This window comes from Sorex fumeus, unplaced genomic scaffold (assembly GCF_029834395.1).
Source record: "Sorex fumeus unplaced genomic scaffold, SorFum_2.1 ptg000007l, whole genome shotgun sequence".
Taxonomy (NCBI): Eukaryota; Metazoa; Chordata; class Mammalia; order Eulipotyphla; family Soricidae; genus Sorex; species Sorex fumeus.
The window spans coordinates 53,544,162-53,832,519 of NW_026606064.1; the positions used below are offsets into that span (position 1 = coordinate 53,544,162).

Genomic DNA, 288,358 nt, shown 5'->3' on the forward strand with positions numbered 1-288,358 from the left:
TCTGCCATAGAGGCGGGGGGAGGGGAAGAGAGGGGGTATACTGGGGAGATTGGTGGTGGGGAATGTGCACTGGTGGAGGGATGGGTCTTTGATCATTGTGTGATTGTAACCCAAACATGAAAGCTTGTAACTTTCTCATAGTGATTCAATAAAATTAAAAAAAGAAAAAGAATGGGCTGCTAAAATCTCAGGACTGGGAGGAATAGAGATGTTACTGGCGCCTACTCGAGTAAATTGAAGATCAACAAGATGACAGTGATACAGTGATGCAGTGATACTATTTCTGCTCTGGATGTCACATCATTGCCAAAGCTAACTTCATAAAGGCTTTTACTTGTCTTTTTTTCTCTGTGTGCATTTTAAAGGCAAAAGTTGAGCAGGTTGGATTTAACTAAATGGAACAGACAATTTTAAAAAGACATTTATTATGGTTTAGGTGACATCTGTGCATAGTCTGAATAGTGTCAATGTTTTAGCTTTTGGTATAAAATCATTGCACCTTTACCCCACCCCAGTGGTTTTTGATGTTGGCTGTGCTTCTGTGTAATTATCTGCACTCACTGAACTTGGTGGGCTTCAGTAAGTCTTCCTTGCTAGGTTTGTAGCGTTTCTGCCATGCCAATGGTGATTCTTTATAGTTAGACTCCTTGGGAGACTCTGAGGGATTGGACTGGGAGTTGCTCTTTTCCTTCTCTGCAGTGGATAGGAAGTAGAACGACGAGCAGTATGAACTTTGCAATTGCAGCAATATGAACTTTTGCCGAGCAGATCTGGACATGGCTTCACCCTTCGGGAGAAGTGCTATAGACCCATCAATATGGTCTACATAGGTCAGGTGTGGAGGCTTGTAAGTTGATATCTAAAAGGGTTTGTTGGGTTGGGGAGATAGTTCAAGTGGTGGAGGACAAGCCTAGAGTGTGTAAGGCAAGGTATTCAATCCTCACATGGCATATTCTTGGCCCCTCCCACTGCTGCTAAGAATAGCTCTAGTGGCCCCCAAATACCACTAGATATGGGCTCAGTTTAAAAAAAAAATGAAAATTTTAGGTGGCTCTCCCATCAAACAAAGGAAGGGTTTGGTGACCAAAAGAAAGGTATCATTTCATAAAGTTACCTCATGTTTGCTATACAAGGAAATCATGAGTCCATCTCAGCAGTGTTTTTGGTTAAGTTGAAAAGCAGAAGCAGCTGATAGGACAGAGATGCTCAGACACCCCTTCTGAGGTTCTGGTTCCAGAGAACTGAAAATCTCTTAGCTTTCTATGTTCACATTTTGTGCTTATAAATAAGGGCATAAAAGCAGGTGATATTATCTGCTCTGAGCACATTCTAGTCTGGCCTCTTTGAACCACTATCTCAAAACTCCCACTATAAATCAAGTGTTACTGCTTCTCCCGAGAAGGCCTTTTTCTACTAGCAAACCCCTTTTCTTGGCAAGTCTTCTCTTATCTATCTAAGTTTTTGATTGTTATTGTCATTTATTCAGGTATCATTCCATAGTTACAGTGCATACTTTTCAGACATGCATCCTTAGAAATCGGCATGTGTGTGTGTATGCAACCTTCAGCTTACCGCCAAACATCCAGTTGTACCCTCCACTATACAACTGATCTTGTTCATTCAATTTGCCCAATCCCTTTCTCCTTGTATTATGGTAACCATTAATTTGCCTTTTGGTCTAAAAAAATCTCTTATTTTTATTTAGTGCTTCTATTTGTATGTACCATGCAAGAGTGAAATCCTCTGTTATCTTTGTTCATCTGATTTTGCTCAACAAATGCAATACCCTCTAAGTTAAGACTGTTTCAAATGGCAAGCTTCATCTCTGTTAATAACTGATATTCTATTGCCTACAGATATCATAGTTTCTTTATCCAGTCATTTGTCATGGGTATAAGGTTGTTTCCAGCCCTTATGAATAATAAATACTGCAATGAACACATATAGTCCTATAACTTTTCAAATCAATGTTTTTGTATTTGATGCTAAATAACCAGTAAGAGGAGAACTAGATCCCCTGGAGTTTCTATTTTTAATTCTTTGAGTAAATTTTTCAGTGCTTTATGTAATTAAACCAGTGACACTCCACCCAAAGTGTGCAAGGGTTCCACTTCTTCATAGCCTTCCTCACTGTACTGTGAGTTACCTCAAGTTCAGACACTGGCTTATTTTTACATCAAGCATCTAGGAAGCCCTCACAATGAGTATTTTGTACAGAACTCTTCCTTCCCTTAAGACACTGTGTTTGGGGCTGGAGCTATAGCACAGCGGGTAGGGGATTTGCCTTGCATGTGGCCAACCCGGGTTCGATTCCCAGCATCCCATATGGTCCCCTGATCACCTCCAGGAGTAATTGCTGAGTCCACAAGCCAGGAGTAATCCCTGAGGATCACCAGTGTGACCCAAAGAACAAAATTTTAAAAAAGACACGGTGTTTGCAGGGCAGGGCACTTAGCTTGCACACAGTCAACCCAGATTCACTCCCCAGCATCCCATTTTGTTCTCTGAGCACTACCCGAAGTGATTCCTGAGTTTAGAGCAAGGACTAACCCCTGAGCATCCCTAGGTATGCTCCCCCCCAAAAAATGACTCTGTGTTGGTGCCTATAAAGGACAAGCAAAGTGATTTAAGACATGTTCCTGTTTCCAAAAAGTTTGAGAGCTAGAGAGATGACACAGGAGCTTGTTTAGCATAAAAACAAATTCACAGACCCATAATCTCAATTCCATGAGACTGTTAAGTGACTGTTTTCAGTTATACAATGAGAGATTCTTCCATTTCAGTAACAAATGAAAATTGGATTATCACACTACCTTCTTTGAGAACTCTAAGGCCAAAAGGGCAAACGACATGAAGTGTTCCCCTCATTAATCACTATCACACTATCACTATCATCCTGTTGTTCATCGATTTGCTCAAGTGGGAGCCAGTAATGTCTCCATTCGTCCCTGTCACATGCTAGTGTAACCTGATGGCATATTGGGGGCACTTTCAGGGTCAGGGAATGAGGACCACCATTGTTACTATAACAATAACAGTAATAGTGATGGTACCCTCGGTAATACTCTGAGAATTTACAGTACCGCTTTAGAACAGTCACTGTCACTGTCACCATCCTCCCGTTGTTCATCGATTTTGCTAGCGCGGCCCCAGTAATGTCTCCAATGTGACAATTGTTACTTTGTTTGGCATATCGAATATGTCACAGGTAGCTTGCCAGGCTTTGCCATGCGGGCGAGATACCCTCGGTAGCGGAGATATTATTCAGTCTACCATACAGACAATGTAGAACTACAAAATCTGCAGATACTTTGCTATGAAAATATCTTGTAAGTGTGTCTTCATTTAAAAAAATTAAATTATAGTGGTTTTCATATTTTTGAAGCGATGCATTTAGGCTATTTAAAAAAGGAAGAGATTTAACCCTTGAACTTCATCCAGTCACAACTCATTGGCTCATTCATTCATTTATCAAATCATTTGTTCATCAATTTGCCACTGATCCATTCTTTATATTCTATGTATTCTCTTTATGCACTTTATCTATGTAGCCCTTAATTTTAGTATCTAGCAAAATAAATTAGAGTTTACTGCAATAACAAGCAAAATTACCAAAATAATCACCAAAATCTCAGTGACTTTAATACAACAACAAAAATAATTTACTACTTAATTCTTGTCTAGTATGGGTTGGTAAAAGCCTTCTATTTCCCTTTAGTGCTTGAAAATCTAGGTTAGTAAAAACTTGTTCTTGTTTTTGTTTTTGGGGCACACCCAGAGATGCTCAGGGGCTACTTTGGTCTCTGCACTCAAAAATTACTCCTGGCTATGTTTGGGGGACCATATGGGATGCTGGGGATCAAACCCAGGTCAGCCACATGCAAGCAAATGCTTTATCTGCTGTACTTTATCTCCAGTCCCCAGTTTAGTAAAAACTTGGCATTATGCCTCCACGATCCCTACTTCAATTAGGACAAAATATAACAACTACCTCAAAGTTTCTGTCATATATACACATGTTATAGACCAAAGCAAGTTACAATACCATACTATACCCCCAAAGAGGGCAGTGAAGCTATCGTGCCATGTACCCAGAAAAAGGAAAACTAAAAATAGTCATTGGATGACTTTAGTAACTATGACAACTTCACATATGATACACTCATGTGTTTCTTCTCTTTCTCCACATAGTTAAATTTCCCTTCCACAGAAAACCACAGAATCCCAATCAATTGAAAAATAAAGGGAAAAAAGTTACAAGTTTAAAATATGGAAGCAATGTTTGGAGGTATTACTGCTAAAGTGACTATAGCCTTCTGTTGCTATTCTGATTTTTAAAGAGTTTTATCTGGGGGAGTGCGGGGGGTGGGGGGATTCCTTTACACTTTATAGTTTTTATGCTGAATAGTTGGATTTTATCTGAAGGAAATGACTAAGTCTAAAATACTCTAGATTTAAAATGACTCACATATTCTTAAGATTAACAGAACCTAACACTGTATTATGATTTGTATATTTGCACTTCAAAATTCTCAAAGGATTTAGCCATCTAAGACCAAAGATTGGATTCTTCCAAATCACACAGAAGCTTTTAAATCCAAGTTTTGTCTAATTAAATGATGAATGAGGCAAATTCCATGACTTTCCAACACAATCATGTTGTGCCAACTCAAGAAGGATTAGAGTAAGACTAACACAGATGTTTCCAAGTTCAATAAAGTAAGGGTGGATCTGAAGTAAGTTGATAACTCATTTCTAGCTCCCTAAGGTTACTGATTTCATTTTACTATAAGCTGTTCATTAACTTGTGTGTTCATTAAACTTATGTGAGAAGTGTCAAGTTAACAACAGAAGGTGTTAATGCCATTTGGAATATCAGCAGTGCTATTTCCCTAGCAAATCAGGAGTTACTGAAGTAATTTGAATTTCATCATACCCCCCATTGTACGTAATTCTGCTGTCTTCTATTTTGTCTCTAAGTCATCCATATGATCTCTCCTTGAACAAGAGACTATCTGGAGTCATCCTGATGACTTTGGGTGAGGGCCAATGTAAGTATCAGGTGGAATTTGGCTTTGCAGTCCCTCCCACTCTCTTTCTTTGGCTTCCTCTTTGGTGATTTCCAGCTTTTCTCACAGGTACCAAGTTCCAGCACCCTTTTCTTTATAATGACATTAATTATGAGTCTCTTGGCTGGCCAAATCCACCGAAGCTTTAAGAAAAAAGAATGTAGAACAAAGCATATACTCTTTTCATATCAAAAATTTTGTGATACCAAAAATAAATATTAGAACATGCATTCTGTATTCAGCACCCAACACTGACAAATGAACAATTGGTTCAGAAGTATTGGTGCCTGGAATAAACCCAGAGTTTATTGGCAAGATCCACTGGGGAAATACACTTGGGCAGTTTTCCAATGTCCCTTCTATCCTACCCCAAGGAGACTACATACATTCCTTTACCTTGAACTGACCCAAAAGAGTGTTTGTTAAATCTCTGATAGAAATAAGGATTAAATATCTGATGTTACTAACAACAGTTAGACCCTTTAAGCCTCTTTAATCTATATACACACAAAGGCAAGTCACCATTCTACCATTTCCCAAAGCACTCAAAACTTCCCTTCACACCCTCTCCCAGGTGTTGTTTACTCAGTCTGTTCTAAGTCTAAACTCAGGGCCCTTAAGCTCAGATATTCCCCACTGGGGATGTGGTGGTGGCATATGCCTCCTTTCTTCATCTCTTGCTGCTATTTAAAAGTTGTATAGAGAATTTCTTCCTTTCTCCCCCACCCCTTTTTTTGGAGGGCTTACTTGAGGCTCTGTACTCAGGAATCGCTCCTGGAAGGCTCAGGGGCCCATCGAACTGGGGTAGATCTGTGTGCAAGTCAAATGCCCTACTATGCTGTACTATCTATTCAGCACCTCCATCTCCTTTTTGTGCCAATCACCTCTCCTCTCCATTCCCAAAATTAGGGACTCTCCTCCATCGTACCTTTCCCTTTCTACTCAAATCCCAATCATCTCTCTAATTTGTTATACTCAACAAGTTGTCATTTACGGAGTTGTCATTGACGGATTGAAAGAACAGTTCTTCCTAAGGCATGTGCATTTTAAACAATATCTAAATTTTAGTACTTCATTCAAGAGTTGACTCTTTGATGTGTAGTTTCAAAACTGAGACACAGTTGAACCCCACCCAACTTTTAAAAAAAATCAAAATTCACAGACACATCATTCAACACCTGTTTTAAAAACTTGTTGGATCCACTTTATATAATAAAATGAAAAAATTTTAAGTTGTGTATCACTTTTGAAACTTAGGTTGTGTATAAAAACAGGGTTTGAAGTTACTTCTGCCCTGGTTCTTTGTGTGATGCATATCTGATTAAAACAACAAAAAAAAAAGGCCAAGTGCTATCTGAATTCTACATACCCAATAGGAAGAGAGATGTGTAGCATGAGCTAATCTAGCCACTGAGAAATCCTCTTCTGGTTAAAAAAATAAATCATCCCCTGGCAAAGATTATACTTATGTGATCACAAACATCTTTTCTCTGTTGCTGGCCAGAAAAGAAGTGATTAAAGAAGTCTTGAGTGGGCCAAGGTTTGATTTTAGTGTGAAGAGAGTTTTTCTCCATAATGAGTCAAAAGTTAACTCGAGGCAATAATGGGATACGGAGAAACAGGTTTTTAAAGCCAGATATAAATGCCTAACCCTATTGCCTCCACTGTGTTGCCTTGAAAAACTTACCAATCTTTGCTTCCTTATCTGAAAAATCCTGCACAAAGGGGTGTTTGTTAAATGACAATATCTCTAAGACTAATTATTTTGGCAGAAGAGACCCAAATAAATGCCCTCCTCCTCCAACCATAGGGTACCACGTGATTCCTTGAGTTCCCAGTCAGCTTCCTTCCCACACTTTCTTAGGGCAGCTACTCCAGACTTAACTCCTCTCCCCTGTGCCTTCACCATCTCCAACCACTCACTGATGAGCATTCTTGTTTGCTCTCATTCTGGCCCCTTGTCTCTGTTCTCCAAAGACTTCTTCCTCCATCACTGTCACTCCCCTCATCACTGATCTTTGCTCCTTCTACTGATTAATAACTGTTATGTTATTAAAATTTCCTCTCTAGCTCATGTCTCCAAGTCTTCTGCTTGTGCAGCTTTTACCACATCAGCTCCAAGCCTTTCATTTCAAAAAAATTTAATGCTAACACAAGAGCTCAGAGACTGGTGAGTTGATAAAGTGGATATGGTGCATATTGCATATGTGGACATATATGCATACAGTGGACTCAGCCACAATAAAAAATGATGGAATCTTATCATTTGTGACACCATAGAAGTAACTGGAGGGAAGGTCAAGAGAAACACTGGGAAGGTCAGTCCAAAGAAGAAAGACAAACTCCACATAAGCTCACTTATAAGAGGAATACAGTAAAGGTAAACAAGCCAAACCAAACTGAACCAAACCTTTGGATTCTGACTACTGCACCTAGCAGAGTGAGGAGAGAAAGTTGAAAGGATGAGGAAATCCAATGAACTATGGTGAAGGGATAATGGTACTTCGGTGATTAGAGTGCTGTAGTAATGTAACGTTTGATGTGTTTTAGAACTGTACTCCTAAAACACAGTGTTATAAATCAATGTAACTAGTTGGTTTAAAATGACGTTAAAATTTGTAATGACCTTACCAGGCACATATTGGAGCATTGGAGCTTCAGGGAGGAGCTTAAAGTTTATAGGACTATAAGCTTTTACATCTAACCCAGTTTTCACTTCTGTCCATTGAGTCTCATCATAGAACTTGACTTGAGTTGTATTAGGACAGAAAATGCAGGCAGGGAGCAAAGATTGCCTGGGTCCCACTGATGACTTCTGGGTCTGTAGGAAGCAAGGTCCCCTGCTAAGGAGTAAGGATAGAATAAAAGTTTAAGATGATTTATGAAAGCATTGAAAAAGGAACTGAGCAGAGAAAAGAGGAATTGGGAGAGGCAGTGTCAAAGACCCTATTGAAGACTGAATTTACAATGGAACCCTCTTATTGTTCATACTATGTTTTCCAGAAAGATCAGCTGTTGAGTGTTTCCCTTCAGAATCACCACTCTGGCCAGTATCTCTGCATTGTCACTGGGATATTTTGTCCATGTGTGTTTTTAAAGTAAAATAGGCAACAAATCACATTATTATGCTGAAATAATACTACCCTCAAAATAGGAAGTATGATCTAAGAGAAAAGCTAACTGGTAACAACAAAATAACGGACACAATAAAGAGTTTTTGTTGTGTTTTGTTTTTTAAATTTGGGGAGCCACACCCAGCAGTTCTCTGGGCTTACTCTTGGCTCTGTGCCAAGGATCACTCCTGGCATTGCTTGCTGGATCATAGAGAGTGAGTGCAGGGGTTCAAACCTGGGTTGGCTGTGTGCAAGGCAAGAGTTCTGTCTGCTGTACACTCTTAGCCCCAAGAGTAAAGAATATTGAAACAACCACAATAACAATTCAGTTTAATTCAACTCAGGCTTATTTAAACGTTATACAAATTAGTGTCTCTCTCTGCCCCTCCACCAAGCTAGGCAGTGTTTGACATGCTCGACTCCCTACCGTCGCAAGCCGGCCACTGTGACTCGGCCAAGGAAGAAGGCAGCAGTGGGAATCCAGCAGGGCAGGGGTATAGACCATCCACTCCAGAGATTTTGGATTGAAACTGGGGTATAGGATTGATTGCCTCAGAAGAAAGAACAAAAGTGCAAAGAAGAATCAGGTTTCAAAGAAGTGTGTAAACTGAAACATAGATATTTGAGCATTTGTGGGATTCTGCAGTTCTGCTATCCTGGAGACCCAGGCACTGCTCTGGCAGAGAAACCAGGCTACTGTGCTACTACAGATTCACTCTCTTAGCAGCACTTATGGGAATCCACTCAATTTGCTGACATTGTCTGCTTTTCTTGTCCCTTGGACCACTCAGGAGGTTCAGGGTTGCCTGGAATTGAAGGTAGAGTCTTGGGGCGGGGGTGAGGGGGAATGCCCAAGGATTTCACGAGTGCTGTTGTTTTATTCCAAAATCTGTCATCTTCCCCATGCCTCTCTGAGCTCTGGTCCTATTAGTCCAGATCTCCCTGAATGTCTTACAGATGAACCAGTCACAAAACTTCTAAACCATCCACATCCATCTTTCCACCACGGTGTTCTTTGGTGTGGATGTGACTGAGTATGCCAAGCCAGAATGTCCTCCTTGCCCTCACTCTTAACCCAAACAGTAACAGAGTGACATAAATTCCACACCCTGAACATCCGTCTCTGGAAATATCCTTCTCTATACCCTAAGTTACAGGCTGTGGATGGGCACAGAGGCTTCAGTTTGGAATAAAGATGATCATGCAAAGGAGTGAGGGAACTGACCGAGACCAGTTCTTAATCAGGGCAGATGGGAACCGCAGGCTAGAAACTAGATAGAGTTGTGCTTCTGAGAATAATTGGGATTGACATTTATTCCCAAAAGACAGTCTCCTCAAGCCCGGAGAAAAATCACGATTGAAATAATTACAACACTTAAACTCACCTAATCAAGTTCTTTTAAGGCTGGCACAACTTATAAATCTTATTGAATTTAAATTCTCTGATATATAAGAAGAGCTCTTTTACTAATTAATTATGAAAATATAATTAATGGGCTTCCCGATGACTCAGTTTTGTGCCCGTGGGAAGCTTTACTCACAGACTTGGCGCAAAGAAGGTCAGACGCGCGCATCTACCTGGAGGGAGGTCACGCAAACTCCGAGCAAAGCGTCCAAGGAAATCTGCATTGTCAGGGTAAGCGTTTTATTTTTTTCTTATTTTTGTAACATGGAAATATTTGTTTCCAATTTTTATTTAGGCACTATGATTTGCAGTGCTGCTCGTAATAGACTTTCAGTCAGTCAATGTTCCACTTTCACACTCACTACTGCATTCAGCATCCCCCCACCATCGCTCAAGGCCCCCACCTACCTAACTCCACCCTACCCCTGGGAAAATTCATTTTTCCAAGTGTAAATATCAGAGTTTGGGTCACATATTTACAAAAGTATTAACTCTGATGGCTTTAATGTACTCAGTTATAAGACTGGCATTTTCTTGTCTTTTTTTTTTCATTTTTGTTTTGGGGTCACACCTGCCTGTACTTGGGGCTTAGTCCTGGCTCTGCACTCAGGGATCACATCAGGCAGATTTGTGGGACTATATGAGGCTCCAGGATCAGACCCTGGTACTATATATGACAAGTGTCATACCTGATATACAATCTCTCTGACCCAAGGCTAGCACTTCCAGTATGATCTACGAAATATGATAGTATCAGAAACCATAGTCTACATATGAGTTAAGTAGGAGAAACTATTGAGTAGAAACTCAATAATCAATTGCAAACTTAGGTAAACTTTTTAAAAAATCTATAACTTATCCTAAGAAAAGAAGCCTGTGTACTCAGGCCATTTTATTTTTTAATAACAAACACTAGAAGCATTTTGTTCATCAACAACCCATTCATAATAGAGGCCAGAGTAGAGGATCAGAGAACCATTTGTGAATGAGCTAGTCAATGGGTAAGCGATGAAAAATGCACTTGATTTATCAGCAGGAGAAAAAAAAGCAAAATGTATGGATTACAAATGCAATCATAAATTGAAAACCTAAGAAAATAAGAATACATGCCCTGATATAATAGGACACATTACAAGAAGTCAGATACTACATAACAGTGTTTCATAGAGAGGCATTTTACTAAAACCTCCATGTTCTGTATTTCTAATTATAATTTTTTAATTTCATGAAATATTTCCCAATTTAATTTTTAATCAAGCACCTCCTTCATTCTTCTATAGATCTACTGCAGCTTTCTCATATAGCTTCAAACATTGCTATTAAAAAGTTATAAGTCATTGAGCTCTTTGTTAAGTTGTTTATGAATCTGAAAAGTTAAGATTATTGTGTGTTCTGGAAGCAAGAACTTGTTCTCTCTGATGACCTTCAGGAAGGCACTTTGGAACCACAGAAGGAACCCAAAACTTCTCAGATTGTGGAGGCATGGCCTCTGTCTGATCAGATTGTCTTTTGATGAAAAATTTCAGTTTTCTCGCCCTTCGTTTTCTTCTGTTGTAGAGTGAATAGGTCTGATCCAAGTCACCAGGATATGAGATGGGGGATGGTGCCGTGATGTTGAGGAGGTAAAGGAGATGGGCTTTGGGAGGCCTCGTGGTGGGGGAGAATCTTTGGTAAGGGAACAAGTTTAAGCAGAGCAGAGAGGAAGAAGGAGCCTAGGGAAAGAGGCCCTAGAGGGAAATGATACCTAAGGAAGGGAAGAAGAGTGTCAGGAAAGAGGGCTCAGGGGACCACCCGGGGTGCCAGGGATTGAACCTGGAGTGGCCACATGTAAAGCAAACCCCTTACCTGCTGCACTTTCTCTGCAGCCTCCAATAATCATACTGTAGGTGAAAGGCAATCAATGATAGATAGTAGATACATATATACATGCATACATAGATATAAACACATATAAAAAATGTCAACATTCTCTGAACTCTTTTGTACTGAGAAAACAGAAATAGTCAAACTGTCCTTGGAGAACAAGTCTTAGCTGTTCTCTTTTCTCTTAGAGCCCCCTTTAGCCCTAGTACAAACTCTGAGGAACATGCTTTAGGATAAGACTTTATTTCCTTCTTGTGGCCAATCCCACAAACCACTTCTATAGCAGCAGTCCTCAGTTTTTATTTCTGATGCAAGTTGTGCTAGATACACTTAGTGTAAACTTTAATCATGCCTGAGGCTTTTTTCGGATCAAATATCCCAGGTGAGGAGGACCAATTTACAGACATTTAATTGCCTCTCAAATACTATTTCTGAGATCAAAAGCATGTTAACTTCCTAGAGCACAAGGGGGGAAAAAATTCTCAAATGTAAAATAACATACTGTTTCCTAAACCAAGGTGATGGTGGGGGGGAGGAATTTTCTACACTTTGGCAGATACCTCATTTGACAACTTACAGCCAGAAGGGAGTGCTTGTGACTGTTTAGTAAAGAGTGAGAAGGAAGAATCTCAAAAGAAGGGAAGGGAAATCTTTGCATCCTGACAGCGCACCCACGAGGCCGTCTCTCCATGGGGTTTGCTCTGTCTACCCAGTTCTGTCATTGTTTAGTACAAATCCACATCTCAGATCACAGGAAAAACTAGGGGTAAAAGGATAGAGAGTTGCGAGTGAAAGGAAAAGAAATTAGAAATAGGAAGCTGTATCTCAACCTCGAGACAGGAATCATTGTCTCATAAATGATCTTCTCATGAGGCCAGACAGCCCACAGTTTCTCCATTATCCCTAAATTCTCACCCCTTCTGTTATCTAAAGTAACCCAACACAGTCCCAGACCTGCTGCTGAGAGTTCATAACTGCTGCTTCTTCTGGGAAGAGAGGAACAAGATGGAAAGTGAAAATGGTCAAGAGGTCCCATCAAAGATAAATGAGCCTTTTTGATGTTTATAAAGATAGACTATATCCCAAGTATGGCCCAAGAGGGGCCATGCTGGTAAGAAAAAAATCTGGGTGGGGGGGTGAATGAGTGGGGGGTGGCGAATGGGGAGTTCCTAAGTCTGGAAATTCCTTGAGACCCTGTGCTTGGGGCCATCTCCTAAGCCCTGCGGTTTCTCAGCCAGCACAGCTCCTGGTATCCGGTGTGGTCAACTCTGGTACCCTTGGACTTCGCAACAGACCCACTGCATTCGGCAGTCTTCACTGGGCATTTTGGCACTGAAAAAGGGAATTGTCATAGGAGCTGGAGGGTCGTTTGAGCAGCATCCTGGGACAGAGAATGGCCTTTGCCTAGAATTCTCCCACCAGTTCTCTGGCTTCTTAATATAATTCATTGATTTTTTTCCCCCTGAAAACCGTATAGAAAGAAACAGACGCACTCAAATACTAACAGCAGAGTCCATGCTCAATAAATCCTGGTTGTAGGGACAGTGCCATTGATTTGAAATCTTATTTCTCAGCCTATTGATGAAACACATACAGGGGGTGTGAAGATTGAGAAGCTCAGCAGAGCTAGGGGTGCAGGGGAAGCCTTTAGAGCCACCTGGTGTCCAGCGGGGACTCTGGTGCTAAGGTGACTGGTGGAGTGAAGGGCTGCCTAATGCTTGGGGCTCTTCACAGCCACTGATCTTCTTAGCATGCATATCTCCGCCCCACCCGTTGAGGTAGAGAGGTTTAGGAAGCTCTTTTCACTAATGTGTAGCTTTTGCATTTGACGGTTCATTTCCAGAATTCTCCATGAAATTCCTTTCATCTGAGTTCAGCTTATGAGAAAATTTAGTCACTTCTTTCAGCTCTATTTTCTGCCACTTCCCTGTCTCCCTTGGGAAAAGACAGAGTGGAAAGATTCCCCCTTGGACAAGATTTGTTCTGATTGGCAGGAGTGAGAAAAAAGTCTCTCTCTCTCTCTCTCTCTCTCTCTCTCTCTCTCTCTCTCTCTCTCTCTCTCTGCACTGAGAGAGAGGCAGCATTCAAATGCAGTGGCGGAGACATCTGGTTCATTTCTATGAAACATTTATCCCACAGCACAACCAAAATACAGCTGGCAGGATTTACAGCCCCTTCTCCTGAGCCAGCCCCCAGAGTCAGAAATGCTGAAGGGTCTAGAGCGGGGTGGGGGAAGGGGAGCATGTGTCAGAGAAGGCTAGACACCCCCTTTCCCAGCTGTCAGGCTGTATCTTCCTCCTCATGTCTTGCTTGGAACCCAAGTTACACTCAGAAGATTTAAAATTGACTCAGAGTAGACTGCAAAATCCGACAACAGTCACATTTATTAATTCCATAAATAATACTTTTCTTACTAAGCACAAGCATAATCCCACTGATCCTCTTAATCTCTCGATCATGTTTGTCTCAGCCAGGCTGTCTGTTGCAGTGTGTGTTGGTTCAGCCTTGGAAATCTACCAGAAGGTTTCTGCCACTTCCGGGGCACCTGGATACCCACCTGGACTCTCACCTGGCAAGATTCCGGACTTAAAATTCCTGGAAAGTTGGACTAGAGAATTAGTTTTTGTGCCTTTCATACTGCACAAAGACCTAGGAGTTTAACTAACACATGAGCTCTCCCTTAAGACCCCTTTCTCATTTAAAACATTGGTCACTAAAAGAACGGTTCCCAAACACTAGAGATTTGAGTTGCAGGCCCACATCAGTCTGATCTGGTAAGTTTTGTCACCTTTTTTCTCATCTCCCCTGTCCCAGTACGTACAGAAACCCAAACTCATGCCTTCACTTAGCTTCTGTCATTTACTAGCTGCTGAGAATTTAACAAGCAGCTCTTAACGGGACAGAGTTCAGAAAATAATGGCTGTCTGAGATAAATGCCAGTTTGCTGTTTCCCACGATTTTCCTCCTTCTTTCTGGCCTTAGTGCTTTTTGCAGCCCCGCAGTTGCCAGCAGAAAGTTTTAGAGAACCAGGGATGTGGCTAGATACAGTCCTGCCCTGCAAGTCGAGCTCTGCACTCCTAATCCTGGTGCGATAGGTGGGAGGGATAGAGCACAGCCTGAAGAGTTCTCGAGGTTCTGGCCAGAGGAAAGTTGCTGTCTGGAACTCTTCCTTTGTTCTTTATGAAACTTCTGTATTAAGCAGCTAAGATGGAAGTTTACTTGTTGCAACAATTGCATTCACCTTCCTTTGCCACCTCTGCCTAGCCCTGGGGGTAAGTGACAACTTGGGGGTGGGGGGTGCTTCACAGACCCCGTGACCATCTCTCCTTTATCCGTTGTGCCAATGAAGAGGAGTGAAATCTTCAAAAGTAAGATAATGACCACATATATAATTCTCTCCTCTCTCTCTCTCTCTCTCTCTCTCTCTCTCTCTCTCTCTCTCTCTCTTAACGTTTGAATGTGGTCTAAGATATTTCCCCCATCCTAAAAATGACTAGAAAAGACCAAATGCCAGAGAGATAGTACAAGGCTTAAGACTCTTGCCTGGCATGTGGCTAACCCCATTTACTCTCCATCACCACTCATGGTTCCCTGAACAGAGACAGGAATAAGCCCTGGGCACAGGACCAGAGGTTGTACCTGAGTACCTACTGGGTAGGGTCCCCTAGAAGAAAGAAACCCTGTGATTAATGACAGCAAAAGTGATTTCCATATTCAGAAAGGACTTGACCACCTTTTTTTTTGCTTTTTTGGGGGGTCACACCTGGCAATGCACAGGGGTTACTCCTGGCTCATGCACTGAGGAATTACTCCTGGTGGTGCTCAAGGGACCATATGGGATGCTGGGAATCGAACCCAGGTTGGTCAAGTGCAAGGCAAACACCCTACCTGCTGTGCTACCGCTCCAGCCTGGGACCTGACCACCTTTTGTCCTTCAGGACAGCCAAGCTAGCCACACTCTGTGCACCTACATGTATCAAGCCTTAAAGATCCCCCCCTCCTTGGTGTGTTTGCTAACATTTTATATTTGCATGTGTCATTCCTCTTTTAACACCAAGTGGTAAGAAGTTTAAGCTCACAATGCAATTCAGCACTCATTTTATTAAAGGAATTAGGAGAAAGTTAACTGGTATCTCTAAGGAGGTTTCAGGGCAGAACTGGTTCTTCTTTAAGCAGAAAATCCAACAACTAACCTTGTGACAATTTTCTAGAAAACCTAAAAACATACACATTCAGGGCAAGGAAGCGGAACTGACATTCCACCCTGTTAGGCTGGGGGGGAACCAGAGAAGCATAGGGAATCGTCTGTATCTGCCCTAGGACCCATTCCTGCTTCCAGTCTGCATTTGGATGTGGAAAGAGGCTGAGCGCAAGTTGTCTCAAAGACAAGCAACAGCCACCTTTGCATTGAACCCCTTGAATGCCCAGGGCTTCACTCAGAGGGAAGTGGGGTCTAAATCAAACTCACGGGAGGGTTTACCACAGTGTCCCTCCAATTGCACGGGGTCCCAGCGGGCCTTTCTGCCTCGTGGTGTTCCCAGGAGCACAGAGGGCTGGAAAGATGTCGAAGGGGGTCAACGGTGCACCTGAATCTGGAAGGACCTGGACATCGTCCAGGCCACGTGGCCACCCCCTTACACCCACTCGGATTTCCTAGTTCTCAAGTGGGGAGCACTCCGGGAGCTGCCGGGCCGAGCAGACGGAGAGTGCTGGGCCAGCCTGCCGCGAGGGGCCGAGGCCGGCCGCTCGTGGTGGACAGTCTCTCCTCCCCGGGGTCCGCCCTCGCTGTCTCTGCAGCGCAAGGCCAGCTTGTCGCTGCCCGAGGACAACCCCTCACTCTCCAGCTCCTCAGGAAGCTCCATCTGTCCCGAGACAGCGGATTGACCGCTGGGGCTGTCGGCGCCCTGGGTTCCTCTCCAGGAGCTGGGGTGAGCGGGTGGCCCCCCGGCCTCCCAACTGCCATCCTGGCCGGGGGCCTTGGTGGAGGCCGGGAGACCCCGGGGTGCACCCCGGGCCGCGCGGCTCCGGCTCAGCCTGCGCCGAAGGCTGCAGACTAGGTCAGTGACGCTGAGCAGCAGCGACAGGGCACTGATCGCCCAGACGAACAGCATCAGGATGGACTTCTCGGTGGGTCGAGACACGTAGCAATCCACCACGCTGCTGCACGGCGGGTGCGTGCACGAGAATCTCTTGGGTACCACGAAGCCGAAGAGGAGATAGTGCAAGGCACCGAAAGCTGCCTCCAGCAGCGTCCGCAGCAAGAGATGGGCGATGTATCCCCAGGTGAAGTCGGGGACCGCCTGGTGGCCGCAGGCCCCTCGGGGCCGAGGGCAGGGCAGGTGAGAGGGGCCGTGGCCACCGAGCCCTGCGGCCAGCACCGCACCCTGGTGCAGCACGTAGACGAGGAACACGGCGGAAGGGAGCAGCGCAGACACGCTCTGCAGCAGCCAGAACCGCAGGTGCGACACGGGGGAGAAGACATCATAACAAACGTTGGCGCAGCCTGGCTGCAGCGTATTGCACACGAACCTGTCCTGCTCGTCGTGGTAGACGGGGGACCCCGCCAGGACAATCACGGCCATCCTCAGCAGCATCATGAAAATAAGCCAGATCTTCCCTGGGGCAGAGGAAACAGGACAGAGGAACGTGAGCACGGGGCGCCCACACACATCCCTGCCGGCTGAAGAGTCCCCGGAACTTGAGAGCCGGGACAATATTATTGATGGCTCAGGTGACAAAGCACTAACACTCACAAGGGGTCAAACACTTCTGGGTAAACGTATTTAAGGTGAGCAGATCTTGTTTGTTTATTGTGTGTGCGCCCCAGATGGGCTATTCCTAACTCAGCTGGGCTAACTCTGTGCTAACTCCAGGGATTAATGTGGCGTGGTGAATCGAGCCTGGAGCTCCTGTGTGCAAATTATGCATTCTAGACCTCTACGCCATCTCCCTGGCTTGGGAGGAGCAAATTTATTAGCACCAAAAATGTTTTAACTGGGGCCGGAGCAGTAATACGGAGGGCAAGGTGCTTGCTGTCCATTTGTCAGTGTGGGTTCAATTTCTGGCACCCTATAAGGTCCCACAAGTGACACCAGGAGCAATCCCTGAGTGCAAAGCCAAGAGTAAGCCCTGCGAACCTCCAGCTGTGCCCCCCCCCCCAAAAAAGGTTTTATTTCACTCCACTAATGTAAACTTTTAGTAGTGTCCCTTAGCAAGTGGGACTTAGCAAATTTATAACAATAAGATCTTACTGTTCAGAAAGGAAACTTTTGTGTGTTCGGCATTAGGGGCCCGGGGAGGAGGGGGGAGGAGTCCCTGGAGCTGCCTGGGAGACCAAACTACTCTTGGCAATGCTTGGGAAGGGTGTGTGTGGAGGAGATGTAATGCTGAGGATTGAAATCACAACTCATGAATGCAAGGCATGCCCGCCAGTCCTTTGAACTGTCTCCCTGGCCCTTTTTCATTAATTTACACATTTTAATTTAATTTATCCTCTTTGCTTGAAGTAACATTGCAATATAACATTGCATAACTTTCAGGTATGCAACTTTGAAAATCAGCAAGCAGATGTGCTCCATTAAAAATCACCATTGAAAGTCAAGGAAAAAAATTTGAAGGTTCAAATCTCAAGTTTGTTTTTTTTTTAATTTTAGTCACCATGGGCTGGAGAGATAGCACAGCAGTTAGGGCGTTTGCCTTGCACGTGGCCGACCCAGGTTCGATTCCCAGCATCCCATATGGTTCCCTGAGCACCACTAGGAGTAATTCCTGAGTGCATGAGCCAGGATTAACCCCTGTGCATCGCCAGGTATGACCCGAAAAAGCAAAAAAAAAAAATTTAGAATTTTAGTCACCATGATTTACAATACTATTAATGAGAAGTTTCATGCATACATCAAGAAAATTTTTAGGGGCCAGAGTGATAGTACAGCAGATAGAGCACTTGCCTTGCACCTGGCCAACCCAAGTTTGATCCCTAGCATCTATATGTCCCCAAAGTCCACCAGGAGTGACCTCTAAGCACAGAACTAGAAGGAAGTTCTGAGCATCACTGGGTGTGGCCCCAAAAGAAAAAGAAAAAAATGTAAAGAATATAGCATATTTCTGAAACTATGTCCAGAAAATACAAACTGTTTATTTCAGTAAATCTATATCTATATAATAATGATCCACAAAATCTTTATTTGAAGGACCTTTGTTTATTTGCTTGTTTGGTTGGTTTTGTTTTGGGACTATACTTGGCGGTACCCTGTGTTGCTCCCAATTGTGATTGGGAGAATCATGTGGTAACAGGAATTGAACCTGGAGCTCCATTATGTAAGGTCTGGTCTGAACTTTTGAGTTTCTCCAGCCCAGAGCTTATACTTAATGTTGCCTTATGGTCCTTTAAATCAAACTTTTTCAATAATATTCACAGTATTCAGATATTTTGTATCAGTGAAATTCTTCTTGCCCTTTCCGCTTAAAATGAATTAATAAAGTTTTTATTTCTTTAATTTATCATGAATAAATAAAAAAGGAACCTAGGAAATAAAAATAATTTCAAAGCCCTATTTTGATGTCACAAGTCAACTATTTGGGAACATGTTTTAAAATCATCAAATAAGTTTAATTTTTTCTATGCAGAAAACTTCACCTAATTATCAGAAATAAATGACATTAGTGTAAATGAAGACAATTAAACTCAGATTAGTGCTGAGTGATAAAGTCATTGACTTGTACTTCTATAATGATATAGAATTTGTTTAATTTCTACAAATTGAGTAAGAAACATATCAACCACTTCAGAGGCATTTTGTCCCCTGGCTGTGCTCAGGGAATACTCCTGACTCAGCGCAGAGATCACTCCTGGTGGGCTCAGGTGAACCACATGCTATGCCAGTGATTGAACCTAGGTCTGCAAAGTACAGGGCAAGCACCTTGCCCACAAGATTATCTTTGTGGAACTCTTTGGGGACTTATTTTAAATTTTTTATTCCCTCTTCTAAGACACTGTCTGAAATTTTGACTTGTTTGCATCTAACTGAGAAATCATTACTTTTATTTTTTTTAAAAAGAATACACTAAAAGTTGGGACTTTACAAGAGAAAATAGTTAATATTTACAAATTAAACAATCAGGTAAATCTACAAGGACAGATAAGAAGAAAGCATAGCACAGGAATTCGTTTCTCTTCAGCTTTTGGTATAACATAGGCTAAGAAGAGTTATACAAAATTACTTCCTCCACTTCCTTCATCCTTCCAGTTCAGCACCCTGCTAGATGAGAAACAGCACTTACACACAAGTCAACTTCCTTAAATGGTGGTGGAACCACGCATGGAGCAACTGACGAAAGCTTACATGCACCATACTCTCTCCCCCAGTAATAGACAGACCTTTATCTGGAGTGTATGTGTGTGTGTGTGTGTGTGTGTGTGTGTGTGTGTGTGTGTTGGTGGTGGTGGTGGTGGTGGTGGTGGTGTGTGTGTGTGTGTGTGGTTGGGGTAGTGGAAGGTGGAAGGTGGTATGTGGGAGGGTGTGTGTGTGTGTGTGTGTGTGTGTGTGTGTGTGTGTGAAGATGTAGGGGTGGGGAGACCTAGTGGAAGACAGGGAGAGAAGAGAGAAGCAAAAACACAACCAACTCAAGAGCTTCTGAGGCATTTCCACTACTCACCCACAATGGTCACGTTGCAGTTTAATGTGACGATGAGGAAGCCCAGCGAGTCCAGATGCTCCATGCTTCCAGAATGGCCCCAACTCAAGGCTGCTGGAGAGTGGGAACCCGTATTCTCTAAGGAGGTGAGAAGTCTTTGCAGGAATCGCTGTTTCTTGGCTATGGAAGATGTGAGGGTGAGAGCAGAGAGGGGCGATTGGAGCACCAGAGGAGGTCAGTTTTTTTTCTGTCTCCCAGTTGAACAAGCCCTGAGCTGTCTGCCTCTTAGGCAAACAGATTCTGACAACTGCAGGGTGCAGAAGACAGCAGGAGTCCTCTCACTGTGGCTATTCTTACCCTCATGGGGCATTCCAGACACTGCTCACTGTCTCCCCTGGGAAGGCCAGATGCTGCAGTGTATCACAGAAGCAACCACAACCCAAGAAACAGACGTGAAATGACCAAATATATGTCTCGGTTTACAAAGACATTTCTCAGGTGAAAGAGGTCAAGAGGTACAAACTTGTATTAACGAAAGAAAGCAATGTGGGGAGTGGTTCGGAAGACAGTGTAGGGCTGGAGTCACAGGGAGATTCAGAGAATCCTGGGAGGTAGGTGAAACAGTAAATTCCAAAACTGACCTGGAGACCCAGGGTTACTCCTCTTATCATGCCAACCTTCCAAAATGTATGTGTTTATCCCTCCCCTAAAACCAATATAATGTCATGCATTGACTATGTCTTAAAGGAACATTTAACGTGTTTCCTCTCTGAAAATATTTCCACAGCCACTGGGAGGTCAGAGAAGCACTGAAATAGTCATGTTTGTCTTCTCGATGGCACATGAGTCACCACCACTTTGACCACCAAAAATCCGGTCCATATTATGCAACCCGAACCCTTTATTCAGAGACAGGGGGCACAGGAACAAAGCCCAGGGCAGCCACCTGTCCCCTGGAAAGTCCCTGAATCTCTTCATAGAGCCTCGTCTAGCAATCACTTCATGCCACTCAACATCAATGGGCACAGCAATGATGTTATGGAGGACACCTAGCATGTAATGACTTGGCACAACTGGCATCAGTGGAATATTAATTCCTACCTGATCCCATCTAGCTTAGGACTGTTCCTGAATCAAGTTAGTAAATGTCCATTAAATTTACAATAAAATGTCACTGTCTGGACCTGCTGACATCAATCACATTCACATCAAAATCCTAAGGTGGTTGCCACCTTTATATTCAAGAAGAACTTACCCCACAAGGCTGAGGATCTTTCATTAAGGTAGAAATCATGAACTTTAAAGGGAATGATTTCAATTTTCCATGAAAGCTTTTCTTATCTTTTCTTCATTTCTGATCTATTCTTCACTTTAGTAATATATCCCAAGAAAGATTCCCAGAAGTGGGGTACAACAAAGCTGCTTTCATCTTTATTCTCATGGCACGTTTCAGTCATTGGAAAACATTTTGTCCTCCTGGAAAGAAGAGGAGTTTTGCAGTATCTTAGTCAAATACTTCAACAAGTCATGAAATTTATGGGAAAAAATGATCAAGTGAAAATATAGGAATAATCACAGGGTTCAAGTATTAAAGACCAAGGAAAAGATCTTTTCCTTCCCAGTAAGCAGTTTGTGATTGTGCCTTCAGATTGAAATTAGCAGGGAAGTCTTACCAGGATTTGGTTGTAGTATATTAAGAGCTAGTCTAATGGGGAACAAATTATAATGTGGGGATCTTGAGCAAATCACTACAGCTTTTCTTTTTTTTAATTTTTATTTTTTTTAATTGAGTCATCATGAGATACATAGTTACAAAGCCATTTATGATCAGGCTTCAGTCATACAATGACCCAACACCCATTCCTCTACCCGTGTCCATTTCCCACCACCAATGACCCTGGTTTCCCTCCCACTGCCATCCCCTAACCTACTTCTATGGCTCTATGGCAAGCACTTTTCCTTCTTTCTCTCCCTTCCCCCCTCCTCTCTCTCTCTCTCTCTCTCTCTCTCTCTCTCTCTCTCTCTCTCTCTCGTTACTAGAGCTTTTCATGTTTCAGTTTGGTTTGGGGTTTTTTGTTTGTTTGTTTTGCTTTTTGGGTCACACCCAGCAATGCTCAGGGGTTACTCCTGGCTCTACACTCAGAAATTACTACTGGCGGTGCTTGGGGGAGCAAATGAGATGCTGGAAATTGAACTCCGGTCAGCTGCAAGGCAAACGCCCTACCCGCTGTACTATTGCACCGGTCCCAGTGTTTCAGTTTTCTTAACAATGAAAAAAAAACCTGTGTTTTTTATCTGTGCACGTTGGTTGTTAGATGCAAAATAAGATCATAAACATGAAAGTGATTTAAACACACAAAGACTGTCAGTGACCACTGACTCTCAGGACCAGCTCCACTGGCTTTTCCTGAGTCTCTTCGAAATAGCCAAGGTTACAGTTTTCCTCTTCATCCTTACCAATGTTTCTCCTTTTCTAAGTCTAGCCTTTCCCATTCTTTAATGGTTTTTCCTCTTTCTTCTAGCAGATTTTTTTTATATCTTAACCCAAGTGAAGCAAGATGGAGACAGGAAAGGAAGAGGAAGATGGCTAGAGCATTAGCCATCAATATTCTCTCTCTACTCTCTTTTTTCCCTCTTTCTCCTTTTCCCTCTCCCTCTCTTTTCATAACCTATGCAGAAGTTCTTTCCATTTAGGCATTACTGGGACAGCAAGATAGTTAGGGGATCTGTACCCGATCCAATTGTAAAGAGCCCCTTGGGAATTAGTGACACGGACATGGTAGTATTAGCCAAGATGCCACCCTAAGAGTCCTTCACCGAACAAGTGTAGCAAAAAGGAATGAGAGCAACAGGGCAGCACTACCATCAGCATTATCTTCCCTCCCTTTAAGAGACATTGGCACGAGGTTTAGGCTGCTTCACCATCTAGAAATGAGAGGTACTGGCAAATCCTCTACAGAGTCATTGAGAATTAAGGTTAACTTCAATGAGGGTCAGAGAGATAGAACAGCAAGTGGGGCATTTTTCTTGCATGTGTCCAACCCAGGTTCAGTCTCCAACACCCCATAGGGTCTCCCAATCCCCACGAGGAGTGAGCCCTGAACACAGAGCCAGGAGTAAGCCCTGAGTCTAGCCAGGTGCAACTCCAACACAAAATCAGACAAAAAAGTTAACTTCAGTGAAATTCTTGTATATTGTTGGGTTGAAAGAGATTGTTTGTCTGACATCACTGCAATTGATTCTCTTTGCCTATACTGTTACATTCTATAGAGTTAGTTGTCTCCAAACCCTGAAATAGTAACTACAAAAAAGTTCCTTTAGAGAAAATAAGGACTTGGGTTCCTAGAGCCTCTGGTCACCACTCTTGTCAACCAATCAAGGCAAGCTTGTTTTGTATTTGCTTTTGTTTTAAAAGACACCTTCTTCTGTTTCACTGAGCCAGCATATTTTACAACTCAGCTGATCAAAGTATGTCTGTCATGCCAGGACACCGTCCTCCAGGCAGGGACATTCAATAGAATCTCAGGACTACACTCTGGGACTGTCACTTCCTTTTCCATTTTGAAGTTTGGGGCTTGGGCCCACTCCTGGTGGTTCATGGAATCACTCCCAGCAGTAGGTAGGGTGGGGGAGAACCCTGCTACACTGAGGGTAGAACTTGGGGCTCCCAGATGCAAATCATGTGTTCTAGCCCTTTAAGTCTCCTCCTGAACCCCGAGAAAGATATTCTGAATCAGCTAAACCAGCTACGTGTTAATACAAGTAGCACAAAACTATGGAAAATATAGCACTCCATAACCACAGGAAAAGAAAGGGACTATTTCCAGATCGAAAACCAAAGAGGGAAAGTAACACCAGAAAGAAGAGGCCCCCAGTTTCAATCCGCGGCAAAGGTATGTGTTGGATGACTGAAAGTTTTCAGTGTTTGAGTGTTTCCAGAAATCACCATGAGTGCCCATGAGTAGTGAAGTGGGGGGTTGCCAATTCCCTTTAGCATGGAGGTGAGTTTGCAAAGACGAAGCCCAAGAATGACGGCGACTAAACAGAGGTAAAGTGACTGAGTCCACACAAAGGCAGGTTCAGGAGAAGCACGAGTCTCCAGAAGTTCCAGGAAGGCAGAAAGGAGGGGATGGGGGTCTGGGAAGGTTGCAGGCCCCCAGCGCTCTCTTGCCTTAGTCCTAATGCCTCCACTTCCAGCTGCATGATTTCTCCTTTATTTGAGGAGTCAGCATCTGAAAAGATGGGTTCAGAAAGAGAGAGAGAGAGAGAGAGAGTATGTGTGTTGGGGGCAGGAGGGTGTATGTAAAAATAATTACAGGGGATGATGCACTTCAAATGTAAGCACACAGACCCCAGAATCTAAAAACTTGGATAAAAAGTGTTGGCCTGTGTGACCTTGGGGTGAAGTTTCATTACTTGGCTTCTTTACGATTAAATCATATGAAACGCCAGAACAAAGGGGATAAGGAACACATAAGAAACTGCCCAGCGCGCAGAGAATAGGTGCCCCTTGAGATGTCCGAGCTCTACCTGATTTTGTTCTTCTCTCCACCAAGAGTCAGCTGCCAGTGAAGGCCAGGGCACCCCAGTACTGCCTTACCAAGTGCCCGGAGAGCTGGCAGGGGGCGGATCTCTCTCCTCCCCGGCCCACAGTGGCTAATGGCTCCTTGGGGAATAGAAATCAGCTTCTGGAGAGCTGGAAAATGAGGCATCTGGTTTGTTTTTGCTGCACATGTGTGTGTTTAGGGAAGAGCTTAATTATCTAATTTGAAAAATGAGTGTTTTACTTGTTCTCAGGATTTAAAAGACTTTAGGGACAGTGGTAAGGAAGCAAAAGTTTAGTAGCTTTGCTGAACATCATATTACTCATGCCTACTGCAGCACCTCAGGTAAAATACGTAAAATGTTTATAAATAACAACTTTTCTGGCTATACACAAAGATAGATAGATAGATAGATAGATAGATAGATAGATAGATAGATGATAGATGGTTTACCCTGGGCTTTGGTAATCTAGTGTGAACCGCTGTGGTACAGCCCCTCTCACACCCACACCCTGTCCCCTGGACAAGGCTCACAGCTATAAAAGAATAATTGTGCCAGGGAGACAACTCAAAGGGCTGGAAAACAACATGCTCTGCATGTGGGAGCTTTGAGTTCCATCCTTAAGCTGGCTGTCATCCCTGAGCACTGTTGGGTGTGGTAGCCCTCCATTTTTTTCAAAGATTAGAACAAATTACTTAGGCAGAAAGAGACCCTAGACAACTATGTCTACATTTCCTGTCACTGAGTCATTTCCTGTTGTTATGGCCCCAACTATTCATTCTTGGGTTGTATTTTGAACTACAGTTCAACCCAGTTTCAAAGCTTTGAGGGGCAAAGACACATGTCATCTCCCTCCCAAGGCCATATTCCCAACACCCTCCAACTCATTTCTGCAGTTGTTGGACTGAGTCTTAAAAATAAACAGAGAGGGGACTGGAGAGATAGCACAGCGGGTGGGGCTGCTCATTAGGTTTGATCCCTGGCAACCGAGATGGTCCCCAAGCACCAACAGGAGTGATTCCTGAGTGCAGAGTGAGGAGTAAGCCCTGAGCACTGCTGGGTGTGGCCTCCCCAAATAAAAATAATCAGAGAGGTGTGATGTCTGTCCTAAAAGAGAAGAAAGAACACCAGAAACTGTGTTCAACTCAGACCAGGGGAGATCTCCTGAGACCTCCTGAAGCAACACAGCCATCTTCAACCACAGCAAAGTGTGGCACCACAAGCCACGGGAGAACGTGCTAGCTCACAGCTGGGGGAAGATGGCAGACACAAGCACGTCAGAATCGGGACAAAAATGAGCAGCATTGTCATTCAGAGGCTGTTTATTGAATCACTAAACCGCATTCCAACAAGGAGGCCTGGGTGGGTCCCAAAGACTCCCCAAAGTTCACTCTCAGACTTGCTGACTCATGAAAATCTGGAAATGGAAGTCACCTTCCGATATATCTCTATGGAGACACTTTTCTTTCTTCTTCTTCTTCTTCTTCTTCTTCTTCTTCTTCTCTCTCTCTCTCTCTCTCTCTCTCTCTCTCTCTCATTCATTTTGAATACTGGTATTGAAAGGTTATCATGTATATTTCCTTTACCTCCTTTCAGCACTTAGTTCTTGTCCAGAGTGAATGAACTGAACACAATTTTGAGTGGACTGAGAGACTCAAGATGACCCTGGGACCATAAATTCTTCCTTGTAAATTCTATACTCTTTTCTAATTCACAAGAACCCATGGTCACAACAGAATATTTTTTTGATTAATTTATATTGTGGGCAGCATAGCCAACTGTGCTCAAAGCTTACCCCTGGCTCTGTGCTCAGGGATCACTACTGGTAGAACCACATGCAATGCTGGATGCTGGATGGAGTCCAGGTGAGCTGTGTGTAAGGCCTACTTGCTGTTTTATCTCTCCAGCCCAACACACATCACCTTTTTAATGACCAATTGACCCAATACCTGCTGCAGCACACAAATCACACTACTAAAGGCACTTGCTCTGTGGACTGCTCGTCACAGGATGAAGCTGATGAGCCACCTGAAAAACAATTCCACAGGAGGTCCAGTAGGAGTCACTAAACTCACCGCAAATGCACTTAACTTCTTTCAACTAGTGTGGGTTTTGTTTTATGGTCAAATCAATTTAAATATATTCACCAAAACAAACTCCTGGCTGCAAAACCAAGGTTGGTAGAGATTGCGAGGTGGGGGAGATTTGTTGAAAGGCTGGAGGGGGTCCAGTAGACAGTGGTGGAGGGATGTTGGCACACTGGTGGTTGGTGTGGGTAATATGGTATCCCTAAAGTGCATAAACATTTACAATCTTGTAAACCAATAGGACCACAACAAAAACTTTCAGAGTGTTCTTCAAAAGCAGTAACTTGTTTGATTTCAAAGCAATCGGAAGGAAGGAAGTGATCTGAGTTCAAGGTTGAGATCCGGAGTTTAGTCCTGGCTCCTTACCAGCATCCAGCCTCAAGCAAACGCTGCCCTCTCTGAACTTGTTTTCTCATCCTCAAGATGAAAACAATGGTATCTGCTTCATAAAGCCAAGGGCTCTCTCATTCTAAATGTATTGAACTCCTGAGAAGTCAGCCTAGTCTTATGAATACTTTTTAGAAAACCCAAAATAAACAGATTTATAGCAGAAACAGAGGGTTGTATCAGAAAGATCATTTTAAAATGCAACATAGAAGCAGTTGGTCAATTATGAGAGATGAGGGAAAGTGTGTGGGTACACATGAGCTGTACACAGGTGCTGGAGAAAGAAATAGAGGCAAACTATGAGGCTGTGCAGTAATTCCCACTAAGCACCTTCACTGCAGTGTGTGGGGAGCAACCCCATTCCTGGAAGGCTGCTTCTTGAAGGGAAGGACCAGGGAAAGGACTGCCAGAGACACACTTCCATCAGACCAAGTACTGTTGCCTAAGCTCCAGATACACGCTTACTCGTTCACACATTTCTATGTTGAAAGGGAGTGGTGGGAGAGAAAAAAGAGAGAAAAAAATATTCAGAGTGTGAAGGAGGAAGGAAGAGAGGACAGAGGAGAGGAAGGGAGCAAGGAAGGAAGGCGGGAAGGCAGGAAGGCAGGAAGGCAGGCAGGCAGGCAGGCAGGCAGGCAGGAAGGAAGGAAGGAAGGAAGGAAGGAAGGAAGGAAGGAAGGAAGGAAGGAAGGAAGTTGGTGTTGGAGGCCTCTACATGCGTTTGTGTTAACTGAATGGGTCTTTATGTTAGGAGAAGCAAAGGGCCCACACAGCTCTGTTCCTCTCTGCCTGTCTTTTACCATGAAATACTAGAAGGAGGAATGAAGGAATTTGATCTATTTTTGAACTCACAACTGTTCCACGCTGACCCTCCAAACATTCACAACCACTTTGACTTGGGACAAGGGATTGGCCTTTGGTTTCAGATGAAGGATATATTCAGAAGTCAGACAGTGGCGTCTCCAAGGGCAGACGACAGTTAATCCATCTCTGAGCCAATGTCATACCCCACACACCAGCAATTTGAGAAACAGGGGGTCTCTGCAGGCAGTCTTTTTCATTCAAGTTTTCTCTTAAGGAGCAAAAAGGGGGAAAAAAGAAAGGAAAGGAAGGAATATCCCATGTCATTTGTTGGTGCAGCCCGGACTGACGCCACAGAAACCAGTGTGCAATTACCAGGGCTCCATTTCCATATGAAAGCAGAGAGGGACAAAGCTGGGAAACTTAAGTGTGAGGGAAATGGGCAAGAGTTCAAAATCGTAGGACTGAGAGAGCAGTCAGGCGAGGCAGTGGCAAATGCCCAAATAAAGCTTTTCCTATTGAAGAGCATGTGGCTAGAAATAGTGGTCAGCACAGAAACCAAAGCATATGTGTCTTCCCCACAGGCCAGGCTCCTGCAGAGACAGTTCTTCCTCATTTAGTGGGACAGATCACCACAATGGGGAAACTGGGACTCAAATAGGACCTAACAATGGGAGCTCTTCAGCTCACACTGCTAAAAGAGGGGCGGCAGCCTCAGCTTAGCAGAGAGCCCAAGGCACTTTGTAGGGGCGGCAGGTGTGTCCCTTCACCTGCCCCAGGAGAACCTCTGCAGCCCCAAACCTCCAGAATCCAAACGCTGCCATCCTCATGGCCGACCTTCACAGGTTCACCCCAAGCTCCCCACACGTGAGACTAAATCTGCTGGAAAGCCCAGGTATGCGGAACTTTTGACTGAAATCTCCAGGCTCACGTGGAGCCAGGAATGGGCTCCTCTCCCATCTCCCTGTGTTTCCAGGGTCCTGGCAGTCACGCCCACGAACTGCCCCTGGGACCCGTTTAAGCTCATTAATGGCCATGATCCAGGGGCTCACAAATGAATCTTGGAAGAGAAAAACACGCTGCAGAGATGCCTCCGGATCCCAAAATCACCATCCAGTTAAAGACTTTAACTCCAGCTCTAGCATCCTATTTAAAATTTTATAATTGGGGCTGGAGCGATAGCACAATGGGTAGGGCGCTTGCCTTGCATGCGGCCTACCTGGGTTCGATTCCCAGCATCCCCATATGGTCCACCAAGCACCGCCAGAAGTAATTCCTGAGTGCAGAGCCAAGAGTAACCCCTGTGAATCACCAGGTGTGACCCAAAAAGCAAAAAATAAATAAAATAAAATAAAATTTTAGAATTACAGGAGTGACATCTCATACTTTTTTACCACTGATACACCAAGAGTGGCACACCACATTTGATAGGTTGTAAGGTAGATAACAACTGATCTTGATTAAAAATATATATATATATAAGTGTACCCATTTATGCCTCTTGGAGAGCCTGGCAGACTACCGAGAGTGTCCTGCCCACACAGGCAGAGCCTAGCAAGCTCCCTATAGTGTACTTAATATGCCAAAACCAGTAACTATAACAGGTTTCATTCCCCTAACCCTGAAAGAGCCTCCAATCATTGGGAAAAGACGAGTAAGAAGAGGGTGCTAAAATCTCAGGGCTGGGAGGAATAGAGACGTAACTGGTGTCTGCTCGAGTAATTCAACGATCAATGGGATGACAGTGATACAGTAATATATATACATTCACATATATATTAGCACACAAAGGCTCAGCCTTTAATAACATACTAATGATCTCTTATATGGGAGCTTAATGACTCCAAGATGAGATAAAACAATTTTCACACACTTTCCTCTAAGGAAACCATTTTGGATCATTTTCAGTCAATGATTTATAACAAGCAATGCAAAATAAATTATTTAGCCTCTGCCTGTGGGGCAGGCTTGGGTGGTGGTGGGAAAATTCAAAATAATAATGGTGAGAAGGTGTAAAATATTGGTGGTGGGATTGGTGTTGAAATATTGAATGTAATCAGTTATTGTGAACAACTGTATGAAAATAAAATTTAAAATTTGTTTAAAAAATGAAGAGAGGGGCCGGAGCGACAGCACAGTGGGTAGAGCGTTTGCCTTGCACGTGGCTGACCTTGGTTCAATCTCCGGCTTCCCATATGGTCCCCCAACCACCTCCAGGAGTAATTCCTGAGTGCAGAGCCAGGGGTAACCCCTGAGTATCACTGGGTGTGACCCAAAAAGCAAAAAAAAAAAAAAATGAAGAGCGCTCAGAGGCTGGAGGAATAACACAGCAGGTAATGTTTTTGCCTTGCATGGTGGGTTGTCCCTGTCACCCCACATAGTTTCCCCAAGTCTCACCTGGAGTGATCCTTGAGTGCAGAGCCAGGAGTATGTCTTGAGCATGCTGGTTGTGACCCAAAAATGAGAGAGAGAGTGAGACACAGAGAGAGAGAGAGAGAGAGAGGAGACCCCCTGTGGTATGGAATCAACAAGAAAATCCTGGAAAAGAGTTCTGGGTTTTAGATTTTGTTCTTGAAAGAAGGTAAGGAAGAACTTGAGGATTTCTGCAAAGGTGTAAAGGTTGTCACTCAACAATACTATGTGCCATATTATATTATTATATATCATAATATATTGCATGCTAGACAATGGACAGGATCCAGGACTAGGACATGGTCCTTCCCTCCAAAGATGGGGGCGGGCAGACAAGTCCGCATTTAATGGTAATAACAGTGTGACAAATTCTCCCCATCCCATAAGCATCTGCCTCTGAGACAAGTCAAGGATCAGTAATGAACAGTAGGGTCTGTCTGGGAGGTATGGAGGACATAAAGGAAAACACTCACATTTGCAGGATGCACATGTGTATACTCACACATGTACCTGAGAGTTTGTATGTGACCAATGAAGACAATAAGGCTCATAATGCTTCTTTATACATTGATTTTGCTTTGGGGACACACCCAGCAGCACTCAGGGTTTACTCCTGGCTTTGAGTTCAGTGATCAGTCCTTGAATGGGCTTTAGGGACCACATAGGGAGCTGGGGATCGAACCTGAACTCACCACGTACAAGGCAAGTGCCTTATCTGCTGTATTGCTCTGGCCCAAGGATCATAAAGCTTCGTGGCATCATAAGGCCTTAGTTCTCACAGGTTAAAGATGGCAAGGTGAGAGTTCTATCCCAATGTTCTAGGTCTTTCCACATTTACCCAGAGGTAACAGCATCTTGGAAAACTGGGGAAAGCTTTGCAAAGAAACTCATTCTCGGCAGAGACAGATCTTTTAGGCAGCTGTTTTCCCTTCCTGGAACCAGGTATGATCTACAGAAGGTTGTGGGTAAGCACCTTTAATCTTTCTTGGAAAGAAGTGGCCAAAATAAATTCAATCATTTATGAAAAGGCAACCTAAGGAGCCCTTCCTGTTAGCTGAGTTTGGATTTATCAAAAGGATCTCATGGGGATAATCCATCCTAATCCCAACACTACCTCCAGGCAGCTTCCTTGGGAAATATGACTGAAATTTAGAAGATTAAATGCTACTACAAAGTGGGTATTTTTAAATGATTTTTTCCCAAGGAGTGGCTTCTTTCTCATCTTAAGTGGGGCTTTACTGGTTTAATTTGCCATAATGAGTGTGAATCACCCTGAGAACTAATCTTTTCTCTTCTATATTTTTTTAAGTGGATTGTCCTGGTGTGAATGCGCAGAGTTCACCATTTGTTTTTTGAATGTGCAGAAAGCAGCAAAGGGGCCGGCAGCAGCTCAGGGAAGATTGGTGGGTTCCACAGGACCCCCTGGTCTTAGGTAATGTTAACAGTAACCCTCCACCAGCTTCCCAGTTCTGGGGGGGTCTGAGCTAAACCTAGTTGGGGGGACATGTAGCTACTTGGGCAGAGCTGAAGTGACTAAGTAGTAATCATGACATCTGTGTGGCTGGGAACTAGAACTTCAAGATGGAAGTTAGCCAACAAGAGCTTCATGATTCGACTCTAGAGTGGAGAGGCAGAAGTTGAAGGAAAAATAGAACATACGGCATAGTTTTTTTTTTTAAATCTCTGTGTGTGTTCTGCATAACAAACCTACAGTGAGTTCCCCAAGGTCAAAGCCAAATCCGTCCACTTTTTTCCTGTCTAAATTAGTGTGCTTACCCAATTAGATATGGTGGAAAATATACCAGCTATTTTGCAACGGTATTATACCTGGTATTTTTTTTCCTTTTTTTTTTATTAGTGAAACACCATGAGGTACAGTTGTAGATTTACAAATTTTTGTGCTTGGGTTTCGGTTATACAATGATCAAATACCCATCCCTCCACCAGTGCCCATTTTCCACCACCATGGAGAACATCCCTCTCCCCCATCCCCCCATCCCACCCTGCCTCTGTGGCAGGGCATTCCCTTTTGTTCTCTCTCTCCTATTGGGTGTTGGGGTCTAATAGCTGGTATATTTTCTTTTTCAATTAAAAAACCACAGCTATAGATGGCATTGCCTGGTGAGCTAGTTTTATGTCTTTTGAAATTTTGTTATCTGGTGCAAACATGCTAAGATCTTTGTTTTTCTTGATGAATTGATCCTTTTATCTTCATGAAATGTGTCTCTTTAACTCTAGTAACAGTTCTCCTGAAGAAATTTTTTCTTTCTTCTTTGGTTTTTGTTTTTGGGGCCACACCTGGCTGGTGCTCAGGGCTTCCTACTGGCTCTGTGCTTAGGGACGACTCCTGGTAGAGATCAGGGATCATATGTGGTACTGGGGATCAAATCTCCATCGGCCACAGGCAAGGGAAGTGCCCTGCCTGCTGGACTATCATTACAGACCCAAGGAAATTTATCTGGCATTATGGTCTCCTTCTTCATTGTACTTGCTCTAAGTTTTATCTTTCTTTCTTAGTTTTTCCTTTTTTCTTTCTTTTTCTTTGTTCTTTTATTTATTTATTTATTTAATTTTTGGCTTTGGGGTCACACGTTACTCCTGGCTCTGCACTCAGAAATTACTCCTGGTGGTGCTCTTATGTGATTCTGGGGATCAAAGCCAGGTTGTCTATATGCAAAGCAAATGTCCTCTTTACTGTACTATTGCTCTGACCCTTCCCTCCCTCCTTCCTTCTCTCCCTCCCTTCCTTTTTTCCTTCCTTCCTTCCTTCCTTCCATTCTTCTTTCTTTCTTTCTTTCTGTTTCTTTCTTCTTTCCTTTTCTTTCTTTCTTCTTTCCTTTTTCTTTATTTCTCTTCCTTTCTTTCTCTCTATCTCCTTTTCTTCTTTTTTTCTTCTTTCCTTTCTTTCTCTTTCTCCCTTCTTTCCTTCCTTCCTTCCTTCCTTCCTTCCTTTCTTCCTTCCTTCCTTCTTTCTCTTCCTTTCTTCCTTTTTTTTCCTCCAGGTTATTGTAATAGTGAAAACATTTTAAGAATGTGAAACAAAAGTCATCAATGAGAAAGATGGGTTTGTACCCTGGAGGGAATGTAAATATTGAATGCTGGAGAAGTCATGTGTAGAGCCCAGTTCTTATTTATTTGTTTATTTATTTATTTATTTATTTATTGAAGACCTCTTTATTTGAAAAGACAGACCATAGCTTATATAACATGGTTACAGAAGTGTTCCCTTTTGATGGAGACAGTCACTTTACCTTTGCCACCACCAAAGTGCCCACAACTCTCCACCACTGTCCATCAGTTCTACTCTACCTTTTCCTCACCCTCCTCCTGCTTGATAACCTGTTTTGCAATCCAAGGTCATTGTTTGATGCTATTGAGTGTGTTGTTGTCCCTGTAGGCCAGACATGAGTTAGATCACTCAGTTTTTGTCCTTCTCTGGCTTACTCTATTTAACATGATCCACTCCAGTGCCATCTAAGTTGTGATGAACTAGACGATTTCATCTTTTTTGCAGTTGTATAGTATTCCATTGAGTACCTAGATGATGGCGTCTTTACCCATTGGTCTGTTGTTAGACATCTGGATGGTTTTCACATTCTGGCTATTGTATTGAGCACTGCCATGGATTCGGGGGGTACATATGCCCTTCCGAATGAAAGTTTTTGTGTTTGGAAAGTAGATGTCAATGCTTTTATGGAGATAGGCATGCTGTTAAAGAACTTTCAAACTTATATTTCTTTCCATTTCCTCCCCTCCATTTCCCTATTTGCCTTTTTCTTTTTTTCTTATCTTTTTTCTTTTCTTTCTTTTTTTTTCCTGTCTGGGATTAGATAATAATGATATTTTACCCCACCTGCAGTTTCCAAAGAGTTATTACTTCTACATTTACTCACCAAACATCCTTTCCTCAACATCAGAATTCTACGATTCTCTATCCTTGTGTTCTTTCGGCTCTATTTCCTAATGTTTAATTCTTTTACTTTTATAAGGTTATTCACAATAATTAATTACATTCAATCACTGTATCACTTTATCACTGTCATCCCGTTGTTCATCAATTTACTTGAGCAGGTGCCAGTAACATCTCTATTCATCCCAACCCTGATATTTTAACAGCTGCTCCTTACTCATCTTTCCCAATGATTGGAGGCTCTTTCAGGGTCAGGGGAATGAGACCTGTTATAGTTACTGGTTTGGGCATATCGAAAATTCCATGGGAAGCTTGCCAGGCTCTGCCCATGCGGGCGGGATACTCTTGGTAGTTTGACAGGCTCTCTGAGAGGCATATATGTATGTATGTATATATATATGCATATGTATATATGTATATATATATGATTTGTTGCTACTGTCTGAACTCCATTAAACATGGTGTCGTAATTATGGAAAATGGGTAGGAAGTGTCCCATAGCGGCCGCTCAGTATGTAAAGCGGCCTGGAGCATGGTGGCAGTTGGCAGTTGGGTAGTGGAGGTCGGCTGCTGGGGCTGGATCCCTTGGGGAGGGGAGGGCTCTTTCCCACCTCCCGCTGGGGTGCCCCGAGTGAAAACAGCCTGGCGCGGAGTCCAATATTACATTCAATATTCCAACTATTCCAACACCAATCCCACCATCATTACACCTTACCACCACCATTTTTTCAAATTTTTCCATCATCACCCATGCCTGCCCCAAAGGCAGATTCTAAATAATTTATTTAATATTGCTTATTATGAATAATCTGTTAAAAATGATCCAAAAGGGTTCCCTTAGAGGAAAGTGTGTGAAGATTTGTTGTATCTCACCTTGGAGCCCTTAAGTCCTTGGATAAGAGATTGCTAACACGTTATTACAAGTTGAGCCTTGTGTGCTAATATATTTTGATCAAGATCTGTTATCTTCTACTTTAAACCCCATCAAATGTGGTGTGAACTCCCGGTACATCAGTGGAGTAGAGTATAAGACTTGTGGCCGCAAGTAGGGACCCCTGTTCTAAGCGAGCACCTCACAACACAGCTCACACATTGCAAATCCTTTCACTCCTACAGAAAAGCAGTTCCCCGGGTGCCCCAGGGACATTAAGAAAAGGCAACAGTAGTTTCATTCTTACTCCTTATTTGTACTTTTACCAATACCTTTCTTGGACTTCAGGCTCAGCTTCCCTTTAGCTTTGGAAGTAAAACAGCTTTATTTAGAGAGCTATAAGGCAGGAGTGTGGTGTTCAGCAGCATGCAGATGGCCAAGAGCATACACCTCAGGCTGAGACATGGGCGAAGGAGACTATGCCAGATGCGGCTCTTCAGAACCGCTGTCACGGCTGAGTTATAGCCAGAAGGAGGGGTTTTGTTTCCATTTTGCTGAAAAAGAAAAAGAAGGGGGGATTTTCTTTTTGTAAATCCTTTAGTTAATGACACCTTCAGTGATGGACTGAAGCAGGCTGAGAATGAGCCTTTGCCATTTCTACCATTTCTCAGGAGTCAAAATCTAAAACTTAAGTTTCCTGTTTAACCGGGGGGCAGGTCTGGCGCTGGAGGCGTGCACTTAGCCTCCATGCACAGGCATTCACACAGGGCCAAAGGGAGCAATTTCAGTTCTTACGTGCATGAACTTCTGACACAGCTTTGTGGATGCGTCTTTCTTTCTGGAGCTGGAGGAAAATAAGCTCTCCCTCACAGATGGTTTCAAGCCAGAATTTCTTTTGCCCACGGACAGGATGCTTGGCTGGGTTTCCCTGCTCCATTTTCCACTCTCCTCACTGAGAAAATAAAGGTAGCTCAGGAGGAAGGAAGAATCATTGGGAATATTCTCAGATGTGGGGATGTGTGTGGTGAAGGTGAAATTTCCTGGACGCACCCCCAAAGAACCACAGTGGGGTGTGCATTGGCCTCCTGCCCTGGCTGGGAATGCTGGCCATGACCTGAGGGAGCTACAGTCAGGGCTGCCACATGGTAGCTGGGCTGGTCCTTTCACGAGTGCCCATGCCTCACTGAACCATCCACAGGCTCGCTCTCCCTTCCCATCCAGTGCCCCCCCCACCTCACCCTCAGCACCCCCAGTGTCCAGCAGGCCATCCTGTCCTCAATCTTGTTTCCTGGGACTGAGTTACTTCCCCTGAGAGCAGATGAGCCAATGGTTTTTGGCTTCTCTATCTCTCCCATCAAATGTCTCTGCTAGCTTCCACTAGGCTTCTGGTACTTGATGTCTATGTGGCTTGGCTCTCTGCAGTACTGCCTGCTCCCAAGTGGTGGGGGAGGGTGGGTCTGTGTGCGAGCAGGCATCAAGGGCACTGGGTGGAGGGGGCTACCTGTTGCATGAAGTGATGGATCAATTGGTTGGAGGCACAGAGACAAGACACGAGAGAGGAATGTAGAGAGCACAGAGGGCTAAGGCTCGTTCTGGCTCAAGGCAAAGAGCGACTGCCTAAGGCCTCTTTTTATTCTCTCTCTTTTTTTTTATCAGTTACATCCTAATGACTTCAACACAGAGAAAGACTCACTAACAGTTATAGGATCAGCATTCGTCAAAGGAACATCAGGATATACATTGTCTTGTCAAAACTATGTTGTCAAAGCTATGTTGTTATGATTAAAAATGCCAGAGGAAGATATGGAGCTGGACACGTAGGCTTTACAGAGTACGTCTCCCATGTTCTTGTGGTTACACATAGGGCAAAGAGAAGGTTCATATTGATACTTGAAGGTCAATCCAGATTAAGGATGTGTAAGAGGGGGGGAAACTGCTGCCTTATACTTCCAAAATAATCTATCACCAGGCAGGTGTATGAGAGCATGCTGTACTTCTCCAGATCATTTGAATGCACAAGTTTTTAGCTTGCCCACTTAATGTAAAAGTGGGGCCTTGGTTCTGCTTCCTGCTTGCAGGGCAGCGTCCAGAGGCTCACCACTCACTTAATGTCCTGGCTTAGCACCAACATTGCCCTTCAAAAAGGTAGGTACAGAAGGTGCAGGACAGAGCAAAGGGCTGGGGGAATGGGGAAGGGCAGGTTCCGACAAGCACTTCACGCCGGGAGGTGGTCTGGGACTGGAGAAGATTCAGAGATCCTCAAGGATGCGGGGAGAGGGGTCCTATGGACAGCATGCTCCCTGGAGGGATTTTCAACATCTTACCTGGTTCCCAGTTTCCTCCCCACTGCTGACCCTTCTGTCCATTTGCCCTGAGCATGCTCCTATGATATATCAGGGATCAGCCTCTCTGGGAAAGGACTTGATGAAGCAGAGATGGAAAAATATCTGTCTTCGACCCTTTCCCTGACTTGCACTGGTGCCACTGCTGGCTGTTCTCTTTCATCCTCTTCTCTCCAAACCCAGCCCTCACTTGCCTCCTTTGATCCTGGGAAGCAGGTGAGGTGCCTCTCCTCAGCACTTTTTTTTTATATAAACTTGTTTTCTGCTAGAATCATCAATGGGAAGCCTAGCGACCTTGTCTTCAGATGCCAGTTGGCTGGGTCTCCTGGGGCTTGGTGGAGAATAGTGCTCAGTGGGTGGTAATTGGCTTGGCTGGATAGTTACTTCTAAGAAAAGCCAGAGGGATGGGATCATTAAGACCTCTCAACAGAGAGTGGATTTTCATGAGTGAGTCAGCTCTCTTAAAGCTCGCACCTCTAAATCTAACCCTTATCTGCATCATTCTAGAACCTTCCACTAACCCAATGGCCCTGAGCAACCAGTCTGAGGCCAGAGCTGGGGCTCAAAATACAGAGCACAATGCTGGAAAACCCCTGTGTCTGTGCCCCACTATTCCAATTATTTAGGACACTTTGCTGCTAACAGGTTGCCCTGATTGCTATAAAAATTCCATAGGAGCACCAAGTTGTCAATCTGATTCATCCAAAGCCAAAACCTCTTCCATCTGAGAGCTTAAGAAGAGAACTTGTTTACTCTGCAAAGTATCATGTACAGGCAGAATCTAGCTGGGGCAGATGTTATATGTAACTTAATACAAAATTCTTCTTTACATAGCAGGGTACATAAACAAGATACACAAGTCCACAAAAAAACATTTATTCACAAAATCAAAGCCATTTCAACAGCTGGGACCTTCAGATGTCTCCAGTGTTTGGTTCCAAGGGATTCGACAGTCACCTGCATCATCTCTCCTGAGCTGGGAGCTCAGCAGCCCCTTCTGCCCTCAGTTGCATCTGCCCTTAGGCCTGTTCAGACCTAGGTCTTCCTTTGATGAGGAGACAGAGGACTTACAAGTAGAACAGAGAGCACTACCAGGTTGCGTCATGCCATGAAGATCCCAGAGGCTAAGAGGGAGGGAAAGTAGGAACATCTTGTGAGCAGAGACATGAATGAATCTTGAGGAAGAGCAATCACACTAAGACTTCCAATGAAAGTCCCGGCTGCAGCCTTTTTGAGCAAGAAAAATATACCTCGAGCTTGAAAAGGAAGAGTCTCAAAAACAAAAGCCAGAGTCCTGAGAACCTACCAGCCAAAGGAGTGCATGGCCTCAGGAGCAGGGGCGGAGCAGAGGTGTGGGGGAAGGGGGCCCACTTGGCCTGCTCTGTGTGAAAGCCTTATTCCCCAACCCTAGGAAGCACCTCAACTGACATGCATGGGAAGGGACGTCCCTGGAGGGCCTTGCAGAATGCTGAGCTGCAAACAGGCTGGCCCCACCATCTGGGCCACATCTACATTGACAACCATAAAAATAGCGGTCCCAGGACACCATCCCTGCTTGGAGGTGTTGGTAAGCTTTTTCTGGAATAGCTAAGATACTGCAGCTGTCTCCTCTCTGGGGACGATGCTGACAGAGATCGGCCTGGCTGGGAAACTTGCCTGGCGGGTGGTTTGGGGGCTGACACTGGAGAAACCGGAAGTCCCATTGCTTGTGGACTACATGGCCTTTGCCAAGTCACTCAGCCTTTGTGGATTTCAGCTCCATCTGGAAAACAATGGGGAAAACAGCTGCTTCACCTACTACTACATCAGGGAGTTGCTGAGAACAAGGAAGTGTCCAAAATATAACAGGTCATATTGTTTCAGCTAAAAAAAATGAATTTTTGTTGAAAGCAAATATAGCTTGAACGACTGTTCCAACTCCCCTGGTAGACCTCGAACGGCTTCCATATTTGCGTGTGCATCTCTGTGAATAGTCCCTCAGGAATGCTGAGAAGGGGCAGGTGGAAAGACACCTCAGGGAATAGGAGGGAGAGAATTCCTGAGCCCATGGAATGTTCTTCCTCCCAGCTATGCAATTGCCCAGGTTCAAGAGGTAGGGCTTCCTCTCAGCCTGCCTCAAGGCTGCCCCAAGGAATTTTTCTGTAAAGTGTGTGGAGACTGAGCTGCCCCATCTTTGGGGGTAGGGGCCAGGCCAGGCAGGGTGGCAGTGATAGGACAAGCACAAAGGGCCAAGGGCTGAAGACTCCGGTCAGGGGCTGAAGGGGTTTCACAGAGGGACACTTTCTGTTATGGGGTGTCCTGGCCCATGGGGCCAGGTGAAGGTGAATGAGGAGAGTGATTCTGCCCTCTGAAGAAATATGCCTGACAGGAGTTCAGCTCAGAGGAGGGACCTTCACTGGGATAGAAACCAGGGGTGCCTCAGAACACATTGGACATGGACCCGAGAGACAGCTGTGGGCTGGACATAGGCTGAGCACACAGGAGGCTCAGAGTTCAATCCCCAGGTCTGCCTTGATCTCCGAGCACAGATCCAAGAGTAGCCCCTAAGCACAGCTGTGTGCCACCCCTCCCCGAGAATTTGTGGGACAGAGGAGAGTAGAAAGAAAGAAACTAAGGTAAAGAGCTATGACCTTAGGGGCAGAAGAGCACCCTGGTTTTGCCTGGGAAGACCCAACATGTTCCATTTATTTTTTTAGTTTATTGAATTACCGTGAGAACAGTTACAAAGCTTTCATGTTTGAATCTCGGTCATACAATAATCAAACACCCATCCCTTCACCAGTGCACATTTTCCACCACCAAAAACCCTGGTATACCCCCCAATCCCAACCATACCTCTGCATGTGTGGCAGATAATTTCCACATTACTCTCTCTCTACTTTGATCACATCCAATATTTTGACACCAGTCCCACTATTATTATTTGGAATTTCCCCCCAACATTCAGACCTGCCAAAAAGGTGTTAGAGAATTTGTTTTGCATTGCTGGCTATGAATAGCATATGATATTGCACAGATAAGAGAGTGGGTGTACGGTCTCGGAATACCAAAATTTTAATAATTAGGGTCTGGAGAGATTTCTACCAAGAGTCACTCGGTTCTGAGATTCGTTTGTGTGTCTCTGGGATCATGGCCGTTAAGGAGTTTAATAAGTAGCCAGGGGCCATTCATGGGTGTCATCTCAGGGTCCCGTAGGGGAAGGGAAGAAGAAGGGCTAGTTCCTCCCCTATCCTGTGAGGCCTGGTGTTTGCCATCAATGCTGACCCATACCTGGATTTTCCAATGAGTTCTGAAAGATGGTGGCCGCCAGGATTCCCAGGGAGCAGGTAGGCGGTGGGATGGCACCTGCTCCCCTCTGGCATGGCCCAGTGAAGGTGGCCTAATGCAAAGCCCAGAGGCATTTCTGCCAAGAGTCGCTTGGTTCCAAAATTAGTTTGTGTGTCCAACTTGACATGTTCTTGACTTAGGTGGTACACGAGGAGGAGTTCCTGAGGGCTGTCAAAGTGAATGACCACAAGCTGGATGGCTTCTGCCAGTGGATGACTGCTCTCAGCTCTGGGGGCAAGAATAGTCAGTGTAGGCTGCCCCCACGCCTTAGGAAGTCTCCCAGCCTTGTTGGCATCTGCTGGCTCCTGGGAACTGTGGCATCCCTTACAGCTGCATTAGTCCAACATCTGTTTCTGCCCCATGTCTGTCTTCCCAGAGCTCCCTCTTCTTCTGAGGCCACCAGTCACGCAATGGGGCATTGCACTTACTCTCCTCCAGTAAATCCTCATTTTAACAAATACCTTCACAGATCTTGTTTCCAGGTACAGTTACACTTGCAGGATTGGGATTAGCACTTTTTTTGGGGGGAGGGGTGCTATCCAACCCACCACAGTATGTTTTTCCTGTGTTTCCACCAATAAGCTGCCACAAAAGATCATCTTGCATACTGGTTAAAAAAAAATACACACCCTGGAGTGGGGAGGAGAGAGCTCATGAGGCACATGCAGTGGTGGCAGCTGAGACCCTGGTTCAAGTCCCAGCACCATCACTGCTCCCCTAAGCTCTGTCAGGGGTCACTCTGGAGCAGAGCCAGGAATATAGCCTGTTAGTAGTACTGGGTGTGTTCCCCAAATTAAACAAATGGAAATGAAAATGAGCCCTGGAGTCAGATTTCCTGGCTGGCACCTTCCTGTCTCGGGGCCCAGAGCTGGTTCTCAGTCTCTAGCTCAGGATCTTTCTCCAATGGAACAGTCCCCACTGCATGAATCTTTATTTAGGATCAAATAAATTCACATGGAACAATTAACTCAGCACACCGTAATCAGTGTCTCTATTCTCGTTGTATCTGATCTGTTTCCACTTCAAATGGCATTCTTTCTCCACTATATTCTCTTAATTCCTATTGCTGGAATCATGAGAAACTACCATGAAAGGAGGGTCCTGACCCTACAACCACCATCTTACCGAATCCTTTCTGGTCATTTTCCCCTGACTCTCATCCAAGGTTCCTTGGTAGCAATCACATAAGCTTCCAGGTCCTCAAATCAAACAGGCATCTCCCATAAATGCTCATGGAACCCCATGAATATGACAGTGTTCAGGAAGCAGGCTATGGGCATTTCTGTCACTGATAATTTCATGCCCGTGACATGACAAAAATATGTCTTATTTCCTTTATGGTCATGTTCAAACCACTGACTCTGATGACCTCTGCCCTACTGGAAGGTGCCAGCAGGCAGGATGCTGTCTCTCACATCCCCCATGCCCTGCCCCCCCTTTCTGCCCCAACACTAAAAATGTCATCCTGCAGACCCAGCTCGGTTAGTGTGCCAAAGGAAATAATGTGAGCTAGAGACTTTATTGAAGTATGCACAAAACAAACCCAATTCTCATTTTTTTTAGATGATTGTCTACAATAGAAACTTTGTTTTCAGTTGGCTCACACTTAAGAAGCTGCAGAAAACTATTAAAAGGAGCCAGTAAACACTTGAATTCTGAAATGCCTCATTACCGGTTTTTCCAAATTCCACAAACACGTGTTTATAGATGGCATAGGTGAATAAATCCATTATGTTCCAAGAATATTCCTGAGGCACTGGAGAGATAAGAGCCTTTCAAGCGGCCGACTGGGGTTCAATCCCTGGTACCCCATATGGTCACTGAAATCCACCAGGAGTGATCCCTGAGCACAAAGCAGCAAGAAGTCCTGAGCACCGCTGGGTGTGGCACAACTCTCTCCGCCCCCACACTCCCACCAAATAATACCCTTGAAAATCCCAGAATAAGCTGTTCAGAGCCTAGTTAAACATTGCACTGTAGCACTGTCCTCCCATTGTTCATCTATTTGCTCGAGTGGGCACCAGTAATGTCTCCATTTGTGAGACTTGGTAGTTTTTGGCATATCGAATATGCCACGGAGAGCTTGCCAGGCTCTGCCATGCGGGTGGGTCAGTAGCTTGCCAGGCTCTCCGAGAGGGACAGAGGAATCAAACCCGGGTCGGCTGTGTGCAAGGCAAATGCCCTACCCCCTGTGCTATCACTCCAGCCCAGTTAGGAGTAGGAAACCTTTTTAAAGACAATCTAGTCAACAAGTTTGTTTCATTTTTATTTTTTTTTTAATTTTATAAAGTAGTTCACAACGGGCTGGAGCAGTGACAGTGACAGTTCACAATATTTGGTTGAATTTAATATTCAAACACCAATCCCCCCACCATTACACCTTCCCACCACTATATTTCGGATGTTTCCATCCCCAATCCCAATCCCTGCCCCAAAGCAGAACTGAAATAGTATATTTCCCTCTAAGGTTGGTTGCCTCCAACTTTGAATACCATCAAATGTGGTGCAGTACTCAACAAGTTTGTTTTAAACATGAAACAATTCGAACCGAAGCTCTCCGATCTGTTCCACCAAGTCCTAAACCAGGCCCAATACTTTGGCATCTGCACTGGTAGCACTGGTTCCCAGATACTAACTCCAAATGCCGTTCAACTCCTTTGGTCCTCCAAAATGAAAGCCCCTCCCCCCTTCTAAAAGTTACTAGGAGGGAGGGAGGAATGATTAGGGAGTATACTGTGGTTTTGTTATTTTGTTTGGAGGTGCCAGGGGCCAGACCTAGGGCCTCATTCAGGATCGGGCAATCTACCACTGAGCTACATCCCAGACCTGAATTATTGTTATTATCTTTTGGTTTGGGGCCACACCCAGTGGTGCTCAAGGCTGACTCCTGGTGGGGGCTCAGGGAACCATGAGGGGTGCTGGGGACTGAACCCAGGTTGGCTGCATGCAAGGCAGCCCTACGTGCTGCACTATTGCTCCAGCCCCTGAAAAGTACTTTAAGCAGACTAGTAGAATTAGTGAGCAACAGGTACGTATTTGGGACACCTGCAAGAGCACACTGTCTTCCATCGTTCTGCACCAAGCGGGGGTGCCACTTGGAAGAGGCAAAAATCAACCCAAGGCTGGATTTGCTGAGCTTTGACGTGTAGGTCTAAAGGAAGACCGCTGAGGCAAACATAAAGAATGAAGCAATCTTTTCAAGAGCTGCATTTCACACAGTCTCATTTTGAACTTCAGCATCCATGAACATATTGATGTCCACTGTACTACCCAGGGCTCACACTTAGAGGTGGCTTAATGAGCACACATTGCAGACTGGCAACAACATGTTAATACGGACAAGAATTCACAAACCAAGTTCAGTGAACCCACCTAGGAAATAAGCTGGACACCATGTTGCTTAGTTCAACTAGGGGTGGTACCCAACTGAACTCTGGATGTTCAAGGCTCTCGCACAGGACAACTGCACTCAGTAATGACCATCCTGGCCCTTATTTGGTGAGAACATGGGAAGAGATAACTGCTTCCCTCCAGGGAACTCAGGTTTGTGCTGTCACTAGGCCGGCCTACATTCATGCAGAGGAGTATTCAACAATTGTGACCCAAGGATAGCGGGGTACGTATTGACGGAAAACAGCAGTAAAACAAGTTGTAAGACTATCTTTCCTGTTTCAGTTTTAATGAGTGATCCAGAGAGGCAAAGCAATTTGTCCAAGGCCACACAGCAACTTAATTTTGGACTAAAACTAAAACTCAATGTTGCATTTAACACAAGACCAATAAAACACTAACATGATGTCGTACCTACTGTTCTAATAAAAAGGAATTTATCTGGAACATATTTTGGAATGACTTTTGTGTAGTGGCCACACCCAGTGATGCTCAGGGTTTACTCCTGTCTCTGGATTCAGGGGACTTTATCAGGGTAACCAGGGATCGAATCCAGACAGCCACACACAAGATCAGTTTCCTACCCACTGTACCATCTCACCAGCCTGTGGAATGCCTGTTTTGGGCAGGGAGGGGGACATAGCTAGTGAAGCTCAGGGCTTACTCCTGGCTCTGTGCTCAGGGATGATTCCTAACAGTGGTTGGGGAATCCTAGGCAGTACCCGGGATTGAACCTAGGTTGGCTACCTGGAAGCAAAGGCCCTGCAGATTGTACGTTCTCCAGCCCGTGGATGCCCTTCTTAGAACAGTGGAGAACCCCATGGGCAGACAGTTCTCCTCCTAGCAACAAGGTCCCGTAACATCTGCTGACCACTGACATCTGCTTATGGGCATCCTGCTTGACACGAGAGCAAATCCCAAGGCAGAGAGCAAAGCATTAACTATCCCTGATTCTGCTCAGTGTAACTACTTAATTGTTGAGGAAAACCCTACTGCTTTTCTCAACTGAAGACCCCTCTCCCTTGGGGCGTCTGCTGTGTGAAATCTGCTTGCCTTATTCTTGAGTACTCTTGACTCAAGGGCCCAACCCCAACCATTCTTTTATGCTGCATTTGAAATAACAGACCTGGAAAAGCTGGACCCCACCCCGTAAGACCCCTCAACTGAGTAGCAGGTTTTTGCAGAGGGCGGTTTTTTTAAGTGATCTGAACATGATTGCTTGGACAGACTTCCTTGGGAGTTCCCCACACACCTTTAGCAGCTTCTCACATGGCCAAAGAATCCTGCAGCAAATACCCAACAGCTGCCTGATCTGTCCGTGTTGGTGCATCACTTTTGCTGACATCCCTTTCTGGGGCCTGACTGGGTAGTAAGTAGGGGATGGGGTGGTGAGGGGGGAAGGGTGACTTGGTTTTGGGTGTAGGAGCTCTAGGGAAGCTTTGAGGAAAACTGTTTAGCAACAGAAAATCATGGCATTAATGAGGCTGGCAGGGTCTCTTTTTGGAGAGAGGTGTTGGGTCACATCTGACAGTGCTCAGTGATTACTCCTGGTTCTGTGCTCAGGGACCAACTCCTGGTGGGAGACTCTATGGAGGTGGTGGTGATGGGAGTGAGGGGTTGGATATCAAACCTGGGTCAGCCACATCTAAGGCCTTACCACATGCACGTGCCTTGCCCGCTGGCCCCATGGTAGGGTTTAAGTCCAATAGTTTAACTTACAAATCTCAAATTCTTTAAGTATTCTGTTTCCACCTCAACTAGAGAACCATCATACTGGGACCTGTACGGCTGGCCCTCTAGTGAGGATGTGTCTCTCAGATCCACCCAACAAAAGTCTTGAGATCCTGGACTCCAGTGAAGTAAAAGGGGGCTACAAAGAAAACTGTGTAGTCAAACCAAAGTGTTACAAGCTGACCATCTCAGTTGCTGAGTTTTCTTAGTCAGTCTCATGGACGATTTTGTGAATCGACTTCCAGGTCTGACACCTTCCCACTGCTTTTGCAAGGATCGGTTCGCTCAGAACCCAGAGAACCTGTTGTGTCTTAAAATAATACACAGAAGCAACAAGCAAAAAATGCAACAGGAAAGCAGCACTATTTGTTGTATTTCTTTATTTAACACTTATTAAGTACCTACAATAAACCAAGAATTATATTTAGAAAATTCAAAGCTGTAAAATATGGCCCCAGGTGAGAGGTTACCAAAAGCAGCCAGAAAGGATCAAAATTGTCCACTCCCCAAACTCTGCTATGCAGCTCAGATGAGGTTCAAGATCCCCAGAATCAAGGAAAACCCCAAGACAGAGATGCTCCTGCCAAAGACCAAGAGAAGGAAGTTGGGAGAGTCAGCCCAGGAAAGGAGCCAGATGAGGGTGTGGGGCTGAGCCCGGCCCCAGCCAGCACAGTAAGGCATGGGAGCACATCTCAGGTCTGGGGAGGTTCTCCCACCTTGCCCTCTAATTTGGTTTAAAATCCCTGACTTCTTTCTCTTTCTCCAGTTGAATAATAATAAAACTTAAAAAAAAAACTTTTTAGATTGGGATATATTATTTATTCTCCTCACAACTTTGTTGGTTAAGTCAACTAAGTCAATAGATGATGTGGTTTTTTTCTTTATCCTTCATAAAAGATGAAAACCGTCCATTGGAAAGTTGCACTGAGACAATATATTCTGACAGTGACCAGCATTGTGTGTGGAGCACTGAATCACCTAGAGAACAAAGGACAGTCTCTGTGACCTATCAGTAGGGCCCATACTGGTCTTTTGTTAGTTGTGTTTTTTTTTTTCTTGGCAAACTTAGAACAAACCAGAAAACAAAACATTAACTCTTCATGATCCTGTAGAAAAATAAACTAAACCTCAAGTATCTACGTGTATCAAGTGATTCATACTGCAAAGTAAAACTAAAACTACACTTACAGCAATTTTAAAAATCCTTGATGCAAGAGACAGAACCAATGAATACAGATCAATACTTATTAATGAATATGGAAAATTTTCCTATACAGAGGTAGAGTCCAGTGTACAAGGCTAAAACAATATTCAATAGTCTAAACAAGACTGAGCCAGGTTTTACGGAATCACTTTAAATTTTAAGTTATCAGACTGTATGTACATACATACAATAAATAGACTTTACAATTTTTAAAGCAGTTTTAATAAACTCCACAAAATAATATCAGATGCATTGAAATATTTACATAATTCAATTTTCAAATCTCTCTCATTCAAATCAAAGGGAGAAAAATAAGATTTCTGCTGTAAAGGCAGCAGATCCTTGTTCCTGAAATGGATCGGTAAAATAAGATACTTTCCATGAAAGGAACTAATTCACGTCTCAGAGGTATTCATATTCTGCTAAGAAAATATGTCCCTTTTTAAGCTATATAGGTTAGGGAATATAAAACGATACTTTCTACATTTTTAGGCCTCTATTTAAAGTTCTAGATCTGACTCTTACTTGAAGAGAAGCTGATTTTGGAACCCATAGGGAGTGGATCAACACAATTACAATGGAAAGGTGATTTTCGTATTCTGCTTGTTTGCTTTTCGAAGTTCAGACCAGAAAAGAACCTGACAACATTTCAGGCCCAAATGTTTGTTACTACATGAGACAAATTTCAGTGAAACCTGGATCTGCACTGTGTTCCCGAGTCCCTTTCATTCAAAGCATGTTTTCACTGGCAGCAGGCATGTCTGGGGACTGGGTATATGAACAAAGATACTCAAGACTCAGTAATGTGAGATGCCAATGTTTTCCAAGCTCACACAGGAGGAAGGTGAAACACTGACTATCTGTTGCCACTTGCCTCAAGACTCAAAAAAGGAGGCAGAAAAAAAAAAAAAACACCAACAACCAAAACCTTAGAAACATCCGTCCGTGATCCAGAAAAAACCCAAAGCAGTGTATATTTCATTGACTCTGGTTCTTGGAGCTAGAATTAAACTTACTCTTATATTCGATCATTAACCCTTTTATTTTACTTGACAGAAAAGTTTCAGCTATAAGCCAATCAGATGATTAGCGATTTTCAAAGTAGAATCACAATGAATTAACATTAACCTTCATAGTTTGAATTTCGTGTTACTTCTCCAAGCACCCACAATGAAAATGCCAGCTGAGTTCTTTTGTTTTTTTTTATTCAATCATTCTGTGAAAAATACCTCAGTAAATAGGAACATTTGCCCTTGCATGATCTTCCCCATTGGAATACCCACCCACCCTGTTTTTTTTTTTAATTTTAGATTTTTTAAAAATTTTATACAAATAGACTAACTCTGATTTAAAGTAAACATACAAAATTGAGAAGGATATTGCTTGCGACAATGGACGTGGACGTGGATGAATGAAGTGGGCAGGGAGTATAAAGAAATGGCTCCTCCTCAACCACCTCAGGTCCACACCTCACACTCGGAAAGGCTCTCACCCGGGGATCCCTTGGCTGCACGCTACTTCCTTCAGCCCACAGAGTCTGGCTTTCCTGGCAATTACGACTTCCGGTCGGGGGGGGGGGAGAGAAAGAGCAAGAAAACTCGGAAGGCACAAAGCACCCATGTGATCTAGAATTTCCTGGGGGTGAGGGAGGGGGGCAGGGGGAAGGGACACTTTCGGTCGAGCACGACAGTCACGGGACGTCTGCCTCTGCTGAGGAAAACCCGTGGGGACTGCAAGTGGCCAGAGATGAGACGCACAAGCCCGGCTGGGGGAGGAAGAAAGCGCGAAGACAGCCCGCAAGGGCGCGCGGGAACAAGCAACCGGAACCGTTTATTGGCGTGACCTGCGTCTCTGCTCTGTGGGGCCCAAACCCAGGAAAGAGGAAAAAGAAACAAAAGTCCCTCGGGTCCCACCCCCGCCACCCCACCCCCCAAAAAACGCAGCCAGAAGGAATGCAAGAAGTCATACAGAATACACGGGCCGCGGCGACACTGCGGCATTCTCGTCTTTAATCGCATCCAATCTCGCCGGCCACGGCTCGCCTTCGGCTGCCGCCACGCCCCGCCCGCTCCCTGTTCTTCCTCCTCGCCCGGCCTTCTCCCTCGCGAAGCCAGAGCTGCTCTTGACCGCGGGGAAGGCGAAGGCGTTTCCACGAGACAGTTCCCTCAAGGCCGGGGCTGCTTCCCCTCGGAGTCTCACTGCGCGGCCTGAGGCGGTGGTCCCGGCAGCCTGACGGAGCTACGATTCAAGAAAAGGAAAGAAAAAAAAAAAAAAACAAAGAACCAAACGAAACCACCCCGAGTCTGTCTTCTCTCGAACTAAAGGAGAAACAGGGATGGCGGGGTCTCCCGCGGGGACGCCCGCGGTTAGGAGATGATGGCCGGGGACCACCGGGGCAGAGTCAGATTGTCAGCACTCGCTGACCGCTTTCTTATGTGTCTCCTCAGGTCCTTGTACTTGTCCTCACAGAGACGAGAGATGGCCTGCGGGACAGGAGAGACAGTTCCATCATTCTGGAACCCCAAGGGGGTCGAGTCCACCCCATTGCCCCAATGCTTTTCTGCGGCAGACTCCCACTCCCACCCAGCCTACCGCCTCCCCCACCCCCCTTCAGAAGAAAACACTCCATGCCCCCCTGAGAATCAAGTGTGCAGATACCCGGCTGCACCACCCTTGCCCTCAGGAGTTCCGTCACATGCCCCACTTAGGGCAACAGGGTCCTAGACCCCGAGATCTTTGTTGCAACCCCAACAGCACAGGCCTGTGCCTGTCGGGGGACACACAAGAGCTGGAGCAGATGCATGTTCAGGCAAATGACTCTAAGATAGTGGGGTAGAGCCTGAGACCCAGGACCAATGCAAGTTCCCATCCAGCCTGGTGTGGCCACAGACTCGGCCGCCTCTACCTGCTGAGCCACAGCAGCAGGGCTGGGCCCTGCAGCTCGAATCAGGGGCTGGGTTGGCCCAGAAGCGACAAGTGTTCGGGTCAGCCAAGGGAGGGGACTGGGAGGCACCCACAGACACAGCCACAAGGTCCCCTTCTCTATCTCTGGAAGAGCCCTGGCCAGGAGCAAAGCCAGAGCACATGCCCCCAGATGGCCAGTCCAAGCCAGGCTGTGGTGGTGACTTAGGAAGGGGGAGCAGCCTCCCGATGAAGCAGAGATGGGAGGCTTGCAGCTTCTGTTCGAACACTTGGTATGGGGCGGTGCCAGGGGCAGGGATGCAGGCATATACCCGGCCAGCAGGAGTGGCAGGAAGCACCCAAGTGCATCCTTCCTAAATCCTCATCTCTCCCTGCTCCAGGGTTTCTCAAACTCCCCACGCTGCTCCTAGCCCGGAGATGTGCGCATAGACACGGGGCCTTCCAGGGGCGCCTGGAGCCAGTCACCGCCCTGTGCCAGCTGACTCAGGCTTCATTCTCCAGGCAGCCCAAAACCACCAACGATCTGAACAGGGAACATTCCAAAACCCACAACTGCAGCTTGGAAAAAACAGCCCCAGCTGCGGGGTGTGTGTGTGTGGGAGGGGGGGGGGGGGGGGGGAGGGGGGGGGGCGAATTGGAGGAGAGAGAGAAAGGAAGCAGGGTGTCTCCCTGGGTAATGAGCTGTCGCTTATACATGTAATAATTCAATGGCATATTTAAAGAGAGAGTCAAAGGGCCGGAGTCATGGTAAAGCAGTTAGGCCACTTGCTTTGAATACCGCCAAGCCTGATTTCATCCCTGACACCCTATACGGTGCCCTGAGTCCTCACCAGGAGTGTACCCTGGAGCAGAGCCAGGAGTAAGCCCTGAGCACCACCAGGTGTGTCCCCCTCTCCCAAACAGACAGACAAACGGAGGCCCTAAGTCTACATCAAGACCCACAAGTCTGGTTTAGTTCTACTTGTACAACGTAAAAATTAAAAAGCAGAATCCACGATCAAGTCTTCATTGGATCCCAATCATTAAAAGTCATCTATCATTTTTCCTTTAAAAAGAGCATGCTGGGAAATAGATGTGTGCGGGATTTTCTTTTGTTTCTATTTGGGGGCCACACTGTATCCAGGGGCCATGCCCAGTTCAGTGTCTGAGGGCCGGCTCCTGGCCATGCTAAGGGGAGCATGCAGTGCTGGGTTTGCACCCGGCCTCCTGGCACTCCAGCCGCTTCCATCCTGAACTACCAAAAAGAACACAAAAGCATTAACTAGGAAAGACGCGTGCACTCCTACACTGACTGCAGTGCTTTTCACAGCAGCCAAGTTCTAGCAGCCACCCAAGTGCCGGGCAGCAGGTAAGTGGGTAAAGAAATGGTGTGTACATCCCTCACTCGCCAACACATGCACCAGAATACACTCAGTCTCAGGAAGGATGAAGTCTCAGCTTTGCTCTAACTTGGATCGAACTGAAGAGAGCATGCGAAGTGAAGAACATGAGAAAGAGGAAGACAAAGGGCAGCTGACCTCACTCAAGGGAGGCACATGCAAGACAAAGCCAGGGACTGACAATGGCCAGTTAGACTGACCACAGGACTAAGGTTACCAAAGAGTGGGTGTAAAGGGTCAGTGGGCTGTGGTGACTTTGTGGCAACGTACACATAAGCATATGAGAACTTATACTCCTGCAAAACCATGTAACCTTGATGAAAAACATATTTATAAAAACACGAGGCTGTGCGAACCACTGTAATCTACACCATGCAGTCGGCTCCCAGAGGACAGTGCAGAGGGGAAGGGCTCACTGAGAGGTAGCACTCGTCTCCTAGGGGCCCCATGGAGGCAACCCCCGCACAGCCCCAAGACGGATGCAGTCAGCGTCTTACCTCCAGCTTGTGAGCCCTGTCCCTGCTCAGGGGCTCCAAGGGAAAGCTCAGGTTGTTTGCTTCTGCCAGAGAACGAAGATCAAAGTAATACTTGGCATAAACACTGGAAGGAACATTGATGTTGAACTGGAGCAATTCAAGAAACTGTCGCTCTAGCTCATTCCTGCAGAGCAAAGACAAAAATAGCACACGTTTAGTGCCTCGCTGGGCCGCGTGGCCGGCCAAGGCAAGCTGCTGGAGACCAGACTCCAGAAAATTGCCTCTTCCAGGGAGAAAAGCCATGTAATTAATTGCCTGGTTGGAAACCAGAGTTACAGTCCTAGCCATCAAATTGGTATTAAAAGCTGAATTCGCTAGATCCGGAGCCCAGAAGCATGGGGCCTGAGTAACCGCGAAGAAGAGCAGGAAGGGCGGCAGGCCGGTTTGTCTCATTGGCCCCTGACACACCGCAGGATGGGCGGCTGTGCTCATGTGGGCCAGACAAGCCACCAAGAGGTGGAGGGAAGGGGACACTTCCGCAGGGATGGATGTTGAACACTGCACACCTGGAACTCAATCTTGAGGAACTGTAATTCACGGTGACTCAATACAAAAAAACTTTTTAAGAAACGCTCACATGGGGGTGCGTGGTCTCATGAGGGTTGCAGGGCCCTGGGATCAGGGGCCTTGTTAAGACCTGATACCTGACACCTGACATCTCCTCCCCTGTGGGAAAGAGGGGAGATGAGTGTAGAGGTTTCCTTGAACAAAAAGCCAGACGAGGGCAAAACTGAGTCTCTTCAAGAGGGAACCCACCAACAATGCAAACAAAATCTGCTGCCTCTAAACCTCAGTGTACAAGTTACTCCCATATACCCTCCTGCAGGTCTGGGAGGGCTCAAGAACCTGGGTTTTTAACAAACTCCCCTGAAAGCTATTGCTTGCTCTGGGCCCCAGACCACACTCTGAGAGCAGCCAATGACAGAGAGGGGTCACAAAGGAGCCAATGCAGGGGCCCAGGTCCAGCCCATAAATGATGGCTAGCTAGCATATCTCGAGAAACTTCTACTTTGAGAACTTTGGTCTGCCCCTGATCGTCTGAACAGGCCCATCTCTCCCATTGCCAACAGACCTTCCCCAGGGACCACTGTGTTATGAGCTGCTGTCCCGGCCCCAGGATGTGGCCTGGGAAATTCTGCATGGGTTTAGCCCAGAAACTAGCCTAACACCGGACACAGCTGGTGCTCAAGAATCACTGCTGGGGCTGAGAGATAGCACAGCAGGTAGGGCGTTTGCCTTGCATGCGGCCGACCCCGGTTCGATTCCCAGCATTCCATACGGTCCCCTGAGCACCACCAGGAGTAATTCCTGAGTGCCGAGCCAGGAATAACCCTGTGCATTGCCAGGTGTGATCCAAAAAGTGAAAAAAAAAAAAACCATGCTGATGAATGAATGGAGGGACCACAAAGTCTTCCCAGAGGAGAGAGCAAAGCTGACTTTAGGCAGCTGTGGAATGTGGAGAGAGGAGAATGGGTTCGCTGGGGATTTCTGGAAGGGGCCACACAAATTACTCCCCTGCCCCCTGGGTTCCGCACATGGACGGGTCCAGTCCTGGGCTCCAGACCTTGCCCCTCCTGACCCTGGTCCCACCCACCCCACTGAGCACAGAGGCTCCCAGTTCCAATCCCTGGTGGTCTGCAGAACTTCAGCTAATGATGCTATCGGGTGCCAGCGTGGTGCCCCACCACGTCAGAACAGGGCACACTTCTCCTTGGTCTCCTCCGCATGAAGAAGAAAGGACAAGAAGGCTGGGACCTGAGACACAGAAGCGACAGAACAAATGAGAACTAGGAAACATCAGAGAGTTGCTCCTGAAAAGACCCAGAAATCACCTGAAGGTGAAACAACACCGAGTGGTTTCTTGAGAGAAGGGAGTTGAGCTTCCTACATAGACTCTGTGCTACACTTCATATTTTTAAGGATTTAAAATTACTTGTTAAGGATGATTTTTACTTTTAATTTAAATGACTGGAAAATATTTAATTTAAAAAAATGAAATATTTAATTTTTTATACATTTAGGTTTACTAAGAAGTAATCCTGTAGAATGCTAGAACTCAGATAAAGAGTTTAATAAAACGAGTATCCAAGATTGCCGGACTTGACTAAATAATAAAAAGGCCAGAAGCGCTCAGGGAAAGCAGGAGCTGCCTGAGGACACACTGCCGTCTGGTGGCCAAATAGCATTACTGCAGACCTTCCAACACTAAGGAGAAAACCTTGCCTAAAATTTTACTCCTGTAGAGAGAGCCCAGCTTCAGATCCCTTCTAGGTATCTGTTTTACTGAGGTGCAAATTATAGTTAAAGTCAAGGGGAATCTATTTCTGGTGGCCTTTTCAAGGGTTCCTTGGGGGAAAAAAAGAACAGTTCCCCCCAGGATTTTCTTGGATCTTTCCTTGAACGCTTCTGTTTCCGGAAGGAGAGAGGCAATAGCAGGGAAAGGGTCGGCCTTTAGAACTGCTATGCTTTCAAACTAAGGCAAGAGCTGAAAGTAAGAATGGTTTCCCAAGTTCGAATTTCAAAACTGCAGCAGTATGGGTCTCGAGACACTGGAGAACATCAATGTGATAATTAACAAGTGTTAGAGGTTTATGAATTTATGACCTCCCAACTAGCGATGTGTGGGGAAACTGTTCTGATATAAAACTTCGTAAAAAAATAAACTTCAGTGAATAAATAGATACAACATTTCAGAATACATTACCTCAGACAATGATGCAAAGAAGCCTGACTCAACTGCTACCATTCAGAGGCAAGCAAGGCAGCCTGAGAACCCACTCATAGCCTGGCCTGCTTTCCCAGGGGGGGAAAAATGGAACTGTTTAGAAGATCAGTTCAAAAGTCAACCACAACAAACTCTACTACTGGTTAGTTACTATTTATCCCAAAGGGTCGAATGCAGGGACTCTCAGGGATACCTGTACTCAGAAACAACAGGACCCAGACAACGTTACAAAGAAGGGAGCAGAGGCCACCAGAGGCTGGCCGGAACTAAATGCATTCCACAGAGTTTCTCACCTCAACCCTCTCCCAGCAAAGCACCTAGGCTGAATGACAGGTGACAACACATGGCGCAAGGGGTTCATAAATGGCATGAATGAAGTGGGGTGGTTTTGCATAAATAAAGCACGTGTACACGTGGCAGTTAGATGCTAAGGTACTCTGGGCAATGGGTTTGTAGAAAAGTTCACATCCACCAGGACGACACAGACCCTGCAGAGCTGAGACTGCCCCAGCAGGAAGGAATCGGCGTGTCTTCCCCAAGGTCCTGGCCCCTGCCTCTAGCCCAAGTTCCAGTTTTAGATCCAGGAGATCGCAGAGTGCTGAAACTCCTAACTCACAGCTCACCTAGAATGGCACTTGTGGGAAATCTACTGCCCGCATCAGAAGGGACGACCAGGCAGGAATTCCAGGTGGCCCCATTCCAAGTGGCTCTGGAACTGCTGCCACTTAGGAGGAAGCTCTCATGGCCACCCACTTGCTCCCAGATGGGCGCCTGACGTGTCAGCCCTGCACTGAGAAGAGGGCCTGAGGCCCGGCCCATGTGAGGAACAGCAGGTGGTTGTGCCATCTGAGAGGCGACAGTTGCCATACTGGGAGGGTGCAGGCAGAGCACGCGCTTATTGTGGCCCAGGGCTCCGGGCGGCATGTCCTGCTGCATCCTATCCTGCATGGGGCTGCCCTGGGGCCCTTTTTCTTTTCTCCCACATGGGGCTGAAGAGAGAATACAGGAGAGAGTGCTAGTCTTCTCATGCGGCCAACCCATGCTCAATCCCTGGCACCACATACAGCTCCAAACACTGCCGGGGTCCCACCCAAGCATTTCTGGGTGTGCCCTTTTCTCACCATATTCTTTTCTTCTGTTATTCAGCTGAATGATGTTGGATTTTCACTGACTTACTGGGCTCTCATGATTTTACTGGAAGAGATGGAACCAAGCTAGTTTATAAAATTCCCAGGGTGCCAGAGGGCTAGCTCGGGGTGACGGCTCTTGCTCTGCATGCATCTGACCCTGGTTCCATTCTTAGCATCACATATGGTCCCTAGGGCAACACGGGGGCTTCTGAAGTCTCAGACGGGAGGAACACACTGCCTGTCAGGGTGGAGACCAGCAGCCCATGTTAGAAAATGTCAAAGCACTTAGCCCAAGTGTGTTCTAGAATTTTCTAGATATCTGTAAGCGGTGCTAAAGATGTGGACTGGTTTCTCCTGTTGTCATAGTAAAATGTGGAAAGAGAGGGAGCTAGAATTTGAAGATTTGGAAAATGTGAAGTTTGCTGGCCTTAGCCTTTCCCTATTACCCCCTCCAAAAAGCAACCAACAACCCAAACAACAACAAAAACCATGGTCAAGGGAGAACACTACAGGTCTGGCTGGACAGTCAACACATAGACTATGCACGCGGCTCATGGCTCCTCCCCATTGTGGCTTTGGGGCTTCATGGCCAGCTCAGCAGCAATGCACCTGCCATCCAAGGGTGAGGCCAGAGTCCAATTCTTGGCATCGCCCACAGGGTCGAGTGTAACCCCATTAGTTTTTTTTTTCATTTTTTTGTAATTTTATTTATCGAATCACCGTGAGAGCAGTTACAAAGCTTTCGGGTCTATGTCTCGGTCATACAGTGAAACACCAGTACCTTCACCAGTGCCCATTCTCCACCCCCAACAACCCAAGTATACCCCCATCCCACACCCTCCCCCTACCTGTGGGGCAGATGATTTCCACAATACTCTCTCTCTACTATGATATTACATTCAATATTTTGATACCAGACTCACCATTATTACTATGATTATACTATGATTACATTCAATATTTTGATACCAGACTCACCATTATTGGGATTTTATCCCAACACTCAGATCTGCTGAAAAGGCAACAGTAGACAATTTTTTTTCTATTGCTAGTAACCCCATTAGTTCTACTCGAACAAAGGGCCCTGGCAGAGAATCCATCCCCTGGGAGAGGGAAAATGTGCATGCTCCTTCCCAAACCTGCACAGATGCCAACGGCTGATGAATTTTCTTAGAATACACAGGGGTGATCACACATGTGGCCACTGACTAACCATATAAACGGATCACGGTGGGTCTCAAAACAACAAAGTGGGTAGAATTCATGCTATGAAGAAAAAACAATTAAGTACGGCTGAGCCTCTCCGTGGCCTGCCTCAGGCCTGCACCCCCAGAGATCTGCTGGAAAGGGGAAGGGCCAAGTGAGTCCCAGGTGCAGTCTCCTCTCAAGTTGGTAGAAGGGAGTTTATTCAGAAAACTGTTTATAGTCCAATCTTTTAAGAACAGAAGCTCTATGTTTTTTCTCTGCCCAGTCACAGACAACTAGAGCCATCAGATGGCATTCAAATACTGAATAGTGTTAAGGATAACAAGGATTACGGGAGTCTATTCATTACTGGTTTTCTAGAAAGGGACAGGTGACAATTTTCTCTGGATAAAATAGGTAACAGAAAATGCATCCTATTATTATAGTACTAATTCTTTGGAAATATTAACATATAAAGGCATTTTTTTTGGTCACACCCAGCAGGGCACAGAGCTTATTCCTAGCCTGCTCTCAGGAATCGCTCCTGGCGGTGCTCATGGGACCACATGGAGTGACATGGATCGAACCCAGATCAGCCACATGTAAGGCATGTGGCTCCTAAGGAGTTTCATTCAAAGAAGCATTAAATTGAAATATACTGAACCTATGTATGTGAGGAAAAAAAAACCTAACTACTATAATTGAAAACTGTCAACTGAAAGAAAAAAAATAATGAAAACATTATTCAAGAATAACTATTTACTTAAATTTTAGTTGAACCTCAAGTTTAACCCTGACCACATTTTCTAATTTCTCTGCATAAAACTAATCTTTCAAAAAACAGTTGTCAGGGGTATGGTGCCGCCAGCAGGTCAATCTGTACCTGTAAGGAGAGTGCATCAGCAGCCTGATGGTGTCTTCAGACTTCCAGATTGCTGCTGTGCCTTTGGCCAGACCCCAAAAATTTGGGGCAAAGTTTACCAAGAAAGTAAACAGCCAAAAGTTAGGTATGTGGGAAACACACTCACAAACCACCTCCGGCTCAGCTATATAATTGGAGGCATGGCCTCTCTGGTTCCTGATTGAACTGCTTAATGGCCATGATCCCAGAGACTCAGAAACAAATCTCAAAACCCAGTGGCTTTTGGCAGAAATGCATCTGGTCCCTGCAGTTGGTGCTGAGCCAACCCAGGTGGGAATAGGTTTTGTGCCATGGCCTGTTCCCCCCAGGAGGCCCAGTGGCCGCCATCCTTCAGAGGCCACTGGACAGTCAGGTTTGGGTCCCCAGTGACGAGACACACAGGGCCTCACGGGATGGGGGTGGAGCCGGTCCTGTCCTCCTCACCCCAACGAGACCCCAAGTCATCGCCCATGAACGGCCTCTCTGGCTCCTGATCAAGCTGCTTAACGGCCAAGATCCCAGAGACTCAGAAACAAATCTTGAAACCCAGTGGCTTTTGGCAGAAATGTGTCCGGACCCCGCAGTAGGTTACTGTCGCCGGACCACCCCAGGGGGGAAAGGGTGTTGTCCCTCCGCCTGCTCCCACTTGGCGGCTCAGTGACCGTCATCCTCCAGAGGCCATTGGACAGTCAGGTCTCGGTCTGCAATGACGAAACTTGTTGGGCCTCACGGGTTGGGGGTGGAGCTGGGCCTGTCTTCCCCACCCCAACGAGACCCGAAGTCATCACCCATGAACGGCCTCTCTGGCTCCTGATCAAGCTGCTTAACGGCCATGATCCCAGAGACTCAGAAACAAATCTCGAGATCCAGTTGCTTTTGGCAGAAATCCCTCCAGATTTAAGTGTTAAAATTTTGGAATTTCAAAATCACATGGCCCTACTGTGGCCACGCAACATCATATGTTATTCATCACCAGGATTAGAACACAAATTGTCTACTGTTGCCTTTTCAGCAGATCTGAGTGTTAGGGTAAAATCTCAAATAATAATGGTGGGTCTGGTGTCGAAATATTGAATGTGATCAAAGTAGAGAGAGAGTAATGTGGAAATCATCTGCCCCACAGGTAGGGGGAGGGTGTAGGATGGGGGTATACTGGGTTTTTGGTGGTGGAGAATGGGCACTGGTGAAGGTACAGGTGTTTCATTGTATGACCGAGACATAGACCCGAAAGCTTTGTAACTGCTCTCACGGTGATTCAATAAATAAAATTATAAAAAATGGAAAAGAAAAGTAAGGTGGAGTTCATGTCCAATTCAATCAGCTAATCAGTGGCTGAATAAATAGCAGTACTCCTACATAAAAAAAAAAAAAACAGTTGTCAAGGCTCAAGACAGAGTTCAGAGTCTATGCGCTTGCCTTGCATGCAGCTAACCAGGTTCAACCCCTGAGTACCCTGACCACCAAGCTATGAGTAAGCCCTAAGAACTGTCAAATGTGGTCCAAAAATCAAACCAAAACAAAAATTGTCATTTTTTATATTAAACATTAGATAAATTAAACAATTTCAGCTTAGGTCACAAGGAAAAAGAAAACCCCCACAAAATCTGGATTTGTTACTAGCAGTTAAGTACCCTGGCAAATGTAATGGTCCTCTGAGGGCATCACACTTATCTGTGAAATGGGAGCGATCAGAACCAACTCACTGGTGACTCAAGAAACCAACTCAGGCAAAAAACTACTTTCAAGTTAGGAAGTATTTCATAAAGGGCAGCTACCATAATCATTAGCAGTCACAACTAGCATTAGTGCTGCTGTAAATATTCCTAACAATTGTTTGTTTGTTCCTAACTTGTTAACTTATGTCCTCAATAAACAAAATCTATACAAATTACAAATCCCTCATTTTTACTCACTTAAAGAAAGAATGGTAAGTTTAAGAAGAATGGTATCAGGCATTTAGCCAGAACACTTGCAAGCACAGCCTAGGAACAGGTACACACATCCCCTGATGTCTTCTCTGAACACAGTGTAAGGGTCAGTAGGGCTAAAAAGTTATGAGTTCTCACCTAGTCAAGTTGTTGAAGCTCTACTGAACCCAGTCTTTCCCAAATGGGCAATACTGCCTCTAGGGGTGCCATAACATGGAGGTAGGGGGGTTGCAGTAGCAGCCTCAGGTGCATTTAGGATGGTGTAGGGGGTACTTTATTTGTTCACTTAAAGAAGAAAAGAAAGTAGATTTTCAGGGGTAGGTGCTGAATGACTTTTTCTGGAAAGTGGAGGTAGGTCAAATAGGTTTGGGAATCTCTGATTTAAACTCTGCAGGTCTCAGTATCCAAATCTATAAAATAGAAATAATATGAAACAGTGAGTGAGAAGATCAAATTAAAATATGCATGACCTGGACAATGCGTAATTCCTGACAAATAACTTATAAAAATTTCTTCAATTTTTTGTTTTTGCTTTTTTGGGTCACACCCAGCTATGCTCAGGGGTTTACTCCTGGCTCATGCACTCAGGAATTGCTCCTGGCGGTGCTCGGGGGACCATATGGGCTGCTGGGAATCGAACCTGTGTCAGCCATGTTGCCTGCGTGCAAGGCAAACACCCTACCCACTGTGCTATTGCTCCAGCCCCCTTCTTCAAATTTTTAAATTAAATGATTCTTCCAATTCTTTGTCTACAGGGTAATTCATTTTTTCCAGCAGTTAGCAATTCAAACCTATCCTGGGTCAAGAACAACTACACAAAAGGTATCTCCTTGCCATTAAAGCCCTTTATCTCACTTTTCCTACTGATCTCTTTGGTTTTAATGCTTCTGTGGTATCTTTAAATTTGCATCTGCATCATTTTTTAAAAAAATATCTGGGATTATAAATGATAAAAATATCTGAAACTAACATGTGACTTTAACAGGGATTTTTTTTTCATCTGACTTTAAATCAGAGGTCCCCAAATTTATTTGGTATCCAACTCCCTTTCCAGAAAAAAGAAAAAAAAAATCACTCAGTTCCACCCCAACTCCAATCAACTTTAAGAAAACAGGAAGTGTGCCCCAGTTACACCAATGCTAGCACCGCTGCCCCCGAAGCGCTCAGCACCCCTGGGGGGCCCCCATCTGGGACCAGCTGCTTCTCATGAGAGCCACTTTCAGCTCCCACAGCACCGCCCACATCTGAGGCATTGTAGCACGTCACCTACTTCACAGAAACAAGAAAGGACAAATGTGAGGGTGTCCCCCTGGCATGCAATTCAGTGTCCATGACCTTAGGAAGTTGGAAATCCCCTACACAGTCCCTCGATTCCCCAAGAATACCACAGAGCTGGTAAAAGATTAACACAGAAAAGGAACAAGTCAACATTTCTATCGCCAGGACCAAACACCTGGCTCCTTTCTGGTCTAGATGGAAATTATTTCAGTAGTTGTTTTTACCTTTAAATATAATCAAGAATATCACTTTTATTACAATCAAAGACTTCTTTATATTTTTACTTTTAAGAGTACAGGACTGCAACCATAGGAAAATTTTTTTTAGGTTTACGGCAGTATACCTAAGAACACAGAAATGAGGATGCTTCTAAGGGTCCCTCCAAAATGGGGTACCCAGCACACAATGGTCAGAGGCTGGAGAGCCTTAGGTTGGTGAGCAATCTGCGTTCAAGATGTCGATGTGACAGTCCCACATGGGTAATGTAACTATCCTATGCACCCAGAATTCCTGGGTACAGGGGTGAGGACCACGACTCTGCTGGGGACCGATTCTAGCCTAAAGTTTCTTCAAGGGAGCCAAAACCACAGCATGAGAAAAATATTGGCAATGACATTGTCAGAAGCAGTGAATAGTCATGAGGAGGGGGAGGCAGTTCAGCTCATCCAGAGTCTGTGGTTTCTCACGAGAGGCTCTGAGCCTATGTCCTATGTTCCCAGACCCCAGAGAGCAGGAACAGGCCTGCAGAAGCCCAGGAGCGATGCTCCTGGTAGAGGAATGGTGGGGGAGAGCCCTTCTCCCCCAGGGTTCCTGGCAGTCCCTGAGCTATGGGGGGTCCATGGCCATCTGGGGGAGGGCAGGGGGCAGGCTGAGAAGACAGGTGTGGGCCCAGAAACACGTAAAGTCTGACTTCTTGCAGAAAGAGGTGGATCCCAGGCAGTGCTCAGGGAGCCGGGGAGCTGAGAATCCAGCGATTCCCAAGCTGGATTCCCAAGGGCGTCAAGGCTAGAGGGTCCATGCCTGGGCCTGCAGTGCCAGAGGTCACCGAGACCAACATGGCAGGGCCTCCTCATGCTAAGCCTTCTCCCTGCTCCAAATGCTCATTCTAAACAACTGAACTTGGAAAGTATGACAGAGAACACTCTGAAACCAAACGGATCTATGGTATTTTAACCTTTTTGCTTTTGGGTTATGAGGCTGCCCACATAAATTCAGTTCACAACATAAACTTCTTTTTACATGCTCAGTCAGCAGTGACAGAAACAGAGCCACAACACAATTCATCAAAGATGTGTAAGAGCAGTGGTTTATGGCTTTCCAAAGGACCAACTGCAAATCATGAAGTGCTACCGCTACCTATGTGTACATGGTCCAAAACAAAGAGAAGTAGGAGTTTTTGCACAGAATAGTCTACACCACTAGACTGTCCTAGTGACACAGTACATATTCCAGTGAATTCATATGAAGTACATGGATTGTCCTGAGACGTAGACTCCTTCCCCAGCAGCACCCCCAAGACCCAAGGGTATGATGCCTTCACACTCACATGTCTTCCACCGTGATGTCTTTTAGTATCTGGCAGTAATCCACATTCCACACAGCCTGGTCATCCCACACTTTGGAGGCCAGCAAGATTGCCCCTAGAACAATCCGCTTCCAGTTGGCCGGACAGATATCGATCTCTGCATACGTTAGGAGTCTTTCAAGGTAAACCTAAGGAGACAAGAAAACAGAGCTAAATGACTGGTGGAAAGCAATCAGTGTTGGTGGGTTATGGTGAAAGAGGAACCCTTGTTCACTGTTGGTGTAAGTGTCTCTGGTTTAACTTCTGTGGAAAACAGTATGGAGATTTCTCAAAATAAATGAAGAAAAACAGTACTCCTGTAAGACCCAGTGATTTCCTACTTCTTGGTACCCACCCTCAAAACACAAAAATATTCATTTAAATAAAAAGATAATATGTATATTTACTATCACTGCTATATGCTTAGTATAACAGTCAGGATATATAAACAATCCAAATGTCAGCAACCGATGAATGGATAAATGGTTGTGGTATATTAACAGAATGGAATCTAATGCAGCTATAAGAAAAAATGAAATCATGCAGTTTGCTGCGATGTGGACAGAACTGAACAGTATCATGTTAAATGAATTAAATCTTCTAGAAGGAAGGAACAAATACTGGATGACCTTATACATCTATGGAATACAAAGAGACAAAACAAGGAATTAGATGGTATCAAACAAGACAAACCCAGTTGGAGAGACAGCAAGTAAGGGGTTTTCCTTGCATCTAGTCAAGCTCGGTTTGATCCCTGAGGCCCGCATGAGTGATCCCTGAGTGCAGAGCCAGGAGTAAGCCTGAGTACTCTGAGGTGTATCTCCCACCAAGAACAAGGAAAAATTAAGAGAGAAATCCATGGCCTTAGACTAAAATAACAACATCGCCTTATCAATAAACAGGAGAGGATGGGAGAGAATGAAGGTTGAACTAGAGGAAACAGAAGGGAAGAGGTGGAAGATCTCGGTCACTCTGGATTGGGGGAGGAGGGTGCAGTAACTCTAATCAAGACCATAAACACAACTGTATGCATATCATCTAAACTATAATAAAAATTTTTGAAAAATCACAAGGTAGAATACCTGCTTCATGTTTATTGGGACATAAATGATCTAGACAAACAACAAAGTCAGTCTCCAACCATGGGAAAAGGTAAAAGGAGTCAACTTGATACTGCCATGTCACATAAGATACGGTGGGTGTGGTATGGTTTACTACAAGTGGAAAGCTACTCTCAAAACATATTGACAACTACAGTAAATCAATTACAATTTTATGAAAGAATAAAGTCAAAGGGCTAAGTGAGTCATTTAGGAACCGGACAGAAGGGCACATTCCATCACTGAAATGGGTGGAGCTGGGTCTTCAAACACTAATAGGCAGGAACACGGTTCAGGTTGATTTCCTACTCACTCAACTACAACCATCACAGTAATACAAATTTAGTAGAATGTTCCAACACAGAGAATGAAACATGTAAGGGGAATAAGCATATTTTTTCCTACTTGTGGTATTTTCTTTTATAATTAAACCTTTATTGGTACCAGAATTTTAAACAGAGAGTTTCAGACATGTAAAACATGTGTTTGATCACTGAGTTAAGTCCCCAAACTTTAACTGGAAGCATTTTTTTTTTTTTGAGATTTACTTGCAATACTGATGGATGTTGTTTTGGGGGAAAAGTTCCTAAATTCTCCCTTGGTATTCTGGGGACCAGGGCCCCTCCTGACAATCCTTAGCCAACTAGCCAATTGCAGACACTTGGTTGATACGGTGCCAGGGTGTATCATCTTGGCAGTACTTGGGGGCCTCTAGGGCTACACTCCATGATGCTTGGGATGCCATAACACATGGTGCCAAGGCTAAAACAAGGGCTGGCTGCATGCAAACCATGTGCTCTAACACCTGTTTCATCTCTCCAGCCCCAATTTTGCCATTCTTAAGTGGACAATTCTGTGGCATTAAGTACATTAACGTTACTGAATCATCACTATCCATCTCTATTTCTCAAGCTTTTCATCATCCTTAACTAAAACTTTGCAACTACTAGAGAATATCTAATCCCACTGGCAAGCATCTTTCTACTTTATTTTTATAAAGCTGAAGATTCCAGGTATTTTGCACAAGTCAAACTATACAATGTTTGTCTTCAAGTACTGGTATATTTCACTTAATGTTCTCAAGGTTCATCCATGTTGTGTAATGAGTCAGAATCTACTTTATTAAGGCTTAATAATATTCTACTGTATAACTGGACTAGATTATATTTAAGCTATTCATTCGCCAATGAATATGTGAGTTGTTTCCTCTTTTTGTATAAACTATGAACACTATATACAATTTTCCATTTGAGATCCTGCTTTTGATTCTCTTGTCCTATGGACTCAAAAAAATAATTGCTGGTCAATGGTAACTGCTTAACTTTGTGAGAAACCACAATACCATATTCTATAGCAGCTATATTACTTATATTTCCAATAGCAATACATACATGTTGTAATTTTTTCATAGCCTTCACTAGCACATGCTATTTTTCTTTTTTTTAAAAAATTGTCTCCCTAAAGGAGTGACTTAAACCTTTTTTTCAATTGTTGAAAACAACCAGCTGAAATCAGAAAAAGCAACCAGAAATCAGAAAAAGCAACCAAATACAGGATTTTTAAAACAGGAGATCAGTTTAGTTTGAAGACAACCCTCAGAAATACCAAATGATGCCTGTCACTAACAGGTACGTCACAAGGTAGGAATACCAGCAAATTAGATAACTTCAATACAATCAATAAATTCTTACATAGGCAAAAATTACTGAAACTGACCCAAGAAGAAATGGGTAATTTGAATGAATCTATAAGTAGCAAAGACACTGAACTGGTAATGTAAAAACTTCCAACTAATAAATATATTTGGCCCACATCTTCACAAAAAAAAAAATGAGTATCAAATCATTTGTGTATCAAATCAAAGTCAGTGGATACTCTTGGAATGAGTTGCAAATGGAACGAACACTTTCTAATGCATTCCAAGAGGTTAATATGAAATTAAAGATATCAGAAGAAATCTGAAGGCCAATATTCTTTAAATTTTTAAAAACCACTCCATTTTAGGTGACATGCTTACAAATACTGTTAGCATTTATGACTCGGGTGTACAAATTACTGGACCTCCTCCACCACTGCTGTAATATCACTTGTAGTGGCACACCAATTCCACTTCTTTGGGTATTCTAAGATAAATGAAGGTACATATCTACTCAAAAAAACTTGTAAGCAGATATCCAGTAGGTGTGTCAAAGGACTAGAGTGTATACTTCGAATGTGGGAGCTGTAGGATTAATCCGTGTCCCCCCAAAAGAAAAAAAAAGCAGAAAATAAACAAAAATTCTGTTTAAAACAAATGTGCAAAGCAGCATTATTCACAAGAGCTAGAAAACAGAACAAAATCAAGTATCCACCGACAAATGAATGAGTGAATGTAAATGTGATTTCTACATACAGTGGAATAAAATGAAATTTACTTTTGGCAATAAAAGGACAATTGCAATGTGGATGAACTCTGAAAATATTCTGGCAAGTGAAAAGAAGCCAGTCACAAAATATAATTTTTACCAAAATCAATTTTTATGAAATGTCCAGTATGGGCAAGTCCAATGAGTCAGAAAAAAAAAGACTAGTTGGGGACGTATGTCTGGAGTTGCGGATGGGAATGGAGAGTGGCTGAAGGGCGATGGTTTCTTTCTGGGGTGATGAAATATTCCAAAATGAGGACATGATGATGGTCACAAAATGTACTGAAAACCACTCAAGTGTTGCATGCTATCAGGTGTCTACACATATATACAAAAATATCAATCATGTATTCTATGAGATACAAACCCATCACATTTATGGTAGTTGTGTCATTAAAGCCATAAAAATGAGGCATTAATAAACTGGCCATCTATCTTCTCCTGTCTGCTTACTTCTAGCTTTCATAGCTCCTACTTTGTCTTAGTTCCTCATTTCTTTCTGCATGACTCCTGACTTCTCTCCACTAATCACTAACTTCCTCTCCAGCTCCCTTCTACGCTGGCCCACAGCCCTCTAGACAAAACCAACCTTGCATGACCAAAGGCTTGCTTTCAAATAAGACTTTGCCATTTTCCTCTTGGAAACTTCCTGAGTAACTGCAGCCGTGGAGCAGCAGCCTATGAGTTTAAGGTCCCTATGCTACTTGTGCAGGGATGGACAAGAGCCAACAGCTACTGAGTGCTCCTGGGGCTTCAGGCACAAAGAATCCTAGCTCCACTGTCACTGAGTCCAGTGAGTATGCAGCTACTGAACATGTACTATGTTCCAGACTGTGACCCAGGTGCTGAACACACAGAATATAAGGACAAAAAGAATTTCAAAGCTCTCTGATATTTGCTGCTGCTATGGTGTTCTGTGTTAGTTTGGGGGCCACCACCAATGCTGCTTGGGGGCTGCTCCAAGTGGTGCTCAGGGGACCTGTGGAGCCAGAGTCTCGTGCAAGAAAGCATGAGCTCAGCCTACTGAGCTATCTCGCTGGCCCAGTGTTTTAAAAGCTCAGCAAGCTGGCACTGCCATGTGTGCCCGTTAAGCCTCATCCAAGTGTAAGCCACTTGTAGCACAGGCCAGCAACAAAATACCAAGCAGGGAGTTGGAGCTGTAGGCAAAAATAACGCTAACTGCAGACGAAGATCAAAGTAGGGAAAGGTGAGAATACTACTGGAGGAGGAGAGAGGTTGTCATTTAAAATGACCCGAAGCACAGGCCCCAGTCGCGTGTGCTCTGGTCAGTGCGGAGGAAGCCATGTGGGATGTGTGCAGAGCAGAGGAAGCGGGCTGGACAGTGAGCTGAGGAAAGGAGCTGGGCCCAGGATTCCATCAGGGTGAGCTCTATGCTTTCCTCCCAGGAAGATGAGGAACGATGGGGGGGTGGAGGTGGGGGCGGGGTGGAGCAGAGAAAAGGAATGACCCCAGGCGGAGGCCCTGAGCCTACTTCTAACACTAGAGTTGGAACTGACCCAGACAACCAAACTATCTGACAGAGCTCATCAAAATGGGTTCCCATCCTGAAACCTGTATTAAACACAGAGACTGAGCTTCAGATGAGAAAGTCTTGGGGAGTCCCGGCTGGGAGAGGAGGGCTGCAGACGCAGGGAGCAGCAGGGGCAGGAGAAGAGAAGGGCCGTGCTGCTAGCAGCACCCCAGAGCAAGGCGACAAGGGAAATGAGGGACTTTTGGGCCTTCTGATACACCTCTGGCACTGGTCCTTTGGTCTGATTTCTCCTCCTTTCCCAGAGACCCCTGGCTTTGACAGGGGCTAAATTTTACTTTTGCCATCCAAGCACCACAGAGTACTAAGATGGATGGAGGTTCGCCCCTGGGTCTGCATCTGACCCAGCTTGAAGACACCTCAGAGAAGCGACAGGCGGGGCCGAGAAGAAGCGGACTCTGTGGCTTCACCACCTCAGCACGGCGCATCTCCTTACCACTGCGAGGCTACAAGGCTTCCTTACGTGAAAACCTGTCCTCAGTCAAGCACACCGCTCCCAGGTGCAATACTTTATATTAATTCTTAAAAACAAATCTCCTCGTGTGTCAGTGTCAATGAAAGCTGCAGCATAAACTGGAGCTCCTCATTTATTTCGTGATATTAAGTTATCATTACTCTTTCAAAATGAAGATAATGAAGCTGTGATGTATCTCTTTTGAACCCATCAGGCTCCTGATGTTCGCAGGCCCTGGTGTGCTGCCGGGTCCCTGCAGACAGTGCGCATCCTACCCCGGGGGGGGGGGGGGGGGGCAAGGCCAAGGCACCAAGAAAATGCCCAAGAGGAGAGCAGAGATGAACACATCTCTGTTAGCTGGGTCAATTGCTGGGCAGGGGCTTGCTCAGAGCACACTTCTGTCTGTCTGTCTGTCTGTCTGTCTGTCTGTCTGTCTGTCTGCCTTCTGGCCACCAGCACCCGAGCCGACTCTGCCAATGCAAACAGGCTGCAGTTCGCGACTTAGTCTGCAATGCAGGACCCACTCCATGAGACTCAGAAGCCACTCATCTCTTAAGGTATGGCCAAGAAAACTCCAAAGCAAACTCATCTGCTCAGCTCCCATCCTTTGGCTAGAAACATGAGAAACTTCCTGTAGTTACAGCTACTGACCTAAGTACCACTCCTAAAATATTCCAGAGCACTGAACCAACCAATTCTACTGCCAGCTTAAAGGCCAGGAACCACATTTCAGCTGCTTTCTCAAGGTCTCTGAAAAATTGGGGGTGCTGCAGGGATTTAAATGCCAGTCCAGTGAGGTACAGTGCCACCTAGCAGGTCAACTGTACCCACAGGGCTAGTGCATAAGCAGCCTGGTAGTGCCTTTAGAATTCCTGATACCCCACAATTGCCACTATGCCTCTGGCCAAACCACAACCAATTGAGAACCAAGTTTCCTGAGAAATTAAATGGCCAAAAGTTAGGTATGTGGATGTCACACCCACAAACCATCTTCGGCTCAGCTACACAAACTCATTTATCAGTCTTGCTTCAGAGACCCATAAATAAATCTCAAAAGAGATCTAAACCAGACCACTTACGTGCATTAATGGCCACAATTCAGAGACTCACAAATGACTCTCAGAGAGAGCAGCATATCAAAGATGTCTCCCCACTCTGCACCAGGCTGATTTCACTGGGGCACCGAGTAGGAGGGCAGATGTGTCCTTCCACCTGCCCCAGATGAACCCTGGTAGCTGAAAACTTCCAGAATACAATCGCTGCCACGCTCACAGCTGACCTTCACAGGCTCATCCCAAGTCCCCCCTCCCCTCCCTACTCCACCCCCACCCCGAGAATGAATCTGCTTTTCATACAAAGGTATGTGGAACTAGTGACGGAAAACTCCAGGATTCACGAACTCAGGGATGGATGATCTCCCCCATTTCCCCACCCTTCCAGTTTCCTGGCAGTCATGCCCAACATCTGCCTCTGGGCACCATTTAGCACAATAAAGGTCATGATCCAGAGATACACAAATGAATCTTGGAAGAGAGCAGCACACCGCAGAGATGCCTCCAGACCCAAAATATTTTTTAAAAATTTAGAATTCCAGGAGTGTGTGGCCACTTTTGCACTCATACTATTCATCAGTACAAATTAGTTAGCATCTGCCTATGGGGCAGGCTTTGGTATTGGTGGAAAGGTGTAGTGGTGGTGGGATAGGTGTTGAAATGCTGAATGTAAATAATTATTGTGAATAATTTTATGAAAATAAAATTTAAAAATCTAAATAAAGAAAGAAATGTCAATCCACATCCTCCCCAGACAGTAAGCCTCTCCATGCTAATGACGCTCAACAGGAAGAGCTATCAAGGTCACATGATGATTTTTCCATGAATTAAAATATCCCCACGCACCACATCAGTTTTAAATTGTATTTGGGGGTGGGGAGGATGGCATGAATTTTAGTACTGATCTTACCCAGTCTCCTATCCTTTCTACCACCCCTTCATTGTATTTTCCTACATGAAAGTTTCAACTCCGCTCTATCACATGTTTTTATTAAGACTTGAAATTCTTTGGGGGGAATAATTTCAAGTAATAAATGCACTCCCCCCGCACCCAAGTATGACAAGAGAATCTAGTATCAATCCAAATCACTAAATAATTATTTGTAAAATATTTTACCAATACTGTAAAATATTTTATTTATTTTATTTATCAGGAGTCAAGTTCAATGATTTTATTTATTTGAGTAAGCAAATGAATGAATTCACAAATGAGTTCTACTTGTGTAAGAACACAAAGTTCTTAATGTGGCTGGACTACAAAGACTAAGTGGTCTGTAAAGCACTTCACTAGATAATCATCTTTTCAGAAACTCCAGAGAATGGATTTCTGATCTCTTTCCAGGATAGCGTGTTTACAGGCAAAGTTAACTTCTTATCTGAACTTCACACAATAGAAAAGGTCAGTAACAAAAAGGTTCCATTGTCAACTCTATTTTCATTAAAAAATGTATGAAAATTCATACAAAAAAATTCATTAAAAACACAAATCACCTTGTATTTGAGACTTGAATTAAAGATTACTTCCATGATTTTCCCTGAATATCTTACAGATACATCATTACACAAAAGATAAAGTTAATGTTACATAGTACACCTTCCTACATATTCACAAACACACACACAGACACACTATACTTATAAATAATAAAATGGGCAGGAAATCAATAATAGAAAGTTAGGAAGTCTGGGAAATGTCAATAAAGAATAGCCTTGGGTCTGTCTTCACCTCTCCCCTACACCCCCAGACTGATGTTTTATGTAGCTACATTTATAGCTTCAGTGTTTCTTGATTTTGAATGTGATCTTGGTGCTTTAGGTGGGAAACTGTGAAAACAGAGTTGGCACCCTCTTTGGAGAGATCTACATTCTCCCAGAACAAAAGGCAAACCAGAAGGAGAAGTCTTGCCTCTGACATGGAAGGGGCATCCCCCACCCCAATTTCACCGCATTCTAGGATGGCCATCGTGGGCACTCACCAGGGTGACAATGGCACATTCAGCCGTCAGCTGAGCAGCACTGAACAGTGTCCGAACAAACCGGTAAATCTGCTTCTGCTCTGGATTATGTTTGTCATAATCTGGTGGCACTTCGGATTTCTGTGGAAGGAAATATTTTCAGACTGCTGGCTGCCAAAAAGAGTGCAAAGGAGTTTACCAATATTATGAAACACAAGGCGGAGATTACCGAAAGAGGGTGAAGGTTTTCATCAAAAATATCTAAGAGCATCCTTCCATCTGGGTCCCTGTAGGAAAAATGGAAAAAAAAAAGAGAGAGATCATTTTCTGCTAGAAGGAGTGCCATTCAAAGCAAAAAATTACAATGACTCAACTGCATTTCAAGAAACACAAGACAGAGCTAAATGTGGAAACTGCTACTGGTATCTGTAAGTAATGATTTGTTTTTCTTGAGTATAATACTTAATGTTCTATTTTTTATAGGAGCTACACTGAGCAGTTCTCAGGGGGCCTGGGGTCACTCCTGGCAATGATCTGTCCCATGGAGAAGGCCTAACTGTTCAGTAGTCCTCGTGCAGCCACATTCTCAGTCACGAGAGACAGGTATGTGCTCTGCCTCTTGGGCTCTCTCCCTGGACCTATTTAATCAGATTTGAAATAAAGACTGTAGAACTCCTTTAGTTTAAATAAATATCTAGGTTTTTATTTTCTTATAGTTTCATAGGAACCAAATTAAGGAAAAGAAACATTTCCTTAACATATTGTTTCTGAGCAAAGACTGTTCGATGAGCTTAAAAAAACATAACTACAGGGGAGCAGGGTGATAGTATAACAGGGAGGGTGTTTGCCTGGCACGTGGCTGACCTGGGTTCAATTCCTAGTATCCCATAGGGTCCCCTAAGCACCACCAGGAGTGATTCCCGAGTGCTGAGCTAGGAGTCACCCCTGAGCATAGCCAGGTGTGACCCAAAAAGCACAAAAATAAACAACAACAACAACAACGACAAAAACCCATCACTACATGGCCAGAGAAAGAGCACAGTTCATGGAGGCATTTGAACCCCAGTTCAAATATTCTGCACCACCATGGGTTACCACACCTCTCCCATGGGCACCACCAGGCGTCATGCCTGCACACAAAGTCAGGAACAGTCCGTGAGCACAGTTGGGCATGGGCCAACCCCCAATAAAGGTAACTCATGGCAGTGTTCAGGAAAGGAGTCGGAGCTAGGTTAAGAATGACTGTTCAGTGTGCCCGAGTGATTCAAGTTTTCATAGCATACAATTCAATAACGTCACCAAGTTTCATAATTTCATCTTGGAAAAGTGTCAGGCAGAAAAGCTTAACTCGATAATCTATAAGCCTATGAAAGAAACGGCTGGTCGCCAGCAGCCTGATGAAAGCACAGAACCCAGAACATAGTGGTTCTCCTGGGAAACTGGCTCTGCCGGGGCCAAATGCCCCATACCAGTGACAGCTCCACCGTCACCTGTTTTATGTCCTTGGAGTTTTGCCTAAATTTTTTCTTTAAAATCGAATTTAGAAACCAACGCTTTTGGAGGCAGCATATAATTTCCACGGTTACTTGGGCTTGTTCAGGACTGACTATCAGAAGACTCTGGATCTGTTGAACATACACACCCGAGATGTACAGACACTGTAATCTCTGCTCTGAAATTTTACCATCTGCTGAGCTAAAAGAGAAAGAGCTTAAAAGAACAGCTCATTTTTCAATACACCATCACACAATAGGAATTGTTTTTATTTGGGGAGTATGGCGGGGTGGGGCCAGAAGGCAGCATAGCTGGAGTGCTCAGGGCTTTACTCCTGACTCTGTGCTCAGGGGAACACTCTTGGCAGGATTTGGGAAACCAAATGTGGTGCTGGGGACTGATTCAGATTGTCCACGTGTAAGGCCAACACGCTACCCTCTGTACTAGCTCTCTGATGCCAGGAATTGTTTCTAAAGGTCATGTCCCCCGGCATATAACATAGGCAGCAAATGTGGGAGAATTCCAAGTCTTAAAAAATAATAAAAATAAATTTCAACTAGGCAGGACTTGAGAGAATGTTCTAAATGCAGAGGACAGCGTCTAACAGGTGCACATGGTTACACATGCTTTTCTAATGAGCCTGGCTATGAACAATCAGTTGATCCTACATCTCACTAATGTCTCTTGGGAGTATCCAAGGTGTGGTGGTATGAGGCAAAGCTGAGAACCCATTTTCTCAGACAATTCAGCTCAATTTAATTTTCTAGACTATGAGTCCCTGTAAAAGTCATTCAACACTCTAGGAAAACATGGGTATTTGATCATTGTACAATTGAAACCCAAGCACAAAAATGTGTAAGTCTGCAACTGTACCTCATGATGTCTCACTATTAAAAATTAAAAAAAAAAAAAGAATGCAGGGCTGGAAAAATAGCACAGCCGGTAGGATATTTGCCTTGCACATGGCCAACCTGGGTTCGATTCCCAGCATCCCATATGGTTGCCTGAGCACCTCCAGGGGTAATTCCTGAGTGCATGAGCCAGGAGAAACCCCCTGTGCATCACCGGTTGTAACCCCAAAAAGCAAAAATAAATAAATAAATAAATAAATAAGCAATGAATGCACAGGTTCTAAAACAAGTGAGGATTAAGAATGAACTGAACAACTGGGGGAAAATGGACTCCTATGAGAACTGGATTTTCTCCTCACCTCCAGTAGAACTGGACTGTTAAACATGTCTATAATCAGCTCCAATCATTTGGTCGGTCGGGTTTGCAGGGAAAAGTCAGCAGACAATATGCCATCTCTTCCCAAGAGACCTTCTAAAGATTAATTACCCTTGTTTATAAATGCTCACTTTCTCCACTTCTACGCACGCACTCCTGGCCCAATTTATTACCACTAACCAAGAGGGGCATCTGATTAGTCTCCATAAATAAGGCTGGAGTAGCTTTTCAATTGGGTGGCAGCTTTGAGGAGTGGATGTGACTGCTGAGGCTTTCAGAAGTACAGAGATGTGGAGGGAAGCAGCTCATCCCAACCCTGAGAAAGCCTGCAGATTTCAGCCACAAACCATAATGCACTAAAGTTAAGGGGGAGAGAGAGAGCAAGCAGGAAAGTACCTCCCATAGAGGGAGGGTGGGAGTTGGGGGTGGGGTGGTGGGGGATAGTTCTAGGGAAACAGGATATTGGTGGTAGGAAATGTACATTGGAAGAAGGATGGGTGCTGGATCATTGTATGACTGAAACCCAATTATGAACAGCTTTGTAATGATCTCATGAATATTCAATTAAAAGAATTGAAAAAGAAAGTAATGTGGAGTTCATGCCCAATTCAATCAGCTTAATCAGTGGCTGAATAAATAGCAGTACTCCTACATTAAAATAATAATAAAAAAAAAGTCTTCACAAATATAATGTCTGGGCTCAATTCCCAATTCCTCAATGATCTACTCTTAGGTAAATTGTTTCTTCTCCCAGTTTATTTGTAAAATGAACATAAAATCAGCATCATCTCATTGGGCTGTGATTGAAAAAAGAGAGAGAGAGAGAGAGAGAGAGAGAGAGAGAGAGATAATACACGTAGGAATTACCAGATTGGTTGGAGTAAGCACTTAATAAAGCTGGCTCTTATTTTCTTCATTTGCTATAAGTTAACTTTGGGACCCATAACAGTCAACAAACTGAGTAGTCAGAGATACTCAAGCAATATTGGTACGATACTATATCTGCATTTCACTAATACTACATTTTTGTTGGTTTGTTTTCTTGGGTCCAGGACCCACTCCCAGTGATACTCAGCCCAGCGGTGCTAGGCCTGGCACATAGTTCAGTGCCTGGGTCCGTTGATGCGGGGAATCCACCAAGGCATGTGGTGCCTGAAACTTAGCTTGGAACCTTGACCTTGCAAGGCACAAATGTTCTCTCTCTCTTTGGTCCTTCATATTACACTGCCATTTAAGACTTAAATGTTTAAAAGTTCAATACAAAAATAGGTAGCAAGATAAAAGCTGCCCTTTCGCTGATTTGCTATTCCTGTTCAAGGTCTATAGGTTTCATCTTGTACACTTTGTAAGTTTTTTAATTCCAAAATTGCCCATCCTCCTAAAGAACCCCATTTCACAAAAACTGTACAGAAGAGGATCATTCAGGAGAATACCTTTCCAGGAGCCTGCTTACAGATATTTGTGTTTTCCCCTAACATTATTCTCTGGAAAACTGTCACACACACCCACACAAACAAACACACACACACACACACACACACACACACACACACACACACACCCTAACCCACCCCCTGGGAACACGGACTTATTCCAACTTTCCTTGTCCCTTTGTTTGCTTTTAAAAAAAAATTAAATTTTGGGGTTACACCCAGTGGTCTCAGGACTAACTACTGGCCGTGCACTCAGGAATCACTCCTGACAGTGCTCAGGCAACATATGGATGCCGGGGATCAAACCTGGGTGTGCAAGGCAAGCGCTTGGCCCATTGTCTTAATTCCCTAGCCCCTCCCTTGGCCTTCTGTAAATCACAATGAAGGTGGCAGGTCTCCAGCCCTAGCATGGTGATCTGTGCCAACCAGGAGGCAGCTGAGCTCAATCCCAGAACTGGTTCTTGCCAGCTGCAATTGCTACTCTGCTCATATAACAAAATTATGACACAATAACTGATGAAATACAACTTCAAAGAGAGGCTTTGCTCTTATGAAAGAAAGAAGGAAGAGTTTTAAAAATCCAAAGAGAATCACTAAATTTGTCTAGATAAGGTATGGTCTAAACATGAAAGGTTCTACACTCAGATTGTTCTGCAAATGTCTTGAGTTTTCTTGCTACTAACTAAAACACAAGGCCAACACATAGTACAGTATCAGGAAGCAGGAATCTGACCCAGACTCAAGAATGCCAGATGACCTGGGGATCGATCTACTGGCAAGGCTGGTCAAGAATCACCTGCAGGATTCCTGGGTCTTCCTTGAGCACCACTTGGGAGGCCCCTCAAACTGAAAACAAAACAAACCAAAAAAAAAAAAAACACAGAACAATAAGGACTGACTACATACAGGTATGGGTTCTAAGCTACTTTGGTATTTCAGTCAATTCTCTACACTTGAAACAAAACCCCTGACACAAAATTTAGGCAAATGAATGTATGTCTGGATGTTTTATGATGAAATAAAATGTTTAAGGTTAAGTTTCATAAATGATTTTAACTTTTTTTCAAGTTAACTGAACTCTATCTCCAGACTGTAATCAGAGAGAAGTTCTATTAAAGTATTTTTTTTTTTTGCATTTTGGGTCACACCCGGCGATGCTCAGGGGTTACTCCTGGCTTTGCACTCAGGAATCACTCCTGGCGGTGCTCGGGGGACCATATGGGATGCTGGGAATCGAACCCGGGTCTGCCACATGCAAGGCAAACTCCCTACCCGCTGTGCTATTGCTCTAGCCCCTAAATTAAAGTATTTAATCTCAAAGCATACACCAAATTTTGTAAATGGAGTTAAAACTCTAAAACACTTCTCATGTTAAGGCAGCCCACAGTAGTACAAGGTAGACAGTTCAAATGGGCTGAGTATATGCTCTGCGTGTAGGAGGTCTGGGTTCGAGCACAGGCTGTCCCCAAGCACCACCAGGAACGACCCCCCAACCACTGAGCCAAAATGAGACCCTGAGCACTGCCAGGTGTGACCTCTAAACCAAAGAGAATAAAGCCGCACACAGTAAATTTTAAGAATACTATTTCATCAATAATGTTTAGGGACCAGGGAGATAATGTGAGTGATAGGAGCCCTCCAAGCTTGCAGAGGCTGAGTTGTACCACAGCACCCAATTGGCCTGCCTACCCTCAGTGCAACCAGAGAGAGCTCCTGTGTAAAAATCAAAGGAAGTGTCAACAAATTAAAGAGAAAGAGAATGAAGAGGCAGAACCATATCACGCAGGTTTCTTTTGTTAGCTTCATACACAGAACCCATTCTGGCTTCTGCTGACTCCAAAGCATTTTAGCACTTACCTGAAGTTTTGGTAAATAGAAATCCTATGAAAAAATGAGTTATGCCTACATCATTAAAAGGCTGAGGCAAAGTAATGTCAATGGGCAGAAAGTGCGGTTGTCTAAACCAGCCTCCCTGACTGTCCACCTCTCAGGGTAGGAGGCCCAGAGGACAGATGAGTGAGGTTCTCCTGAGGGTCTTCCACCACCGGCTTCTGGCCCAGGCTAAGATTCCAACTTGCAAAGGAAGTGGGCCGAGCAGAAGAGGGTGAAGTTGGAGGCTGCTGGAGCAGGAAAGAGAGAGCAACCCAACCCCATATACATATGCCCCACGGAGCTGGGGTTCTCCCTGAGGGTAAGGACACTGAATGCCGCCAGTGGAAGGTGGGATATATCCTGGGTTCAAAAGAGGCTGAGGTGACCACATGCCTCCATAGCATTAGGTGGCCTAACGAGGACAAAGTATGGAAAGGGCAAGGGGCAGGAAAAGGGGCACTTCCTGCCCACAAGGAGACTTACCAGGACCTAGTTGGCTCCCTGCCCTGCCCTACAGAAAAACAAAGTACTGAGGCAAATGAAATAGAACAGGGAATATATAAGAAAAACATTACAGAAATTAATGTAACTTTCACTACAATATTGATCATTCACATACCTGTTTTTGATGTGATAATATATTGCAAGAGCTACACTGTAAAATAAAATGCAAACAAGTTTAATGTTTTGTACATTATATATTAGTCAACATTAGTTGATTATAAATATTTGCATAAAAGTTACATGATCATCTTTCTTTAGAGTCCCATTTTATTCAGAATGTTGATAAAGAAATGCATGCTTCAAAGTTAATCTAGCTCATTTTTGTGGCAATTACTAAATCTTTTCCAGAAACACCAAAATTTCAAGTAATTATTTAGAAACAACATCTCTTTTTTATCTGTAATTTTAAGATTTCCTGGTTTGTAAAATACAGGCAACTTCATAAAACGTGGTACAAATTAAATACCTTTAAAATTTCTAACTTGAGACCCACTGTTTTAGAAAATTAGTGGTTTCTCTATAACAAGAAAAATGATCAGTGACTCACCCAATGTGGTTCGCATTTGTCCTTTTAAGTCAATGACCTCCTATCAATACACTGAATCTACTCCTTCACTTGCCAAGAGTGCTGTAACTTTTATATATAATAACTACCTGTAAGTTTTATTTTTACATTTTAAATAGACATTTTCTCTTCCCCAAACTTAAAAAAAGCTTATTTAAAAAGTGTGTTATATTAATATTATACATATTTTAAGTTAAAAAAATCCGTTTGGCCAAAGTTGATCACTTTTAACTTGAAATATATAGGCATCTATTTCTATCTATAAGTTGTACTATATAAAAAATTTGCATCCAAATTTTGTTAACAATTTTTTCCTTACCATTGATTATTTTTCAAAGCCATTTTAAATGGCACAAATAAATTTTTGTACAATTCATGACTATATTATTTCCAGTAGAAAACTTCCTACAACTGAAATTACTCCATCTGAAAGCATGAGTAACTGTAAGTCTCCCCAGATGAAACGCCAGATAATTTTTCAGAAAAACTATACTGTGTAATTCCCCTTTCAAGTCTTTTTCACCCTATCCTCACTGACACCCATTTTGAAAAATGTACTCATTTTTAAAAAAATGTTGAGTTCTTTTGGTAGAGTTTTTCATGCTGGCTGGCAAATTTTTTAAAATATAAAACTGTTTTCAAGGCAACACTGTTTTATCTAACATGTAAACGTCATGTAGCACTGCAGCACTGTCCATCTTGCAACAAATTGTGAGACGTGTTGTTACTGTTTTTGGCATATTGCATACAACATGGGGAGCTTGCTAGGCTTTGCCATGCGGGCAAGATACTCTCAGTAGCTTGCTGGGCTCTCTGAGAGGGACGGAGGAATTGAACCTGGGTCGGCCATGTCGGCCACATGCAAGGCAAACATCTTACCCACTGTGCTATTGCTCCGGCCCAAACTTCATGTATGTATTATAATTCATCATCTGTACAGATGTCAAAATTATCACCACCAAACCTTTAGTAGCAGGCCATCACCATACAACAGGTCTATCTCTCATCCCCCAAGTCTCTTCCTTCTGATAATTACCTGAAGATGACCACCTGGAAGTAGTCTGTTCTCTACAGAAAACTAGCTTTGGTTTACTTGCTCTTTTCTTTGCTTCCTTTGAGGGCAGCCGTTGACCGCCATTCTCTATCTCATCAACAATACCCTCAAGGTCAATCCACGTTGTCATTAATACAAAATTTCATCTTTCTGTATTTAAAATATAGCAGTATTCCATTGTGTATACATACCACACCTTTGTCTATCTAACCACTATTGGACATTTAAATTGTATTTTTATCTTGGTTATTGTAAATAATGCTGCAATGGACATATAGGTGCGCTAAGTCTTTCCGAAATAAGTATTTTCATACTCATGAAGTAAATATTCAGAAGCGGAATCCCTGGATTATATGGTACTTATATATTTTTAATCATTATATTATTTTTATAGTAGTTGCATTAATGTACATCCCCACTAAAGGAGTATGAGGGTTCCCATTTTCCAGATCCTGTATTTCTTTTTTTGGTCTTTTTGATATAGTCATTCTAATAGATGTGTTGTGAGATCTCAATGTGGTTTTGATTTGCATTTCCTTAATAACGATCAACAACAAACACCTTTTCATGTTGTTCTGGCAGCCGTTTATATGTCCTGCCAATCACTTATTTATATGCCATTTTAAAGAAATGCCTATTAAGTAGATCTCAGAATAGAATTTTTCAGTTGAATCACTTTTTCTTGTTCCCTTACTGAATGAATAAAAAATGCTTCTTGAAGTCAGAGCAAAAGTACAGCAGGTAGGGAGCTTGCCGTGCACACAGCCAATTTGGGTTTGAACCCCAGAACTCCACATGGTAACCTGTGCACCACCAGGAGTAATCTAAGCAGAGTCAGGTATGGGCCCAAAACAAAACAAAACAAAGAAATGTGTCTCATTTTTGGTAAGCTGTCATTTTCATACTGATGATGGTTTCTTCTGGTGAACAGACTGGTAATTTTCAAAAAAAATATATTTTTTTAGTAACTATTCTCCCATAGCACAGCGGGTAGGGCGTCCGCCTTACAAGCGGCCAACATGGCCGACCCGAGTTCGATTCCTCCGCCCCTCTGGGAGAGCCCGGCAAGCTACCGAGAGTATTCGATATGCCAGACACAGTAACAACAAAGTCTCCAATGGAGACGTTACTGGGCCCGCTCGAGCAAATCGATGATCAACGGGAGGGCCTTTACTTTACTTACTTTATTCTCCCACTAGTTTTCCATTTCCTTGCAAATTTACTGAGGGGGGTCAAACATTGTTTTTTAAGTATCAAAAAACATATCTATCTGGTTGTCATTCAATTGTGTTTTGGACCTCAGATCCAGAATCTGCCCTCTAGTGTAATGGGAGGGAAGACGGGACTCAGTGCTACACAGTTTCATTTGTTCAGCTGCCCCCACTTGAGAGATTTGGGCATGTACCCAGACTCTAAGTAGCTCAGATGTTTGCCTGTGATCGAACAGGAAAACAGCTGGCCTTTACCATGGCCTTTAGCATAGATTCTTTCAAATCTCTCTTTCTCATCCCATTCTTCCAAAATAACCTCAGCTCAGTGTTAAAAGTACTCATGGAAAAATGGAGTAATAATATTAACATATTCTATTTCCCCTAAACTCCTGAAAAGCACCTAAGCTGATGAAGAACTTGTGACTGAGGTCAACAGGCTTTAGAATTTAAGAAGATACATATACAATTTCTCAAAGTGCTTTATATTACATATCAGCAGTCCTGCAGTGGAAAATGGGTGTTACTGATTCTACTTTATAAATGAGAAGACTCAGGTTTGGACACTAAATGCTGGGATTTCTGACCTGCATAATGGTTTTGTGCCCTTCTGTTCTGCCTCTGGGAAAAAAGAGAAAATTGCTGTTTTATTCATTTAACAGTCATGCTGTGATGACTGCCTTTCTAATCGAATGTCAGATTTAAATGAAATGTTTCACAGGAGCAGGTTTGGTGTTGCGTTTAGCTTAATTTTTTGACTGAGAAAGAAAATGATTCTTTTTCTACTGTGAGGGATGGTGAGGCAGGAAAGTTATTACTGGTCTGGAAATGAGAGGAACCTGTGAATGAGGTGGTCAGCGTTTCAACCCAGACCCTTTCATCAGCGTTCCTTCACTGATCAGAACCTATTTCCTCACATATAAACTAAGAATCCAACCTGCATCATGAAGCTGTTATGGCCAAATAAAATTTAAGCATAATCTTTACATAATCTTTTCTTGTAGTACTATGTACTGTAAGTACTATGTACTAGTACTAGAGTGCAAAGCTTCCCCTCTCTGCCTTTACAAGAAACCACCACAAAAGGAGAGCACAGTTTTGGGGCCACAGCTCTATGATCAGGGGTGGAATCTGGCCCAGTGGAACAGAGAATGCTTACTCAGGAATTAAAACAATCATTTCATGTTAATATGAATTGCTGCTAAATGTAAAAAGCTACATCATACTTAAGTAAGTAAAGTGAGAAATGTCCTGGATCTTCACTGTTGAACTGATGACCACAGGCCATGGAACATCAAGATCTCTGATCAAGACTTTTTCTCAAGGGTCACTGATGTCCCAATCTACCCCTACCCCCCCCCCCCAAAAAAAATCATTGTTCTTTTACTCTCATTTTCAATGAAGGAAGCAAAGTTCCCAGAGTTTGGACCCAAAACTCCACTTTCCCTCCCTTAAACCTTATTTGAAAATAGGCTACAAGAGCAGGGTCTTGCCTCAACCTTCCTCACTGGTTAGGAAGCCATAGTCAGAATTCAGATCTCTCAAGCCTGAGCAAAAGTACATTTTCACCAAGTCAAACCATCTTTCTCCCATAGCCTTGCTCTGTGAGTTGGGGACATGGACCCTCATTTTGTTTAGAAAGGGAAATATTAGTAGACATATAACAGGATAGCTTTATCAAAAAAGTGTACAGACAAAAATTTTAAAAGGTTTAGTCTACATTTGAAGTAATTTTAAAATGTCAATTCTAAAAAGTCATTTTGCCATCTGGCATTAATCACAACCACTTTATTAAGACAATTCAAAAACCCTTACAAACAATGAACTTTCTATTCTTCAGCTTTTATGTAAATAATAGTATGTCCAAATACCTTGAACTTTTAAACTACCAAATTCACTATTTAAAATGATTTCTAGAAGAGTCAGTAGCCTCCCACTTCCCCCTCTTACCTGTGCAGATATCTTGAACAACAAGTAACCAATCAAGTTAAGAAACAGAAAAAGCCGTGGAACAAAAAAATCAGTATACCCACCATTTAATTGTATACTTGAGGTTTGGTTGACTGACTGTGCTATCATCTAGGAAAATAGTGGAGCAGGAGCTGTATTTTCTTGCTATCTGTCCTGGAGGATGCTAGAAAACAAAAGCAACACCACATAACAATTAAACTGAATTCAAAGTTCTCTAAAGAAATATGACTCCCTTAAACGTGAGACCCGATTTCAGAGGAAAATGTCTCAGGAAGAAATAGTAATACTACCACCAAGAACAGTACAAAAACACTTTCATGTAAAGAAGAAATTCCTTGGTCTTCCAAATGAAAGGTCACCCACCACTCCTGGCCCCAAATCTCCTTTCATCAGGCGAACAGAAAATTCATGCAATCAGACGAGAAGGAATGTGCTTCAGAATATGATGAGTCCACACAAACCAGAGTTCATTAGTCATTACACTAACACAGCCCCCAAAGACATCTGGTTTTATGCACTAAGACCAAGACAAGAATCGTCTGCACTCATTTTCTCTATTTGGGTACACCTGCCCTGTACCCAAATGTAAGTGTATTATAAGCAACCAAAACCATATTTCTCTAAGAATCATAAAATTGTCTGCCTCCTCTGTTCACCTCCAAGTAATTTATCAAATGTCCTTGGTTCATGAAAGGTTAGACTAATCAGAGGACAAATGCCTCCTCTCTTGTAAAAATTTATAAAGTATGCAATAATGAGACATTAAAGAGAATCCTTTTTCAGTGTCTCTAATCAATATCTTTCTCTTTGGGGCACACAGTTCCTTCAATCACTGCTAGAGGGCACTGCTCCACTGAAACAGTAATACCCTCCCAGCATGTGGGTCTGAAGTAATAAGAAGCAGAAAAATCTAAAGATAAGGTTTGTTCTTGGGCTTTCCTTCTCAAAGCAAGGAAAAGGCACTGAGAAATCTTGTGAAGGTATAACTGCAACCTGAATATCAATTCTAAAAAGGCATTTTCCCCATCTAACATGAATCACAACCACCTTATTAAAAAAACCTAATACCCTTAAAAAAATGGACTTTCTATTCTTTAGCTCCCAGAAATCATATTTAAGATATGAAAACCCAGAATCTAGTGACAGCTATTAGTATGGCTGGGAGAGAAAAATCTCAAGAGTAATTATGTTTAACATAGAAATTTATTAACTTTAATTAGCAATTTTTAAAAAATATAGAATACATTGGAATACCAACAAAAGGACAAAAACAATTTACTTCTGTTCTTGAGGGGTTTCAACTCTTTCCTCTTGAATTAAGTTTCGTCAAGATTAAAATGTGATTGTAACAGCAAGAAATAAATGGTTCCCCAAAAGAAATATAAACATCTGAGTTGTGGCAAGGAGATGTGCACTCGTGTGAGTACAGAAAACATACTCATCCTCAACCTATGAAACTATCTTTGTGCACAGGAAACACTCTTTGGTAGGCAAAGACCTTTAGGGTTGGAGGATTAATTGAAAACTAGCCCCATGAGAAAGCCAGTCCTGGTCTCTGGCTCTCCCCAGCTTTTAGCCTGGATATCCCAGGACCATAGTTGGACATGATAAACCCAATGTGCCAGGGGCACACCAACTCAGTTTTTGAACCAACTTAAAACATTTCTAAACTGAATGAAAGCCCTATGTTACAAACATTTCTTGTTTTGTTAAAGGAGTGCTGAAAACCAATACCATTTTGTTATTGCTTCTTGATACCTAGAGAAAGTGGCATTTTTTCCTTCTCAACTGGTTGAACTTTTACTAATACGCCCCCCTTGACACTGTACTCAAATGGTGCCAGGTGGTCTGGCACTGCTCTTTCAAAGACTATTTCCAAAGCCTACAGCTGTTAACATCAGAAATCTGCTCTCTCCCTAATGGAATAAAACAAAAATTCATGATTATGATGGCATGAAAGATGCCTGAGGAGGAACACATGCTCCTTCAGCCTGCCACACAGCCTTCGCATATTCACAATGCACACCCCTTTTACGTCCCTCGCATGGGAGCCACACTCTGTCACTCTACTGGAGAGACTTCCTAAACAGCTTGCTCACAGTATCTGACTTTCTGTACAATGAGCAGTAAACCTGGTTTTTTCCGGTAACAGAATCTGGGGGCTCGTCAGGGATTCTGGGTCACTATGGCCTTGGGGACTGCCATCTTTGAGAAAAATTGCTGTCTTGCAGCTGCTTGACTGGGAGAATAGTGTGCTATAAGCACTGGCTTCAAAGAGAGCACCAAGGAGCTTTCTGGAGAGGCACAGAGAATTAACTGTTAAGGGAAAAAGTGGTTAAACAGATTTGGGGGGATCTATGATTACTTCTGGGGTCAGAGGGGTAGGGATAAGGAGCTTGCCTAGATTCAATCCCCAGCAGCCCTTGTGGTCCCCCAAGTCACACCAGGAGTGATCCCCAAGGGCAGAGCCAGGACTAAAAAAAATCACCCCAAAACACGATATATACAAAGAAGGGTAAAGTTTCAATTTAAAACATGCACATCTTTATAGAGTTAGAGTACTAGGTATAATATTTTTTATTTTATTTTAACCTGTGTTTATTAATCATTATTATATTATTATTAACTTATGCTATCTAAACAAGGAAAATAATGGAATTAGTCTCACAAACTTTTTATAGCTAGCCCAGAGGCAACAGAATAAAGGTAGAATCATGTCCTAAACCCCATGTCACCCAGTATATGGAGAACTTGTTTGAAAGGTAAAATATTTAAAACAAATGATAGAAATACCTAACGATAATTAGTCTCTCGGGGATCTTTTGCTAACTGAAATGTTAACAAATTAAGTAATAAAATAAATAATGGACTATTTCATGTAAGATAATCTTTCTGATGAGGTTCTGGGTTAATTGGTTTAACACACTCCACCCTTGGGAGAAACATACTACAATCTCCAGTCTTGGTGTAAGTTTATCACAAGAAATTTCACTCAACATGTTTTTGTCTTAGGCTTTTTTTCAAATATCCTCCAAGAAAATCAAGTTTGGTCAAGTTAATATAATAGAAACTGAGTCTCTAGATCAATTTTAAATTTTAAAATATTAGTAAAGAAACCTAGGTTTACCTTTAAAACTAAAACTTGGATCTATAAAATATGTCGTCTACAAATATTATTATAAAGCAGCACATGAAAAATTCTGACAATTTATTTGCAAGTATTAAAATTAAAAAATGCCGACATAATACTATATAATTATACCATTGACGTTAAAAATTAAAAGATCTGAAGGATTATGCATTCTAAAAATTCTGTAAGATTATAGCTAATAGAAATGGGAAGAAAGCAGGTGTTTTCAGTAAGAACAAATAAAAGGGATATATACATTTTGTTATGGAAAAGAAGTACTTTGTCTCAAGGTGAAACTGGATATTTGTGGAATAGAGAAGAAAAGTTATCAGACTGAATGAAGATTCCAAGAAAAATGTACAGTTTTTTTTTTAAGAAAAAAATCTAAGGAAAGCCCCAACTATGGGTGGTCAAACTGAACCGAATCTAGTAAATTGCTCTAGTAAAAAAAGGATTTTAAAGTCAAAGTTTAGTATTTGTAAAATACTTCCAGACTGCATTTTGATCTTTCCTCTGCTAAAGCAACGGATAAAAGCATTCATAAGGCTGTGGTAAGCTCTTAATAACAGACAGTAAACTGCTTAAACATAAGACTTATTATCAAAGCAATTTCACGAATGTCAGCTTTACCATTAGGTTCTTGACTTTAAACTGTAAACCTGTTACAGATCTGAAAGAACCTAATTGAAAGGTTAGCTAATTCAAAGTTAATCTGAAAGGTTCTGTTGGCAACCATGAAAGTTTTAATGTTCATTTTGAAATGTTACTGTTATATAGTGATCTGCATATTTGAGAGATTATTAATGTCTATGACAACATTTCCTGGAAATCAGAATTCCAAGAAAAAAAATAATGTCTTTAACTTTAAAAATATATATGCAAAGTCTTAAGAGAACTCCTGGGATCTCCATAAAAATAGCTGCTCTCCTGGGGGGAAGATAAATACACATGGAATTAGGTCTATGTGGTACACTAAAATATCATGAAAAGCTGCCACAGAAGAAATGGTAAACCGTAATGTATATAAATGTCAATAAAGATGTTCTGAAATTATATGAAGAGGGCTCAGTGGCAGAGCATTGCTGTGCATGAGCAAAGCCCTGGAGTCAATCCCCGGTACCATAACAAGTGACCAAATAATAGAAAAGGTCCTTAGTATTTTGGTCAATTCACCTTATTATTCGGGCTGGAGTGATAGCACAGAAGGTAGGGCGTCTGCCTTGCATGAGGCCAACCTGGGTTTGATTCCTCCACCCCTCTCCGAGAGCGTGGGAAGCTACTGAGAGTATCTCACCCACACAGCAAAGCCTGGCAAGCTACCCATGATGTATTCAATATGCCAAAAACAGTAACAACAAGTCTCACAATTTGTTGTGAGATGTTACTGGTGCCCGCTTGAGCAAATTGATGAACAATGGGAGGACAATGACAGTAACAGTGTCACCTTATTATTCATAAATCTGCTTTCCACAAGACAGTAAATTTGTCAATTAAATTGCAATAAGACCTTTAATTATGAACTTTCTAAAAAAGATTTATCTTAGAACTAAATTTTATTTTTTTTATTTTTATTAGTGAGACACCATGAGGTACAGTTGTAGACTTACAAATTTTGTGCTTGGGTTTCAATTATACAATGATCAAATACCCATCCCTCCACCAGTGCCCATTTTTGGGAAAAACTCAATTCCTAAAAACTACTAACAAGATTAAAATTTTCTGCAGAGTGGGGCTAGAGAGATAGTACAGTGGGTAGGGTGCTTGCCTCACACGTGGCTGACTGGAATTTGATCCCCAGCACCCCAGACAGTCTCCTGAGCTCGCCAGGAGTGATACTGAGCATAGAGTCAGGAGTAAGTCCTGAGGACCACTGAATGTCACTCAAAACACAAAACCATAACAATTTTTTCTTACATGTAACTAAGTAGGCTGTTGAAGATGAATTTAATGTTAGTGAATTTTTTTTTGCTTGACAATGTATTTTGTTTTTTCTGAACACAATTTTTCCAATTTTGAGCTGACAAGAACATGAACAACCTGCTAGATTCTTATCATGATCAAAGTTGAAATGTTTTTCTTTCTCTATGCCCTACGTATCGGAACATGATAATTTTTAGTGAGAATTCTTATTTCTCCTGGCAATGTGTTTATTTGTGCAAATCCAGTAAGAAATTTCTTCTCTTCCTGTAACAGATCTGAAAAACTTGGTAAATTGCTGAGCCTTGAAAAATGTGTCAGAGATCACATAGTTTTTGGAATCCAAACTGATTTCTGAGTCACTAAAGAAAAACTAGCAAATCATTTGCTGACAAGGTTCTATCTATCAGATGGAATGAAGGTCAGTCCAGAAATTCGTAATACAGATGTTACAGGCAGCATTTAACAATGACTGCTGAGGGAGAGAGAGATGGCTCCTGAGCCCTGAGTGGTTTGATCTGCAATTTCTTCAAGAAGGCAAATTAAAAGAATTCATTATTGATTTATATAAAATAACTCTGTAAGTTTACTAGAACTAGATTTGAAAATTCCTTTTATTTGGTAGAACCAGGGGAAGAAACATGTACTTCAGTAATATAACTATTTGTGGACATCAGATTCTAGTCTTAACTGTTTTGGAAATTTTTGCTTTTAATCTGTGAACTAAGGGATCCTCAATTTCTCAAATACCTGATTTCCATACTAATATTTCCAGGTGTTTTTTTTTTTCAAGTGTGTGTGTGCGTGCGCGCACCATAACTAGTGGTACTCAGGGCTTAGTCCAGCCTGTTTTTTCAGGGATTACTCTTGACAATGCTTGGGAAATCATCTGGGATGGTGGAGATGGAAGGAACCTGTGTGCAAGGCCAGTGCCCAAATCGCTGTACTATTTCTCTGCCCCAATTTTGTTCTTTAACTTAAATTAATGAGAATGTGCTTTTTTAACACCACACAAGCTGGAGAAATACCTAAGGACATCAGAAAAAACTACAACCCAGAAGAGCCTGGCATCTGAAGATGCTTCAAACAATTTCCAGAAATAGGAGTTTAACTTCATGACTTGGAAATAGCTTAGCATGGAGGGAAACACTTCTAGCCCTGACTGTGCCTGTTATGTGTAGGTTTTATACTCTGTTGTCTGCAAATTTCTCTCTTCAGTTTGTGTCTCATTATCCCCAATAAACTCTTCTCCCATGCCCACTGGCTGGCCACTGCCCAGCTCCTGCAGGCAAGAGCCTCCTTTTCTGGCTACCAATGATTGAGTTCTTCTCTCATTCAGCTCAGTGTGTTCACATTCCCATGCAGCAGGAAGTAGTCTAAAGAGGATGCACACACTTTGGCCTTTTAGGGAAGCAGAAAGAGTCAGAAGGAACGGGAGGAGTGCAAAGTGGAGGTGCGGGGATTAACTTAAGGAGATCTTGGAAATCACTGCCCCTACAGCTCAGCATCACCAGCTCCACTTGCTGCCACTTGCCTGAACCTAGAGAAAGCCTCTTGCACTGGTTAACCTTATTCTGAGCATGACCCCCTTAGAACTTATGGTCATTACACTCTATTGCCACCAAGTGGTCTTGCATTTCAAAGACCAAGCCTGGATCCTAGAGCTGGTAACAACAGGAATCCAGTCCCTCCCAAATGCAGAGAAATGAAAACCAGTGACCCAGATGAAATAAGTCTTTGAGGAATACACGAACCGCCTCCTAACTCCCAGGGCTGTCTATCTCCCACACACCCTAAGAATCCCTCTCACCCTGCACTCAGGGACATGCTCTGTGAGTTATACACTCTGCCATTTCCTGGGGAAGGCACCTCCAGAAATAAGCTTTACCCCAGTGTAAAACTCCTCACTTGGCCTTCTGGGGAATCAAGAAAAGAAAGAAAAAAAAAATGTTTTGTGAGCAGCCCATGATTTTCTAAAAAAAAAAAAAAAAACCAAAACAGTTTGGTATTAGAACACTGACTCATAGATCGTAAACCTTTCTTGATCTGAAATCTGCATCACTTAAAAAAAAAAAGATAAAAGAAAAAACCAAGAGAGCCAGACAAGGGGTGCTTCCTATTTTGGTTTCTATTTTTGACTATTCCGTGACAGAGGAAGGCAGAGCTGACCGGAGCAGCAATACCGCTTCCTCTGGTGCAAAACGAGCATGCGTCCGTGAAGGCAGAGCTTTCGATCTTACCATCTCTGTTACATTCAGTGTATTTGGATGTGTCAGTTTGAATAAGCACGTGGTATACCAGACAATTCTCAGTCTTAATCAACTTATCTTCACTGAGTTATCTCATGATTCTACAAAATCAGTATGCTTGTACTTGCAGACATATATAGGATCTCCCTCAAGAGGTTCTAATCTTTGCACAGAACAACAGAGTAATCTGTTGCACTGGAGAACAACAATGGTGAACAGAGTCCCAATATAGTTAGGAATCTCACTCACCTCTAGCTCTGTGACCTGGGCCAGTTCCTCAGTCTGCTTTTATGATGTGTAAAGCAGAGAGGAAGATAACAGACCTCCTAACTTACACTGTACTCATGAGGAGTGGAAAAATGATTATTTGTAAAGTGCTTGATTAAGACCAGCACATTACATCAGTAATTTTTTTTTTCTTTTTGGATCATACCAGCGATGGTCAGGGGTTACTCCTGGCTCTGCACTTAAGAATTACTCCTGGTGGTGCTTGGGGGATTATATGGGACACCAGGGATCAAACCCAGGTCGGCTGTGTACAAGACAAATGCCTTACCCGCTGTACTACAGCTCCGGCCCCACATCAGTAATTTTTTTAAAGAATAGTTTACGCATGACCCAGAAAGTGATGAGTATCTTCTATGCCAAATGTCTGTAACATGTTAGAAGTATATAATAAATGCTTAAGAAGATGTTTTACTTGAAAAGGATGACTGTCACAGAACTGGCAGTTTGAAACACTTTACCACTATGACAACTGTCTTCGAGAGATACTACAGTCTCAACCACATACTTAGATGGGAAGCAAAGAATATTACGATCAGTAAGAAGTCAAATTTGAACTATATTTAAGGAGATGAATCTTATTATCTTTTAAATAATATAAATTTTATGATGTTAAAGTATGCAGAATATTTTAGAATAAGGGTGAAGAAAAGCATGTAACTAACCTGTTCACATGTCTATATCTCCATGTGACATAAACCTGTTATTTATATCAAGAACCACTAACATGAACTGCTGAACTATGTATTTAAGATTTCACTCAAGTAATCATGTACCCCAATGATGACATTTTTGCTCTAATTTCAATCAGAAGTCTGTATGATCAAAGACACTCAGCTGTACACAGGCACATGTCTGCATGTGTGCATGTGCAAGACACAAAGAAGAGGGTAGGGGACTGGGATCAGACCTCTGGTGGACGCTCCCACATCTTCTCTATCCTCTGTTCACTGCCTCACCTGAGCATCTCATAGACAGCAAACACAGGAGAGAACCAAGGTGGGTAGCATCAGCCCCCTCCCTGTTCCCTCACAGGGACTCAAGTTCAATGGAAGACCTAACCTTCCCCAGGCAGGGCAAGCTGGCAATTCCATTGTTCTCATTTCCACAATCCCCTTCTCAGTCAAACGTAATTTCAAGGGACTTAGAAGGTAGTTCGGTAATAGAGCACTTGCCCTTCATGTGTGAGGCCTTGGGTTTGATCCTTACCATGACAAAAAACAAAAAGAAAACCACACAATAAATAATTCCAAGCTGTCCTATCAGTAGTTCTTCTCAGCTCCACCACCGTCATCTGAGCTAAAACTCTTTTTGTGTGTGTGTGTGGGGGGGGGGGGGGTTACACCCAGCGATGCTCAGGGGTTACTCCTGGCTCTTGACTCAAAAATTACTCCTAGCGGTGCTCAGGGGACCATATGGGATACTGGGGATCAAATCTGGGTTGGCTGTGTGGGAGATAAACACCCTCCCCACTCTCTCTGGCACCTGACCTAAAACTCTTCACCATCAGTTCTTTGCTCCTTCCCTCCCATCCTTCTAGCTACTTAGTCTCAGTCTCCTGTGGACTCTGCTTATCGGAACTTCCCTAAGTCAACTCTGTTCTTGGTCTTCTATCCTGCCTCCCCAGGAGATTCATCCACTCCCATTAGGGTTCTCTGAGGAGTCCCCAGTCTCTCTTCAGAAATCCCCACCTGGACCGTCTTAGTGGACATCACATACTGGCAAATTCAAAACTTGTAACAGTTTTAAATAAATCAGAAATTCATTAAAAATTCTTACATCTTCTGTCTCCCTTTCCTTTGGTCTCCATACAGCAGGTACTATTCATTCTACCACCTACACATGTTTTACGAATCACACTTCTTCCACTTTGCTCCAGCCTCTACCTATTATATGAATGGACTCAATCGCATCTCTCCAAAGATAGTGAGATCATCCTGCTGCCCTAGCTCCTTTCTCTCAAATTACTCTTCTCTGGGACTATATTTTTATAATGTAAATCAGATCATGCCACCTCCTACTTAACTGATTCAGAGGTTCTCCACTAGGGGGAGGGCACATTCGTAATTCCTCCCTTTCTCTCAGTGGCTGTCTACTCCTTTCTTCAGTATACTATACTAAGTTTACTTAGACAATCAATTCATTACAGGTTACAACGTTAATGTTTACTTAATGACTATCCAGTGGAGACAGTGTTATAGCTACTTTACATTTATTCATTTCAGCTCACGAACACCTAGAAAAGCAGGTAGAAATTTCTTCCTTTAAAAAAAAAAATTTCCCAGTTAAGTTAAAAAACGGCCTGAGAAATAATGTTCCTAAGGTCAAATCTAAAATACTGATTCACTCAGCATACAGATGTGCTCACTGGGGTGTGGGCAGGCTCGGAGGGAGAATCAGCCACATGCAAAGCAAGCACCTTAACCCATGTGTTATCTCTCCAGTAAACTCAAATCACTTAATGGCTTCTGTGCATTAATCTAGCATTTTCAATGGATGAACAAAAACACTGTGATTTATTAGGATGTTTAAGAATTTATTAGGAACAAATAAAAATCATCTAAAAGCCACGAGAACTTATTACTAGAAAAAGAAAGAAATCATAAAAGTTCGTGGGGAAAAAAAAAAACGCTACCTCCACATAATTTTTTAAAAAACTCCTGTATCTGAGGTCTGAGATCTTGCAAGAGGAGGCAGGATTCCACATGTGACCAGAGGTGGGCGGGAGCACAGGAGAAGGGAGGCAGAGGTAGGGGGCCAGTCTCAGAACAAAATGAGACCAGAGGATATTCTCATTTTATGATGAGAAAACAGAGTGAGAAAGAAATACAGACTGAAGGAGACCCAGGGCACCAGTAAACACCACAGACAATGCTGGCCTGAAACCATTCATTACCAGACACTAACACGCTGCACAAGATCTGGAGAGCTAGTAAAAAGGTAGGGAGCTTGCCGTGCACATGGCTAACCTGGATTTGATCTCCTGCATCCCCAGAGCACCACCAGGAGTAAATCCTGAGTGCAGAGCCAAGGGTGATCCCTGAGCACTGCCAGGTGTGCCCTCCCCACACTCCACCAAACACACCAAAAAAAACTACCTCTTAAGGTAGCAAGGAAGAACTGAACTTGTCAGGTCTCCTATATCACAAAGACCATTACACGGCCCAAACATCAACTCACTCAGTCTCATAACAAGAGAGCAGGATGAAGGGAAGAGTCACAAACTGTTCTACAGACACATCCCAGACAAACAAGGAAACCTCTCATCTCTATCAGCATTTGTGTTTGTATAGCATTATTGCTTCTAGATATTCTACAGGAAAAATATTATTTAAAAGAAGAAAAAATTAACACAGCGTCTTAATCGACATCCCTGTGTCAAGGAAATGGGAACTGTGAGGTGTGGAAACCTTGTACTCTGTATTGCTGATGCAAAATTCTCGTGAATTTGAAGTAATTGCAAAAAGAGATGGACTCATTTACTTGACTGAATTTTAAAGGATCTTATTGAAATAAAAAACTAAACTAGGGATTCATTCTAACCCACCAGCCAAGGCAACCTCACAAAAGCTGTGTTCACTTAAGAGGTTATCTCCCGAAGAGGCTCTAGCAGTATTTATGCTTTAAAAATCCAATTACTTGATCAAGTTCATTTTGTTCCTTAATTTCCACAAACTTACCAAGCAAAAAAAAATCGCAGAACAGAGACTATTTTATAAGGAATCTATCCCTACCTCATTCAAAGGTGAAAGTCGGAAATCAATCTGGAACTGAGCTATTTAAGAAAACTACATTATCTCTCTGGCTAGCCTGGAATGACAGTACAGTGGATAGGACAGTTTGCCTTGCACACTGCCAACCCAGGTTCAATCCTGGCACCTCGAGCACTGCATGGAGTGATCCCTGAGTGCAGAGTCAGGAGTCATCTCAGAGTACCACTGAGTATGGCCCCAAAATAAAGCAAAACCAAACAACCTCTAAGCCTATATGTACTCCCAAATGGAGTTGAAAAGAATAAACTTCACCCAAAGCATCCCATCCTAGTCTTAATAACTATGAGGGGAAAAAATTGAATCTGTACTCAAAACATTTTCATCCATTTTGATATTAAATAGAATTTGCCTGTACTTTGATGGATAAATGACCATCATCAACATAGTACATGGTGCAAGACCTAGCATGCAAATCATCTTCCTTTCCATTATCCATTTGATGTCACACAGGGGAGGAAGTGTGACCAATTCCATAAGAGAACTGAAATATCATGACTTCTTCAAGGACCTCCAATTAGTGGGTGGTAGATCTAGTTTGGTTCCATGTTCAGCTACAAATATTACATATAACACACCTGAGTACTCTAACTCCTCCCACAGTTCCCAGATAGTTCACCCATCTCACTACTGAGACAAAAACTATGACTGTGCTGCATGAGGCAAATACCTAAATTTGTTTTAGTCCAGCATTTAGTTTTTAACTTCTTAGATTAGGTAACTTTAAATATGCTGTCACCATATGGCAACACAGAACAAATTAAAGGAAAAGGCATGATGAGTTTTTCCTAACTTTTAGGAAAGAGTTCCAAACTCCATCCACCTCCATTTATAACCAGGAATTTTCACACTTTAATTAAAACATTCGTTAAAACATTCAACCTTAAAGAGCAAAGCAAAAAGTAAGTCCTTAAATAAAGCACAAACTGTATATAAAATTTATTACATGAGTCATTTAAAAATACCAAAAGATATCTTTTATCATACATCCAATTTTCCTAGTAACATAATTCTAATTACATCTAAAACGTAAGTGTTGATTACAATACAATTTGTCCTGATTTAGCTGTCAACGCTCTCAGAGGGGATTGTTCTTGGATGGTTTTAAGCTTTAATGCCTGTAATAATTCCTAGAGAAGCAGTCTCCCTTTACTCAACTCTTTAAATTTTCTAGGTGGTTCTAAGCTAATTAAAGGCATTTTTTTTCTAGGTTGAGTTCCATTCTTTATATGCCCTTTCCCTAGAGAATGTCCCTAAAGTCTACTCCCTTCTTTGATAATGTGTTATTGGCCAGAAATGAGAAAAAAAATCTATTTTTCTACCATCAGATGGAAATTTCCCTTTTAATTAGAGGGGTTATCATGGTTTCAGGGACAGAGGTAGACCATCCTAACTCTCTTAAATGGCTAATTTATAACCACTGCTCTTATTCTTTAGAAACGGGTCACTGTCACTGTCACCGTCCTCCTGTTGTTCATCGATTTTTGCTCGAGCGGGCCCAGAAACATTGTGAGACTTGTTGTGTTTGGCAGATCGAATACATCACGGGTAGCTTGCCAGGCTTTGCCATGCAGGTGAAATACTCTCGGTAGCTTGCCGGGCTCTGCGAGAGACGGAGGAATCAAACTGGGGTCGGCCGTGTCAGCCATGTGAAAGGCAAACGCACTACCTTAGCAAAAAAAGTATGAAGGTTGTTTTGAAACTTGGAAATTAAAGAAACAACATCCCTGAACCAATTTAAAGCAGGGCAGAAATGTGATCTCTATAAATTATACTAAATTTTATTTAGCCTTTATTATTTTAGCCTATTATCATGAAATTTTTAAAAATCTGAGTACCATGGTTGGTTCATTAGCCTGATGGAACCTGCAGGTAATGCACTTGGTTGGAATAGCACATTTGGAAGGTGCTTCCCCCAACGTCTGCCCCACTTGGGGGAAGGGCTCTTCCCAACCTGCTCAGTGTGCAGACTGGAGTTTCAGGCTGTTACCTGGTAGTTGGTTTTTGGTCAGACATTTAGCACAGAGATTTCTCTCAAACATGGAGAGCGCATTTGAAGCAGATTTTAACAAATGAGTAATTCCACTGTTTTGTTTTGAGGCCACACCCAGTAGTGATGAGGGGCAACCCTGGCTTGTTGCTACTACCTGGGTACTGCAGGTGCCAGCACCATGGGTGATAGAAGTGCGAGGCTAAGTAGGAGCCAATATAAAATTATATGGACTGTAAGCATGAGAGAACACACCTCTGTCTTCTTTACCACAATCAAAACTGGCTGGGGTCAGGATAAACACCTATCCTCCCCTTTCTTCAGCACACCCTAATGAAGCTACACTACTGATAAAAGATTCTGGCTCTTCTCTTTCCCTTATTAACTCTGATCAAGTCTATTAATGAGTGGGGAAGATGAAGTATATTCAGCAGACAAAGAGCTAAAAGGAAGGATTTTCAGAATGAGTGAAAAGCACTCAAGTTTTTATGACCAATTATAAACTACTAAGGATAGCATTGTCTTCCCATTGTTCATCGATTTGCTTGAGCGGACCCAGTCACATCTCCATTGTGAGACTTGTTGTTACTGTGTTTGGCATATCGAATACGTCATGGGTACCTTGCCAGGCTTTGCTGTGTGGGTGAGATATTCTCGGTAGCTTGCCGGGCTCTCTGAGAGTGGCAGAGGAATTGAACCCGGGCCAACCGGGCCGGCTGCGTGCAAGGCAAATGCCCTACCGCTGTGCTATTGCTCCAGCCCTAAAGATAACTACTAAGGATAATAAAGGAAAAGAGAAAAAGAGGTATTATTCAGCATATTTTCCTTAGAAAATATAATTTCACAAATGTTATTCACTGGTGCCTTACTCTTGGCTCTGTGCACATGGATCACTCCTAGTTCACGGGACCATAGCAGTGCCGAGAACTGAACCTGGGTGAGCTGTATGCAAGGACACCACCTTAATCCCCTGTACTTTTTTTGTTTGGCTCACAATTAAATTCTTTAAAATTAACATGCTATTAACCTTATCCTACTCTGAGCCCCCCAAAGAACTTGAATACTCTATTGAACATAGTAAGTTTTTAAGAAAAGAGTATAGACAGAACCTCATGGAAAACAATTATGTGTTTATTCAAGTGAAACCGAGTAAGAGACAAAGAGTAATTCAGGGACTGGGAGAGAAGGAACGAATTGAAAATTTTTTAAATGTCTTTTAATGTGGATCTCTTCAGTTATAATAATAGCTCTGTGTGGCTTCTAACAAAACATTGGGGGCAGCAGCTAAATACCATGCCATGCTTGCCTAAATACAAACCAAACTGATCATGAGTACTCTAGCATTCTTCAAAGTATCAATAAAATTCATGAACCATTTTCACCCAGCCGGGACATGGTCATTTAAGCACCTTACATGGACAGTAATTACGAAGGATACAGGCAGACAGCTTCACTTACATGGTTAATGAAGAGGCTCTTGCGTTTTTCTCTCACTGTGAAAACAAAAGATGCAACAAAAATATTACATGCCTGCATGTCAACCCCTTGCAGGTGGTTAGGGGGCTTCTGTATCCCAGACCTCCCATTCCTCACCCACCAAAGTGCCCACTTTCTCATACAGTTTGAACACATTCATCAACTTAAGATCATTAATGAGTCATACAACAATTTATTTCTAACCCAGCTAGCTCCATAAAGGTCAGGCTGTCCGGGTGAAGTATAAATAACAAGACCATGGGAGAGGGGTACTTGTGCAACCTGAATTATTCTCCATGCTGACACTGGTAAATAGAGGAAAGCAGCTGTCCCTAGAGGGACCTTCTTTGTCTAACTTCACAGGCATCGCAGACTGTCCCCCCCGCAAGAACCGCTTCATGTACTCCCTGAGCACAAAGTCTACTTAAACTCAAACCCAACAAAACAAGACAAAAAGATGATTTCTCCATGACCTTGTCAGTGTAGCTGCCCAGGGTGCCTCAGACAGCCTTCTCCAGGCCTTAGAACTTCTCAAATCAGGCGCCTCAGCCACACAGATGCATGACGTGGACAGGGTTTTAACAACCTCCTATTGGTTGGGCTGGTGTTTCCTTTCCTTTGAAGATTAACCTTTGAGGGCACACACTGGTCAGCTGACACTTTCATTAAGGACGTCACCACAGGCATGAGCAAAAGTTCCCTTTAAGGAGAAGAGGATCTGGATCCACCTCAGGATGTCCTAAGATAGCTTATCAAAGAAAGGGTTTAACAGGGGCAGTCCACATGCCAAACCCACAATCATTTAGTTTCAAAACTCCTCTGGCTTGGCTGAGGAAACAGTAGAGGGTACCCAGAAAGATCCCTAGCATTATACCCCTTAGCACTACAAGGTCTTATGAGGTGTGGCTGTGGAGATGCCCATGCACCCCTGGGGTAGCCCAGCACAGGGGACGACATGAGGGGCACTGCACGCTAGCACTGAAGCGCAAGTGGCCGCGTGTAACTGGGAGTGGCCCTGCAACCCCAGGAGCACTAACCGGAAGGCCCCTACTCTCCAGAGAAAGCCCAAGTGTATGATCAAGGGATCTGGGAACTGTTTGCTCAACCTGCCTTACATTTGTTCTTTTAGAAGTCCCATTCTTTCTGGAACAACTGCTATCCCTATTCCCACCCCAGAAGTACTTGATATGCAACAGCAAATGGCAGGTGAGGACACTCACTGTTGGGTGAAGAGGCCAGCAGAGGCCTCACCTGCACAGCCCGAGCTCCAGGCCTGCCCAGCGTGGGAGGCTCAGGACTACTGCGGACCTGGAGCCAAGTGAGCAAGGATGTGTGAACCACAACAGGAAAAGGCTTGGTGAGGAGCACTGGCTTCTAACTCCTTGGCTTATATACATTATGGGCATGCACACATCCGTGGCACACATGTGCTTTCCTTGAAATAAAACTCAATGCTTAATTACTGGGCACATATCCAGAGGGATAGGATGACATTTCTATAGATTTCTCATTGGTTGAAGGGATTTGGAAAATCTACAAAGGCTGTCAACTTGGTAAGATTTCCAGAAAATTCCACAGAAGACAACCCTTTATACATTCAGCAGTAGGTTTGTGCTGATGCTTTGTGTCTCCCAATTATGGCAACTGCCTCCAGCAGATTTAAACAAAACAGCCATGCAAGGATTGGGGAGCTAGGTCAAGTGGCAGGGATGTGTGCCGATCACGTGGGAGGTTCTGAATTTAAGCTCTGGCACATAACCACCACCCCCACCCCAGGGTAGCCCTGGCAAGCCACACATTCCAAACCAAGGTCTACACAGCTGTGCAGAGTAATGCCACGTATGGTCCCTACTCAAAATAGCACCCCAAGAAACAATACTATTTCCTAGATGAGCATTATTGAAAAAAAAAGGAAGAATTAATCAAGATCAGAAGAGATTTGAGTACAAAATCTTCAACAGTTTTAACTGAAAGTTTGAAACAAATCAAGGCACAGAGGATGAATGGGACAGCTGTGAATGTGTGTGCTATTTCGGTCCCCTACAAAGAGAGAGCTCAGCATCAGTCATGCTTACGAAACCCAAGTTATCCCAATTAGAATCGTTCTATAAGAAAGTTTTTACTATTACAAATTACCTTATGATAAGACATTTGACTTCATTCTAGAATATTTTTGGCACTCATTGTTTTCTATACAAATGAGCACCTACAACTACACCCTTCCTTCATCCTCAGAGCACTGAGCCTGCCAGCACTGGTTTGAAATTTGGGCAACAGGGTCTAAATTCGGACCACCTTTAGTGTACTGCATTGTAATGCTACTCCTAAGAGGGATCTTCATGAGAACAAAGGTATATGCTACATGTGACAAACTTCTCTATGTTTGTCATTTCCTATGAATGACTTTCTTTTGCAGTGTCACAGTCCCCAAACCACCAGCCTACACCCACACAAATAGGAAGGATTCCCAATATGTTAACTCTGAATCCTACAATCTGAATCCAGGTAGCAGAATCTTACAAGGTTACTCAAAAAAAAAAAAAAAAAAACAAGACTGCCAAAATTGCCCAAAACTAAATCCATCTTTAAAAGAGACTGGAAAACCACCAGGCTCATCAGTGAGTAAGAAAATTCAAATTGCTATTGCCATTTTGTTTTATGTAAAAGTATAAGCAACTGATCAAATCTTTTCTAATAGTGGCTTTAATCATATCTAATGCACTGTATTCTGGGTTATTAAGATTTCAAACAAAATCTCTGGAGTAGAGTTCCTATAAAATTGAGAGCACTAATGAACAGAAATTGTTAGAAACACACAATAAATTGATGTGGCTTGTGAATCTTACTTTTCTGGGAGGAAAAGTAATAGCTAACTCCTTTGAGCCTCTAAACTTTGATAGTTCATTCAGAGAATTTTTAATTGGCTATTGTAATGGTCCACATTAAGTTAGACAGAAAATAAAGTAGAGGTTTTGAAATAAAACAATCCAAGATGAAATCGGCAAGATCATTACCATGGTCATTAAAAGTCTCCAGATAAGATGGGGAGTGATGAGCAAACCGCAATGTTTGCCATCTGAGAAACAAGCTCACTTAGCTTGCTATGGTTCCCTACCTTTCCATGATGTCACAGAAGTAACATTTCTTTCCTCTCAAAATTGCCTTTCTGAAAAATACTCTGTGCCTAATTACTAAGGAACTGCTCATGCTCTAAACGTAATGCCAGCTGCAATGCTCTAAACGCAATGCCAGAGAGGCATGGGAAAATCCCGCTTGACTTCAATGTCAGTACTAGACACAAGGTTAGGACTAAGAAGGCCCCAGAGATTCTAATCAAACGTTCCGCGTTTGAGACTGGGGGAGCGGCCCCCATGCCCACACAGGTGGGCTCTCAAGGAGGAGGGCAGGGGATGGGCTGCCAGGCTCAGGGCGCTCCCTCCTCTGTACTCTCCATCCAAGGGCAGTGTCACTGATGTGTGCAATCTGCATGAAATGAGCTCTGTGAAACAACAGCCTGGGAATTAGGCCCCGAGATGAACAGAGCTAAGCTATTCCACCAAGAAAAATCACTCAGCTTATAATTACTCTAAATGTGGGAGGCTTCTACAATACCGTAAAGAGTAGACGGCTTTCTTTGAAGATATATAATTGCTGAGATAGCAAAGTCAACGTAAACCGTCAAAATTTAGTTTGAAAGACAAGATTTTGCTCTTACCTTTCTTCCTATGAAGAGCGCTGGTACTGAACTATCAAAGATTCCACTCTGATCCGGTGATGAAGCATAAAGTAAGGAGCACACGCTTGGCATGTGGAAGGCCCAAGTCTGAGTGCCCAAACTGCATGGTCTCTGATTTTAGCCCAGTGCCCCGAGCACTGTGAGAGAAGCTCTGGTGGCCCAGCACTCTGCACCTGAGCCGCAGTACACTGTCAAGCCTGATCACCGAACTATCTCCACGCAGAGGAGGGCAGAGCCTTGGAGTGGCCCCTAGGTCCACAAGAGTCCTGATTGGAAGGTCCTTAATATCTTAAAATTTGAAAAAAAAATGGAACCAGAGCAATAGCACAGCGAGTAGGGCAATGATCTGGCACAAAGTCAACTTGGGTTAGGTCCCCGGCATCCCAGATGATCCCCTGAGCCCACCACAAGTGATTCCTGAGCGTAGAGCCAGGAGGGAGCCCTAAGCACTACTGGGCATGGCCCCAGAACAAACAAACAAACCAAACTGAGGGTGGCTGTGCCATACCCAGTGATGCTGAGACCATACTCCCGGCTCTGTGCTCAGAGATCACTCTAAGTGGCAGGTGTTCAGGGAGAATACATGGGGTGCTGGGGATCAAACCTGGGGTTGGCTATGTGCAAGGCAGCGCCTGACCTGAGGTACTCTTCTCCAGTCCCTCCAAAAACCATGTAATTCAACTTTAATTTTCCTTACAATAAATTTGAGATTGTTATACAATTCCTGTTGTTTTCCACAGTTCTGTGAATTCAAGCATTCACTTAATTCTAGACACAACTGGGGACAGATGTAGAAGCACTCTACGGTTCCCCACCTTGCTGCCCTCAGAAGCCTGCCAGGGAGGTAAGTCGAATGAAATGAACACAGATTTGTGCCTACCACAGGCCATTCACTCCATAGCAACCTGCTGAGGTCATTTCCCACGTGGCCCACCTGCCATACTACAGGAAGGCAACTTCTCCCAAGGCCTCTGGCCTCGGCTGAATTGTCCTGGATCTGTGTTTATTTCTAAATCTGAGTACAGAGAATCAGGACATTCTGTTCATTCACAGTGAAATCTAAATAAGCAATGCCCATGAAATAAAAATGAAAAGAGAAGGAAAACTTTCAAAGATGTCTAGGGTAGATTAGCTGTGAGCAGAAAATCCCAAGGACAAGAACAGGAGGCAGCAGTAGATAAGAAGATAAGGAGAAAATAATTCAAAGATAAAATTTGTGCCTAATAAGCTGACAACTGACTTTAAGAGTTTTAGGATTTCTCTGGAAAATACTTAGGGCCAAATAACTTCCTGAGAAGTAGAGACCTAAACAAAGATGTCTTTAAAAATTATTATAAATGTACATTAAATGTACATTTACAGAAAAAAACTTAGAAAACACACGTGCTTATATAAAGAAGAAAATTTAAAAAGAAAAATATATATTCCATCAACTAGATGATAATTAGTACTAGTGCTTTGGAATGTTCTGATCTGTATGGCAATATTCTGGCATGTTCCCACTCAAAGGAAGTCTTCTCTAAGATTCAAACTTACATAGATATGTTATGTGCATTTTTGCAAACATATATTTATATATAAATGTGTAAGTGCACACCTGTGCACTAAGAAACATGCCAAGAGATAAACTGTCCAATTTTCTGTTGGTCTGTTAGCATTTTCAGGGTTTATGTAACAATCCTTTGTCACATGAAAGTACTATTCCTTTGCCACATATAGTCCCAATGATGATCCTATTTATTTTTTTAATTTTTAGGATGTTATTATTTTTTTTTTTGGCTTTTTGGGTCACAACCGGTGATGCACAGGGGTTACTCCTGGCTTTACACTCAGGAATTATTCCTGGCGGTGCTCAGGGGACCATATGGGATGTTGGGAATCGAACCCGGGTCAGCCGCGTGCAAGGCAAACGCCCTACCCGCTGTGCTATCACTCCAGCCCCTAGGATGTCATTTTAAATGTATTTAATTTTTAAAATACATTCACATAAATTTTCACTTTTAGGCAACTTCTATAGCTGTTACAAACTCAGACATTCTCCTACCCCATTTCTGAAATTAATACTCACATATGACTTCTAGATGCTTAGCATTATGTGTATCACCACTAACATACAACTAGTTGATCCACCAGAAACTTATTCTAGTACATGATAGCAAGGTTATTACTTGGGATTTGGGGGGTGAGTTTCAAGGTGATATATACACTTCCATCAAGGACTGCTATCAAATGGTCCAAGTCTATAGAAGCAGCTCTTAAACAGAGAATAAAGTATCTGATCTACCTCTGGAAACATGGGTAGAAAAATATGTGTCTGCACATAGCAGAGCTTCAAGAATATGCTCCACTCCTGTGGAATAGTAATTCCCTCTCCTCTCGGTCTGATGCAGTATCTAAGAGGTACAGCAACATGAAGAACCGGACACCGGACCAAACCTCAAAGGTTGCAGGGACTCAGATTAGGGAGGAAGCTCCCTGCATTGCAGAAGGAAGGCCGGCACTCACATAGAACTAAGACCTGTACTCCAGGCTTTGATCGACTACTTGCACATTCACGACAAGGCAAGAACTCCACCTCAGAAATAAAGCACCGAGGTTCAGGCTGCCACATGGATCAGATGCACGAGATCAGACAGATGGTGACTGCACCTCAGCTTCTGGCTACAGCAAGTCCCCGACCCTCTCCAGAGCTATGCTGCCTTTAATCAACAGTACCTCCAGGAAAACCCTGCAAGGTAGTGCTTCCTCTTACAGGATGACTGATCTGGATTATCGGTAACATTCCCTTGCCCGCCTAAAAGGCAAGAAGAAGCTGACTGAAACATCAGCAAAGTAAGACAGGTTTATCCCAGGAGCTACAGAAAGGGTCAGTCAAGGCTACGGGGGAGGGAGTTGAAGAGGCATCTGTTTAAAAAGGACAGTTGTGGGTCCATGGAAAAAAAGAGTGAAGATCAGGTTGTAAGGCAAATTGTGAAAAAGTCAGACAGGCTAAGATTGTGTGCGACAGCAGAAAATAGATGACTTCTCTGGTGACAAGGCCATAGGGTTCCAGAGCACAGGGCCAGGAGCCAGCCCAGAACGCCAGTTGGTGTGGCACCAACCCCAAATTTAATTTAATTTACAGGAAAGAAAGGGTGATATGGAGATGACAGTCATGAGGGGTCTTGTGGGTCATCTGACAGGATATCAAGGGAACACAGGAAAAGAGCATCAACCTGGGGTTTCTCTTTGCCTGGGGTCCTGAGAGGGTCTAAGGGAGTCTGAAGGATCTGATAGAAGAGCCTAGCCAGACTCCAGCTGACAGCTGCCATCACCCTGCTGCATCACCAGGTCAAGCCCACTCTCTGCCAGTTACCACCACAGCCAGTTTACAGGGAATTATAAACCAGGTGACACCATCATAAATCCAGCCATTGGCAAACAGGGGCCTAAGGTCAGTCCCAGAGCATGAGCTGCTGAAATGAGGTGCAAAGGCCAAGATCCAGCAAGATAAACTGGAGATAAGCAGATGAGCCAGGCGACCCTCGGACTGAGTTCCATACCCGCAGCGACTGGTACTTCTGAGTCACTTTCCCACTCGGAGTTTCCCAGAGCAGAGAGACAAGTAAGGTAGTACTAAGTTTGGGAACTCTTTCCCTGAAATAACTGATTTCTTTCATTTCCCCTAGGAACAGCGAGTTTAGGCCAGTCTGGAGCAGGAGCTGAAGAGACTCCTGACTGAAAGCTTGTTGTGGAGCACCCACTACATCCTCCCTCAGGACCGTTCCCTAAGTCTCTCTCAGAGAAAGGCATGTGCTGAGCCTGCACCAAGAAACCCTCCTAAGACCCCCCCTAGAGGAACAAGCAGAGGCAGGCACTGCGGCAGCACCTTTATGCTGGGGGATTCCATGCGGTGGCACTCCCCACCCAGGGCACTGGGGGGGATGCCTGCCTGTGAAGTCGCAGCCATCAAAAGGGATGGCTGGAGCTTGAGAGTTGGTCTCCCCTCACCTCTGAGGGAGACGCCCCGGGGGGTAGAGCAGGAGAGCGGTGTCAAGGCACAGACTGAGCTCAGTGTGACCCCCTGACCCCAGACTGACAGAAGAGCAAAGCTGGGCACTGGCATTTCTGTGAACATGTTACACGAATGCTGCTCGGAGTCAGATAACAAAAGCCTCGCTCTGACAGGACAGAAATAAGGATGTGCCCGTTTTGATAAAAATATGATTAAATTTAAAGAGCAGCCAAAAGAAAAAAGAAAAAAAAACATTAGTTCAGAGGAAAAATGGAGGTGAGACTCTTTCTTTTCAACACGTATTTGAGTTCTATGTGCCAGTCACTGTATCTAATACAGAAAAAAGTAAATGAGAGAAAAACATGCCATCACTAATGACATCATGGGAGTTCGTGGTTTCAAAGGACAGCTTTGCAGCCTGCAGTGAGGTCAAAGGAATCAGGAAGATGCTCTGAAGTGAGTCAGAGGGTTTACTCCCAGATTAGACCATAGGTCAACAAGTGCAGAGTCATTTGTATGTCTGATAAAACCCTTTCAAGGAACTCCAAAACTGTGAAAGTGTCCCATGCTTTAACTTGGTGAGCAAACTCTATTGCAAACCAAGTGGATTCTTATTTCTTGCAAGCAACAGAATTGAAGAACAACAATATTAAGCTGTAACTGACTGTTAAGGAACTGTTTTGAATGATAAAAACCCTGGAGAATTTTTGACAAATGAATCAGATAGATTAAAAAAATGTTATTACCATAACAAATCTCCATTTCCTATCTCTTACGTACATGAATCCACGAAAGCAAAGGATTTGATGATGCATCATGCTTCAGTCCAATAAGTCCAATATTCACTAGAGCATCTCCACAATATTTTTTTAAAAATATTTACTTTTTTTTTAAACTGTCACTGTCCACTGTCCTCCCGTTGTTCATCGATTTGCTCGAGTGGGCCCAGTAACGTCTCCATTGGAGACTTTGTTGTTACTGTGTTTGGCATATTGAATACATCACGGGTAGCTTGCCAGGCTCTCCGAGAGGGGCGGAGGAATCGAACTCGGGTTGGCCATGTTGGCTGCGTGCAAGGCAAACGCCCTGCCACTGTGCTATCGCTCCAGCCCAACATTCATTCAAATTTTAATGGTTGTATTGTTTGGATTCATGCGTGAGGCTCGTCTGAACGTGTGTAGAGCAGTCCCAAGTATGGCTGTGGCTGGGCTCCGGAGGTCTTCAGCTGCTGGGGCTGTGCTCGGGGCGGGGAGGGAAACTCAACCCGCCCCCCTCCAAGGGGCCCCGGTGAGGACAGCCAGGCACGGGGGCAGGAGACAAGACCTCTTTTTGTCTAGTGCTCACTCTTGGAGAACCCGACAGGGTATCCTGCCTGCACAGCAGAGTCTGGCAAGCTCCCCGTGGCATATTCGATATGCCAAAACCCAGCAAAAATGATGGGTCTCATTCCCCTCACTGTGAAGGAGCCTCCAATGTGGCACTTGCTAAAATCTCAGGGCTAGGACAAATGGAGACGTTACTGGTGCCTGCTTGAGGAAATCGATGAACAACAGGATGACAGTGATACAGTGATTGTTTGGATCAACTGAGTTCTTAAGACTAATAAGGATCCTGAATCTTCCCTCCCCCCTTGAGGAGTGGGGGTTGGGGGGAGGGAGTAGAGGGCATACCTGCTGATGCTCAGGGATTACTCCTAGCTCTTCGCCACACCCAAGACAACTACACAATGTCAAGGCAGCCCCTGTCTGAGGTCCCCACCCTCATTTTATCCCCAACCCTCTGAGTAACTTTGATATCTGTTCAGTGACTCTCACACTAGGAAATTTTGTAGCAACTTCTCATTTCCATGAAGATATGACTGAGACAGTAGTGAAGCTGGCTGTGGACAGAATGTTCCTAACTTCAGGTGGCTGGAGAAGGCTTAGGAAGGTAAGAACTCCTTTAAAACTCTATTATGTTCAAGTTTCGGGTCTCCTGAACATTCAGAAGGAGGCTCCAAGTCCACGCTAAATCTCTTTGACATGCAAAGGGAAAAGAAATATAAGTCAGGAAACACCTAGCAGGTCGCAGCTTGGAAGAGACGGAGGATGAAAGTGAGCTGGGGATACGGGCTTGGTGTGGGCCGCAGCATCACAGCCCACAATCCTGAGAGTAGCTTGAGGCTTTCTCGAGGGCCAGGAGGGTGGGGAAGGGGGAATGGGAGGAGAGTGAGGACGCGAGCTTCCTGGGACCTTGGCCAGATTGCCCTGAACCATTTAGGAAGCGGCCAAGAAAGCCAAGTCAGTCTTGGAGGACTTCTTAAAAGAGGAGGTACAGGTGGAGGCGTAAGATCAAAAGCTGGTTCCACTGGAATCCCAGAGGAAAGGCAGGCAGCAGGCAGAAAGTGAAAGAGGGAACGAACCTGATGAAAATAAGCTCTTGGAGACCACCCGGAACACCTGGACCACCCAGGCCATGGTCTGGAACTGGGAAGCCTGCAGGCAGGCCTGCAAGGGCCACTGGGTTAGAAAGTGCAGGACAGGGACAGAAGATCTTCCTGAAGGCTGATGTTCCAGAACATGGGTGCTGTTCTCCAGGGCGCCTGCAGGAACGGGGCGGGGGCAGCCGAGTCCACCCCCACAAGCTACCAAACAAAGAGCATGTGCAGGACTGGGGAGAGAGAGCGGGACCACGAAGGTATGAGTGATTAAAAAAAAGGAAAAGAAAGAAAAGAAACACCTGGTAACTGAACGCAACACCAAACATTTGAGGGATGGGAAGGCAGGAGCCAGCAGACAGAGCTTATTCTGAGGAAGGAAAGAGGGTGAGGGGTAGGCAGAGAAAGAAGCAGCAAGGCAGATGATGCAGGGCTGGGGTAGAAGGCAGCATCTCCCCTGCACATCAGCTCTGACCCAGACTACTGGAGAAACCAATCACCATGAGGAGATCGTCCTGCCAGGACACGCTCTGTCCAGTACTGTGCAGAGAAGGCCCAGTCAGGACGCCAGGGGCTAGTGCTTTCGTGGACTTCTGACCAAGGCAGAGAACAGGTCAGTGAATTATCTGTGTGTGACAACCTGATTCCCAAGAGAGGGAGGTAAAGGAAGTCTGCGTGCTTAAAACCTCAGCTCATACCAACAGCGACAGGAGTAGGCGAGGGCCTGCAAGGCTGAACTGCTCTACTGCCATCAGGAGGCGCAGCAGCGGAATGATGCTCATCCCTGTGAGGAGTGATCACAATCAGATCAAGGGCTGGCTTGGTCATTTCTGCTATTCTCAGCCATCCAGGCCCAACACATCCTTGTGCCTGGCAAGACAGAGCACAAGTGATACAAGATTATCACATGTTTTGGTTCTGTCTAGAAGCCAACTGGCAATGAGGAGGAATTAATTTTAAATACCACAATCTGGTTCAGACCACGAGGAAAGCTAATACTGAAGCACACTGGAGGCCCACTCAAACCAGCCAGAGTGCTCCAGAATAACGTCAGGGGCAATGAGAGCAGAAACAAGGCTTGGAGACTAAAGAAATGAGCTGTGCAGAAATGGAAAGGAAACTCAAGGTAAATGTACAGGAACACAAGGTCATGTGGCACACTAGGAACTGCTGGGGATTCACTGTGACTCAAGGACTGCAAAAGGACAGAGGCAGGCAGAGACTGGACCACACATGACTCTAAAACATGCTACGGCATCTGGAATTTAATTCTAAGGCAACAGGGAAGCCATTAAATTAGCTTGGGCAAGCAAGCGACATAATCTGATCTGACTGTGCTTCTGGCACAGGGGGCTGGTCAAAGGCCAGTCTGGAGACCTCTGTGGCAATCCAAATGAACAATTACATGTCTCAACTCATCTGGCACAATGGGAATGGGAGAGATTAGTCAGATTCGTGGGACTATAAAAAAGGTAAAAATTAATATACCTTGGATTTCCTGGGTGGAATAGTATTCTGCTAAATCTGTAACCGCTGTTTCAAAAAAAGGGAAAAAAAGGTAATTGTGCTCTAATTTTGTAGCAGATGCCAATGTCTGTGGTGCAACACTCTCTATCATAGCAATTTCAATCTCCCAGTATGATGTCATTAACTTGGAGCTGGGAAGTCATGTGTGTGACAGCAAATCAGGCTGGGGCCATTCCAGTACCATGGTCAGGGTGTGAAAATTGGGAAATGGGAAGAACCTAGAAAATTCAAGGCCTTTCCCTGTGGGAGGAATCAGAGAGATCTGGAAAAGTAGGTTGACTAAAGTGACAAAGTTCTTTTTTGGGACATTATGAGAGGAACCTAGGTACTGCATGGTAAAAAAAAGCTGGGTAGGTGGGTTTGAACAGGTACAGAGCAATCTGGATCGACATTACAGTTGATGTGGAACCTTTGAGGAATTGTGTGCAGATCAAAAAGGAAAAGTAGCCTAGAAAGTGCTAACATAAAGGAATAAATAGAGAAATGGGTATTATGATGTCTGAGAAAAACCTGAGAGAGGGAGCCAGAGAGACAAAGTAGTGAGCAAATGTTTGCCTTGCCAGCAGCAGATCCAGGATGAATCCCCGGCACCACATACAGCACCCAGAGCACCCCCAATAGTGATCTGAGTCCAGAGCCAGGAGTAAGCCCTGAGCACAGCTGTATGTGGCCCCCAAAACAAACACAAACGTGTATGCAATAAAAATAATTTTTAAGTAATTTTTTTTAAAAGGAGGATGAGTGAGAATTTTATTCCTAACCAATTCCCCAAATCAGTTAGTTCTCCGGTAACCAATTCACCAAAGAATTCATTTAATTAACTTACCAAATATACTTATCTACAAATCTGTTTATTTTCATTATTTATGAAGTAACTGCTCATTAACCAGACTGGTTTCTGGCAAACCAGCCAGAAATAAGGCATTTAACGAGCGAGGAAACACACATGCATGCACATACGCAACGGTTGAGGTGGTGGGAGCAGGAAAATGAATGGACAGAGAAAAGAGAAGCTTAGGCAAGAGAGTACTATACACCTGGGGACACCCGTGGGAGAGGGGTAGGAATTTTCTTTTTCTTGTTTTAAGCTGTGAGACCCAAGTAGGGTTACAGGCGGAATGGAACTAAGAGTCAGAGTAACAGATACCTAATGTTTCAGAAGAGAATGGGGGATGAGATCTGTAGTAAAGAGGAAAAGGGAAGTGATATTCTTGCACTAATTTTTGGCAGTTAGCTAGAACCATTAAGTTATGAGTCATCTACTCAAAGACTATCATGAAATTCTATGTGACTGGTTAAAAACTGGTTAGTAACACTAGACTGTAACCTGAGTTTTTATGAAGCAAAAAGTAAACCTAGAAGTATATTAAGAATAGAACTTGTTTTCCCAGTACTAGTATTAAATATGAAATCGCTTCCTTTTTATTTTTCATTATCCCAAACTACTACTCAGTCACTTTTCTTCCTCTAAAGTAACTTATACCGCCCTAGATTACTAGCACTGATCTTCTCAATACTCCGTAACAAAGGAAAAAAATATTGTTTTTTCATCCAATATATTAGATAGTAGATATCACAAGTATCTGATATCTACAATTATTCTTACTCTTAGAAACTTCCATTTTAATAAATGCTCAAAATTCTATTAAATTAAGCCAATGGCCTATTTAGCATTATCAAAATTGTTACCTGCCATTACTGAGGAGTTATTGATTCTTATAAATAAACTTATTATCTTAATTATATTTCCTAATTGACCTCAGATCTTCTCAAAAAAAGAGCTCAGCAATTTGCCGAAAATAGCCATCCTGAATTCCAGCAATGTCATGTGAGACATCCTGGCCACTACATCATCATTTAACAAATCTCACTGCTACACTCTTCTATAGGAATCTGTTGAAGAAGACTGTTGTTCACTGCACTATATAGGTTTTATTATCTCATTTGTAGCCAGGGCCAGGAAATACCAAGATAGGCCAGGGATGAAGTGAGAAAAAACCTTGAAACTAATTCAACACACAACTGGTAGGTCATAGTACAAACTGGTCATCAGAAGCTTGGCAAAAAAGAAAACACTTACCCTTAATGTACATGTTTAATTTGCTTCTAAGTGGACAACAGAGACAGTGATGCTTGTATAAAATTACATTCTGCTTTCTTTTACAATCACATAATGTCTATAACTAAGCATTTCTCTGACATTTTGAGAATTTATGCTAACATCAATTCTTGAAGAAAAATTTCTGCCTCTCAGAGTACAAACTATTAATCCAGTTAATTGGCAAAAGAGAATAGTTTCTTCAAACCAAAATATGAAAAGTTGAAATATGAAGGGAAAAATACCAAGGGAACTAGCATCAATCTATTTGGGACTATCCTAGTTAACTTGGAAAATCAAACCTTGTGGAAAAACCAAGATTTACAACAATTTTTTTTATAAAAATTTAAATGAAACAGTTAACCTACCGTCTGTCTGAGATTTACTGAGGAATATTGTGCTCGCCCGAGGATGATCTGAAGGATTGAATTCCATGTTCAAATCTTTAAGAAAAAGAAAAAGAAAATCCATGAAAATCCAACTGCTAAGCAAAAGGAAGTTGATTAATTTTCATTTTTCTTCAACCTTAGACTGGTAATACATTAAAGAATTCTGAAGCTAAAAGTTAATATCGTCCAGGATCACTCGACAACACTATACCCATTATTTACCCATTATTTACCCATTATTTAGGGGGAAAAAAAAGGTCAGTTATAAAAACTAGACACCTGGCTGGAGGTCTATTAATGTAAAACTCCATTTTCTCTGTGAAACTCTGCTTTGTACCCAAGACTACAAAACAGCAGGACAGCATCTCAACAGGCAATTAAGGAGAGTTATGTGCTATTACAGATTCATCTAAACTACAGTTAAGTGAGTAGTGTTCCTTTTTAAAAGTGACTGAACGGTAAAATAGACTGTCACTACTGTTTGGCCACATCAGCACCCACCTATTCTGCTTAACTGGTTTGTTGTTCCCTGCCCCCCCCCCCCACCCAAGGGCAAAACTTAACCTTAGAGAATGATTTCTTAAACTTTTCCTTGGGCAACTCCTGAGCAAAAGTTGTCAGAAACCCGTCAGATTCACTGCATGCTTGATTTCTGCATTATTGTTTGGTAGCTGCGCATCATTCATACACCTTCCACTGGTGCTGTTGCTCTGCATCCCCACATTCAGTTAGACCACAGGTGAACCCACAGTTTAAGGGTAAGACTCGTTAAGACCATAAAACCCGATTTTACTTGCCCATTCACTTTCTTTCTTTAAAAAAAAAAAATTCTGAATGGACATACGATGATTTCTCTAACTCAAATACACACCATAAGGGAAAATTTAAAAAATCATATTCCAGCTCCAAGAAACCAGCTCCACAGGCAATAGCAGCTCCCCACCTCACTGGTCCCAGTCAGCTGGTCACTGCAGCCGAGCGCACCTTCCCAAGAACCTGGCAGAGAGTCACCTCAGCTGACACTTAGGCCCGTTCCTCACCTCTGGGCCTTCCATCACAGCGGGTATTTGGTTTTATAATAAACAACTTAGAATCCCATTACAGAAGAGCTCTTCTAGTTTAAAAAAGAAATCATTCCAGAAGGTTAAGTGAAATGAAAGAATGAAACGGGGTAGATGAGGAAAGACTATTTGATGGAAAGTTGGGAAGATTTTCAAATAAGCTACAGCTGCAATGCAAGGGATTCTCTGGGTTGAATCATTTCAATACCTTTGCAAAGAAACTTAATACCAATTACAACAGATGGTATCTGTCCTTCTCTTTAATAGTCAATATCAAGTCAAAGATATAAAGTTCAAGAAAAGCAAAGATGACTCTACACACACACACACAAACACAAACAATAAAGGTAGCACCTAATTACTCATACACAGATTTTTCCTCAGCAAACTGCTGAAGCCAGCAATTTTTCCTACATCTGTCAATGGTTTACTGGACTATAGCTCCTGATCTCTCACTGGTTGCCTGATTAAATACATATTGAGTAAATTATCTGAATTATCTGGCCCTTCTTCTATTCATATATAACAGTTTTTCTCCAGGGCATGTTCGTGTTCCCTGGAGGTGCTCTGCAGCTTTCTCGGCCGTGGTTGCTGGATCCTCTCCAGCATCAGAGGATGCCCACAGCTCTCCCAGCGTTAGAGGATGCTCACAGCTCTCCCAGCGTCAAAGGATGCTCACAGGCAGGCACCAAGATGAGTCTCCCACTAGCACTGTCCACATGGTACAGGAACTCTTGACATAAAATGATCAGAGCAGAGGTGTCCCAGTTCTCTGTGGGCCGCCATCCTGTCCTACATCACACACTTTCGGATGACAACAGCCACCCTGGCTCCTGCGCACATCAATCAGGCCATTGGAATCACATCTTGCGTTTCCCCTACTGAGAGAGGAGGGAGCAAGGTCATAGTGTGTTTCCTCTACAGCCAAGTCATAATTCTAGGCCTGCACACAATGTTCCCTATGTCACAGGTGGTGACAGGCCAGGAAGGCTTCCCCTCTATCCAGTCCAAGGAAGCAGAGCAAGGATTGAGGAGTTCAGGGAAGACTTCAGGGAAGCTGTACAGCCACAGTGTGTCTAAGGGGGCTGGGAAAGGGAAGTGTGTAGCTGGTGAGAAGAGAACTTGGACCAGAACTTGGTCCTGGAATTTCACGGTGAATTCATGTGGAATCCCGCAATAGGGAGCTTTCCCACTATCCAGGCTAACCCAGACCTAATCTCAGATGCTATATGTGTCCAAAGGATTCAAGAGTGAGATAGGAGAGACACACTGTTTACAGAGGAAAATTTAGAGTTTAAAAGTGAATTTGTTTTTGTTTTTTATAAAAAGGTTTCTCAAGTTCTCCCTGAATTTTATATCTAGATCGTGGGTAAGAAGCCAGAAAGTTTCCATACAAAGAAAAATCAAGGCTTTCTCAGCTTTTGGACTTAGCGTCTATAGTACTAAAAAAAAAAAAAAATCAAAGATGATCAAGTAATTTTTATTTGAATGTATGTTCAAATGTGTATTTGTACTACAAAGCAATATGCACAGGAGCTTCCAAAACATTAACTAGAATAAAAATTTTAACACAACCAGGTATACAAACTTGTTCTAACTTTGAGGACGTAATTCTCCTCAGTAAGCCTTATGTGAAAGAAGCTCAGCCACAATCTGGCTTGTCTGAAATTGTCTTATATATGCAAAATGGCCAAGAACCAGGAACTTCTAGGTGTTTCATTATGATTTAAGTTTAAAATCCCAGTTCCAGCTCTTTAAAGGTATAATAACATATACGCTGATGAAGAACTTTTAACTTCTGGAGAACTAAACATAAAGAGGTGTATTCACAAACCAGGAAAAATAAGCCTGATGTATTATTCCAATCTTCATGCCTAAACGCTACAAAGTGGCTATTTTTCTTTTATTAAGGTGGCATACCCAGGGATATGGGGGAGAGGGGTGGGCATAGGCAGCTGGGAGTGGGAGGTGATCACCTGAGCTACAGTCCTTCCTGACCCTCAGTTTTGACTTTTCCCTCCTGATCTCATCAAACTCTTGAAGTACCTGATGGGCTAAATTAACCAGAAGAAGTAATAATATAAAATTTAAGTATTTACTTTTTCTCCCACCCCCCACCCCAGCCTAGAACTAGGCAGGGAAAGCACCCAGTGCCCTGAGGCCATGTGCCCTGAGGGAAGAAATCTACCAATGAGCTACAGCCCCAGTCCCTATGAAGTTACATACCTGGATGTCATTTTGGGGGGTATTTATTTTTTGGGGGGTGGCACACCTGACATGCTTACTACTCTGTGCTCAGAAATTACTTCTAGTGGGGTTTGGGGGTCCATATGGGATGCCAGAATTGAACCTAGGTTAGCCACGTTTCCCACTGTACCATCTCTCCAGCCCACTGAGAATCAATTTTGAGAGATCACTATCCTTACTGGAAAGAGTAAAGGATACTCCAACTGAATAAACACTCCACTGTAGGCCCAGAGAAAAGGCCTCCGGAGATGAAGTGGTTAGTGAAACCTCACAGGGGTCAATGGTTCTACAGCTAGGAAGGGTAAGTTAGCACATGACCAGAGTCTGGGATGAACACAGAGAAGCGGGAAATGCAGCTTTTTCTACACAAACTTGTGACTGAGTTGTTGAGACAAAAAAAAAAAAATAGGATGCCAACAGAACACAGGACCAAGGACCAAAGAGACAAGGCATTTGCTTTATACATGGCAGACCCGGGTTCAAGTCCCATCACCACATATGTTCCCTCAAGCATCACCAAGAGTGACCCAACATCCCCCTCACACCCATCCCCCAAAAAGAGGTAACACAGGGCCAGGGACAAAGAGAGAGTTCAGGCCTTCATGTGGTCGCCAGGAATGTGGCTACCATGGATCCCTATTACTGCCGCTGATCCTCTAGGCACCTACCCCATCACCACTCCAATAAAAAAAAATTTTTTAAGCCTCTAAGACATACTAGAATAATGAAGAATGAAACATCTGAGTAAGTCCTATAAGAAAAAGACTAATGTGCTTACACAAAACAGTTTAACCAAATCATTGGACTCTTAAGAGTCAGGAGTCCCGCCTCCACACCACTGTATGCCGGGTATTGCCTTCAGTCCTATTTAATATCAAAAGGCTACTTGAAAACAGCCACCATCTCTGTCTTTATCTTCCTCATTATCTATACGAGCTTTTTCAACAATAATACATTCTTGATTTCAAAGAGCTATGCCAACTAAAGGCAGAAGATGTGTTCAGACTTCAAAATGTACCATATGAAATTTCTACCATAATTTTCCTCTTAATTACATTGTCATCAGATAAGATAGTATTGTACTGACAGTCATGAGCATGCATACTGGGAGGTTTCTCAAGGCCAGTCCAAACCTGTCATAATTATTCTATAATTACTGAGCATGTTCTAGGTGCAAAGTACTCTTGAGTTCCACATACTGGGAATACAGAAGTAAACAAAGCAATCAAATTCCTGCTCTAAAAGAACACCTTTCAAAGCTTAAAAGTTTAAAGTACCATGGAAAAAGGAAAAGAAAGAAAATGCATTCAAGAATAGTCTGACAGATATCTTAAAACCCACATTCAAAAAACTATATATCAACCAACCAAAGACCTTAAGCTCTCAAAACAAACACTAAACTTGAGACACTGAAGATGGGATCGAATCATTATTACAGATATACAGTTCTTTAAGATGTCCTATCTAGAAATTGTGTAAAAACTTCAGTGTACCATACTCCAGACACAGATTCTCCTAAGAAAAATGACAAAAAAATCAAAGACAAAATGACTAAGTTTTGAGATCATAATACTTTAGAAAGAAAAGGATTTTAAGAAATGTTAAAGAAAAAAAGTTAAAGTAGGGCTGACCTGAACCTAATATTGAGAAAGTACTGTGAGCCACTACTTCTTCATGATGATACTACTAAGAAAGAGAAAAAAGAGATCAGGCATTGGGTAAAGCACTAGGCTTGCACATGGCCTGGGCTTAGCCCCTGGCACTAGTTATGATCCCCTGAGCCCCACCATGAGTAATCTCTAAGCACAGAACCAGAAGTAAGCCTGAGCACAGTCAGATGTAGCCCAAAACTAAAAGAAAAAAGAAACAAATAAAAATATTAACAAGAATTTTAAGAACATCCTGAATTCTAAGAATTCAATTCAAAGAATTCATTCTAAGAATCTACTGCTAGACTTCCAGGTGATAATGAAAATACACTCGGTTAACACTGTTTTCAGAACATCAGGATTTCTTCATTTCCAAATATTCCTTTACATGACAGAATTCCTTTATTTGCTAGCAGTTAAGCTATATTCCCCTGTGCTAAAAGGCCTAATTGTCTTCTGTCCTTTCCACAGATGCTACAGTTATCAGTGGTTCACAATTGTTCATCTCAGCTTTTAACACAGAACCAGTGTTGGAAAGGATCCATGTAATAAAATAATGTCAGAGGTAGTCAGAAGTTATTATCTATCATCAATGGTCTGAAAATCTCATTAAGAAAAAGAAAAATAGAAAATTACAACATGATATAAAAAGTTCTGGATCTATATGCTAAGCGAAATGAGTCAGAAAGAGAGGGATAGACATAGAAAGATTGCATTCATCTGGGGGATATAAAGTAACAAAATATGAGATTAATACCCAAGAATAGCTGAGATCAGCACCAGGAGGATTACTCCATAACTTAGAGGCCAGCCGGGTATCCTAGAGGAAAGGGCAGTTCAGATAGAGAAGGGAGCACCAAATAAAGGGTGTTTGGAGGATCCTCCCAGGAGGGGAGATGCATGTCGAAAGTAGACTATGGACTGAACATGTTTGCCACTCAATGCCTCTTTTGCAGACCACAACACCCAAAAGGAGAGAGAGAACACAGGGGATTGCCCTGCCACAGAGGCGGGGGGGATGGGGGGATGGGGGTGGGGGGATATTATCCATGGTGGTGGAAAATGGGCACTGGTGGAGGGATGGGTATCTGATCATTGTATAATCGAAACCCAAGCACAAAAAATTGTAAATCTACAACTGTACCTCATGGTGTTTCACTAATAAAAAAAAAAAAGTTCTGGATCTAACATGGTTACCAAAGAAATAAAACACACTCTGCATCAAACAGAAACTTTCCACCTTTCTCCTTGGCAGTGATTAGCTAAACCCTTGGCTAACAACTGTTCAAATAATTCCTCCAAAAAGATAAATTGTCCAGTTAGCTACCAGACCAGAAACTCCCAAATTAACCAGTGTACTTCCACATTTTCAGAAAAAAATTACTCAGTATCCCCTCGGAAATCTCCTTTTCTTTTTAATGGGAGGAGTAAGGGATGGGCCACACCCAGTGGTGCTAAGAGGCTACTTTCGGCCAAATGCTTGGGACACTGCTGGTGGTACACAGGGAATAATAAGTGGTGTCAGGGATAGATGACCGATCAGGTGTCCTAAGCTGTGCAATCTCTCTGGTCCTGAATAGCTACGTTCTATACGCGAAGTCCCCCTCCCAGTTGTGCCCTGACTATCATCCCCTCGGATTGTTCTAGTGCCCCCCAATGGCCAGAATTACCAACTTTGGAAAAAAATGGTTTTTCAATGTCAGTGGGCAAAGCCCAAGGAACTCAAGATCCTCTGACCCTGTGATAGTTTTTAAGTCTACAATAGAAAGTCAACTTTGATTTGAGGACACAAGCTAGCTAACAATTCCAAATTTAACCATTAGCAGTATCACTAGGTGTTTCCTGTCCTGAGACAAAATATCTGACACAGTAAAAAATCTCAAACTTTTCCTTTCAAATTTGGGTAGTCTCTCTCCTTCCCTTCCTCTCTTTCCCTTCTCCTCCTTCCATCCCGCCCTTCCTTTACTTCCTTCCCTTCCTTCCTTTATTTCTCTTTTTATTGTTGTTTTGTTTTCAAGCCACACCCATGGTGCTTAGGGTTTACTCTGACCTCAGGGATCACTCCTGGCAGGACTCCAGGGACTATATAAGGTGGAGATTAAATCCAGATCAGTGCAAGCACCCGACCAGCTGTATGTTCCCTCCAGTCCTCAGTAGTCACTTTTCTAAATCTGCATGGTGATGATAAGACCAATAAATAAAGCCTGTCAATCTTAAATCAGATTAGTCTACTGCTATTTTTTAGCTACTATTATCCTGCTATCTGACAATCAGTGATTATCTCCATTCATTAGTGCCAATGCCATACAATTGGCACTGGGCGGGATCCAATCCCAGCGGCAGCATTAGCATCCCTTATTTAGAACAGTCGTGCTGCTCGAGCTGTGGCAGCAAAACGCTGTTCCTGCAATTCTGCTTAATTGTAAAGCCAGTGATTTCAAGTTCATTCTTTATAATTACTCTAACACACTCTGATTTGGTTATTTTCGATTCTTCTTTCTCTACTTGTAGCTGTGTAGATCCCTGGGGATGATCTCTGTTTTTATGATGTAATCTCTTGGCCCAAACATCTATGTGTGTGGTGGACATCCAGAAGTCTATGCCCGAAGTATGTGCTCTTCTGTGCATCTTTTCACACACTCAAACACCAGACACTCATTTGTGTGCTCTTTTTCTCCATCTTCCTGTCTGTGCCTCTCTCTCCTCCCCCATCTCTGACCTTTGTCTCAGTCTCTCTTCCACTCACTGTTTCTTGGTCTAAATCTATGAGTCTTCCTCTCTGCTCCCTTCCTCCATCCTCACCCTGCTTTCTCTTCTGTAGTTTCCTAGTCTCTTCAGTATTTTATCTCAAGATGAGGAGGCAAAGAACAATCTAATTTAATACTAAGACTAAAGACAGACTTCTGCCAATAGCGCAGACCAGCTAAAACGGAGTCCTCACAGCACAAGCACTTAGAAACGTGACATAGAATCTAAGAGAACCTATAAAGATTGTAGAAGAATAGCGAGAAAGTAAAGGTAGTGCCTGAGCTCCAAACATGAAGGAAACTGAGCTCTTCTGGCAGCCAGGAAAGGGACCTGAATAGTGGGTTTCAACCACGGTGCTCACAGGTTCTGGCTTATTCCTGCTATCCTGGCATGAAAAACTAACCTGAGTCTCTTAGGAGTGCCTTGATTTGGAAGCCCCCTTATTTCCACATCCTATAGGATATAAACTCTTAGAGATAACATTAAGTTGGAACAGTTGTACAACAATTCAGAACCTCAATGGTTACACTATAAACAACAACAAAAAGAATTGGGGGGGGGGGGAGTTATCCAGATGAAAAAGGAGGTGGGACCTGAAAGAGAGAAGTGCCCTTATTCCCTAATAACTGGTAACTATTGATCTGGTCGCACCAGCAATGCCCTTTTAGAGCTCTACTCTAGACACATAGTTCAAGAAATTCCTGGGCAAGGGAGGTTTACCCCATGGCTTAGAGGCCAGCCATACACGCTAGGGGAAAAGGCAGCTCAGATAAAGAAGGGAGCACCAAATAAAGGGTGTTGGGTGGTCCCTCTCAGGATGGGAGATGCGTGCTGAGAGTAGACTTTAGACCGAACATGATTGCCACACAATTCCTCTTTTGCAAACCACAGCATCCAAAAGGAGAGAGAGAACAAAAGGGAATGCCCTGCCACAGGGGCAGAGTGGGATTGGGGGAATGGGGGGTGGGAGGGATACTGAGATCAGTGGTGGTGGAGAATGGGCACTGGTGGAGGGATGGGTACCCAATCATTGCATAACTGAAAACCAAGCACAAAAATTTGTAAGTCTATAACTGTACATCACGGTGTTTCACTAATAAAAATTAAAAAAAAAAAAAGAAATTCCTGGGCAAGAAATTTATACCAAATAGATCACTTGCCAGTGATATCCCAGCTGTCTGGCAGAAGTAATAGTACACAGCTCTACAGAAGCCAGTCTCTAAGATCAGCCTCTAAAGACATGCTCTGGATCCAAATGCAAAGAAAGCCACAAAGGAGGAGACAATCCACTGTACGCAAGTCTGAAGATGCAACCTCAAGAACTTGAATAATTAATCAATTTAATAAAGGCCATTAAAAAATGTATACAGGGGCTGGAGCAATAGCACAGTGGACGGAGGCTTGCCTTACATGCAGCTGACCCACGTTCGATCCCCAGCATCCCATATGGTTCCTGGAGCCTGCCACATGTGACCCCTGCGCACACAGCAAGGAGTAAACCCTGAGCACTGCCAAGTGTGGTCCACAAACCCAAAAAATTGAAAATAAGAACTGAAAACATACACAGTTTTTATTAATTAGCACATAAAAACAGGAAAAAAATTGGGCAAAGACACATCCACATGTGTTCATACACAGACACCTACATGCATATGTGTGCATGTTTGCACTCCTAAGTTGTAAGGGAAATATGAAAATGAATAGGTGCATTAAATTGGTTACACGCCTGTATACACAATTCGTACTCTGAAAAAGAGTTAAGGAAATCACTTAACAAAGCATAGGAGATGATATTGCAACATACAGAACAACAACAACAAAAAATCCCAATTAATAATAGTTCAGTATTTCAGAACCTTTCAGGATTTTAAAAAGACCCCAAGCAAACCCACCAATGTGATAAAAAGACTATCTGCCTGATCTTCGTGTTCAATGTAAAGATCACGTGCATTCTCTTCATATCAAGGATTGGGATGAGTTGGGTCTAACTGGGATGAACTGAGACTACGCAAAGGCAAGAGAACCTGAGAAAGTACAGAACTGAGATTCTGTGGTGCGGTGGAGGTGGATAAGAGGCTCTGGAAGAGAGTGTGGTGTCTGCCACATGCTTGAAACCCTGTCACTAACAGTACTGCAAGTCACAGTGCCACAAATTAAAAAAAAAAAAAAAAACAAACCAAGACTAGGACTGGACAGAGGGCTTAGCTGGTAAGGAAAGTATCCTGCATATGTGAGGCCAACTGCCAGCACCACAAGCCCCCACCTCCACACAGCTCTATGGGGTATGGCCTCCAAAACAACAACCAAAAAAGAAAAAAAATTGCAAAAAGAATGTGATTAGAAAATCTAGTTATCTTCAATTCAACATTGTCTGAGAAAAAGAAAAAAATAAAAAGAAAAATTTACTGGATTAGAAACAAAACTTGTTATTTGCATATTAACATTCACTTCAAAATACTGAAATGTTACAAGCCCATCGGCATTAAAGAAATAGGAAAAAAAATACAGAAACCAATTTTATTCTTTATCCTCACACACAATTAAAGGAAAAGTACCACCTCCTTTACCCTTGGGATGTGAGAATTGTGTGGGGACATTTTGGCTGTCAAGAAGACAAGCAGCTGCAATTTGTCTGCTATCACCATCCCACACAATGAAGAACTGTGTGTGCCTCATCATGCTAATAGTATATTCACCAAGAAACACCGTGGCTAGAGAAAAAAGCAATCAGCAAAATAACAATATTTTTTAAATATCCAATTTACCAATCAATAAAAAACACCATAAATTTAACAAAAGATGTGGATTACTGCTTTTTTAAAAAGAGCCAAAATTAAGACATCAGTACATGCGTAGATACCCTGCACACATATACACCAATGTACATACAGTTATTTACAAAGCATGTCTCCACTCAACATCACATGCTGTATGCTAAGCTGGAGATAAAGGAGTGCAGACCACAGGCGAGGCCACCACTCAAGGAATTATCCTTCCAGTGTCTGAAAATATTTTCTTTCTGTCCAAATTCATACTTCAAATTATTCTCTTTCATTCTAAAGCTAAAACTTCTAGGGGTAGCTTTTCCAGGATATTTGCTTTGCTTCATCCTAACTGTTTCATCTGAGCATTTTGCAAATCCACTAGAGGTCAAGGTTTTAAAAGGTCTCAAAAAATAAAAATTAAGAGGCGAAGGAGGAGAGACGTAGAGCACAAGATTGATCGATGCCAGTATCACACCAGGTGACAAAACCAATATTGCATTTTAACCACACAGGCTCCTATTTAACACAGTCATTACTCCTCCTAACCTTGATTGCACTTGTTTCCCTCTTTTCTTTGCTCGCTGCTCTAGCACACATCATCCTTTCAGCTTTCATGATCCTGACCAAACCACCCTCTCCGCCATGAGCACCACCTGGCTTACTCTTGCTCCACCTCAAGTCCAAGTGAAGGGTAATGATCTATGGAAGACCGCCTGATTTATTTAGGCTGGCTTCCCTGTTCTTCTCCACAACCCCCAAGCCTACTAACTACATGCCACTGTTCCATTTCAAGTAAGTCCTTATAAGCATCGCCTTGTCCTGATAAATATGTACTGACTACATCAAAATTTGTGTTAACACAATGATAATTTCAATTCATTCAGTCCCAATGGCATGAATACAGACTATTTTTACAAATAATCACTAAGGGCTGCAGAATGCTGTAAGTATCATCTGATAACACTAACTGTTCCAGGCTTTAAAGGTAGAGCTGTGATGATTTCCTTGAACAGCTGAGCTTCCCGAGGGTTTGAGTTTTATTGGAGGACTTAACTCTAAATGCACAATTCAGCCAGAAGTAGGAGAGTGGGTTATGGTGACCCGGAGATGTGCTCTGTAAGGCCTCATAGAGCGCAATCAAAGGAAAGAAGAGCAGGAAAGCCTTAGCTTTCAGACCGACTGTGGCTGGTCTTGAGTGCCAGAACCTGAAAATGAATTGTTCCAGTGAACAAACAAGGCCAAGCCATTGATGATATTTCAATGATTCAATTTTAACTGCGATTATTACCTTTAGAAAGACATCGGGGGATGGTGGATCTTAAGATGTCAAATTTAGATTTAGAAAAACAGAAAACTAGGCATTAGGATAAACTGGACAGTGCCTGATGCACCCCACTGTCAGATGACGGAGTATATACTACAGTGTTTAAGGTCCAGCATGAAACAATCGTATGACTGAGGATCTGGGAAGCAGCTTAGCAAAAGAACACTTCATTGCTTGTTTGATCCCTGGCACGACCCAAAATAATAGTAATAATAATAAATAAAGAATCGTGCAACTATAAACCAAAAGGCCTAATTCTGGTCTCTGCTTCACCACTAGAACAATTCCTGTCATTTCTCTAAGTCTCAATAAAGTGAAAATGATAGTGGCAGTCTGGTAATCCTACTGGGCCTGTGAAGATCAAAACAATGCAGGTTAAAGCCAGTAGAGCTAAGTGTGGTCTTACTAGTTTTAATGTACCACCTAACATACTACCTTAGAATAGAGACCTTAATACAAAGTTCAAATGCCTATCAATGATTAACGAACAAGCAGAGTAATGGAACAACATACAAGAAAATTTAGCGAGGAAGCCCTCTGAACAACTTAAGGGGAAAAAAAAAGAAACAGGCAAGAGTTAAGCAATAACTCAAATATACATTAATTCAAAGGGAAAAAATCTCCTAGCAACCAGCATCTCCTGAGTATGATGAGTGCTATCATTGAAACAGGAAAAAAACAGCATTTGGAGCCTTGATATTCAATAGAAGCTAAATATCTAGGTCTTTTAAGTATGGGCAATACTGATGAAATCTGCTATTGCAAACAACTACAAAGTATTCAAAACGACACCCTGGGTGCTACTGAACAGGCATCTGAATTCCCTATCATTACTTAATTTTACAGCGAACAAATATTTATTGAGAACCAAGTCAATGCAAGCAATGTGTGCAAGAGATAGACGGTGAGTCTGTGCCCCTCCTGCACAAAAAAATGGGAGTGGGAGGGGAGTGAAGCAGACAAGTCTGGGAGGACCGAGTGTACTGCTCAGGGTAAGTACTACAGAAGAGGAGAGCTGAAACTGGCTGGACAGAGAACAGGCTAGTTAACAAGCAAACGTAAAGAGGCAGGGCTGTTAAGACAGGAGAACCAGTATATATCAAAGACTATGAAGGGAAAGGGGGAAAAAAACTGTGTCACAAGGAGCACAGCAGACCTTTAGGTGTTACTGTAGAATAAATATGTAAGAGTATGGGGTAAAGGTGGAGTGAAGGAAAGCCAGGGGAAGAGTTAAGACCACCAGGGTGAGTGGGAGTTCATGAGTGGGGTGACATGAACTAATTTAACTGGGGGGTGGGGGTCAGGACTGCTTAATGAGGAAAAAATGAGCCAGAGGAGAGGACATCAGGATGAAGGCTATGGCTATAGTCCAAGTAGCAAGGAAAACAGTAGCCCAGTGACTACGGGTGAAGATAAAGGTAACGATGAAAGTTGAACATACGAACAAACAGGCAGAGCGTGGACTGGTGGCTGGCAAGGAAGCCATCACAGAGATTAGGCCCAGGTGGAGGGAGCGGTAAGACCCACAGGGGAAAGCGTACTGATGACTTAACCTACTAGGGACCCCACATAGGTCAAACTGTGCCAGAGGCTGCAAATGACTCCTCTTTTCCATCCTTTCATACCTTTTCCTCCACTTTAAAACAAGATAACCTGGCCTCCAGCAGGCACGTGTGAGGCATACCCAACCACAGCAGCCATTTCCAGTACCTTCTCTGCCCACTGTCTATTTGGAAGCCTTGGTGAGGGCCAGTGTACCATTTGTGACCTTCCACAATCTTATCAGGGAACTCAATGCCATGAAGTACTTTCCAAACTGGGCTTACCACAATTTAAGAGCAAATGATGGCATAAACTGCAAGCCTGAAAGTGTTTCTTTACCACTTGCTTATATCCATAAATCCCTGAAGGAGATTTTGATATTTTTTTCCTTTTGCCTTTTCTAAATTAAGGATGTGTTGCTAAATTTAATCAGCTTTTAAAACCACTTCAATTTTTTTTTTTCAAAATTCTGCTTGACATACACTTCCTGCACTGTTGGTAAATGACGTCCGTTTCACAATGTAATCTCTTAGCTTCTTCAACGCTTAACTTGGTGCTGCTTCCACTAGCTTGTGCCTCTGCAGAACTCAATCATTTTGGTCTTTGGTCTTTATTCTGTAATAAGGGCTGGGGACCTGGACAAGGGTTAGGGGTTCATGCAAAGCGCACACACAACACAGCCTGACCCTGGCCCAGATCCCACACCAGCTCCGTAGGGCCTCAGGCCCTCAACCTGAACCATCATCCAGATGGATCACCATGGGGCAGGCCAGGGGCACTCAAAGCCAAACAAATATTCCATATATTTTATGGAAAAAACTAGCTTGAATTTTATATGTGAAAGCTATCACGTGGAAACCATGAAAATCAGGAACCTCCCTCTGCCTAATGAGAGACATTAGCTTTCAAAGACAGAAATCCCTCCCTTACCAAGGGAATTAGCTTTTTCCCTGAGTATCCAATCTCCTATTCCAAATCCCTGACTAATGTAATTGATGAAAATCCTGGAGGATGTAAATATTCCTCTCTCCTGTTCTCAACTCCCTGCAGCAACACAGCAGTTCCCACATGAAGGTCACTGGGAAAGGTGGAATGGCTAGGAGGGGGTTGGCACGTCAGCCCATCACTAGACCTGCTAATTTATTTGAAAGGACCCCCCCCTCCCCCGGCCCCGTTCTACTCCCACACCTTGAGAAGCTGCCACAGAACCGCAGAAACAAACTGAAGTCTATAAACATAACAGTATTACAAAGGTTTGGCACTGTTTCACTCAGGGAGCTTGGGGGAGGGAGGCGGGTGAGAGACCTCCCTGCCCCAAGGGACCCAATCCCAGCAGCTGAAAATCTCCAAAACTCAGCCACTGCTGTGCTCACAGCCTCTCTCCACACACTGGGGCAGAGTTTCACCCATAAATGAACCTCCAGAAAATCCAGGTATTCGAGACTTTGTGACCGAGAACTCCAAGTTCAATGGGACTGGGAACTGAGAACCTCTGTCCACATTCTCCCTGTCTCCGGCAACTCAGCAATCACGCCCGTAAGCCGCTCACCATCGGCCACCATCCAGATCACACATCCTTCTCTCTTGGAAGGCATCCTAACAGGACACTCGCCATGACCATGCCACAGACCCTGAGCCAGGCTGTTTCACACGGGGCCCCGAAGAGGTGGTAGAGTGAGACCCCTCCCCACCCCACAGGAACCAGCCCCAGCAGCTGCCAACCTCCAGAATTCGGCCACCACCATGCTCAAGACCACTCTCCACACGCTCGGGCCAAGCATCAGCCACGACTGAATCTATTCCTGGACCATGCAGCAGCATTCGCAGCTGCGCAATACTTCAAATCACATACCCTACCCATACTCCAATATTACTGCACCACATCTGATAGGGTTCAAAGTAGGAGGCAACCAACCTTAGAGGGAAATATAAGTGTTGTTGTTTTGTTTTGTTTTTTACAAATAGGTATATAAAAAGCACACAAGGCTCAACTTTTAATAACATGTTGGTGATCTTTTTATGTAAGGGCTTAGTGGCTCCTGGGTGAAATACAATCTCCACACTCTTTTCTCTTTTTTGTAGCATTTTTAGCGGTTTTTAATAACAAACAATACAAAATATATTATTTCAGTTCTGCTTTGAGTCAGGGATTGGGGTTTGGGGTGGAAACATCTGAAATATGATGGTGGGAAGGTGTAATGGTGGTGGGATTGGTGTTTGAATATTAAATGTAATCAAGTAGTGTGAGCTACTTTATAAAAAAAAGTAAATTAAAAACATTTTTTAAAAAAGGTTCTGGCAGTACCTCACTGTCAGATTTCTGAAAGTTAATTTGCTCTCGCAAATTGGTTTTCAAGACTTTTTACAAAACTCATTCTTGACAATCCTTGCAAATCCAATAGTGAAGGAACAGGCAAAGGAGGGATGAGTAGAAGCCTCAGAGAAAAATCTTAAGCCACAAAAATAAGGGGGAGAAACCATGAGACTGCAGCCAGTCTCCCAACCCTAGTATCATTCCAAGAGACAAGCACCTAAAATGACTGCCTGGAAACAGTTTCTCTGGGTGTGAAAGTGACATACCGCTGTGATTTTACTGAAGACTTTCAGCTCCATTACTTGCAACCATAAATATTCCAATACTGTAGAAAACACAGCTAAGAGATAGACTCAACTTTCCTCAAATGAGCATCAAACTCTTGTAATTCATTTCTTTGGAATCGAGGTACTGTTCACGCAAATGTCTTGAGCTTGGGGGACAAAATGAGCCTTTTGTGTAAGACTGAGGGTGGGTGAGAAAACATGAACACACGAAGAAAAATGAACTGTTAGGAACAAGTGCACAGAAAGTGCTCCTACGAAAACACAAACATTTGGTCCACAAAAAAAAAAAAATTGATTTAACCCTTCAGAAACAGGGTACTCTGATACACATCGGACAAATTAAGTTCCAAAAGTTGAAATATTCCACTAACAAATGAGATACCTTTTCTTCCACTTTCATAGATGTCACTGAAAGCCCATACATGCCACAAGATCACACCACACACACACACACACACACACACACACGCGCGCGCGCGCACGCACACATTCATGTGGCAGAAAAAACTTCAAATTTAACCCATTTGATCCTAAGTATTCCCCAAGAGATCTCCAAGATACTGAAGGATGAACCTAAATAAATGCGTCTCAGGGCTGGTGATGTGGCCCAATGGTCAAGGACAAGCCTCACAAGCCCGCGAGTCAAGTGTTTCTTGGCCATCAACTATCAAACACAAGCAGAATCCTCTCTGTATTATTTATTCACACTCAGGTGCCTGAAGTGTCCCCACTTCCTTCCCTGGCACTCAGGAGAATCCTGGATCTCTCAACTGACATCTCCAGCCTGCAGTCCCGTGAGCTTTTGGTCACTTAGCTCTCCTCCCAAAATTATGCTGGCCTATATCGGATTCCAGAGAGCAACCAGCAAGGTAGAGTCTGTCAGAAGAAACAACATGAAAGTGCAGTCTCCCCAGGCTGCTTTCTGCCAGTCCAGCAAGAATGAGTAAGCAGTACAATCACTGGAGACCTGTGGATAAAACAACCAAGAGTTCCTGATCTCCACAGGACCAGAAAAGGAATAATGGAAGGCAACCATCACCAGAGATTTTAATAAGTGGCAAAATCCAATGCTGATGGAAGAAAATTGTTAGGAAAGCCCATAGAGGAACTAAAAAGCTAAATAAGTCAGATTATAAAAGAGCAGTCTATTACATACATATATTAACAATATCAAATTTAAAACTCATTTTCAAATCTTATATAAAATTTATATTTTAAGAAGAAAAGTTAATCTAAAATTTATTTTCTACCTCTATCTTTTACAACCGTCCTTTCAAGCACTCTGATTCTGCAGAAAATAAGGGAATACCACAGTCTCGGAGGGTCACTTCGAACACAGGAAATGTGATACACAGCTAAGGATAAGATTTGAGATGCAACTACGAAGGCAGAGCTGCTTGGAATTTAACCAAATCTGTCAGAATTTCTGAGATGGGTCAGGCATCCAGACAGATAGGATCAGCATGCTGAAAAGCTACACCGGGAGAACCAAATAAACATGCCTCAGGATCCTGCCATCAAAGATCTGCTGCCAGGTTTGATAAAACCTGAAGTGAAACATGGCAAAAGCTTAAAAAAAATGTTTAAAAAACGTTTAAACGGGGGCTGGAGCAATAGCACAGTGGGTAGGGCATTTCCCTTGCACATGGCTGACGCAGGTTCAATTCACAGCATCCCATATGGTTCCCTGAGCATCACCAGGAGTTATTCCTGAGTGCAGAGTCAGGAGTAAAACCTGAGCATCGCAGGGTGTCACCCAAAAAGCAAAAAAAAAAAAAAAAAAAAAAAAGTTTAAACAATCCATTTTCATTTCTAAAGTGGAATCAATGAAGAGGAAACAGGCCAGTGCAATAGCAACTCAGTTCCAAGCTGCTTTGTCCCACCTGAGTGCTCAGGCACTACTGGCACGGCAGATCTCAGCCAGACTGCACCAACAGAAGCACCGCACGGGAACCTTCACTTAGCTCTCCAGAACCAACTGGGGATGGTGAAGCAATTCTACCATCCTCGAACGCAATCAGACACAGCCCCATTAGTGTCCGATAGAATCTGAGACTCAGGAAACAGGAGAGGGAAAGCCTGGGCTGTCAGGCTGCAGCAGTGCACCTAGCGCCTGCATTTCAGGCACCCTGAATGCCACACACTCCTGGCACTGAGAGGGCCACTCTGGGGTCCCTGGATCTTTAGTCTGATAGACAGCGGCCAATAAAATACGCGAAGAGCTCTGAACGTGAGAGGGTCGCCTAGAACCAACCAGGCCTGATGAACACAGGCCAGCTAGGTCTGTCTGTGGTCCTAAGCTGGAAACACCCACTGCATCTGGTCCTGTTTCCAAGGCCCAGCAGTATGGGGCTGAGATGCAGAGGTACTTCCTGGACTAGCTTTGGTGGTCCCCAAGGACAATATTGCCTTCCAAATGTATGAAGGAATACAGAGGTGAGGCCTTCCAGTAACTTTCTCAGTATAGTGAGGGGGGGAAAAAGTCCACATTTACTTCATTTTTCCCCTTTCTGCAATCTGCCAAACTATTAGTGTATTTTTTGTAGCGTTCCACGATATCCTTTCGTTTTATTATTAATTTCAATCAACTCATGTGCCTGCTGGAGTAAAAAATGTTACTTGCTTGCATGACATAATAATTTCCTTTAAGGAAGGAATGTGGGCTGGAGAGAATATGCAAGGGTTAAACAACTGACCCTGGTACCACACAGTCCCTCAAACATAGCTGGGAGCAACTCCAGAGCACAGATCTGGACAAAGCCCCAAGCACTGCCCAAAAACACAAGGGTAGGGGAGAAAAGAAAAGAGAATGCTGCCAAAGATAGCTTTGAGTTCAGTGAGAGTTTCACCAACAAGAAAAAGGCACTTTCTTCATAATTTGAAAAGTCCAAGAGAGACAAAATGTGGACTCATTAAATGGTTATTTAATCCAATGAAAAGGTATGTTCTGAGGCTTGAGCAATAGCACAGCGGGTAGGGCATTTGCCTTGCATGTGGCCATCCCTGATCCTATTCCCAGCTTCCCATATGGTCCCCTAAGCACTGCCAGGAGTATTCCTGAGTGCATGAGCCATGACCCTGTGCATCTCCGGGTCTGACCCAAAAAGCAAAACAATAAATAAATAAAAGGTGTGTACTATGAGGGCAGACTTTTTTTCGCTCCATCAGACCTTCCTGAAAACCCTCTAGGTCAAACATCCCCTTCCACATGCTCCTTTCAACTGGTCTCCCACACTGATCCTTCCAAGAAGTTACTGACCCAAGGTTTGGATGTGGGTTTCTCTCAGTCTCTTCAGAAAAGGTTTTAATTGCTCTTCCACAATGTCCTTATGTGGGCAGGGTTCTTTCAGTGAAAAGGACACGTCAACAAGCCCAGAGACTACGGCCAGGGAAAGCGCCTGACCTGGCCACTAAGACTCTGGCCATCTTGCACACAGACCTCGCTCTGCACCCGGTCACAGTCCTCTGCTAGCTACACGAGGCAGGGCGAGCCACTCGGGCTCTGCCAGGCGCAGAGCAGGGAGCATTTTCAACTGGGGCTCCCTTCGGGTTGCTGGGAAGATCTTCCTTACTTTCTGCTTCTGACTTCCCTCTCCCAGCCCCCGGATCTGGCCAGGGTTTCAAGCAGCAAACTTCAAAGTGAAAACCTGTGCTCCATTCTTTTGATTACTGCTTGCTCCCTACAGTTCCTGAGTGCTTTGCCCAGGCTTCCAGTGGAACCTGCACTTAGCCTGGTCAAGGCTTCCCTACAAAATTGCTCCATGGGCCTGTTCTCTGCACACCTGACAGAAGCTATACTGGCCTCTGTGCTGACAGGCAATAAAGGATGGACTGTGAGACGTGGTGCTAAGACTCAGATCTGGGAATTGCCCAGAGTTAGCTCGTGACCCAGCATGACCACGAACAGCTGTGTGTCCTTGGGCAAGACACTTATTTATGCCTCAACTACTGCCAGGAAAAAAAAGACAACAGGATTCCAATTACAGACAAAGTAGACAGAAAGAAGGTGGAGGGCTCACTATCCGTTACAGTGCAGTGTTTTTCAACCTCCAAGTTAGACCCATAAGAAATTAAGTTCCGGGCTGGAGAGACAGTTCAGAGGTTAAGGTGCTTCCATGTGGCCAACCCTTCCCAGAACCATATATGGTTCCCCAGAACCATACATGGCCCCTCCAGCAGAGCCAGGAGTTGGTTACCCTTGAGCACAGCCCAAATATCCACCACCCCACCCCACCCCCACCAAAAAAAAAATCAATTTAAAGGAATAGGACTCATTTTCTTAAAAATGGCAATGAAAAAGTTCAGAGCATAACAATTCTGAGAGCATCAGGATAAATATCGCTTCATATGGATTTCTATAAAATACAGATTTGGATTCAGATGCAAAACATAACATAGGACACAGGGAAGAAACTGGAAAGCCATATATAAATTGGCAAAACACCAGTCTGGCTATGACTAGAGATAAAGTTCAACAAAACAAATCTTAAAAATACCAGGTTTTCAGGCAGAAATCTGTGGTAGGATTCCCCCCTCCCCCAGGGGATGCTGAGAATAAGGGTACAGCTATGAGGTGTCTTGGATCAAACTCAAATTCAAGGCCTCAAACATGTAAGGCATGTGCTCCACATCACTGGAGTCGCATCCCTCACTCTGCACCTGAAATCATAAATCATTGATTCTGCTTCTAGTATTCCACTGCGATGATCAGACATAAGACAAGGCTGTAGGCTGACAGATGTTCCTCACTGCATTATTTATAGCAATGGGGGGAAAGCAAATAGAAATATTCAATAATAAGGAACTAAATAAGTGGCAAATTCACGAGTTTCTGACTATGTAGCTATTAAAGACTAAATGTTTATGAAAGGTTTACTGATGCATTTGTAATTGGGAAGATGCTCTCGTTCATCACCCCATGCCCTGGAAAAGACAACACTACGCGCACAGTGTCACCGTGAAGTTCTCCTACACAGGCATGGGGCAGGGTGCTGCTTTGGTGGTGATAGTTTTACCTTAAAAAGTACCAGGAAAAAAGACAACAATTACTTACAGTGGTTCTCTTCATGTAAGGCAAATGCATAGAAATGTTTCTATTTTTTTTTAACTTTTTTAAATTTTTCTACAATAGGCATAACTCACATTCAGAATGTACAGAATGAGGAGTAGGTCAGAGCTATAGTACAGCCATATGTGCTTGCCTTGCACATGGCTACCCGGATTCTATCCCTAGCACCCCATATGGTCCCATGAGCCCACCAGGAGTGATCCCTGCGTGCAGAGACAGGAGTGAGTCCTGAACATCACTGGGAGTGGCCCCCAAATAAAGTGGAAAGAATGACATATGGCAAAACTGGACTTGTCAAGTCTATTGTGATACCATACAGCAGTGTTCCTCAGTCGCTGTCTGGCCATGGCCCCTTCCGACCCTGTTTCCTTCCTGTTGCACTCCTCTCCTACCAGTTCGAACCCTAGTTCTCATGCTGTGGCCTCCCACTTAGGTGATTTTCTTTTTCTTCTTTTTTTGTCCTTCGACTTTTGGACCACACCCAGCAGAGCTCAGGGCTTTTCCCATCTCTTCACACAGGTATCATTTCTAGAGGGCCTGAGGGACTACCTGGGATATATTGAGGCCAGGCTGGCCACATGCAAAGCAGTGCTCAGCCTGCTGTCCCATCTCTCTGGCCCCCCACTTAAGCAATTTTAACCTGTTGCCTCACTGAATAAATATTCGGGGGGGGGGGGGGGGGGGGGGCGCTACAGAGGGTTATATGACCTCAATAGAAAAACACTGCTTTAGGGTTTTTGGTTTTTGTTTATTTGGAGGACATACCCGGTGGTGCTCAGAGTTTATTCTGGCTTTGCACTCAAGGGTCACTCCTGGTACATGGTGGTAGGGATCAAACCAGATTGGCCATGTCCAAGGCCAGCAATCTGCTGGATTACTGCTCTGGCCTCTACCTTAGGGTTTTTCAATTTTCAGAGAGAGAGTAAAAAGAAATGTACCTGTCAGAGAATGGGGGTGGAATGGGGTGGGAATGGGGTGGGAGTGGCAGGAGGGACACTGGGAACAATGATAGTGGAAAATATGCACTGGTGGAACGATGAGTGCTCTATCATTGTATGACTGAAAGTTTGTAACTATCTCACGATCACTTGATCACTTGACATCCTGTTACTCATCGATTTGCTCAAGCGAGTGCCAGTAACATCTCGATTCGTCCCTGTCACGTGCCCAACGGCATCTGCTCGTTCTAGGAACACGAAAAGCCTCAAACCCATCATTCAGGTTCTTGATGAAGACGTCTGACCATCTCGGAGGTGGGCAGCCACGCAATCTTTTGATGTCCCGTGGAATCCAGTTGGTAATGGCTCTAGTCTCCAAATCTCATTATGTGTCCAGCCCATCTGATATTCGACACCTTGGCAAACAAGATAGCACCCCTGATTCTTGATTATCGACGGAGGTTGGAACTCCGGATTCTTTCTCTCACTTGAATGAAGCATGGTACTCCAAGCATAGCTCTTTCGATTCCTCTTTGGGAAACCCAAATAGCTTTCTCATCCTGTTTTCATAGGGCCCAGGTCTCCAAGGCATATGTTAATGCAGTAAGAATGATGGAGTCAAAGAGATGTGCCCGGAGCCGGAGGTTCTTCATCCTCTTAGCTATTTCTTTGACGCTCTTGAAGGCGTTCCAAATTGCTCTCTTCCTCCTGTCAACTCAGGTGCCAGGTCATTCGTCATGTTGACTTCTCAACCTAGGTACACATAACTGTTGCATTCGGAGATGGTCATTCCATTGAGAGCGAATGGAACGTCAGGAACGAGTTTGTTTCTCATGAACATTGTCTTCATGAGAATCAGCTGCAATCCGACCTTTCCACACTCACGGTCAAAGTTGGCCAGCATTTGTGCTGCTTGGCTAATGTTTGGTGTTATTAAAATCTCACGATAATCCAATAAAATTTATTTTTTTAAAAAAGTTAAGAAAAAAAGTTTTTCAATTTTACCATTAAATTTCCAATTGCAGAGAACAAAGAAATCAATCCTTCCTAAAGTGCTGGAAACTTCAGCAGTCACATACTTAGAAAGAACGGAAAAGAGATTAACAGGAAATTCAAACCATGAAATGGAAAGACAAACATTAAGTCAAACAAAAAATGTTAAATTAATTTACCTGTGAATAGGAATACTTTTTCATACTAAAATAGGCAGGGTTATGCTTTGTTTAAGGTTGACCAGCTCCTAATACTATTTCTGATCTGATAAGAACTAAAAGCAATTTTGATGGTTGAGTAGGAATACATATCATTTCTCATTTCTGCAGAATTTAATGATGTACAAGTATAACAGCCAAACAAATGGTCTCGGTTATAGAACAAAGAATCACAGAAATAGTTCCAATCACTTTGATTTCAATGTGGTATGCTATATGAACTAGGAGAGGAGAACATTCTCAACGTCTGTGCCAACAGCTACATATTCAACATGTGAAAGCATTACTATGTTTCCTCTGACACTCAACAGGAAAAATATTCTACCCTATTCCTTCACTTGTTCTCTAAATCATTCTACTTCAGATTATACAGAAAAAAATTATCAAATAATAAAGTATCATTTTGGCAAATATTGCTCCTTGAGCTATTCACAAAAGAGGCAAAATTATCTCATTAAGGGCTACATTATAATAGAAAGTTGAAATAAAAGTACACATGTAAAGAAACTGGCAGGAAGGCCAGGCCTGATTTCTCTTACATTTAAGTCACCAAACAGGCTTGATTTCTCTTACATTTAAGTCACCAAACAGAAGACAATGCTTGTGGCTGGCTGAGTAAGAGTGCCAGGGCAGAGGCAGAGGGCGGACACCCACCTCTCCTAGCCAGACTGTTCCCTGCGGGCAGGCAACAAGCTTCAGTGGAATGAACAGGGCTGGCCCAAGACCTCTGAGGCATGGCCTCTGAAAGACGCCAGAACTGTCCACATTCTTTCTCAGCTGACATAAAATTTAATTTCTCAAATCTAACCACTTCTAGTGATTATCATAAAGAACTGATCCTCAGAAAAGTGCAAAAAAAAATTTTAAAGAATTAAATCAAATGAAATTTACCCGGAAAAGATTCATTTGTTAAGCACGCCTTTAGGCTGGCTCTATTTTGATATCAAAAAATCTTAGGTCACTGAGGTTTTGTTTTTTTGTTATTTTAAGAAAAAAAATGGAAAATTACCAAATGACTGAGTCTGAGGCACTTGGTTGGTAACAATTACGATTTTCCAAACACACACACAGAGATAGAGAGCAAGAGAGAGCACTAAGTATTCCAACCCCCTCCCCTGCCAGTCTACCAAGCAAAACAGCTATGGATCCTTCTCTCCAATTCTAATTTGTATTTTTATAGGATTTCACAATTTTATAAACACTGTGGTTCTTCAGCTCTTTAAAATATTTATAAAGGCTTTACAATAGTACTTTCTATTCTGGAAAATCATCTTAATCTGCATTAATACTCTTTAAGAGAATACTAATTTCTATAAGTCATTTGGTATGACTGCAATAAATAGAAAAATAGTATTTCAAACCATCAATATTTTTATTAAGTGAATGGAATAGGGTTTAACTTTAAAACTAGGTTTTTATCACTGATTTTATCCTGCCTTTCCGAATCTTTTGTTTTACCAAAGAAACGGCCTTACTCCAAGGTCACAGGCATACCTAGAATGGCCCCTGGCTCATAGCCCACTCCTCTATCATACAAGGGGTTCTATTAGCTGTGTAATCTGCTTGAGACAAGCATCTTGACCCAAGGCATTTGAGAATACTGTCATCCTCCAAAACTCAGGAAAGAACACTTTTAAGAGTAAAAAATATCTTCCACTATATTTAGTTATCTTCTAATTTAAAAAAAGACTAATGTAAAAAATAAAAATAAAAAAAAATAAAAAAAAGACTAATGTATAAAAGGTGTTTTTTTAATATCCCTGAAGTGCTGCATCTCCAATATTCAGAAACTTACAAAGCAGTCCCAGGTCTCCAATCCTGAAAGATATACATCCCCTTCTACCAACAATCCCAACCCTACAATCTGGCAGACAACAATCCCATTATCCCTGTTGATTTCAGTCAATGCAAGAAGCCTACAAACCCAATTCTTAGCCCTACAAGAGTCCACTGCCTCTAATGTTAACTCCCCAAACTCTTCCTTCTGAAACTCGTAGTCCATCTTCACATCTTCAGCAAAATGTCCTCTGTCCTCCATACTCCCTGCTCAAAGGACCCTGCTTCCCCACAGCTTGTTTTTTTCTCAAACCTACCTTCTCTCAAACCCCCACACCTCGCCCTACCCCCCACCCCACCCCACCCCCACCCCCCCGCCGACTCATCCTGGCCCTAGTCTTGCCCTTGACACTGTATCTCCCATTTTCCTTCACCATAATTCTGTGTGTTTTAAAGCTCAAGCTACGTGACTTCCATTTCTCTTCCTTCTACCTCCTTGCTCTCCCATCCTTCACGACTACATCTTTCTCTCCTCATCTTTTCCCCCACTGTGACCTGTCACTAACAGCAACACTCCCTGGGATTTGAAAAGCCAAGTACAATCCCTCTTTGAGTCTCTCCTCTGGAATTCCATCCCGCCAATTTTTCAATCCATCAAGATACAAGGACTCTCCTGCCTCCTGGCTATCACTCACTTCTCCTGACATCCTCACTTCCTTATACTCCAACTCCAAGCCGAGCCAACACTGTATAGCCTTCTGGTATGGCCAGGGTCACGCCACTCATTCACTCCTCTAAAGAGCTTTCTGGCAAACCCCAAAGTAGAAATTTCCACATCCTCTAAATCTTTCTCACATCCCCCGTCCTCCGCCCCCTCCCCAGATGACTCGGGGATGCCGCTGGGTTATGGTGCTGACATACAGTGCCTGCTCACACCTGCTCTGCAATCGGACAAGAGGGCAGGGAGTGCCTGCCAGTCTCACACCTGCAAGACAGGCTGGTTCCTTACTTAATGTTCACTCCCTGTGGAAGCCAGGGCATCAGGCTTTGTCTCCGCTACCCCACTGCACCAGCACTCACCTAGACCACAACAACCCTCTGCAACCTTTATTCTCTGCTTCCTAAGACACTTCCCTCATCCGGCTGCCAGGACGCAGCCACGTGCTTAAAACTTCCCCCATCCTGGCAGCCTTATTTCTCTCAGCAACCCTAGATGCAGGCCCTGGTCCTCACTCAGGACAGGAAGACCTATGTTTCCTAAATGCCACTCTAGTCTACACAGTAAGAATGACCACAAGACTCGTGGCACCCCAACACACAGACTCCCACACTGTTAATCTCCAGCACAGACTTCCCCCTGAAGTTCCACACTGCTCCTGCCAGCACCTACCTGACTAATACCTGAATCAAAATGAACATGTTCACAGACTGTTGTTCCCACGGGCAAAGGAGAATCACCAGCCCTCCAAGACGGGCTGCATCCTTGCATCTTTCCCCACAGGCCGCACTTTAGCCAGTCCCGGCAGCCGTACCCTGGATGGCTGAGCCACTCCACACCACTTGCTCTGCCAACCCCCGGTCTCAGATTCCTTCTCTTGACATGTGTGAGTTCGGGCCCTTAAAGCACCACAAGAAGCTTCCTGAATCCACTTAAACTCTGCAGTAATAATAAATAACCGTCTGAGGGTACCACTGGGAAAGTGCTCACAATGGGTGGAAAGTGAGGCTAACCCTCAACCTCTTTCACCTGGCTCACCCCTCACCCTCTTCTACTCTGATCACACTGCTCTCCCGCCTTGCTGTTCCTCAAACCCCTGCCCGGGCCCCGGCAGCTGCCCTGTGTGGACGACAAATTGTCCCCCCAAGAGAGCCACACGACTCATTCCCTCATAGCCTTCAGGTCTCAACTCAAATGTCACCTTATGTAAGAATAACATAATCATTCTGTCACTTCATATAATCATTATCGTAACACCTAAGGCAATGCAGTTATGAGTCAGACACTGTTCCACCAGATTCATATATATGAACTAATTTAGTGCGACACATTTAACAATATCATTTTCCTCATTTTACCAGTAGGGAAACAGGTTAATGAGCTCGCCCCAAATCATGAAACTAGTAAATAAACACTACAAATTCCACCTCGGCTAGAAGGCATGGTCCCATCTGCACCACGGCCTACCCATGGTTCCTTTTCCTGTTCTGTTTGTAAATATGTCCCCTTGACCTGCACTCTCCCCTTCTGTTCACATTTGTTTTAAAAAGGCAAGAATTCCAACTGTTTTATTCATACTGCCCTGAGCCCAGGGCATGAAGCACAAAGCAGGTCCTCAGCAATTATTGGCCGAGTAAAGGAAGGAAGGAACCAGCCACACTGGGGCTGGTTATCAACCTTCAGTAGCAGCAGTCGCTATTTCTGCAACACAACACTGAGATGTGCTGGTTCCCCCCGCTGGCAAAGGTGCTCTCTCCACAGGTCAGAAGTAAGCTGAGCAAGAGCAAAGAGCAGGCCTGGCGCAGAGGACAGTTCCAGAAGCTGAAGAGGAACAGAAAAACAGTGCACAGAGACCTTGATCATGGCAATCCACAAATCCTACATGTTATGGTTAAAAGAACACCTTTAGTTTCTTGTCCACTGTTTCCCTGTCCAACTATCTGTTACTTTCAGCCACATTTTCTAGTCAAATTACAGAGAAGGCACAGGGAATTTCTGGCTAGCAGACTGAGGATACCAATTAACAGAAATCATACAAAGCCCTCAAACTCTAAGATATGCTCATTATTCTTGACTTGTGGCAGATACACTGTTAGTTGGGATATTATTAAATACTTCAAGTGATCAAATAATAGTATTACTAAAAAATAAATTGTCTTGTTTCCAAAACGTAAGAAATGATTTATTTATTTATTTATTTGCTTTTTGGGTCACACCTGGCAATGCTCAGGGGTTACTCCTGGCTTATGCACTCAGGAATCGTTCCTGGCGGTGCTTGGGGGACCATATGGGATGCTGGGACTCGAACCTGTGTCGGCCATGTTGGCTGCGTGCAAGGCAAACGCCGTACCCGCTGTGCTATCGCTCCAGCCCTAAGAAATGATTTTATATATATTTTTAGTCTTGTCTTATTTTTTTCTTAAATGAAAATGTCCCCGACCCCAGCACTGGTGGGTATGACCCAAACCCTACCCCATAATAATATACACACACAACAGATGACAAAAATAAATACTTTCATTAATAGCTGGAAACAGAAAAAAGAATGGCTTTTTTGCCCACAAATGTCCTGGACATTAGTTAATTTAAGACATACATTCTTAAGCGATAGGTCACAACCTTGCCACCAGGTTGAAAACTGAATGTGGGGATTGCAAAAAATCTGGCAACAGTAAAAAATTCCTGAACATGCAGCAATTGAAAATTCAAAATCAAAATCACAATGAATTCATGGTATTTTCGGATTCGTTCCAAAGCTTGCACGTGTTGTATTTCTGGAGCAAAAAAAGAGATGAGAGGGGAAAGTTTAAGAAATCTTGATTTAGGATACATAACACTATTTAAATAAACCAAAATGTTCCATATTTAGTAGGGAGGTTCACTTTCAGATGCTTGTCAAGTGCATAATTCAAAAGGAGCACTGGGTATTTAGCTGACAGGTAAGCATTTATTAAAGACTTTGAACCTGGCTGATCTGACATCCCGCTTCCCAATCAATAAGTAACAGACTGTTGCACTGTGAAATTAAATATTTACAACTATTTGAAAAAAAAGTACAAGTAATCATCATTCCCCACTTTCCCCTCTTTTAGAAAGCAACCTTTCAGAAGAAACCAACATCTATTTAAAAAAAAAAAAAAACCTGGATTTCAGAAGTTGGCAATACAGTCCAAGGCCCAAACAGCCTGTGCCGAAGCCTCCCTCCAACAAATAACCACAGTATATTTTAGGGGCTCATTATTATTTTCAACAGTGGTCCCCAGAGACTTTTGCTCCGAGAGTGAGGGTGCTGAATATAACTCACAAAACAAAATATTTAGAAGTGCCGTCTGTCTGCAACACGTTCTCAAATAAGTCAGGAAAAATACAGCATGAGACAGAAAAGGAGTAATACAGTAAGCAGAATAAAATGTTAATAAGAGCTGAATTTTTTAAAAAGTATTTTTTACTCCAACCTTTAAGCTGGCAATTACTTACAAATCAAACATGAAAAAATTTGATGAAATGAGGCCCCCATAGCCATGCCACCGGACTTCGCCAGGCTTTTTTCACTCAGGGCACCCCAGAGGGGGCAGGTGAGAGCCCTCCCCGTCCCAAGGGACCCAGCCCCAGCAGCCGACCTCCACTACTCCACCACTGCCACACTCCAGGCTGCTCTCCACACACTCAGGCAGAGCCTCACATATGAATGAACATATTCTTGGATCACACGGCTGCTTTTGTGGCTGCGCAACACATCATAAGACACTGTCTACCCATTCTTCGTGATTACCACACCATATCTGGTGGGTTTCAGATAGTAGGCAACAAATCATAGAGGGAAATATATATATATATGCATATATATGCTTTCAGATATATATACCAAAGCTCACATCACCCAAACTTTAACAACATATTAGTGATATCCTATACAATGTCTTAATGGCTCCTGCCAAAATAGAACAATCACACTGTTTCCTACATGAACATTTTTTTGTAAGCATATTCAGCAGTTCTTCATTACAGACAATACAAAATATCTTATTTCAGTTGTGTTTTGGGACAGGTATTGGGGCTTGGGATGGAAACATCCCGAATTTGGTGGTGGGAAGGTGTAATGGTGGATTGGTGTTTGAATATTAAATGTAAACAAATACTGTGAACTAACATAAAATAAAAAAAAATTTAAAAAACATGAAAAAATTCATAGTGAGGATGGGAGAGACAGTAGAGCAGGCAGGGCACTTGCCTTGCAAATGGCCATCCCAGGATGCCATGGACATCCCTGGCACCTCATCTGGTTCCCCAAGTCCCTCCACGAATGATCACTGAGCACAAAGGCAGGAGTCAGCCCTGAGCACTGCCGGGTGTGGCCCCAAAACAAGAATAACAACAGAAGACTCATGGCAGTAGCTTTACTACACAAAAGACAAGTTATTTTAAGAACATTTCCTGCATGCATACACACACACGCACACACACACACACACACACACACACACGCACACACACACAAACACCATCCTTTTTCCTTCTCGTTTCTACCCTAACTACTTCCTTTCTCAGAAAAGTTGTCTCTCACCTCCTACTCCCTACTCCAAATAGCCTTGGAACATGGTTTCTGTCTCCTCCCAACTGAAGCTGCTCTCTCCAAAGTCATCAATGATCTACTAGTTCCCAAATCCACCAACACACTTCGGCTCCTGGTGGGGACGGAGTCAACTCCTGTCTAGGTTGGGCTTCTCCATGCAACTGTTTTCACTGCCTCTTACATTTTCCTGTTTCATGGAAGACAGTATTTCCCAAAGCAGGTGACACCAAACCCCATTCCCCAGCCAGGTGCTCAAAGGAGGGGGGTAGGAGGGTGAGAAGTAGGGTCAGGCAGCGCACTTGAATTGCAACTGGGGGCATTTTGTTTACTTAAGGAAAATGTCCAGGAGAGCCGTAAGTAATTTTTTTCTTGTAAAGGGATAGTACAGGAAGCTCTGGTCGGAGATCCACATTTTGCCTCAACTACCGTCAGTTGCTGGTGCACTATGCCCTATGCCCAGACTGGGTGAGGAAGGGCAGGGATCGTTTAGTGATGTCAGCCATGGACATGGCCTGGCACGCAGGACTGGAGGAGTAGCAGCATGCCACCTGGAGCCTGGCATCTCTCCCTGCTCTACCTGCAGTCTAACTGCCTGCTGGAAATGCTCTCCTTTGGTAGCTTCAACTCCAGCTACAATTTCAACTGCTCATTTAAATAAGACACCTGCCAAGTTGTAACTTTTAAGACATTTCCACTGACTTCCAGACCTATGCCACCACCAACCACTCATAAACTTATCCACCACCAGAACTTTTATCTCTATTACCCTAAACTGGCACCGTTCAAATAAAAAATTCTAAAATTTTTCCTGACATCTACTATCCCCTCATCCTTTATACAACTACATTCTGTGAACTACCCTATTTAAAAGTTCCTTTCTCATTGCCATCATCATTTCTACTACCTTAATTTAAATAGGCATTATCTTTTTACCTTACCTCTTGCAATTACCTGGATCGCCCCCAAATCCTTTCTCCAGGCCCCAAGTTGAGAAAATAACTTGGGTCCTGCAAGATGGTTCAATGGTCCCAAGTGCTTTCCAGGAGAGGGCAGGTCCCGATTCAAACTCCAGGAACCACCATATGGGCTGAAGTGAACAGGACAGCCCTTGGAAAGAAGGGCTTGGAAAACACTCAGTGGCTTATAACATTTTCCCAGCAAGCACAAGGCCACAAGTAGAGGTCAAACCACAGTAGAGGCCACAAGCAGGGAGGCACTCCTGACAGCTGTACTGCAAGCGTACCCCAGTGAGCAAGGGCCCGAAGATGGGGCGGTGGCCGAGGAAGTGCCCAGGGAAGCCCAGTGAGCCTGATCCTCAATACTGTGCATGGCCATGACCTGAAATCCCCAGGCTGGGGAGGAAGATGAATTCAAATTTAAATATAAAAATATAAATTTTAATGTAAAATTTAAATGTGAAATTATTTAAGAGAAGGGGGAAATGTAACACGAAACAAGAAATCAGATCATGGTCCCATCCCCACTGTTCTCAAACAGTTCATCACATCTCTGTTGGTGGGTTTCTCCTAATTTCATTATTCATATTGTGTATGTTCCAAACATCATAAAGGCTTTTGTTCCCTCAAAGGTCGTCTTTGTTGCTTCACACCTTTGTACTACAGATGGTTGTCTTTGGCTGAAAAGTCCTTGTCCTTCAGGCAAATTCAAACTTAACTCTTACAACACTATGCTCAAATGTCAAGCCATATAGGTAATGTGCCTGCCTCCCACCTAAGCGTTTCCTGTCCAGGCTAAATGCACGAGTCCAGTCACATCATTCCACCATCTCTTCATTTACAAACCACAGCTCTCGCCAAATCATGACTGTGGTGCATAGTTAATGACTAAGAAAGTGAGTTAATTTTATTTCCCTTTAATGGTTCCTATAGTTTCTGCTTCAAAATTCCAAACTCATGAGTCAAGACGTTAATTTTTCCCTCATTTATTTCTACTTTATATCCATATGTTGCACTTCCAGCAAACAGATATGAGTCACCCCAGTGTTCAGCAGATTTTCTGGTAGAAGTCTAGACAGAAAATATGAGGGGGGTAAGGAGTGGAGAGATAGTACAGTGGCTAAGGAGCTTGCTTTACAAGCAGCTGATCTGAGTTGGGTCCCCAGTATCCTACACGAACGCCTAAGTGCCACCAGGACTGATTCCTGAGTGCAGAACCATGAGTGACCCTGACCACTCCAAGGAACAAGTGATCTTCCTTCCTGAGTCTCCTCATAGCTGACAGACAGTTGGTCTCTGTTCTCTAAAGTTCTTCATTACTTCTGAACACAGTCATTTTAGGAGTCACTACCATAAGCTCGTCAGAAGTAAGGAATGAAGAGCATGACCATGAAGGAGTGCACAGGCCAACGTCAGCACAGGAACCTGCCGCTGAGGTGTCTGCTGGCCAGGCTCTTTGCCAGCCCCAGGTGTAAGGTCCAGAGACACTTTTCACAACTGCTGTATTCAGACTTTTAACAAGTATTCAAGATTCAGATTCTTTTTTTCTTTTTGGGTCACACCTGGCTCTGCACAGGGATTACTCCTGGCTCTGCACTCAGGAATTATTCCTGGCGGTGCTCAGGGGACCATATGGGATGCTGGGAATCGAACCGGGGTCAGCCGCATACAAGGCAAATGTCCTACCTGCTGAACTATTACTGCAGTCCAAGATTCAGATTTTTAAATAATTATTTCATCCTTATGTTGTTCTATCTAAAGCCATAATGAAAATTACTTTTATAAATTAAATAATTATATTTAGATAATTCTATTGTGTGATTATCTTACATTCTAAAGCTTTCAAAAGAAACACACTCTCTTTAATTTCCACTATGAGTCAAATGGTAATTAGTTTCACTAACTAAAATTAACTTTATTACAGGTATCTGAATTTTAAAATTATATACTAGTATTAACTTATTAAGTTTATGCTAATAACCTGCTATTTTTTTTATCCCATTTAAAAGCCCATTGAATGCGAATATTTTTGTTTTCACATTAAAAAAATTGCATTTTGTGATCCTAGGTTTTCACTGGAAGAAATTAAATTTATAAAACCCAAAATGTGAAAATTTTTATCTTCATATTAAAGAGATTTTACTTTGTGACTCCAGTCAGAATTATAGCTCTTAAATGTTGACATAATTCACTAAGAGTACTTTTCATATGAAAATCACATTAGTATCAGTTCCATCTCATCAGGAAGAACTCTAAGGAGGAGCTGTCAACATCCAATAGATGACAATACAACAACAATACAGCGGACAAGGTGTTTGCCTTCCACACAGGTGACCCAGGTTGGATCCCCAAGTGGTCCCCCATGCCAACCAGGGAGTGATCCCTGAGCAAAGGGCCAAGAGTAAGCCCAGAGCACTGCCAGTGTGATCCAAAAACCAACAAAAAGAAAAAAGAAACGGTCAAATTCAGTTAGTAACAGATACCAGTTTTTCAAATTATAGATTTTATATGCAAGTTATATTAGCTACAGATACTATCAATTACTGTCATTAAAGTGACAATATAGCTTTATTTTCAGGAACCTATTCCTGCAACTAAAACTGGTGTTTCATAAAAGAAAAAGAAAAAAAAAACCGAGTTTAGTTTGCAATTTAATCAGTAAACATCTTTCCTTGAGACAACAAATGTATTTTGGTATAAAGTAGAAGTGACTTGTATTTTTCTACTGCACACACAATATTTTTTAAAGGTATTTAAGAGGCAAACTGTAGTAAGACATATAGCTTGGTTTTTAGTGCTTACTTAAGGGTATGCAAATAAAGCTTCTCTTTTTAATGCTGCAAAAACTATACTAGTTGCTAGTACTTTTTGCAGTTACTGCCTCGATGCATAATGTATCCATACTTGATTTACTTACTGCCTCTTTGACCTCATGAAAATGACCATTTCCCTGACAGGACCAGGCGGGCCTTTGAGAGCAGCTGACAAACATGTATGTCCAAAGCAGCTAGAACATGGCATATGCCATATGATGAGAATGAGTTGGTACTACAGTTTTTATTGGGCACAAATCACATACAGGGGACTGAGTTTCCATTTTTATTGTGTGAACTCAATTAGTCCTCTCACATGAGCACAATGAGATAATACAATTAATATCTCCATTTCCTGATGAAAGAACTGGATGGTGGAGAGATTTAAATAACTGTCCTGAGGTCTGTTTCAAAGTTAGAAGCTGACAAACACACTATTCAAACCTATGTTATCTGACACCAGACTCTTTTAACCATTTTGCTTGCTTTTTACTTTTTTTTTTTTAAATAGGGGTTCCACTCAGTGGGATCCAAGGAGTCATTTCCTGGAATGCTCTGGGCTGACAGTGTGGCACTGAGGCCTGGAGGAGACAACACCCTGCAATGCTGGCGAGGAGCAGGGCTGGGCTTGCAGGGCAAGGTGCAGGGAAGAGACTTCAAGTGATGGAGCATTAAGTCTATCATGTATGGAGCCCTGAGTTTAATCTACTATTAGCCATTTTAATCTCCTGCAGGTTTAATTCACTATATGTGAAAGCAACAATTTGGAGAAGCACAAAGGAATACTCATGAAGAACTGCCTCTAACAGATATCAATAAGAGCAACTGTGCAGAGGGCCAGAAAGGGTGGCTGGGTTTAGAACTGGACTGGTCACCCAGCAGACCACTACTAGGGTAGAGGGTGTCTGTCCCTAACGGTTGCCATAGTAACTGGCTGCCCCCAAAGCGGCCAAGAGGTACATGGCTTTTCTGAAAAGATCGACCCCATCAAAATGAAAGGAAGCTATCTGTGTGGTTGGCTATCGGTGAAACCTTTGTAAATGATAAAATACTATTCTGTTCTACAGGTTGCTCCTCTGGATCAAGCTATGCTGAAATAATGAAAAAAGAAAAAAAAAAGGCAGCAGTTCCCAATGGAGTGAAATACATCAGTACTAAGAACAAGTTTGTAGACTGTAGCCTTAAAGGTTTTCTCAACGCAACATGGTGGCCGGTCCTGATACTGACTACATGAAGAGCCAAAAGTAAAAGAGAAGAAAAAGACAATCCAGATTCTTATGCAGAATTTCTAGGAAGATATATTGGTGCCACTAAGAAACTGAAACTGTCTAAGGAAGAAAAGTCTGGAGGTACCAGACCTGATAAATTATATAGATTTTTTTCCAGCAAAATGAAAAGCTGCCCTTTGTTCTTTTGGAGAATTTATTATGGAAGTTTGCAAGCATGGCATTAAAAGTACCCACATTAGATCAGGATGATGTTTTGCATACGCATGTTTCTGTATTTAATCACAGAATGGTGTGCTGTGACGGTCTGGGGATCAGGGAAAAGCTTGCTGGCTCTGAAGACCACAGAAGCAAGCAATGGGCTTATCAATGCAACTACCTGAACAAGCAGAAACAAATCTGTCAAGTTTTATCCTACACTTTAAGCTACATATTCAACATCTGAGAAATCTTACATTCTGAAACAAGTAAAGTCAACCTCATGTGAAAGTTGAACTGTTTTCTAAATAGCTGTTTCTGATCAGCCGTGTCAAACTGTTGTAGAAATATCAATAACTTGCTCTACGGTTTTCAGAAGAAAATGCAGTTATCTAACACATAGATCATTTGCTTTTCTATTAAAATGTCTTATGAGTTTTTTAAAGACATAAAGAGAGGGAAAGTAAGGGAGGGAAAACGGGGAGGGTAGGAGGAAGGGGGGAGGGAGGGAGAGAGAGAGAGAAAGAGAGACAGAGACAGAGAGAGACAGAGAGATTGCTCAGGGTTTTCTTAGTGGTCTAAAAACAAACACCCAGGAATCCAAGTTTCAAGAGGAGCTGGTAACTCCTTAGAATATTAAATCAATCCCTAGATCTACTACTCCTAAGGCCAAGCAAATGGAGTTGGTGTTTTATTCCAGTTTCTGTCTACAAGTTTCTTTGGTAAATCACATTTCCCTCCAGGACAATCAAATATGTTCATTAAACAACTATTGTTCCTATGAGTACATATGTTTAAATGTGTTCCAGGCCTTGGCACTTGAGGCCAGGGTGGGAGGAAACAGAATAAGACAAATATTCTAACCACAGATGAACTTTACCATTAACGCTAATATTTCTCACTTCAAATTAAAACAAACATGAGGCTCATTCCTACCAAATGACATTTAAATAGGAACCAAACGTGAATGTTTCATTTCTTTTATCATTTCAAATTGTGTTCCAGGACATGAAGTGTGGTTGTTTACTGCCAAAAGCATCACCCCCAGTCAGATCAGAAACAGGAATAAGGCTCAGGGAAGCAGACAGACAGTGCAGTGGGTAAGGCACTTGGCTTGCATAGAGCTGGCCCAGATTCAATCCCTGGCCCCAAATGAGTCTCCAGAGCACCGTGTGCAGTGATTCCTGAGGATAGAGCAAGGAATATGTCCTGAGCACCTATGTTGTGTCCCAAAAGTCAGGGGGCTGGTGGTAAGGTTAACCATGTCTGGCCCTGCTTTAGGGGCAAAAATTTCCCTACCCCACAGTGAATGAAATCTTCTATGAAGCTACTCAGTAAACTGAAACCTACACAACTCATTTTATGTACAAATGGTCTAGGTAAATATAAAACTAAAGAGCCTGTTTTTCCTTTCAAGAAATTCTTATTTTTTTATTTGGTTTTTAAAAAATCATTATTAAATCGCCATGAGATAAACAGTTACAAAGTTGTCCAGGATTGGGTTTCAGTTATACAATGTTCCAACACCAGCTCCTTCATCAGTGTGTTTCCTACCACCAACGTCCCCAGTTTCCCTGTTACCATCCACCACCCCCAGTCTCCCTCCTTCACTCCCTTCCTCCCTCCCGCCCGTCTTTTGGTCATTATGGTTTGCCGTATAGATACTATAAGGTTATCCGGGTCTCATGTATATCTCTTTACCTCCCTTCAGCACTCGATTCTTGTTCAGAATCATCATTTTCAACTGTCATAGTCATAGTGGTCCCTTCTCTATCCTAACTGAACCTCTCCCCCTTTTCCCCACTTATGACAAGCTTCCAAACATTGGACAGTCCTCCTGGCCCACATTTCTACTGTCAGTTTCAAGAAATTCTCTATTCTTCATTTTGTCACTGGTCCCAGTCAAGTCTATGTCACACCAGGTAAGCCCTGGGGAGCTGGAGTTCATCACAGCAGATTAACTCCGGGGGTGGATTTTTACTATCAACTACCATTCAGACATCAAAAATAAAATTTGACAACACATATACCATATTTTGGAGAAAGACTACATTTCCCAAATATGTGTTGTTGTATGCAGTAATATTAAATAAAATGTGGGCTCTCCTTTTTGGAAAACAATGTGCACGATTCTCAAAAAATTAGAAACTGAGCTCCTATTTGACCCAGCAATACCTCTCCTGGGCATATATCCCAGAGAGGCAAAAAAGTATAGTTGAAGTGACGTCTGCAACTTGTTTGTTCATTGCAGCACTGTTTACAATAGCTTGAATCTGGAAAAAACCTGAGTGCCCGAGAACAGATGACTAGTTAAAGAAACTTTGGTACATCTACACAATGGAGTACTATGTAGCTGTTAGAAAAGATGAAGGCATGAAATTTATATACAAGTGGTACTACATGGAAAGCATCATGTTAAGTGAAATGAGTCAGAAAGAGAGAGACAGACAAAGAAAGACTGCATTCATCTAGGGAACATAAAGTAACAAAATAGGAGACTAACACCCAAGAATAGCAGAATACCAAGTTTTAAGTACCAGGAGGTTTACTCCATGGCTTGGAGTCCAGCTGCACACGCTAGGGGAAAAGGCAGCTCAGATAGAGAAGGGAGGACTAAATAAAGGGTGTTGGGAGGATCCTCCCAGGATGGGAGATGCGTGCTGAGAGTAGACTATAGACCGAACATGATTGCCACTCAATGCCTCTTTTGCAAACCACAGCACCCAAAAGGAGAGAAAGAACAAGGGGGAATGCCCTGCCACAGAGGTAGGGTGGGATGGGGGCTGGGGGGTAGGGGGTGAGAGTGATACTGGGATCAATGGTGGTGGAGAATGGGCACTGGTGGAGGGATGGGTATTCGATCATTGTATAACTGAAATTTGTAAATCTACAACTGTACCTCACGGTGTTTCACTAATAAAAATCTAAATTAAAAAAAAATGTAGGCTCTCATACTGTCATTCTTTATAGGTATTATGATAGGTATCATAAGTCATAGTGTCCAGATCTTTGTAAATGATTTAGAAATAAATTTATTTAAATCATAAAAATTATTTTATAATAAATTAATTTATTTAAATAATCAAATGAATTTAATTATTTAAATACAATATAATAAATTAATAATCCTTTAAGAGGAAATTCTTAGGTTAAAGAAAAAATTCAAATAGTATCACCCACTTTCCTTCCAATCAAACTACCAGTTTAGGTGAATTTTTTAATCTAATACAACATCAGTGCAATCATCCTAAGGTCTATCTAGGGTACCTATCCAAGAGAGGGAAGAAAACAAAGAAGAGTAAAAAAAAAAATCAATGGGCTGTTTCATTAAATGCATTCTGAATCTAAGCTTATCTGAAAGGACTCCCTCTTACATCAGTCTGGGAAACTGGGGCAGAGGAAAGGCCATGCCCTAGGGCCTAGGAGGTCAGAGCACAGGGACACAGAGCAGAGTGGGGTCTCCAAGCCTCCCCTGAGAGCACAGCAACTGCATTGGACCGCATCACAGCCAGAAGAAAAAATATAGTTGTGGTTATTATGAGGGGGAGTGGGGGGGGGGGTGACGACATTAGCAAAAATTATAGCTCTGTTTGCACACCCATTGGTGAACCTAACATTTCTCTTTCCATTTCCCAAGCAGTTGTTGTTAAAGGACAATGTGGTTTAGTCACTTCTCTAGATTACAGCTGGAAGCAAGTAGGGTTTTAGCAAAAGGACTATTGCAAGATAAAGCAAATTTAAGAAGCTTTTTAAAGGGTGAATTCTGTAACTCTGATGTGCCAGTCCAGGTACATTTGGGGACATACATCTTGGTTCTCAGCTAAATTCCTGAGAAATACAAAAAGGGTTCTGGTCATCACTTGAAAGCATGGTGGCTCTGAAGCAGCCCTCAGTATAACAGAATTCCTTGTGATGATTCTATGGTCATCAAAACAAGTAAATAGTCCCGGGGTTAGGGCTGGCGGGAGGAGAGAAAAGAAAATACAACCCAGAAAACAAAGTCCTATAAAAATAAATCAAGGGGTTTCTTGTTATAACTATAAGGAACATTTCAAAGTCTATAGTAGGCCGAGTGTTGCTCTGAAAAGCATACTGACCCACTCAATCCTCCAAAGTACACTAGGTGTTGGAACACAGGAGGAAACTAGGCCCTGAAGGTCTATGCAACTTCCTCTAGTCCTTGTGCCTTCTAAGCAGCTGAGTCCTTGTGCCCTCAAAGCAGTGCAGGAAGATGGATGAATCTGGGGCAGGGCCAGGCTCTTGTACTCTCTGCTCTGCCGCTTACGACTAAGTTACCCGCTCAGGTGCCATCCAAGGCTCTCTCCAATCCTGACTGTCTACTTGGCAGTTTCTACTAGACCACTGGAAAGTGACCTTTGACTACAAAGTCTTACAGTAGTACAGAAAATGTGAATCTGATAATTTTTAAAGAACTGTCTCTCTTAAAAAGAGTTCTGCTATTTTTAATCATTCATCTAATCTGGCTATGACTAGGAACCCTGGAATTAAGGCAGGCCAAAGTTCTTCTTGGACAAAAGATTTACTTGCATGGTTCTTCAAAAGAACTGAATCACTGACACTGAGGAAGATACCTGCCACCTTTCAACAAAGGCTGTGAAGGCAGGGGAGAGGAGGGTTGTCCTTGGTGTTAGTTTACAGTATACCAAAATAACCTGCTGCTTACAACAAAACATCTTCAGTACTGAAGGAAACATCTCTTTCAGCAGAAACATATTAAATAAATGAAAGGAAGCTGTCTAAAGAAAGCTCAACTGAATTAACGGGAAGCATCACACAGAGCACCACCAAAGACGTACCAATTGCCTAGGGTTAAGTAACTGAGGGAGGTAGAGTTCAGCACACAATATATGTTCAGAACAGAGATTCACAAATCAAGTGAGCTTTCAGCTCTCAATAGAGTAGTGGTAACGTTGGATGGTTTGTTCAGTACCACCTAACAAAAAATTTACAGGTTCAAAATATACTCTTTTCAAGGTAATAACAATTCTCAACTTCTTTTTATACTAATTTGAGATATCGTCATTTACAATACCATCAATAAGTGCATACAACAATCTAACACTACACCACGCGAGTGCCCGATTCCCTCTATCAATGTCCTTAAGGTACCTCGTTTCCTCTTCTTTGCAACAGTTCTCAAAATTTTTGAATAACAACTATGAGTTGGTTTTGAGTCCTTTTATCTCTTAAGGTCTGTAAGATTTTATGTACAGACTGGGAATGTGACCCAAAGGGTAAAGCACAGGCCTTGTTTATATGAGGCACTAGGTTCCCATCCCTGGCACTGGGATCTGAGGTATGAGGTGTGGCTCTGACCCCAGCCATCACGGGTAAAGCCCCAATTATTTTAACAATAGTAACAGAAACAACAACCAGCATGTAATTTTCATATATATAAGTATAAAGTATATTTTATACATATATATATATGAAAAAAGATGACCGCTGGACTAGAGCTGCTACCGACTGGATTCCACGGATGTCAAAAGACCGCATGGCCGCCCACCTACCAGATGGTCAGACTTCTTCATCAAGATCATGAATGATCGGTTTGAGGCTCTTCACGTTCCCAGAGCGAACAGATGCCATTGGGCTACACTAGCACGCGACAGGAACAAATGGAGATGTTACTGGCGCCTGCTCGAGCAAATTGACGACTAATGGGAAGTTAAGTGATAAGTGATAAAATATATTTGTATAAAACACTTTAGAATTTAACACATTGTGACTGTCTTCATTTTGTTGAAATTAAGGAAATAGGTTACTGATTGCTACTCTAATTTTTCTAATTAAAAGAAATATAACTCAGCATAGTCCAGATTTGGTCCTGCAAATGACATTTTCCTTTTCTGATTTTATTTTTCTCTATGTGATACTGTGGTGACCTCCATTCCTGATTTTTTTTGTTGTTGTTGTTCTTAATTTGATATTAAGCCTGTACCTGCCTGATTTTCTTGGGGGGGGGGGGAATCATCTCTCTTTACAGATAAATTTGTGTCATCATAATTGTGAATTTTAGAAATTTTTGTATAAACCATTTTCCCCCTCCTGGACAATTTTCCTTATGCTTTATCTTTTTTTTTTTTGGTGGGGGGTGGTATATTAAGAGATGGTTGAGGGGCCGGAGTGATAGCACAGCGGGTAGGGCATTTGCCTTGCATGCGGCTAACCTGGGTTCGATCCCCAGCATCCCAGATGGTCCCCCAAGCACTGCCAGGAGTAATTCCTGAGTGCAGAGCCAGGAGTGACCCCTGAGCATTGCTGGGTGCGATCCAAAAAGACAAAAAAAAAGAGGAGATGGCTGAGCTTGTCATATCCTTCTCTCTGACAAGAAGAGCTCATGGTAAAGTTTTGCATTTCTCTGCCTTTTATGCATTGGAGCTAGTGAAATCTGGCAAAAGGCCCTATTGGGCAGCAAGGAAGGAGCTTGAGAAACTAGGTCTTCCTGGAATTGCTTGGTCTCTCTCAGTGCTCTCCTCTGATTTCTTATGAAGGTGAGAAGGTGGTGCAATATTTTTATGCCTTTGACTTGGCACCGGTGGTTTTTGGTGATTTTGTAATGATTTTCTATATATTTTAAGTTTTAGGCCCAGAAAACATGAAAAATGGCAGGGGTGTAATTTGAATGATGCAAAGCCCACATTATGACTGGGATTCTAAAATGTGATCCATGATCACTTTATTTAGTCCCAGATAATCATGCGGAAAATTATCTTACCTCAAAATGCCATTTCAAAACAAAAACAGTGTCTCATGTAAGGAGTAGGACTGAATGCTGGACCCAGTTCTCTGGCTGACCTAGAGACCAACTAACATGATTAAGGATAAAGCCAGAATGAGTGAGGCAACTATAGAACCTAGTTTTGAAAGTTCTCCAATGCCTCCATTCTCTCAACCTCTAAACACCCTCCACACTGAAAAAATCCAATGTGATCCAGATTTTTTGTTTGTTTGGGGGCCACACCAAGCAATGCTCTCGGGGTTTATCAGGTATCACTCCTAGTGAGAGTTGGGGGACAATATGGGTGCTGGTTTTCAAATCAGAGCTGGCCATGTGCAAGGCATGATCCCTACCCACTGTACTATTGCTCCAGCCTCCAGACTTTTTCAGTGACCCCCGTGCTTCCTCTCTTTGATCAATCCGAAGCAAATGTGTACTAATTATTCCACCAGGTTTTGAGTCAATCTTCCTGCTACATGTATTTTCCTACCTTTGTTCTGTCCGGATCACTCGGCCACAATTTCACTACCGGAGACATTTTCTTCATGTCTGTACTTAGCGTAACAATTTTACGTCTTGAGATTTCTCAAAAAAAAAAAAAAATTCAACTGGGGGATGGGGCAAGCCCCACACCCAGTGGTGTTCAGGAGCTATTCCTGGTTCTGTGCTCAGGAGTTATTTCTAGTGGTGTTCAGGGATCCATATACTGTGTTGGGGATTAAACTAGGGTCAGCCATATGTGAGGCAAGAGCTTTAACACTGTTTTCTCTTCAGCCTTCTCAAAATTTTGAAAAAGATCTACCATGAATCAGCAATTTCACTCCTAACTCTGTACACAAAAAATCACTAATTTGAGTAGATATGCATATACCTATGTTCACTGTAGTACTATTAACAATAGCCAAGATATGAAAACCACTCAATGCTCAATAATTTCTAATAGTAATACAACTGAGCATTCAATGACTGTCCACATAGTATCCTAAGTGTTTTACATGCATTAGCTCACAACTGTTAATGACAGTATTTAGTACAGTATAGTAGAGACAGTATAGTATTTATGACATAGATATTATCTCCGTTACACAGAGGAGGAGACTGAGCATAGTGAAATAACTCTAGGCTTGATCTCAGATGAGCCTTGGTCAGTCCAATTTCAGTCACACTTTCATCCATCATCTTTTACAAGCCTCACGTGCCTATGCTCTCTCCCCTCTGTCCCAGCGGCATGCTGCTATCCCATTTATCACTTTTATGTAGGATCATGACCTCACCACACCTGAGAGCACAGTAAAGGCCAACGAACATGAGAAATGCCTAATCTGTAATTCTGCCTGTGGCACGTCTCTTGGAGCTTAATACTTGAAAAGTGTTTGGTCAGTTCCTCTCCAGGTTCAAACAATGGTATGTTTCTGTCTGTACTTCCCGGGTTACCCCTCTTAGTCAGAAAGACTGGTGGCAGAGTAGGCTTCCCCAACTAGATGTGGTAATTAAGAGAAGGGTATTTCCACTCTTACCATCAAACTGAATGTAGTCACTGGTATATGCTAGTGTAAGACAATTCACAAAAAAAGCATTTTCTGTCTCTCTGCACACAAGCCAACACATTTGCAAGTCCCAATATAATAGAAGGCAGTTCTGATATAAAAGCTCAAACCTTTACTAAAATTGAAGCTAAATGATCCTATTTCTACCTTGTGGCACAAAACCCCTTTACGCTTAACAACTTCTACTTTAAGTTTTACTGATGATTTTTCCTAGAGGAGACAGTCCAAAAAGGCAGTGGGCTTAATGCTTTTTCAGACTGACTTCAAATCTCACAGCTGAGTGTCACACTGCATACTTGTTCAGGCTTTTTGGGAGGTTGGGAAAAGACAACAGAAGACTGCTGGAGAAGTAAACTATTTCTAGGATTTTCCTCTTTACTCTCCTGGCTCCGTCAATCCAGAAACACGTTGAGAGAACCTTGAAACATGTAGTAAAGTCCTCACAATTCTCTGGAGCATGGCAAAGTCAGTTCTGATAGCTGTCCCATTCTTAATTACTAGAAGCAGCAAGTTAAATTAACTCAATTAAAAGATGCAGAACTGATTCCCTTGAATGCCTAAGAGAAGTCACAGAAGGCAAATGCTTGAGAATTAAAATCATGCATAATCAAAAGCAAGGCATCCAGTATTTACAAAGGCATCCTGAGGAACTGTGGTTTAACCTTCTTCCTTCATTGAGAAAAGTAAAACATGCTCAAACATTTGATCTGAATCTGGCCCAAATCAACTTTTCTCTCCCCAGTCGATAAAACTAAATTAAATCTAACACATGAGAATAGTAGATCTTGTGACAATCTTGCTGGCAGAGGATGAACAATGGACTGTTGTTAACATAGACAGTGATGTTGATGATGATGGTAAGTACCATGACAGCATACTAAACTTTAGTCACTTTACAATCACTTCATAACCTCACTCTCTAATGAATAAATTAAGGCAGAGAAGGTAAATTATTGCCAATAGTCACCTAGTGTGAGCTGCTATGCCCCATTGCCAATGGAATCCACAAATACTCATGTACTTGAATTTCCTTCCAGCCAGGCTTGGGTTGGACTCTTCCTCCTCCAGTTTCCTCTAACCTAGACTTGGGTCCCCCCAGTTCACCTGTATGAATTTATTTTGCGCCTACAGGCCATATGTAATCATGAGTGAAATCATCTTCAGGGTAAGAAGGCCAGAGGAAACAGGTGATTTGAAGTTCCTCTTACAACTGGGCCCCATTCCAACCCATCTGTAAAACACTCTTTTATGTATGAAACAAGACAACAACAACACATCACTGTCACCTAATTTTATGTAATGAAAAAACTTGAGAGATTTTCCCTACCACTTCCTCAGTTAAATCAAACACAGTCTGGCAGAAAAATGTAAAGGTTTAACTGGCAAGCTTCTTTTCCAAATTCAAGACTTGAATTACAACTCTATGCATTATGTACACATAAACATAGTGCATTATGCATTATGTTTGTGTATTATGACTCTATGTATCTTGAATCTTGAGTAAAAGATTTGGCAAGTCAGCTTGAAAGTATATCCTCCCCCAGTAAAAACCTTCAGATGAATCATCCTCAGCCACATCAACACTTCACTAGTTTTCTGAAAAGCATAAAGCATAGAACCCAGCAAAACCATAACCAGATTTGGCCAAAGAAGCAGCTAAAAACTTATTGAAACTTTTTATAACCACACTGTTTTAAGCTGCTGAATTTGCAAAATCTGTCATACGGCAAAATAAAGCAGATGTGACACATGCTTAAAAGGTTAGAGATACTCCTCTTTAAGTGAAGCCAACAACACAGGGAATTTGAGAAGTGAAGTTCAACGCCCAGTGGCTCTGTATTTCACCTTTACAAAAGAGCCTGGAGAGATAGTACACCTTTACAAAAGGGCATGGAGAGATAGTACAGTTGGTACAGGCTTGCCTTGCATGCAGCCGACCTGGGTGTGATCCCACATGGTTCCCTGAGTACTGACTGCTAAGAAGGATTCCTGAGTGCAGAGCAAGGAGTAATTCTTGAACATTGCCAGTTTGACCCCAAAGCTAAAAAAACAATGAAAAGATACAAAAAAAAAAAAAGGGAGCAAGAGATCTATGTGCTGATTAAATACTAAAAATCCGTCCCTAGCCTTCACTTCTCAGTCAAGTTCTAAAAAGTTGGTCCAAATTTCTCTTTTCTCACTTGAAAATCTCTGAACACCTCATCTCCCGTTTGAGTGCTACTGAAATTTTGTTGCCTTACTCCTGAAGCCCCAAAGCAACCTTCAACTGCTCAGCTCTAGCCTGCACACTCCCTCTTTGACGCTCTCCCCCTGGTACTCCCCGCTGAGAGAACACTCCCTCTATATCCTCCAATGGCTCCTTCAAAATAGCGCCCAGACCAGGTCAAACACTGAATGTCTAAGAGTGTCCGTGAAATTTCCATACTTTACATAGCCTCATGGGGCAAACTCATTAATTCCTGGGGTATTGACACTTTTTACATGCTAAAAAGACGCAAGCAGACAATTTTAGGGCAGGGTCAAACATCCATGGCTGGCCTGATGTACATCTTCATCTGAATGTCTCATTCGTATTATAAACAAACGACAAAAATATCAATTTTAATCTTGCTCTTTTTTTCTGCTGTAATCCTAATCTTAGTAATTTTAGCACAAACCTCCACTAAGTCACTACTAGAATCATCTAGACTTCTCATTTATCCATCTACATAGAACATTGAGTCCTATGCCAATACAACCCCCTGGAAAGCTCTTCAATCTACTTTATTGTTTTCTACCTTTCTTCTTTACCACTACTACTTCTGCTACAAGTCATCCCGTCTCAACTCCAAGTTTAGCCTCATCTAATATAACTGCCAAAAATCACATGAAAAAAGGATATAAAAATCACCTCTTACTTTCTCAAGTTTCCACAAAATACCAAAAAACCCAACTAACAATTTAAGATACATTGGTGAACAAAACAGCCTTCATTTCCATGATGCAGTTCACTTGTCATGCCTCTAATTTTCACTATGCTACGCCGAGCCCACAGCCTGACCCCCAAACTCTTGCCCACTCAGAAATTTCAACCTTCAAAACCTACATGTCATCCCCCTAGGAATATTTCTCTTCTCCCTTCTGCCTCCCATGGTCACTCCTTCCCTCATTTCTGCTGTCTCTGAAATTAAGATACAGTGTTATTTTTGATACATCAGTTACATAGTAATTGACTGATTAAAATAAAACATCATTTATAATCAAATCTTTGCTCTAGAATGAGCTCCTCAAAGGAGTGTTTCTATTGATCTATGAATCTTCCATGCAGTAGCACAATAACTGATTTTCGTTTTGTTATGTTTTTTGTTTTGGAGCCATACATGGCGCTCCTCAGTGCTTACTCCTGGAGGGTTCTGGAGACTATATGGGATGCTGGAGTGTGAACCCAGGTCAGCTTCATGCAAGGCTCCCTACCTGCTGTACTATCAATCTGACCTATTTATCTGATCTGTTGGCAGGCTTATTTCAAGGTCGTTGATCTCCTTCTCTTGCAAACTAGAATGTTATCTTCAACTCTGCTCCCTCCCAGGTGACAGCCTCCACCCCCAGTGGGGAAGCTTACTTCTTCACATGAAGAATTCTTAAGTGGCACCCCTGAGGGATGGGATGGGTTCTGTGACAAAACAGTATAAAATTGGGGAGGCAGGATGGGAGGTTGCAAAGGGTGCTGCAGTCCATGCCAGTTTCATCCCCAGCCCCTAATAGCCCAGAGCACACTACTGTCACCCTGGAGGCCGCTGCCCAGCACCACGGACCCGAGGAGCACCAAAGCCCCGGGCCTCAGCACTGAGGCATCATGCCCTGTTGGCTAAGTATCACCAGAGATGAGCCTGGATCTCCTGAACACAACTGGGGAGTCATCACTACCCCCCAGAAGGAAACAGAAAAAAGAAAAATCAACCTGATCCGTTGTAAAATGGTGACAACAAAGTTCCATACCATTATTTGATCCATCAGAATTCTTCCACACGGCATCCATGATCATTACACATTTAACCAACGTCGTTTTCTATATTTTCCAAGATGCTCAATCTTCCCCAAACCCAGTGAAAGAAAACATATGAGCACTAGCTCTGTAGATCAGCAGGCCTGTGCAGATCAGCAGTGTCCTGTGCGGATCCAGTAATGCACATTCCGGCACCTGGCCCCAACCAACAGCAAAACAAACCCACCCATCAGGGCCTGGGAACAGCCTGGACTGAGCAGCAGAGCTCGGAAGCACTGACTGCCCAGCAATTCTTTTACAAATAAATACGACATACTCTCTGGCTTCTTCTGCTCGAATTTAGCCTCTCTCAGCCCTTCTTTGTCTTCTAAATATCCAAAATTTAGATGACCAGCTAAATTAGGTAAAATCTGTTTTTTTAATCTGACTTATCATATTTTTAGACTTAATCAAATTAGATTTAATCCAATTAAACAGCAATTTCTGTAGCATTTTCCCTAGAAGTCAAGATCACCAATTCATAATGCACAGAAGCTGCTTTCTTCCCTTCTTGTATAAAGCAGGGCACTATTCACCTGAATTTGTAACATTTCTTTCTGTCAGTTCCTACAAAAGTAACTACAAAGGCCAGAGAGAGAGAACACAGCAGGTAAAGCACTTGTGCTCTGCTACTGCTGACCCAGGTTTGATCCCAACTTCCTATGGCTCCCCAAGCCTCACCGTCTGTGATCCCTGAGTCCAGAACCAGGAGTAACACTACTAACCTGGCCCAAAAACAAGAACAATGAAGTATCTACAAAGCACTGAAGATGCTATCTGTACTATTGCCCCTAGCCCCTGGAATAGAGTGATTGTTTTTTTTAAATCTCTCTTCTGTCCTCCCACCTGCGTTTCACTGCAGGGAGTCAATTTCCCTAGAGCAGAAAACCAAGTTAGTCTAATATCATCATCCATGTCTCTTTCTTGATCCTACTGATAATATAAAGCTCTTTTTGGCTCTTTTGTCTTCAGCATTGTGTGAGCCTAGATTTTAGAGCTCTGGCATTGTTTATTAAAAGAGAAGGTTGGTATTTTTTCCCTTCCTTTGCGTTTTTTTGTACTAAGTTGCATAGAAGAACCAGAAGAAACCTTTTCACAAAAGGGCAGCATATCTATAAATACCTATCTTTAGGGTGAGTTCCTTCAAGTATAGACTACAGCTCTCTTCTTTGGGCATAATCCACATGCCAGTTTAAATTAAACATGTCTTTTGAACTTGAGCATCACATTGTCCTATTCCCAGCTCTGTTTCTCTCGCTCTCACCACTCAGGCCTCAGCCTTTCTTCCGTGACAGTTGTTATTTCCCAGCTGCCTGCAGCTACTTCAAACCTGGTGGAGTGTGGAGTGTGTGACCTGCGTGCAGCTGCCCCACGCCAGACACCCAGACAGCAGCTGCAGAGGCAGCTCGCCGTGCCCCAGCCAATACTGTCACAGCGCTACAGACCATCCCAGACAAAGCTCTCAGCAAACAGGCAGTGAAGGCGCTGCAGTCGTGTACTGGCAGGGCCCTGCCATGCCAGCTCATTGGTATTCGAGTGGGATCATCCAGGGAGATGTAGGAGTTACTCCCAGGATGGCAGCTGGTTATGGGGCATCCCGGGCTCCAGAGCAGGATTAGGTTCAGAAGCTTGGTAACGCTTGGTTGCAACGCTTAGCTTAAGAGGAAAACAAAGCCATCTCAATGCAATTTGTTTCTCTGCCTAACATTAAGAGATTACATAGAGTAAATCTTAGTTTTGCTTTCATCTCTGTGCATGAGCCATGGCAAAAATACTAATTCTTATGCTTTTCTCCAGAAGTAGAATAAAAGAGTAAGAACCAAGAATTGAATGAAAGGAAGAATATAAACAAAGCCAATGATAATGAATGAGGGGCCCTCCAGAGAGATAGCACTGGGGGTCGGGGGCTTGACTAGCACACCACACCAATCCGGGTTCAATCCCTGGCATTCCATATTGTCTCCCAAGTCCCACCTAAGTGTAAAATGAGGAGTAACTCCTGAACATCACTGGGTGTGCCACCCACAAATAAAAACAACAAAAAGAAAAGAATCAATATGGTTTGAGGCACTATGTCGGGACAGGCCTCCCAAGCAGTCTCAGATGCCATCCCTTGCCCCCTCTCAGCAATACCCAGCCAACCTGGCCAGCGGTCCAGTGCTAGGGCCTGAGGATACAATGCCGCTTGGGTCTTATGGTATCAATGATGACCAGGGTCTGCAAGGATGCACCTGCAATGCTTGAAAGCCCATGTGGTACTGGGCAGAGAAAGGAGACTAGAAACATATCAAAAGCTGCACCATGTTCCTGACTCTGTTGACTTATTGTCATCAATTCCTACTGTCAGTTTCTCCAAGCCTCTGTTTATTACATCTGCAACATTCTCAAGCAAAATGGGAGATTCTCTGTTCACTTTCTCTTCCGGCAATCAAGTTTTCTAAGTTCTTTCTATCACTTCATGGAAAGAATGAAATAATCAACAACAACAACAAAATACTTCAAAGAATGATGTCCTTCCTTAAAATCAGCCAATGACTGCCTCTGACATCCCCACCCACCAACTACTTTAGCAAATTTAGAAGTGACCCTTCTCCTGGCAAAACCAATTTCTGCTACAGCTGTTAAAGGAGGAGAATGGCAGATAATCAATTTAATTTGGAAATAACAGAGCTAGAACACAAAGTTTTTGTGATTCCAATTTCAATTATCTCCTCAGAAATGATGAGGAATGAACTGTACAGATAAGCATTAAAATCACAAAGCACACACCTCAAAAGTCCTCTACTCAGGCTAGTCAGTGCTGCCTCACACAGATCTTCTTCTCTTTTCTTTGCCTTCTGATTCTACATCTGCAAGACTTGCAAAGGAACCATCACAAAAACAGTGCAAGTCCAAGGATTTTAGGCACATGGCATTCAGCATAATAAACAAAAGTCACAAAATTACTGAAACCCCATCACAGATAGAACACAACTACCATTTGTTGTCAACAACTCTGCAAGCCCTTCAGAGTTTATTTCATGCTCTGGACATCATGGTCCTCATGTTGTTCATCGATTTGCTCGAGCGGGCCTAGTAACGTCTCCATTGGAGACTTCGTTGTTACTGTGTTAGGCATATAGAATACATCACGGGTAGCTTGCCAGGCTCTACCGTGCGGGCAAGATACTCTCGGTAGCTTTCCGGGCTCTCCGAGAGGGGCGGAGGAATCGAACTCAGGTTGGCCATATTGGCTGCGTGCAAGGCAAACGCCCTACGGCTGTGCTATCACTCCAGCCCGCTCTGGGCATACACATTCAAAAGTCTCTTTTCTACCATCTTCTCCTACTCCCAGAAAATATAAGGAAAGCACATGTGAAAGTAACAGATCAATGCCACAGTATGCCTACTATTCAACTGAGAAACACAGTTGTCTGGAAAGCCATGCTAAGGTTTCCACAGCAACTATTTCACTATACAACGTGTTAAATTAACCCACTCCATTACAGAATGCTTTAAGACTCCAGAAAAATAAAGGAAGGAGGACCAAATTACACTCCTGGAGAGAGGGGAAGAACACTATTTTCATGTACTGAATTCTCTGACATTGAAAATATTGTTTAAGTATACACCACAACATTAAAATTCCTACATCCAATTCTCCAACAAACGGTAGCAGACAGACAGTATTGCTGTGAAAATCAAGAAATACAGTTTGTTTAAAAATAATCTTAAGTTTGAACAGGAATGGGATTTTTTCTCTTTTTCAGATGTAATTTCTCTTTGGAGGTGTGCTATGCTCAGGGCTTCCTCCTGGCTCTGTGCTCAGGGATCACTCCTGGCAGTGCTCAGGAACGTGTGATCCTAGTGATTGAATCAAGTAGGCTGCATGAAACAGGAAACTCTCTCTCCAGAAACAGGAGAAAAATCCTTAGAAGTAATAAAGCAAAGTAACAAAGTACAAAAATCAATACACAAAAATTTCTTACATTACATACAAATGGAGTGATAGCACAGTGGGTAGGGCGTTTGCCTCTCTCCAGAAACAGGATTTCTTAACTAAGCACTTTTTTGGTCTGATTTTTAAAAACTACTAGCATGTTAATTATCATGGTTTTATGTACAAAACCATTATACCTTCACCAACACCAAGGTACAACTAAGAGCCTCCACCACCCACTGTGCCCACACCTCTTCTAACACACTCCCCACACACCTGGCCTGTATGCCACTGCTTAGTAATACAAGTTTTACAATCAAAGGTCAAGCATTTGTTTCCATTTGATATTGTCCACGTTTTGTTTCTTTACAAACCTGAGGTAAATGAGATCCTCAGTATTTGTTCTTGTCCCTCTGAATTATTTGTTTATATGATTCCCTCCAATTCTATCCAAGTCATAGCAAATTACAAAATTTCCTCTTTTCTTATAGTTACATGTACTCCATTATATGTATGTGTGTATACATACACACATATAGAATCTCACATATTATTGTTGAACTATTCTTATATTGTTGAACATTTGGACTGTTGATATCCCCGTTATTTTACTCGGCAACTGTCTAGCATATGGCCAACCCCTCTCCAATCCCCAGTGTCCCCTGAGCACCACCAGGAGTGATCTCTGAGAGCAGGAGTAAGTCTTGAATACTGTCAGGAGGGCCCAAAGACACCCTCCCCCTAGATCAAAAGCAGCAAAGGCCCACAGCCAACATCAGACTCAGTGGTGAAAAACTCAAAAGTCCTGAGATCAGTCACAAGCCTGTAGGTCCAGTTTCTTCACTACTGAATATAGTTCTGGAAACCCTTGCCACAGCAATTAGGTAAGGAAAAACATCAAACACATTCAAAACAAAAAAGTTAAACTATTATTAAGAGCTGAAATGAAAATATACATAGAAAATTCTTAAGACACCACTAAAAATCCTTAGAAGTAATAAAGCAAAGTAACAGAGTACAAAAATCAATACACAAAAATTTCTTACATTACATACAAATGGAGTGATAGCACAGTGGGTAGGGTGTTTGCCTTGCACGCAGCCAACATGGCCAACCCGAGTTCGATTCCTCCGCCCCTCTGGGAGAGCCCGGCAAGCTACCGAGAGTATCTCACCCGCACGGCAGAGCCTGGCAAGCTACCCTTGACATATTCAATATGCCAAACACAGTAACAACAATTCTCACTATGGAGACGTTACTGGGCCCACTCGAGCAAATCGATGAACAACGGGGGAACCATGACTGTGATATTCAAATAGCATGTAATTTTCTTGCATTACATGGCCGACCGGGTTCGATTCCTCCACTCTTTTGGAGAGCCCGGCAAGATATCTTGCCCACATGGCAAAACCTGGCAAGCTACCCGTGATGTATTAGATATGCCAAACATAGTAATAACAAGTCTCACAATGGAGGCTTACTTGGCCAACTTGAGCAAATCGATGAACAAGGGGACGACCAAGTACAGTGCTACAGTGTTACATGCAAATTAGAAGAGAAAGTAAAAAGGACAACTCCATTTAAAATAGTGTCCAAATCCATCAGGTAACTAGGAATCAACTTAATGACATGAAAGACTTACACACTGAAAATTCAGACACTGAAGACACTATTAAAATTAATACAGGAAGATGCCAGGAACTAAAAAAATATCTATGTTTGTGAACTAGAAGAATTAACACTGTTAAAATGTCTGTCCTGGAGTTGGAGCAATAGCACAGTAGTAGGATGTTTCCCTTGCACGCAGCCAAACCGGGTTTGATTCCTAGCATTCCATATGATCCCCTGAGCACGGCCCAGGAGTAATTCCTGAATGCATGAGCTAGGAGTAACCCCTTTGCATTGCCGGGTGTGACCCAAAAAGCAAAAAAGTAAAATAAAATAAAATAAAATGTCTGTCCTACCCAAAGCTTCCAAATTCAAATGTGATCCCATCAAAACACCAATGATATTCTTCAGGGACTCACAGCAAATGCACTAAAATTAACATGAGACCATAAAACTCCCTCAAATAAAGTAATTTTGAGGAAAAATATGAGCAAAAAAGGGCAGTATTACAGTCCCTGATTTTAAATCAAACTATTTTAAAAAAGCAATCAAAATAGTATGGTTTGATTCACAATGCTGGGAAAACTGGGAAGCCACATATAACCCCCCCACACACACAAAAAAGGAAACTGGTTCCATATCTCACACCAAACACAAATCAAGTGGTATTAAGTCAGAATCCATAAGATATATTAAGGAAAACAGGAAAACTCTTCAGAATATGGAAACCAGAGGTATTCTCAATGGTTTCATCCCACTGGCAAAGATAACAAAAACAAAAATAAACAAATGGGCCTACAAGTTAAAAAAAAATTTGTATGGCTAAAGAAACTCAGAATAGGACAGAATGTTTATGTGCACACCAAACATCAGGTAAAAGGCTAATATCCACAGAGCACTCACAAAACTCAACCAAAAAAAAAAAAAACCCTCCAGTCATTCCATCAAAAAATAAATAGAAGAAAACAAACTCACTGAACAAAGGACCAGATGCTATTTCAAGTAATGCAATCAGATCAGCAATTGCAAAACCCCCAGACCATGATAAAAGTGAGACCTCTTCAAAGGAACCAATTGAAGTGCCCAGAAAATTCATTCTCAAAATGGACGGAAGGAATGACAAGCAGATTAACTGTGCAGTTTCTCCTTCAGGAGAGAAAACAAAATCCCCAGCATGTACTAGGGAGACTTCGAATGAAACGCCTATTCGTCAAACTACAAGGAATAGTTTAGGATTTCACAAATCCACAAGGCTTCCTCAGTAGAAGTTCCCACATCAAATCTGCTGCTGGAAGGAAACTCAAATATAAAAGAATACTATCCACATGGCTTAATGAGGCAAGAGAGTGGGAGGTGGAAAAAGGGAATATCTAAGAGCCCTGGGTGAGACTCCAGCTCCATGGATTTCTTAGGTCACCCTGCTAAGAGAAGAGAAACAATCCTGAATTTCAATAAATTTCTACAAGGTAGGTGTTCTGAAGTACATGTGGACGCTGAATATGTATTTAGCCCAAATATCCCCAAAATACAGAAGAAAGTGCTCACGCACCATACCCCTCTCCCTCCCCTACCCCCTCCCTGTCCCTGTCTCATTTTAGTTGGCTTGGCTTACCCCCCAGCTCTGTGCTCAAGGATGACAATGCTCAGGGGATCAGATGTGTCAAGGTGCTAAAAACCCAACCAGGGCTGGTTGCATGCAAGGCAACTGTCTTATCCCTGGTACTATCTCTCTGGACCCTAAATAATTGGGTTCATTTGATATAGTTTTTTGTTTTGTGTTGCTCTTGGGGCTCTTAACTTACCAGACACAGAATTCCTTCCCTCCCCCTCCCCAATCACAAAAGTGGTGTTTTGAAGAGACCATATTATTGGAACCTGCTAAGGGGAATTCCTGCATATGCTAAATGTGAAACTTTATTGAGAGAAAATAAAAAACCTAGTCTGTGCTTTCCTCTGACAATGAGATGCTGACCACTGAATTGAAAAATACAGGCATTCTGTATTAATTCAGATGGCAGGTAGGAGAATCATCTTGCCACATCCAATAACCTAGTGCTTGGATTCCGCACTAGGGCAGGAAGTTTCTGGATGACTAGGGAAGTATAAGGCACCACTCCCCTGAAAGAACCCTGAACAGACAGGTATCCAAGGTCCAGAAAAGGAACCCTAAGTATGGACACATATCCCTGGAAGCAGGAAAGTTCTGGGCTGGAATGAGTCAGCAGACAGACCCTGGGGTCCACAGGACTCAAAGCCTGTTATAGCAATCCCCATACCACATATTAGTGGTGGACTGATATTCAAGACATCTCCACTTTAACAACGATTATAAAAACATAAGGTCTTATGGGAATGAGAGCTCAACAAACTAAGCAGAGGCTTTGCTGATAGGTGTCTGGGTTCAATGCCCCAAGCACAGAACTGGGATTAGCTCCAGGTAACTTCCAGGGATGCCCCCAAAACCAAAAACAAAACTTGGGTTTTCTAGTTTGAACTACAAACTGACCTTCACAGAACTAATGGCAAATGATTTCAATCACTGTACACTCAGCAATATTGTAATTACAGAAAGTAACGTGGGTCAGATTAGAAATATGAATGACCTGGAATATTTGCAAATAATAGGGTTCCACGATCATAACGAAACACTCAGGAGGATGAAAAAGAGCAGCAACTCAGAATCTACTTTCTGCAAAAAGACAAACTCCTCAGAGCTCCAATTGCATAATCTCCTTAAACTTTTTCCATTCATATTGGCATATAAAATAGGTAAACAAATCAATCATGCACTAATAATAAATCGTAACTTTATTTTAAAATGCCCCCCTCCCCTACCACATTCAGTATACAACTGCATGACTTAAGAAGCTAGGCTCCAGACCTGTGGTTTTCAACTGATGTAGTTCCTCCGGAGTGATGAGATTAAAATGATTGATCTGGAGGACAATTTCCCACAGAGCCTTATCTGACTCTGGAGCTACTTCTGTTTCTTTGGCCAAACGTATCCCAACTTCCAATTAAGCGTATAAGGGTCTTCCCTGCCTCCACACTTGCACCTATCAACAGTGGCATCTCCTACTACCTCGACTGGTCAGTAAGACCTACTGCTCCTCAGGACCACTAGGCGGCCATCCACTGCTCACAGAGAGTTGAGAAAAGCGATTATCCTCCCTCCTGCCTCTCTACTCCATCTGGAAGTGGGTGTTTCTCCTCCATTGTTGTTCATGGAACAGAATACAACATCACTGTAGTTCCACTTCCCTCCTCCTCTGGACGCAAACTCACACCAAAGGCAGCATAAATCAGAATCAAGGCCGCCTCAATCTTTCCTTGGTCTGCATCGATTTTAATTTACCTGGGAGTCAAAGAACCCTGGGGTGTGTGACACAGTTGACTAAGCAGACAAAAACAGATCCTACACCTGGAGCGTGGATGAGCCCCTTCTCATCCCTGACCTCTAACGGAAACATGCCAGAGCAGCCTCCAACCACACATTTGGATGAACAGAAGAGGAAGTAAGAGAAATGAAATGCAAAAATGTGGGAGTAAAGGAGGCTGCCAACAGCCAGCTGAAGCCATTTCTGAGATCTGTTCACAGGAGTCTCCCAGGATTGTTCAAAGGTAACTCAGGCACTGCCAGCGCTGCCATTTCTGGGGCCAGCTCTCAGTCTCTGGTTCACAAATGCTAGGGGTTTATTTTGATTTCCTTTCTACTACTAACTGTGGAATTATCCTCGTTCCTTAATCCACAGCCAAATAAACCAAATGATGTGCCAAGTTAAGGATCCTTCTCCCACTCAAATTATCAAGCCTAAAATTATTAATGTCCCAAACCTCTGACACAAACAACCAAAACTTTTTTCTTCAGATTTGAGCTCTCAGGAAAGAATCCAATAAAAAAGTGACCTCTGCAAACTAAGGGGAGAATAAATATTTAGACATCTCGACAGTACAACATATGCATCTAAAAAGTTACTGTTACTAGAATTAGAAGGTAGAAATTTAAGCAATCAACCAAGTATTTTTTGTGGGACAAAGGAACTTGGGGGAACATGAGGTTACCAGGCTCGTCAGGAATGGCTGTGCTCAGGTCCAGGACTAAACTACTCCACTGGACACAACTTTTCTTCTCTAAAAAAAGCTTTTCTACATACTTCAAGTTGCTTTTGTTCCGTGTGTTTGTATGTTTTGTATGTTTTCCCTACTAACTGGCACAGCGATGGCAAAGGCAAAGGGACCACAGTGTTGCACTGTGCTGTGAAATGTGGGTGTTATCAACCACGTACACATGATTTCGATTCACACCCTCCCCCCTTTAAATCCAACACAAGAACTTAACAAGCAGAAAAATTAATCTGGCTCTAGTATCTCCAATTTTTCCCATCCAACTGGTGCTGAAATTACATCTGAGTCCTAGAAACTTAAGAGTTTAGAATCAAGACTACCAAAACAAAACACACACACACACACACACACACACACACACACACACACACACACACAATTTCACTCCGTGTCCCCGTGGAAATCTACCCTCCTGGACGTCTATCTTCTTTAAGCAAAGTGTCCTGCAATTGTACCTAAAACTACCACCACTTCCACCCTGGACTGTTCTAGTACCTGCAACGGGGTATATTACCCATTTTATGAGTGGGTCAGGGGAATATTTTTAGTCACTTACCACCAAGAAAAATAAAGTTGCATGCGATATGACTCCTGCCTGGTAGCTGGAGGGGGGAGAGGGGACCAGAGGGTAAAATGAAGGCTCAGGGGTTACTCAACATTCACACGAGGCAGGAAACTGCCAGTGATCACAGACACAGGGTAATGGTGCCCAGCCCGACTCCTCTTTTGTTAGAGTGACCCCTTCCCAGTAGTAGCAAGTTGAACTGTCCTGAGTTCCGTCATCCACCATACACAGCAAGGTAAAGCTGGAGGGTGGCTCACTACCTGGCCTGTCCTTACAGAATGAAGAAGCCAGAATGGAGTCAATCTTTCTCTCACAGCTTGTGGGGATAGTCAGTCCATTAACTCAACACAGGATGCTGCATAACATTCAATTACTCAGGACCAAGAAGAAAGGCAATTATCCAATTCACAGATTACCCAGATCTTGGCTCTCCCCACCTTCTTGGCAGTTTGGCCTTCAACTAGGAAAGAGTAAATAAGGTAAATAAGGGAGACACACCACCACTCAAATGGGCATGTAAATGGTTTGGAGAAGAACCAGGGAGAACAAAACTGCTCCTCAAATGAAAAGCTATTAGAATAATGATAGCTTTCCATTTTTCAGGCTTTCTCGAATCGCCTTCCATATTCCATGACTCCCCTGACCCCATTTCTAAGGATTACAAGATGAGTCTGATTGTAAGAAAATAACTCTAATTGTTTCATCTACTCTTTCCTGAGCTCTTGTTATCTGTCAAACATGATTTTGGGAACAAGACAGGGACATAAATGAATTTATGAATCATTAGAAGCCCTCGAGAAATCCACAGCTTCAAGAAGGGTAAACACAAGATGAGTTAAACGAACTCATATAGAATATCTATGCTGTGGCAGACCACAATCCTCTCTTAGGGACAACCTCCAACACCCACACACACACACACAGGATCACCAAATCACCAGGGAGCAGCTTTCCAACCTCCACCGAGGGTAGAGCTCAGCACCCTTGCTGAGTCCCTGGGAGGGCTCAGTTCTAAATGAAGACAGTAACATATAGGATTGGTGAACTTAACTTTCTCCTGGTGATGAAAAAAAGGGGGGAAAAAGTACCAAATGGGACTGAAAGACATACAAGGACTGTTTTTATTCAGGAACCAGAATACTATACCCATAATTTTCAGGTTAAAAAAAATATTTTTTTCATTGTTATTACCCCAAGGAGCTGAATACCTGAAAGAATAATACAAGAAACACAAGAATGGTCAGTTTTATAGAAGATTAAAGAGAAAAATAAGAAGGATGAATGAGAACAATTACTACATAATAAAGAAATACTGCTTCATTACCTATTACCTGACTTTTCTACCTAAAATTCCTGTTTTTTAATTAAATCACCTTGAATTATAAAGTTAAAAAGTAATTCAAGACTGGTTTCAGCATACAATACTCCAACACCAATCCTTCACCTGGGTCCCCAGTTTTCCTCCTGCCCCCACAACCTTCTTCTATGGCAGGCATTGTCGCCCCCCCCACACACACTTTTAGGCACTGTGGTTTATCCTATTGTTATTGACAGGGCATCATGTCCTCACTTTACCTCCTTCCAGCATCCAATCCTCATCCAGTGTCCCCTTCCCTCTATCACTGCCATGGTAGTCTCTTCCCTAACCTACCCCACACCCTCTCCCTCAGTGGTAAGCTGACTAAGGACCAGTTCTCCTGCTCTTCATTTCTATTGTCTTTGAGCATTAGATATTCCTCTACCACGTTTCTTTATATCCCTCTTTATATGAGTGAGATCATTCTGTGTCCCTCTCCCTCTGACCCATTTCACTCAGCGTGATACTCCTCGGATCTATCCATGTATTAGCAAACTGCATGACTTCATGTTTTCTTAAGCCAAGTAGTATCACATTGTATATGTGTACCATCACTTCTTTTTCCAGTCATACTGGTGCCCCAAATTCTTTATCCCTATTTTTGAAAGAGAAAAAGGACAGTGGGGGACTAGTGGGAATGAGCAGAATGAGGAGGATTAGTACTGCAGGCAGGGTGCTTGCCTTGCACACAGCCATTCAATCCCAGCCATTCACGGCCAGGTTCAACTCCCCAGCACCCCATATGTTCCCCTGAGCCCCACCAGGAGTGATCCCTCAGCAGAGAGCCAGGAGTAAGCCCTGAGCACTGTCAGGTATGACCTAAAAACAAAAGAGAAAACCTGTTGTTTAGATCAGAACTAGATTCGATATTAAAAACAGCAAATTCCAAAACAAATGTACTACACTACTTTAAAACCACCTGAATTTGTGCCAATTTTGCGTGGGTTTTTGTTAGCAATAACTGTTTTCTGGGATGTGGGACACTATCTGTCAGCCCACCAGGCAGCCTGGACAAGTTACTGGGGTTGTTTCTCCATCCTAGACCTGCTTCCTACTAATGAATCATGGAAAAATGCATGAAAGGCATTAAAAAATATGTATACTAAAATTAACTGACAATTTCTATTTCAATTAATTTTAATTTAATCTTAATTTTAATTTTAAAAAATTAAATTTTAAAAATTACTTTCAATCTAAAGCAAATCGAGCTGTTGTGATTTAGTTTATATACTCCATTTTTCACATGCATAACCTGGCCATTCTCACATTTTGAAAGTGTGACTCCTTAAAAGCTAGTCAGTGAATGTTTGGAATGAGGTTTTCTTCATTTTCCATTTACTAAATGCTGGGCTGAGAACCTAGAGAGCAGCAGTCTTCAGATACACAGAAGGAATTCTTTTTGTTAAGCTGGTTTCAGTCAGGCTCATGAGCAATATCAGATGATGCTTTCAAGAGAGACAGCAGCAATACCACATTCTGACTGTACACACAGGACTTCTGAGCTTCAGTGGCTTTATAGAAAAGATCAAAGAGAATTTTTACTGTCACTGCTTTGTCACAAGTCCTAATCTTCTCATACATAAAACCAGGGATTTGGAATAGTTTTGCCAGCGTGCACAGTTACCCAGAACCCTATATGTCCACCAGGTGCTGTGGAAATGCTGAGGATTCAAAGATGAAACAGACTCAGAAGCTGCCCTCCAGAAGTTTGTGAAATTTAAACATCACTTCTTGATGTTCCTGTAACTTGATATAGATCAAAGTACTACGGATACACAGAAAAGAGCAAAAAGTAGGCAGAGTCAGATTCCAAAGATGTGCACATCCTAATCTCCAGGAATGTCACTTTACATGACAAAGGGAAATTCAGTTGCAGATGAAATTAAGATCGCTAATCTAACTTTAAATTAGAAAACTTACTATGGGTTATCTAGGTGAATCCGATGTAATCCATTCCAAAAAATGGAAAAGGGAGGCCAAAAAAGTGTCAGAAGCAAAAAGGAGAATCAAGAGAAGCCCGGCTGGGGCCAGAGAAACGGCGCACAACAGGTGAGGTGCCGCCTCCATGCAGGAGACCACATTCCCCTCCAAGCCTCATCTGGACCCTGGCAGGAGTGGCCCAAACCCTGCATCCCAAGCAAAAATAAACAAAACAAAAGTGTCAGGCAATTTATTTTGAAAGATGCTCCCGTAGAAATTCCATGGAGTACTGTCACACCCTAATTTTAGCTTAGTGACACCCACATTAGAGTTCTGAAATAACTATTACTTGAAACTACTATGTGGTGTTCTAGTACTATAACAACAGAAAATTATTAGAGTTGGAAAATAAAATTATTTTTGTGGAATGGGTACTATACAATGTGGTGCTCTGGTACTAACTATCACTGTCCTCCCATTGTTCATCGATTTGCTCGAGCGGGCCCAGTAACGTCTCCATTGGAGACTTTGTTGTTACTGTGTCTGGCATATCGAATACGTCACGGGGAGCTTGCCAGGCTCTGCCGTGCAGGCGAGATACTCTCGGTAGCTTGCCGGGCTCTCCGAGAGGGGCGGAGGAATCGAACTCGGGTCGGCCATGTTGGCTGCGTGCAAGGCAAACGCCCTACCACTGTGCTATCGCTCCAGCCATAACAACAGAAAATTATTAGAGTTGGAAAATGAATTTATTTTTGTGGAAAGGGGTAATAAGCTGGCGTGCAGGGAAAGAGCAAGGTGAATGCAAAAAGCGAAATGGGTTGTACACATTCATTACCCTATAGCAAGTTTTCACTGCCTGCTCCTAAAACATCCGAGAGAGATGTGATCTGGGAAACAAACAAGTCACCAACAGGATTGCAACTGTCCAACAATTCTACTGCTTCAAGCACTGAAGTACCACATACATAAAGGATCACGGAGCCATTGTGAAACGTCTGCTGTGAGCCCATCTACTGCTTCAGTCTTCCTCAGACTCCATAAATATAGCTTAGCTCAGAGCACATTATTTAAATGCCACACCAGGAAAGGCTGCAGAATCATCTTCTGCACACATGCCTGGGGCCACAGGAAGTCTGCTCTTCTAGAACTGTTCTCTCAAAAGGAGTCAAAAAAACAGCTCCTAAATTACCTGTTAGGCCACATTCTGAAACTCTAAAGGAACATGGCACAGCACAAAAGGGCTGCCTCCCCTGGACACCAGCCTAGTAACTTGTTTGCTCACTTCAAGTGACTCTGGGGAGCATCTCAGCTGGACAGAGGGCAGAGGGGAAGGGCTGCACTTAATTTGACTCTTTTCAGGATGCTAGGTTTCAGGATGGAGTTACACAACTCGATTCAGAATCCATCAACAATCATGAATGATGTGTGACTTTAAATATCATCCTGCAGATCCTGTCAAAAGTTTACTCAGGAGGAAATGCTTACTGCCATGCACTATCTTTTAACTACTAAATTCAGTATAAAAAAATTAACCTTTTTTTCTTCTTTCCAACTTGGGAAAAAACTGCCCAGAGAATGGTTTTCTTTCTTGTAGGTGAAAGAGCATTACTCGGGGGTCGAGGGCCGGGCCCCTCCATTCTTTCTTGAAGGAACAGCTCAATAGAAAGGTCAAAGGAAGTGATGCTCATCAGGCCCTGGGATGTCAGAGATGAAGCAGGCCACACCTGCAATGCTAGGGCCCCCAGGACTCCATGCAGAGACAACCCTGGAACCACATGCAGGTCCAGAAATCAAACTAGGGGTGGCTGCATGTGCCTTCTTACCTTTTCCATATTTCTGGCGGCCACAAAAAAAAAAGTTTTAAATAACAAGCAATATATAATCCCTGAAAATATACGTGAAGGTCTGTATATACTTCCCTCCTCGCTGTACTTGTTTTTCTTTCATCTCAGAAATCTCATAAACATCCTACTTTGCATGTTTGTCAACAGGCTGATTAAAATCATTTCTCTTTCCACCATTCTTTTGTTTGTCTTGGAGCCACACCCAGCACTGCTGAGGGCTCACTCCTGGCTCTGCACTCCTGACAGGTCTGGGGAGACCATATGCGGTGCTGGGTATCAAACCTGCATGCAAGGCAAGCAACCTACTGCAGTACTAAAAAGCTCCAAGCACCCTACTGCAGTACTAAAGCTCTGGCCCCTTTTCAGCATTCCTCTTCCATACATGCGCATCACCAAGAACTTGAGCCTTGTTGAAGATAAAGAGCACTCTCTTCATCTCTGTCCTCACTTGGGATGAACCTTCTGACAACTAGCACCATTCATTCCAATTTTATGTTTTCTTATGGGGGCTCCTTCAACTTCCTGGGACACTTAGAGAGGAAAAGAAACCACAAACAAACCAAAAACTTATGAAAAGCTTTCTTCACTAGGGATACATTTCCAAGACCTACCTACCCTCTAATAACAAGGTCAATTGACACTACAGACTCAGAAATAACACAAAACTAAAGTGAAAGTCACAGGATGTGATAAAATCCAGGTGACCAGTCAACACTAAGTTAAGCAAGAGTCTGCAGCTCACCAGCTCTCTACTTTTACGGGAATGTGACAAATTTTCAGCTAACTCCATGGTACACAAACATTTCTCTATCATTTTTTATTAGATTGCTTGGGCTGGAGCGATAGCACAGCGGGTAGGGCATTTGCCTTGCACACAGCCAACATGGCCGACCCGAGTTCGAGTCCTCCGCCCCTCTCGGAGAGCCCAGCAAGCTACCGAGAGTATTCGATATGCCAGACACAGTAACAACAAAGTCTCCAATGGAGACGTTACTGGGCCCGCTCGAGCAAATCGACGATCAACGGGAGGGCCTTTACCTTTACCTTTTACAGCCAACATGGCCGACCCGAGTTCGAGTCCTCCGCCCCTCTCAGAGAGCCTGGCAAGCTACCAAGAGTACCTCGCTGGCATGGCAGAACCTGGCAAGCTACCCGTGACATATTCAATAAGCCAAACACAGTAACAATTGTCACAATGGAGACGTTACTGGACCCGCTTGGGCAAATCGATGAACAACGGGAGGACAGTGACAGTGACAGATTGCTCAAAACATATATATAGAGACAGCTAAATTAAGAAAAACATCAGTCATGTTAGAAATAAAGCTCCATATAGTCATGTTAAATTATGTGTTCTAGCTTGCTCAAACTGATCAAATACTAACCTTTCCTCTTTCAGGTGGCTCAGCAAAGGGTCATTCTCCAATTCAAACACCTAATTATATCATTTTTAAGTGAGGGGGGTGGTGGTTTGGGGTCACACCTAGCATCACGCAGGAGCAGCTCCCAGCTCTATGCAAGCAGCGGTTGTTCAGTGCCAAGGGAACGGTGTGATGCCAGGACTGACCCTGTCTTCCTGCACTTGGCATGCATGCAGCCTGCTGCACTATCTGTCCAGCCCCGAAACCCTTTTAAATCTTATCTCAATATGAATTCATGGAACTAAGCCCCCTTGTGTTAGAGGCAAAATATATAATTAGGCTCTAACAAAATTCCACACAGTATGCAATATCTATTAAAGGTAAGTAATCAAAAAATACTCATTTAAAAGCCAGCTTACATATTATTAAAACTCAAGTACCATAGCAGTTATTCCAAATACATACCATCAGCAAAATAATTCTGAAGGAATATTTTGTCACTGACACTACTTCCAACTGCAGGCACAAGTCAAAATGCACTCCTGATCGATCACCTATGTGGGAGCAAGCTACTCTAGCCGCCCGCACTCCACAGTTTGCCTGAACAAAACCGCACCCAGACAGGTAGTTAGTCAAGTAATCCTTTACATCTGTCAGTTTTTCCATCTTCAAAATAGAGATATGGCACTATCTGCCCCATGGGGCTGTTGTGAAGTAATGAAAAGGAAGCACAGCTAAATGCTCTGGATTAACAGCTACGATTACATACTGGGAAATATCTTGAAGTGATAAATAGATGCATGAAAAATATACTTTGTGTATTATCAGAGGTCATACTCCTTTATTCTATACATTAAAGTTCCTTTTCAAAACTAATATTTGAATTTAGTTGCCATTAGCAGGCTTTCTTCCAAATACCCTAGGTAAGATAAGGATCTAAAGGCTCTTTGGAGAATAAAACCCTATTACACATCCCAGGGCTAAGAGGGACCTCAATCCCCAGGGAAGGACACTGCGGGGACTGGGTCTTGTCATCAGGCACCTCCAACTCTGAGCACTGCATGATGCAATACAATTACTGGACCTCAGACCAACTCCAGGCATTCAATCATGAACCAAATAGGGTCAGCACTTCCAAACTCAAGCCTTTCGTGATCTGAGACTGATGTCTAACAGCAGAAATACTCTGAATCCTTCTAATCTTCTTGAATCAGAGACTAACAAAAAGCACAACAAATCTAAGGTGTTTGGATGCAATATGTACAACAACTGACTGAAGAATTTTTGGAGTCCACATAAGTATGATGGAAGAATGTCTGACACTCTGAATATGTTAAAACTGTATGCTTATGAAAGAGAAAATGTGAATTTGGACAGGATATATGCAACTGGACCATATTGCATTATGACCATAGCTCATAAGTCCTTCTGGAAAGAAAATTCATTCAATCAAACCCCCATCTTACTAGTTCTCTTCTAAGTATCTAAACTAGGTTGCTCAACTAATTTCTGGCTAGATTCTTTTCAAAAAGAAATCTTTTCCTGTAACAATCTGGCTTCATTGTTGGTTTTTAACTAATAGCAGCTTTCAGGTCCTACCACTCTCCATTTGCCCATTTTGTCCCACATTTGTTCAAGAAAGCTGGGAAGGAGGGAGGGAGAGAGGGAGGGAGGGAGGGAGGGAGTCAGCCAGCCAGCCAGATCCTTCCTTTGGCATACACAAGAATTTCAAACCCTGGGGGTCCAAAAACACACAGCAGAAATGCCACCTGCACTCCTATATTCATTAAAGCACTATTCACAATAGCCAGAATCTAGAAACAACCCGAGTGTCCAAGAACAGACCACTGGATAAAGAAACTATGGTACATCTACACAATGGAATACTACGCAGCCAGCAGGAAAAACAGAGTCATGAAATTTGTTTGTAAATGGACAGACATGGAGAATATCTGCTGAGTGAAATGAGGCAAAAGGAGAGATATATAGAATGATTGCACTCAGCTGTGGGATATAAAAAAGCATAATATGAGACTAATACCTACAGAGAGTAAAAGCTAGGGCCAGGAGGAAGCAAGTGCCAGGAAGACAGGTCTAAGGATGAAAGTTTGCCACAATTAGAAGGGCAGGATGAAGGGCAGTTAGGATAAAGGATCAGTATAACAATGATAGTTGGAAATCATCACACTGGATAGATAAGAACTGAGTGCAGAAAGTAGGTAAAAGGATATACATGATAACCTTTCAGTACCTGTATTACAAACCATAATGCCCAAAAGGAAAGAGAGAATTTAGAGGTGGGGGAGAAGTGAGAGAGAGGGCAGGGGGAGAGAGGAGAAGAAAGAGGGAGAGACAGAGAGAGAGGGAAAAAGAGAGAGGGAGGGAGGGGGAGTGCCTGCCACCAAGGCATGCTGGGGTAAGGGACAGGTGGGGAGGGGAAGGTGGCAGGAGGGAAACTGGGGATACTGGTGGTGGGAAATGTACACTGGTGAAGGGATGGGTGTTGGAACATTCATTGTATGACTGAAACCCAGTCCTGAACAACCTTGTAACTGTATATCTCACAGGGATGGAAGGATGGATGGATGGATGGAAGGAAGGAAGGAAGGAAGGAAGGAAGGAAGGAAGGAAGGAAGGAAGGAAGGAAGGAAGGAAGGAGAATTTTAAACCACCCAAGTACAGGCAGGCAAAGAACAAGTCCTGTCAGCCTTAGCCTTATCCTCCAAGCACAATAAAGGCTAAATCAAGTCTGTTTGTACTACTTTTTCAAGACATTTTCAGTTCGCTTAAGAGCCTACCCTGACAAAGCTTCACGGGAGTAGTAAGCATGTACATACTCTCTCGGTATCCATGTAGTCACAGCAGTCTTTGACGTTAAACCAAACTCTAAAGAGGGTCCACCCCACCTCTGCAGAGTACATGGCCACAGCGTTTGCCCAAGACCCCAGGAACTCCTCCTGACTTCAATCCAAATCTGAACTGAGTCAGAGCACACCAACTCCTCCAGCATTTCCCTGGATTCTGGTGAGGAGAAACCTCTCACTAAAACATGCCTAGTGTTGCCTACATACAAGCAAGTATACAGATCATTTTGAATACATATATAAATGACAATAATCAGTTATTAGAGTATTAGAGTTAAGCTATACAAATATCAAAGATCAACAAAATATACAACACACACACACACAAACACACATACACACACACACACACAGACAGAAAAAACCTCTTCCAACTCTCTAAGATAATGACTTCCAATATTCAGGAATTTTCTGTCACTAAATTTTTTTTTTTTGAGTGCAAAAGTCAACCCTTATCACAGACATGGATCCAGGTGGAAGTCAGTGAACCTGAACTCAGAAGCAGCGTTATCTATCACCAGCTGGCTTGAAGCAAAGCATTCATCAACCTACCCTCTCATCCCCCAGAACCTGCAGAGGCTGCCCGGTTTCCCTAACGGTGCCAGTGTCTGTGTTCCATCTGGATGCCCACACAGACACATGGCTAACTCCTGGGAAAGGCTGACTACTGGAAACCACTCAAACTCAGCCTGCCTGAAATGTCTTCATGAGCTCAAAGTTTACCCACCGAAATCCTTAAAAGGTAAGAAAATAATCAAAAGTGGATAAAATGTCAAATATGCAAATTCTTCAGTTATCTGGCACCACTGGGGGAAATCTAATAAGATATCCAAGTTTTCTAGAAATCACCAATCAATAAAGCAATCTTTTTCCTTTCAAAAGCCAGCACAACAGGTAGTTATTTAGTATGTCCTTCCAGTCCTAATTCTCAGTAATCACGTATTTATTAACATCCTACGGAAACACTGTGTCTCGGTGCTAGGAATAAAGAGGCAAGAACTTGAACCAAAAACAACAAGGCTACAAAGCTTCACACAACACACAATACCAGGTGGGAAAATAGGGCCACTGTAAGCCAGTCCAGCAGCTCTAAAAATGTGGCCCTGACCCTGGGGGGTTCCTGTGATTAAATCCCCAACACTCACCAGGTATACAAGATTAAAATGGTTTGCACTCTAATACTAACATTTCCTCTCGTTGTTCATCAATTTGCTCGAGCGGGCCCAGTAACATATCTATTTTGAGACTTGTTGTTACTGTGTTTGGCATATTGAATACGTCACAGGTAGCTTGCCAGGCTTTGCTGCACGGGCAGTTAACAACAGGTAAAACTGCTGAGAGAATTCTTTCCACACAATAACACCAAACTATACCAAAATTACACCAACAGATACTGGATTTCTTTTCCTCCTCATATAAATGGTTAAGGACGGGTATGGGGCACAGTGAGGAAGAAAGTTCCACGTAAAACTGACTGTTGAAGAGTTTACTCTCTTCTTAATAAGAGATTACTCTTATTAATGAACCTCAATTCTTGAGAACATTTTTTTATTTTCAAATTTTTTAATTGTATCAAAGTGATATACATAGTTACAAAGTTGCTCATGACTATGTTCCAGTCAAATAAGAGAACTTTTTTTTAATATTCTATGTGATAAAATGTTATTACAATGGTCATCTTGAGAAAAAGCATCTGCATGCGGCAATTGTTCAACTCAAACAGCTGTAAGTTAACTAACCACTTTTTTTTTTGGCTTTTTGGGTCGCACCTGGCAATGCTCAGGTTATGTTACCCCTGATTCTGCACTCTGGGATTACCCTGGCAGATTTCAGGGAACCATATGCCGGGGATAGAACTTGGGTTGGCCACATGTAAGACTAATGCCCTACCCGCTGTACAATCACTCTGGCCCCAACTAACCATTTTTTTATGAAATACCATCCTTACCTGAAAGAACAAAGAACTATGATTAATCAGATTTGCATACATTAATTTCTGAGAAAATGTTTGACAAGGTGAAACTGTTACCTCAAATACTTACTGTCAGTGATAAAATTCACTTTCACCCAGAAATTAAAACTCTGGAAGACTACTACCTTCCACAATAACCTTGAAGTTTCCCAATTAAAGGATTTTTCTAATAAGATCAGTGGTGATTCAAATTAAAAGTAAAAGGCCCTCCCGTTGATCGTCGATTTGCTCGAGCGGGCCCAGTAACGTCTCCATTGGAGACTTTGTTGTTACTGTGTCTGGCATATCCAATACTCTCGGTAGCTTGCCGGGCTCTCCGAGAGGGGCGGAGGAATCGAACTCGGGTCGGCCATGTTGGCCGCTTGTAAGGCGAACGCCCTACCCGCTGTGCTATCGCTCCAGCCCGATTCAAATTAACTGTAAATATATAATAAAATATGTCAACATCTGGAAGATCCCTGTAACAGTAAATTAATATTCCCCAAATGATCAAAAAAAGATACTAGAAAATCTTTCATTAAGAAAAGATTCTTCTAAAGTAAAAGCTAGATTAATGAATTTTAATGTACAAAATAATGATTTCAGAGACTACACTGCAACACATCTTTAATAAACCACCCCAGTTTTGATGATATAAAAGAATATCCAGGGGGCTGGAGAGATAGCACAGCAGGTAGGGCATTTGCCTTGCACGCAGCCAACCTGGGTTCGATTCCCAGCATCCCATATGGTCCCCTGAGCACCGCCAGGAGTAATTCCTGAGTGCAGAGCCAGGAGTAACCCCTGTGCATTGCCGGGTGTGACTCAAAAAGGAAAAAAAAAAAGAATATCCACTGGAGGTCGGAATGTTAGTATAGTGGGTAGGGTGTTTGCCTTGCATGCAAGCGACTGGGTTCAATCCTCGACATCCCATATGGTCCCCTGAGCAATGCCAGGAGTAATTCATGAATGCAGAACCAGGAGTAACCGTGAGCATCACCTGTGTGACCCAAAAAGCAATAAATAAATAAATAAATAAGAATATCCACATTATATAAAAAAATTAATTATTGAAACAATAATAATACTCTGAATCCCTTAATCAACATCAAACTCAATGGTAAAGTATTTAAAATGTTTCTAAAGTGACAAATATGACAAGGATACTCACTGATACCACTCCTATTAAACAATACACTGAAAGGCTTACCAGAAAAATCAAGCAAACAAAAAAGAAATGAAACACAACATAAATTTCAGTGTTGTGTCAGAATTCCAGGGAGAGTTTCTCTTGATTTGAGGTTATATAATATCTACTACATTTGTGAAACAGCAAAAATAATAATTACAATAATAACAATAAGCCCTGTAACTATACCAAACCTAAGTCTCAGTTATTTTGGATAAAATAGTTTTCCCTGAATTTCAATACCCTAAAAAATTTTAATAATATCACTCTCAATAATTACAATGCAGAAAATGAACAGCTACTCAGAAATATAAGTGCAAGGATTATGAAGGTTTTTCCAAGTAATACAACCCATAATCCCATAATCAAATTTTTCTTATATAAATTTTAACCAAAATAAAAGAGTTAAGGAATGATACAGTCTTTATGACAGATAAAATTACCCAAAAGAGCCAGAGACATGATCAGCAGGAGAGGCACTTGCCCTGCATGCAGTCAACCCGGGTTCGATACCCAGCCCCACATATGGGTCCCCCAAGTCCCACCAGGAGTGATCCCTGAATCCCTGAACACAGAATCAGGACCAAAACCTGAGCACCACCAGGCAAACCACCCTCCCCACCAAAAAAAAAAAAAAAAAAAACCCAGCAAAAAAAAACACCAAAGATGTCCATTCCCAAATTTCACATAGTCAAGAATTTATCCCCATTCATAGAAAGGGGGCATTGAATTAAGGTTACAGGTAGAATTAAAGCTGCTGATCAGCAGCCTTGACAATAGGGAGAAAGGGGATGCCTGATCCCTAGCACAGTGATCCCAAGCATCAGCGGGTCCCAGCCAACAGGGCCTGAGCAACACTGCATCCTCAGGACCTAGCCCAAACTGAACTGCCGTCTTCGTTGGTATGCTTGGGAGACCCTCCCCTGCAAATAAGTAGTCAATAAAATAGGGAGAATGTCCTTGATTAGATGTGAGGAAAAACTCAAACTAATACACTTTAAAAATATGGATGAGAGCTAAAGTCAAGAAATGTGAGGGGCTGGAGAGACAGGAGAGGGAAAAGGCACTTGCCTCGCACAGTGACATGGGTACAATGCACGGGACCACATGCAGACCTGGGTTCAATCCCCAGCATCACAGCTGGCCCCCAGACCTGGCCAGGAGTGATCTCTGAGCTCAGAGTCAGGAGTAAGCCCTAAGTATAGTCGGGTGGTTCCCAAACACAAACAACAAGCAAAATAGCTTGCAACTTGTAGCACTGCACTGTCTGCCTGCTGTTCATCAATTTGCTTGAGCAGGCACCAGTAACGTCTCCATTGTGAGACTTCTTGTTACTGTTTTTGGCATATCGAATAGGTCACGGGGAGCTTGCCAGGCTTTGCCGTGCGAGCGAGAAACTCTAGCAGGGCTTGCCGGGCTCTCCGAGAGGGGCAGAGAAATGGCCCAGTGCAAGGCAAACCTGCGTTCGATTTCCAGCCCCAAACTTGTAGAAGCAGAAAAAGACAAGGGAAAGGGTTCTCCCCTGCACTCGCCACAAGCACGGTACTGCAAAGAGCTTGATTTCATGCAGGCTGCAGTCACTGTACTATAAAACACAAAATCTATGGTGCTAGAAGCCACTAAGTTTGTGGAAATTTGTTATGGCCATATAAAATCAAATGCAGTTTAAATTTTTTCCTTTTATCAGAAATTACTTTTAAGATTTCTGCTCTCCCTACCTCATCCTCCACTGCATTTGGGAAAAGGCAGTGAGGAACACTTCCATTTCCTCTCCTCCAGTCTGAACCCTTATTCTTACACTTTTTTGTCAAATGACAAGTATTGGAGCACCTGCTTGGGACCAATTCATAAGCACTGTTGACAAGTCTTTTGTCTCCTTTTCATTCTGATTTTAATATTTTGAATTTCTTCCATGAGTAATAATTTCATTTTCTCCTACCTTTTTTTTTTTGGTTTTGGGGGCACACCTGGCAGGGTTACTCCTAGCTCTGTACTCAGGGATCACTCCTGGCAGGGCTCAGGGGACCATGTGAGGTGCCAGGGACCAAACCCTTGGGTTGACCATGTGTAAGGCAAGTACCCTACCTGCTGTACTATCACTCCAACCCCTTTTTGTCCCTATTTTAGCATCATTTTAACATATCCATTTTTCAGAGATATCAGGTGATAGGAATATAAAATGTTTCCCAATTCAGAGATATGTTGCTAGAAATATAAACTGTTTTATAATTCAGATATCAGGTGATAGGAATATAAATTGTTTTGTAATACATATCTAAGAAGTATTTTACAAAGATCCAAGTTACTTTATCATTCAATAGAATACTTTTATTCCAACTGGTTCAATATGATATGACATAGCATCGCACTGGTAATTGCAAAACATTCCAACAAGTCTCTTGGTTTAGTGTAATTTTTCACAACTGCTGTAACATACATTTTATGGCACTGAAAATGAATGTGCCCTCATTTATCACAAAGATCAGTGAGAGAAAATTCCATGTGACTAGCTATAAGATCATCAGTGTATGTTGTTAAAACATTTATACTAGTATGTGGCATTCTCACAAGCCAATTTCTTTTCCTATTTCTCTATGAGACATCTGTAGTCCTACTGAGAAACAGGAAGGATGGGCTACCCAGGAAAAATGTCAAGTGCATTAAAAGTTAATTTAAAAAAAGTAACCCAGGGTAATATTCCCTCTGGTTTAATAAGATGTATACTTCATACCAGTTGCCCTACTAAAACTTCGGAAGTTATTCTGAAAAACAGTAATAAATAAATAAATATGTCCAGAGTTCAGTGGGGAAAAAAAGCCAAGCAAAAAACTTTAACAGAAAAAATTTAAATTTTATAAGCCGTGTCTCCTGCTGCAAGTGTTATAAGCATTTAATTATATACTACTTTCAACAAGTTGCCAATTGTGAAAAGGAAACTACACAAAGTGACACTATCACCCATGTTTACAATTCCTTTCCTGGGATAAATGCAATCAGCATGGGAAAATGTAATTGCCATGATGAGCACCCCCTCCCCCACCCTGCCCGCCCGGGACTTACTTCGTAGAAGACCTTTAAAAACAAGTTAATATAACCATAAAGTAAGAGGAACTCACCCCTGCTATAACACACTGAACTCTGGCGTAACACTAGAACTGAAGAACAACACAGAACACATCACCCTTAAAAATTTCCCTCAATGGAAATGAGGAAGGGGTAAAGGGCACAAATCTCTCTCCTTTACCTTTCATCATTCATTTAGACTTTCAATCAACACTGGATGATTGAAATTCACTGTTAACAAATGTCATGGGCACCAGTGAGCACTTACTATGGTGCCTCACATCCCTAAAAGCCAGGTTTCATTCTCCTGAGTTTGCACAGGCCATCAAAATCACATCCAGTGAGAATCAGAACCAGGATTCAAAACTCCAGTTAGCCCAACTCAGTTAAAAAAGTTTTCTCACCACATTTTATTATACTTAAAATTATTTCTGGATTTTAAAATCCTGTCCATTAACACCAATCGCAAAAACATAGTTAAACATTATAGTAACCTCATCACTCCAATAACAAAATATTAAATTCCTCTCCATTAACAATACAGCAGAGAATTAAAAAAACCTAAATAAAACGTAACGACAATTGTCAGCAGCGTGTTTTCATTCCTTGTGACACATATAGTTCACCGACACAGGAGACACAAAGGAGAAAGGTGGAGCAGGAAGGGCTAATTCCTTTTAAAAGCATAGGCCCGCGTGAGCAGAGGCACGTCAGCAGACAAGCCAGGGAACCTCTGAAGAATAACAAATGGAGTCTGAGCAGGCTGCAAGCGAAGAGGCCTGGCGACAGTCTGCAGCCACACTGCACGGTCAGGAAGAAGACACAAAAGTGTTCACTGCATCAGAGACCCACAGTAAGCTATCTGGATACGAAGATTACACAAGACAGACTTTGGAAAATAAATCTCTGTCCACTGGTTCGTGCTAACTAGTACAATTCCTCTCCTACCCCACATAAAAGCATGAAGCAACTGAAATGTTCCCTCTTGCCTTGCCTCCTCACTCCTTTCCCACCATCAGGCTAACAGAATCCCTGAGAAGATCCCCATCCTTTCCCTGCTCTCCGAATTGGTTTCTGTAAGTTTCTTTAAATATTTCCCCATATACTGGCTTCATTCTCTAAGTCTTCAAAATCACTCAGTATCTGTCATTTGGGGGAAAACATAAAACATGTCTTTCCACATTAAAATCTCACAAATGAGTGATTTATCCTCATTGTTGCATTCTCTGTTGCCTTTAACTTTGCTGTGTACTTTGTATTACCAATAAACTCATTCTAAAGAACACAAGCTGATGTCAGGGATGGAGCTCAGTGGCATAATACAGGCCTCCCATGTTTGGGGTCTTGTGCCCAAGAACCAGCAAAAAACACACATACACAAAACCATAATCAAAGGCAGAAAAACTTCCTCGGTTTTCATGGGTTACCAAAATAGTCAATACTGTGGACCACTGTCTTTTGTCCTGAACTTCCCTCCAGAGATTTCTGTGGCTGCCCCCTCTGGTTCTTGCCCTCTCTAGCCACCTTTCTTAGTACCCACTTCCACCACTAGCCCAACAGTACTTTGTCCCCAACTCTTCCCATCTTATGTTTCAACTTCCAATGCCACGGAAGTGCAACATCTCTAAGCAGTACCATCCTCCTCCTAAGCATAAATCCCACCGTGAAACCTGGAGAACATGCTGGAACACAAAACAAGTGCCAATGTACTCCTGAGGAATGAAAGAAATGTGAAGCATTGTTTTGAGTCATAATGAAAAAAATTAGAAAGAACAAATTAGGAGAGAAAGAAATCAAGAAAACAACTCTATGATCACATCAAAAATAATTGTACCCCCCAGAAAAACAGAAGAAAATAAATAAGTACATAGGAATAAATTCAGTAGGCTAAAGACCTGTTCAGTGAAAACTAGCACTGAGTTGTAGCTCACAAATAGAGCAATTGCTTTGCCACACATGAGGTCCTGAGCTTGATCACCAGAAAACAGGGGGTGGGAGGGAGTGTTGGGGAAACCCCTTTAAAACACTATTAAAGAAAACAGAAGTCATATAGAAATGGAAAGATATTCTATGTTTGTGGGTTAGAAGAAGTAATTGTTTCATCCTTCCCAAAGAAAGATACAAATTAAATGCAGTCCCTATCAAAATTTCACTGATGGTATTATCAAAAGAATTAAAACAAACATTAGTGAAATTGTGTGGAACTATCAAAAAAGCTGAGAAAAGAAGAATGGTGATATCACACAAATTTCCTATAGTACTATAAAGCTACAACACTCCAAAGTACAATAATGGAAGATATTCTAACCAATGGACTCAACGGAGAGCCCAGAAATAAATTCTTAGCTCTATAGACAGTTAATTTAATAACATAAGGGTCAACAACATGAAATAAAAGGGGAGAGAAATCTCTTCAACAAACGAAGCTGAGGAGACCAGATAGAGAGAGATAAGAGTAGATGAATTACCCCACAGCACACACAAAAATCAACTCAAAATCAACGTAAGGCTTAAATAAAACTTGAATGCATAAAGCACGTAGAAGTGAAGATAGGCAATATCCTACCAAGTACTGACTTCAGATGTATTACTGATTTAGAGAAATATTTAAGGGAAATAAAGCAACTTCACTCCTAGGTATGTATTCAATGAAAATAAAAACACTAATTAGAAAAGATAACAAACAAACCTATGCTTACTGTAGTACTATTAACATTCCCAACAGTAAGATAAGTGGATAAAGAAGGAATATATATATATGTGTGTGTGGACTACACATTGGACTACAACTCAGTTATAAGAAAGGATGAATGAACTCTTGCTTTTTCAATAACATGGATAGGACTGAAATGAACATGCTAAAAGAAATAAGCTAGGAGAAAGACAAACACCCAATGATTTCACTCATGTGCGGGCTATGGAGAATGGAACAGACAAAGCCAAAAGAAAACAGCATGAATTCTGAACTGACATTACTGGGGTTCCAGAAGGTGGTGAACCTTGTATCCTGGTATGTATCCTGGTAGAGTAATATTGGCATTTCAATGGTGAGCATGGTGTGGCAACATCCACTGGAGAGGTGTGAAACTATACTCCTAAACAGAGTGCTGCAAATCAGCATTATCTCAATTAAAAATAATACCGTTAGGAGGCTGGAGCAATAGAACAGTGGGTAGGGCACTTGAACTATCCTGGGTTGTATCCCCAGCACTCCACATGTTTCCGAGTCCTACCAGGACTGATGTCTGAGAGCAGAGCCAGGAGAAAGCCCTGAGCACAGCTGGGTGTGGCCCCCAAACCAAAAATAAATAAAAACTAAAAAGGTTAAATTTAAAAAATACTAAATAGTATAAAGGATAAAACACACTAGTCACAGATGAACGACGAGGTATTGAAGAAGGCAACTTAAGTGAGGTTGTAGGGGGCTTATGTTCTCCATAGGGAAAGGGGGGAGGGCCTGCAGAAAATCAGTCTGGCAGATTTACGAAGAATGAATCTAAAAGCAGAGATGGCAGCAAGGAAACATAGTTGAGCCTTGGAAAATAAAGGCAGGAACTAGTATGGCAAGAGTGGAAACAAGACAGGAAGTTTTTATAAGACAGTCTCAGATGAATGAACAAAATAGCGTTAGCCATGGAGGTTTCCTCTCATGAGTCACTAAACAGGCATCACAATCCCCTTGTACCCTCCTCAGTGGGCCGGGAAGTTCACAGTAGACCCTATTTTAAAGGAGTACACAACCTATAGGAGGAAAATAGGAAAGAAATCTTTTTCCAAAAACCTCAGAGAAGTTGAGCAGGTAAATTAAGCAACTCAACAACCAACTATGAACAAGACTTTAAAAGCATCTATTCAAGAACAGATAGGAAACAGCTGATTTAAAAAATAACAGGGAAAGTATGAAATATTTCACATTACCTGACCAAAGGGTATGAAGTATTTCACATTACCTGGCCAAGTCTCTGGAAACTGCAAGGTGAAAACACAGCACAAGATCCGATTCATCACTATCCAGGGTCTATAATTAGTTATGTTTATAATTACAGCCTCCAATTTAGGCTTCTTTCCTACCTGCTTTCAGGCACATAGCAAGTATACATAATGTCAAAAGAATGTAAGTGGGGATAACAGAAGTCACTTCCCCTTTTGGAATAAACAACTTCACCAGTGAAATACTGAAGTTGTGAGACTTGAAAGAGTTGAGACTTTCGGGGAAATCATCCGGGCAACTTACTAACACAAGTCCCCTGGTCCCTTTCCTACAAATTCTGACTTAAAAATCTGAAATTTCAAACTAGTAATTCTGATAAATGTAAGTATATTAGTCATATTTTTAAATGTTCTAAAAAGTGGTCCAAAGGACAGCAACAAAAGCCAAAATTCAAATAATAAACATCTTTTAAGAAACTTGGTCATCTAATAAAAATGCTTTCTCAGACCCAATTTAAGAAAATCATATGCATAAGCAGAAAAACATTCCATTGCCCCTTAGTAGACTTAATTTCAGAAACTATCAATTGCAAATACTTACTGGATCAACTTGTAGGGCATTGCCCAACAGAGGTGTTCTCAAAAGAGCATACTAAAATCTTAGTTTAGAGACTGGGGTTCAATCTCTGATATCACAAGGTCTCCATGCTAGGTGTAGCCCTGGAGGCCCCATTAGCACTATGGGTCAGTTCTAGGATCACTGGATCTCAGCCCCTCTGCATCCTCAGGTTCAAGCAGGCCCAGGTCGTCAACATAGTTGGGAGTAGTCCCCAGGTCCCTGAGCACTTAAAAAATAATAATTTATTCTATTAATTTATACTTTTAGAATTCTTTCCTATAAAAAATTAACTGGAATTTCTTGTTTCCCAGAGGAAAAATTCGTGTTGTCAAGCATTACAGAAACAGTCCTGTTTAATCCTTGCCAGATACACACTTTAGCTTTTGCAAATGTGATTAATAAATCTACCACTGAAACCAAATCATGATTGGCTGATGACTCTAGCGGGATCAAATGCGGTGCAAGTGAGTCCAAGGTCACAGGCAGGATCACTGTCAAGACTCCCTTGCTTGGTTTCCTTCCCTCTGTCCCCCTAATTCAAGGGTGTAAATCATTACCCACACAGTGACCAGCACCTCATACACTCTTAACTAATCTTATACACAATCTACCACAAGGCCACTTCTGCCTAGTTTATTAGTTCAGACTGCTTTTATATGTTTAGCTTTGGACGACAGCCAAAAAGCAACCTGGGAGGATTTCCATGATGTCAGATCAGCAGGAAGTTCCTCAGGATAACAGGCAAACTACTGCTATCCTTCCTGTACACCAGAAAAGTGGAAACCTTGGAACGATTCTGAAAGTAAACACTGATAAGATCTCAGAATTCAGTGGTGGAAAGTACACCAGCCTGAAGTCTGGGGATCTGCTGGCTCAGCCCTGATGATGAGGAGCCTTTCACTAGCCTCCTGACCTCGAATAACTCCCGGCCTTGGGTAAGGACAACTGGGGCTCCACAGCTGTTCTGAGGACCTAAAATCAATGATTTTCCTGTTCTTTTCACCAAAAATCTCCTCTAATGCAGTGAGAAGGGCAACCCTCATGTGCACAGAGCCAGGTAGCTAGGGATTGCCAGTGTGCGAGGCCCTGCCTCACTGTCTCTGGAGAGCACTCTGCAACACCACCAATGAGGATGTGGACAGCCCCCACCGCAAGCCTGGAAATGGTCTGCCTCGCAAAGCAATGCTTCTGATCTGCAGAGAATAAAATGACCACCACACTCTACCACATGGGTGGAAATAACAAGTACACAAATATTTGCATCCACCAGAGTGTGTAAAAAGAAAGCTCCAGAGAGCAAAAAAAGAATTAATGTGGAAGCACAAAAGGAAAGCAAAAAGCATGAGACAATCTTTTGTAAAAAGAACTCAGAAGAAGCCTTATTCATTTCATTTTTAAAGGCTTTTCGGTTTTTGTGTCTCTTTGCAAATTGGAAAGGACTTATATGACTATCCCATTTTTATTTATTTTTTTTTTTGGAAGGAAAAAATTTAATCCAGCTTTCTTGACAATGAAAATTTCTTAAAAGACAAAAATGGCAGTAAGGCCTCTAGATAAAGATATTGGCATAGTTACAATTAAAATACTGCATTCCCTGTAATGTTCAAGTGAAAATGAGATAAAGCAACCCAATAACAAAGTATAAGCTTCTAAGAGAATTATCCACTCATTCTACTAAAATGTTAGTCAGGAAGCCTAGTGCTAATGAAGTACCGACACTGACACTGTGTTCCTGCATGCAGCCAGAGATGCATCAAACCAACCAGCAACATCCAATGTGACCAAAACAGCCCCTTCCCCTGCACGTCATTCTCCCCTGCGCTGCCAACCTCAGAAACAAGATCTGTTGTTTTATTACTCAGAGAAAGTTTAACAAGGTTATGTCCAAGAAGCTCCCTTTCTATCAGTTACAACAGGTATATACAAAATGGGTTAATTCACAAAGTTCTACTTTTTATCATACATTTTCATCTCAGGGTACCTAAAAGTTAGATGTTACAAAGCAATCAATGAACCTTGTTCACAATAAACACAGGTATACAAAAGTACACATCTAGACCTACAGTTATAATCTAGACTGTCTTCTAGCTGAGCTACTATCAGAGCCCTTCCCTTCACCCTTCCTCTTCTTTCTTCACCATTTCAGTGACCAAGTATAGGACACATCTTGCTCCAAGAGGTGGATTAATAGACTCCCAGAAGACAGTCCTTCCTAAAAACTAAAAATTATATAGAAATCATTTACTAATATTACTTGTTAAAATATACTGTATTAGGACTTATTTTATAGCCATTTTAGCTAAAATGTATATATAAAACAAAAGATAATCTAAATGTGCCTGTAAGATTCGTGGGAACAGAAGCCTTCCCTGCAAACCCCTGCCCAATAGTCAGCATTCCCTTCATCAGTTCCTTTCCCAGATACAGCCATTCCTATGAATTCTTTTTTAAAAGGTTCTTTTCTACTTTTTTTTTTTATAATTTATTTATTTATTGAATCACTGTGGGAAAAGTTACAGAGCTTTCGGGTTTAGGTCTCAGTCATGTAGATACCGAACACATTTCCCTTTACCAATACTCATTTTTAACCCCGAACCCCAATAGACCCCCACCTCCCACCCCTCCCAATTCTTGTGAGGCAGATGAGTTCTAGTTAATACTCTATCTACTTTGACTAGATAGATTATTTCGATAGAAGATGCACAATTATTGTTTAGAGTTTACGACCCACCCCCCCCACCCATCAGACATGCTGAAACAGCGTTGTGAAATGATTTGCTTTCTACAACTTGGTTTAAGAATAAAATGAGGTCGCGCGGCCGCTATTGCGGCCGCGTGGTTTTGAATTTCTGCTATTTTACTTATTGACCCTGGAAGAATTTCTATTAAAAGTTAGCTAGTTAAGAGATTGGTTTCTGTGCCCTGGAGTCGTGGCCCTGCCGGAGAGCCGCTCGTGGGGGGCAGCTGGCGACCTCGGTGGGGCGTGGGGGACGGCCCACAAAGCCCCCCTTCCCATGAGGTCCCCGCCGCTCCCCCGAGCCCGGCTCAAACCTGCTTTCCACAAGGCTCCCGTGCGGCCGCCATCTTTCTTTCCAGAGAGGAGCGGGCGGGCTGGTCAACGCCCTTCCCCCTCCGGGCAGGCTTGGTGGCGCGGATCAACACAAGTCCATTTGCTTTTCTGCTCCAAGCGGCTGGTTCTCTGTGCTAAATCCCTGTGCCTCCGGGGCCGTGGCCGTGCCGGAGAGCCGCTCGTGGGGGGCAGCTGGCGACCTCGGTGGGGCGTGGGGGACTATCCCATTTTTAGTCCATGAAAAGTACCTGGAGACATCCTGCAAATCAATACTACAGATGAGGATGGAAACTTGTAATCCAGATGATTTGCAAGACTTGCCCAAGGTCATATAACTAAAGGTGGGGGTGAACATTAGACCAGGCCTCCCAAATTCTGTGTTTTGGGGTTTTTTCGTTTGTTCTGTTTGTTTGTTTGCTTTTTTTGGGTCACACCCAGCAATGTTCAGGGGTTACTCCTGGCTCTGCACTCAGGAATTACTACTCCTGGCATGCACAGGGGACCATATGGGATGCCAGGGATCACACCAAGATCGGCCGCATGCAAGGCAAACGACCTACCTGCTGTGCTATCATTCTGGTTAAGTGCTTTTCCGCTATGGTGTTGCCTTCCCAAGTAAAGAATTCTCATCTTTATTATAATGAACTACAGGCAAGAAAATCCCAGCTTCATCAGCAATCCAGCCTGTTCCTTCTTTCAACAGTTTCCTTAGATGTACATCTAAATCACTCTTGATAAATTTAACCATTTCCTGTGTAGATATACATATACATACATACACATAATGGCTTTTTGTCTCTTGGCAAAATATACAGTCTATATTCCAGAATCTATCTTCCCACAATCTATTCTATGAAGGATTGGGGGAAGAGGGGTAAAATGGGTATATGTCCAGGTGTAACCACTTTATGTACTTCAGTACTCCAGAGATTGGGCAATACTCAAGGTTCACTGATGAGTATTAAATGAAAGCTTTTACTTCTCACTTTTAATTCAGAGAAGTCCTTTTTCTAATTTAGGAAAATTATTTTCCAACTGCAAACTTGTGAAGACATCCTGGGAAAAGTTGCATCTACACAGGTGCACCCTGCCCACCTCCAGATTACAGTACTGAAGAGGAAGCAGGAACTTGCACTCTTAGCAATGTACCTCCTATATGAAAGGCCAGCTTTGGGGAGCCAGTCTTTTCCAGAATTGTACTACAAATATACATAAATTCTCCCAACTTCCACAAAGTCCATAAAATCTTGAGCCCATGTGGTGTCACAAGTATAATATTTATCAGGTATTATGAAAAACTAATTATTCAGTGTGGAGCGATAGCACAGCGGTAGGGCATTTGCCCTGCACTCAGCCAACATGGCCGACCCGAGTTCGATTCCTCCGCCCCTCTCGGAGAGCCCGGCAAGCTACCGAGAGTATCTCGCCCGCACGGCAGAGCCTGGCAAGCTCCCCGTGTCGTATTCGATATGCCAGACACAGTAACAACAAAGTCTCCAATGGAGACGTTACTGGGCCCGCTCGAGCAAATCGATGATCAACGGGAGGGCCTTTACTTTACTCCAGCAAAGAGATATTCAAGTTTCTGGCACTTGCCTTGCATCCTACTGATGTGACCCTAGTTCAATCCCTAGATCTGATTAAGGTCCTCCAAGAACCACCAGGGGTCACTACTGAGCACAGGGCCAGAAAAAGTCCCTGAGCACCAGAGTGTGGCCCAATTACCCTTCCCTGGCCCCCTTCCCCAGTCACCCAATAGTTACTGAGTGCCTACTACATGGTTCTTACATTACTCCTCTATTCTGAGCATCCTACAAAAATCAGCACTGTGCAGGAGAGTGGCATACAATGGTAAACAAGATCAACTGGCCTTTACCTTCATAGATCCATGAGGCAAGCCTTATTCTTCCCACTGCCCCATGCAAAGAAAGCTCACACTCTCCTTTTCATCAAATTCCACTTAAGCTCCCAAGTTCAGCTCCAATCCCTCTTCCTCCCACCTAGGTCGTAGGGCCTGCAGCACTCACTCACACCAACTGCCAAGGGACACTCCTGACAACACTCCTCAGAGACTAGCTCAGGAAGAAACATACACAAAGAAAGTAAAGCACAGAGCAACAGTTCATATGTACTCAGTACATTGTAATTTAAGTAAGAAAGGTTGCTTGTTCTCTTTTTATTATCTCTTTTCGCACATTAACTCTATTCTTTGATTATCAAGTACTTTTATTTTATTCCCATCCTTATCAAACAAGCCTATGTTTCGCAGAAGTTGAGTACCTGTTGAAAGAAAAAAAACTCGCATTATAAACTCCCATTATAAAGTCTGGGGTATTTTTGTTTCTCTACTAACATTTAGATACTTCTCCTATTAGATGAAACAGTATAAGACTGTTTCACCACAATTTGAAAATTATTCAACCAAATAACATGTGGAAAGATAACCCATATCACATCGTCAAGGAAGGTAAAGGTAAAGGTAAAGGCCCTCCCGTTGATCGTCGATTTGCTCGAGCGGGCCCAGTAACGTCTCCATTGGAGACTTTGTTGTTACTGTTTCTGGCATATCCAATACTCTCGGTAGCTTGCCGGGCTCTCCGAGAGGGGCGGAGGAATCGAACTCGGGTCGGCCATGTTGGCCGCTTGTAAGGCAAACACCCTACCGCTGTGCTATCGCTCCAGCCCATGCAAATTTAATCAGTAATAAACCACTACACTTATTAGAATGATCAAAATCAAACACTGACAAAACCAAACAATGGTGAAAACACAGAGCAACATTCAGACTCACTGCTGGTAGAGATACAAAATGGTACATTCACTTTGGGGAAAAGCTTGAAAATTTCTTAGAGAAATGATTACACTCTTACCATAAGATAAATCAATCACACCCAAAGATCTCTAAACAACAACAACAAAAAAAAATGAATAATTATGTTTACAGCACTTTCATTCATAATTGCCAAAATTTGAATGCAAGCAACCTGTTCTTCAGTAGAAGAACATATGGACAGTGTGAACATTATAATCTATCAACACTCAAAAGAAATGAGTTCTAAAGCCTCAAAAGCATGGAGAGGGGATTGAGCAATAGCACAGCGGGCAGGGCATTTGCCTTGCATGCGGCCGACCCAGGTTCAATTCCCAGCATCCCATATGTTCCCCTGAGCACCACCAGGAGGAATTCCTGAGTGCAGAACCAGGAGTAACCCCTATGCATTTCTAGGTGTGATCCAAAAAGCAAAAAAAAAAAAAAAAAAAAAACCTGGAGAAAGCAAAATCCATACCACGTGAAGAAAGCCAAACTGAGGCAGCTGCATTGCATAATTCCAACCATAAAACCTTCAAGAAATACTAAGAGAGCAAAAAGCAGATGAGTGGATACTAAGATTTGGGATGGAAGAATGAATACAAGGAGCACAGATGAATTTTAGGGTACTGAATGTATTCTGTATGATACAATGTTGAATATGTATCATTATATGTATGATATATGTATACATATTATCTTTATTCAAATCATAGAATGTAGAACACTAAATAATAAGCTCTAATGACTATGGACTTAAGGTGATTATATCAATATAGGTTCATCAACTGTAGTATCACTCTAGTGATAGATGTCGATAACCCAGGAGGTTATGCACACATGATAACAGTGTTTAAATGAAAAAAATCTCAGTACTTTCTCTATGTTGTTGTGAACAAAAACTTGCTCAAAAAATGTCTAAAAATGAAAAAATAATGGGGTCAAAGAGATAGTACAAGCAGTTTCAATAAACTCTTTGCTCAGCTTCCCGAGAGTTAACTACTGTTGGCTTTTATTTATATACTATATAAACATAAATATATTACAAATACATGCATTATGTATTTAGTTATATTTATTATGGTATTTAGAAAGATTTCAGGTTAATCTTTTTCCAAATACTATGCTTAACTTGCAAAGAATAATTAGAGCAAAAGAGAACTGACAACCTCAAAACCTAAGTTAGCCAAAAACATCTCAATTTGCACTGGACAATTTAGTAGCAGGCAATCATGTTAATAACAGGATACAAATGAGGGAGAACTCAGCTCTAGTTACTTATTCAGTTGCTTCTGAGAGGAAGGTCAGGGTGGTAAACCAGCGGTCATGTGGAGGCAAGGACAGTGCCCACACAAGGGATGTGCTTGACCACAAGACCTATACTTCCCTGACTGTAGATTTTTATTTTTGAAATTTAACATTTTTTAAAATTTGTAGTAAAAGCTGCAGAACATCTTCTCACTTGTTAAACAGAGAAGAAATGAATCTAGGTTTTATTTTTATTTCAAAACATTATGGTTGTGGGTGGGAGCAGAACAATAGTACAGTAGGTATAGCTTTTACCCTGAAAGCAGCCAACCAGAGTTCAATCACTAGCATCCCAAATGGTTCCCTGAGCACCACTAGGAGTAATTTCTGAGTGCAGAGCCAGGAATAACCCCTGAGCATCACTGGGTGGGACGCAAACAGCTCCAAAAAGTAACCCAAAAAACCCAATCTGGTAGTCCTGGGTGAAGGATCAAGCAACCATTCTTTGCTACACAAGTCTTTATATATTAAAAAAGTTAAATATGTGTGTACACATTTTTTTATTCCTGAGTGTCAAATTTATGTTACTCTTGCTTCCAATTCCAAATGTCCTCTAAGGAAGATAATCAACGTCCTTTCAGAATGATACCCTATCTTATTTATACGCTATAAACTCAACCAGCTCAATAAATATTACCAGTAAAGTCTGAACTAGAACTAACTGTTAAGTATGAAGCTCGGTGATAAAAATATGTTCACCTGTATTTGTAATTTTCCACCCCTTCAAAGCACTAATAGTCAAAGTTCAGTATGAAGCAAAAACACAGTTAAGCTGACTGAAAGTTATTAAACATATCCTAATTGCCTAGTTTCAAGGCACAGACAAGATGATCTCAACAACCAGCACTAGGAGATTTCATAATAGACAGCTTGCTCATTTTGATTTAAAAAAAAGGGGGGGGGGGATTCTCACTTAGAACCATTCCCCCCAAATCAGATTCACGAAAACTCTGCTTTAATAAAGCTACTGATTTATATTTTTTAAAAAAACAAGTTTAATCTGTCCTAAAAAGGAAGAGTCATTAGACCTATTTATAAAGAACCCACAGTTTTAAAATCCACTAAAACAGGACTAGAACAATAGTACAGCAAGTAGAGTTTTTGCCTTGCACGTGGCCGACGTAGTTTCAATCCCCAGCATTCCAAACAGTCCCCGGGGCCCCACCAGGAGTGAACCCTGCATGCAGAGCCAGAGTAGTCTCTGAATACCCCCATGTGTGACCCCAAAACCAAATAAATTAATTTTAAAAAATCCACAGGAAAATAGTTCAAAAAGCGAGAACACAAATCTATGTTCAGCAATTAGGCCCAGAGCTGACTCCCCAACATCTCATAGTTCCCTATGTTGCAGTGGGTGTAGCCCTATTATCGTCTGGCTTTCAGGCCCACACAGTCATGTGAAATGTCACCCTGAATGGCCCCTGGAATTCCCTAAGCACTGCTCGGAAGTCCTCCCACCCAAAACTATGGACATGGCATGTCAATACTAAAACAGGACATATTCCTAGTAAAACTGACTTTAACACAATAAATTATTTGGGGGGTGAGGGTGCCCTGGGGAACACTCCATTTCCTGCCAAACTGCTAGTGGGTCAATGGAAGGGCCTAAAAATACCGTGCTACTGGGGACTATGGTGTCAAGGACCACCAGGGCTACAGTGCCCTGATCTCAGGGGTCTCCAGGGCCACACCCAATGGTGTTCAGGAGCTTACAAGGGCCACATTCATTACAGAGCAATTTAAAACATTAAAAATATGACACCTCATAATAGTTTATACTATTATCAACATGAATTCAGAGACTGTCCTAATAGTACATCTGGTTTCCTGCTACAATATAGTGTTAATTATATACTTAGCATTAACCAACTTAATAACATGTATCATGATCATGGCACTCTTTCGATATTCTGTCAACTTTGTCATTGATTTTGATGTTGAAAAAATTGCCTGAATAACTCAAAGACCAGAATTTTTTTAAAAAAAAAAAAAAGTGTTTAATAAATCTGAGGGCTTGAACTTCAGGCCTACTTGCCACTTGTCCTGTTCAGCTGGATAGTGTGGTCTAGTTAAACCACAAGTCATACGACAAATGAGATCACAGGATCCCAAAATCACCAACAGCTGCTGTAAGCACACATTCTCGTCAAGTAAACGGACTATAAATCTGGATCATTCTATCATCTGATACCAATCTGGGACTGAGAACATCCAGATCTTTTTTAATATTAGTAGAATTAGAAAATTACATACCATACAAGAGTCTTAAAACTAGTTTCATGAGAAACTAGGTATCACTTAACACGAAGAAATCGCATGCACCTGTTCAAACCCCGAAATTTTACCCTCTTACTCCTCAAATTCAATTCTTGCTCCTTACTTTTCCTTTTCCATCGAAAGTGGCCTATAGCAGGCCTGAGAGATAGGTGGGGCGCTTGCTCCAGACATTCAGCCAATCCTGGTTTCATCCCCAGCACCTTAGGTCCTCCGAGTAACCCCTGGCGTAGTCCAAACCCCCAACTAAAAAATGTTAAGTGGTTTGCTCAATCTTTACGAGTCAAATCAATTAAGCCTCTTATATGCATGAGCCATAAAAGAAATCATCAGAACTAGATGTGTGTATAAATAAAGGAAATCTGCTTTCTCAATCTGCTTAGCTCCCTATCACTTAATCACACTTAATCACTTAATCCCCGTTATTCATCGATTTATTCGAGCGGGTGCCAGTAACGTCTCCATTCCTCACGGTTGCGTGCTAGCGTAGCCCAATGGTATCTGTTCGTTTTAGGAACATGTAGAGCCTCAAACCGATCATTTAGGGTCTTGACGAAGAAGTCTGACCATCTTATAGGTGGGCGTCCACGTGATCTTTTGATGTCTCGTGGAATCCAATCAGTAATGGCTCTAGTCCAGCGGTTGTCTGTAAACCTCATTACATGTCCAGCCCATCTGATTTTTGATGTCTTGGCAAATGAGACAGCGTCTCTGATTCTTGAGCGTTGACGAAGATCAGAACTCCGGATTCTATCTCTCATTTGAGTGAATCGTGATATTCCAAGCATAGTTCTTTCGATTCCTCTTTGAGAGACCCGAATAGTGTTCTCATCCTGTTTTCGTAGGGTCCAGGTCTCTGAGGCATATGTTAATGCAGGAAGAATAGTGGAATCAAAGAGATGTGCTCGTAGTTGGAGGTTCTTTGTCCTTTTAGTTATTTCTTCAATGCTCTTGAAGGCATTCCAAGCCGCTCTCTTCCTCCTGCGTAACTCAGGTGCCAGGTCATTCATCATGTTGATTTCTCGACCTAAGTATATATAACTGTTGCATTCGGAGATGGTGGTTCCGTTGAGAGCGAATGGAGCGTCAGGAACAAGGCTGTTTCTCATAAACATTGTCTTCGTAAGATTCAGCTGTAGTCCAACCTTTCCACACTCACGGTCAAAGTCCGCAAGCATTTGTGCTGCTTGGCTGATGTTTGGTGTTATTAGAACTATGTCATCAGCAAAGCGGAGGTGGTGTAGTTGCCGACCATCTATCTTCACTCCCATGTTTTCCCATTCTAGTTGTCGCATGATGTTCTCGAGGGTGGCACTGAAGAGTTTTGGTGAAATGGTATCACCCTGCCGAACCCCTCTCTTGATATGGATGATTACTTCTTTGTAGAATGGTGAGATCTTGGTAGTGAATCCGCAATAGAGCTCACGAAGGATCCTGATGTATTGAGTTTGTATGCCCTGATTGGCTAGGGCTTCCATGACCGCTTCCATCTCAACAGAATCAAAGGCCTTCTTTAAATCAATGAACGTTAGACAGAGCGGCATCTTGAACTCCCGAGATACCTCAATGAGCTTGGTTATTGTGTGGATATGGTCGATGGTACTGAATCCTTTTCGGAATCCAGCTTGTTCACATGGTTGTCCTTCATCTAGTGTTCTGCTAATCCTATTTAGGATGACTCGAGTGAATAGTTTGTAGATGACAGACAATAGGCAGATTGGGCGATAGTTGCCAATGTCGTGGATGTCTCCTTTCTTGTATAGTAGTACAGTCTTGCTGGTTTTCCATTGGGATGGAACCTTGCATTCAGACAGGTAGCGTGTGAAGAGTCGAGCTAATGTATTGATGAGTACTGATGGTAAGTTCTTCAGGTGTTCAGGTCTGATCTTGTCTGGGCCAGGTGCTTTTTGTTTCTTTACCGACGAGATGGCATGTTGGATTTCGGAAGGGAGAACATTGGGAACGACATATCCATCATGTGGTATGTGGTATGTGGGCAAGTGGATGTGGCTATTAAAGAGATCTGAGTAGAATTCATGAATAATCTTCTCCATTGCCCTTCTGGAAGATGTGATAGATCCATCATGATGTCGGAGGGCAGTCATCTTGGTTTTGTAGTTGGTGAAGGACAGGCGGGCATTACGAATGTTTTTCCCAGCTTCTGCTGCATCTACCAGTACTGCTGCTCTCCTGTTTTTGAGGTCATCCTTGATGGCTTTTCTGCACTGTTTTGCCAGTTCGGACGTTTGCTTGTGGTTGCCTATAGGTTAGCTCCCTATAGTATTATTAATCTACCTAAACTGTCTCATTATATACATAAGCAAAATAGGGAAAATTCAAATCTAAAAAATTGTCATGACTTTTGAACTCTAAAAAACAAAATACAGCTTTGTAAGTTTTTCAGGCACAGCAAGAAAATAAACTGATCTCAGTAACAGCATTACCGTCACTTTCAAATGAAGACTAATAAAAGACAAGTAGTCTAGACTTTGATAAAATAAAAATAGCATGAAGGTCAAAGTATCAGTAGTAAACATCTTAAGAGTAATATCTGAAAATGAGATATACTATTTACCACTCAGAAACAAATAAACATGGCTTAGATTTCAGTGCTCACTGTCAGTAAAGCTGGCTAAACCGAGTAACCAATTTGTACGAGAAAGGTTCCCAAAATTATTGAAGATATTCTAGAGAGGTACTGATCTTTTTTATAAGGACTTAACTGATCCAGAAGTAGTAATCTTTAGGAGAAGTTAATAATCCACTGCTCTTTATTTCTCGAGCGGGCCCAGTAACGTCTCCATTGGAGACTTTGTTGTTACTGTGTCTGGCATATCGAATACTCTCGAATACTCTCGGTAGCTTGCCGGGCTCTCCGAGAGGGGCGGAGGAATCGAACTCGGGTCGGCCATGTTGGCCGCTTGTAAGGCAAACGCCCTACCCACTGTGCTATCCATTAAAAACACCTCTTTGATATACTAATTACCTGTTCACCAAAACAGATCTTAAAACAACACCCAAAAGGAGAGAGAGAATAAAGGGGAATGTCCTGCCACAGAGGCAGAGTGTGATGGAGGGGATGAAGGGTAGGAGGGATACTGGGACCCGTGGTGGTGGGAAATGGGCACTGGTGGAGGGATGGGTATTTGATCATTGTACAATTGAAACCCAAGCACAAAATTTGTAAGTCTGCAACTGTACCTCATTAGTGTCTCACTAATAAGAATTTTTTAAAAAATAGAGCACCTTTTATGAAGTACTTTCACTTACCTAGTTCTGATGGTGTCATACACCTACAAGGAAAATACCTAAAATACTCTCTAGTCAGTTTTCTGTTTCACAATTTTGTTCCTGGTTCTCCCAAACTGTTGAAAACACCACCCTACCTAAATAATAAAATAAAAAGGTTTGCCAGATATCCATTTTGTGTAAAAAGACATTCTGAATTTGTCTGCATTTGGAAAGCAGGTGAAATATCTAAGAATATATTTAACTTGGGTAAAGATAGGGCCTCCCTGGAAAGACCACTTATTTCCTGAAAACAGGCACAGACTGTGTTTAAGACCTTCTGATTCAGGGTCAGGGAGATGATTCCTCCAGAATCGTCCCCTGAGCCATCAGGTGTGGCCACCACAAAGCAAAAAAACAAATAAACAAAATGGTTAATGTAACATTAAAAAAGCGCAAAAATCAAGAAATCACCAAACTGACTGCTGCTGTGTGGCCTGACTTGATCTGAAGAGTTCACCTTCCGGTTGCCGTTTGAACAAAGAGAGGATCATTCACAGACTCCAAGTAATGTCACCAAATGGTTCCGTAAGGACTGAGAGCCCAGAAATAATCACAGCACCAAACAATAGTCTTCCCATGATTCTAAAATTGATTGTAAAATCCTGCTGTAACAGAGCCAAGCAATCCAGTTTCCTCTGTGCTCCCTCTGTAATGACAGTGTAGAAAATTTCTTTTCTAATGAATAGCTGTACTTTTATAATGGTATTTCCTAACAAATGATAGGTGCCACTTGGACAAAGCAACAGACTGTATACTTTAAATGGAACCTCATACTTTTAGAAAACATATTCAACTTCAAGAACTACTTTCATTGGTATCTCTTTTCTACAATCTGTTGTCTTATGGTGGGGCGAAGGAGGGAGGGAATGAAGGGGAAGAGGGGAATACTATCTGGCCCCTGCTTCCATCTGTATTTTTATAAATACATTTTACATTTAATGAACGGGCTGAATTTTTTTTTTTTTTTTTTGCTTTTTTGGATTACACCCAGTGATGCTCAGGTGTTACTCCTGGCTCTGAACTCAGGAATCACTCCTGGTGGAGCTTGGGGGACCTTATGGGATGCCAGAGATTGACCCTGGGTCAGCCGCCTATAAGGCAAACACCCTACCTGCTGTACTATATCACTCCAGTCCCCAGGGACTATTTTTTTTTATTCAAATATCCTTAGAAACAATGTTTAATTGCCAAGAATATATCACCAAGCTTTTACTTTTTTTAATACTATTTTTATTAACATTTTTAATATAGGCAAAAGTCACAACTATAGATATAATTCTAGAGTTAACACTGATTAGATAACAAAGCTGTAATATGGGTTAAATCCTTGTCTAAGGATTTACTAAGCTGTTTTTTGCTAGCTGAGCCTTCTGGGTTATTGTTTTAGTTTGCTGAGTTTAGCTGGCTTCTATATTACTCCTTTCCCGTCTAATTTGGTATGCTCCTACTAGAATTTCAGTACTGAGGAATTTGGAGATGTCCAGCAGCATTAGGATCTATGGTTTGGGTCAATGAATTGAAGTGTGGCAGCTATAGGAAGTAGGTGTGGCTGCCAGGGCTTCTAGAAGGATGGGGATTTGGGGAGAGGCTGAGCAGCCCCGCTCCAAGACCCCAAAGTCTGCCCCCAAAGTTCTCAGCCTAGATATCTAGGTACCTGAAAGTTTTCGCAGTTTGGTGTCTCTACATTGAGTATCAGTGAAGTGTGGAGTTGAGTCATTGACACAGCTACAGCGGTGGGGTGTGGGTGTGGCTGCTGGGCATTTGGTATGGCAGGGACTCGGTCTGCCCACCCCCGGGGGCACCCCAGACTATTCCGCTGAGGGAGAAAGGGTTGGTGTGTCCATGAATCTTAGCTGCGTGGCTTGCATCTCCTCAGAAATTTAGTTGTGAACTGGTAGAGCAGAGTCAGAGGGTGAGTCAACATGGTGGTGGATCAAACTTTATTTTTTTTACTTTCTTTTCCATCTACATAGGCAAATTGCAAAGCAAGTTTCCCATTTTTAAACCTCAATTTCGGAAACATAGTGTCATTTTTTTATTTAGACATTGTTGTGCTCAGGTAAAGAAGATGAAGAAGATGTTTTGTTTCACTTTTTTAAAAAAACATTTTTCATTGCAAAAAAAATGTTTTTATCACAGTAACAACCAAGTCTCCAATGGAGACGTTACTGGGCCCGCTCGAGCAAATCGACGATCAACGGGAGGGCCATTTTATCATAAATGGATGCTGAATCTTATCATTTCTCTGCATCCACTGATTTCATTTTTTTTTTCATTTTTCATTTCATCATCCTGTTATTCGTCGATTGCCTCGAGCAGGCCCCAGTAACGTCTCTTTCATCCTAGCCCTGAGATTATATTCAAGGCTATTTAGGAGAATGAGACCCATCATTGTTACTGGTATTTGGCATATTTGGTACGCCACGGGGAGTTTGCCAGACTCTGCCCTGTGGGCAGGCTACATTCGATAGCCTGCAAGTTTGTCCAAAGTAGGAATGAGACAATAAGATGTCATAAAAAAAGTTCTGATAAAATGTCGCGCTGCCGCGAATGCGGCCGCGCGGTTCCGGGATCTGGATTTTATAGTCTCTGAGTCTTGGCCGCTGATGGGATTACACGGCGCCAGGGGGCCAGGTGGTGGGTGTGACCCCCGCCTACTGGAATTTGGAGGATCTGGGTGGAAGATGCTCGACTCCAATTCGAGTAGGCTTGGAGGTCTCGGCCCCGGAACCCGCGTGGCTTTGTCCCTCTGCCAGTACCTTCATGTGTGCGGAGAGTGGTCTCAGCAAGGTGGTGGCTGGTCCTGGAGGTCTTCGGCTGCCAGAGCCCTGGTTGGGGCGGTGAGGAAAGCTCAACCCGCTCCCCTCCAAGGGGCTCCGGGAAGGAACACCCAGGCGCGGGGGCAGAAGACTGCACTGATATAATCCTATAATTTTAATTCATTTTGTTCATGTGGTTTATTACGATATAGCTGATTTTAACTTAAGCCATCTTTGCATGCCTGGATAAATCTCATTTTGTCGTGATCAATAACCCTTTCAGTGAATTTTTGTCTTTTTTGCTGATGGTGGTTTTTTTTGTTTGGTTGGTTAATTTGGGCTTGGGGCCACATCCAGTGGCTCTCAGGGCTTACTCCTGGCTCAGTACTCAGGGTTCACTCCTGACAGGCTTAAGGGACCATGTATGGTGTTGTGGGTTGAACCTGGGTCAACCATGTACATGGCAAGCACCCCACCTGCTATAATATGGCTCCAATCCCCAGCCTTTTAGTGCATTTTTAATTCCATTCACAAAAACTGTTATTGATCGTTGTATCTATGTTCTTCAGGAATGAAGTTCTTATCTGTCTTTGGTACCGTGGTAATGCTGGTCTTGTGAAATGGGTTTGGAAGCATTTCCTTCTCAATTATTTTTTAGAATTTAAGGATAGGCTTCAGATCTGTAAGGTTTGATAGATCTTACAAGTGAAGTCAGATTTGGTCCTGGACTTTCAATTTTGATTACTGTTTCAATTCTTGTGACTATTTTCTATTTTTTTCCCCGTTTTAAATTTAAAGAGTTGTGTGATTCTAAGAATTATCCATTTGTTCTAAATTACCTAATTTATTAGCATACAGCTATCCAGAAGTCTCCCATGCTCCTTCATATTTCTATATTGTCTGCTGTAAAATCTCTTCTATTTCTGATCCTATTTAATGGGAGGTTTAATGGGCCCCAGCCCCACTGACCACTGCCAACAGTCTGTCAACTTTTTTTTATCTGTTCAAAGAACCAGCTCTTGATTTCATTTGTCTTTTTTTATTACCATTTCACTTATTTCAACTCTAATTCATATTAATCCATTCCAGAAATTGATTCTCAAAAGTAAATTATTTAAATGACCTCATCCCTAAAAATTTTTTCCTTAAGTGCAACAATGTAACATGTACAACATGCTGAGAGATTTCCCCACCAAACTGTTCGAGAAGAATGTCTACTGAATATCAGACACCTAACACAAACATCCATTCTTTTCACTGACTGCTCCAAGAGGCCAGGTCATCCAGCTGAAGATCGTATTTCCAAAATTCCATAAGACAAGAAATTTTGAGCATCTGAACAAGAAAACCTACTACCAGAAAACATAGATAAGAGCTTTGTAGATTCCAACACACAAATTTCACTTTTATATTTCTCAACAGAGTCACTGTCACTGTCCTCCCGTTGTTCATCGATTTGCTCAAGCGGGCCCAGTAATGTCTCCATAGTGACAATTGTTTCTGTGTTTGGCATATCGAATACGTCATGGGGAGCTTGCCAGGCTTTGCCATGCCGGCGAGATACTCTTGGTAGCTTGCCGGGCTCTCCGAGAGGGGAGGAGGAACCGAACTCGGGTCGGCCATGTTGGCTGCTTGCAAGGCAAACGTCCTACCCACTGTGCTATCGCTCCAGCCCTTCTTCAACAGAACAGACTCCAAAGGACAAGACACTATTAGAGGTAGTAATAAAATACCTTTTAAGAAACCTATAAAATAAGGGGTCAGAGAAATAGTACAGCAGGTAGAGCATTTGCCTTGCACATGGCTGATCTGGGTTCAATTCCTGACACCCAATAAGGGGCCCAGAACAGAGTGATCCCTAAACGCAAAGCTGGGAGTAAGCCCTTAGCACTACTGGTGTGGCCCAAAAATCAAAAATGAAAAATAAAAATAAAACCACAAACAGAACTAGATTTAATTTTAAAAACTAAAGTAAAAAACAAAAATAATCGTAAAACTATTGGTTAAATACAAACACTGTGTCATGCATCTCATTTTTTACTTTTATTTTTTCAGATTCACTTTATTTTATTTTTGCCTTTTTGGGGGTCACACCTGGTGATGCACAGGGATCATTCCTGGCTCTGCACTCAGGAATTACTCCTGGCGGTACTCAGGGGACCATATGGGATGCTGGGAATCGAACCCGGGTCGGCCGCATACAAGGCAAACACCCTACCCGCTGTGCTATCACTCCAGCCCCGCATCTCATTTTTTAAAATTAAAAAAAAAAAGGTGGGGTAAAGAGAAAAAGAAAGAAAACTAGTGCCTTTTATTTTGAGAAAAAATATATATATACAGCTTCCTCATATATACAGAAAGTTATCCTATAAGCAGTCATTAGCATTGCAGGAATTCTTTTCTATCAATACTACCAACAGGATGGGGACTGGAAGATGCTCAGTGGCAAAGATGGCTGCCTTGTTGCAAGCTTGAGGCCTTAAGTCTATCCAAAGAAGACACATGCAGGGAGCACAGCCCTAGCCGCTCTGCTGTTTGTGCCTGACCATTCTGCCATCTGAGATTCTCTGGGCCACAAGCAACTTCTAGCCACATCACATTCAAGCACAATGAAAAGGTGTAACTGCTGCCAGAACTGCACCCAAAAACATGGCAGCACCATAGCCAGAAACGCAAGCCCCACACCTGCCAGCACCACACCCAAGCAGGGCGCACTCCCAGGCCAGCCCAACACCCAGGAAACAGTAATACCAATAGGGGTACCACCCTGTACCATGAGGCTAGCTCAAACACATTCTAATGAATAATGTATCCCTGCGCAGGGACAGCACAAGCATTCATATCCCATCTGAAGGAAGGGTAGCTCCTCAAGTTCTGCCTCATGAAGCACCGTAGGTGCGGGAAAGTAACAAAACCAGCAGAATCATCAAAGTTACTCTACTAAGTTCCTGTCTCCTTGAATTCTAAAGCCCAGGTCAGTATTTCTGGAGAGGAAGAGAGGCAGAGTAATGTCTCAACACTTGACTGTCATGACTGGAGGTGAGCAACTCCTGGGTAGAGATGGTAGGGGCAGCTGAGCAGCCTACAAAGGAAAGGGCTGTCCCCACCAGCAACAAGGAAGTACCCCAAAACGCCTATGATGCCCATGCCAGGAAACTGCTAAAGCTCTGCCAAGGCCTCCAGCTTTATAAAAGAAAGTACCCTGCACGTCACATCAAGAAGTCAGACTTGGGGCTGAAATGATAGCAGAGTGGGTAGGGCGTTTGCCTTGCACGCAGCTGACTGGGCCAACCCAAGTTCAATTCCTCCGCCCCTCTCAGAGAGCCCGGCAAGCTACCAAGAGTACCACGCTTGCACAGCAAAGCCTGACAAGCTACCCGTGATGTATCCGATATGCCAAACACAGTAACAAGACTCACAATGTTACTGGGCCTACTCAAGCAAATCAACGAACAATGGGAGGACAGTGACAGTTTAACAAGACATTTCGAACCAAGTTAACTCAACTCTGGTGGACAGCACCCAATCCCACAGTCCTGCCTAAGAGAGCACAGCGGGATATCTAACTCAGCAGACTGTCATACAAACTCATCCACCAACTGAATCTGACTTTTACTTCAGCAAGACTCTCCCACAATGCCCTGAGCTCCCTCCTCCTACCCCAGCCAAAATGCTCAGAAATTCCTAGGTCACACAAGAATAAGTATTATTCTTCTTTTAAAACTCAACTTGAGGGTCAGGAAGATAGCACAGCAGTTAGGGCACAACGCCTAGCAGGCACATGAGCCAGGCTCAATTCTCAGCACCACCTGGTCCCCCAGTTACTGTGGGATGTATCCCTGGAGGCTTCTAAACACTTCCGGGGCAGCCCACGCAGCATGACATCCTCAGGCCCTTGCAAGAAAATGCCAGCGAGTTGGATGAAAATCATCACCATCTCTTGGAAGGCCCAAGAACAAAGAAATAAAAATAAAACTCAAATTCCAGCCACTGTTCTTCTCATTATTAAATATGAAGAAGATCGCCTTCCCCAGATGGAATCCTGGTGACCCTGAGCTTCTACAAGCATGGCTCTGGTATGCGGGTACTAGGACTTTTTCCTGAACCATGCGGCCGCTTATGCAGCCGCACAACATTTTCTGATATGCAAAGTGATCAATGGACAGCAAATGATATAGCATTTTTCCCTGAAAATCAGGCTTGAATGATAAGAAAATCTGAGCAAAAGAGAATGCCCAACCAAAACACATGTAGATTTTGTATTTAATTATGATGCTATGCCGCCCTGGGAGGAGAAGGGTGTTTATTCCTCGCCTGTCCCCCTTTGCGGCAGCAGCATGGTGGCCTGCATCTTTTAGAGCCAGGTATGAGACTGCATTGATGAGGCACATTGTGCTTCATGGGATGAGGGTGGAATGGGCCCTGCTCCCCACCATGACAATGCTCCGGGTTGCCACCCTCAAACGCCTCATTGGGCTTCTGACCGACCATGATCCCAAAGGCACACATACAAATCTTGGAACCAAGGGGCTTCTGGCAGTAACCCCTCTAGGTTTATTACTAAAATGTCAGAAATCCAAATTTGCGTGACTGCTGTTGTGGCCACACGACATCATATGCTCTTCATAATCAGCAATAGAAAACAAATTTTCTAATTACGTCTTTGTGGCAAGTCTGAATGTTGGGGAAAATTACAAATAACAATGTTGGGTCTTTTGTTGTAATACTGAATGTGATCAACGTAGAGAGAGACAGAGAGAGAGAGAGAGAGAGAGAGAGAGAGAGAAAGTATAAATCTGCCACACAGGCAGGGGGTAGATGGGAGGGGGGTATTATACTGGGGTTCTTAGTGGTGGAAAATGTGCACTGGTGAATGGACGGGTGTTTGATCATTGTATGACCGACCGAGACTTGAACTGAAAGGCTTTGTGACTGTTCTCACGGTGATTCAATAAATAAAATAAATAAAAAATAAAAAATAAATGGCCACACAATGGTAAAGTAAAGGTAAAGGCCCTCCCGTTGATCGTCGATTTGCTCGAGCGGGCCCAGTAACGTCTCCATTGGAGACTTTGTTGTTACTGTGTCTGGCATATCGAATACTCTCGGTAGCTTGCTGGGCTCTCCGAGAGGGGCGGAGGAATCGAACTCGGGTCGGCCATACTGAACTAATATTTTTAACATTTTGTATGTTTATGTTATAGGATCAAATAAATATTTCTTGTCCAGATTTCTAGGGAGTTTTGTCTTATTTTGGCAAAATTACATGATTTTATCAATATCTATTGATGCTTAGGCATTACTCCTTACTTGATGATCAGGAGTCACTTCTGGCTGTGCTCAGAAACTGAACCAAAGCCTCCTACATGCCAAGCATGCATTCTAGACTATTGAGCTCTCTGTCCAATTCTGACTATTAACACTTTTTTCTAATATAGTAAGCAAGCTTATTTCCCTAATAATATTATTTTTGTTAATAAAATTTCTATTAATTTTTAAATAAATAAATAAATATGAAGAAGATATTGTCCAGTATTTAGTCTCCAATTTCATACGAGAAAGTTCCCTCACAAACCAGCCCCGATGATGCTCACTTGCTTGCTGATTTGGAGGAAATGCCCGTATCATTACCAAGGATGCAGACTGACCCTAACGCCACCAAGGATAAAAACAACCTACAGCTGCTACTTATTTTTGAACTCAAGGATTTGCCTGCCTTTCTTACTGTGCATCTGGGTCTCTTAACTCACTCCCCACCCCAACCTGCAGTCCTGCCATTTGTTCATTCCCCCCAGGAGCTTCCAATAACCAAAGAGTGCAACGGCTTTGGTCTCCAGGCAGAACGGCAGGCACCAACCAGTATTCCTCCTGCTGCAAGACAGAGGAAAAGAACTGCAAAAGTCAAGTGTGCTTCAAGAACATGCACAGGGTTGAAAATATGTACCTTATCAGATATGATCTTTCATGGAAGGAAGCAAAAGGTTTGCAGATCAAAAACATGTTTCCCAGCCCTAAAATGTGCCCTTGTGAAGTTAATACTGAGAAAACTAGCTTTGCTGGGTTTCCTCCAAATTCCCTACAAAACAGAAGAAATGGAAAACTAGACACTGGCCTTATTTGAGAACCAAATACATGCTAAAATGAAAAGAGATAAACAACTTGTATTTCTTCAGCAACACTAACTTTAGCTTTCAGAAGTCAGAAGCAATTCCTAATGTTCTGTTAACCAATGCTTTTAAAGCAGAGTAACAAAAACTGTACATTAAAATAATAGTCCATACGGTTTGAGGGGGAAAAATCTGTAGAAAACTACTATTATCCATAAAGGTAAAGGTAAAGGCCCTCCCGTTGATCGTCGATTTGCTCGAGCGGGCCCAGTAACGTCTCCATTGGAGACTTTGTTGTTACTGTGTCTGGCATATCGAATACTCTCGGTAGCTTGCCAGGCTCTCCGAGAGGGGCGGAGGAATCGAACTCGGGTCGGCCATGTTGGCCGCTTAGAAAGGCGAATGCCCTACCCACTGTGCTAACGCTCCAGCTCCATATAATAGTTTTAATAATAAACTATTATCCATATTTGGTCAAAAATAATTCTGCAAATAAAAAGTAATCCCAGAGCTGAAACAATAGTATAGTGGGTAGGATATTTGCAATGCACATAGCCCACAAGGTTTAAATCTCCATATGTTCCATATGGTCTCCAGAGCTGGCCAAAAGTGATCTTTTTTTTTTTTCAGGAGTGATCTTGAAGTGCAGAACCAGGAGTAAGCCCTGAGCATCACCAGGTATGTCCCAAAAACAAAAATGAAATAGAAGGAAAGGAAAGCAATGAATGAATCTGTAGCACTGCACTGTTGCACTGTACTCCCGTTGTTCATCGATTTGCTCCAGTGGGCCCAGTAACACTGTGAGACTTGTTACTGTGGTTGGCATATTGAATATGTCATGGGTAGCTTGCCAGGCTTTACTGTGCGGGCGAGATACTCTTGGTAGCTTGTCGGGCTCTCCGAGAGGGGCAAAGGAATGGAACCTGGGCCGACCGGATCAGCCGCGTGCAAAGCAAACACCTTACCGCTGTGCTATCACTATTTAAATACAGATGAATGAATCTATAAAGTTAAAATTCTGAAACTGGATAAAAGTCATGGTTTTTTTCATCCTGAACTTTACCAGGCTACACAAGGAGTCAGTCCACAATTTCCTGCCAGTTCATAAAAAAATTATTGCTATTTAACTGACAGTAGTTTCCAACCACCAGTCCACAGTGATTGGAAACTAAAATTAAAAAAAAAAAAGTGGGGAAAAAAAACTGGTTTAAAGAATACTTATGCTTGCATTTAACAGAATAGCTATAACCAACTAATAATCTCGAACAGTCATAAATTCACTGTAGCACTGTAGCAATGTCCTTCCATTGTTCATCGATTTGCTCGAGTGGGCACCAGTAACATCTCATAACAAATTGTGAGACTTGTTACTGTTTTTGACATATTGAATACATCACGGGGAGCTTGCCAGGCTTTGCCTTGCCGGCAAGATGGTAGCTTGCCGGGCTCTCTGAGAGCAGTAGAGGAATCGAATCCAGGTCAGCCATGTCAGCCACGTGCAAGGCAAACCCATAAGTTCACTAATGGACAGAATTCTAAATGTGGGAGAGGGTTGAAACTGTTCCCAAAAAAGCCAAGAATACATTTGCTTTGCATGTTTGAAGCCCTGGTCTCAATCCCTGGAACAACAAACAAATAAGTTGAGTTTCCCCCTCTTTAAAAAAAATTTTTAATTAAAAAAAAGTTAAGGCCAAGAATAGACCTCTTAAGCTACTATATTCATCTAATCCTCTGATTAATGCTAAATTTGTAGAGTGACAAGCTTGCCAAATATAATCAAAATATTTTAATAACTTCTTTTTCTTTTTTGCCCAATAAGAACAGAATTTATTTGTAAAGTGTCTTAAGCACTACACTGACAGTTTTGCAACATGCAATTGTATTTCATACAAACTCTTATGCAGAGCATTTTCTTCTCATGCACTTCAAAGTCAGAAAGTCTATATTCAGCGGTGTCCAAAATAGAAGTGCATTTCACCACCCAACTAAGATTTCTGCAAGGCTCACCAAGCAAACTGGCAAAGATGTGAATGCAGTTGCTAACAATTATCTTTAGTGTACTCCAGCTGTGTTTCCCTCGGTGCCAGGAACCAGCTGACATGTCTACAGATGCTACCGAGCATGACACTCACATCCATCATACCCAGTGAAACCCTGCTATACATTCTGAGTCAGGATAAAGATCGCAGAATAAGGACCCAGGAATTAATCTACATAGCCTCTAACAGCATCTGTAATGACAAAGCTGAAATAAATTTTTTTATAAAAGTCATATTAAACCATGGGAGACTGAACATAGTCCAGAGATAGTACCACTGTCCAAACATTTCAATGCAAATTTTGATCCCTATGGCCAAAGTAATGTATACAGACTGTCAATATTCTTTTAAACGAAGATTTTTAAAAAGAGGTTTCAAGGCTTTCTACTAGTATTTCAAAGTAACCTTCCTGGGATAGGAAGAGATGTCCAGAGTAAAGCAGTTTGGACTGGACCAACCCCTAACATGATCAGTTTTGTCAATCAAGAAACCTTACAGACAAAATCTTGCTGATAGGAGGAATATGCCAAGGACACGTGTTGTCAAACCAACACACTCAAGCTTCAGAAGATCTTTCGAGCAGTCTCTACAAGGAAAGGAAGAGAACCAGATGGAACAATTAGAAACGCACAGCCACCAAAGGGGACAGAGGAGTCCCTTAGATATCCTCTGGGTTCTCCGCACTGCAGATCTTTCGTTTCCTGAAAGCATGTAAGTATAAAGAGCTCTTGCTAATGTGCTCGGGGCTGCTTGAACCCATTTCTCAGCCCAGCAATTCCTCTGTTTATAAAGCAATATTTCAGTGTAATAAAGCAATTTATATATGCTTCAAAAACTTACTCTTCGAAGAAGAAAAAGAACTCCTAGGCTTCAGTCTCCAAATCAGCATACAAAAGGCTACTGCTAGGAACATGGCTCATATGGATACCATCAGCCAACGGCCTTGGTGGGCCATTATCCCCAGAGTCAGGAGAAGCTTGCTCAATGAGCAGCCCCAGTGTGACTTGAAAAGATACAACTCAGAAAAGAAATGCCGGGAAGAGTAGTACTTCCACTGTACACTCTATATTGCCAGGAAAACTTCCCAGTCAAAGGTTGCAAGGTTCTGTATAATCTCATCCCTTGCAGTTCTAAAATCCTAGTCATCCTTCTGCTACCTCTTTGAATATGGCATCGCTATCAATGTGAGGACAAGCTTCTTAGGCTTCCAGCTTCTCTGACTATGGAAAGCACAAATATATATTGTTGTGAGTCTTAACCGCACTTAATAGAAGAAAATGATATTCATTCACTGGTTATTTCTTTGATGAGAATTTTGTCTCATTTTGACCCTCTTTTTACCTAAAGCAGTAGAGAAGAAAAATGTAACTGAGCTAGATGCGGGTCCCAGAACCATGTTTACAATGCAGGTAGGCCTTCTGATTACTGAGCTCCTGCTACTTGCCCTCCATCAACTTCCTAGCAGTAGAGACATTTCCTATAACCTCCATTTCCAACACCTCCCTTGGTTTTTCCTCCTTGAGCTTCTCTCTCTCTTTAGGAAAGGTCAGAGAGAATAACGCTGCATCTCAGAGCACAGAGTGAAAACTGTCTTCTGACCAAGACTGCCAGCAATAAAGCACTCACTTTCAAGAAGATGCAAAATGCTGCAGAGGAAGACACTTTCCTACCTCCCAGCTACAAGCTGCAAATGATACTAAAGGCATGAGGGCTTTTATCAACTGCCATGTGCTTATCCTACTTACTGAAAGGTTGAATCACAAAAGGATTCATATGTTCGGTTGGCTTGAGTTTAGTTTTGGTGTTGGGGTCACACCCAGTGGAAGTCAGAGGTCATGCATGGCTCAGGGCTTGAGGAGCAAATTGCTCCCAGCTGCATACAGTGCTAAAAATCCAACCAGGGTCTCCTGCAAACATGCACTCAAACTAACTCACTGGGCCATCTCTGCAGCCCAAGATTCGTACACTGACACACAGCAAGTATGAAACAGTCAAAAGATCTCATGAATGATCCCCGAGGATGAGCTCAGAGTAAGCCCTGAGCAGTGCCATGTGTGGCAAATAAAAGAAGAAAAAATGTTCAGTGTTCTTAATTTCGAAAAATGAAGGTATATACAAATTCTAGTTGTGTTGGAACATGCCTTTATTCAATAAATTATTTTGATAGAAAAAAAAAGATCTCATGAAAAATACCCCCTAAAGGGCCCTTAAATTAAAACCAACGTGACAAGCTTGGAGCTAAATGTATGACTGACCCTGTATGACGAAAACAGAATTTTAAAACCGCTCACATGTCTTGCTTCTCATTTTTTTCCCTTCTGGTTCTGCCCTCTCCTAGGAAGGAAAGGATTTAATCATTGAGTCAGTTTTCATCTAGCCAGAAAAGTGAAAGCAATTCTTCTTCATAAGATGAGAAAGACAATCAACTTTGAAGAAAAGGCTGAGAAACTCAACCATTCCGCAGAATTATTAAATCCTCACAAGAAACTGTCTGTAAACATTCCAGACACAAAATTTTAATACTCCTCGCCAAAAGCATACAGTCAATGACTCTTAAAGTAGATGTGGCCAAGAACAAGGAGGACGGTCTACACAATCACGAAGGTGGTCACTCTAGCGAGTGACAGAATGGGGAGTTTGAAACCCAATTTTTGCCACAAACTGTAGAACGTGAGCAGGTTTTTTGTTTGGGAGCTGCACCTGGCAGTGAGCAGGGCTTACTCCTGGCTCTGCACTTAGAATCATTCCTGGCAGTGGTCGTAAAGCCATATCAGGGGTGCAGAATATCGAATGGAGTCAGCCATGTGCAAGGTAAGTGCTCTCTACCCACAGTACTATCTCGCAAGCCCCATGATCAAATTTTTTGACCTTCCAGGTTCAGTTTCCCCTCCAATAAAAGGGAATCCTCGGGAAGACTTCAAAGAGAGAATGCAGTGTTATGTGCACAGTAAATGCTACTGCCCTTGCCCATGGTCTGCAAGACCTAGACAAGAGACTGCACCTCACCAAGATTAAGTTTCCTTATCTATAAAAGGAGAGTGTGGGACCAAATGGCCCACTGATTCTAAATGAGAGGATGCTACAGGGTCATCATCCACCGTAGCACTGTCCTCCCATTGTTCATCGATTAGCTTGAGCGGGCATCAGTAACGTCTCCATTGTGAGACTTGTTACTGTCTTTGGCATACTGAATACACCATGGGGAGCTTGCCAGGCTCTGCTGTGCGGGCTGAATACTCTCAGTAGCTTGCCAGGCTCTCCGAGAGGGGTGGAGGAATCGAATCCGGGCCAGCCATGTGCAAGGCAAATGCCCTACAGCTATGCTATTGCTCCAGCCCAAGGATCATCATCCATGCTCTGGAAAATGATTCTTCCAGCAAAGCTTTCAACAGACTCTCTAATTCATGCTTTATCAGGGTGTCTTCACAAATTTTATAGGTAGCATGACCGTAAGTCTTAGTTTGGAATGAAACATTACAAGTCTGGTTTCTGCCACCATGTTAGATATGCTAAAGTGAGGGCCAGAGAGAGAGAGAGAGAAAGAGAGAGAGAGAGAGAACAAGAGTAAGAGAAGTTAAGACCCTTGCCCTACATGAGGCCAAACCCAGCTCACTCCCCTGAACCACATTTAGGCCCTGTAGTGCTGGCAGGAGTGATCCCTGAGCACACAGAGGAGTGAGCCCTGAAAACTACCAGGTATGGCCCAAAGTCCAAAAGGGGAAAAAAGAGACATATTAAGGTGGGACACTGACTCAAGAGAAAGAACACTGAACAGATATGGTTGGATGGGTTGTCAATACAGAAGGAAACCAACTGCAGTGACAGGAGCTCGGAGTTTACTCTGCTTCCTTGTCTCGACACAATTCCTCTTCCTGGGCCTGAGATGGGCTCCTTAGGCTCCTTCTCCTCTACGGGAAGCTCAATCACTTGTATAGCCTAGACTATAATTCCACGTTTAATACAAGAAAACCAACACGAATGGCTATGTTCATAACTTCGTTTGTTCAGCTATTGCTTTTTTTGGTTAATTTAAATGCGTTCACATTATTTTGACCCTGAGGGACTTAAGGTCACATGTAAAGCCATTCATCTGCAAAGACAGGAAAAGACTAAACATACCACACAGTGATACAGACTTCCATCAGCCAGGATTTCCTTTCCATTTGGGTGTTGTTATTGTTGTTGCTATTGCTGTTGTTTTCCCGCAACTGTTAATGCTTTAAAATCTTGAGTTTCTTTTTTAGGACTTCACCCTATCTGCTACCTGTCAGGTTAAAATGCAAACAATACTCAAAAAGCTTCACATCTTTTTTATTCTCTTCTTCCCATTTTTACTTCTTGTCATCAATAAGTGCACATGTGATGGTCCCATGTCCATATGTGGTTGGCTTCACTCAACAAGTATGAATACACTCGGGATCTATCAGCAAACAAAATAACGTTCACATGCCAGCAGGCAGAAATACATCACATATACATACACTCACTTATTTTATAGGTGGCAGAACTAAAACTGTGCCGGAAATATATTAGGATTGCTGATGAGGTAGCAGGAGGAATGTGACAAGAGGCTTTTACAAAGGCCTCACTGAAAAAGTATGATGTGAACTAAGACTAAAGGAGCATGGGAATTAGCCTTCAGGATACATGGTGAAGGGCATTCCAGGCATCGAGATAAAGCAAAGAACCTAAGGTGAGGGCATGTCCGGTAAGATCAAGGAACAGCTCTGCAGAAAGCCAGTGAGGCTGAAACAAGCTAGCCAGTGAGTGAATGAGGGAGTCGGGGAGGCGAACAGATCACAAAGGGCCTTGGAATCATTGATTCGATTCCACTATAAAAATTCATTGTAAGGTTTTTATTGAATGTGAAATAAGGAATCACTCCGTTATTAGGCAGTGGAGTCATGGGTTAAAGCTTTTAGAAGGTGCTCACTGTGGCTGCCGTACTGGCAACAGACTGTGGGAGGTAAAGATGGGAGCAAAGAGACCATTCAGGTTGGCTAAGATCAAGGCTGCTTAAACCAGAAAAGCAGGAGAGGTTCTGAGAAGTGGCCGAATTTTGGACAAATTTTCAAAGGAGAGAGCCATTCTTCCCTGCGAGATTGGGTATAGGATAAGAAGGAAGTTGGGTTATCAAGAAGGATGACTGACCCACAAAGGAAGCAGTTGCTATCATCATTCTGGGCAAACTGACAATATGGTAACCACATTAGAGCTATCGGGATTTATTTGATATCACTGAATTTTAAATTCTCTTTAATCCATCCCTCACTTTCTCCTTCCATAAATATAATCTAACCAGAGACCTCTGATCTGTTGCTAATAAAGTTCATTCTCTGAATCCTAGATGCAACTGCAATGACAACAAACTACCCCAAAAGGGAACCCCTGACTAGCGAAGTTTGAAAGATAGTCGGGCAACAGTAAGAAGCTTCCATTCGTGGCCCCAGAGCGATAGTACCATGAGTATAATGCCATGCACACGGCTGACCCAAGTTCAATCCCAATACCACATATGCAGCCCTGAGCCCCAACTGTGACCCCTGAGCACAGTGGCAGGAGTAAGGACAGCTGTGTGTGCCACCCCCCCCCCCAAAAAAAAGCCACAGAAAAGAAAGTTTTCATTTCACACTTAGGACAAGTCTTTTCGCTCTCACAAACACAGACACACACACACACACACACACACACACTTCTTTAAAGAATATATGTCAACTCCTCAGATTAACACTAGGCACAGAATACACTAATGGTTCCGATTATTACCATCTGTTGCTAAATGGTTTCGTTACTTCTCAATTTCAATGACGTTATGAGAAGTAGCTGATAAGTTGATAAAGTCTCAGGCAGATTTCAAAATCATAACACTAAAATACACTGACATTGAGCAGAAAAACAAGGTAAGTTGCCAGAAGGTATCATGGAAGCCTAACACCCTGATTCAGTCACTGAAATTCTCCAGGATAAATATCACCAGGGCATGCTTGGGTGGTGAAAACATGGATAGGTATCTGATATCACTGGGGTTAAAGAAACTGACGAAGCACAGAGGCCCCATGAACTTCTCCCAGAGGTTTCATTCTAGTTGTCCAGGATGCTTTTCAGTTCATTTAAAAAAAAAAAAAAAGATGGTTATTTGAGCACTTCAGCTTTTGTTATATATGAGAAATCAAACTGTTTTTGTTTTATTTGGGGGCTACACCCAGAAGTGCTCAGTGATCCCTGGCTCTGTGCTCAGGGATCACTCCCTGGCAGGGTTTGGGAGAACAACTGAGTACCAGAGATTAAATCCAGGTCAACTACATGCAAGACATGAGTCCTGTCCACTGTACTCTCTCTCTCTGGTCTAAGAATTCTTGATATGTAATTTTAAAATGTTGACTCATCCAACAAGTATTATAGTTTATAAGTTAAAATAAAGATGAACATCTATGTATACCAATTAACCAAATCACTTCTCCCAGTCTCTGCTACTGATTTTATGCTAAAAATATCCTTGAAAAATAGATAACAATTCCAAGACTTAGCACTTCTCAGCCCGGACTGCATCTTCAAATTGTCTAATTGAAACCAATACTGGGGAGATAAAAACCCTCGAAGTATTAGTTAATGATATCAAAAGAGAGAGAATGGCAAGTTAGTATTTCCAGGTTTAAACTGTTCTTTCAACTATTTGTCACATGAGTGTGAACTGGGCTCCGAGGTGTGAGGACGCAACAGCCTAGATTAGAAATTCTCTTAACCTGCACTGGCGCCTTCTTCAGCCTTTCTACACCTGCAAACAGGTCCTCTCCTATATACCTGTGGGCCAGGATCCAGTGGTTGGTATAGACAGTATATTATTCTATCAGCAAAATCCTTCCAAGCCTTTCTTCCAAATAGCTATTTACAATTACTTATTTTTCCCTGTTTTCCTACTATAGCCAATAATACTATGCAATATTATTGTATAGTATTATTATAAAAATTCATATCCTCCTTTGAACTTCTTTATTCCACTATTTAAATTATTAAGTCTCTACCTGATACTTGTAAACTACATAAAGGATAAATTATTTCCAAATGTTTTTGCCTGTCTGGTTATATCAGACTGGATAATGGCTATGAATTATAAACTCATTCATTTAATCCTTTAAAATGGCATTAAGTCATTATTATATACTAGTCATGTGTTTCAGGTGCTTCATTCTACTGCAGTGATCACAACAGATGGCCTTGATATCCTTCTAGATAACATTATACATTTCAAGATTCTAGTATGGCTGTAGTTCAAAGATATTTAAGGGATGTAATGATAATGTAAGCCTAAAATAATAACACTAGACTTGCATGTTGAACCATAAGTAGTGACTTTAGTCAATAATAAATGTTAACATTAAATCTTTAACATGAGGTACTCATTCAAGAAGATCACTGTCCTAAAGAGATTAAATAAAAATACCTTCCTTTAGAAAAGTTTAAGTTTGCCCCAGATTGCTCCTCCAAAAGTTGACAGAAATGAATCATGACTGAGTTGTATCAGTTCATTCATATAAATAAAAAAAATTCAGATTAGTTCATTTACATCAACTGGAACGTTTCAGTTCAAAAAGAAAAATGAAGTCATCATAAAAAATATTCTAAATTCATTTAAGTTGAAAATTACATAATGCATAGCTGCCCATCTGTAGACATTAAGCCGCATGAGTTACTAATAAAATAATACTAATAAGGGTACTCTACGGACAATAAACACTACTTAGGTGCAGTGACCAGTTAACTTCCTTCACAAATTCTAGTCCAAACAGAAGTCACTCCCCGCAATCAGACAGCCGTGGACTGTAATTTAGCCCCAAGCCAAAAAACGGGTTGCCAACCTAAACCTTCTCCCAACCATCAGGTAATCCTCTATAGAGAACAGTTTTCCGTATTCATGCCATGCTAGCTGATTCCAACCCTTCCAGAGCCGGGCAAACCACCCTCCCCCCAACCCCCGGACCCCAAATTCTTGAGTTTTCTAACAAATTGTTTAACTGCCAGGAGTGTGTGTGTGAGTGCGTGTGCGTGTGCGTGTGCGTGTGTGTGTGTAGGGAGGGGATGGGGGGGGGGGTCGATGCATAAGTTTCCGGGGAACCCAGGCAGGGGTTCCAACCACAGGTGGTCGGGAAGGGGGTGGGGGTTACATTTCCAAATTGGAAACAGGCCCCCTCCGGCCTGCCCGAGGTCCCGCGGAGCCTTCCCAGGCCCTTTCGGCTGGCACCCCGGCTTCCCCGGATCGTCGCGCCTGAACTTGGCCCGGGGTTGCAGCGGGCAAGTGCGTGCAAGGGAGCCCGGGCGCTCCGGCCACCCCGCCGCGGAGAGCGGCCCCCCGCGGAGCCGGTTCCCATCGGCCCGCGACCCGGCAAAGTTTCCCCGCCAAGCACTCGCGGGACCGGGCCGGGGTGCGGGGAGAGGGGCCGGCCGGAGTCCCTGCGGGGCCCCGGCGGGCGGGCGGGCGGGCGAGGCCGAGGTCTCAGTCCCGCACGGGGTGGGGGGCGGCGACAGGCGGAGCAGACCGCGGGCGGGGAGGTGGGGGGCGCCCCGCGCTCACCGTCGATGTTCTCTCGGTCGCTGATGTGCTGCAGGTTGCAGCCGGTGTCCTCGCGGCTCAGGTCCGTGTCGGGCCGGTAGGACTCGAGGCGCGAGTGGGCATTCCTCCGGAGCTTGGGGCTGGACGACACGCAGCACGAGGTCGTGTTCCCCATCTTCGGCGACCCCGCGGCGCCTGCGGCTGTGGCCTTCCTCGCCGTCCCCCGGCGCGGGGCGCGGGCGGCGGGGGCGTGGAGGGGAGGCCCGCCCGCCGCCGCGGGAGGGGGCGGAAGGCGCGGCCGGGCCCCGGGTCAGCAGCGGCGGCGGCGGCAGCAGCAGCAGCAGCAGCGGGAGCAGCAGCGGCGGCGGCGGCGGGGCCGCGCCATGGGCGCCGGCAGGCAGGACACGAGTGGCGGCGGCTCCTCCGGCGAGCCCGGATCGCCCTCCCCGCGCCGCGGAGGTGCCCGGCGGCGGCGGCGGCGGCGGCGGCGGTGGCGGCGGCGGCGGCGGAGCGCTCGGGTCCGCGCGACTGCGGCCGCCGAGCCCGGCTCACCCCGCCGCGGCCATGGCGGGCGGCGCCGCGCAGGCCGCCTCCCTCCTCCCCCCGCCCGCCCCGCGCGCGCGCTTCCCGCTCGGTGGCGCCGGGCGCTGCGGCGGCCGCGGCGGCCTCGCCAAGCGCTTCCGGTTCACAGGAGGGAGCGGCGGCGCGGCGGGGCAGCTGGGGAGCCGGCGGGCGGGCGTGGGCGCGGCCCAGGGCCGGCGGCGGCGGCGGCGGCGGCGGACGCGCGCTGGGGCCACGGAGGATGAGCTGCGCCCGCGCCCGCCGCAGCCCCCGCCCCGCCGCGGCGCCGCCCCTTCCCGCTGCCCTGGAAGCAGATGCGTGGTGGCCGCCGGGGGAGGGCGCGGGCCGCGGCGTTCGCGCGAGCCTCGGGGGTCCGGGCGTTGGGGACCCCTCCGGGGGCGCGGCCCGGAGCTCTCGGCCGCCCGGGCGCGGGCCTCGCCGGACCCCCAGCGGCTCGGGGCCTGGGCCTGGGGGCGCAGTCCTGGGGGACAAGTCGGGGGGGGCGTCCCCCAGGCTGCACCTGGAGCTTTCCCGGGTGCGGGGGGTGGGGGGTAGAGATTAGAGGGGTTGGATGTTTGAAAGGTTGGAAAGGAAGCGGGACCTCGGCTTGCCGGGCGCTTGTCTTTCGAGCCGCGCCCGCGGCTTGGCGATGACCCCTGCTGCTTCTGCGAGCTGAGCTCCGTCGGGAGCGGGTGGGCGGCGAGGAGGCGCCCCTCGGGGGGGGGGGGGGGGCTTCTCCGTGCGGAATTCACTGCAGAGCCCCCCCCCTGCCTCGAGTGGAGTCGGTGGGGGGCAGAGAGAGACCGGGCCCCTCTCTGGCGAGCCGGGCGTTGTTGCTTTCGAAACGCCGCGGGTTTGTAACGTGCTGGGAATCGAGTGGCGTGGAGGCGGGTTTGCTAAAGGGCTGCAGCTGTGGGAAAGTGCCGGGGGGCGTGGGGGTGGGGGGGAATGCGCCTGGGAAACGCTGGGGAAATTGATGATCTCCCTCCACCAGTGCTGGCCTAGAGAGCCCGTGACTTTCTCTTTCTTAGCCTGGGGTTTGGGAAAACCGAAAGGGCTCTCGAAGAACCTTCCCACCCTTTCCCAAATAGGGAAGAAGGCCACGGAGAGGGGATGGGGCGCCCGCGAGATGCTTTTGAAACGTGGCCGGGATGCCAGGGATGGAGCCCGGGTCAGCTTCGTGCAAGGCAAGTGCCCTCCCCGCTGTAACTATCGCTCTGGCCCGTAATTTTTATGTAGAAGCCGCCACCAAGAGGTTAAAGCCCTTTGATCTGGCCAGGGCTCTCTGCCTGTTTGGGAAAGACACACAGACTCCGGTCCCCAAGGGGAAGAGAGAAGTAAGGAGCTGATACAGTGACGGAGCATCAGAAATATGGGGGTAACTGCCCACAGGCTCTATAAGCCTTTGGATTCTTGGCATCTACTTTGCGTTTTGGGCTCTGGGGGCCAACGCCTTGCAGGTGCTCAGGACTTACTCGTGGCTCTGTGCTCAGGGGTCACTCCTGACGGGGGCCGGAAGGTTAGGACTATATGGGATGTTGGAGCTCGAACCCATTGTCCCCTCACCGGGCAAAGCGCCCTATCCGCTGCCCTACTCCTTTCTTTGACCTGTGCTGTGGTATTTAGTCGGTTACTAGTTCATATTAGAGGGCAGATGGGGTGGGCAGCTGAGTGCTTCTGTTGGTAAAGGGGGCTGCTCCCAGTGCTGCTGGCCTGTCATTCCCTGGGGTGCTCAAGAGACCACGTGATGCAGGACTACCCCGTGCATTAAGTGCACTCATTCCTTTAGTGCTATGTTCCCAGTCCCTGTTTCTCCATATTTTAAAAAGCGTTATGCATGGAACTGCTTTAATGCCCCTTTGTTGGGCTGAGTGGTGGATGCCCTTGGGAAATAGATGGCAGCCAAGTGGTGGTGCTGAGAAGATGAGAACTGTGATGCAAAAGTCACATTTTAAAGAATTTGCAGCAGGTGGGCTGGGAAAATAGTACAGGGGGTAAGGCATTTGCCCTGTGCACAGCCCACCCTGAGCACTACATGTGGTTCCCAGACCAACAGGAGAAAGTGACTCCAGAGTACAGCTAGATGTGACCACAAAACAAAACAAAAAATAATGAAAGTAAATATCCTATCACTGACTCATGTATCACTCAGGTACATTAAATATTTGTCTTTCATTCATGAAATGTATCAATGGTACACACTTATGAGGAGAAAAAGAATGGCCCATTGGAGGGGGTGTGGATCTCCGGGCTAGTCACTGGCCAGTGCAATGGACACTGGTGTGCAGGGACTTTTTGTTCCACCCAACCTCTGCTGTTGGTGTTTCTTCCATATTCCCTTAGGAGAGCATGTCCTGGGCCTATTCAGAAATGGGACTTTTGGTTGCCAGCTCTGATTTACCTGATCGAGACCCTTCCACACTATAGTGCACACACTTTAAACTATTCCTGGCAGAAACACCTCCAACCTGATCACTCAGTGACACTTTAGGAAAATTTGCAGAGGCAATTTGTTGCAGAAATGAAATTAAACTAAATGTGTCATTTATTGGAAGCCTGCTAGATGCCATGCACTGACCTAAGTGTTATTTGTCTCCAAACCTATGCTTTTAATCCCATTCCCCTCCCATTTCACAATAAAGACACTTTAGTTCTGACCATTGAACATATCTATAATCAGACTAAAAATAACTGGGTATTTGAACCTTTATTCTGATGACAAGTTTTCCAGGTCCCCCCTCACTTGTATCCTTCCCAGTACTCTCTCTGGCTTCCCAGTAGCAGAATAGGTGGGAAGCAGGTTGGAGTAATGAGAGACAAAAATCTATAGAAGGTTCGAGTAATAAAGTCTAGTGTTTCTTCTTTCTTTCTCTGAAGAAGCTACAAATGGCTACTAAGAACTAATTTTTAGATTCAGAGAAGAAAGTCTTGTTAATTCTTTGAGCCCCAGCCCTCCTTACTGGATTGAGTGAACAGGCAACAAAGTCTAAGAGAAGCCTATGCAGAACTAATATTTGCTTTTTGGGGGGGGGGGGTCACAGCTGGCGATGCTCTGGGGTTACTCCTGGCTCTGCACTCAGGAATCACTCCTAGCAGTGCTCGGGGGACCATATGGGATGACAGGAATCAACCTGGGTTGGCCGCATGCAAACGCCCTACCCACTATGCTATCGCTCCAGCCCCAATATTTGCATTTTAGTCTCACACTTCGTATCACTTGAGAATCTAATTTCTCAGGTAACCCATTTCCTGATAAGTGTGGCTCAAACCCAAGATTGGAGTTGGAGTAGTGAAGAGAAAGGTAAGCACTGCAGCCCAAGGTTCTGTCCTCACAGCAATAAGCCTTCTTAGAAGAGGAGAATCTGGATCAACTCTGAACCTACCGGGCTCTTTGAACAGAAAGAACCATTTGGAATTTTTTCCTTCATATTTCCCTATTGACAGCACAATAATACAGAGAATAGGGTGCTTGAATTGCACATGACTGACCCAGGTTCAGTCCCAGCATCCCATTTGGTCCCCTCAGCACTGCCAGGAGTAATTTCTAAATGCAGAGCCAGGAATAATCCCTGAGCATTACTGGGTGTGGCCCAAAAAAATGTAAGTGACTTTGGCCTGTAGAGGCGGGAAGGGGTAGGGGTAGGAGGGAAACTGGTGACATTGGTGGTAGGAAATGTACACTGGTGAAGGGATGGGTGTTGCAACATTGTGTGACCGAAACCTAATGATGAGCAACTATGTAACTATCTCACTGTGATTCAATTAATAAATAATTTTTTAAAAAAGACTGGCCATTGGAAATTACTTCTCACTTGGATGAACTAGATATGCCAGTGCTTGTCTTTTTTTTTTAGCAAAGGTAACAAAACATTAGAATCTATTTTAAATGTAAGCAATGAATATTAAATAATTTCTAATATTTATGAAAAACAATTCAGTGAGAATAGGCTAATTGAATAGAGCATAAATACAGTCTTCATCCACACTTATCTCCACAAAATATGAATCATTTGCACAATTCCTTTAATCACCGCCAAGAACACGGAAAATACTGAGCTAAGTTAACCCAGGATAGGACCTTTGGTCAACACAAAAGGAAAACCACTAGTCTCCAGGGATAAAACCAAAACCTATTCAGTGTATTTACCCTTTCCTTATCCTCTGGCGTGCAGTTTCCTCTTATTTCTCCCCATTCTGTAAAGCTGGGTAGCATAACCACAGCCCTTTGTTGTTTCTACCACCTCCATCTTCCTGTCACCCTTTTATTTTCCAGTGAGCTCTCCAAGTGAGGCCTGCCTTTCATACTCAGCGGTCAAAAGGTCACAATACAATCAGCTATCTGAAAATCTTTGCATTGAAAGCAACTTGATGTGGTAGATGATTCATTTAATGATAAAACAGGCAATTTCAAGACATAAAAATGATTATGTCATAATTCATGTCCTATGAGAAATTCATAAGCCAGTAAGGTCTAATACAGGTTTTAGAATATGCCCACCAGTATGAGTTGGAGTTACTTTGTGAGAAAATCTGAAGAATGCCAACACTTCTACCTCTTTACCTGAATTAACAGAGGATAGACCTAACAATCCCACTGGGAGAGATCCTAAAAGAACTGTCCCAGAAACTTTTATTAGAAATCCCACAAGCAGTTAAGAATGACTAGTACACTTTAAAACCAATGCCAGGTTTTTTGCACCAAACTCTATTGAGGATTCTGATGGAATACTCAGCAAGGAGGAACTCTGCCATTAGAGATGGAGAAGGAAAATATAGCAAATTTTTATGAAATAAATATTGAACCAGGAGACAGCCATAATCTCTAAGCTTCTAGGAAGTGATCCACTTGGAAATTGATTTACCTGCCCCTCCATTGAGAATTCACTCTGTTTCCAAGCTAAGCAAGAAATTTTATCTCTTTTGCCAAACTCTCTTCAGGCCAAACTATCTTCTAAATTCATATTCTGCTGGACACAATGATAATGGTAACTATGTCGTCTGAGAATTAGTAGGTACCTTTGCTAAGATACCATCTTGCCAGCATCTCACAAGTCAGGTGTAGGTCAGAAAGGGCAAGATGCAGCTTCATCCTTTCTACTCTCTCTCCTTCCATCTCTATGGGTAGTTTTGAAATTCCACTGTCCCTACCTCAAAGATAAACATTAGTCAGATGACCTGGTTCTGGTCAATAAAACAGAACTGGATTCTCATAGTAATTCTGGTAAAGATTCCTCTTCAAATTCTTGGAATGTGGACATGATGGCTGGAACTTCAACTTTCACTTTTGAATACTAGGTGACCTTCAAGATGGAAACCATGAACTGTTCCTATATGAGTCTATATAAGAAAAATAAACTATGTTGCATAAGCCACTTATTTTTGAGTCCCCAAATTGTATGTAGTCAAACAATCCTGAAGTGGCTCGGACTGTTCTTTTATATTTCATTTGGGGCCACACCCAGAAGTGCTTAGTCTTCCTCTGTGCTCAGGGATCATGCTGGCATACTTGGAGGAACTTCTGGGGTACCAGGGATCAAACCCAGGTAGGCAGAGTACAAGGCAAACATCCTACCCATTGAACTATTTCTCAGGCCCCAGAACTATTTTTTTAACACATTTCTGCAATTTGTTAATGAAGCCACATTTCAAGTGTCAGCCATTAATGGTAACAAGTGAGAACCAATAGGTTAATAGTAGGTTTAATAGTAAGGTTAATACGAAGGTTAATAACGTATTCATATTGGCAAGTTTTATTATTGGCCCACAGAAAATAGATACTCTGATTTAGAACTTGGGGCGGTGGGGAATGGTAGTCATCATATGTTCTTGGCTCCTCCCTCTATACTCTAGGATGAAATGGAAAATCCAACAGTAATACTATAGCCAAGGTAAGATTTTGGTGGCAAAAAGTAGTTGCTCCTCTAAAAGGCAGGTTGTAAACCATAAGAATTACCTTGCACACAGCCAGGCTAGGTTCCATATCTGGCACCACATATAGTTCCACAAGCCTGCCAGGCTGATCTAAGAATGCAAAGCAGGAAGAAGCCTTGAGCACAACTGGGTGTGCCTTGCCCCCTGACAAAGCAATTTTAAAAAGGAACTCAAAGGATTGAGTTATTATTGCCTCCCTATATTATTTTTAATGGAACATACCTTCAATGTCCCCTGCAAGAGAGCCAACTATTTCTATAGCAGATAACTCCACAAATATACCCAGCATGTATGCTGAAGTTCATCTGACTCAGGAAATGTTTTTTCCTACTCAAAAACTCTAGTTTTTGCACCTAGTCTCTAATGCCGTCATTGACTATTTGGAAGAGATTGAGATGGTTATTTCTGTCACCTCATATTATGTTTTGTATGTCACTTCCATCCGAGGGGAAAAGTCTTTGTAGTCCACAATTTCTCTGAAGCTCTGGGGGGAGGGAGGTAATGGTTGTCTGCCATGAGCACTTTTGCATCCCTTTATCTTAACTAGCTTCAACTCACATCTTATTCCCAACACAACAGAGCCCAACAGCACAATAAAAGTGAAATGTATGGCTGATTGTGTTAACTTGTTTTCTCTGACTCAAATTACTAACCTCCGTAGAATTCAAAACACTCTGTAGCTATAAATCAACGTTGGGTAGTCCTGGAGTTTCCAACTTCTTGAAGATCCTACTAAAGTAGGTGGCACTGTCTGTCACACCCCTGCTTAAAAATCAACCTCACTACGTTTAAATAAATGGCTCCATGTGGGGCAGAGTACAACGGATAGAGCACTTGCCTCGCACGCAGCCTACCCGGGTTCGATCCCCAGCACCACATATGGTCCCCGGAACCAAGATAGAAATGATCTCTGAGCCCAGAGCCAGGAATAAGCTCTGAGCACCCCAGGGCTTGACCCAAAAATAAATAAATAAAACCCCAACTCCAACTGATATTCAAGCCATTTTTTTCTCCAAGACATCAATCAGAACCTCTCCAACTCTGGCCTGTCATTCTGACTTCTCAGTGCTCAGTGAACCCCTTCTCCCCAGCCCAAAACACACCCATATCCTCTACCACAACTGTACAGATTTTCCTACTGCGTGTCCTTCAAAGGCCAGTGCAGGCACCTCACTTTCCCAGTACCCCCAAAATCACACAGACTTAATTCTAAAAGGTAAAACACACACAGACTTATTCTCAGCCATTCATCTCCTCCGACTTTTTATTGTTTGTATGAATGAATGTGCTTTCTCTTGCCTGATAAACTAGAGTAAGGACACCCATGCTCCCTTGGTTCTGTGTACTCTGCAGTGCCTGGCATGTGAGGTGCCACCATGAGACAAGCACCAACCATGCTCTTTCATCCCCCCTCTCTCCTCAGTCTTTAGAATTTTTCTTTACTTCTTTTTCTCTTCTCAGCAAGTGAAGGGCAAAGAACTGGGGGCCAGGAAGAGGGGTTATTATATATGGTTGATGAGAATTACCCCTTTTACTATATGTTATACTATTGAGAAAATTTTTTGTTATTCTTTGCATTGTGAAGCATTTGAGAGCTACAGAGATCAATTGACAATGAGAGGCATTTATTATCTTTCATGTTTTCTCTTGAACTTAGCTCTGAAAACAGACCAATGGATTTATACTTCTCAGAGCCTAGTTCTGACTATATTAAAAAGAAAAACATTGGAGTGAAAGTGTAATTCATTCTTCGCATGGAGAAGTCAGTCCTATAGTTTAGGTTGCCATGTTTTTAATCTGTCTCTTTTTATTGAACTTAAACCCAAAGCTTTCAGGAGAAATATATATTTGTGTGTGTGTGTGTGTGTGTGTGTGTGTGTGTGTGTGTGTGAAATTGTGTGCAGGAATTTAGTTGCCAGTTTGCCATTTTGTCCACATTGATGATTCTCAATCCTATGCAAATTGCTCAGGTCTAGAGACGCTTTTTATTGTCACTACTAGGAAGCAGATGCTACTATATCAAGTGTGTAAAGGCCAGAGATACACCCTACAGTGATGGAGAGTACTCACAACAGGAATCGCACAGCCCCGCATGGCAGTAGTCAAGAGTAAGAAACCCTAGTCTGAACTTGTCAGTTAAATTCAGATGTGATTCACCATTTCCATCAGAACATTCACATCCTTAAACTTTTCATAGCAGATGAGGAAAAATAACAGATTCAAGTTTAATTTAGCTTCCCACTGAAGATTTTAAAAGGTTAAGTGATATTTGTTTTCAAAAGAAAAAAGAATTTTAAAATACTTCTTAAGGTTAACTTCCTACAGAAGTTTTCTTTATTTTTTTTTTTTTTGCTTTATTTTTTGCTTTGTTTTTTGTTTTCAGACCACACCTGAATATACTCAGGACTTAGTCTTACTCCGCAGTCAGGAATCACTCCTGATGGGCTCAGAGTACCATATAGCATGCCTGGGATAAACCCAGGGAGGCTGCAAGCAAGGCAAGTGCCCTGCCCTCTGTACCATCTCTCTAGCCCCAAAAGGGCTCTTTAAACAAACATTCGGCTCCAGATTTCCATATCACTCGAGAAATATATGACCTCAGAAATCTATCCAGTTGCAGATAAAGCAGTAACCATGTTTTTTTCTCAAACGAAATGAGGATAAATCCATTTAAAGCTCAGAAGGCAAAGAGCTTCTTAGAGCACTGTTCAGATTTCAAAACACAGAAAAATAAAACATTTAGAGTCAAAAATAGAGTAAAAAAATGTTTCTTTCATAATAGGTCTCAGATTCCAATATTTTCCCCTTTTATATTGGGGAATATATCTTTTATCATTTTTATATCTTATTTAACAGTACTCTTACACAATGCACAAAATTTGGTAGCCTTCATTTTTTTCTATTAATACCATAGGTGTTTTCTTATGCCAGGTAACCTTTCTATTGTTTTGGTTGGGGTTAAACCAGACAGTCCGTGAAGGATCTTGCTATCACAGGGATCCCAGGACATCCTCATGCAAAGCGTGTGGTCCAACCCTTTAAGCCAGCTCTTCCTTCTGCCAGTTAATGTATTTTTAGAAAACTATAATGAAAAATGAATGGTTTACCATTATTTATGCAAATTTTCCCAGTTTATATGCATTGCTACTGTTTCTTTTTACTATAGAAACAATTCTGAGGTAACCATTTTTAGGCTGATCTTATTCCTGGCAGGGCTCAAGAACCAACTTCTAGCTCTGCACTCAGAGATTACCCCGGCAGGTTCAGGGGACCATATGGGGTGCCAGGGATCGAACTTAGGCAAATGTCCCACCTGCTATATTGTCACTCCAACACCTAGAGGTGGAAATTCTATAGAAGTTTTAAAATAGAATTTCTGTGACATTTTAACCATATAACAACACTTTCAAAATTTCTTTACATATTGCATAAAGTATTTTATATAGTTTTTTCTATTTTATACTAATAATTATTTTCTTATTGATACTCCAAGCTCAGAGTGGGCCTTCTGCCCATTGTATACGCAGCTCTATCACAGCAATTATCAATTTGTATTATTATTGTTATTATTATTTGTTTTTTGTGTCATACCCGGTGATGCACAGGAATTACACCTGGCTCTGCACTCAGGAATTACTCCTGGCGGTGCTTGGGGGGACCATATGGGATACTGGGAATCGAACCCAGGTTGGCTGCATGCAAGGTAAACACTCTACCCACTGCACTATCACTCCAGCCCCAAATTGTATTATTTTGATATGATTTATTTTTAAGAAAACTCTGAAGTGAAAATCAGAACTTACCTTATTCTATGTACCCCAGTACTGAAACAATAACGCCCAAGACATGCCATACCAAAAGTGATTAATACCCAGTAGACTTCATGGCGCTTTCCAAATCAATCTCCAGAAAGAATCATTTGGTAAAACTGTTTCTGCCTAGTAAAATAGAATAAAGTCTTGCACACATAATAGAGCTGTATGCAGAAGTCTTATGTTTTTAATTAACTGTATTAATATAAATCTACCCTGACAAATCTCAACCTGTTTTTCCAAATTCCAGATTTGTTTTTGTTGTTGTTATTTTTGTTTGTATTTTTTTACTTTGGGGGGGGTCACACCTGGTGATGCTCAGAGGTCACTCCTGGCTCTGCACTCAGGAATTACTCCTGGCTGTGCTTGAGGGACCATATGGGATGTCAAGGATAGAACCCAGGTCGGCCGCATGCCAGGAAGGTGCCTCATTCACTGTACTGTCTCTCCATCCCCCAAAGTTCCAAACTTCTTAAGTATACCCTACAGCTACTTCTTTCTCATTTTTTTCAAGTGGGTATATTTATGGTTAATGATACCCTGCAATAGTTTTTTTTTCCATGCCAGGGATTGAACTCAAGGCCTCATACATGCAAGATATGTGCTCCCCCACTGAACCCCATCCTTGGCCCAGAATGTTTATTCATGATAAACAATTTATCCATGATCATTCAAAGACTTGAAAATTAGCACAGGACCATTACAACCCTCACTGGAATAGCTTTCTCTTGCTCAGGTTCTATCCTTCTGCTCTTCCTGCAATGACATTAGTCTAGAGGGAGGCCAGTCAAAGCAGGCACCTCCCTCCCTACTATAACCAACGCACACAAAGGCCCTCTCTTCCTGCTCTTAAAAGGCAGTCTGCCTAACAGGGCTGCTGAAACTCAGCCAACCATCCAGTTAATCTTTGTTATGTAATTTGAAATATTCCCAGGTGAAAATGGTGTACCACCAGTTGAGTATATCTGATTAGCCAGCTTTAAAGGATTGTAGAAGACAGGGAAGAAGTATCACTATGTAACTTGGAGAGGCTAGAGAACAGAGCTGTGAGAGCAAGGACTGGCTCTAGGAGGAGGTTGATCCAGGACCTACGATGGTGCCTTGGCACACTCAGAAAAACACAGGAGCACCAAGTCCACAGGGAATCAGATCAACAGCAGTAACATTCCTGTGGGGAGATGCCTACCTAAAGCTGAGAGGCCCCTCTGCTTTCCTCTCCCAACATGCCTCGTTTGCAATTTTGCCTGAGGACACTTATACACTTATGTGTATAAAGTGCTAAATGGATGAGGGGAAGTTTTCTTAGTGTGTTTTTTGGGGGGGGGGTTGTTTCGGGGGAGGTGGTGGTTTTGAGGCCACCTAGTGGGCCTTTGAGCTATCTCTCCATTCTGAGGAAACCGTTTTCTAGGTCACCTATCACCCATACTCTAAAGGTAATGCATAGAGTAGTATCATGAGTGGGGGTAAAAAGAAAGGACTTGAGAAATGTAAACATTCCAACACTGCTAAAGTTTTCCTTGCTCAAATATCTATATTATTGACTTTTTTAATATTTGAAAAGAATACTAAGATCCAGAGATGTTATTTGGGCAAATAATGTTAAAATTGCCATTTAACTGAAAATAGTGGAAAAAAATAAACACAACTTAAATGAAATGATACTAGTTCATTTTCTACATGCAATGAAGTCACAAAAATGAAGATGTGCGGGTCAGAGAGACAGTATAGAGGTTGAGGCACCTGCTTCACACACAGCCAGCCACAGTTCTATTCCCAGCACCGCATAAGGTCCCCTGAGTACCACCAGGAGGGAACCCAGAGCACAGTCAGGATTAAGCCCTGACACTGCTGGTAGCCAAAAAATCAAATACACACACACACACACACACACACACACACACACACACACATGCGAGCACGCTCACGTGAGCAGGGAAATAGTACACGTAGTCTCCTCACTTCAGTATCACTGGGTACAGCCCTGAAGACCCCCAAGAATTTCTGGGTTGACCTGGGTAATCCCAGCACTGCAGAGTCCAAGTATTGACCCACAACCCTGTGGGCTGAGAGTCACTGGCAAGACCCCCAAGCTTCCTGACCACCATTTGAGAGGCCAAAATATAAATTTACATAATGATGTATACAAATCTATAACATTATTATAGAAACCCATGGAATGTTGATAAAGAAAACATTTAACTCTGCATCCTTGATTCTGTTTCTAAGAAATTATATCCCTATAAATATGCATGACAGAAGATGTCTTCAGGACATTCAACAATAGACTATTCAAACACCAGTTACCTCCAAAATGCCCAACTTAATTGATTTTTTTCCCCCTCTTTTTCTCTTTTGTCTCTTTTTTTTTGCCTCTTCAAGTTTTTATCTTTACAAATAGCAATAATGTTTTTTATCTCCAAAAAGAAAAGTAAACTAAGGTACAAGCATGTAGTTCAGTGGTAGAGTATTGGCCTCACATGTTTGAGGTCTTTGGTTCAATCCCTGCCCAGAGAGAGAGAAAGAGAGAGAGAGAAGCCTAAATAAAAATTCTTATGCCTCTTCTCCCCTGCTAGTTTTGTGTAAATCACTGAACTAGCAAACCAGCCAGGATTATGATGTCAACCCCATGCCTGCTCCCCAGCGTCCACACTGGTGGAGACTTCATCCATGACTGCAAGACCCGAGGACAAAAGAAAACAGTGCTTCTAAGCAGAAACTTCTGACTGGGAGCCTCTGGAATGTACATCTAGCTCGGGGAACTGGCGTTCTGTACAGAATTCCAGGCCTTCCAGTAAAAGTCAGCACTGTTATAATTTCTTGCCTCTGGGCACTGAACATGTTGCCCTCCCTTTTATGTAGCTTCATGTAGAATCTGAGCTGTGCAGCTTCTAGAACTAACATAGCTTGTGTCCGGTCACTTCATTTCTTTCTTTTGGAGGCACATGCTGCCTCAACATCCCACCCTCCCCTGCACCCCGAGGCTGTATTATGAGGCTCTGAACAGAGGGACTGCTCAGCTTTCCATGGACTCTACCCCTGATTTTTGACTATTAAACCATTTTAAAAAGCAGCAGTCATGTCCAAAATAAAGATCATTGCCTTCTCCATTGAAAAGTATTTTCCAAAAATCTAAATTTAAAACAGAGCAAGAGAAATAGCACAACAGGTGGGATCAGCCTGGGTTCAATCCCCAGCATCACATCCATGGTTCACCAAGCACTGCCAAAAGCAAGCCCTGTCGGAGCACAGAGCCTGCAGTAAGCCCTAAGCACAGCCAGGTATGCCCCCCCCCCCTCAAAAAAATTAGTTTTCAATTTTAAGTAGGCTACATATTTTTATATATGCTACATATATACAAAAGGGGAATGGAGGGAAATAACCTCAAGTCCAGCAAGCAAGACTTAATTCCCTAGGAAGAGAACCCTGATGTGTGGAGCTCAGAACTGAATGTGGAGAGTCTCAGACCTGCTTTGTAGAACAGGATCCTGGCCTTCAACGGCTTGCTCTGAACTGCAGGTCTCCTGTTCCTCTTGCTTTTCTCACTGGAGACCATGACAGCAGCTAAGGTCTGTGAATTACACAAGATGGTTGACTAACACTAAGCCAAAGACTTACAGCATTTCTACAGCACTGTAGCACTGTCCCACCATTGTACGTAGATTTGCTCCAGCAGGCACCAGTAACATCTCCATTGTGAGACTTGTTGTTACTGTTTTTGGCATATCGAATATGCCACAAGGAGCTTGCCAGGTTCTGCTATGGGGGCGGGATACTCTCGGTAGCTTCCCAGGCTCTCCAAGAGGGATGGAGAGAGAAATTGAACCAGGGTCGACCACATGCAAGGCAAACGCCCTACATGCTGTGCTATCACTCCAGCCCTAAAACCTAAAGTTTATGTATGTATTTATTATTATTTTTTGGGGGGTGGTCACACCTGGCGATACTCAGGGGTTACTCCTGGGTCTGCATTCAGAAATTACTCCTGGCATTGCTTGAGGGACCATATGGGATGCCGGGGATTGAACTGGGGTCAGCCACGTGCAAGGCAGATACACTAGCCACTGAACTATTGCTCCGGCCCCACCAAGTTTATTTTTATTTGTATTGAAAACCCTGTACAACAAAGTTGTTGAATAAGTTACTTAATTTCATTAATCAATGCAGCAAAATTATCTCAGCAAATATGTGGATATCTATTCTGATTTCAAGGAGTTAGCTCATGGAAAATTTGAAAATATGGAAAAGCCAAAAAATATCCCAAAACATGGAAAAGTCAAATTGCCAAATAAGCAATATATCTAGAAATTACTCCAAAAACTGAGAGGATGAACCATTATTTTAGGTGTTTGTAATTTGGATACAGCACTAAGAAAAAATTTTAATTTATTTAAAACCAAAAATTCATAAAAGCCACTCTATACTTTTTTTAAGTATAGAGTTCTAGGGCTGGAGTGAGAGCACAGCAGTAGGGTGTTTGCCTTGCAAGCTGCTGGCACAGCTGAGCTGAGTTCAATTCCTCCACCCCTCTCAGAGAGCCCAATAAGCTACCAAGAGTATTTCTCCCGCACGGCAAAGCCTGGCAAGCTACCCATGACATATTTGATATGCCAAACACAGTAAGAACAAGTCTCATGATGGAGACGTTACTGGGCCCGCTCAAGCAAATCGATGAACAACGGAGGACAGTGCTACAGTGCTACAGAGTTCTAGGTTTAGACACCTCACCACCCAACAAAAACTCAATATACATATTATATACAAATACATGTACATTGGCTTGGGGGGCCACACCCAGAGGTGCTCAAGGGTTACCCCTGGCTCTGCACTCAGGAATCACTCCTGGCGGGCTTCAGGAAGCATATGGGATGCCAGGGATAGAACCCATGTCAACTATGTGTAAGGTAAACACCCTACCCACTGTACTATTTCTCCAGCTCAACATTTGGTAGATTTAACAAATAATCTTGATCATGAAAACTTGTGCCTATTATAATTATCTGAATAACGTTGGTGCACACATTTATCACCAAAGCCCAACTCTCAGAGCTGTTGACATTTAAATAGGAGACATCAACATACTAAAAAATGTATAAAGAATATGAATTATCTACAAAAGTTTTTGATTTGGAGATATGAAGCTGAAACTTTCTGGTTTACCTCAGTTCAGATAAGACGAAGAATAGTTTCTAGTTTGAGCAGAGCTAGCATTTGATTTTTTTTTTTTTTTTTTTGCTCTCTTGGGTCAGATCTGGCAATGCTCAGGGGTTACTCCTGACTCTGCAGTCAGGAATAACTCCTGGTGGTGCTCAGGGGACCATATGGGATGCTGGGGATTGAACCCAGATGGGCCGCGTGCAAGGCAAATGCCCTACCCTCTGTACTATAACTCCAGTCACTCTATAATGCTTCTTATCACCCTTCTATTTTTTGAAATAACTTTAAGTCATTAGTTACAGACATTCAATATTTCAACACCAATCCCACCACCATTGCAATCTTCCCATCACCATTATTTTCAATTTTCCTAACCACTCCTTGAACCTGCCCCCATAGCAGGCCCTCAATGGGATTTATTTTACATTGTTTGTGATAAATAATTTGCTAAAAAGTTGATCAAAAACTGTTTCCTTAGACTAAGGTTAGTGAGGATTGTTGTCTCTTACCATGGAGCCCTTAAGTCCTTGTATAAGAGATTACTCAGATGTTACTGGTTAAACCTTCTGTGTTTATATATTGCCTTCTACATTACATCCCATCCAATCTGGTGCGCTACTCCTGGTTTATAGGTGTTACAGAGTCTTAGATATCACACGGCTTAAATTGTGGCAGCGTGCTCCAGGGTATCCAAAATTTTTAACAGGGTGATATAGCTGGAGTAAAATTCATAACTGAATGGTGGCTTTGGGGGGGTGTGACTGCTGGGCTTCTGGAAGCACCAGAAAATGGGGGGACCCCTTCCAAGCCCATGAAAACTGGAGATTTTAGTCACAAAATCAGCATACCTTAAAAAAAAGCATATCTGAGTTTCAACAGATTAATTTCGAGATGAGGCTTGTCCAAGCAGTGGAATCCACCCAGGAGCATGGCAGCGATTATGGAGTGTAAAGGTTTTCAACTCATCCTTCATTTTTTAATAGCAAATTTTAAACGAAGGGATGTTTGCGTAAAACACAGTGTCAAAAAATTGATGTTTTCTTCAGAAAAGATACTGGGATCACTACCATCACTACTCCCACAATCAATATACAACTTGTTGTTGTTGTTGTTGTTAAGCCACAGTGGGCTGTACTCAGGGCTTACTCCTGGATCTGGTCATTCCTGGTGGGCTCATTGGAGTGGGTGGGAGGGTGGGACTGAACCCAGGTTGGCTGCTTGCAAAGCAAGCACACTCTTCTCTGTGCTATCTTTCCAGCCTCAAAATTTGCAACATTATCATCAGCCCCCACCCCGAAATTTCCTTGGGCTTATCAAGATCAACACTCTCTATTTCAGGGAACTTCTCATTTGTTTTCACTTAATATTTGTCAGATTTATCTTTTTTTGGAGTTTTCATAAAAATGTCTGATTTCAATTTTTGCCCAGTGCATTATTTTTTGAAATTCACCCATTTGGCTGCAATATCAGAAGTTCATGTGTATTTATGACTATATAAATACATATATATAAACTATATATATACAGTTTTCCAATGTCTGAAAATGACTGCTTGTATATTATAAGTGCTTATGGATAATAAGTTTCGGTTTTATTTTAAATAATTTCATTATGGGACTGGAGCAATAGCACAGCAGGTAGGGCATTTGCACGTGTCAGACCCAGGTTCGATTTCCAACATCCCATATGGTTCCCTGAGCACCATCAGGAGTAATTCCTGAGTGTATGAGCCAGGAGTAACACCTGTGCATTGCCGGGTGTGACCCAAAAAGAAAAAAATATAATAATAATTCATTATGAATTCATTATGAATATTTACATATGCGCCTTTATATAACTATTTATTTCCTTCTGGGCCAATACAAGTTAAGCTCTGATTATTATGATAAATATATGTATATTTAACTTTCTAAGAAACAACTAAGTTGTTTTCCAAAGATTTGGCATCATTTTACATTCCCATCAGGGAGTGCATGAAAGTGGTTGTTGCTCCACATTCACATCTGTAGCACTGTCCTCCCGTCATTCACCAATTTGCTCGAGTGGGCGCCAGTAATGTCTCCATTGTGAGACTTGTTGTTACTGTTTTTGGCATATCAAAAATAGGCCACAGGGAGCTTGCCAGGCTCTACCGTGCGGGCGGGATACTCTCGATAGCTTGCCGGGCTCTCCAAGAGGGGCAGAAGAATCGAACCCAGGTCGGCCACATGCAAGGGCAAATGCCCTACCCGCTGTGCTATCGTTCCAGCCCACATTCATACATTCATATCAATACTTAATATTTTTCCCTTTTTACCATTTTGTTGACTATATAGCAATATTTCACTTTGTGTTTACCTAATGACTAATGTTGATAATGTATGTGTATGTGTGTGTTGGTCATTAAAATATCTAACATAAAATGTCTCTTCAAGATTTTTGCCCAGTTTAATTGCATTGTTGGTTTTCTTATTAAGTTATAATAGTTCTTTCTGTGTTCTGTTTACATTTCCTTTGTCAGATATCTGTCTTGTCTTTTCTCTCAGTCTGTGGCTTGTCTTTTCACAATTTTAAGCATTATTCTTGAAGATCATACCTTTTAATTTGTAAAAGTTTAATTACTCAGTATCTTTTATAGTTCCTGGCTTGTTTTGCTTTTCTGGGATGAGCCTCCCAAGCAGTGTTCAGGGCCCCCGGGGCCACACTGGTTATACTCAGCTGACTGGGATGGGTGATTCATTAAGGATGTAGAGCTGTTGGGGCTCTGCACCGCTGGGAGAACGCCAGGGCCATCCCAGGGGTGCTTGGAAATATCCAAGGCTCCATCTATAGAGGCTGGAATGGAGGACATACAGTGCCACGGACTGAACCAGGGTTCAACAGATGGAAAGCATGTTGCCACTGATATATATGTATCAGTGTTGCATACTTTACATTCTCCCACTGGGATTTTGGTACAATGAACTAATATTGTGGAATGGAGTATTTTGCAATACAAGCCTACTAAAACATTAGTTACTTATGTGTATAAAATGTCTCAAATAATCCTCAAAGAAGAAAAAGAACTAGGCAATAGGTTACTCATTTGTTAGAAACATTTGCTATTATGGGCGTTCCTAAGACCATGAAAACTGATAATGCGCTTGTTTATACCTCCGCAAAAATGCATGATTTTTTTCTCTTTGCTTATGGTATCAATCACATTACAGGAATTCCTTATAATAGTACAGGACAAGCCATTATTGAATGGGCAAATGGCTCACTTAAAGATATTAAACAAAATATGTATATATATATTAAGTGGCAACATGCTTTATATATATATAAAAACATGCTATATATATCTATATATATAGATATATATCTTGTCCTAACTTTTTATAGTGCTTATCCAAAAAATCTCCCACTTTCTCAAGGTCATGTAGATTTTTTTCCTAGAAATTTGAAGTTGTGTCTTTTTAAACTTAGATATATGATCCAATTTGAGGTTAATTTTGCACTGGAGTAAGAGAGGGATCAAGATTCATTTTTTTTCTCCCCTATAAATATCCAGTTGTTTCTGCATCAGTTGTTGAAAGACTGTCTTTTCACCACTGAAGGACTGTGGCCCTTTGCCTAAAGTGTGTGACCAAAGTGCCCGAGTCCATTCTGGCCGCTATTGTGTTCAATCATTGACGAGCCACAAAATATTTCATTAGTACTTCTCTATTTTAATTACTTGTTGAAATGGTAATATTTGGGTTATGATTGGGTTAAGTAACGTATAAAATGACTATATCCTATTTCTTTTTACTTTAAAAAATGGGTCTATCAACACTTAAATGGAAGAGCAACCCATATTTCTTTCTACCACTTTTCCCCCTCTATGCTGACTGGTCATCCTAAGATTACAACAAACAAAGCAGACAGAGTTTGGCAAACACTTACTTCAGAATTTGATTAATCAAATTATTCAGAAAGTCAAAAACATACTTCATAACCTCTCCTGCTAAATGGCAATTTGCTGGTTTATGGATTTTTTTTCTACCACTTGTTTTACAACAATACCGCTGTTGAATGACCAATAGATCAGCAGGTCCTGCATAAAAACAAAAAAGACCCATGCTTTTGGTTCTTACCAAAGTAATGAAATGTATACTCTAATTTAATATATAGTAAAATCGCATTGTGATTCATCTTCTCTCACATTTCAGTTTAAAATATAGCAGTGTAAAATATCCTAGCACCTCAAAAATACAATTATTTACTTTTCTATGCATAATCCTTTGAAATTCAACATTTTTTTAAAAAGTAAGAGCCTGTGAATAAGAGGGAGTATATATCTCTTCTTTAGATAGGACTAAATTCAAATAGGCTTCCTAGTTTTATGATGATAACAATTGCACATATAGATCTTATGGAATACGATTCAACTCTGTGTCTGTGGGAATGTAGAAAATATAATTCTGAGATATGTTGGATATTTGTTTTTTCAGTGTTAGCAGAATTTGAGTCACTAGAATGCCTGAGCAAGCTAGGTTTGTGTTATTATCAAATACTATTAACAGCCCATATCACAGTTACTGGGAGCTGTCATGCAGAGATTAAATCCTATTTAAACATCAAGAAGCTATTTCCCTAAAACCTAGAACTTGCTTCAAGATCGATAGCAAAATAATTGGGTAATTGGCACTATTTGCTTTCAGGAATGTGCCGGCATTTGAAATAAAAAATTTTCTTAGTACAACGGGTAGAGCGTTTGCCTTGCACACGGCCGACCTGGGTTCAATTCCTCTGCGCCTCTTGGAGAGCCTGGCAAGATACCAGAGTATTTTGCCTGCACGGCAAAGCCTGGCAAGCTACCAGTGACATATTTGATATGCCAAAAACAAGTCTTACAATTTGTTGTGAGACATTACTGGTGCCCGCTCAAGCAAATCGATGAACAACGGAGGACAGTGCTACAGTGCTAAAGTCACTGTCACTGTCCTCCGGTTGTTCATCGATTTGCTCGAGCGGGCCCAGTAACGTCTCCATTGTGAGACTTGTTACTATGTTTGGCATATTGTATACATCACAGGTAACTTGCCAGGCTTTGCTGTGTGGACGAGATACTCTCAGTAGCTTGCCGGGCTCTCCGAGAGGGGTGGAGGAACCTAATCCGGCTCGGCTGGGCTGGCTGCATGCAAGGCAAACGCCCTACCACTGTGCTATCGCTCCAGCCCATGCTCCAGTCATAATTTATAAATTTCTTATTTTTAAATGTCATGTACTTTGTAGGCTACATTTTGTAATCAATACCATCGTCATTGAATTTTCACATGTCAGAATGCTCTATTAACACTTCCTAGTACTCAACTGTGATTTCAATACACTATCCTGCTACTTTCTGCTTTATTCCTCCATACTGTGATTATTGCATTAAGAAGAAATCAAAAATGGGCTGAAGCAATAGTACAGTTAGTAAGGTGCTTGCCTTGCATGCGACTGATCTGGGTTGAATGCTGACATCCCATGTGGTTCCCTGACCCCTACCAGGAGTAAGTAATCTCTGAGAGAAGAACCAGGAGTAAGCCCTGAGCATGGCAGGATGTGGTCCCCAAACCACAAAACAAACATACAAACAAAAGCAGTGTATGCCCCTCCTGTATGAGGTCATAGGTTCAGTCCCGGCATCCCTGTGGAAGAAAAACAGAAACAGGGACTTGTTTTGGTAAGATATCCATAACACAACTTAATTCATAAACAATCAAAATTATTTAAACTAAAATATAGATTTTAAAAAATTATACCTAATGTTGGCAATGTACTCTCTTTTAAATTGTTCCAGAAAAGTCAAATTTGCTCAAAATTCTGAATAACAAGTTTGCATAACTTGCCCAAAATCTTAAAATAGTATACACCTGTTAATTCTACATTTCTATTTCTGTGACTATTGTAAACTTACCTGTGATCAAAATCAATGATCACAGGTAAGTTTAATGATGAATTCTATGGAATATACATCGCAGTGGTGCTCATGTGACCAGTTCTACCCTCAAGGAGAGGAGTAAGAACAGAGAGAGGGATGTTTAATCGGGATTCCAACAGTGGCAATATCTGCCAGCCACAAAAGCTTGAGTTGAATCCCTTGCAACACTCCACATGTAATGACCAGACTCCTCATGCAGTGAGAATTATCTGGGGCATTCCCTGAACCACAAAGCAGAGTGCAATGTCTGGCACACCACAAATTGTGTGACAACTCATTTTGCAACAACTGAAAAAAAAGGAACAAGAATAAACAACAACATGCATACATAGATATAATTTTTTAAGAATATTTGAGGCTTGCTCTTTAAGCCTGTGTATTCCCTTGAACATACATCTTGCTTGTCTCTGTTTATTTATTTCTGCTTTGGAGAATCCTATGTTCTCTCTCAAACACTTACTTCTCTCTTCTCTTCCCTCCCATATTTTAAATGTTTCAATAAAAATTATTTTGCTTCACCATTTCTATCCTATGTTCTCTCTCAAACACTTACTTCTCTCTTCTCTTCCCTCCCATATTTTAAATGTTTCAATAAAAATTATTTTGCTTCACCATTTCATTGCTTCTCAAATTCTTCTCTGTGAGGGAAAGGTTACGGAGACATAATGCCAGGGTTGGCACTGACCTGATCTAGCTGGGCATTTCCCGAGCACCAGTGACCAGCAAAGAGGTAGAAATCTTTGCTTCTTGAGTCTACCTCCTGGGCCCCTCACTTTGCCAAGCCACCCGCTACAGGAACCATCATGTAGATCTTATCAATGTCTACACATTTATGCAGACACAAAGAATTGTATACTGAATACCTAAATAGTGGGCTAAAATGTGGCTCAGTGGTAAAGCTCTTGTCTCACGTGAGATCCCGGGTTCAATCCCAGACTTGCAAAAACAAAAACATACCCATGAAAACCCATGAAAGAAACGCTAACATTTTTTTAAGCAATAGAAAAAAAGGTTCACCTTCTAAGTACTCACTTTGAATCAGAGGAAACTTTATGCAATTTCCTTTTAGCTTTACAGCAAAACCACACTAGCCAATTACTAAATAAATTATGATCTATTAAGATAATTATAATACTCCATGGAAAATTATATTGTAGGGCCAGGAAAATAGCTCAAGGGGTCAAGGGTATGTGCCTGCATGTGCAAGGACAAACCTGTCTTCAGACGCTGGCACTACAGGGCATCTTAGCAACTCTGAGTTTCACCTTTGTGTCCCTAGCACCACCGGGACTGGGCAGAGCTCATCATTGGCCTGAGCACTGAACCCTCTGGTCTGTTCAAGTATGACCAGCAGGGACCCCTGGCCCTTCTGAACTTTGCTTAAGACCCTCCCAAATATTAAAAAAAAATTTTAAGTCACATTGTTAAAGAATGTTTAATAACCAAAACAATCACTACATATAATTCCTTTTTTTTCTTTTTGGGTCACACCTGGCAATGCTCAGGGATTACTCCTGGATTTGCACTCAGGAATTACTCCAGGAGGTGCTCACAGGGGACCATATGGGATGCCAGGACTTGAACCCAGGTCGGCCACGTGCAAGGCCCACAATCCTATCACCTGGTCCTATTACATATTTTTTAATGATATTATCAGAATCCTATTCTTAGTAGCAGAAAGGGAAAGTGAAGACCGTTTACACCAAAGTGTTAAAAGATCATTTTTATTTTCTTTTTCAGTTTTGATCTATCTTCTAATTTTATTATCAAACATTTTTTGATCAGAAAAAAAATAAAATATTTTTGTGACCATTTTGGGCATACCTGGTGATGCTCAGGGATTATTCACGGCTCTGTGTTCAGGGATTTATCCTGCTGGTGCTCAGGGACCATGTGGGGTGCTGGAGATCAAACTTGGATCAGTTGTATACAAGGCAAGCACCCTGCCTGCTGTACTATCTCTACGAGATCCCAGGGAAAAGAAATTAAGTGATTCCTGCCCCCTCTACTCCCCAAACCAACTCAGCAGTTTCATCTTGATACTTTAAGCAAAGTCAGTTATGTGTGTCACACCCCCACTGGTGGGTGGTGTGAGATGGACCTTGGGCACACCTGGTGGAGGTCACAGCAAGGTGAACCTCCTGGAGGCACATGCCCCGCAGTCATCAGTGCCTGCACACAGGTTTTGTGGAGAGTGAAAACAGTGCTTGTCACAAGAAGCCTAGAACAAGGGACCTCAGGGAAGTTACAGTTCTGAGTGCAAAGGGCCCTAGAGGAATTTATAAATATTGCCAAGCAACAAAAACATTCCTCTACCTTTATAGGCATCATACTTTCGGTGACTTCATAAATCTTAATCTTTAATGATCAAAAACTTTGCTACAATATAAAGAAATGTGTAAAAATGGTATGCCATAAGCAACCTGTATGTTCCTAGAGATGAAGTTAGACAACTATAATGAAATCATTGAGTCGTGGTGTTTTTGTAACACTTTCACATGCCTTAGCCATGTAAGCACCACAAGGAGGAATGACAGGTGTTTCTCTCCCTGGTTTTGGATGAGATCATTGGAATTCAGGACAGGGAGGGTAAAGGAGCTTGTCTGGGGACGCAGCACACAAGTTTGAGGCAAAGAGAAAGGCAGAAAAATCCACAAAAGGGAAAAATATCATGTTCAGAAAATGGGGCGCATGATTCTCCCATAACCTCCATAGAGCACTCCCTAAAGTTGTGTTCTCCATAGCCAGATATGTACCCGAGAGAAAGATGATTTACAGGGAGGTAAAAGAGAATATTTGAGCTTCTCTAGATGTTGATTTTGTAGCAAGGAAAGAAGGGAAGGGATAAAAGGGAGAATTAGACTTCATGAATATTTAACATATTGACTGTCCCTGGTGTCCTTCACAGTCTTATATCAGACAGCAGTGGGTCAGGAAGGGCACAGGTGGTGCCTGGAGTAGGTGTAGGCCATGTTTAAATTTCACAGACTGGAGTTTGCACAGACCTAACTAATATGGATTAGGTACATAATCCTCGGCCAAGTACAATATAAAAGCAATGACAGTGCTAACAGGAAGCTGCCCCAAAATAATTCTAGATGATCAGAAACAACATGCGAAATATAAAATTATTTCCTCTATTTTTAATCATGAGCTCACCTGATGAGTAATGTACCATGAGATAGTGAGATGGAACGGGGCCAGGCCTATATAATATATAGTATGGCAGAGAAGACACTTGCCTGGCATGTAGCCAACCTGAGTGTGATCTCCAGCACCACGCATGGTCCCCTGAATCCTACCACGCGTTATCCATGAGTACAGCCAGATGTGGCCCAAAAAGAAAACAAAAAGAATATTTTATTTTATTTTATTTTATTTTTGCTATCAGACTTATGATATTTTTAAAAAATAACTCACTGCTATGTCACTGTCACTGTCCTCCCGTTGTTTATCGATTTGCTCGAGTGGGCCCAGTAACATCTCCATTCTGACAATTGTTACTGTGTTTGACATATCGAATACGTCACGGGTAGCTTGCCAGGCTTTGCCGTGAAGGCGAGATACTTTCAGTAGCTTGCCAGGCTCTCAGAGGGGCGGAGGAATCGAACTCGGGTTGGCCATGTTGGCTGCTTGCAAGGCAAACGCCCTACCCACTGTGCTATTGCTCCTGCCCCACTACTATGTAGCCAGTCAAAAAATCTTTGGAGTAAGTCATGTTATCTGTACTACTGTTTGAGACTGTGGTTAAAGAAAAAAAATTCCATCCCCCAAAGCTCTGTGTTATCTATACCGTAATCACATATTTGTGAAATTCTTCCTCTCCAAGACTAATCACGTATATCTTCAAACATACCCATGTTTTTTTAATTCTAAAAGGGACAGAGAAGCCTCACCTGGCATTGCACGCCCCCTGGCACCACACACTGGTTTTACTCTTCCCCTCTGTCCTCCTCAAGACTCACACACAAACTCTCTTTACCTCCAGCCTTGCTGCCTCTTCACTTCCTCCCGCACCTGGCTGTGTCTGACCTACCCGGATAATGTGTTTACTTCCTCGAAAGATAAGTGTTCATCTTATCTGTTTTTGTTGCTATTTCTGTTTCAGGTTTTCTGATTTTCACAAGACTCTTTCAAACAATCACTCTTTTCCCCTTGATGGTCACTTGTCCTCGTTGACTTGAGACCAATTTCTGTGTTCTTTGGTATCTGGTGAGTCTCAAATCTTTGTCTCCTGTCTTGACCTCTTATGCTTACACAGATCTCCACTTGCCCAGATGTTAACAGAATTCTCACAGGTCACCTAAAATTCACTGGGTCTAAAGGAAAATGAATCCTTCTCTATGTAGCCTCCCAAGTGTCACTGCCTTTCCAGAAAGCAGTGTTCTCAGGACCAAGACAAGAAATACACAGAACTCTGCTTCGTCCAGACTTGCGCAGAGACCTCACCACAGAATGCAGCTGGCACCTCGGAAATGACAGGAGAGATCGTCCTTCTCCTCGAATTGATATAATTTCAAGCTGACTGGTAAGGTCTGAGCAATCATGGAAGCTGGCCTCCTGAGATTCCCCATGGGAACCCTTCTCTTGCTTTTGCAAAGAGAAACACTGTTCATGTATTGGGCATGACTCTCGGTTCCCAGGGGAGGGTATGGCAGGGTGCTGAACTTTCTAGACTCCTTTCTTAAGCCCACTCATGGTTTTGTCAAGTGTTTGAAAGACTAAGGTATATGCGCTGCTGCAGTAGAACCGTGCAGGCCAACCAATGCCTTGGGATTTTAAATCAGCATTATTTAAACCTGTATCACAAACCTCGGTTGGTGAGATTCAACACAGCACACATGTCTATCCAGAGTACACTTGTAACAGGAAGGAGAACACGAAGTTTATGTTTATGAAAGCATAAACTTGTGGCTTTCCTTGTCTCTTTCTGCCTTGTCTTTATGGTTTCTAATACTTTTTTTTTTTGCTTGTACTAAATAGCAATTCAGTACTTATAAGAATTTATTCTTTCACTTCTCAGGACACACACACTTTTTTAAAAAAAAATTAAACCACAATGAGATACATACTTGCAAAGTTGTTTTGATCGGAGTTTCGATCATACAATGTTCCAACACCTATCCCTTCAGTATATTTCCCACCACCAATGTCCCCAGTTTCCCTCCTTCCACCTAACCCCACCCCCACAGTCTTTCTTTCCAGCAGGTACTTTGTCTCTTTCTCTCTCTTTCTCTCTGCCTCTGTCTCTCTCTGTGTCTCTTTGTCTCTCTGTTTCTCTCTCTGTCCCTCTGTCTTTGACTCTCTCTGTCTTTTTATCTCTCACCGTCTCTCTCTCTCTCTCCCTTTTCAGGACAAACTTTCTACTCAGCCTTCATCTTTCCATGTACCTGATCACCCTGATTTTACTACTAATTAAAAAATTAATATTGTTGTCAATGGCTCTGATCTAAATTGAATCTGTCAACCATAAATTGTTCCTTGTGAGATGCCCTGGGGTAGCTGCAAATTGTTGTTCTTGGGCTGACAGTTTTGTTCTTGGTTTTATAATATTAATGTGTTGAAGCATTAACGTGCTGCTTTGATGGAAAGATAGCAATGACAACTTGCTTCAGGACAAAAGAAGAGAAGACCTGTTTATATGTCAGCCTCATATTTCTCCGATGTTCAGATAATGAGAAGAGTTTTGTGCAAAATGACCACCCCATTACACTGAAAGACGAAGTATTTCATTTTGCCTCGAGTATGTGCTGGGATAGAAACATAAAAGATTTTGAGCGAAGTTTCTCGTTTTGGTTTTGGTGGTGCTTCTGGCCTCTGTGTTTTAGGGGTCACTCCCAGTGGTGCTCAAGGTACCATGAAGTGCCAGGAATGGAACCCAGGTCATCAGCAGGCAAAGCATGAGTTCAGCTCTTTGAGCTATCTCTCTGACCTCCAGGAAAGGATTTAGACACTGTCTCAAACATCTTTATCTCAGGTTGCTGAAATCAGACACACATCCCAATCCATATTTACCATGACTAAGCACAGTGGCCAGGGGTAACTCCTTAGTACCACTTGTGTGGCCCAAAATAAAAGCAAAAATTATAGTGTTTTTGTGATATGGTTTGGTATTACATTAATCTACAAGTACGCCTCATAAAAATAGTTATTATTTCCAATTTCACAGATAATAACATTCACTGGTGCAGGAGAAATGAGAGAGTTACTAAAACTCAACTTGTCAGTTATATGAAGTAAGTTTTATTTATCTTATTTATCAGTAATGATATGTCTTGGGCTGGAGCGATAGCACAGTGGTAGGGCATTTGCCTTGCACACAGCGGGCCCAGCTGACCGGGTTCGATTCCTCCGCCCCTCTCGGAGAGCCCAGCAAACTACCAAGAGTATCTCGCCCACACAGCAAAGCCTAGCAAGCTACCTGTGAAGTATTCAATATGCCAAACACAGTAACAAGTCTCATGATGGAGACGTTACTGGACCTGCTCAAGCAAATCGATGAACAATGGGAGGACTGTGACCGTGACCATGATATGGTCATATTATTTCCAGAAGTACCTGAAAGGAAAAAAAAAATTTGTCTGTTTATTTGTTTTGGGGCTCCACCCAGTGGTACTCGGGACTTATTGATGTCTCTGTGCTCAGGGATCACTCCTGGTGCCTCTCTGGATCCATTTGTGGTGCCGGGGATGAAACTGGGTCAGCCACATGTAAAGCAAGGGCCCTACCCAATATACTATTCCTCCCCCACCCAAAAATAAAAATTTAAATATTGATTTCCAAATAGTTATTTTGTTCCTTCCCATTGCTATATGAAAAATACCACTGGTTTGGCCAAATAAAATCTCTGTCATTTAAGTTTCTGGGAGAGATGGGAGAAGAGAAGACAAACTAAACTTTAAGGGGACTGATCGGGACTAGATACACAATGGAATGTTCTGATTATGGAAGAATATGCATGACACATACTATTTTGCTATAATTTCTACGTATATATTCCTCCATTTCTCTTCCTGTGTTTGACATGACTGAACAGTGCATGTGGGCTCAGATGGGGCTCTATTCTTTAAATTTGTTCATATATATATACATATATATATATATGCCTCTTGGAGAGCCCAGCAAGCTACCGAGAGTATCCTGCCCACACGGGCAGAGCCTGGCAAGCTCCCCGTGGCATATTCAATATGCCAAAACCAGTGACTATAACAGGTCTCATTCCCTTGACCCTGAAGGAGCCTCCAATTGTTGGGAAAGACAAGTAAGGCGAGGCTGCTAAAATCTCAGGGATGGGACAAATAGTGACATTATTGGCTCCTGCTCGAGTAAATTGATGAACAGGATGACAGTGATACAGTGATACATATACATTTTGGTTGCAAAGCTGTGAGAAGTGCCTCAAATATGAAGGGCAGTACCAGTGTATTAAACTTCAGTCCTCTGCCTCGGGCTTGTAAGACAGGCTTCCCCTTATCCCCCACCAATCCTTGGGCACCCCTCTAATGTCAGGTTTTATTTGTTTGTGGGCCACATCTGGTGGTGTTCAGGGTGTACTCTTGGCTCTATGCTCAGGGATTGCTCCAGGCGGGCTCAAGAGATCATATGGGGTGCCAGGCATCAAAGCGTCTTATGGTCATTGAGAATGCTTTAGCAGAAGCAAAGCAACTATCAAAAGAAGAACAGTTGTCTACTCTAGGGACAGGGAGAAGAGAAAAAGTGAGGGAAGAGAAGAGGAGGAAAGGGGAGGGGGAAGGGAAGGGGAAGGAAGGATCTTAGTTCACTTGGACCATAAAAGTAACAAGAGTCAAGTTCTTTCTAAAGATAGAAATCAAGACTGGAAAACTTCGAATACCTAAGTCTCTGAATGTGTGATATTTCTACTCTTTTAAGTCACATTTTTATTCTATTGAAGAGTTGACAAATGAAATTTCATGCACTAAATGCTAATTCATAGCAAATGTGGTGAATCCTGGGTTGAACAAATAATAAACCTTACATTGCGATCTGAGAAAATTTCTCATTAAGCCCAAAAATGCTTCTAGCACTGTGTCTGCAAACGTGCTAACCCACTGAGAAAAGCAATCTTGAGTAGAAAAGAATAAATATATTTCAGTAAATCATATGGTAACTATAAATAAAAATAGCTTATACAGGCAAATGACAGAATGGCATTGGCGAGGCAAGGAAAGACCGTGGCGGCAGCTGCAGCATCACCGCCTTCCCCGGCTAGTTCAAGTCACAACACCATCGACCATGGAACAGTGACAGCAGCCCTCGAAATAACTTGTCCACTGCAGGACACTGTCTGCCAACCACCGAGTGACTTGGGACTCGGCATAGATGTTCGACCTGGCACAGACCCTATGCGATGGGATCTTGCTCTGCCAGCTATTCAACAACCTCCCAGCACATTCCATCCACCTCAAGGAGATAAACCTGAGACTGAAGATGCCCCAGGCGCTGCCTGGAGATGCAGGCAGGTATATGTTGTCAGTGTACAAATTGTTACAGCAGGCCAGTCACTAGGACTTACATTTGGTAGACTAGGAACAACTGCAAGGATGATTAGAGATCACCCCAAAAGCCTCTATCTTCCTCCCGGAGAGCCTAGCAAGCTACTGAGGGTATCCAGCCCACACAGAAGAGCCTGGCAAACCACCCGTGATATACCAAATATGCCAACAACAGTAGCTATAATTGGTCTCACTTCCCTAACCCTGAAGGAGTCTCCAGCTGAGCTGGGAAAGAACGAGAGGGCTGGTACTAAGCAGACGGCGCGCACGTCAATGGGCAGGAAGACACCCCGCAAGCAGCTGGCCACCAAGGCGGCCCGCAAGAGTGCACCAGTCACCAGTGGCCTGAAGAAGCCGCACCGCTAACGGCCCCACACTGTGGCGCTATGCAAGATCCACCTGCTGCTATTTCAGTGGCTGGTGCGCGAGATCCTGTAGGGCTTCAAGACCAACCTGCATTCCCAGAGCTCTGCCATTATGGTGCTGCTGGAGGCGTGCAAGGCCTAACTGGTGAGGCTTTTTCAGGACACCAACCTCTGCACATCCTGAATAGGATTGGCAGAACACTAGATGAAGGACAACCATGCGAGCAAGCCAGGTTCCGAAAAGGATTCAGCACCATCAACCATATCCACACGATAACCCAGCTCATTGAGGTTTCTCGGGAGTTCAAGATGTCGCTCTGTTTAACGTTCATTGATTTAAAGAAGGCCTTTGATTCTGTTGAGACGGAAGTGGTCATTGAAGCCCTAGCCAATCACAGCATTCAAACTCAATACATCAGGATCCTCTGTGAGCTGTATTGCGGATTCACTACCAGGATCTCACCATTCTACAAAGAAGTAATCATCGATGTCAAGAGAGGGGTTCGGCAGGGTGATACCATTTCACCAAAACTCTTCAGTGCTACCCTCGAGAACATCATGCGACGACTGGAATGGGAAGGAATGGGAGTGAAGATAGATGGTCAGCAACTACACCACCTCTGCTTTGCTGATGACATTGTTCTAGTAACACCCCTGAGCATCACCAGAAGAAATTCCTGAGTACAGAGCCATGAATAACCCCTGAACTTTGTCCCAAAGAAAAAAACGAAAAGAAAGAAAGAAAGAAAGAAAGAAAGAAAGAAAGAAAGAAAGAAAGAAAGAAAGAGAAGGGAGGGAGGGAGGGAGGAAGGGAGGGAGGGAGGGAGGGAGGAAGGAAAGAAAGAAAGAAAGAAAGAGAGAGAGAGAGAAGGGAGGGAGGGAGGGAGGGAGGGAGGGAGGGAGGGAAGGAGGGAGGAAGGAAGGAAGGAAAGAAAGAAAGAAAGAAAGAAAGAAAGAAAGAAAGAAAGAAAGAAAGAAAATACTCTGCATCAGAGATCATTAGAGAAATGAAAGTCAAAACAACAATGAGATATCACCTCAAACAATGAGAAGGGCACACTCCAAAAAGAACAAAAACAGCCAGTGTTAGTGAGCTTATGGGGATCAAAGTACCCTCATCCACCGCCAGTAGGAATGTTGACTGGTTCAACCCTTTTGGAAAACAACACGGACTCTTCTCACAGAACTAAGAATTGAGCATTCATTTGACCCAGAAATTCCATTTCTTGACATTTACCCCAAAGGCCAAAAAAATTCCATTCAAAAAAGATATTTGCACTTTTATGTTCTTTGCAGCATTATTCAGAATACTCAAAATCTGAAAACAACCCAACTGCCCAAGAAATGATGACCAGATAAAGAAACTGTGATATATATACATATATATACATACATATGTATATATGTATATATATATGTGTGTGTATATATATATATATATATACATATATATATATATATATACACAGAGCAGAATACTAACACTACGTGGCAGTGAGAAAAGATAAATCAGGCAATTTGTCACTATGTGGATGGAATTTGGGAGTATCATGATGAGTGAAGTCAGACACTAGAGGGACAAAGAATGTTCTCTCCCATAAGTAATCTGAGAACTTGTCTACAAAACTGAGCAGGAAGAGGAAGAGAGGGATGAGGGGACTTGGGAGGTGGGTGGAACCCAGAGACAATGATGGAGGGAAATGAAGACTCTATGGGGAGGAGTCCATTGTGGGGGGGGTGTGGTGTTGGAATGTTGGGTACATGAAAAATGTTGTTGACAGTATTGTAAATCATGGTGATTTAAATTAAATTTGGGGGGAATATAAAAGGATAGAAAAACGTATCCTGCACTCATAGGGAATATTCATATCAGATAACAAGGAGGACAAGGAATTCTGCCAAATATAAGGCATGTTTCATAATGATAAGGTGTCAAGTCACTAAGAAGAGATAACTGTTCTAAATGTGAATACACCCAATTGCAGTGTCAAAATACCATGAAGAAAAATCTGACAAAATTGAAAGGAAATAAAGACAAACCCACAATTAGAATTGGATATTGCACCACCTATCTCTTCACAATTGGTATAAATGATGACAGGAAAAATGGTTTGACTGGCAAAGATTGAACAAAACTATCAAATACCTATGTTAATTTCTAGAATGCTCCCATCACTGAGGAACAGCAGGACTCTACAATGTTTTCAAAGCAAGTAGAACATTCAGGAGATGTGGACCATAAAACTAGCCATCATAAACTTAACATGATGGAAATCATGTAGAGGCTTCTCTGACAAAAGGCAATTTCATTTGAAAAGAACTGAAAGCTATCTGCAAAACCTACCCCCAAAATATTTGAAAATCAGAGAAGCTGTGAGTCAAGAAAGAAATTAAAAGGGAAATGAGAAAATGTTCGGGGATAGAACTAACGCTGTGTTTTAGAGATGAAATCACTAAAGGCCAGAGAGAGAACAGGGATTATGACTTTGCACACAGCTGACCCCAGTGCAGGAGCAAAACCTGGAGTGACCCCCAAATGCAAAGTTGGGAGTAACCCCAAGCACCACTAGGTATAACTCACACCTCCCCCCAATGTAAACTAAATAATTATAATAATAAAAGTTCTAAAATTAATTATCAGTTAAAATGATCACTTTTGAACCATGAATGAAATCCAAATATGTTGAAGGATTTCATTCATGGATTATTCCTTTGGATTATTCCTAATATAATATAATATAATCTTTGGATTATATTAGGAATCGAGGAAATGGAAACCAGAGAAAACTGATGAAAATGACTAATTCTCCTTAAAAGCCAGTAAAATTTATAAGTCTTTAGCTAGATTAGTCAAGAAATTTTGGGCCAGAGATATAGTGCTGCAGGTAAGGTACTTACCTTGCACACAGCCAAACCTGGGTTTGATCCCCTGCATTCCATGTGGTTCTCCAAACACTGCCACGAGTGATTCCTCAGACCAAGCCAGGAGTAATCCCTGAGCATCACCACGTGTGGCCCCAGAACAAAACAAAACAAAATCAAAGATCATTCCTGGCCCCAAAGTTTAGGGGGGATAAAGTAAGAGAGTGAATGAGAAAGGGAGAAGAGATAAATAAGAGGCAAAGGGGCAGGGGTCCAGGAGACCCAGGTACACTGGTGATGTTAAGGAATGACAGAGCTAAATATCCAAAGCACAGAGTCAACGACATGAATACACAAGACCCAAACGTTAATAATCAAATTTAAAAGGTGCTGATCGAGACAGTAGGCTGGGTTTGTGGTGGTGATGTCGGGTAGGGGTGCAAGGTAAGAGAGGGAATCTGGGAACACTGGTGGAGGGAAGTTAACGCTGGTAGTGGAATTGGTGATGGAACATTGTACGTCAAAGCCTCAACTATGAATAAGTTTGTAATTCGTGATTATTTAATAAAATAAAATTGGGGGAAAGGAAAGAACTAATTTTTAGAGGTATAAGATGGATCAATTGTGCTTTGGGGATGAGAAGTTGGGGTTGAGATCATTGCAAAGGGTCAGGAGAGAACTTTTGTTTCTGTTTTCCTTGACTGTTATTTATTAACTGAGTGTGTTTTGATTTTTTGTAGTAACATGGTCATAATAGTGTTAGTGTTTATGGTCTCAGTGTATAATGTTATTGTACCTGTACCACCAACCACAGTGGTACAGCCAAAGACCCTCCTCCACTGTGTTTGAAATCATAGATATTCTGTCTCCTAATATTATGGTAATGTCTATATCTTAAATATAGTCTAGTTATGCTTGTCAAAATTCCAGGCAGTGGAGGTTTTGGTACTGGATATTCTATGCATAAAACCCTACCATATGGGGGTATAGTGCCGCCAGCAGGTCAATCTGTACCTGTGAGGTGAGTGCATCAGCAGCCTGATGGCGCCTTCAGACTTCCAGATACCCTAAAATTGCTGCTGTGCCTTTTTTTTACCAGACCACAAAAACTTGAGGCAAAGTTTACCAAGAAATTAAACGGCCAAAAGTTAGTTATGTGGAAAACACACCCACAAACCACCTCTGGCTCAGCTATATAATTAGAGGCATGACCTCTCTGGTTCCTGATTGAACTGCTTGATGGCCATGATCCCAGAGACTCAGAAACAAATCTCGAAACCCAGCAGCTTTTGGCAGAAATGTGTCCGGTCCATGCAGTAGGTTACCCATGCTGGGCCAACCCAGGTGGGAATAGGTTTCATGCCTTGGCCTGTTCCCCCCGGCGGCCCAGTGGCCACCGTCCTTCAGAGGCCACTGGAAGTCAGTTTTGGGCCCCCAGTGACGAGACATGCAGGGCCTCACAGGATGGGGGTAAAGCTGGTCCTGTCCTCCCCACCCCAACGAGACCCCAAGTCATCGCCCACGAATGGCCTCTCTGGCTCCTGATCAAGCTGCTTAATGACCATGATCCCAGAGACTCAGAAACAAATCTTGAAGCCCAGCTACTTTTGGCAGAAATGCGTCTGGACCACACAGTAGGTTACTGTCATCAGGCCACCCCAGGAGGGAAAGAGTGTTGTTCCTCTGCCTTCTCCCCCTTGGCGGCTCGGTGGCCATCATCCTCCAGAGGCCATTGGACAGTCAGGCTTGGGCCTGCAGCGACGAAACTTGTTGGGTCTCGCGGGATGGGGGGGAGCCGGGCCTGTCCTCCCCACCCCAACGAGATCCCAAGTCATCTCCCATGAATGGCCTCTCTGACTCCTGATCAAGCTGCTTAATGGCCTTGGTCCCAGAGACTCAAAATCAAATATCGAAACCCAGCAGCTTTTGGCAGAAATGCGTCCGGACCACGCAGTAGGTTACTGTCACCGGGCCACCCCAGGGGGGAAAGGGTGTTGTCCCTCTGCCTGTTCGCCCTTGGAGGCTCAGTGGCCATCATCCTCCAGAGGCCATTGGACAGTCAGGTATTCAGGTCTGGGCCGGCAGTGATAAAAATTGTTGGGTGGAGCCGGTCCTGGTATCCCCATCCCAACGAGACCCCAAGTCATCGCCCACAAACGACCTCTCTGGCTTCTAATCAAGCTGCTCAACGGCCATGATCCCAGAGACTCAGAAGCATATCTCGAAACCCAGTGGCTTTTGGCAGAAATCCCTCCAGATTTAAGTGTTAAAATTTTGGAATTTCAAAATCACATTGCCCTACTGCAGCCACACGACATCATATGTTATTCATAACCAGCAATAGAACACAAATTGTTTACTGTTGCCTTTTCAGCAGATCTGAGTGTTGGGGTAAAATCTCAAATAATAATGGTGGGTCTGATGTCAAAATATTGAATGTGATCAAAGTAGAGAGAGAGTAATGTGGAAATCATCTGCCCCACAGGTAGGGGGAGGGTGTGGGATGGGGGTATACTGGGGTTTTTGGTGGTGGAGAATGGGCACTGGTGAAGGTACGGGTGTTTCATTGTATGACCGAGACTTAGACCCAAAAGCTACTTGTAACTCCTCTCACGGTGATTCAATAAATAAAATTATAAAAAATGAAAAAAAAAGTAAGGTGGAGTTCATGCACAATTCAATCAGCTAATCAGTGGCTGAATAAATAGCAGTACTCCTACATAAAAACAAAAAACAAAACAAAAAAAAACCCTACGATAGTCAAACAAAAACACTGTCCTCCCATTGTTCATCGATTTTGCTCAAGTGGGCCCAGTAACGTCTCCATTTTGAGATTTCTTGTTACTGTGTTTGGCGTATCGAATACGTCATGGGTAGCTTGCCAGGCATTGACGTGCGGGCGAGATACTCTCGGTATCTTGCCGGGCTCCCCGAGAGGGGTGGAGGAATCAAACCCAGCTCAGCTAGGCTGGCTGTGTGCAAGGCAAATGCCCTACTGCTGTGCTATCGGGCGATCTACCATAGACACTATTACCAAAATTGTAAATTATGTGGCTGAAATAGAATTTTTTTTAAAAAAAAAAGCTAGCTGAAAGGTGCATCAAATCAGGTACTATATGTTAATTTTATCTCAATAGATCTCATTAAAATAATAATATAATTAAAGTTCTATACTCATTGGTCATTGAAAAAATGTGTAGATTTACAAGCTGACAATATCACCTCAAACTAGAGAGATAGTTTAATGAAAAAAACCTGGAAACAACCTGTGTTACGTATGATTATGGCAGGATTATGGGGGCTGGAGCGATAGCACAGTGGGTAGAGTGTTTGCCTTGCATGCAGCCAACATGGCCGACCGGAGTTCAATTCCTCCGCCCCTTTTGGAGACCCCGGCAAGCTACCAAGAGTATCTCGCCCGCACAGCAAAGCCTGGCAAGGTACCCATGACGTATTCAATATGCCAAACACAGTAACAAGTCTCACAATGTTACTGGGCCCACTCGAGCAAATCGATGAACAATGGGAGGACAGTGACAGTGACAGTGGGGGAAGGAATGTTCACCCACCCTTGTGAACTGTCATCTGCTTTAGTCTCTATGGAAAACAATATAAAAATTTCTCAAAAAAATTGAAAACGGAACATTCATATGACAGCCACACCACTCCTTGGCATCTATCTCAAGAACACAAAATCAGTGCTATTCACAATAGCCATGAGCTGGAAATAAGCAAACTGCCAACAATAGATGAGTGGACAAGAAAGTCGTGGTCTAGGGCCGGAAGCAACAATTAAGTGGGTAAGGGCACTCTACACAGTTGATAAGGGTTTGATCCCTGGCACCCCATGTAGTCCCAAAAGCCCTCAAGAGTGATCCCTGAGCTCAGAGCCCTGAGCATCACTCACGATCACCCCAAAAACAAACAAATGAAAAACATGGTCTATATACACAATGGAAGCATTTTCCTATGATTCTGGATAAAAACTAGAGGTTTTCAGGCTAAGTGAAGTGAGTCAAAGGGAAAAAGACAAATAACAGATGGATTATTTTATATGTGGAGTAGAAAGAAACAAAGATAGAGGCTGGATAGATAGTACAGCCGGTAGGGTGCTTGTCTTGTATGTACCCAACCTGAGCTCAATCCCCAGAACCCCATGTGGTTCCCCCAATCCCTTCCAGGAGTGATCTTTGAACACCAGAAGTGATCTCTGAGTGCAGAACCAGGAGTGGGCTCTGAGCACCTCCGCCTGAAGCCCCTGCCCTGCCCCCCAAAAGAGGGCTAGGTGATAAACAATGGCCAGTGAGATCAAATACTTAAAGACTGGCCAATAAAATTGAGAACATCAAGGGGGTTGGTTAGAAGGGACCTAGGCACAGCAGTTGAGGAATATTGGCATTCTTGTGGTGAATATAGTGTAGTAGCACTGTATGCATAGAATATGAATATTAATACTGATTTAAATCAGAACACCTCAATTAAAATGGTCTATTGGAAAGAATAAATGTTTATATTCAGATATATTTACATTTTATTATAAAGTTAAAATATTTCCTCTAGAATTAAAAAAATACTTTTGGAATGCTGGTATAAGGAGATCCATGTACCTTTTATCCAGTGAAAAAACATCTTTTTTTCTTTTTTTAATGCAGGAGTACTGTTATTTATTTAGCCATTGATTAAACTGATTGAAGTGAGCATGAACTCCACCTTACTTTTTTTTAATTTTTAAAAACTTTTTAAATTGAATATCCATGAGATATATCATTACAAAGTTGTTCATAATTGGGTTTCAGTCATACAATGATCCAGCACCCATCCCTCCACCAGTGGACATAATCTACCACCAATGTCACCTGTTTCCCTACCACCATCTCCCAAAGCCCCAGACCCCAAACCCAGCCTCCCTCTTTGGGAAGCACTTTCCTTCTTGTTCTCTTTCTTCTTCTTCTTTTGTGCGTTATGATTAGCAATACAAGTAGCTAGGAGGTCATGGTGTTCGATCAGGGCATTTGGTATTTTTATTGGGACAGTAATGCGGGAGTAGCTTTTCATTTGGGTGGCTGCTTTGGGGTGTGTATGTGACTGACGAGACTTCTGGAAGTACAGGGAGGTGGGGGGAGGTAGCCTATCCCAAACCCGAGAAAGCCTGGAGGTTTCAGTCACAAAACCCTCCTACCAGAATTTTCAGCACTTTATATCTTGGTGAGGTCTGTGCTGAGACAGTGGAGTCAGACTGAGGGTATGGTGGCAATTTTGGATTGTGGAAGCAAGTGGCTGCCAGGGGCTCTGCTTGGGCGAGCACCAGGCCAATCCACCCTCCTTTGATTTACCCTGGTCTGTTCAGCCATGTGCAGGTCCAAAATTAACTGCGGCTTTAGATCTCTTTTGAGATTTATTTATGGGCCTCTGAAGCAAGGCTGGTAGTAGAGCTTACATTGTGGTACTGGAGTTGGTTTGTGGGGGTGACTGCCAGTGCTTCCATGTGTATTGGGAAGTCGGGGGAGGTAACCCATCTTAACTCTGAGAAAGCCTGGAGATTTCAGTCACAAAACCCGCATGCCAAATTTTTAGCAGATTATATCCTGATGAGGTCTGTCCTGAGACGGTGGAGTCAGGTCCGGGGTAGAGTGGCGATTTTAGATTGTGGAAACAAGTGGCTGCCAATAACTCTGTTTGCGCAGGTCCCAGGAGAACCCACCCCCCTCCAACTTACCCTGGTCTGTTCAGCCATGTGAGGTTACAAGATTAACTGAGGCTTTTGGTCTCTTTTGAGATTTTGTCTATGGGTCTCTTAAATAAGGGCAATAAATAAACTTGTATAGCTGAGCCAGAGGTGGTTTGTGGGCATGGCTCCCACATACCTAACTTTTGACCATTTAATTTCTTGGTAAACTTGTCCCCTACTTACTGGGGTATGGCCAAAAGCATTGTAACAGTTTTGGGGTATCAGGAAGCCTGACGCACCATCAGGCTGTTGGTGTACTCACCCCTGCAGTTACAGATTGACCTGCTGGCAGCATTATATCCCCAGAAACAACCGTAATTGATAACATTTTTATTTGAACAACCTTAAAATGTCTCTAGAAATCATCCTAGGGGATGTAGAAACATTTCTTCAAGAAAATATTACTAAATGTTTGTGACACTAGCAAGATTCTGGCTATGTATGGCCTTCTCCCTCCAAAGGGCATTATAGAAAACAGCAGTGAAGCTTCACAGATGACTATAATACAAATTAAGAAAACAGCTCAATGAAGAGCATCTTATGACTATGTCACACAAGATAAAGTATTTAATACAGAGAGGAAAATTATTTTAAAGAAGCAATAGAAATTTTAAAACAAAAACTACAGTAACCAAAATGAAAATGTATTCAAGACTCTCAATAAAACATTTGAACTAGTAAAATAATTAGTAGACTTGAAGATAGATTATGAAATCCAAGGAACAAAAAGGGAGGAAGAATAAAATTTTAACAGATAAGTGTAGGCTATATTTAAGCACACCAGGAAACATGTGCCAGAAGGAAACGAGAGAAAGGTTTATATTCAGATCTATTTACATTTATATTATAAAGTTAAAAATATTTCCTCTAGAATTAAAAATATATACATTGGGGAAAAAATAATGACAAAGTCACACCCACAAACCACTTCCAGTGCCATCATCTACCAACCTGGCTCCAGACTCATAAATAAATCTTGAAAGAGATCAACCAACTACAAATCTATTTTTAGATACCCACTTAGGCATAGCCATCTGGGGCACCCTGGAGGGGGCTGTGGGTTAGCCCTGTGCTGCCCAAACAGAGCCTGGGCAGCAGCTTGCTGCTTTCCATACTGCAAAATTGCCACCATGCCTCTGGTCAGACTTCACCGTCTCAGGATGAACCTCACTGAGAAATTAACCTCCTAAAAATTCAGCTATGTGGGTGTTTGTGACTGAAATCACCAGGCTTTCTCTGAATCGAGATGGGCTATCTCCTCCCATCACCCTGTACTTCCGGAATCTCCAGTAGTCATGTCCACACCCCAAAGCCCAATTAAACATGTAACTCTAGCTATACCACCCAGCTAAAAATTCTGGACTTCCTGGAGTCTGTAGCTGTCTTTGCAGCCGCATGACAACTCCAAATATTAAAACACTGATAATCCAGCATTAATGCACCAGATTGGAAGGGATGTAATATGGATGACAACCAATCTCAACTAACAGAACAGTGACACAAAAGGCTTAACTTGTAACAATATTTTAGTACTACCCCAGACAAGGACTTACTGTACCCATGGTGAGATATAACAATTCATACTAAGTTATTTTAAGGAAATATCTTTTGATTATTCTGTTATGTTAGCAATGTTTTGATAACTGTCCTCCTGTTGTTCATCGATTTGCTCGAGCGGGCCCTGTAATGTCTCCATTTTGACACTTGTTGTTACTGTGTTTGGCATATCGAATACATCACAGGTAGCTTGCCAGGCTTTGCCATGTGGGCAAGATACTCTCGGTAGCTTGCCGGGCTCTCCGAGAGGGGCAAAGGAATCGAACCCGGCTCAGCCAGGCTGGCTGCGCGCAAAGCAAATGCCCTACCGCTGTGCTATCGCTCCAGTCCTTATTGATAACAAGTAATGTAAAATAAATTATTGTGGGCCTGATTAAAATAAATTGTTGTGTGGCAGGCTTGGGAGTGGTTGGGAAAATTAGAGACAATGGTGAAGGGAAGGTGATAATGGTGGTGGGATTGGTGTTGGAATATTGAATGCCTGTTACAAACAATCATGAACAACTTAACAACTTTGTAAGCCACAGTGTTTTTATAAAGTGTAGGTGGGGGAACAATTTTTTTCTGTTTATTTTCAACATATGTTTGCCTTACCTAGTTCATGTAAATTCAAAAATATATTAGCACAGAATTTATTTATTTATTTATTTATTTTGCTTTTTGGGTCACACCCGGTGATGCACAGGGGTTACTCCTGGCTCATGCACTCAAGAATTACTCCTGGAGGTGTTTGGGGGACCATATGGGATGCTAGGAATCTAACCCGGGTCTGCTGTGTGCAAGGCAAATGCACTACCCGCTATGCTATCGCTCCAGCCCCACCACAGAATTTTTAAGGCAAGAGCAAGGAGTAAGCACTGAACACTGCCAGGTATGGTCCATTAAAAAAAAAAATTAGAAAAAAGTGCCAGAGAGACAGTAGAGAAGTTAAGGCACTTTGCATGTGGCCAACCCTGGCTTACTCACCAACACCATCCCTACTTCCCATACTATCACCAGAAGTAACCTGTGAGCACCACTGGGTGTGGCTGAATACCCACTTCCCATAAAAAAGAAGAAGAAGAAGAAGAAGAAGAAGAAGAAGAAGAAGAAGAAGAAGAAGAAACAAACTAGATAAAGAACAAATGAAATCCAACTTAAAAAAAAAAGACGAAACCCAAAATAAGTACAGAGAAGTAAATAATTAAAATTAGAGGAGAAACATCTTATTAGAAATCAAAAATATATATATAAGGTCAATAAAACCAACAGCTATTTAAAAAAAAACAGGGGTGGGGAAAGAGGAATGGACAAATCCTTAGCTAAACTCATAAGAAAAAATTGGAAAAACTAAAAAATTATATTGCAAATAAAAAGGGAGAAGCTGCAACAGATACTCTAAAAATACAAAGAACCATAAGAGATTCTTTGTATTATAAACAACTTTATATGAACAACTTTAGGCCACTAAACTAGAGACCTAAAAGAAATGGATGAATCTTTAGAAGTGTACAATTGTTTAACACTGCACCAAGTAAAAATAGAAAACCTGGGGCTGGAGCAATAGCACAGCGGGTAGGGCGTTTGCCTTGCACGCGGCCAACCCAGGTTCGATTCCTAGCATCCCATATGGTCCCCTGAGTGCAGAGCCAGGAGTAACCCCTGTGCGTCGCCAGGTGTGACCCAAAAAGAAAAAAAAAAAGAAAATCTTTAAACACCAATTACTAGTAAGGAACTTGAAACAGTAATTTGAAAAAAATATATCTCCCAAAGCAAAAGTTCTGGTCCAGGCAGCCTTGTAGTGAGTTTTACCAAATTGTCAAAGAGAACTTTCTCCCTCTTCTTCTCATCTCTTCCAGAAAGAGAAGTAAAAGATATTCTTTCCAAACGCCTGTGAGGCCAACAATACCCAAACCCTGAGCACTTCCAGGTATGATCTAAAAACTCAATAATAAAAACAATTATTATTATTAAAAATAAATAACTATCCCTGGGGTCGGGAGTTAACTCAATGGGCATGCGGAAGACCTGGCTTCCATCTTTGGCACCAGAGTTGGGAGGAGCCCTGAGAACTACTGGGCATAACGCCAGCTCCCCCTCTCCCACCCCAACAAACAAACAAAAAGAAAATTTAAACAACAAAAGGTATGACACAGGGCAGAGAGTACAGGAATTGAGGGGTTTGCTTTGTATGTAAACCAGTTCAAATACAGGCACCACATGATCTCTTGAGCGTCACCTGGTACAAGCCTGCCCCTGAGATTCCACAAGGGCAGCCTAGGGAATCCCCGGCACCACATCCTGGTGCCTTTACATTGAGCCCAGCCCAGGCAAAGGTTACCAGGATTCACCCCAGCCCTCTTGTCAAAAATAAATAAATAAATCCAACCAAAAAAGAACAGATGAAACCCATATATATGTGTATATGCATGTGTATATGTATATATGTATATACATATAGGTGTATACATACGTACATGTATATATATATACACACATATATTTATATGTGTGTATATACAAACACACATATATTTATATGTGTGTATATACAAACACACACACATATGTATATACAGGAAAAAACAACAAAATCTGAAATGGTTATCCCTGTACTCTGTGTGAAGGATGAAGTATTTTCTACCAAGTATCTCATCTTCTATGCATTAAATTATAAAATTGATAGATGTTAGTGTCTGCTGCTTGATTCACAAGAGAATCAACTTTGATCTAAAATCATTGATTATAGTATATTAAGATTATTTAGCAGTATGTATACCAGCAGAGTTACTAAAAGTATATAAATCAAAAGGCACTTTGGGCCTGAGGGGGAATGTACCATCTTCATTAAGTCAACAGTCTAAAGGACTTTAAATTAATAATCTCAGTGGGGTGCTGAAACCCAGAGGAAGTTCACTGATATATGCTGACATGCAGAGAAATACAACATTGGAACACCTTGTAGCATGCCATTCCAAGTGGGAACTCTCTTGGGAATGCTATGCCACTTAGTTTATTATCTCTTGCTGGAACATTGAATGCCTGAAACAACTATATTATGAACAACTTTGTAAGCGACAGTATTTAAACAAAGCTAGAAAGGGTCAGAGAGGGGCTGGAGTGATAGCACAGCGGGTAGGGCCTTGCAAGTTGCCAACCCAGGTTCGATTCCCAGCATCCCATATGGTCCCCCAAGCACCTCCAGGAGTAATTCCTGAGTGCAGAGCAAGGAGTAACCCCTGAGCATCACCGGGTGTGACCCAAAAAGCAAAACAAACAAACAAAAAAAAAGAAAAGAAAAGAAAAAGAAAGGGCCAGAGAGCTAGCACAGCAGTTAGGACACTTGCCTTGCACACAGCTGACCCGGGTTTGATCCCTGGCATCCTATATGGTCCCCAGAGCCCTCCACCCAGGAGTAATTCCTGAGTGTAGTGCCAGGAGTAATCCCTGAACTTCACTGGATGTGCCCCCAAAACCAGTTATTTTATTTTAAAAAAATAAAATATGCAAATAATTTTTCAAAATCTGTATCTCATCAAAGATAGCATTGGGACTGGAGCGATAGCACAGCGGGTAGGGCGTTTGCCTTGCACGCAGCCAACATGGCCGACACAGGTTTGATTCCCAGCACCCCCTATGGTCCCCTGAGCACCGCCAGGAGCAATTCCTGAGTGCATGAGCCAGGAGTAACCCCTGAGCATCGCCAGGTGTGACCCCAAAAGCGAGCAAAAAAAAAATAATGATAGCATTAAGAAAGTGAAATCAGGGCCAGAGCCATAGTACAGCGGGTAAGGCATTTGACTTGCACGTGGCCTACCCTGGTTCGATCCCTGGCATCCCATATGGTCCCCAGCACTGTCAGGAATGATTCCTAAGTGCAGAGCCAGGGAAAGTCCTAAGCACTGCTGGATATGGCTGAAAAAAAAAAGAAAGAAAATCACAAGTTATAGACTAGGAAAAATGTCTTTTATTTTTTGCTTTTCCGGTACAAGGGGTTGTACCTAGGGCCTCACATATACAAGGCAAATGCTCTATGACTGAGTCACATACCTGGTAAAAGAATTCTCAATACACATTACATATGATGTGTTCTATAGATACATATTATATATTATACAATATAAATATGTATCATACATGCTTATAATAAATGAATCTTACTGGTAACATATAAATAATACAAATATACATGTAAATAAATGTACAAGTAAATGACAAAGACAAACAAAATGCAGTGCTGGGGGCTAACAGGACCAAACCTGGTGGTACTTAGAAGGTCTCCAGGGCTCTATCAGGTGTTGCCTGAGGGCCCCTGCAGTTTCAAAGGTCAAACCTGGGTGGCATGCATGCAGTGTGTGTGTTCCAATCCTTTGAGCTCTCTCCCAGGACCGGCCATTCAGTCCCCAAGCCTTGCAGAAACCCTCAGGATTTTTGTTTGTTTGGTTGGTTTGGGGGTCACACCCAGCACTGCTCAGGGCATATGCCTGGCTCTGCACTCAGGGGTCACTCCTGATAGTGCTCAGGGGACCATATAGGGTAAGGCAAATGCCCTACCCGCTGTGCTATCACTCTGGCCCCACAGACAACTTTTGCTTGTTCATTTGCTTTTGTTTGGAGGTCACACCTGGAGGTGCTCCAGGGTTACTCTTGGCTCTGCACACAGGGATCACTCATGAGGGACTTGAGGGACCACATGTGATGCCAGAGAGCGAAGCCAGCTTGGCCCTGTGCAAGGCAAGCACCTTGCCCTACTCGCTGTACTATCACTCGGGGCCCAGCTCCAGAATTTTTTAAAGCAACTATTGGATTCTTCAGCAATTCAGGGGTCCCCCAAGATTTTCAATTAGGCTTTCCATCAGCTTCATTGAGTATAAAATGGGATTCAGGTATAAAAGTGAGGATTTGTGTCTGGGTGACAGGTTTTGCCTGCTTATCCTAAATGGACACTGATTTTTTTTTTAATGAATCACCATGAGGTACATTTACAGACTTACAAACTTTCGTGCTTACGTTTTAGTTATACAATGATCGAGTACCCATCCCTCCACCAGTGCCCATTCTCCACCACCAATGTTCCCAGTATCCCTCCCCCAGCCTCTGTGGAAGAGCATTCCCTTTTACTCTCTCTGTCTTCAGGGTATTGTGGCTTGCAATGCAGGTATTAAGTGGCCATCATGTTTGGTCTATAATCTACTTTCAGCACGTATCTCCCATCCCAAGCGAGCCCTCCAAGCACCCTTTACTTGGTGGTCCCTTCTCTATCTGAGCTTGGGCACTGATTCTAAACCCTTGAGAACCTGCTAACTAAAGTTCAGTGTGGCTCAGGTAGTTAGCCTTTGCTAAAGCCCCTAAGTCATCCCCAAGCACAGCCTTTGTTAAGAACCTCAAGCTTAAGGTGAAACGTGCATTTTTGGATTTACCAGTCATACACTTTCTCAGCTGAATCCCTGATCTACTATGATTCAGAGCAGAGAGGAGTGGAGACAGTGATGGAAGTGAAGGTTCCTTTCTGGGACGAGGCAAGAGCCGGAAGTGGCACCTATAAGTTAGGGTTGGCTCTGTGCTTTAACCAAAACCCAAACCTGTAATTCAAGATTCTCTTCCCCTTGCAGTTGATTTTTTAACTGTACGGCTGGAGTGATAGCACAGTGAGGAAGGCATTTGCCTTGCACGTGGCCAACATGGTCAACCCGGGTTCAATTCCTCCGCCCCTCTTGGAGAGCCCGGCAAGCTACTGAGAGTATCTCGCCCACATGGCAAAGCCTGGCAAGCTAGCCGTGACATATTCTATATGCCAAACACGGTAACAAGTCTCACAATGTTACTGGGCCCGCTCGAGCAAATGATAAACAATGGAAGGACAGTGCTATGATTCCATGTATTTATTTTTACTGTAGCTTAGTATGGTTACAATACTATGTTTATGCTAGTGTTAATGTTTATGGTTTTAAATCACAAAGTTATGGCACCTTCACCACCTCCAAAGCAGCCAAGATCCTTCACCACTGTCCTTATGTCACCCCTGATCCACCCCTTCCTCCCCCACCCCACCATCTCCCCGCCCCCACTGCTTCATAATCTCAGCTCTGTAATCCTGGGCCAAGGGTTTGTCCTAGTTTGATACTGCCCATTCGTTTGTCTGGTCTCACCCTATTCCATGGATGAGTGAGCTCATCTGGTATTTATCCCTCTGCTGACTAGTTTTGCCCTCCGGCCCTGAGAGGGGTAGAAGTGAGCTCACCAGCTGCTTTGGTGATGACAGAAAGAGAAAGCTGTGGGAGGGCACTGGAGGGAGGAGTACTGGAGGAAGAGGCAGCCCTGAGAGGACAGAAAAGTCTCTGGAAGTGGAAGCAGAGAGACAGTGGACAACAGGACCAAGTTCTCACTTCCAACAGAGAGACTGCTCTGTCCCACATAGCGAGCTTGGGTTTCTTTCTGGGATGTTAGTAGACAAAGGTCCAAGGAAGAAGATGAGCAAGTGACTTTCTTTAATCACTGTGTCTCAGATCCCTAACACACACACACACACACACACACACACACACACACACACGCACGCACGCACGTGCACACACACACACACACAAGCACACAAGCATTGATTATGCATGAAATTTCCTTTAGAGGCCACTTTTTTTCTTCTACTTGAAGACTTAGTTAAGTACAACCACACCCTGGAAATGATCACAGAAATGAAAGTCAAAATAAAAACCAAAAGACCTGATTTTAGACAAAAGGCAGTAGTAGGCAAATCTGACACTCAGCCTTGAATGAAGATGGTCATTTGAATTTCTAAATAAGTGGGAAAGACATGAAAGGAATAACATTTTCTGAGACAAAAATTAGGCAATGGGTTGGGGGGGGGGGAGGCGTGGCTCAGCCTCCCAGAAACAAGGTCACAAATTTGATTCCGGGTCCATCCACATGCCAGGTGCGGCCGTGGCAGCACTACCCTTGTAATCAAGACCCCACAGGGTTGAGGTCTCTGGTACACAGAAATCAAGTGAGGGACCCCGACCAGCACCACATCCAAAGTGTGCAATCCCTGGATATCACAAGAAGGACAACAAAAAATACAACTAGGGGATGGGGTGAAAAAAAGTATGAAATTATTTTTTGTGTCCATCTATGAAGATTTGTTGAAATATGACCATCCCGTTTCTTCCCTTTTGTGTATTACAGTGAAAAGCTGAGTGGTCGTGACAGAGTCTGGATGCCTTGACCTATCTACTGCTGTGACCTATCTACTGCTTCCCACGCTGCTCAGCCACCAAAGCAGACTGGCTCAGGTATATAACTCAACAGCGTTTCCAAGGCCATGCATATTGCCACAAAATTCCATTTTACATCTTTTCTTTAGCAATGCCAAGACAAAGTGAAAAGGAAATTTTAAATATTTTATTTTTGTTTGGTTTTGTTGTTTTAGGGCCACAGCAGGCAATGCTCAGAGACAGTTCGCAGCCATATCAGGGGACCACGCAGTGCTGGGGTGGAACCCAGGTCTCCTGCACGCCAAGCAAGCACTCAGCCTGGGAAGCTATCTCTCTGCTCCCAAATATTTCACTTTTATGACATAACGAAGTGTCAAGTATGTATTTATTATGAACTATGTTTATTACAAAATAGCTTTATGGTTGTGCTAAAGTACAACATATGTCAATATTATCGGGCAATCCAGGGGTGGGGAAACTTTATTTCTGCCAAAGGCCATTTGAATATTTATGACATAATTTGTGGGCCATATAACATAGGCAGAAGTGATGGATGGCAGTCACCAACAAGAAGCATAGGAGTCCATCCTGCCAGGTACCAGGGCCAGACCACATGATTTCATGGATCTTACTGTGCCCATGGACCAGATGTTCCCCACCCATATGCTAAGCATGACAATAATATTCCCAACTCAAAGGAAAACAATCCTTAAAAATTATAAAGGAATAATCCATCACAGCAGAATATTTTATGTATTTACATATTAAAAATTTTCTTTGGTCTCTGTTTGGGGCCACACCTGACAGTGCTCATTCTTATTTCTGACTTTGTGCTCAGGGAGCACTCCTGTCAAGTTCAGGAAATCATATTTGTGCCAGGAACTGAACCCAGGTCAGCTATGTGTGAGGTAAGTGCCCTGCCTGCTGTATTATTGCTCTGCCTCCACCCAAAATTTTTACTGATGCTAAAGTCTTAGTAAGTTTTCAAATGGTTTATTTCTTAGACAAAGCCATTTACCAATGGTGGGTTAGTTAAACTATATTGGATTCCAGAAGTCAAAGAAATATGTGCTAAGTAAACTAATTAGTTTAAGACTATAACTATGGACCAAAAATGTTACTAAAGAAACTGAAGAAATTTGAAGCAGTGTTGATAAAACAACTTTGCTGATTTCAACTAGTTTTCCTTGATTTTTGATAACTGAAAAGATATCTCTGATACTGTTTCATCGTTTAATCTAGTAGTAGAAACTGAAATCTGAAGTCACTGAGACTTATCACAATGAATGTTCTAATAGAACCATTATGATATATTTCTAAAGAAGTTGAGAAGACATTACAACAAAACATTCCACAATAATGCTTTGGTCTCCAGGACATAATAATATTTTGGTTAACAATGGACCACATATACAACAGTGGTTCTTACATACAGCATCTGTATGTAGCAGGGTATATCATTTAGAATTTTGTAAGTATATTCAGTGATGCTCATATAATGATTCTCACAGTGTTGGCTACAAATATTTTCCAGAATGTGACAGAATATTCTAGAATGTTTCCTATCATTAAGTGATGTACATACTAATTCAGTACAATCGTTAGAGGAATCTGCTAGGATGGGCTACAAACTGATGGTGATTAAAATGTATGCGGAAAAGAAAATTACTTAGTTGGCTAAATTTACAGTGTTTATGAGATGCTAGGTATTTAATTCATTGTATTACTCATTGGGTACATGTGAGAAAAATATTTGATACTAAGATTCTTTTGAACTATTAATATGAATAGTGAATTTTCATCCTGATGAATGGTCAGTTCCATGAGTTTTCATCATAAATAGAAGTAAGTTCCCCCAGTTGGTGCCAGATAATCTCATCATTGACCACCATCCAGATCACATGTCCTTCTCTCCTGGAAAGTAGTAACATGACGCCATAACCATGCCGCTGGACCCCGAACCAGACTGTTACACTTGGGGGGCGGGTGAGAACCCTTCCCACCCCGAGGGATCCATCCCTGGCAGCTGAAAACCTCCAGAACCTAATCATCACCACACTCATTGCTGCTCTCCACATGCTCAGGCTGAGTCTTACCCACAAGAGAACCTTTTCTTGGACTGTGCTCAACACTTCATAGGACACACCCTACCCATACTCCAAGAGTACTGCACCACATTTGATAGGATTCAAAGTCAGAGGCAACCAACCTTAGAGGGAAATATATTATTTCAGAAGTTCTGCTTTGGGGCAGGGATTGGGGTTCGGGATGGAAACACCCGAAATATGGATTGGTGTTTGAATATTAAATGTAATCAAATATTGTGAACTACTTTATAAAATGGGCTGGAGCAATAGCACAGCGGGTAGGGTGGTTGCCTGGCATGCGGCCAACCTGGGTTCAATTCCTCTGCCCCTCTCGGAAAGCCCTGCAAGCTACCGAGAGTATCTCGCCTGCACGGCAAAGCCTGGCAAGCTACCCGTGATGTATTTGATATGCCAAAAGCAATAACAACAAGTCTCACAATTTGTTGTGAGATGTTACTGGTGCCCACTAGAGTAAATCGATGAACAATGAGATGACAATGACAGTGACAGTGACTTTATTTAAAAAAAATTTTTTTTTAAAAAGAAGCAAATACTTACTTGCCACAGAAGTTCAATGACTTAGCCATGGGAAATATTTGTTGAGTTCTTTTAAAATGTAGGGCCTTTATTGAAGGTTTTTCTGAATAAGGATTTTTCTCAATCTCTATTATTAAAACTGAATGATTTCAGAAATTAACTATGTCTGGAATATGATGCCACCAGCAGGCCAATCTGTACCTGTGGGGTGAGTGCATCGGCAGCCTGATGGTGCCGTCAGGCTTACTGATACCCCAAAATTGCTGTTGTGCCTTTGGCCAGACCCCAACAACTTGGGACCAAGTTTACCAAGAAATTAAATGACCAAAAGTTAGGTATGTGGGAGCCACACCCACAAACCACCTGTGGCTCAGCTATACAAGTTCAATCCTGTAAGCTCTACTACCAGCCTTGCTTCAGAGACCCCTAAATAAATCTCCAAAGAGATCAAAAGCCACAGTTAAGCTCAGACCCATTCATGGATAAACAGACCAGAGTAAATTGGAGGGAGCAGGTTGGACTGTGCCTGCCCAAGCAGAGTCCCCAGCAGCCACTTGCTTCCACAATCCAAAATTGTCGCCATACCCCAAGCCTGAATCCACGGTCTCAGGATGGACTTCACCAAGATACAATTGGCTGAATTTTTTTGTAATTTGAACCTTAGTGCACCAACAGCCCAGAGGCACAGAGGCAAGTCCAGAAAACATCACTATGCCAGAGATCTCTCTGGGCCCCAAACTGAGCCAGTATCACCAGGGCACCCCAAATGGAGCAGATGCAGTCTCTCCACCTACTCCAGATGGAATTCCAGTGACCAAGAGCTTCCACAAGCAAGGCCCAGGTATGCAGGTTCCAGGACTAAATCTACAGGCCGCTTGGCAGCGGAGGACCTGGGCTTTCTTCCCTGGGTCCCCCACCCGCCCAGAGGACTGGCTGTCAGCCCACTATTTGCCTCCGGTTGCCATCTTAGCACACCAACAGCCCTGGTCACACAGTGGCAGAGGACCTGGGCTGCCCCTCCTCGGATCCCTGCCTGCCCAGAAGACTGGATGTCACACCCACAATTTGCCTCTGGGCATCATTTTAACACACCAACAGCCCTGGCCCAGAGACACAGTAGCGAGTCCCAGAAGACACAACAGCGCTGGAGATCTCTCCAGGCCCCATACTGAGCCAATATCACTGGGGCACCCCAGATGGAGAAGGTGCAGTCTCCCCACCTATTCCAGATGGAATCCCAGTGACCAAGAGCTTCCACAAGCAAGGCCCAGGTATGCATGTTCAGGACTAAATCTGAAGGCCACATGGCAACAGAGAACCTGGGCTGTCCCTCCCCGGGTGCCTGCCCACACAGAAGACTGGCTGTCACACCCACAATTTGCCTCAAGACGCCATCTTATTGTACCAACAACCCTGGCCCAGAGACTCCCAGTTGAATTCCAAAATGGATTAGTGTCATACAGAGATATCTCTGGAACCCAACCATTTACAATCTATAAATTTACATTTACAATTGTAGTGACGTGAGCTCTCATGATATTCAAAATGAACTATGGAAAATATTTATTATCTAGTGTCTGCCTCTGGCAGGTAGGCTTGAATGGTGATAAGAAAATTTGAGCAAAACATAATGCCCAAAATTAGAGAGAGTGATTGGGGAAATTGTCTGCCATAGAGGCAGGGGTGAGGACTGTGATGTGTAGGGCGGGGGATGCTTGGGACATCAGTGGTGGAAAATGTGCACTGGTGGAGGGATGGGTGTTTCAACATTGTATGGCTGAATTTAAAACAGGAAAGCCGTGTAACTCTATCTCATAGTGGTAGAATAAAATAAAAAAGTAATGTGGAATTCATGCCCAATTCAATCAGCTTAACCAATGGCTGAACAAATAGCAGTACTCCTACATTATTTAGAAAGAAATTAGCTTTGTCTTCAAACTAGATGCTCCTTTATGAATTAAGGCTTAATATTACAAGGCCAAACTGACTTTATATACAAAATTTGTGCTACAATAAATTTATTTTGATGATGACAATGTTGCATCCACAAGACTCTTTATTCACTTTCTCTGCTGCCAAAACTAAAATAAGGAGAAATGTCTCCAGCCCACACAGTATATTTTCAAATTTTAACCGACCATTTCAGTAGTATTAATTGAGTAGTATTAATTAGTGAGCAATGCAAAGCCCCATATTTCACAATTCCTTCAATTGTGCAGATGAGGTGTTCCAATTGAATTGATGAATCTATAGCACTGAAAGGTAAACATCAAAGAAAGAATAGAATACAGTTCCATAAGTACCTCATCATTAATACTCTCAGTTAACATCACATTCTCAAGGCGATAGCACAGCGGGTAGGGCATTTGCCTTGCATGTAGCCAACATGGCTGACCTGAGTTCAGTTCCTCCACCCCTCTCGGAGAGCCCAGCAGGGTACAGAGAGTATCTCCCCCGCGCGGCAAAGTCTGGCAAGCTATCCGTGGCGTATTCGATATGCCAGACACAGTAACAATTGTCACAATGGAGACGTTACTGGGCCCGCTCGAGCAAATCGATGAACAGCGGGAGGACAGTGACAGTGAAAGTAACTCATGATTAATATCTTGATTTTGCAGTACCTATTATATGACATTCTCTTATCATAATATCCTCAGGTTTTTAATAAGGGTTTCACCAGCAGTTCTAGGGAGCTGGAGTTGCTCCTGGAGATTTGTGGCCCAGTATGTGGACCTGATGGCTCAGTGCTTTGGTTTAGTGTGTGGTGTTGCTGGGCGGTCCCCTGGAGGGGCTTGGGAACCATCGGGGCTATGTCAGGTGCTGCCGGCAGGCTGGGCATCTATTATGGGCATCAAACTCCAGTCCTTACACTCCACCCCTTTAAACTATCTCCCAAGACCCACATCCTCAATTTTTCCTTAGCCTACACACCCTAAAAGATTCACAATCTTACCCTTTGCAGAAAATAGTAAAACTTCTGAACAGGTGTCTGACAGTTGGAGGGAAATCTCATTTAAAGTGACATTGAGCGATTGTTTGCAAGGGAAAGATTGGTTAAGCACAAAGCCTAATCTTCCTGATTTAGCAATCAAAGCCTTTAATCGAAATAGAATTGGACCTGCAGCCACATCTTTGTTATAAAGCTAGCAAATTGGTTTCAGCAAACAGTACCGACCAGCTGTCACATATCAAAGTTGCCTATTTTATTTTTTATTAGTTTGGAAATTCTTTTGTTTTTTGTTTGGTTGGAGGGCACATTCAGCTTTGTTCAGAATTTACTCCTGACTCTACACTCCGGGATCACTCCTGGCTGGTTTGGGGTATCATATAAAGTGTCAAACACAGGTCAGCCACATACAAGGCAGGCCTACTCACTCTGACCCTGCAGTTCTGTTTGTATTGCTTTGGCTTCAGATATCAATAAGATCCAGGCCCTTATGTAGTTTATACCAAACTTTAGTAATTGTCTAGACAGTAAGTGGGGACAGGGAAGAGATGGAATGGATATGATGGGGCATTGGTGGAGGGAAGTTGACACTGGTTAGGAGATAGGTGTTGGAAAATTGTATACCTGAAATTCAACTATGAATAACACTGTAAATCAAAGTGCCTAAATGAAAACAAAAAAGTCAAATGGTAATTATCATATTACAACTTTGAACTCCATGTTTTTCTTTAGAAATCCAGCTAGCTTGGGATGTGGCTCTGTGTACAGGACTTACACGTGTGTATTCCGGGATCTATCTCCTGGTGGCTCAGGTAACCCCCAGTTGGCAGGCTTGAGCACAGGACATCCTCAGAGCCTCTCACTGAATCACCCGCCTGCATGACTGTGAGCTCTCGGGGCCTCCTGAGCACCACGTGAGAGCCCCAGCCTCCAAAGAAGTCTCAGCGCTTGTGCCAAAAGTCTGCTGTCTCTAAATGAGACTTTAAGTAACCCCGTCCCCTAAAATTCAGGCCTCTTCCTAAGCAAACACTGCTGAGAAAACCAGCGTATTTACCTGCGCTTGTTTAAGAAATGTGTATGGACAAGCTACCCTCCAGTCCCCATTCAAGGAGAACATACTTATTAGGAACAGAAACTTGTCCTCAGGAAAATCTTAAGCAATGACAGTGAGCAGGAGGCCTGGTTCGTCACACAGAGCTCCAGGCCCGTGAATCCCAGTCTCAGCTCAGCCACTGTGATGACGTGATTGAGGGGCCTGGGGTCACTGCCCTTCTCTCATCCGTGAACCTGGGACTCCACAGCTTTACCAAGGCACTAGACAGGTAACCTAGTCACGTCCCAGGTTCCCTTCTCACTGCTCCACATTCCCAGTCCTTGCATAATGCCGTCAGCATGTAACACAGTGGCAATTGACTGCTGGCCGGGACACACCTCTATGGTTTGGTTGGCCGGGACATTCCTCAGTGGCTGGAAAAAAAGGGCAAACAAGGGCATAGATGGAGGAATTCTATAGTAGCCCAAAAGTCATGTTACATCTCCACCGGCAGCGTCAGGTTTTGCAATCTAAATATTCAAGTCCACATTTGTCCTGGCTAAATGGGCAACCTCTTTCCTTAATCAGTGACCATTTACCACCACACCAACACCACCAACATAAAATATTGTTTTTGCATGGAATAATTTATATGGGAGTGGGGGGAGGCTGGAGTGATAGTACAGTGTGTAGGTGCTTGCCTTGAACACAGCCAACCTCCCTTATGGTTCCCCAAGACTGGCCAGGAGTGATCCCTGCACTCAGAGCCAGGAGTAACCCCTGAGTACTTCTGAGTGTGGCTCAAAAAGCAAACAAAGATTTATATTGGGAATGGCATTTATATGATTCATTATGATTCATGGAATAATGATCACCTACAAACATGGCCTTCCAGGGAAGGGGTCCACTCCACACAAAGGAAATTTCTAGATAAATAGAAATGATCTTCTTAGAGATCAGACCTTTGAAAGAAATACCGCCATTTTTATTATTTTATTTTATTTGTGGGGGGCAAACCTGGCTGTGCACAGGTTCGGGTTCAGGGATCACTCCTCGTGATGCTCAGGGGACCATATGGGGTGCCGGCGATCAAACCAGGTCAGCTGCACGCAAGGCAAGCACCATACCCACTATACTATCATTCTGACCCCAAAAGTCTTAATTTTTTAAGTAATAAAATCAAACACTACATTCTTATAGTATCAGTCAGCAAAAGATGTCTATCTAAAATATGGCCAGACACCTGATCCAGACATAATGGACATCAAACATAATGGACTGTGTGCATTACATTGTCAGAGCATCATAAAAGGGAATCCATTAGTGAATGATAGTCCAGCACTAATTTTGCTTCTCAGAATTTCTATCACCCAACAATAGATTGTCAGATGACACTGCCTGCTGTTATTTTCCCTGTTGACCCCTCCTATTTTAAGTCGCTTAAGTCTTTTCCTCCAGACAAACAAATCAACCAGGCTTAAGAGTTAGGGACGTGTGTGTAAGAAGGGGGATAGAAGAGGGCATAGCTGCTATGGACAACAGCAGGATGGTACCTTGGAAAAATTTGAAAATGAATCACCCTATGATGCTGCAAATTTTGCTTCCTACTTTGCCAATGAATTGAAGATGAATTCTCAAAGAGATATTTACATGTACATTCGTGGCAACATTATTTACAACAGACAAAAGGTCAAAGCAATTCCAATGTTTATCAATGGGTGAATGAATAAACAAGATGTGATATAGACATACAATAAAATATGAGCCTTGAAAACAACAAAAAGAATTCTGGCACATGCATCAACATGAATGAGTTGTGAGGACATTTCCTTCAATAAAGGAATTAAGTCAGTCACAAAATATATATATACACTTCATTATCCTACTAGAATGAGGTGCCTTTTATGCTCAAAATTATCATCATTTGGTTGCTAGGGATTGTGGGGAGGGGGAAAATAGGGTGCTCTTAATTACTAGGTGCAGAATTTCACTTTTTTAAGCCCTTTCTCTTTTGTATTTTTTAGAGCTGTGCTCAGGGCTTATGCCTCTGTGCCCAGGAATCACTCTGCAGTGAGCAAAGCCTAACCCTGTTTACTCTCTCTCCCGCCCCTAAAACCTTTCTTTTCAATGAGCAAGAGTCTGTTAGGGAGATCAAGCTTATACCTGCTGAAGAACAACCAGGGGTAAAAAAAAATAAGCTTTGCAGGAAGCATGTAGGGCCTGGGAATGTGGAGAGGTGACACGGGGAGCACAGTTGCCCTCTACCGACAACCCAGGAGACCACAGACTAACTTCCAGAACAACCTGATGGACAGCTGCCTTTCCCGGATTACTGCTCCTGCTTCCATCGTAGCATCAGAGAAAGTCCCCATGGGATGCCACATGTCTACAGAGCCTGCCAGAGTTTGCCCAGGCCAGCCACCTGCTATCGGGACAATAGCTGAAGCCTTCCCTGTAGGCATAACGTGGTAACAGAAAATTTTCAAACTCCTCCACCTGCCGGAGTCTCTGTCCAAACTCAAGAAACTGGACAGACTCCTTTCTCATCTAGCAAGTTCTAAATAAACAGCTTTTTTTCCCCTTTCTCATGTTGTTGGCTTCCATTTATTTCCACAGTTAGTACATAACCACAAATAGATATCCGACTTCGTCAAACACTTCATAACTGCCAAAGCATAAAAAACGGTTACACCTTCTGGATTTCGAACTTGCCTGATCTCTGTCCTGGCCCAAATCTCCGCCAGCTCCCACCTCTCAGGCCTGGTGCCAGGACATCTTCCACAGTTGTCCAGCAGGTGGCAGAATCACCATTCGTGGCTCTGGAGCGACTCGTTCTTTCCTCCTTACACTGGCACAACAATGAATGATCATTTAAAAAATCATTTTAAATGAATTGTTTGCCATTTAAATGGTTAAACGATTATCTTCACTGTAGTTAATTTGAATACTGATGAATATTTTTTCATTTTTGTTTGTTCTACTGTGTGCAGAGGATTAGAGTAGTTCCAAACGTGACTCAGAAAGTAATCAGAAAATTTATACATTCCACTTCAAAATGCACATCCGATATGGTCCCTTGTGCACTGCCAGGATTGGTACTCTGGGGTACTAAAGCAACTCCCAGAGCATTTCCGTGAGTGGCCTCCCAAAATAAAAGAAAAGAAAAAATAATTTAAAATATATATCCTTACAAGAGGTGATAAATTCTTTTTTGTTTAATAATTTAAAATTTATATCCTTACAAGAGGTGATAAATTCTTTTTTGTTTGAGTTTGGACCACATCCAGGGATGGAAACAGTACTACATAGCCGGGGGACCATATGGGATGCCGAGATTCAAACGCAGGGTTGGCCATGTGCAAGGCAAACACCCTATGCGCTGTACTATCTCTCTGGCCCCAAAAGGAGAGAAATTCTATTTACTTAGAACTGCAGGCTAAATATCAGGTATAAGAATTTTGTTTGTTTTTAATTGAGGTATAGTTTATAATAGCATTGAAGTAGTTATTCCTTGGTTGCAGATTGCCACACCAATCATTCTACCAGTATGACAAAAAAAGTGTGAGAAAGTCTTGATAAAGCCAGGTTCGTATTGATTCTGAATAAGTGGCCGGCCCAGCCGAGCTGAGTTCGATTCCTCCGCCCCTCTCAGAGAGCCTGGCAAGCCACCGAGAGTCTCTTACCTGCACAGCAAAGCCTGGCAAGCTACCCGTGATGTATTCAATATGCCAAACACAGTAACAAGTCTCACAATGGAGATGTTACTGGGCCTGCTTGAGCAAAATCGATGAACGAGAGGACAGTGCTACAGTGCTAATTATAGGGATGGGTATTATTTTCTACACCCACAAACCACTTTCCTTGGTACATCCTCTTCTATGACCTTCCCTCTTTTCATGGCAGCAGTCATTTACCTCAGGAAAAATCATGTATGATGTTTGTTTGTCTGATGCCCGGGACCAAACTCAGAGCGTCACATATGCAAGGCTCTAAATCAGGGCTCCATTTAGGTCCTGCTTTGGGGGCAGGGCTTGGGGGGCAAAACATTTGAAATATGGTGTGGGTAGGTATAAAGGTGGGACTGGTATTGGAATATTAAACGTAATAAATTATTATGAACTGTTGGAGTACAAGGAGCTTAGGTTTATCGGGTTGCACCCATCACAGTGCTCCCGAGTCATTCCCATTACTTTGTTTGTCTGTAACTACTTCTTTGTGCTCTCTTCCCCAACCAATTTGTAAGGTCTCATCCTTCTAGGACACTGAACTTGTTCTGTAAGTTAATATTGCCTTTCTCCTCTCCTTATGTCTTTTGAATAGTTTACTTTAATGCTATGTCCTTTTTGTATAGATACAGGAAGACAATTAATATTATGCTTTATATCTTAGGATTTGATTGGCTTTGAATATTATTTACTACTGGGCATCTGCTTTCTCAATTTAAGCCTCAGTTGCCCTCCTTCCTAGTTGCCCCCAAAAGCAGGGTCCCAGCATGGGACTGGATGGAACCAGGCAAGCTGGTAAGTTATGTGCTACCCTGGCATCGAGATGAGCCAGGCCAAGGCGCCACGATTCTTAACTATAGGTTAAGAGTTTGATCATAGGCAAATGCTGGCATGATCCAAAAGTAACGAGACTAGGACCCTGCTAAGAATAGGAAAGATATCTGGCCTGAGCACTGCAGTCTGAGATCGAGATGGCCCTAGGAGAGCAATTCTATAAGCTTAAAGTATTTCTTACTGTGTCCATACAAAATTATTTATATTATGTATGCTTATATGTTGGTCAGACAAGGAGAGGAGAAACACACCCAGGGAATTCCGTTCTAGGGTGGGTTGATCTGCTAAATGAGAATCTGTCCTAGAAGCAGCTTTCCTGTGTGTCCTGACTAGCTTGGATGAGACTGAACATTTCACCCCTTCAAACTGCCTTCAGTAAATAATTTCAGTATATTGTAAGAGGCAGTTTCCTTTTTCTCTCAGTAATCTCAGGTGCTAGCCAGGCCTGATCTTTAGGATGTAGATTCCCAGCTCTAGGCAGACTAGTCTTTGGGATGTAAAGCTCAGATTGGGATGTAGATTCCAAGCTCTAGCAGACTGGTCTTTGGGATGCAAATCCAAGTGCTTGTAGCTTGTGAAAGTGCTTGTGAAAGGTTTCAGTCTTGGTTTTGTATCTTCTTTCCAGAGGACAAGATTACTGGCCTGCTGATATATAGAAACAATGTATGTTTCGCCACTCAATGTTCTTTCTGTAACTCCTTTTGATGACATCACTGTACTGCACCCTTTAGAGGTACCATGATCTATGTAAGGGAGATTTCAGGGCTGTCTGGGGGAACGTGTACCTGAGAGAACCGTGATGTGCTGAGAGAACTGAAGAGACAGGTCTAAGAGAATGGGGACAGAAGCTGAGAGAACAAGAGAGCACGTGCTTGAGAGATCCTGGGGCCTCCATGACATACATCTCTTCCATGTAATAAACTGCTGCTAAAACCAACCAGCCTGGCCCTTGTTTCCTTCCTTCGCCTGACCATCGCCATCGACTTCTCTGGAGTGGGGAAACAGCCTGAGACTACCGAACATGGGTGGCGGGAGAGATAGGCCGCTGCCGTCCCTTTGCCCGTCTTTTTTGTGTGTTTACACAATGAACAACTTTATAAAAACAATAACTTCATCACTTGATCCCCCGTTATTCATCGATTTACTCGAGCGGGTGCCAGTAACATCTCCATTCATCCCTGTTGCGTGCTAGCGTAGCCCAATGGCATAAAAACAATAAATAAATAAATAAATAAATAAATCAGGGCTCCACACATCTTTAGCTCCCCTGCCCCACCCCCAGAATTCTGATTCTTAGGGCAGAGAGGCAAAGAGAAATGTTACTTTTTTTTGGTGGCATACTTTTTTTTTTTTTGAGATGTTTTAAGATCACAGACTTGCAAAACAGGGAGAAAGGATTTTGTACATTCTTAATAATGGCAAGATGTAAAGAGGGGGCCAGAGAGATAGCAGAAGGGGTAGGGCATTTGCCTTGCATGTGGTCATCCTGGATTCAATTCCCGGCTTCCCATATGCTCCCCTGAGCACTGCCAGGATTAATTTTTGAGTGCAGAGCCAGGAGTTACCCCTAAGCATCACTGGGTGCAACAGAAAAAACTCTTCCTGATCTGAGAAGAGCAAGTTCAATAAGAAAAATATGTTCTAATTTATCACCTCTATTTTTTTTTTTTTGCCTGTAGTTCTTGGTCCAAAGCATTTTATTGTCAGTCTTAAAATTGGCTGCTCAAGTATTGCCTGTGGGACTATGCCCTTCTCCCGGCCCATCTTCATCCTTGGGAATAATGCAAAAGGCTAATGTGAAGGATCCTTTGGTTGAGAATTCTGTATCTCTGTGTGTATGTGTTTGTGTGTGTGTGTTTGTGTGTGTGTTTGTGTGTGTCTGTGTGTTTAACATTTCAAATGCATTTAATGTGTTAATTCAACCGTTGCATGGAGTGATAGCACAGCAGGTAGGGCGTTTGTCTTGCAAGTGGCCAACATGGTCGACCCGAGTTTGATTTCTCCGCCCCTCTCAGAGAGCCGGACAAGCTACCAAGAGTATCTTGCCCGCACGGCAAAGCCTGGCAAGCTCCCCGTGACGTATTCAACATGCCAAACACAGTAACAACAAGTCTCATAATGGAGACGTTACTGGGTCCGCTCGTGCAAAATCGATGAACAGCAGGAGGACAGTGACAGTGACAGTGACTTAACGTGTTAATTAGGTGATTTTAAGGAAATAACCAAAATATCTTTCAGAAAAGTGATTTTCATACTTATTTTAATAACTGCAACAATCAGTCTCCAAGAGAAATTCACAAGGGCATACCTAGAGAGAGAGGGAGAGTAAAAGCAACAGAGAGAGAGAGCGAGAACAAGAGCGAGAGAGAGAGCGAGAGAGAGAGAGAGAGAGAGAGAGAGAGAGAGAGAGAGAGAGAGAAATCAGCTCTGATATATTACATTTTCTTTATCATTTTGGCTCCCTCTAGTGTTTGGTTTGGAATTTTTCGCTTCCACATAAGGATACCAGTCGAGGGTCTTGGGCACTGCATCAGTTGAGGATCTTGGGCACTCTAGTGGTGGTGAGATAATCTACATCAAAACCAGAGGTGGGGGCCGGAAGATAGTACAGCAGGTTGGACATTTGCCTTGCATGTGGCTGATCCAGGTTTGATCCCCAGCATCCTATATAGTCCTCTGAGCCCTGAAGGAGTGACCTCTGGGCACAGAGCCAGGAGTAAACCACTGAGCACTGCCAGGTGTGGCCCCAGAACCAGTATAGAAACCAGAAGTGATTACAAACATGTGACCAAAACTATAATAATAAATAATTTTGAAAACATTACATTTAAAATTAACTAACAATCAAAATTTTAAAATTAACTGAGTTACTGAAAAAAAAAGTTTTGAGTTCATTATACATTTTGCCTCCTTTCCACCACCATTTTTATTTGTTTGAGGGTCACCCCTGATGGTGCTCAGGGCTGACTCCTGGCTCTGTATTCTAGGATCGCTCCTGGCGTTGCCCAGGGAACCAAAGGGGGTGCTTGGGTTGAGCCCTGACTGGCCGAGTACAAGACAAACCCCTGACCTGATGTCCTGTCTTTCCCAACCTCTTGGTCCTCTTCTTAAATGCAGACATTTTTCATGGAATGATTTGGGGGAAGAGTTTGGCTGAAGGCGATTAACAGAATATGTATCTTTAACCAAGTTTATGATTAGTCATTTTTTTAAGTACAAGGGTTTGTACACAGCTCAATGCAATTTGACTTTCAGATTAAAAAATAATACTTATTATTAGGTACTCTCCCCAACAACTTTATATAGGTGTTAGCACTGTAGCACTGTAGCACTGTCCTCCCGTTGTTCATCTATTTGCTCGAGCAGGCCCAGTAATGTCTCCATCATGAGACTTGTTGTTACTGCGTTAGGCATATCGAATACGTCACGGGTAGCTTACCAGGTTTTGCCGTGTGGGCAAAATACTCTTGGTATCTTACCGTGCTGTAATGTTTTACATCTCACTTACCAAATGAGGATTCTAGGACCAAAGCGTCCAACTCTCACATCCTCTCTCACCCTGATTTGTCCTTATTTGTTTCATAATATTTCCTTTAAGCTTCAAAAAGGAGTCCGGGAGATAGTACTGCGGGTAAGGCACTTGCCTTGCTTGCAGCTGGCGTAAATTCCATACCCAGTATCCCATACGGTCCCCGGAGCACCACCAGGAGTAATTCCTGAGTGCAGAGTCAGGAGTGACCCCTGAGCATCTCTGGGTGTGTCCCTCCCGATTTATTTTTTTAAAAAATTAGAGGAGACTGGAGCAAGAGTATAGCAGGTAGGGCATTTGCCTTGCTAACCTGGGTTTGATCCCTGGCATCCCATATGATCCCTCAAATCCGCTGGGAGTAATTTCTGAGCACAGAGCCAGGAATAAGTCCTGAACATTGCTGGGTGTGCCCCTCATCTAAAAAAAAAAAAAAAAGGTCTTTAAAAGAAATTGGACCAGAAGTCTGATCACATAATATGGTTTTCAATTCCAAGGATCCTGCACTATCTTTAATGCGACTAAGATAATGGAACTTCGACTAACCTTTGCACGGGACCTTTCCTATCTCCTCTTTGATGGCCTTCACTGCACACCTGCTAGCCTACAGGTATATAGAAGGCTTACATGCGCCCAGCCATGGGCCCACAGCTGGGATTTATTAACTCACCCCACTTAGCCCTAGGTTCTCAGTCCTGCTGTGTGTAGAAATCCCGAGTGTTGCCTCACCCTCCTCCCCACCTGCATTCTGATTAAACTGGCCACCAGTGGAGCCCTCCCTTCACGGGGTGTTTAAGCTGGCTTTCCAGGTAGTTGTGGAGGGCAGAGAGAGAGAAGGGAAATACACCTTGAAATGTGTGTAGGTTCAGGTTTGGTTTCTGGGAAGAGCTTCCTGAGAACTTGGCTGCATTTTAGGCTCATAAGTGTGGGGTGGGGGGCGAGGTGCTCTTCTTCATTCCAGAGCAGTTATCCAAGTTTAGGGCTGCTTACAAAGGGCTCAGAAACCAAAATAAGCTGGACAACAAGGGCAAGAGTCCTCAGTAAAGAACCAGAGGGCTGATGACTCAGGCTATGTCCATTGCCACAGTCCTTATCCCTGGAGTAAAAGTAGCCACAGTGCCCCCCATCCAACACACACACACACACACACACACACACACACACACACACATCCCCCCACAAGCCTGCAGGCAGGGCCAGGTCCAAGACTTTACTGACACTGAAATTTCTTGTTTAGCTACTTATATTGTTTATTTGTTTTTCTCACTTGATTTTGCGGGATGTCAGAACTCACAAAACTCATCTCATCCCTACACTGTGCGTGCCCAAGCCCTGAGCTATATCCTCATCTCTTTAAAAAAAAATCATGAATTATAGCAAGAGGTAACAAAAGAGGGTCTGTCCCTCAAATCCTGCCCAGTTCCTGTTTCATTTTATTTTATTCATCATTTTTATTGATGAAACACTTACACTCGGTCCATGATCATTTTATACAAACTGTCATTGTGCATGAAATGACAGTTCTTTTCCTGATGACCTTCCTAGATTTGGAGGTTCAGCACCACCTCCCCCCCAAAGTGCCCGCTTCCCTCCACCAGTATCCCAGGGTCTCATCCCATCACCCACACCCCCAACACACACACACACACACACACACACATACACACAAACACACATGCAGGTTAGTTTTGTGGACCAAGACTCTAGACTCTAGCTCTGTTGCCTTTTATTATTTGCTGTTCCCCTTACTATGTTCCCTTTTTTGTCAATGAAGTCATTCAACTTTTCTCTCCTCTATGTTCTTTTTCTAGGTCCTTCCCACTCATTCATCACATGGCCAGTTAGTTCACATAACAGAGAGTCAAACCCAGTATTCCATTTTCATAGGGTGCAATTGAGGGCATTCACATAATTAAGCTTAGATTCTTCAAGAACCTTTATAAAAAAATAATTGGCATCATTACATCAATGAATTAGCATTTATCCAACATCGGATTTTAACAAAAGTATTCTCTAAATCTATTAAAGGTTTTTCTTCTCTGGCCATTAACACAGGCACACAACAAAGGTAGAAACCCACTTACCTACTCTAGTGATGGACTCAAAGTCCGTCAGCAGTGCATGCTTTCATTTTTCTTTAAAATTGAGTCTGTACACCTCTGCCCTTGTAAATATGCAGTTAAAGGCCGAGGGGCACATATGTGCTTACCTCAGCCTCACTCCGAGAAAGGCCTGCAAAGAAAAATAATGGAGAAATCTGGGTGATTTCTTAAGTTTTTCTAATAATTACTATAGGTACATGCTATATCTTTTCCTCTCCAAAAGTACTTTTCTTTCTCTAAAAATAGAGAATATTAAGCCCTAAACAACATCTGAAACCAGAAAAAAAAAAGGGAAGGGGGGCCACATTTGAAACTGCCAATTTTTTGATATTTCATTTGATCATGTTTGTCTAGTTTTGTTTGCTTGCTTCTGTCTGTTTTGGGGCCACATCCAGTGATTTTTCCTCCTGACTCTGCATTCTGAGATCACTCCTGGTGGTGCTGGGGGACCATCTGGGATCTAGAGTCAGATCTGAGTCAGCTGTGAGCAAACAAGAGCGCTACCCACTGCACTACACTCCAATCCCCTCATGCTTTTCCAATGAATGAATCATACTGGCTCATGGGGAAGGATGGAGGTATCAGGTATCATAGGTTGGCAGAATATGCCATCCCCAACTGTGCCACTTTGGCACAAAGGTTATTTTGAGCTGGTGGAATGGAAGGGATGCAGAGACATGAAGAACTCTCCTTCTCCCCATATTTACCTAAAAGATGGACATAAGGGACCAGAGCAATAGGACAGTGGGGAGGGCATTTGTCTTGCATGTGGCACACCTGAGTTCTATATGGGATCCCTGGCATCCGATATAGTCCCCCAAGCACTACTAGTAGTAACTCCTGAGCACAGAGCCAGGAGTAACCTCTGGGTGTTAGAAGTTTGTGACGCAAAAAGCAAAAAAAAAAAAAAAAGCAAAAAAAAAGATGGAAATCAGTCTACACTGGTCTCTCCCCTCTGCTCTCTGTGGGGAAGGATGATGGTTAAACAAAAAGGCTGGAGGCATCATACAGCAGGGACGGACCTTACCTTGCATACAGCCAACTTGGGCTCCATCTCTGGCACCACATAGGGTGTCCCAACCCCACCTGCCAGGCATGATTTTTGAGTACAGGACCAGGAGAATATCCTGAGCATAGCAGGATATGATCCCCACCTAAAAACTGCTAATTGCAGAAAGATAAGGAGTTCAGGTGGTGACACATGGCCACTGGACCCCGTGTGACCCTGGCTGGGTTAGCATCACACAATGGCCACTATATAAAAAATAAATTTCATCCCCAGAGACAACTTTATGCCCCAATCTGCTAGAAGGCACCAGAGATGTCTACATAATAAACCTTACGAACTAGCTGTTAAGTCTCCATTCCTCTGTGTCCAGCATTCCAAGTGTGTCTCTGCAAGACACAAGGGCCTTTTTCTCTGGCTTGTCACTCTGTTGTGCTAAACACGTAGTGTCCCTTTGATCCACCCTGGTGTAATGCATGGGCTTGGAGCTAGTTTATTTTTCTCCTGGTACTGCATCTCCAGTGAGTCTAGTTGACATGGAACTTGAGCCCCCAAATGTAGGAAGGTCATAATAATCATCATCTTTGGCAGAATCTCCTGCCCCCATGCCAGGCTGTCTTCACCAGGGCACCTCAAAGGGGGCGGGTTGAGTTTCCCTCCCCGCCCCAAGCAGAACCCCAGCAGCCGAAAACGTCCAGAATCCAGTTGCAGCCATGCTCAAGGCTACTCTCCTCACACTTGGACAAGCCTCACCCATGAAGAAACCGGCAGAGGAACCCAGGTATGTGGGACCCATGGCTGAGCTCTCCAAGCCTGCTTGGATTGGGACTGGGCCTTTTCCACCCAGGTCCCCAGTTTTCCAGTATCTTGGCAATCAAACCTGCAAACTGCCCCTGGTGTCATGTAATCTCATCAATGACCAAGATCCAGAGACTATAAAATAATAGCCTGGCAAGCTCCCTGTGATGTATTCGATATGCCAAACACAGTAACAACAAAGTCTCCAATGGAGACATTACTGGGCCCGCTCGAGCAAATCGATGATCAACGGGAGGGCCTTTACTTTACTTTTTATACTCTTATACCCTAGCCCACTGATGTACCTAAAGTAGCACATATTTGTTTGGTTTTAACATATTTGCTTGTCTTCTCTTATATATATGGGCTTAAATGGCCCCAGAATGAAATACATCAACCTTCACACACTTCCCTCTATTGTGGTGGGAAGATGCTCACTGGTGATATGTGTGTGT

At 42.9% G+C, this 288,358-nt stretch overlaps 2 protein-coding genes across 2 annotated transcripts; both read right to left on the reverse strand.

Moving 5' to 3' along the window:
* Positions 1-16,084: 16,084 nt before the first annotated feature.
* Positions 16,085-20,169, reverse strand: GJD4 (gap junction protein delta 4). Its single transcript, XM_056107101.1, has 2 exons — positions 20,106-20,169; positions 16,085-17,067 (listed from the first exon to the last, which is right to left on the reverse strand). Exons 1-2 carry the CDS (start codon positions 20,167-20,169, stop codon positions 16,085-16,087), a joined length of 1,047 nt encoding a protein of 348 aa, XP_055963076.1.
* Positions 20,170-46,249: 26,080 nt separating this feature from the next.
* Positions 46,250-222,018, reverse strand: CCNY (cyclin Y). The gene is made up of 10 exons (XM_056132607.1): positions 221,728-222,018; positions 111,439-111,513; positions 97,282-97,316; positions 82,545-82,645; positions 77,800-77,835; positions 71,384-71,441; positions 71,176-71,295; positions 62,622-62,788; positions 51,890-52,052; positions 46,250-49,574 (listed from the first exon to the last, which is right to left on the reverse strand). The coding sequence occupies exons 1-10, from the start codon at positions 221,879-221,881 to the stop codon at positions 49,458-49,460; spliced, it is 1,026 nt and encodes a 341-aa protein (XP_055988582.1). The 5' UTR covers positions 221,882-222,018; the 3' UTR covers positions 46,250-49,457.
* Between the last annotated feature and the right edge of the window lie 66,340 nt (positions 222,019-288,358).

Excerpts from the sequence above, each read along its gene's own strand:
- GJD4 (XM_056107101.1), bottom strand. The coding sequence starts at position 20,169 with ATGGAGCATCTGGACTCGCTGGGCTTCCTCATCGTCACATTAAACTGC. Across the intron at positions 17,068-20,105 it reads CTGCAACGTGACCATTGTGG|GGAAGATCTGGCTTATTTTC; the intron begins GTGAGTAGTGGA and ends CCTCTGCCCCAG.
- CCNY (XM_056132607.1), bottom strand. The coding sequence starts at position 221,881 with ATGGGGAACACGACCTCGTGCTGCGTGTCGTCCAGCCCCAAGCTCCGG. Across the intron at positions 97,317-111,438 it reads CAGTAAATCTCAGACAGACG|TGAGAGAAAAACGCAAGAGC; the intron begins GTAGGTTAACTG and ends TTGTTTTCACAG. Across the intron at positions 77,836-82,544 it reads CTCAAGTATACAATTAAATG|TGTAGCTCTTGCAATATATT; the intron begins GTGGGTATACTG and ends TTTATTTTACAG.